Here is a 225,453-nt window from a genome sequence, read left to right on the forward strand (position 1 = left end):
TGAAAATGTTAACTATTCTCAGCGGAACAGTAGTAAATAGCAAGTGTTCTCAGTAGAATAGTTGAAAAATGTGATCTATTCTCAGTATAATAGTTGAAATGCCAATTGTTATCTGTATAACAGTTGAAAATGTCAACTGTTGTTAGTATAACAGTTGAAAATGTGAACTATTCTCAGCCGAACAGTTGAAAATATCTACACTTCTCTTTAGAACTGTTATACTGAGAACAATTGACATTTTCAACAATTCTACTGAGAACAGTTGATAATGTCAACCGTTTGCAGTAGAACAGTTAAAAACATCAACTGTTCTCAGTAGGACAGTTGAAAATTTCAACTATTTTCAACAGAACAATTTAAAATGTCAACTGTTCTCAGTTTAACAGTTGGAAATGTCAACTGTTCTCAGTAAAGCAAGTGAAAATGTTAACTGTTCCCAGTATTTATAAATGTCAACATGTCTCAGAAGTACTATTGAAAATATAAACTGTTCTTGAGAGAATAGTTAAAAACATCAACTATTCCCAGTAGAACAGTAGAAAATATCAACTGTTCTCAGAAGGACAGTTGAAAACATCAACTGTTCTCAGTAGGACAGTTGAAAATATCAACTGTATTCAAATTAACAGTTGCATAAGTCAACAGTTCTGGATAGAACAGTTAAAAATGTCAGCAGTTCTCGGTAGACAGGTTTAAAATAACAACTGTTCTCTAGAACAGCTGAAAATTTTATCTCTTCTCATTATAACAGTTGAAACAGTTAAAGAACTGTCAGCTGTTCTCAGCAGTGTAGCTGAAAATGTTAACTGTTATCAGTATAACAGATGAAAATGTTAACTGTTTTCAATAAAATAGTGAAAAATGTCAATTGCTCTCAAAACATCTATTGATGATATGACCTATTCTCAGCAGAACAGATGAAAATGTCATTTGTGCTACTGAAAACTGTCAGCTGCTCTCAGTAGAACAATTGAAAATGTCAACCGTTCTAGGTAGAAAAATTGAAAATGTCATGTGTTCTTAGCAGGATAGTTGAAAATGTCATCTGTTCTCGGTATAAGAGTTGAAAATGTCATCTGTTTTCAGTAGAACACTTGAAAATGTCAACTGTTCTCAGTAAAACAATTTAAAATGCCAATTGCTCTCAGTATAACAGGTGATAATGTAGTAGAACAGTTAAAAACATCAACTGTTCTCAGTGGGACAGTTGAAAACGTCAACTGTTCTTTTATATCAGTTGCAAATGTCAACTGTTCTCAGTATAACAAATAAAAAGGTCAACTGTTCTCAGAAGAACAATTACAAAAGATCAATATAAAAGTTGAAAATGTCAACCATTCTCAATAGAACAGTGTAAAATGTCAACTGTTCTCAATAGAACAGTTTAAAATGATATCTGTTCTCAATGGAACAGGTTAAAATGTTAACTGAGTATAACAGTTGAAAATGTTAAACGTTCTCAGTAGAACAGTTGCAAATGTCTATAGTTCTTAATAGAACAGTTTAAAAGTCTCTTTTGGTCGTTTGCGATCGCCGAACCAACTGTCATGGTCTAGGGTAACCGCTCATCTTGTCATACATATGTTCTCCTTTCCAAATAAAAACAACTTCACCCGCAATAATCATTTCAAATCTACATATAGCTAACGATGATGATGAAAAGATCAACTCTTCTTAGTATAACAGTTTAAAATGTCATCTGTTCTCAATAAAACATTTTAAAATGTCAACTGTTCTCAGTATAACAGTTAAAAATGTCAACTGTTCTCAATATAACAGTTGCAAATGTCTACCGCTTTCAGTATAAGAGTTGAAAATATCAACTGTTATCAGTAGAACAGTTAGAAATGTCAACTGTTCTCAATATAACAGTTACAAATGTATGCCGCTCTCAGTATAAGAGTTGAAAATATCAACTGGTCTCAGTAGAACAGTTAAAAATGTCAACTGTTCTCAATAAAACAGACGAAATTGTTAACTGTTTTCAATATAACAGTTGAAAATGTCAACCGTTCTTAGTAGAGCAGTTTAAAATGTCAACTTTTCTCAATATAACAGTTGAAAACTGTTCTCCGTATAGCAGTTAAAAAGGTCTCCTGTTTTCAATAGAACAGTTGAAGTCAGTTGTTCTTAATAGAACAGTTGAAAAGATCAATTGTTCTCAGTATAACAGTTGAAAATGTTAAACGTTCTCTGTAGAACAGTTGAATATGACAATTGCTCTTAATAGAACAGTTTAAAGGTCCCTCATACATCATACATATGTTTCCTTTCCAAATAAATACAACTTCACTCGCAATAATCATTTCAAATCTACATATAGGTAACGATGATGATGAAAAGATCAACTTTTCTTAGTATAACAGTTTAAAATGCAGTATATATAGCCGTTAAAAAGGTCATCTGTTTTCAGTAGAACAGTTGAAAAGGTAAACTGTTCTATTGAAAATATTTACCTTCTTAACATAACATTTGTAAAAGGCATTTGTTTGCCTTAGAAGATTTGCTCGGATCGCAGAACCTGTCTGCTATAGTGTAGGGAATCCGTTCATTCTGTCATACATATGTTTCTGTTTCCGAATAAAAACAAAAACACAACCCGCAATAATCATTTCAAATATACATATAGGTAACGATGATGATGACGATGATTCCCCGGAATAAAGAAACAAAAAATAAAAAACAAAGATATCCCCCCAACAAGGCAAAAACAAAGAAGAGCAACAAAAATACCCGCAGTAATCATTGACAATAACAAAAAAACATATTGTTGCAGTACTTCGTAAATGGATGGAATAAATTATTTTCAAATAAAAAAGAAATGCTATCCCTCTCCTTCTCCGATGCATATAAATTCAACTGAGAGTGAGAGTTCATGGCAAAATATTATGTTTTTTCGGAAAAGAAAGCTGAGAATAGGCCTTAATTCGGGTGACAATTGCCAAATTACGGTTATTCGCCATCAGAAAGTGTATCCAATGGATATGCCATGTATCTGTGTTCGTTTGGTTATGCCCCTACCTGTTTTGGTGAGATTTGTACGTGAGACCTCTTGCTTGAATAACTCTCAAAGAGAAAGAAAGGTAATCAGTCGGTTGGGTTGGTTGTTCGGTGGGTTCTGCTGTTGATTGAGTATTGGAATTTTCTCTTGACATGTTAGTATTTCGCAAGACACCAACGGAGTAATACGATCGTAGCGAGTAGTGACTAATCGTGACAAAGTCGTTGAGTAAATTAAATAAAGAAAGAAAGAACACACAAGACCTAGAACAAAATAAATTGGTTTGACATTCAAAGTGATTTGTGAAGCAAGTATTGAGGGTTTATTGTAGAGTGAAAATTACAAAACACTGTCTATATGAAGTGGAGTTGGGGAAAATCGGATAAAACCAATGAAAACGAGGAAAAGACGGACACCACAATGAGCAAGGCATTGGTTAAACAAGATCCTCGTACAAAGGTTAAAACAACTTCCGCCCAATCGGAAACCACCAATACCACCACCCAAAATGCCACCATATTCAATAACAATGCCAAGACAATTACCTTTCAGACTACAAAACAAACGGTAACGTCGCGACAAACTGCTCGTGTAACGGAAATAACAACACGACGCACTCCGACGCCACAAGAGCTGGAGGAAATGATGCGCCTGTTGGCAATGAACAAAAAAGCTGAGACAAAAACTTTCACAACAACTTCAACAACATCAGGTGTTCAGCTTCGGCGTAATCGTCCCAATAACCTGCCAGCCTTAACCTCCTCCTCATCATCATCATATTCCCCCTCGCGTAATTCCATCAATAGTTTGAATAACAAAAGTACGCCAAAATTCAAGAACACCGCCGCTTCACCGGTTTCACGTCTTATCTTTAACTATGAGTCACATCATCAGTCGGGTAGTGGTAGTAATATAGGTGATGGCCCTAAAACACCAACAACACCAACATTGGTGAAGACACAAACAACAACAGTGACTGAGAAAAATGGTCGTACCATAACACAGCGGGTTGAGGAGCATCGCATCAAATTGGATGCCAAATCATTTAAGCTTTCATCACCGAATTCACCTTTGACCAGGAATTATATGGGGGAGGATAGTTTTGCAGCGCGAGATGCCCAACCATTTAAATTGCCGGCCTTGCCAGCTCCTCCGTCTTTGTCGTCGTCTTCATATTCCAACTCCAAATTTGGCAGTTCGTTAAACAAGCCTTCCTCAAGCAGCAGCAGCACAAGTTCCTATACCTCACCCTACAGTAATAAACAGTGGTCTACAACGGCGGCAGGTGTGGGGAAAACAACAGCATCGAGCATTTCGAATTTGAGCTTCGGTAGCACAAGCAAACCCAGCGCCTCCACCACAACTTCCCTGACCTTTAGTACTACTTCCAAACCGATCTCATCTGTAACCAGTAGAGGTGCCAGCAACCCCAGCAGCAGCAGTAGTAGTCTATTTTCTGCATCCAGTAACAACAAACCAGGATCACTGTTTAGTTCCTGGAGTGGTTCTGGTGCTGCAACAACCAAAGCAGATGCCAAACCTTTTCCAAAATCAACAACATCAACCTCCATTAGTTCTCCCTATACCACCTCATCATTTAACACAAAACCCGCCGTTAAAAGTGCCCCAGCCTCGTCGGTGGCGAAAAAAGAAACTGGACCCCGTCTCAAACCCGGCTATGCCTATATCTTCAACAATGTCATCTTTGATAATCCCAATAATGAGGAACGCATTGGCAGTACTGAAGATGTCAAGGCGCTGACTCAAACTTTTGAATTTTTCAAGATGAAAGTGTCGGTTATTGAAAATGCCAAAGTGGATAAAGTTAAAAAGACTGTTGAAAAAAGTAAGTGCAAATGTGAAATTCAATTTCGATTTTCAATTCCAAGAGAATGTTTTAGAAGAGTACCCCAAATCGCCAAAATGTCTGCTGATAACATTGTTTACCGCGAACCTCTTTTTATACCCTCCACCATATGGAGGGTATAATTAAATTTGTCATTCCGTTTGTAACACATCGAAATATTCGTCGGAGACCCTATAAAGTATATATATTATTGATCAGCATAAAATTCTATGTCGATTTGACCATGTCCGTCTGTCCGTCCGTCCGTCCGTCTGTCCGTCCGTCTGTCTGTCTGTTGAAATCAAGATACAGCTCGCAATTTTAAAGATAGAGAGTCAAAATTTGGTACAGAAGTTTTTATTACTTGCAGGATGGTTGGTATTGAAAATGGGATATATCGGTCCACGTTTTGATATAGCCCCCATAGAACGGTACCTCCCGATTTTCGGTAATTTTAAGGTTTTAGCTTCATTATCCTAGCCAAATGGCTGAAATTTGGTACGTAGTCTTCTTTAGGGGTATACAACTTTCTCCCAGAATTTTGTCAGTATCGGTCCATATCTTCATATAGCCCCCATAGAACGGTACCTCCCGATTTTCGGTATTTTTAAGGTTTTAGCTTCATTATCCTACCCAAATGGCTGAAATTTGGTACGTAGTCTTCTTTAGGGGTATTAAACTTTCCTCTAGAATTTTGTCGGTATCGGTCCACATCTTTATATAGCCCCCATAGAACGGTACTTCCCGATTTTCGGTATTTTGAAGGTTTTAACTTCATTATTCTACCAAAATGGCTGAAATTTGGTACGTAGTCTTCTTTAGGGGTATTAGACTTTCCCCCAGAATTTTGTCGGTATCGGTCCACATCTTCATATAGCCCCCATAGAACGGTACCTCCCGATTTTCGGTATTTTGAAGGTTTTACCTTCATTATCACACCGAAATGGCTGAAGTTTGGTACTTAGTCTACTAGGGTGTCCAAAACCGAAACCGATTAACCGGTTAACCGGTTTTGAGTTACAAAACCGAAACCGGTTTTCGGCAAAAACGTCATTTTCGGTTAACCGAAAAAACCGGTTGTTTGTGTCGGTTAACCGGTTTTAAAAATATAGTAATATTTTAATATTAAACTAAAATTATATTCTTCAACGTAAACTGAAATTAAATAACACAAGGTACGGGCCAAGTTGTAAATGTCAGATACCTTTAAATTTGAAAAATAATTTGTGTAAAATGTATACTTGTGCCAATATAGCTCAACTGAACTATCTTTGACAAAAACTGCGTATACGTAATATCGCAAGTTAGTTTGAATGACGTTTCCCATACGTTTTTAATTAGAACAGTAAACGAAGTACTTGTCGAATTAAAGGTTGTAAAGGGTAACGATAATAAAATGCATGTTTGATTCCGGCACGATAATTTGAGGTTCTAAACGCATGATGGAGAATCCAGACACAATAAAATGTACACTGAATTCTTTTGGTACACAATATTAATTTTGTTGTCTCCACTTCGAGGTTGAATGTCAAATAACAGGGATATTATGAGATAATTATATAATAATGAAGTCATTATACTTAATTTGTCCCTTTCCGCAAATTTTTAATCGAATATTTATCAATTATTAGCCATTTTGTGCCTATTTTACAAAACCGGTTTAAACCGGTTAACCGGTTTTGAAAATTTTTGAAAACCGAAAACCGGTTTTTGTGAAAATTGAAAATTTCGGTTAACCGAAAACCGTTTTGTTTGGAAAAACCGTTTTTTTTGGACACCCTATAGTCTACGTTGGTGGTATAAAACTTTCTCCCAGAACTTTGTCGGTATCGGTACATGCCTTCATATAGCCCTCATAGAACGGTACCTCCCGGTTTTCGGTATTTTGGACGTTGTGGCCTCAATATTCCACCGAAATGGCTGAAATTTGGTATTTAGACTTCGTTGGGGGTACTCAAACTTCCCCCTTAAATCTGTCGGTATAGGTCCACGCCTTCATATAGCCCCCATGGAAAGGTACCTCCCGATTTTTCGTATTTTGAAGGTTGTGTCTTCAATATTCCACCAAAATGGCTGCAATTTGGTATTTAGTCTTCAATGTGATATAAACTGTTCGCCAGAAATATGTCTGTACAGGTCCATGCTTTCATATTGCCCCATTTCTGACTAAAATTCGTCGGTATAGGTCCACGTTTCGATATAGCCCCCATAAAACGGTACCTCCCGATTTTCGTAATACTGAAGATTGTGACGTCAATATTCAACCGAAATGGCTGAAATTCGTTATTTCGCCTTCCAAGAGTTATACAATATTCCAGAAGAGTATTATCAGTGTAGGTTCACGTCTTCCTATATCCCCATAGAAGCGTACTTCTTGATTTTCGGTATTTTTTAAGTTTTAGCCACATTCTCTTACCGAAATATAGGAAATTTGTGGTATTTAGTCTTCTTTGAGCCTAAAAACTTTTCGTCAGAAATTTGTCGGTATAGATCGACGTTTTGAAATAGCCCCCCTAGAATGGTGCGTCACATTGTTTTACCGAAATTGCTGAAATTAAGTATTAAGTCTTCTTCATACACGAAAGGAAACTGATTATTCCATTTTACTTCAATACAACTTGTGGTGGAGGGTATAACAAGTTCGGCCCGGCCGAACTTAACGCCGTTCTTACTTGTTTTATTTAGTGGTGAATTAGCGCTAGATGAGTTGATTAATTACAGTGATTCAAGTTGGACAATCATGCCATACATGACTCCATACATTTGTGTGTATATATGTTCCAAAAGTGTGCAAACAGAGATAAAACTGTTGAAAGGTGTATGTGTTCCAACAGTTGAGGTCAAAATTAATCGGTGTAAACAAATAAAATTTAATGGAACACATTCTTATAGTACGTTTACATATAAATCGATTTAGTAAAGCCACTGGATGTGAAATGTCAATTCCATTGCGTATAAATACGGCAGATTAATCCTCATAAAGAAAAAAGATCTAATGTAAACCTGGTATTATTCCGCTATGGTGTAGTCCATGGCACAATAATACAGGTCATAGTGGGATAATGCTAAGTTTACATTTGCGAAATCCACTCGATTTCAACTGTCAATTCCATAGCTCAAACGTCAAATGAAACCTCATCTGGATTTCATTTGACGTTTAACCTATGGATTTGACAGTTGAAATCGAGTGGATTTCGTAAATGTAAACTTAGCATAAGAAGGTGTTACATCAAATCATGTCAAACGTCATTTTGTATGTGATTTTATTCACAATAATGCATTTTGACAACTGGTATGAAGATCAGCTGTTTTTGGCGTTACACCTTATTATTCCACCATGATACAGGTACAACGGGAAAAACAGCTGATTATCACACTAGTTGTCAAAATGCATTATTGTGAATAAAATCACATACAAAAGGTAAACAAGCAATTCACAGCAATGCGTTATTGAGAACAATATTGATGTTTGGTCCATGATAAAATTTTGAGGTACATAGACAAATATTTGAATAAGTTTTATTTATTTAAGTTTTATTTGAACTTTTCATTCATAATTTTCCGTTTTAATTTTACCGATATTTGTCGTTATGATGAGTTAGAGAATTGCGCTACTGATCTTGATTTTATGAAAGCAAATTTTCAGAGTTTGGTATATTGTCTTTACTATTAAGATTATGTTTAATGTTGTAAATGAACGCTTCTATATTATTATGGGTATTTAGTTTTTGCAATGGAATATATCCACGTGTATACCATATGTAAGTAAAAGTTTTCAATGCTTTACAAAGTAAATTAATATCTGCAGTACATTGAATATGTCTTAAAAATTGTATAAGCCTCTCAACAATGATTTTTATACACTCAGCATTTATGCTAACGAGGGTATATGGGAAATGTTGCCAATTATTTCATATTCCATTTCCAAAAAATTGATTTTTTTCTTTTCGCGCTACATTAACGATTTTTGGTACATAGGTTAAGCAAAAATTCCCCAGTACAAATCCGATCGCGAGCAAATTTTTTGATGTTGCGGACAAATGTTATCGCGGTTTTATTTCTGCTTTTAAGAAAAAATTATTTTAAAAACGCTAATTATTTTGTTGAGCACAATTGTCACTAAAAAGATATCACGAAGTGACGTCGTTAAGTAGATTGCATAATATTTGTAAAATTTACAAAAAATTGAGAAAATCTTATATGTAATCCGAATTTTTTTAAAAAATAGAGGTCCATTTACCCGTCAAAAATTAAAAAAAAAAATACCAGATAAAGACTTCACGGGAAATCAAATGAGACCAAACTTATAATCATCGGGATAGTAGTTAGGATATTATAGCCAAAATAAGCACATATTTGTGTTACAAAAAACAAATTTTGCTTTGAAATAATAGTTTTCACATGCATTCTAGAGTTGAAAATATTGGAAAAATTCTATAGTACTTCTTTTATTTTTCTTGAAACTCCCAAGAAAATAGGCGGATTTTGCTTTATCTACATTCACATAGAAGGTTTCCTCAATGGGTTGTTGAAATAAATCATTAGACTTCTTAAACGGAAATAGAGTTCAAATAAACCGATTTAACTTATATGCATTATTAAAATATGTGTAAATCGCTTAATTATCAAAATCATTTTGTCCGCATATGATTTTCATGTACAGCAAGACCATATCTTTTAATTTGTATATATTTTTCGAAATATAATTTGGACGCTAAGATGTAGCATCGGCTGCATCTTAGCATTAAAAAACCTATAAAACATCGCTAATTTGCGCAAAGTTCATACAATTTCGTTCCGGTTTTAGTGTCACCATGAAAATCTGCATCGATATATACCTATTTCAAGGCAATCAGTCAAGAACCGTGGATGTACCATCACACACTATTTTTGGGATAAAATGAATGTAATTCCCTTATCTACTTACTTAGCTGGCCCATTACAGAACATTTGTTCCATAGGCCGAACTAAGACAAAATCACCATTCCTCTCTATTTGTTGCTTCGCACTCTGGAATACCGCGCCTTTTCATCTCATCATCCACTTGTTTGCGCCATCTATTCCTTGGCCTGCCAATTCTGCGTGCACCGCCAAGCGTTCCGTATTTATACGCCTTTTTAGCGGGTTCATCATCGCTCATTCTTATGATATGGCCTTCCCTTCTTATGATATGGCCTTCCCTTATCAGTGAAGTTTTTAAATCTCTGTTTCCGCAAAAAGGAAGATGCTGCACTAGTTTTTTCATAGTAGTGAAAGCGGCCGACAGAATACGCGATAAAATGCGCGATATTTTCAAAAACAATATTAGGTGATTTTCCTACTTTAGAATTTCTCCTATCTCGCGTTTTAGTAGATGGTCATTTTGGCTTTCGTCATATTTTGCCCAAACTTAGTCTCAGTTCGAAGATGGGCTACAACTACCGGTACTTCCCCCTCAATATTTAAAAAATTTCACTAAAAATGCAAAATGGAATGCACGATGTCTCTTGAACGGGGCAACCAATTTGTTCAAAACTTTGGATCTCCTAATATGTTGTCCAAATTTAGTTTAACTACCAAAATGACCGATATCTGATCCAAAATTTATATGGACGCGATATCTATCAAAAATAAGATCAACTTTCGTAATGGATTATGTCGGTCCATTCCTTTAAGTACCTCCTCCGCAACACTTTTGAATTTTAATCCTTATCCACATTTTTGTCGGCAAGTTCAAATGTCCAAAAAGGGCCACAGAATTCTGAAAAGATCTGTTCGTAGATGATAGTTTAAATTAGGATAGGCTGAGGGTATATCTCTGTCGGCAAAGCCGACGAATACTTTTTTACTAGTTGGATTGATATTTGAATTAATTCTCTATCGAGTTGAGCTGTTATGACCTAAGAGGTACATTGACAAATTGGGAATCCACCGAAGCCCCCACACATTCAACCATTATGCTACGTTTCACGGGTGGTTAGACCGATCATCAGGCATAATAGAAAAAAAAACATTGTAATATGCCTGATGATCGGTCTAACCACCCGTGAAACGTAGCATAATGGTTGAATGTGTGGGGGCATCATTTATATTTTGAGATGTATCAGCTACAGCTACAGGATGTATTTCCATATCATCATCAAAAATAAAGATCTTGTTGAGATGGCTGATTTCCACAAAAACAGATGATCATGTTTTGAGTTGTCAAACGACACATTAATAAACTATAATGTAAACATGTGCTCTGTTCCAGAACCTGCAAGAAGCTACTATTTTTTACTACGATAACATCTTTTCCTTTATGTTATCGGAAAAAATAGTAGAAATTAGTAGATTCTTGCAGTACTGGAACAGTCCAATGGCTTATCACATGGTAGAATCATTACAAGGTAGGGCATAGCAAACAGCTGATTAAAATTTTTTTCTATTGGTATGCTTATTCTTTTTCCCAATTTACATTGGGCGAGTTTACTTGCGGCAATTGTCAGTTTGTAGGTGAGAGAGGGTGCTGAGAGGCAAAGGGTTACCATATGCCTCACCCACCACTCTCTCCTACAAAATGACAATTGCCGCAAGTAAACTCGCCCAATGTAAATTGGGACTTACAAACCAGCATACAAAAATTGTGTATATACATACATATGTTTTGAAAAATATGACAAAATTGGTCCGTTCCAGAACTGCAAGAATCTACTAATTTTTACTATTTTTTCCGATAACATAAAGGAAAAAATGCTATCGTAGTAAAGAATAGTAGCTTCTTTCAGGTTCTGGAACACAGCAAATATTTTATACATATTAAAATTCAGTCGAAATTAAAACTGTTATTATAACATTTACTTTTTATATTTATTACAACATTGTGATGAAACAAACTTTTGAATATATACAGAAGCTGACTCTGTAAAGAAAACTTAGCCTCCCATTCATTTTTCGCTTTTTTAGTTAATGATCCAAAATATCAAATAAACAGTACAACCTGTTGCATATTCAGTTATCGTAATTCTGACAGAATAAGCAAATACACCAAGGCCTTGTTTTTCACAATTTGTTCGTTTAGTTTAGTTTTTAGGAATGTTCTGACAAAAAAAATTATGTAGATATAATTTGTTAATAATTATTTTCGTTAATTGAGAAATGATAGAAATTATGCGAATTTTTCGATAAAATGATAAAAAAATAAATTAAATGTGATTTTGTCAATAAAACAACATTTTTATTGTTTTTGGAGTGTTTTACCGTAAAAGATAGCCCATATTCATAAGAGGGAGAGCATATTCATCTGAGACACAATTTGCATTGCAAACAACAACAAAACAGTTGTTTACCAGCAATCAGCTGTTTCGCAAATGCAGAAACTGTCGTCTGTCAGGTCAAAATTAAATACAGTTCTTAATGCAAATTAACGCTGCCGTCTGTCTAGGGTATAATGCCAAGTTTATACTTGCGCTCCAAAATCCACTGGATTTCACGAAATCCTGAAATACACCCCGGTGTTTACACTTATTTTTTTGTTGATTTCGAACATATCACAATAATCAAGGTAGATGCATATGCGCAGCTGATCGAACATGAATTTTCAAAACAAGTTGTTGTAAATTGAATTAGTCATCAAAATATACGACAATATAGAACTTTGCAACTTTATTTCGAAAATTATCGTACAATTATCTATATATCGTATAAATTGTGTATAGTATAAACAAATGAAAAAATACAAAATGATTTTATCGTTGAGACATAATAATAAATTTTGATAGATAAAATTTGTGTTCAGAACTTGCAAAATATTAATATTTGCAGCAGTTTTCCCGTTTAGTGCTAAAAATGTGTTCCCATACTCCGAAATCTAGCAAGATTTGCACTTCTCTTTGAACAAAAATAGCGCCGAATAAAACCCTATTCTCCTGTTTTTGGCAATACAATTTTGGCCTAGTATAAATTAGCTGCATGTTAATTGGTATCTAGATACGATAGCTGATACGTTGATTTTGACATTTCTGCTGCAGTTTTTGCAATTTCCGTCATTTTTTCGTTCCCGTATTTTTAAAGAAATTTGTATGGGGAAGCAATTTTTTACAATTCGCTCTTTTTTTAACATTACCATTAAAAAGTACGGGAACACAATGAAAAATAGCATTGTAACAAAGTAATTTAATATTTCTTTCACATTGTTTACAAATTTTGATACAAAAATTTTTTTTTTGCAGCAATTGACCATCTACCTTGTTTATTGTGATACGTGAAAAGTGTTGCAACTTTTGGTACTTTTTTAGGCAAAACCAGGGTTGTATATCATGTGTACTGTGATTTCGATGTTGATTTCGCTGAAATCACGAAATAAGATGATTTCATTTTTGTATGCGAAATCATGATAAATTTTGCATGATTCCGCGCGAAATCACGAAACGCCTTCGAAATCACGAAAAGACGCCGAATGTAAACCAAACATAACACTCAATATTTAGAAAATTTGTGATCTTATAAATTTGCGGATTTCAGAGAATTATATGGATCAATGACGGATGCTTCTTGTTTCTTATAAAGTAGAAAAAGTCATAAAGGTGATTGATCGGGCATAAAGCTTAAACCTTTATTACACTGACACCTGAAATGTTTAACAACGCCTACTTGCGGTACATGTGTCTTATGTTTGGTTTAATTTACGAAATCCGATTTCAACTGTCAATTCCATTGCTTAACGTCAAATAAAATCCAATGGATTTCAGATGAGTTTTCATTTTTTTTTTTTTTTTTGACTTTTAAAACTGCAATGGAGGTGGCTACATCAGAAACAACCCCCGAACAGTGTTGGCTCGTGTCATTCGACACCGCCAGGGCAATGAGTTTTCATTTGACGTATTCCGAAAGGAATTGACAGTTGAAATTGGGAGGATTTTGTAAATGTAAACCAAGCATTGTAGTATGTTTAGACTTACGAAATAGACTCGATTTCAAATGTAAATTCCATATCGTAACTGTCAAATGAATTCGAGTGGATTTGAAACTAGGATTTATTTTACGTATATGATATGAAATTTGAAATCGAGTGCATTTATAAATCTAAACGTACTATTAATTCAAATGCGGCTATGACGTTCCTTTCTTCTGTTCAACAAGCCAGCCGATAAATTATGCGAGAATAGACCTGGGGCTGGATTCTCGTTCTATGAAAATTTGAAATGAAAACTTTTATAAAGGAAAAAACTGTCAAATGAAAAAAATTTTAAAGGAAATATTTTTCAAATTTTCATAGTACAAGGTCTTATGCCAGACTATGAAAATTTTCATTGAAAACGTTTTGCCATTTTCTTCAAAATTTTCATTGACGTCTACACACTTACATACATATATGAAATTATATGAAAATTTTGATATTTTCATTGCTTTGCATTGGTTTAAGAGTTACGAATTTAAACACAAAGAATAATTTCAGATTACAGAACCTTGTGTACAGAGTTTCACCCCCTTCACACCTCTTGCCTATAAACTCATTTTCACGTACATGAAAATTTTCATAGTCTGGCATAAGACAAGAATCCAGCCCCTGTTCGAGAACTTCGCAAGCAAAAAGTATTTGTAAGTTTTGAGTTATCGTACATACCTAATGTCATTCTGCCCATGTGTGACAGCCTTATACTACGTTTACATGGTGCTGGATTTACAAAATCCAGTAGATTAAATAAAGTTCCAATGTTAACATAAATTTAAAAGCCTTTCAGTAATAACTTTAAGTCGCATTTACATCAAGCTTGTTTTAATATAATACGTCGTATAAGTTGAATTGAATATCTGTCAAATAAATTACATATTTGTCAGCAGCGTATATTCCATGACTCTCTACACAATTCTTCTCACACTTTTTTTAATCCATGTTCTAATCATAACTTAAAATTATTTCCCATTTGTAGTTCAATCCAAAGACTTCACCGAATATGCCTGCATTGTTATTGTAATCTTAAGTCATGGTAATCGTCACGAAGAGATTGCTGCCAAAGATGGCCACTATTCAATAGATGATCATGTCCTGTTTCCCATATTGCGCAACAACACATTGAATGATAAACCGAAAATGTTTTTCATACAAGCCTGTAAGGGCTCGATGGAAAGTAAAGGATACTATACAGATGCGACACCATTTTCACCCCCTGGCAGTGCCAATGAAATCCTTAAATGTTATAGTACTTTTGAAGGTATGTACTGGTATACTTTGTCAATTTTGAAAGATATTAATGTTTTTTATTTACCATTTTGCAGGTTTTGTCTCCTATCGCACCGAAAAGGGTTCCATATTCATACAAAGTCTTTGTAAAAATCTTAAACTATTTGGCAGTACGAAAAATATCAAGGATATAATGGAAACTGTGACGTTGCTTGTTAAACAACAATCGATGTAAGTATTCAATGTCTAACATATGCTTCTGGAAATTCCAGTAGGCCTATTCTGTAACATTTATCGATTAAAAAGTCGTTAAAATTTCTTTTGTTTTTGTAACAACTACAAAACAAACAAAAGAAATTGTTGTAAAACAATGGGTAAAGTTGTTAAAAAGTTACAGAATAGAGGGGCAGAATAGATTTTTTTACACTAGTCTTAAAAATTAGAAACAAATTATTCTTTCTTTCTATTAGAAATAAATCTTTTTATATTATTTTTAATCATTGTCCTTAATTTTATTTCCAGGAACAAACAAATTCCAGCCTATACCAGTACGTTAACGAAACCCTTTGTTTTTGGTGACTATGTAAAATGGGCTAAATAATTCAAAGGTTATTGAATTGGCTATTAAATGAATAAAATATAAGAAGCTGTGCATGCTGAGGATAATGGCTTCAAAATCACCAATGGCAACTCTTTTTACTCAAATGCTGTATTAGCAACAAAATTTATTTTCCGGTATCTTTCGATCAAAAATCAGCAGCTCTTAATACCTGTATTATGATACATACATAGTTCTAAACGTAATCTATAATGTGTGATTTATATTTAATCTAAATAATTATTTAAAATTATGAACTTATTTAAGAAAAAAATATAAATTTTCAATAAACGAAATTTAAGGCCTAATATAATAGGGCTTATTATAAAATATTCTGTATTGGATTTTTAAGAATTATTGTAATAAGAAAGATCAATGATCATGATACTGACTGCCAATGGAATAGTGTAATATTATCCCGTCAGCATTATTTCCCCTTAAAAAATATGCTACAGTAGTACTGCAGAGCGAAATGTGTCCAATTGGTCGTAGTATGCATTTCTGAGCAATATTAGTCTCCTACTGCGATATTTCCGATTGCTTCGTGAAATGCCTTAATTTTAAGTGAAACAACAAACTTTGGTGCCATGTTTAGAGACACAGGTGGTCTCGTTTACTGTTTATATAATCTGGTACCTCTTTAGTTGATTTGGAAACCCTCCTGAGGCTCAATTCTGTTTCTATTAAAATGTGAAATGAAAACTTTTATAAAGCAGGAAACGGTCAAATGAAAAAAATTATAAAGGAAATATTTTTCATTTTAATTTTTCATAGAACAAGAATCCAGCCCCTGATCTTATTATGCTGGAGGCAATATGTGTGTTCGTTTACTCAAAATTTGTACGAATTGTTACTGGATGTTGTTCGTTTACTCTCTACTACAATGCAAAAGACCTTAGTCGTTTACAAGAAGTTACTCTTATGTTACACGCTGAAACTTTCATACGAAACTTTCCCATTATGAGTAAACAAACACACCTAATATTTATTTTAGTTGATGGCAATTCATCCTAGTGAACTAAACAAACTCATAAAAGGTATAGTTTATAGATTTTCCGGTTTAAACCCTGTTTACATGTACTATGATCGGTACTCCGTTGGTTCGTATGGTAACCCTCCTAGTACGTATATTCGATGCCTAAGGGGTCGATTATGCATTGCCACTAAACTGAGTTGCGTTGTCAATTGTCAGCGTAACTGAGATGACATGGTGTATTATTGATGTCAACCCAACTGGGTTGTCAATAATCGTGTTATCGATCAGTGTTTTTTTCAAACTTGTGAACTCTTATTAAATCCAAAAGGCACAATTCGCATAAAAAACTATTTTAAAATGATAAGTTCAGTGGAATTATTTTTTGATTATGAAGAAAATGTACAGGACAATGGCATCTGTTAGAAGAAATTTGAGAGACAAATCGAATCCATTGGAATTGCCATCTGCACTGTAAGTAGAAACTCATGTTGGAAATCAGTAGTTTACATTGTATAAAAATTTTGGCACGGCGGTGGAAAAAACACAAAATAAAATTATTGTGACATAAAATACAAAGGAAATCAAATCACAATAATGAACAATCTATTATGTTTGTTGTCAATAGTTGTTAACAGAACTCTGAATGGCCGACCTTCTGTAGGCCTTGGAAGAAAGTAAACTCAAATGCAGAAGGTCGGGCATTCAGAGTTCTGTTAAGGGTTGTTTACACCATCTATCAATGTCGTATGAGATGTCAAATTTTCTACCTGGAATGTTGTACACATAGTGTGACCACTATGAAAATTTTCATCTATCAAAATGATTTGGCAACTCATATGTAAATTTTTCATTTAGGGAGCGCTCTATTTGATACGGCATTCTCGTATGTAAACATAAATTTATCAGCTGTTTTCTGGCATTCTCAAAAAAAAATTTGAAAAACAAAATCTTTAAAAAAAGAAAATGGAATGTTATGTATATTTAAATATTTAGAAAAGTAAATAATGTTATTTTCAGATCGATTGGTCGAAAGAAGCAGTCTTGGAAAAGATTGCTTTGTGGCAAAAACATGAATGGGTCTATAACCCCAAAAACCTATTCTACCACAACAAACATGCTAGATATTCATTTTACTTTAACCAAAATTAAAATTTGCCCAAATTTGCAACTCAACAATAAATGTAAACAATGACAAAAACAGCTGTTTTTATATTTATAGGTTATGTCATACGAAAATAACACTTGAAGGTATGAACGCACAAATTGAAAGTTGTATGGATGACGTCAATTTTGACAAACATAGAGAATGTCGAATGGGTGAAAGAAATGACAGCTCATGTGACATTGATATATGGTGTAAACAGCCCTTTAACAACTTTTGACAACAAACATAATAGATTGTTCATTATTGTGATTTGATTTCCTTTGAATTTTATGTCACAATAATAGCTCTGTTCCAGAACTAAAAAGTTTTTACAATTTTTACCACTTTTACACATTTTGCGTTCCCGTACACAAAATTTATATGAAAATCGTTTATGACTTTTACAACTTTTACGAATTTTACCACTTTATAAAGTACGGGAACAGGCCAAATGTATTTGACAGCAAACTAAATAGTCAGGGCTAACTAGTTTGGACTGAGTGTCCGACTGTATAGACTGTGCTCAAATGTGATTGAATTTAATGGAAACCATGGTATAAGTAAAGAGGTAGATTTAAATGAAAAAAATCTATAGAACCCTTGTTTTTCTTGAATTCCTAAAACTTCAAAATAAAAGCAACAAGTGGGTTTGTTTACAATGCATTTTTTGAGCATTTGATAAAAAACGCAACAAATGAATGAAGAGTTAAGTTTTCTCCACATAATCGAGTTGTGAATATGATAAACTGATTGTTTCAATTCATATCTATCTCACCAATTACTTCCATACAAATGGTCTAAAAATAATTTTAAAAATGATTGAATTCGATTGTTTTTAAAATAGTTTGGCATATTATTCAAACACCACACACACATACACAGTTTGTTTATATTGTTTTGAAGTTTTAGGCATACTCGAATGAAAAAAATTAAATTTACATAAAGCTTTGGCTAACCTTTCTTATTTAACCATGATGGAAACTTTTTTAATTTGTGTTTATATAATATAGTAAAGTTCTTTGTGTTATTGTTTTACACAAACAATAAATGCATTTTATTTATTCTGGGATATTTCGCAATGGCTTGCATTTTTATAGCATCTTTAGAGTGACTAAAACTGCAATCCGAAGAGTGCCTTTAAATTCAATCCAAAACACTACATCAAAAGCGGTGATTTGGATCGAAAATGAGTGCATCCTAGCTGTGTGCTGCGGAAGCAAAATGGAGTGCATCCTAACTGCGCGCTTCCTTGTAAAATTCATAAGTGAATTCATAGAAAAAGATGTACTCCAACGGCACATATACTGTACACTTGTAGTGATTCAACTGCATCCGCGGATGCAAACTTTTTGCTGGATTTTTAATGGTAATGTTAGAAAAAAGAGCGAATTGTCCAAAATTGCTTCCCCATACAAATTTCTTAAAAAATACGGGAACGGAAATATGAAATTGCAAAAACTCCAGCATAAATGTCAAAATCGACGTATCAGCTATCATATTAGATGCCAATGAACATGTTTGCTGCTAGTTTCTACTAGGACAAAATTGTATGGCAGAATTTTTGTTTAAAGAGAAGTGCAAGTCTTGCTAGATTTCGGAGTACGGGAACGCATTTTTAGCACTAACCGGAAAAACTACTGCAAGTACTAATGTTATGCAGATTCTGAGCACAACTTCTATCTATCATGATGTCTCAACGATAAAATCATTATTTTTTAATTTGATAATACGATATATAGATTATTTTACGATAATTTTCCAAATAAAGTTGTAAAGTTCTATATTGTCGTATATTTTTGATGATTAATTCAATTTACAACAACTTGTTTTGAAAATTCATGTTTGATCAGCGGCTTGATCATTGTGATATGTTTGAAATCAACAAAAAATAAGTGTAAACACCGGGGTGTATTTCATGAAATCCAGTGGATTTTGGAGCGCAAATGTAAACTTGGCATTACGCTTCGATGTGCGATACCAAAAAAAGCGGCGTGTTGAGACAATAATTTTGACATTTGGAAAGCAAGCAACAGGCTGATTGTGTTTCTACCATGGCACAATTACCAGGTAGATGCATCAGCCAACAACTACAACAAAAACCAGTTCAGTACTGTGAAATGTCAAAATTGTTTTCCAAAAATAAAGCGATTCACACAATTTTTTCAACAAAATTTTGTTAGCAGATATTAATAAAAGCATTATTACAAAAATCCACCAAAACTTCACAAAGTTTAAATTTTGTGTTTTCAAATACAACAACTTTTTTGACAGTTCGCAGTACATCAGCTGTGCTGATGCGGATACCTGTATGGTTGTGCCATGGTTTCTACCTTTAATTTTTTTTCTTTGTTTTCACTACAATTAGTCCCAATTTACATTAGGCGAGTTTACTTGCGGCAATTGTCAGTTTGAGGGAGAGAGAGGTGAGGCATATGGTAACCCTTTGCCTCTCAGCCCCCTCTCTCACCTACAAACTGACAATTGCCGCAAGTAAACTCGCCTAATGTAAATTGGGACTTAGGGCACAAAAGGGGCTAAATTCTGTTTCTATGAAAATTTGAAATGAAAAATTTTATAAATGAAATAAATGTCAAATGAAAAATTTTATAAAGAAAATATGCCTGTCTTCGTATTCGATAATTTGTAATAATTATTACAAATGTTTAAAATTTTGACAGTTGTATAAAGGAAAAGTTGCTGAAAAATTGTTTCAGCGACATTTAGTAAGTAAAAAACAGACCAAATTTGTAATAATTATTACAAATGTTTCAAATTTTGACATATGTATAAAGGAAACGTTGCTAAAAATTTTTTCTAAGCAACATTTAGTAAGTAAAAAGACACACCAAATATTTGTCATTTCAAATTTTCATAGAACAAGAATCCAGCACCAGGACAAGGTATGAAAAATAACCTTCAGTGCTGCCAAATTCAATGATTATTTTTCTCAATTTATTCATGATTGAAGGAATGTTTTCTCGAGAAAAATCTATTCCGTGATAATTGAATTCCGCAGGAATATTCGTGATTCTGCTGATAGTGATATTTTTAAACTAATTTTTAAATTAATGTCTATAATAGTATTTATTAACAAATAATTTTATTAAATAGCTATTTCTTGATTTGTTTGCTATTTTTCATTTGATTTGTAAGATTTTTTCCCAGCAAAAATTTCTTTGAATGTCATCCCTAATTGCAGTGTTATATTTTTACATCGCTCTGTTAGTTAACATTTGGGAGCTAATGTAGAGAGAATTTTAACATTTGGCTATTTGTCGGTTGAGCTGTGTTAATTTGGCCTGTTGAAATGTTTACGTTTTTAGAGCGAAGTGGCACCAACCAAAACATGCAAACATGCCCAGCAAGCATTTTTTATCGCCCATTACCCGAAGCAGTCACTCCCAGGTGATAGAACACACACATCCGCATTCTAATTGAAGTAGGCACACCGTTCGGAAAGAAATGTACCACGTCCTCGACACTACCTGTGAAAGCCGCTTTCGAGACTTCCTAGAAGTACTTTTAGCGATAAAATTGGTTGTGACGAAAAAAAAATATTTTTTGTTTTTCTTTTTTATTCTTTTAATTTTTTTATTATTCCAAATATTTTTTCAAAGTACCCTTGGTTTTAAAGAACTATTCTTAATTGAAATTGTCGTCTACATGAATTTTGTCATTTTAAAAATGTAATGTTGCCTGGCCTGGGAATCAAACCCGTGACAATAAGAATGCAAAGCGAACATGCTTACCACTGCACCACCGTACCATATAAACATCAGATAGATTAATGGCTTATATTAGTTCAAGGTTGTGCACGCCTTAAATGAACGTAAACAATCGAATTGTCTGCATAGGTCAGAGAAAGTGTCTGCCCACGCGATATCCGTAAGTAGTAGGCATTGTTTGTGTAAACAATCAATAATAGAATTTCGATCTCCTTTTGTGACACTAGGTAGTTATTCAAGAAGATCAAAATGGGACAGCAGTACATTTGTTATTGTAAAATGATAAATGATCGCTCTTTTATAGAAAAGAAGTTCAGAATTCGATTACTTTTGGTAGAGGAAGTGAGAAACTCACGCCCAAATGCTTGGAGGGTGCATTGCTATGTGTTAAGGCATGAGTGTGCATTTGTGGACATTAGAGCGTATAGCATAGCGGAATAAGAAGGTGTTACATCGATAACAATAATCGGGCAATTTACCACACCATCGTCAAAATATCGCATTACTGTGAATTGCTTGTTTACCTTTTGTATGTGATTTTATTCACAATAATGCATTTTGACAACTAATGTGATAATCAGCTGTTTTTGCCGTTGTACCTGTATTATTGTGCCATGGCGTATAGACTTGCTTTGTACGTTTATATTATATCCATGGCGGAATAAGAATCAATTGCTCAAAATCAGTCTAAACGTAAAAATTTATTCACAATAACGCATTACTGTGAATGGCTTGACTTTTTGTATGTTATTTTATTCACAATAATGCATTTTGACAACTAGAATGATAATCAGCTGTTTTTGGTGTAGTACTTGTATTATTGTGCCATGAGTAGATCCACAAAAGACTTGTCACAGTAAACACGTGTTTTATTTGCCATTTATTAAGACACAGATTCAAGATGACGATGTGCCTTTAAAGTTATTTTATTTCTACAGAAGTCCGTATTTAGGTTTATGCTATCTATAGAAGTCCTTTTTTTAAATAAAAGAGTTTCTATTTGACAAATGTCTTCGAATTGTAAATGTCCCTTTGAAAAAAAAAACTGTTTTAAAGAAGTCACTTCATAAAGACTTCTTCCTATTGAAAAATTCTATAATAAGAAGTTTTTAAAACGAGGTTTTATATTTAAGGCCTTTAGGGAATTTTTCATCTATAGAAGGATTTATTTTGACGTATACGCAATGGAATTGACGTTTGAAACTCAGTGGTTTTATTAAATCTGGTTATATGCAAACATTCTATAAATGTCTTAAATATTGAAAGTTATTACGGCCCAATGTCCAATCGTTTGTCCATAATCTCTATATTGGCAATAGAGAGCAAGAGAGAGAAATGAACATGTGTTGCTATACATATGTACGTTGCATGTACTGCAATATGGTTGATTGGACATCTTCATAGTTGCCTCTCGATTTTAGTATGGACTTTAAATTAAAGCGATAAGACAAACGCCGCGGAAAAAAGTAAAAAAAGAAATTTTTTAAACACATGAAATCAAAAAATACATAATTCAAAAGTAGCAAAAAATGTCAATGGTCTAAAACGGCGGGTAACAAAAATAAGGGGGAAATATTTCTAAAAAAATAAACGATTATAAAATAAAGTGTTTGCCATGTTAGCCACAAGACAAAGTGGATTTTAGAGAACGATTTTCCTAAAAATGGAAAATGTTACCTTTAAGTATGTCTGTAGATGTACATAAAGTTAAATAACGACAATTTGGAAATAATTTTTCAAACATTTTAAAATAATGACCAAATGAGTTTTTTGTGTTGACCATGGGCTAACATACAAAAATAATAAACAGATGGACGCCGGTTCTCTGTTATTCAGTTTTCCCACGATTATCAAATTGTTGTTATTTATAAACAATGGTTGTTAAATATAGATTGTTAATTACAAAAGAAAGAGTTAACAAAAAGAATATGAACATGTGTAGTGGCCTATGATAATATTTTATACATAGGAAATTTTGGAAATTATCTCAACAAAACGAAAATGTTTTTTAATCATTTTGCATTTAAGACATCACATTTTGTCCAATGCGATTTGTAGTACATGTACATTGTATTGGAGTCAATAAACCCATTGTGTTTCGATTGTCCATTCCATTGCGTATATATCAAATAAATCCTCATAAAGGAGGTTAATAGCCTGTTTATATTATGACTTTTAGCCGGGTTAACCTTATTTATGAGGATTTATTTGACGCACACGCAATGGAATTGGCATTTAAAACCCAATGGGTTTATTAAATCCGGTTATATATAAACGTACTATAACCCGGCAAAAAGTTATAACAGTTCGTTTAATTCATGGCGCAATAATAAAGGAGTAACGCCAAAAAACAGCTGATAATCATACTAGTTGTCAAAATGAGTTATTGTGAAAAAAGTCACACACAAAAGGTAAACAAGCAATTCACTGTAATGCATTAGCTTCGTTCCAGTACTTTTTTAATGGTAAAAGTGTCAAAAGAGAAACCCGTCGAAAATGAGTTCCACATACACAATTTTCCAAAATGTACGGGAACGGAAAAATGGCAGAAACGTCATAAAAACTGGTACAAATGTCAAAGTCGACGTGTCAGCCAATCTAAAGCCGGCAAACATGTTGCAAATTTTTGCTCGCCCAAATTTGTCGTGTAAAAAGTTTCTAAAGAGAAAGCTATTCAGCGCCATTTTTGTTCAAAGAGAAGTGAACATTTGGCAACTTTTTTGGTGTACGGGAACGCATTTCGGGGAAAATGTTCAAAATGTGTTAAATGTGTAAAAACTTTTTAGTTCTGGAACGAAGCTATTATTGTGAACTCATTTCGACGTTTGGTCTGAATTTGAGCAAGTGATGTAACATAATATTGAATTTAGAACCTTATTTATAATACTATACCATAAATAATTGTTTTAGCCAAATGCATAATTTATTTGACAGATAATCAATGAAATTGACAAATAAAATGAACCATTTTATTAAAAATAGTTTAGTGTAAAGGCAGCTTAATATTGTTTCCCCACTGCTTTGAGATCGTCACATCCTACAAAATCCGATACTTAATTTTTCTTTTAAATAATTAACAACCGTTTTAATTGTGATCGACATTAGAATGTTTCATGTCATCCGCAGAATGAATGAAATCTTAATTGGAATGCCTTCACGCAATTGAATGATTTCATTTTAAGTTGCAATTTGTAATTGATTGCAAAATTTGTTTATCGTGCAAAGATGAAGGAATATAAAACAAACTATTCGTTTATTATTGTAAAACTATTAAAATGTATAAGGCGTGAGGAAGCAAAAATTTGAAGTTAAATGAATTAAACAAAAAACATGCAAATGAGGCAAACAAAAACAAACACCATTTGAAGTGTCACTCTAGTATTTATTTGTTTAAATCAGTTTTAAATAAAATTACAAAAAAGATAGTTCACATTTTCTATTCCAGTCAACTGAACATTAGTATAACACTCTTAATGGAGACTTTCAAGGTTCCTTGTAATCTTTTATTAGACGGCTTTATGGTCTTCTATCAGACGACCTCTTGGTCTTTTAATAGAAGACCTTACGTTCGTCACCCTTTCCTCTGGAAAGGGTATATAACAGCACCCTTTCCTCTGGAAAGGGTATATAACAGCACCCTTTCCTCTGGAAAGGGTATATAACAGCACCCTTTCCTCTGGAAAGGGTATATAACAGCACCCTTTCCTCTGGAAAGGGTATATAACAGCACCCTTTCCTCTGGAAAGGGTATATAACAGCACCCTTTCCTCTGGAAAGGGTATATAACAGCACCCTTTCCTCTGGAAAGGGTATATAACAGCACCCTTTCCTCTGGAAAGGGTATATAACAGCACCCTTTCCTCTGGAAAGGGTATATAACAGCACCCTTTCCTCTGGAAAGGGTATATAACAGCACCCTTTCCTCTGGAAAGGGTATATAACAGCACCCTTTCCTCTGGAAAGGGTATATAACAGCACCCTTTCCTCTGGAAAGGGTATATAACAGCACCCTTTCCTCTGGAAAGGGTATATAACAGCACCCTTTCCTCTGGAAAGGGTATATAACAGCACCCTTTCCTCTGGAAAGGGTATATAACAGCACCCTTTCCTCTGGAAAGGGTATATAACAGCACCCTTTCCTCTGGAAAGGGTATATAACAGCACCCTTTCCTCTGGAAAGGGTATATAACAGCACCCTTTCCTCTGGAAAGGGTATATAACAGCACCATTTCCTCTGGAAAGGGTATATAACAGCACCCTTTCCTCTGGAAAGGGTATATAACAGCACCCTTTCCTCTGGAAAGGGTATATAACAGCACCCTTTCCTCTGGAAAGGGTATATAACAGCACCCTTTCCTCTGGAAAGGGTATATAACAGCACCCTTTCCTCTGGAAAGGGTATATAACAGCACCCTTTCCTCTGGAAAGGGTATATAACAGCACCCTTTCCTCTGGAAAGGGTATATAACAGCACCCTTTCCTCTGGAAAGGTTATATAACAGCACCCTTTCCTCTGGAAAGGGTATATAACAGCACCCTTTCCTCTGGAAAGGGTATATAACAGCACCCTTTCCTCTGGAAAGGGTATATAACAGCACCCTTTCCTCTGGAAAGGGTATATAACAGCACCCTTTCCTCTGGAAAGGGTATATAACAGCACCCTTTCCTCTGGAAAGGGTATATAACAGCACCCTTTCCTCTGGAAAGGGTATATAACAGCACCCTTTCCTCTGGAAAGGGTATATAACAGCACCCTTTCCTCTGGAAAGGGTATATAACAGCACCCTTTCCTCTGGAAAGGGTCTATAACAGCACCCTTTCCTTTGGAAAGGGTCTATAACAGCACCCTTTCCTCTGGAAAGGGTATATAACAGCACCCTTTCCTCTGGAAAGGGTCTATAACAGCACCCTTTCCTCTGGAAAGGGTATATAACAGCACCCTTTCCTCTGGAAAGGGTATATAACAGCACCCTTTCCTCTGGAAAGGGTCTATAACAGCACCCTTTCCTCTGGAAAGGGTCTATAACAGCACCATTTCCTCTGGAAAGGGTCTATAACAGCACCCTTTCCCCTGGAAAGGGTACATAACAGCACCCTTTCCTCTGGAAATGTTCTTTAACTGCAGCCTTTCCTCTGGAAATGTTCTTTAACTGCAGCCTTTCCTCTGTAAAGCGTCTATAACAGCACCCTTTCCTCTGTAGAGGGTCTATAGCAGCAGCCTTTCCTCTGGAAAGGGTCCATAACATTCAACAGCACCCTTTCCTCTGGAAAGGACATATAATAGCACCCGTTCCTTTGGAAAATGTTTATAACAGCAGACCTTCCTCTGGAAAGGGTCTATAGTAGGTAGCTCCCTTTCCTCTGGAAAGGGTCTATAGTAGCTCCCTTTCTTCTGGAAAGGGCCTTTATCTGCACCCTTTTCTCTGGAAAGGGTCTATAACAGCACTATTTCCTATGGGAAGGGTCTATAGTAGCACCCTTTCCTGTGGAAAGGGCCTTTATTTGCACTCCTTTCCTCTCGAAAGGGCCTTTATTTGCACTCCTTTCGCTGGAAAGGGTCTATAACAGCAGCCTTTTCTCAGAAAAGGGACTATAGCAGCACCCTTTCCTCTTTACCTTACCTTTAATCTGGAAAGGCTCAATAATAGTACCCTTACCTCTGGAAAGGGTTTATAGTAGCACCCTTTCCTCTGGAAAGTGTCTTTTCTCTGGAATTTCCTCTGGAAAGGGTCTATAGTAGCAGCCTTTCCTTTGGAAAGGGTTTATAAAAGATCTATAGCAGCACCCTTTCCTCTGGAAAGGATCTATAGTAGCACCCTTTCCTCTGGAAAGGATCTATAGTAGCACCCTTTCCTCTGGAAAGGATCTATAGTAGCACCCTTTCCTCTGGAAAGGATCTATAGTAGCACCCTTTCCTCTGGAAAGGATCTATAGTAGCACCCTTTCCTCTGGAAAGGATCTATAGTAGCACCCTTTCCTCTGGAAAGGATCTATAGTAGCACCCTTTCCTCTGGAAAGGATCTATAGTAGCACCCTTTCCTCTGGAAAGGATCTATAGTAGCACCCTTTCCTCTGGAAAGGATCTATAGTAGCACCCTTTCCTCTGGAAAGGATCTATAGTAGCACCCTTTCCTCTGGAAAGGATCTATAGTAGCACCCTTTCCTCTGGAAAGGATCTATAGTAGCACCCTTTCCTCTGGAAAGGATCTATAGTAGCACCCTTTCCTCTGGAAAGGATCTATAGTAGCACCCTTTCCTCTGGAAAGGATCTATAGTAGCACCCTTTCCTCTGGAAAGGATCTATAGTAGCACCCTTTCCTCTGGAAAGGATCTATAGTAGCACCCTTTCCTCTGGAAAGGATCTATAGTAGCACCCTTTCCTCTGGAAAGGATCTATAGTAGCACCCTTTCCTCTGGAAAGGATCTATAGTAGCACCCTTTCCTCTGGAAAGGATCTATAGTAGCACCCTTTCCTCTGGAAAGGATCTATAGTAGCACCCTTTCCTCTGGAAAGGATCTATAGTAGCACCCTTTCCTCTGGAAAGGATCTATAGTAGCACCCTTTCCTCTGGAAAGGATCTATAGTAGCACCCTTTCCTCTGGAAAGGATCTATAGTAGCACCCTTTCCTCTGGAAAGGATCTATAGTAGCACCCTTTCCTCTGGAAAGGATCTATAGTAGCACCCTTTCCTCTGGAAAGGATCTATAGTAGCACCCTTTCCTCTGGAAAGGATCTATAGTAGCACCCTTTCCTCTGGAAAGGATCTATAGTAGCACCCTTTCCTCTGGAAAGGATCTATAGTAGCACCCTTTCCTCTGGAAAGGATCTATAGTAGCACCCTTTCCTCTGGAAAGGATCTATAGTAGCACCCTTTCCTCTGGAAAGGATCTATAGTAGCACCCTTTCCTCTGGAAAGGATCTATGGTAGCACCCTTTCCTCTGGAAAGGATCTATAGTAGCAACCTTTCCTCTGGAAAGGATCTATAGTAGCACCCTTTCCTCTGGAAAGGATCTATAGTAGCACCCTTTCCTCTGGAAAGGATCTATAGTAGCACCCTTTCCTCTGGAAAGGATCCACAGTAGCACCCTTTCCTCTGGAAAGGATCTATAGTAGCACTCTTTCCTCTGGAAAGGATCTATAGTAGCACCCTTTCCTCTGGAAAGGATCTATAGTAGCATCCTTTCCTCTGAAAAGGATATATAGTAGCACCCTTTCCTCTGGAAAGGATCTATAACAGCACCCTTTCCTCTGGAAGGGGTCTATAAAAGCACCCTTTCCTCTGGAAGGGGTCTATAAAAGCACCCTTTCCTCTGGAAAGGGTCTATAGTAGACCCTTTCCTTTGGAAAGGTTTTAAATAGCACCCTTTCCTCTGGAATGGGTCTATAAGGGGTCCCAAAAAAGCACTCTTTTCTCTGGAAAGTGTCTATAGTAGCGATATGGTCCTAGAAGAATATCAGTTTTTTTTTATAAAAATACATATATGCTAATCTTTTGTATAAAGCTTTGATTCTATTTGTCATGTTCTTTTTTCCCAATTACAAAAATACCTCCATAACAAAACAGGATATACAGATTTAATGGTACCTCTGATACATTGATGTCAACGCCTGCACGTTGTTGTAACAACATTGAATAACGAACTCAAATGAGAGCTATGTCAGTCATTGTTTAACAAAGGGGCATTACTCTCCCATCAATTATCTCTCATTTATTTTGGACACCAATGCTCTGATATCAGGCTATTGTACGGTGGCGTAAAACACAACAAATGAATTCTCTATTTCTCTATGATGGCCGATTGACTGCCCAAACAATTCTATCTTATTCGTATTTGTTTGGATTTTCATAGATAAAACCACAGTTTATACAGTTGGCCATTCAGCCCAAACTAGTTAGCCCTGACTATTTAGTTTGCTGTCAAATACATAAAATACAAAGGAAATCAAATCACAATAATGAACAATCTATTATGTTTGTTGTCAAATGTTGTTAACAGAACTCTGAATGGCCAACTGTATAAACTGTGGATAAAACAATAACAAATCAAATATCAATCTTAAATAGTGGTCGGTTTGGGTATTATTTTTTAATTTGGTCCGATGGTCGGCCCAAATTCATTTTGGTTCGTTTTCATGCTAATAGTTAGAAAAATATTTTACAAAATATCAATTTTTATCTTTGAAATGTATTTTTCATTATAACACCTACCTACCACCGAGGTTCATAATAACTTGGTGGCAACGGAAACTTAAGATACATTTCGTAGTCGACATTTCTTTATGTATTTAAATTAATTCACATTGTGTCGATGTTGTTCTTCGAGTATTCTATAGCTTTGAAGTAATCGACGTACATTTATGAAAATCTTTTGATTTTAAATCTGGTTTAAAAGCCAGGGTGGCTGATAACTTTAATATATCCCTAAAATAAATGTTTACCAATTAAAAGGTAAGATATCATATAGTCGGATGAATTGCTCAATAAAAATGTAAATACATTTTAATAAGACTCGATCTCAGGAAATTAATTTTAAAGTATTTTTTGTTTAAAATACAGTCCTGTGTTATGTTTTGCTATTTTTAAGCATAATAAACTGTATTTAAAAGAATATATGTATATGTTTTGTTTGCATTTTAAATGTTGGGACGTTTTTTAAAAAATGTTTGCTCTGAAATTTTTTTTCGAACGGCAACACTGATAATCGCGTAGAACAGTCTCTCTCTAATATTCTTATTGATCTCTCTCAGTGTTTTTCTTTTAGTTACCCCTTAACACCCACCACACTATGTGACAGGTGTAAATATTTTGCATTGATAGATCAATTAATAAATAAGTGGGAGAGTCAATACATTCCTGAGAGAGAAGACTAGGCAAAATGCATTGCTCATACGTCGCCTCTGACATTAATCATACGTCACATTTGTTGCTGTTGCTTCGAGTATTTGCTGGTTGTCAGTCGTTTTGTTGGCGGCATTAAAAACTAAAAGACGAACGGCACCGGCAGCACGTTACGGAAATAGAAACGAACGATTCTAGACAGACAATCAGTCAACAATTAAACATCCAATAGAATGCTACATTTTTGGAGAGCATCTCCCACAATAGCAATAATAATAATAAATTTAAAAATATAAATACGGTTTTTTGTTGTTGTTTGGAATTTCCCCCTAAACGAAGCCGATGGATATGAATGTGGTGTAAAGTGTTGCATTAAAATAATTAAATATCAAATAAAAGTGATAACAAAATTCAACTTATAAAGTGTTAACAAGCGGAAAAAATGTCAATAATAACGACAGCAACAACAACAGAACTGTGAACAAGATTGTATCCGTCATAAAAGTGCTGTAATTATAGAAGTTATTCCTTAAAATGGATTTCGATCAAGTTTTAGAAGAAATTGGCGAATTTGGCCGTTATCAAAAGACAAATTATCTGCTGATATGTTTACCGGTTATGTTTGCGGCAGCCAATAGCCTTTCATATGTTTTTACAGCTGGTACACCGGCATACAGGTGGGTAGTGGTTTTATTTTCTCACTGTAAACGGATATAGGGAAAATATTTAGGGAAAAGAAATTGGAAATAAAAATAAAAACTGAGTGAACTATGAACCTGAAAGAAAATAGGGACAATATAGGCGCGAGTTATGAAATTCAATAATAGAACTGTTCCTTTACTTTTTAAATGTTCCTAAAAAATGTTTGAAAACAATTTCTTGCCAAATTTGTCTGTGTCTGACTCCTATATTAATGACAACTTTTGGGGTTTTGGTCAATGCGTAATGGTCCTTCTTCCACATATCCGTTTCAATTTTCTTTCTATGTGTAAAATTTCATTTCAAATTATTATTTTCAATAAAATAACTCTCTTAAAGGTGCCTCATACCAGAGTGTGAAAATGAAACAGGGGATTTGGAATTATTTCCCACCTGGATCAAGAATGCCACACCAGGTGATACGGATAAAAATGGCGCATTTACACCGAAAACATGTTATCGCTATAGCAGAAATGAAACATTTCAAGAATCCTTGCCATCTGAAACATGTCCTGGTGAGTTGTTTGAAAAAGTCGAACAGCGTTGCAGTTCTTGGGTATTCGACAGCGAGGAATATACCATAGTTCAAGAGGTAAGTAAAATCGATGGTCAGTTAGGGAAAATTTGCGAGTGAAAAAAGTCGAACAAAAAAGTATAACTAGTGCTCCTTTGCTTTGTCTAAACATAAGGTTGACCGGATGGATAGCGGTCATTTTTTTTTTTTTTTTTTTTTGTAAAATTAGTGACCTACTGAAAATTGGGACATAATTTTGCCTTTTTCATAAGACAAAATACAAAAAACGACACATGGCATTTTTATTTAATAAAAGTGGACACCTATTTGGTATTTCGGGTTCTTAATGAAAATCGGACGCTTTGGACAGATCGAAGGCTACCATAATGGTCAATTTGGTGTCTCTGAAACACATTCTTATTTATTCCCAATCTTTTCTTTAGTGGCAAAACTAACTAAAAACCCCGAATTGGGCGCCACATTAAAACTTTTTTCAAAATAAAATTAATTCGGCTTTTAGGCATCGAAGCAGAGTACGTAAAAATACTTTAAATAACATTTCCATTCGTTTCGTTTCGTATTTTCCATAGGAACAATACAAAACGAAACATAACCCTCGTTGGCCGAGCTCGCTGTTTAGTTTTGTTTTGTTTACATTCGTGAGTACGAACAAAACGAAAAGCGAAAAGTACTCAACTCCACAAGAGCAGATAGAAAACGGAATAGTACTAAACACATGTGAATAAATCAAAAACGTTTGGTGGTTGATAAAATTCACTGTGGTATGCTGATTGGTGGTTGATATATTTCACTGTGGTATGCTGATGCTCTCTTATAGGGTTGTTAAGAAATCACATGTGTGTGTGTCTGAGTGTGTCATTGACAATACGCACCGCAAACGTTTCCCAAAAATACTTCTTGTTTCGGTGGTGAATGAAACAACTCGGCAAAGCATAACCGAAGTTACATTTCCGCAATCGTACGGTTTCCATCTTTTTACATTGAAAAGTTTGTGTTTTTGTTTTGGTTGTGAGAATGAAACGATTCAGAGAAGCTGAAAAGTTTGTGGCTTTGTGTGATTGGTACGGGAATCGTTTTGTTTGTTTCCATCCATTGCATCGAAGGCTTTGGGCAGATCGAAGGCTATTCACAAGTTTTTCTTTAGTAAAGAAACTGACAAAAATCAAATAAAAAAACAAGTAAAAAAGCAGTAAGTTCGACCGGGCCGAACTTTTCATACCCTCCACCATAAAATATTCTGAACTAAAATGGAATAATTAGTTTTTATTCCTGTTCCCAACTTTAAGTGGGTACGTTAAAATGTCAGATAATGTACATAAAATGCTTCATTCGGGAGACCCTTTTTATGGTGCCTATATCTAACTATGTATGTTGACAATTTTTGGTGTGCTAGAAATTGGGAGGTACCGTTATATAGGTGTTATGTTGACAGTTTTTGAGCCTTTTGGGTCTATCTTGTATTGCCACTAAACTTGAGTTGCGTTGTCAGTTGTCTGCGCGACTGAGACGAAATGTTGTACCATTAATGTCAACTCAACTGGGTGGTCGATAAACATGTTATCGATCAGTGTTTTTTCAAACTTGTGACCTCTATTCGTAAAAAAAACATTTCAAAAATAATTGCGCTTTGGATAACTCTTTTGTGTATTCTGGACAATATTTTAATGGGTCTATCTTGTATTGCCACTAAACTTGAGTTGCGTTGTCAGTTGTCTGCGCGACTGAGACGAAATGTTGTACCATTAATGTCAACTCAACTGGGTGGTCGATAAACATGTTATCGATCAGTGTTTTTTCAAACTTGTGACCTCTATTCACCAAAAAAAAAAAACATTTTAAAAATAATTGCGCTTTAGATAACTCTTTTGTGTATTCTGGACAATATTTTAATATTTTGGCTGAGTTTTCGAGCAAATTTGGAAAACAACCCAAGATTGGAATATAACCTGCCCATTGAATCTTCGGATCGTCAAGTTTTATTTTCTGTCCCAAAAAATGATAATTTCGGTGGAATTATTTTTTGATGATGAAGAAAATGTACAGGACATTGCATATATTAGAAGAAATTTGAGGGACAAGTCGAATCCATGGGAATTGCCATCTGCACTGTAAGCTGATGATCATGTGGAAAGATCTGTATAATCAGTAAATTATTTCAGGTTTAAGGCGTGTTTTCGATTGCCAAAGGATCCTGTAGTTTACGTTGTGGAAACGTTAAAGGATGACTTCAAAGTAAGTTACAGATCAACAGCAATACCCCCACTTTTAAAAGTGTGCGCAGCGTTGCGATTCTTTGCGGACGGAAGTTTCCAAAAGTCCCATGGCAATGATTTCAACAATTGCATGGCTCAATCTACATTGTCGAGAGTATTGAAGGAAATTGTCCACTCGATAGAGGACAAATTTTGTGTTTCGAAGTTAACAGAGGAGGAAAAAAGGCAAAATAAAAACCATTTTTATTCAAAAACGAAATTCCCTGGTGTAGTTGGCTATATAGATGGAGCACATGTGCACATTATGGGTCCAAAGGAGGATGTTCGTCATTTGTACTTAAACTGAACCTACTGTATTTGTCACCAAATTCATTTGCAAAAGATTTGCTGCTGTCCGCTCCAAGGGCGATAGATTCACTTATTGTGATGGACCACCACCAGCGTCGTTGAAGTTTATTTTATTTTGAGGCATTTTCTTTTTCAACTTTGCTTTAAAGTGAATCCAGGCTCTGCCACTCTTCAGGTGTTCGTGTTGGAAGTTCATGGCTGTTTAAACTGTCCGAAATGGACCTCCACGCTTCATCCGCTGTGGCTTTGGTTTCACCAAAACTCCCGAACTCCTCGGGCTAAGTTTGGATTTTCACTCAGTTTATCAATTAATATTTCGAACTGTTGCTTTGTCGTTATTTTCACCCTATTGATACACAAAATTAATTAATGATGCAAAGAATCAATAATTGTTAACAAAATGTTTATTTTTCATTCTATTTTACTTCTTGTTTCTTCAAAAATGTTCACTGCAACTGAAAATTGGTGGTTGCTGAAAACCAGCCGCTTCGTCAACTGAGATTCGCAACTTCAGTTGAGAGTTGCCATACGTGGATCAATTTTGACAACTGACAACGCCACTCAACGATAATTGTTATCGATGATCGACCCCTTTAATGTCAAATAACTCCTAATTCGGTTAAAAATTTTAGCTAGAATCCTCAAAATACCGAAAATCGGTAATATTATAACTAATTCGGTCTCGAAATGTGACTTAAAACGTCAAAATACCTGAAATCGGGCGGTAACGTTATATGGGGGCTATTCCAAAACATGGACCTATGTCCACAACTTTTGTTATATAAGTTTATTGATACTTAAGAACCCAAAATGTCAAATTATAGCTAAATCGGTCTGAAAATGTAACTAAAAACGTCAAAATACCATTAATCAGCGGGCGGTTTTTGGGGCTATACCAAAACGTGGACCTATGTCCACAAGTTTTATTATATAAGTTTACTGACATTTAAGAACCCTAAATGTCAAATTATAGCTACATCGGTCCGAAAATGTAGATAAAAACGTCGAAATGCCGTAAATCGGGGGTACCGTTCTATGGGGGCTATACCAAAACGTGGACCTATCTCCACAACTTTTGTTATATAAGTTTATTGATACTTAAGAACCCAAAATGTCAAATTATAGCTAAATCGGTCTGAAAATGTAACTAAAAACGTCAAAATACCATTAATCAGCGGGCACCGTTATATGGGGGCTATACCAAAACGTGGACCTATGTCCACAAGTTTTATTATATAAGTTTACTGACATTTAAGAACCCTAAATGTCAAATTATAGCTACATCGGTCCGAAAATGTAGCTAAAAACGTCAAAATACCGTAAATCGGGGGGTACCGTTATATGGGGGCTCTACCAAAACGTGGACCTATGTCCACAACTTTTGCTATATAAGTTTATTGACATTTAAGAACCCTAACTGTCAAATTATAGCTACATCGGTCTGAAAATGTACCTAAAAACGTCAAAATACCGTAAATCGGGGGGTACCGTTATATGGGGGCTATACCAAAACTTCGACCGATATAGCCCATCTTCGAACTTGATCTTCCGACGGCTAAAAAATGGTATTCTCCAATTTTCAGCGAAATCGGTCAACAAATGCGACCTGTATGTTGCGAACGGACGGACATGCATAAATCGACTTAGAAAGTGATTCTATGTATATCCCTAGAAGGAACTATGGGTCTATCTTGCTTCCTTTTGTATGTTACATACAAATGCACTAACACATAATACCCCTTACCACATAGTGGTGTAGGGTATAAAAACAACATTTTTTTTAATAAAATTAGTTCGTTTTTTAGGCCACCTAATGAATATCGAACGCCTTGGACAGATCAAAGGCTACCATTATACTCCATCGTAGCGTTATGTGTTTTGATGTAGCCCCTATAGACCGGTACATCCCGATTTTTGGTATTGTGAAGGTCTTACTTGGAACAAAAATGCACTTTTATCACCAAGTGTCCTTGCACCGCACGTTTTTACATGAACCCGCTGAAGATTTTTACAAGAATCTGCGCGGCTAGGATGCATTCCGTTTTGCTTCCTCAGCACGCCTTTTGTATTAAAATTAATACTTTAGGGGTCGATCATCGATAACAATTATCGTTGAGTGGCGTTGTCAAAATTGATCCACGTATGGCAACTCTCAACTGAAGTTGCGAATCTCAGTTGACGAAGCGGCTGTTTTTCAGCAACCACCAATTTTCAGTTGCAGTGAACATTTTCGAAGAAACAAGAAGTAAAATAGAAGGAAAAAATAAACATTTTGTTAACAAATATTGATTCTTTGCATAATTAATTAATTTTGTGTATCAATATGGTGAAAATAACGACAAAGCAGCAGTTCGAAATATTAATTGATAAACTGAGTGAAAATCCAAACTTAGCCCGAGGAGTTCGGGAGTTTTGGTGAAACCAAAGCCACAGCGGATGAAGCGTGGAGGTCCATTGCGGACAGTTTAAACAGCCATGAACCTCGAACACGAACACCTGAAGAGTGGCAGAGTCTGGATTCACTTTAAAGCAAAGTTGAAAAAGAAAATGCCTCAAAACAGTAGGTTCAGTTTAAGTACAAATGACGAACATCCTCCATCTATATAGCCAACTACACCAGGGAATTTCGTTTTTGATTAAAAATGGTTTTTAATTTGTCTTTTTTCCTCCTCTGTCAACTTCGAAACGATACAATTTTGGCACAATTTGTCCTCTATCAAGTGGACAACTTCCTGCAATACTCTCGACAATGTAGATTGAGCCATGCAATTGTTGAAATCATTGCCATGGGACTTTTGGAAACTTCCATCCTCCAAGAATCGCAACGCTGCGCACACTTTTAAAAGTGGGGGTATTGCTGTTGATCTGTAACTTACTTTGAAGTCATCCTTTAACGTTTCCACAACGTAAACTACGGCATCATTTGGCAATCGAAAATACGCCTTAAACCTGAAATAATTTACTGATTATACAGATCTTTCCACATGATCATCAGCTTACAGTGCAGATGGCAATTCCAATGGATTCGACTTGTCCCTTTTAATAGATGCAATATCCTGTACATTTTCTTCATCATCAAAAAATAATTTCACCGAACTTATCATTTTTGGGACAAATAAAACTTGACGATCCGAAGATTCAATGGGCAGGTTATATTCCAATCTTGGGTTGTTTTCCAAATTTGCTCGAAAACTCAGCCAAAATATTAAAATATTGTCCAGAATACACAAAAGAGTTATCCAAAGCGCAATTATTTTTATTTTTTATTTATTTATTTTTTTTTTTTTGGCGAATAGAGGTCACAAGTTTGAAAAAACACTGATCGATAACATGTTTATCGACCACCCAGTTGAGTTGACATTAATGGTACAACATTTCGTCTCAGTCGCGCAGACAACTGACAACGCAACTCAAGTTTAGTGGCAATACAAGATAGACCCATTAGAATGTGTTTTGACACAGTCTTAAGATGCAGTGCCATCTGAATGGCTATTCCATGGCTCTGCCGGTACTGCATTAAAACAGGTAGTGAAATCATGATTTCACATTTCACTATTTCTAATTTGTGTATTTTACCCAGTAAAATAATACCCTTTTAAGCGTCAAACAAAAGTTTTTAATTCCTAGAGCCCACAGTTGGGCGCCACAATTCAAGTTTTTTTTTATTGAAGACTTGTGAACGTTATCGGCTATGAAATTTGTCCCTGAAAGTGATGAAGATCGAAAGTCACGGCACAGTGGTCGGACTAGTTGATAAAATGTAGGTCACGTGTCATTGTGCTAAATGTGGAATCGCGATGCACTGATTGATATAATAGTTTGTTTTTTTTTTTTAATTGTGTGATAGAATTTAGGTAACAAATACTGCAAAATTATTTCACAGCATCGGATTTGGCGCCATTTTTATATTTTTAATGTTAAGTGAATGTTTGAAGGATGGCAGTGAGTCTAAAAGCCGCTAGACTTCTACACTATTGAGAGAAAACACCTCGTTGGGCGCCATTTCTTCAAAACTGTACAAAATGGCAAAAAAGACTTATAGTAAGTTTAGATTTATAAATCCATTCGATTTTAAATGTCAATTCCATAGCGAATATGTCAAATAAAACCTAGTTATACGTCCACGTGATGTTATGGAAAAATTTCTTAAAATTATAAATTTAATGCTATTAGTTTCTGCCCATTTACCTTCAATCTGTTCAACATTAAATAATTAAGCATAGCATTATTCATTTTTTATATGTAAATACAAAATATGAGTTTTTGTTTGAAATTCGTTCTGTTGTGGATGGAAATTGCAGTCGGAAATTAGTGAAAGTTGCTTTAGATCTCAATTTGTCAAACAGTTAAATTACTGTTATTTTTCTTTTATTATTGGATCCGGGTAAATTAAAAGCATTAATTTGTCAAGCGTTTAAAAAAAATATTTAAAACATTTAGTCAATATGAATTAAATGAGATCAAACATGGATGTTAAGGCATAAACAATTTATTTTCATCTGCCGTTGTTAAGTACAGAAACAGTTATATACGGCTTGATTTACACTGGTATCTAAAACAGGTGTTTTGGGAATTTTAATCATTTTGCTCAAAACTGTTGCATGTAAATGAAATTTGTTGACTGAAGCCTGGTTTCAACAAAAATTAGGAATTCCCATCTCAGTTTAAGAATAATAATACCTTATTACTGCCACCGTGGTGCAATGGTATGCACATCCGCATTGCATGCTGAAGGTCGTGGGATCGGTTCCTCGGCCAGGCAACATCAAAAAATTTCAAGGGTGGCAAAATACCCCTCAGTAATGTTGGCGACATTACCTGAGTATTTCAGCCATGTAAAACTTCTCTACAAGTGGTGTCTTAGGACACGCCGTTCGGACTCGGCGATAAAATGTAGGTCCCATATGTCCATATTTACATTAGGCCATTGTCAGTTTGTAGCGGCAATTGTCAGTTTGTAGGTGAGAGAGGGTGTTGAGAGGCATAGGGTTACCATATGCCTCATCTCTCTCTCCATCAAACTGACAATTGCCGCAAGGAAAATTGCCTAATGTAAATATGGACTAACATTGAGCTAATATGAATCGGGTTGCACTCATTGATATGTGAGAAGAGTCTCCCAGATCCCGTATGGGATGTTTGTGAAACAATTATATTAATACCTTATTTACACTGCCAATTTAAATAAATGTTTTATCCAAATATTTCATTTGATGGATATTCAGTGGAATTGACAACTTAAACGGCGCGTTTCAGTAAAACCAGTTTGGTGTAAATGCTGCTTAACTTTTCTGTCATTAACTCTCATCTCTATTTTACAACAATAATCAGTAAAACTTTATTTAAACTGTCAACTTAACTAAATGTTTTAGCAAACTACGTCATTTATTTTACAGATGTTCAATGGAATTGACAACTTAAATGATGCGTTTCAGTAAAACTAGTTTGGTGTTAATGCGGCTTAACTCTTGTGTCATTCTTGTAGTTCGTTTAGATTTACGAAATCTACTCGAATAAATCCTCGTGATTTCAATGTATTTTATTTGACGTATAAGTTATGTAATTGACATTTGAAATCCAGTGGATTTCATAAACCCAAATGTACTTTACTGTTATTATAATTTGTCTGTTCCAGAAGTGCAAGAATCTTCTATGTCCATATTTACATTAGGCAATTTTCCTTGCGGCAATTGTCAGTTTGTCGGTAAGAGAGGGTGTTGAGAGGCAAAGGGTTACCATATGACTCACCTCTCTCTCCTACAAACTGACAATTGCCGCAAGCAAAATCGCCTAATGTAAATATGGACTAATTTTTATTATTATTCCGATAACATAAAGGAAAAATTAGCTCTGTTCCTTTACGTGCAAGAATCTTCAAGTTTTACCACTTTTTACTCGAAAAGCGTTCCTTTACTTCAGACACCATACAATTCATATGGGAGCAAGTTTACAACATTTACTACTTTTGCCAGTTTTACCATTTCCAAAAGTAAAGGAAAAGACCAATTATTATCGCAGTAAAAATTAGTAGATTCTTGCAGGTTTTGCAACCAGAGCTGGCAACCCTGGTGCATAAATCCTCTAATACTAAGGCCATGTTTATATTATAGCCTTTTGCAGGCTTAACCTTCTTAATGAGGATTCATTTGAGGTATACGCAGAGGAATTGACATTTGTAACCTAGTGGGTTTGTTAAATCCGGTTAGTACGTTTAGTTTAGTTTACATTTAGTTTACATTTACGAAATTCATTCGATTTCAACTGTCAATTCCATTACGAATATGTCAAATGAAAACTCATCTGAAATCCATTGGATTTAATTTGGAAATGGAATTGACAGTTGAAATCGAGTGGATTTCGTAAATGTAAACTTAGTATAACAGCAGCTTTTTGATGCGTTAACCTCCTGTATCAAGACTTTATTGACTGAATCCATCATTCCCATGCTCTTCTCTTATAGTACGTTTAGACTAAATCCAGTGATTTTAAGCTGTCATTTTCATACAATATTTGTCAAATAAATCGAGATAATGCAATAATCATCGTATACGTAAATATATGTAAATCCTCATAATGAAGGTTAACCCGGCAAAAAGCTTTGATGCAAACGGCGTTTTAGCATCTCTCTTATTTATGTTGTAATGAAATAAGGCATTTTTGTTTCTTTTTGTTTCAGTGGGAATTAACCTGCAAGGAGAATGCCTGGAAATTGGCTTTTGTGGGAACGATGCACTTTGCGGGGCTAGTTTGTGGCACAGCTGTGTCAGGTTACTTTGCAGATCGGTAAATCTTGGAATTATTCATCTTTATTTCATTTATTACTCACGTTTCTATTCCCTCTCTCTCTCTCTACCAAACAGCTTTGGTCGCAAAATAATCTTCATAATTTGCATAATGTTCATGGCTGTAACGGGTATAGCCCAGGGATTAGCATGGGATTATAACAGTTTTCTAATATTTGCCTTTTTGAATGCGGTCGGCACTTCCGGTGTCTATCCCTTGGCATTTATAATCGGTGTGGAAATGGTGGGGCCGAGAAAACGTGAAATGTCTTCAATAGTCCTCAATTATTTCTATGCTGTCGGCGAGGCTTTAGTGGGTCTAGCCGCTTGGCTACTACACGATTGGCAATTACTGCAATATGCTCTATCCGTACCGCCGTTATTCTTTTTGGCCTACTATTGGTTTGTACCTGAATCCGTGAGATGGCTCATTGCTCGTAATAAACGTGAAAGTGCTGGAAAAATTATACGCAAAGCTGCCGAGGTTAATAAAAAGGAATTATCGACGGCATTATTGGATAACTTTAAATCTACAACGCCTTTGGATCCCACCAAATGTTATGGCGAAGACGTAGGGGAAGAAGAAATGCACAGTAAGGAGAGTTTGGAAAGTGAAAAATCGGAAATATGGTTATCTGTTAAGGAGGTGTTCAAATCGAAAACGTTGATCTTTCGTTATACAATTATGTTGTATATTTGGTAAGTGTTACGATGGGAGAATATCAGCCCGATCATGAATGTAAACTCCCCGTGAGTTTTCTCTTTCTGTCGTTGAAACTTAATGGAGAGAGTGAGACAACTCACGTGGAGTTGATATTCATGATCGGGCTGTATTATAAGAAGTTCTTAATTTATTGTTGTTTTTATTTTTTAGGGCCATAAATGCGGTGGTGTATTATGGCCTCTCTCTAAATTCGACAAATCTCAGTGGCAATAAGTACTTAAATTTTGCCTTGGTTTGTCTCGTAGAAATTCCAGGTTATTCTTTAGCTTGGGTAAGTTTTGTGGAATAATTTATTTGAATTATTTTTCTGATTTTGTTTTTTTTTTTTAGTTTTCCTTGCGCAAATTTGGCCGCCGTTTTTCCTTATCCGGTTCATTATTCCTTTGTGCTGTTACATGTGTAGCAGGAGGTTATATAACACAAGGTAGGTTTTCATGAGGAACAAAATAAACCCCAAACCATGTGACATAGAACATATAGGTTATAAAAGTGTAATATAATTAACTGTTATAAATACATATGGGAAATTTAACTTATTTATAACATAACAGAATAACTGAATCTGTTCTAAAAAGTAGAATTCATTAGTATTACAGTCAAAAATTATAACTGTTATACATTTAGAAAAGTAGAATATTCAGTATGTATTAATTATTAAAGTTTTATATGGAGATAATTGAATAGAATATGCGATTTTGATGGTATAACAGTTTTATAATTAAACTATCATAAAACAAACATAGGTTATTAGAACAATAAGAAAATCAATAACTAACTGTTATACAACAAATAGAGCAATTTCCACTGCATTTTTACCATAACATACACTTTAAATTTTTATAAAATGACCGTAAGGACCTTCTATAGAATAGAAGACCTCTGGAGTGGTCTTCTATAGAAAAGAAGACCTCTGGAGGGGTCTTCTATAGAAAAGAAGACCTCTGGAGGGTTCTTCTATAGAAAAGAAGACCTCTGGAAGGGTTTTCTATAGAATAGTAGACCCCTGTAGGAGTCTTCTTTGGAATAGAAGACCTCTGGAGGGGTCTTCTATAGAAAAGAAGACCTCTGGAGGGGTCTTCTATAGAATAGAAGACCTCTGGAGGGGTCTTCTATAGAATAGAAGTCCTACGTGGAGGTCTGCTCTATAGTAGAAGACCTCAGTAGGGGTCTTCTCCATACGGGTCTTCTATAGAGTAGAAAACTTCCGTACAGGTCTTCTAAAGAATAGAAGATTTCCGTAGTGGTCTTCTATTGAATATAAGACTTCCGTAGTGTCTTCTACAGAATAGAAGGCTTTCGCAGGGTCTTCTATAGAATAGAAGACCTCCGTAGGGGCCTTCTATAGAACAGAAGACCTCCGTAGGTGGTCTTCTACAGAATAGTAGACCCCTGTAGGAGTCTTCTTTGGAATAGAAGACCTTTGTAGGGGTCTTCTATAGAATAGTAGGGGGTCTTGTATAGAAAAGAGGGGTCTTCTATAGAATAGAAGACCTCTGGAGGGGTCTTCTATAGAATAGAAGACCTCTGGAGGGGTCTTCTATAGAATAGAAGACCTCTGGAGGGGTCTTCTATAGAATAGAAGACCTCTGGAGGGGTCTTCTATAGAATAGAAGACCTCCGTACAGGTCTTCTATAGAATAGAAGACTTCCGTAGTGGTCTTCTATTGAATATAAGACTTCCGTAGTGTCTTCTACAGAATAGAAGGCTTTCGCAGGGTCTTCTATTGAATATAAGACTTCCGTAGGGTCTTCTACCGAATAGAAGGCTTTCGCAGGGTCTTCTATAGAATAGAAGACCTCCGTAGGGGCCTTCTATAGAACAGAAGACCTCCGTAGGTGGTCTTCTACAGAATAGTAGACCCCTGTAGGAGTCTTCTTTGGAATAGAAGACCTTTGTAGGGGTCTTCTATAGAATAGAAGGGGGTCTTCTATAGAAAAGAGGGGTCTTCTATAGAATAGAAGACCTCTGGAGGGGTCTTCTATAGAATAGAAGGCCTCTGGAGGGGTCTTCTATAGAATAGAAGACCTCTGGAGGGGTCTTCTATAGAATAGAAGACCTCTGGAGGGGTCTTCTATAGAATAGAAGACCTCTGGAGGGGTGTTCTATAGAATAGAAGACCTCTGGAGGGGTCTTCTATAGAATAGAAGACCTCTGGAGGGGTCTTCTATAGAATAGATGACCTCTGGAGGGGTGTTCTATAGAATAGAAGACCTCTGGAGGGGTCTTCTACAGAATAGAAGACCTCTAGAGGGGTCTTCTATAGAATAGAAGACCTCTAGAGGGGTCTTCTATAGAATAGAAGACCTCTGGAGGGGTCTTCTATAGAATAGAAGACCTCTGGAGGGGTCTTCTATAGAGTAGAACACCTCCGAAGGGGTCTTCTATAGAATAAAACGCCTCCGTAGGGGTCTTCTATAGAGTAGAAGACATCCGAAGGGATCTTCTATACAGTAGAGCACCTCCGTAGGGGTCTTCTATAGAATAGAAGACCTCTGGAGGGGTTTTCTATAGAGTAGAAGACCTCCGTAGGGGTCTTCTATAGAGTAGAAGACCTCTGGAGGGGTCTTCTATAGAATAGAAGACCTCTGGAGGGGTCTTCTATAGAATAGATAAATGATAAAGATAGATAAATGACCTTTGAGGTGTCTTCTATAGAATAGAAGACCTCTGTAATGGTTTTCTATAGATTTGAAGGTCTCTGTAGAGGTCTTCTATAGGACAGAAGGCCTCTGTAAGGGTCTTATATAGAACAGAAGAGGTCCGAATGGACAAAATTATTGTAATTTACGTTAATGATTTTTAGTACACTTCTCTACAACTTTTATTATACAAATTGAATTAAAATGTAATAACAATAGTTTATTTTAATTTATTTCAATTTTATTCCCCTTCTTCTTTATACACTAACCTACAAAAATGCATTTATGGCAAAATTTTTCTAGTTCAACGGAACTTGGAAGAACGTAAAATAATTATACATAATTACTACTTATTTATTATATAAAAACATTTAATTGACATAAAAAACATTTTTATTGACATAAAATCCCTAATTTTAGGTTCAACATGGGCCATTGTTACGCTATTTCTTATTGGAAAGCTGGGTATAACATCATCATTTGCTGTTGTCTATGCCTATACGGCGGAAATGATGCCAACGGTAAGAGATACCGAATGGTAAAGTGTTACAAATTTAATATAAAATTATAAAATTTTCATTTGTAGGTTATACGCAGTGGTGGTGTAGGTGTTATGTCCACCTTTGCCCGCTTTGGTGCCATGCTGGCACCATTTGTACCTCTATTGGTAGGTTTTTCTTCATTTATATGGGTCCAGATTTATGTTAGGCAGTTTTCCTTAGGGAATTTTTCGAACCCTTTATCCGTCAGCATCCCCTCTCCACGGCAAACTGACAATTACCTCAGGGAACATTGTCTTACATAAATCTGTATGGTCTGATTTTAATGACCGTATATTGCATAATTGTCTCTTCTAGGGTACCTATTATGAAGCCTTGCCTTTATTACTATTTGGTGGTGCCTCATTGACAGCTGGTTTATTGGGTTTACTGTTGCCTGAAACATTCCAAAAGAAATTACCAGATACGGTATGGCATCTTAAGCATACATATTTGTACAAAGCTTTTCGAAATCTGTTTTCTTTGTCTGGCTTATTTGCAGGTTGCTGAAGCAAAACAGTTGGGAAAATCCAAACCCAAACATCATGTGCATGATGAGTCATTGCCCCCAGCTGCTGCTGCTGTCACAAATGTTACCTGCAATATGGATTCATCTATTACATAACAACCTGTTTTATTTAATTCTACAAACATAGACAAATATTTTATACAAATGTACATACATACATGTAATGTTACAGGTCCCACCCAAAGCTATTGGATGAGGATAACTCATCTATGATAAGGTTTTACTATTTTAAATTTATATTTTCATATTTTCTAATCAATAATGTGCACAAATTAAATGGTGATGTTTTAAAATAAGAAACTTTGAAGACTTTTGGGTATCATGTAAGTTTCCTTTAGAATAGGCCTGCTCACACAAATACAAATACATTTTGTTATTGTGTTGGTTTTGAAATACACAAATTTCAATGTTTTCATGTTGCCTCCGTAGACTGTGAGAAATATTGTACAAGTTTTTTTTTTATTTTATGTTTCAAAATTTAAAGTAGAAAAATTATTTTATTTTGACCAAATATGACTGTTGATGTTGTAATTTGTTGCGCCAAAGTGCGCTGACGAACCAAACACTGTAATAATTTTCGACAAATAAAAATTCGTATTCAATATCTTCATTCATTTTTTCAGTGTACGCATATAAATTCATAGACAAAATCGAAAACAGAACCTTCCTCATTGAATGTTCAATAGAGACTGATTGGTAATTTTGAAAATATTCAAAACAAAAACTAAAGCTCTCATTTTAAATTGTGTGTGTGAGCAAATTGACACACACCGACAGCCCAGGTGCGCACTTTGAGCAGCCCTACTTTAGAATATAAAGCCTCTGTAGGGGTCTTCTATAGAATAGAAGACCTCCGTAGGAGTCTTTTACAGTACAGAAGACCTCTATAGGGGTCTTCTATAACATACAAGACCTCTGTAGCGGTCTTCTATAGAATAGAAGACTTCTTTAGGTGTCTTTTATAGAGTAGGAGGCACCCGAAGGGGTCTTCTGTAGAATATAAGACCTCTGTAGGAGTCTTTTATAGTATAGAAGACCTCTATAGGGAAAGTGCATTTCTAAGGCATCTATGCTGAAGATACTATATCTGCACCTATTCAATAAATATTTAAATAACACCATAAATTTGAATTCATTAAATAACAAAAACTTTATTTCTTTACCTTACTTCTATTCTTGGTCTTCTATTCACCAAATATCGCCACAAAAGCTTCTGGATCTTCGACTTGACCAAATCTTTGCAATAACTTAAATTTCACCCGATCATTGCTGTACAACGTCAACGTTTGATAGAAATCAAATTTGGATGGTTTTTGCTTTTCACTTTCCGGCACCAAATCATCCACAGCGATAACAACATCATTACGTTTACCCCAAAAATCAATATAGGCCACCTTTAACTTATCATTGTCATCATTGATGTAAATAATGCCCACCAAATTTTTGGTCAGTAGACTACATATTGACAAAGTCATCCAGGAGGTCAGACCCACTGCTCCCACCAATGTGGCTGTTGATGCTGGCAATTGAGATGCTTGTTCCATTGCAAATGCTCCGGGAATGGCAATGGCATTGAAAATTCCATAAGGAATTTTAACACGATTGAAAGCTGATGCCAACCGAATCAAGGGTAAACGATAAACCGTTCGCCATTCATCTGCATCACTGCTCCGGTTCTGCTCTTGCCTTTGTCTAATTGCTGTTGTACTACTGCTTAACGGCCGGCTTATTTCACTTGCTGTCTTTAGATATGGAGGCATTTTATTCACTTTTTTGGCAAAAGTTTGTGATGAAATTCCACCCCACGTTCTACACAATCCCCTTAAGGCCAACACTGTGGACATCTGTTGCAGAAAAGAGAAGGTTTCCAGTCATATTTTAAGTTCTATTTTAAGAAATTTATTTCCTTACTTTTGCTTTTTTCCTCTTTTATCCAAACAAAAACAATAAAAACACAATCGAATTGCACAACACAGCAACAGCTGATGTTGTTTTTCAATCTAAAGTGCCCTATTATAATTAATTAACCGTCAATAAAGTGGCAAGGTTGGGGCGAAAGTGGCCGTTAAATGTGAAAAAAGATTTGTTTTATTCTTTTTGGGTACTTTACACGATATGTTATTTTCATTGGTTTCCAAAATAAATGAGATAGAATTGGTGTGAGAGTAATGTCTCTTTGTTAAACAACGGCTGACATAGCTCTCATTTGAATTCGTTATTCTCTGTTGTTACGACAACGTGCAGACGTTGACATCAATGGTTATTTTACATATGTGTTGTCACTTTGCATATACATTTTGTACATAAAATGACAACCCATATGTAAAAACATATCATGTAAAGCATTGGTGATCACTTCCTTACGGTGGCGTATTTCTCATTTGCCATTGCTTAGTAATGGGGAGAGTGTCTTACCACTACTAATACACGAACTATTCTGAGCACCCCTGGTGTAAAATACCCATTAGGAAATCTTCCTTTGCTGAATAATGAGTTTTATACATAGAAAATCTTCAATTCTAAATTTTTAGGAAATCTTTTGTTCAGTCTGACTGACTTGCGATTTCTATAGGAATTTTGCTATTCAGCCAGACTGAATAATGATTTCTATAGGAAATTTGTTATTCCGATATTGACTTCTATTGAACTCTTCTACTTTTATTCTACTTTTTCAACAAATTTCAAAGATATGTTCTCCAATGAAAGATAATTGTCATTTATTTAAGAATTCCTCTTTAAACTAACTAAAAATAAATATAAATTGCAAACTAGGATTAAATGTTTAACTCTAATTAAAGGTTAACAATTATTATTACAACAACGTAAAACAAAAACAAAATCTCATGGACATAGAAACTTTAAAATCAGGGCAGTTTCTTCCCCTTTACTCTTCCTTTTTCTTTTCTGCCACTTCATCGGCTCCCAGTAACACCTTGCGCACGGCTTGCATTCTAAATAGCGGAACCGAAAGTATGGCACCCACACACGCACCAATCCAATAGACAATAATATGTTCCAGATTTGTGTGACCACGACAACCCCATTTCAAGGCTGTTGCCAAGACCGGATTAAAGTAACCGCCAGAGAAGTTGAAAGCTGAAAACATGGCATAATTAAAAGCATAAACTGTATTTGAGAAAATTTCAAGTGTTCCCGAGAGGCAAGAGTTTATACAGTGAGTGAGTACAAGGAAGAATTGGTTTGGTAGTAACGTACCTGCCACCACGAGGCTGGTGCCAATGAAAGAATCAATAACGCTACAGAACTTGGGACCCTTTTCGCTCAAGGTCTTGGAGGCTAAACGGCATAACAAGGTGGCCAATCCCTCAATGGCAGCACCCAAGTACGGATTCACCTTGAAAAAAGATATGTAAATTAAATACATTTGATTTCTATATTTAACTCTGACCTACCTGCAGATCGGCATTACATTCCTCAAAAGCCCTACCCTCATGGGTTTCGGCAAACTCAAACCACCAGAACACCTGGACAATGCGATAAACACAACAACCACCCATCAGCTCAGCCCAGGTGAGCAAAGCAACATTTTTCAACGAAGTTTTACCCTCCAACATGTCTTCCATGTGGGTATATGGACAGGCGGAAGCATCACCCCATACCTTACCCCACCACACCGTTAAGAGGAACAGGAAAACTGCATATGCAGCTACACCAAAGTTATCGGCAACTAAAACAAACATTTTGAAATTTAAAAATAAATCAGTTAAAGCATCAATTTGTGGCTCCAACTTACCAATAATCAGCTCAAAACAGCAAGCACACAATTCTGCCGATGCTATGGCTTCGTTAACCAAAATCGGCACAATACCTTGATCTTTGAAAAACTTGGAAGCCAAACGGCGGGCAATTTGTGCGGCAATACAACAGCCCACCATAAAGCCGGTACTAATACCCAAAGCTGTCATGGACATATTGAGGTTGTCTTTGGTTTAAGAGGGATAGCGAAAAAAATGACTAGAATAAGGTAAGCTAAGAAAAACAAAGCGTGGAATATAAAAACCCCTACATTGGCATTCAGAATTCATTTTAGAGTGATTCAGCCCCGGCTGAATTGCAAATTTCCAATTCCTAGGCTGAATTGCAAATTTCCTATAGAAATCACAATTCAGCCAGGCTGAATTGCAAGTTTTATAGGGAAATCACAATTCAGCTAGGCTAAATTGCAAATTTTCAGAAGAATCACAATTCAGCTAGGCTAAATTGCAAATTTCCTATGGAAATCACAATTCAGCCGAGCTGAATTACAAATTTCCTATGGAAATTACACTTCAGCCAGGCTGAATTACAAATTTCCTATAGAAATCCCAATTCATCAGGGCTGAATTGCAATTTCCCATAAAAATCACAATTCAGCTAGGCAAAATTGCAAGTTTCATAGGGAAATCACAATTCAGCTAGGCTAAATTGCAATTTTTCAGAAGAAATTACAATTCAGCTAGGCTAAATTGCAAATTCCCTATGAAAATCACAATTTATCTAGGCTAAATTGCAAATTTCCTATGGAAATTACAATTCAGCTAGGCTAAATTGCAAATTTTCAGTAGAAAACGCAATTCAGATAGGCTAAATTGCAAATTTTCTATGGAAATCACAATTCAGCAGGGCCGAATTGCAAATTTCCTATAGAAATCACAATACAGCCAGGATAAATTGTACGTTTCCTATGGAAATCACTATTCAGCCAGGCTGAATTACAAATTTCCTATGGGAATACCAATTCATCAAGGCTGAATTGCAAGTTTCATAGGGAAATCACAATTCAGCTAGGCTAAATTGCAAATTTCCTATGGAAATCACAATTCAGCCAGACTAAATTGCAAATTTGACTATGAAAATCACAATTCAGCTGGGCCGAATTGCAATTTCCTATAGAAATCACAATACAGCCAGGATAAATTGTACGTTTCCTATGGAAATCACTATTCAGCCAGGCTGAATTACAAATTTCCTATGGAACGCGGCCCCTCATCTCATACAGCGACTACAAAGCTTCATCAATCGCTGCCTTAGACGCTTGTTAAGAATTTACTGGCCCAACACAATATCAAATAACAGGCAATGGGAGATGACGAATCAAACACCAATCTATATGAATATCATGGAACGGAAATGGAAGTGGATAGGGCATGCACTGCGGAAGGATCCCAGTGATATAACGAGACAAGCCATTGAATGGAATCCTCAGGGAAGCCGAAGAAGAGGACGCCCAGTACACACCTGGAGGCGACAAATTGAAAAAGATGTTGAAAGAAGCGGTGTTACATGGAACGAAATCAAAAGAATAGCATTAGATAGAAATAGATTAAATAACTTTGTTGTGGCCCTATGCTCCTCATAGGAGTTTAAAGGAATAAATATATATATATATATATATATATGGGAATACCAATTCATCAGGGCAAAATTGCAAGTTTCATAGGGAAATCACAATTCAGCTGGGCTTAATTGCAAATTTTCAGTAGGAAACACAATTCAGATAGGCTAAATTGCAAATTTCCTATGGAAATCAAAATACAGCTAGGCTAAATGGCAAATTTTCAGTAGAAATCACAATTCAGCCAAACTAAATTGCAAATTTGACTATGAAAATCACAATTCAGCTGGGCCGAATTACAAATTTCCTATAGAAATTACAATTCAGCCAGGCTGAATTACAAATTTCCTATAGAAATTACAATTCATCTAGGCTAAATTTCAAATTTCCTATAGAAATTACAATTCAGCCAGGCTGAATTACAAATTTCCTATAGAAATTACAATTCAGCCAGGCTGAATTACAAATTTCCTATAGAAATTACAATTCAGCCAGGCTGAATTACAAATTTCCTATAGAAATTACAATTCAGCCAGGCTGAATTACAAATTTCCTATAGAAATTACAATTTAGCCAGGCTGATTTACAAATTTCCTATAGAAATTACAATTCAGCCAGGCTGATTTACAAATTTCCTATAGAAATTTTAATACAGCCAGGCTGAATTACAAATTTCCTATTGAAATTACAATTCAGCCAGGCTGAATTACAAATTTCCTATAGAAATTACAATTCAGCCAGGCTGAATTACAAATTTCCTATAGAAATTACAATTCAGCCAGGCTGAATTACAAATTTCCTATAGAAATCACAATTCAGCCAGGTTGAATTACAAATTTCCTATAGAAATCACAATTCATCCAGGCTGAATTATCTTTGAAAAACTTTGAAGCCAAACGGCGGGCAATTTGTGCGGCAATACAACAGCCCACCATAAAGCCGGTACTAATACCCAAAGCTGTCATGGACATATTGAGGTTGTCTTTGGTTTAAGAGGGATAGCGAAGAAAATGACTAGAATAAGGCGAGCTAAGAAAAACAAAGCATGGAATTTAAAACCACCCAAAGCGGCATTCAGAATTCATTTTAAAGTGATTCAGCCCCGGCTGAATAGCAAATTTCCAATTCCTAGGCTGAATTGCAAATTTCCTATAGCAACTACAATTCAGCTAGGCTAAATTGCAAGTTTCCTATGGAAATCACAATTCAGCTAGGCTAAATTGCAAGTTTCCTATGGAAATCACAATTCAGCTAGGCTAAATTGCAAATTTCCTGTGGAAATCACAATTCAGCTAGGCTAAATTACAAATTTCCTATGGAAATCACAATTCATCTAGGCTAAATTGCAAATTTCCTATGGAAATCACAATTCATCTAGGCTAAATTGCAAATTTCCTATGGAAATCACAATTCAGCTAGGCTAAATTACAAATTTCCTATAGAAATTATAATTCAGCCAGGCTGAATTACAAATTTCCTATAGAAATTATAATTCAGCCAGGCTGAATTACAAATTTCCTATAGAAATTATAATTCAGCCAGGCTGAATTACAAATTTCCTATAGAAATTACAATTCAGCTAGGCAAAATTGCAAGTTTCATAGGGAAATCACAATTCAGCCAGGCTGAATTCAAATTTCCTATAGAAATTACAATTCAGCCAGGCTGAATTACAAATTTCCTATAGAAATTACAATTCAGCCAGGCTGAATTACAAATTTCCTATAGAAATTACAATTCAGCCAGGCTGAATTACAAATTTCCTACAGAAATTGCAATTCAGCCAGGCCGAATTACAAATTTCCTGTAGAAATTACTATTCAGCTAGGCAAAATTACAAGTTTTAAAGGAAAATCACAATTCAGCTAGGCTAAATTGCAAATTTACCGGGGATAAATAGTGATTTCCTTTGGAAATTTAGTATTCACCTCGGGTTTTAGTGATTTCTTTAGGAAATCTCATTTCTTGTTGTAAAATATTTTTTTCTTGGGACTTTGCATTTTGTTTTAATTGCTGTTATCTTTCTATCCCAGTAGAACAATTAGCATTTTAATTTTAAATGTTATGCAAATTTATGCTACACTTTCAAAGTTTGAATCGTAAAACATTTGCTTAACTCTCTGTCTAATTGTCACATGGGAGCTTAGGCGGCAAATCTTAAATCATTACAAAAAAAAAAACTATCAAAACAAACTAAATTTGTTATTGTTTTCACAATCTCTCTCACACCCTCTGTACTCTGTATTTTTCTCTAATAAAAACATTTTAAATATTCTTTATTTGGGAGGCAGATCTCTTTCTGTGAGAGTAGCTCCCCTATTTGAAAATTCACAAACATAAACACACAAATAAAAATTTAAGACAAAAAGTGATTTTTCACAGAACCAAATGTTGGCTAAAAATAGTGTTGTCTTTTTGGTTCCTTGTTCATTGATCATTTATTATCGCCTTTAATATATAGTATATGTTCTCCAATATTCACTACATTAAAATTTGGTTTTACGCAATTTCCAATATTCAACAAAAATTTCAATTTTTATTGCAAAAATTAGCACCTTTTTCGCTTTAGAATTGCCTCGAAAGCAAAAAACAAAACCGTTCTTTTTGAATTTTTTAGGGAATTTTTCTTTTTTTCAATTCTGCAGAGGCGGTTATAACCCGCCTAGCACGGTAGCGCAGAACACTTTGTGTTCGTCGTTGGAGATACGCGTAACAACTGCTCAGCTTTTGTTCAGCCATCTCCGCATTTTGCCACCATGCCATGTACCAGTATTTTGTTGTTTGAAAATATGCTAAAAAAGATTTTCATGTTATTTGAAAATTTTGATGTGCCAAAAAAAGAGATAATTGAATTGAATCAATTTGCTGCTCACACTCTTCCTCTATTTGTCTCTGATATTTGGTTGGGGATCTCACTGTTTGTTTGTTCGTAGAATTCTCCTACATTTGTTCTATTGAATGAATTTCTTTATGCCAGACTTGTAGCCAAACAGTCCGCCATTCAGATAGCTAGCCAGTCAATCAGTCATTCCGTAAGCAGAAGTAGTATTAAAAGATGACGTAGTTGTTGCTTTTCACTGTGTGCCAAAACAGATAGTTAAAGCCTATGTGAAATCGCGTGCGTTAGATAAATTAGTAGCAGCAATACGAGGGTGATTCGAAAAGTTGAAGCAAAGAAATTTCGCGGTGATTTTTTGGTCGATGTGATGAAAAAAAAAAAACTTATTGGACTAAGAAGACCAAAAAAAAGCTGTGCTGAAATATTCAACAAAGTGTCAAATGTGGAAATTCTGAAAGATCACAGACATTGGTTCTTACTGATCATAACCATCGATGGAAAACTCTAGTCGAAATCTCTTCAAGCTTGAAATTCATTACAAAAATGGTGGTGTACTAAACGAATTACATATTGTTTGATTGGGCGCCGCAGTTGGTTTTAGCAAACGTGGGTCTTTGAATTGTCGGAGAGTGGCCAACAATAAAAACGGGGTGAAAAGCGGCCAACCTGAACTTTATATAACCTCCACTATCAATGATATAGAATCCAGATTTCAGCAATTTCGGTTGGATGATTTGGCTGAAACTTAAAAAATACCGAAAATCGACCGGTACCGTTTTTGGGGCTATTCAAAATCTTAACCTGTACAGACAACTATCTACAGAAATATTTTACACCTCCAGCAAAGGCTACGTGGTGACGTAGGGGATGGAAGATACCAAGGAACGATCCTGACCGGTTTTAACATGGCAAAGCCCAGGATTTATCTTGGTCCCTCTTTCATCTCAAGTGGACACTGACCTCCCCTTGGTGTCACCTGGGGAACTGCCTTTAACACCCGATAAAGGTAGTGAGCCAACATGTGCCGCGCGTCCACCCACAAGAACGTTAAAAACTTGGGTTTGGGCGTCGGGTTAGTAACCCTCCCCTAGAAAAAACGAAAGAAAAGAAAAACAACCCCTCTAAAGTTGACGAACCTTGCAAACGTTTTAAGGACCATGATCTGCGAATCTGCACCTGGAATGTTCGCACTCTTTATAGAAAAGGTGCAGACGTACTGCCATACAGGAAATACGATGGATTGGAAATGGCATCACAACAACACCTAAAGGTGATGCACTGTATTATAGCTGACATGACGTAAAGCATGAGTTTGGTTGCGGATTCGTAGTTTGTTTGTTTGTGAATGAAAGACTTGCTGCAATTCGATTATAAGCAAAATTTTTTTAAAATCAGCTTTATTTGCGCTCATGCTCCCACTGAAGAAAAGGACGAACAGACCAAAGATATATTTTACGAGCGCTTAGAAGAAACATATGACCGTTGCCCTGCCCATGACATTAAAATCATTCTAGGCGATTTTAATGCCAAAATTGGAAAGGAGAATGTCTTTGGCCCAACAGTCGGGAAATTCAGTCTCCACAGTGAAACATCTGACAATGGTATGAGGCTGATAGACTTTGCAGCTGCAAAAAACATGGTAGTTAGCAGTACCAGATTTAATCATCTCGATATTCATAAGGGCACCTGGCTGTCCCCAGATCAAAGAACAAGTAATCAAATTGATCATGTTGTGATAGATGGAAGACATTCATCCAGCGTGTTGGATGTACGATCGTTCCGAGGCGCAAACATTGATTCGGACCACTACCTTGTTGCAGCAAAGGTACGTACCCGTCTAAACGTTGCAAATAAAGCACGAACAGACACAACACGGAAGTTGGACATCGGTAAGCTGCAATCATAACAGATAGCCACAGCATATTCCACTCAACTGGCCCAACTGCTTAATCAAGGCACTCCTCGTCCCGATAACATAACAACACAATGGCAAAATATTGCCCACTACATGCAAACAGCCGTAAAATCCATACTTGGATACCAGAGACCTCCACAAAGGAATTCATGGTATGACCAGGAGTGTCGTGCTGCTACCGAAGAGAAAAATGCGGCATATAGAGCTACTTTACAATCAGTAGCAACGCGTAGCGCACGAGAAAGATATCGGGAGAAAAGGAGAGAAGAGAAACGTCTTTTCCGCAAGAAAAAGAGAGAAATGGAAAAGCGAGAGTGTGAAAAAAATCGAGATGTACAGGAGCCAGAATGAAGTCCGAAAATTCTACCAAAGAGTGAAACATCAAACAGATGGCTTTGGTACATGCACATCCTCCTGAAGAGACCAGCAAGGTAATCTGGTAACAGATACAGATAGGGTACTCAGGATATGGAAAGCACATTTTTCAAAACTGTTGGTATCCAATAGCAGCGAAGACGACGAAGATCCTACAGTCCCAATCCCAGAAGATGGTATAGAATGTATAACGCCCGGCCAAGATGAGGTAAAGACAGCAATAAACCGGCTGAAGAATAATAAGGCAACAAGAGCTGATGGCCTACCAGCCGAGCTGTTTAAAACCGGAGGCGACACGCTGATAAGGTGTATGCATCAGCTAGTTAGCTCCATCTAGCAGGAAGAACGCGTATCCGACGTTTGGAACCTGAGTATCCTGTGCCCCGTCCACAAGAAGGGAGATAAGACTGTATGCTCTAACTATAGGGGCATAAGTCTTCTCCCTATCGCCTACCAGATAGTGTCAGGGATATTATGCGAACGGCTATAGCCCATGGTCAACGAAATAATTGGACCACACCAATGCGGCTTTAGACCTGGCAAGTCCACCATTGACCAGATATTTACCCTGCGGCAAATCCTGGAGAAGACCCAAGAGATGCAGATCGACACCTACCACCTTTTTGTCGATTATAAAGCAGCCTTCGACAGCCCGCTGCGTTCAAAGGTATTCCAAGCCATGTCTGAATTTGGTATCCCCGCAAAGCTCATCCGGCTTTGTTAAATGACTCTGACACAAGATCTTCAGTTCAGATAGGAAAGAACCTCTCCGAAGAGTTTTGTACCAATAGAGGTGTCAGGCAAGGAGACAGTCTTTCCTGTGATCTTTTCCACATCCTGCTTGAAAAGGTTATACGAGAGGCAAGTGTCAAAAGAAGTGGCACAATCTATACCAATAGTCACATGTTACTTGCTTATGCTGATGATATAGACATCATGGGACGATCAGTAAAAGAAGTAACCGATACCTTTATGAAGGCCGAAGGAGAATCTGCTAAAGTGGGTCTGGCGGTAAACGGCGAGTAGACCAAGCTGATGGTGTCGACGCGCAATGCGTCCATTGAGATCGGACCAACTGTTGAAGTTGGTTCCTATAATTTTGAGGTAGTAAAAGACTTCGTATACCTCGGCACCGCCGTAAACACAACCGACGACATCAGTTGTGAAATAAAAAGAAGAATTGTATTGGCCAACAGATGCTACTTTGGCTTAAGTAAGCACTTCAAAAACAAAGCCACAACTCCTCTTACAAAACACTGATACTACCCGTGCTGATGTATGGTTCCGAAGCCTGGGTACTTGCGCAAGCAGATAAGGCAGTGCTTGGCGTGTTTGAGAGAAAAATTCTTCGAAAGATCTACGGACCAAGCTGCGTTGACGGTGAATATCGACGTCGTATGAACCGCGAGCTGTATCTGCTATACAACGACATCAATATAGTTAAACGTATCGAGATGCAGCGGTTGCGTTGGCTAGGCCATATAAGCGTATAAATTTGAGATACATGGCGGTGCACGCAGAACTGGCAGGCCAAAGAATAGATGGCGCAAACAAGTGGACGATGAGATGACAAGGCGCGGTATTCCAAAAAGCGAAGCACGAAACAGAGAGAATTGGACATCTTTTCTTAGTTCGGTCTATGGAACAAATGTTCTGTAATGGGCCAGCTAAGTAAGTATAATTTCGGTAATTAACGATATTGTTCGGTAAGTTATCGACAAATAAAAAGTAGTCGTAAAGTTCTGTCGGTAGCTCAAAAAATGAGTTAGAGAATCACACTACTGGGGCCTAATTACGACATTCGATTCGATCGAATGAATGAAAAAATCGAACTATGAAAACCTGTGTTCTTCAAAGAACATTAAGAAAGTAGACAGTAAAATATGTGTTTATTTTTAAATAAACAAAAACTAAAAAAACTAACTTATTAATGAAAAATGTAAATATTATATTATTAATATTGAACAATACTTTGGGTAATAATTTCGGAGTTTGGTCGTAGTTCGAACGAATTTGAATTCGAATCGTCTTAAGGGGAGTACACACTATCAGTCAAAACTGACAGCCAACTTACTTTAAGGACAATTATCTGGCAAATAAGCACTTTTGTTTAGCTAAAAACTGTTGAAATGCAATATTTAAAGTATTATTTAGAGATCTGGAAAGTAATTATTCAGCTAGACTTTGATTTAAACGAAATAGACCCCGATGACTGTCAGTTTTGTTGGTCAGTGTGTACTATGCTTTAGAGAAACAAACCATTAGTAAATGTACGATTGGTTGTGCGAATAGGGTTTAATAGTTTGATTTTTTCATTCACGAGAAAATGCTCGATCGAATCGAATGTCATAATTAGTCCCCTGATCTTCTTCATCTATGGATTAGATCTAGATTAGCCCTCTACCTTTGTTTCCCTTTCCATATCCAACTATCCGTACTCTCCGTCAAAAAAAAAATCCCTCGAAAATAAAAATCGCAAAAGTGTTATTAAATAAAATGATTTCAAAATTTTATTTCCACATTGTCTTAGTTACTTAAGTATATAAATATATAAACTACAAACAAACTTATTCGAAAGCAACAACAATAACATTGCTTATATTAACGTATATACAGTTAAAAAGAAATAAAGAAAAATAGATTTCGATCTTTTTTTTTTGTAAAATCAAAATTAGAATACTATAAAATTTAAACTTTTAATTTCATTTCAATACTTTTCTTAGTTTTGTTTACGTTTTCTTTTACGCGATATAAACATGGTTACAACATTGTCGTTGGTTTTTTCGAAACGATATTCCGATGTACCTAAAGTGACATGTTTTGTACTATCACTGGTATTGTGGGTTGAAACTGCAGAGGTTGGGGGTGTAGATGTGACGGATGCTGTTGTTGTTGTTATGTTTGTTGAACCAGAATCATTGGAATCATTTGTGTTACTTCCTTTATTGGCCATTGTTGTGGTCATTTCATCAAGTAGAACATTCGATTTACTCTCATTTAGACTTTGTGGTTCATGTTGTGGTGAATTGAACATGTCCTGCATGGTTGAATCGATTTCTTTAAAACGATCATCATGTAATAATGATGGTGTCATATTATTGGGATTTGGTTCTGCCAATAATTCATTTTGCACCTGGGTATTAAATATGGGATGTGTATTAAGCATGGACAAACAAGATTTCTCAACAGGTTCGTCATTATTATTTGTTGTTGCTGCTGCTGCTGAGAAATCTTGTTTGTCTTCCTTGGAGGGAGAAGGAGGTGGAGGAGTAGGAGTAGGTTCAGGTTCCACTCTTTGCTGTGGCTGATCTGTTTGATAGGAGGAACTAAGAATTTTCACCACCCGACGTTTACGTACCGTTGTCGTCGTCGTGCAACGTTTCTTGGCTGGTGGTGGTGTTATTATTTCAACATTTTGTATAACCGGTTTAATGGGTAATATGTGTATCAGACTGCTGCTGTTGCTACTGCTATCCGCTTCATCACTACTCGAATCTAAAATACGACGATGTATGTTTAAGGGTTTCTTATGTTCGCCAACTGTTTGTGGTTGGTTGTCAAAAAAGGGAGTTTCATTATACAGGGATTTGCTACGTGATCTCAAGGTACCACTAGTGGATACATTAGATGTGTTTTTCTTTATAGTTTCATCAGTTTGGTGTATAACATCCCCCACTTCTTCTTTTTCTTGCAATTTTGTGCTAATCTCTTGTCCACTTTCTTCTAAGAGAAAGCTTCCTTTCACAACCTCAGCATGCATTGATTTTCTTCTTCTTTTTATGGTTATAGTTGTCTGGTTATCTTTCACTTCCTTTTCATTCTTGTGGTCAACTGCCAAATTATCACCACGTGTTGATGTTGAATTATCACTATCAGCTGCATCCAATAGCATAGATTTTGGTCCATTTTGTATGGATTTTGCGCTAAGCGTTTTCATTGATTCTCCAACATTGGCTTTTGTTAATTCTTTCTTATCGACAGAAATTGATTTTCTACGTCCTTTCGATGGTTTCTCAATATTCACCTTTGGTTCAGTGACAATGCCTGAAGCAGCTTCAAGATCCCCAAGGTCCTCTATATACAAAGATTTTCTACGTTTGCTGGTGGCAGATTTAGAAGCTTTCATAGTTGTCGAAATCTCATTCCTTTCTAGTGTGTCTGGATTTTTTAGGTTAGATTCATTGGGGTTTTCATTTGTGACATCCATTTCTTGATATATTGATTTGCGTCTTACTTTTGCAGGTTTTTTAACTGATTTGTTGTCTTGCGTCACAGACGCTCCCTCCTTCTTCCCCTTTTCTTCAGTTTTTATTTCTTTAGAATCTTGTAGTGGCTTCTCCTTTGCTATAGCCTCCAAAGATTGCTTTTCCCTTGTTGTCTCACTCTGTTCCCTTGAAACAGGAGAATCATTTATTTCACTGGTGGCCTCCATTTCATAATATAATGATCTACGTCTTGCTTTTGGAGGCTTCTTATCCGTTGTATCTGCTGTTTCCTTGTCTACAACCTCTAAGGCTTGATTTTCCGTGTATACATCCTCAATATGATGTCCTGCAACATGAGAACCATGTAATTTGTCATCCACGGATATTGAAGACGTTGTTCTACCCTCTATGGCTTTTGTTTCCTCAATGTCCAATTTCATGGTGTCCTCTAAAGGCTTCTCACTTTGATTTCCTGCTGAGCCTGCATTATCAAAGTCATAATATATGGATATACGCCTTGATTTCATAGGTTTCTTCTTGGGTATAGCTTGAGGGTTGTCGTCATCTTTAGGTTTCCGGTTTTCTATGACCTGCATGGACTTTTCACTTTGATTTTCTGACAAACCTTTTTCAACAATTTCTTTGGAAGCGTTGTCACCAGCTGCCTCGACATATACCGATTTTCGTCTTGATTTTGTAGGTTTCTTATTGGGAATATGTTGAGCTTCCTTGTTCTCAGTGACTTCCATGGTGCTGTCATTTCTATCACTCTCAAAACCTTTTTGAAGGTAACCTTGAGAAGAGTAGTTGCCATCTGTTTCACTGTATACCGACTTTCGTCTTGATTTTGTAGGTTTATTTTCGTGTATAGGTTGCGTTTCCTTGTTCTCAGCAACTTCCATGCTATTAACAGTTTCATCTCCCTTGAAATCATTTTCTAGGGGACCTTCAGAAGAGTAGTTGCCACCTGTTTCAATATATACCGACTTTCGTCTTGATTTTGTAGCGTTCTTTTCAGTTGTTGTTTGGGTTTCCTTGTTATCAATGTCTCCCATTGACTTCTCACTTTGATCACTAACGGGGATTTTATCAAGAGAGCCTTGAGAAGAGCAGTTGCTATCTGCTTCAATATATATCGATTTACGTCTTGTTTTAGTAGGTTTCTTCTCCGCCTTAGTTGTGACATCCTTGTTATCGATGTGTTCGATGGTCTTCTCATTTTGATCTCCGCCCAAAACTTCATCAAGAGGGACTTTAGCAGAGTTTTTGCCATCTGTTTCGATATATAAGGATTTACGTCTTGCTTTCACTGGCTTTTTCTCTGGTTTAGGAACCCCTTCTTTCTTCCCAACGACTTCCATGGTCTTTTCAGTCGGATTTTCCAACGGGATTTTATCAAGTTGACCTTCTTCTGCCGTTGAGTGGGGATTTGTAACATCAGATTTTGTGTGAATTACAGTTTCCTTGGGATAGCCGGTTGCCAAAGCAACTTCATCTTGATTTCCCAGCAAACTCTTATCAGATATCTCTCCAACCTGCCCTTGTGAATAGTAAAGACCTTTTTCCTCAGTAGCTTTCAAAGACATTCCACTAGTATCTCCTCCCAAATTTGTTAAGGCAGAGTCCTGAGAAGAGTTTTTGTAATCAAATGCGACATAAACCGATTTGCGCCTTGCCTTTACCGGGTTCTTTTCCGTTTTTGGCGGGACTTCCTTGTTCTTAATGACTTCCAAGGTATTTTCGTCTGGGATTTGAGATGACATTTGCTCTATTTGTTCTTCTTTTGTCATTGGTTTTGATGACTTCTCTTTAGATTTAGCCTGAAGATCAATTTCCCTGGAAATCTGACCTTCCATGATCGCAACATTAGCACCCAAAGGAGTTACACTGCGGTCTGTTGTGTCGCGAATTTCATGATTCTCGCCTTTGAAAGAAGAGGTAGAAGTTGTATCATAACCTTCAGCAAACATTGACTTTCTTCGGGATTTTGGAGGCTTCTTAACACCTTTAACCAAAAGGCTATTGTTCTCTGCTTCCTTTGCCCCTTCACTTCTCATGTTCTCATTTTGTTTAAAATCATGACTCGCAACATTGAAAGAAGAAGAAGAAGAAATAGATTCATTAGCTTCAGCCAACATAGACTTGCGTCGGGATTTCAAAGGCATTTTAATCACTTCACCCAATTCATGTTTAACCCCTTCGTTTCTTATGCCGTGTATAGGTCTCTCATTGTATTTGCTTAATGAACTCGTGACTCCAGCATTGAAAGAGGAAGAAAAAGAGGAAATTGAATCATGTGCAGGCTTTTCATTTGACTTTTTCAATGGCCTATCAATTTCACGTTGAGAATTTGTCTCAGCAAACATTGATTTACGTCTGGATTTTATGGGATTAGCTTTAGTTTTTTTCAACTCCTTATCATCATCTCTTTGATTTTCCAACAGACTGCCGTCATTGGGAGAAGGATTGGCATCATATACTTCAATATATCTTAATTTGTTGTATGGTCTTATGGGTTTCGTGGTCATTAAAATTTGATTTTCAAATGGCTTCACATCAGCCACACTCTCCGCAACTGCATTACTGTTCGTGTCAGAATCTCCCACTTGGGCATACATAGATTTCCGTCTTACTTTTGTGAGTGGTTTGGAAGTAGAACTAGAGGAACTTTCTTTCATTTCGGAAAATTCTCTTGTTATGTTTAGTAATTTTCTATGAGATTCCTTCTCCATAACCTCACTTTTTATTGTGGTTTCAGACGCTGTACATTGTTGTGTAGCTGCAGGATTTGTGTTATAATTAACATTCCATGTATGTGGTACAGCTTTATTATTTAAAATATTTTGCAATGTTGCCAAATAGTTTTGCATTTTATTGGCCTTATCCGCTGCTCCGACAGAGTTATTCTTTTCACCACCACTACTGTCCGTTGGAGATTCATTCACGGTGGTAGATGGTTTTTTGATTTTTGGTATTTTATAATTTCTAATAAAAACTGATTTGGTCATTGGTGTAGTTGGCGGCTTAGTTTGGGTACTTTTTGGAATGTGATTTGTGGGAGTTGTCACAATATAATTGGGTGTGTGGACGTTTTGAGAAACATTGTGAAGACCAAATGTTGTAGGGCTGGAAACTGTTCTACATGACAATGGTGATCTATTTTCCGCTGCCATTATTAACGGTTTACCCACCTTACTTGCGGTCACCTCCTTGATCTTGTCTATGGTCTTTGAAATGTCGGTTATATTCGAAGTAGCATGCATAATGAACGTGTTGACATCCACAACTTTTTTAGGGCCATGTTGGGGATTTAAAGGAGTAGGAGATGAAGAAGAATTGGGTGATAATTTTATGGAATTTGCAGGGCCCAGAGTTAATATAGGTTTCATTGGTTCATTTTCTGTCATAGACAAATTTCCAACATTACTTGTTGTTAGCTCTTCTCCTATCTTCTTTAGAGTTTCAGAAATATCCGACATTTTGGAGGTGGCTTGATTTATAAAACTACTAATGTTGGATGAGGGCTTTAGCACTGGACTTTGAATATGTGATGCATTCTCAACTAATGACTTGGAAGTATGGACAGCCAATCTTTTTTGATTCACAGCATTTTCTTGGGGACTTCTCGTCACCTCATATTTGTTTGTTTGTTGTGCTACGACTTCATTGACCATGTTATCCAAAACAAGTTTCTTTTGCATACTACTTGATAAAATGTCACCCAAAGTATTGGGAGAATCTTGAGAATCCTCATCCACCGAATTTGTGACTCCTTTAGCTTTGGGTTTCCTTTGTTTGGAATTCATATTAACTTTCTTTTTAGTGACTCTGCCACATTTTGTCTTGGGAGAGAGACACAAAGTTAATTTCTTCTTTTTAATCATTGCCACCTTGAGAATGGCCTTATCCATAAGTTTTTCGGCACTTCTTACACGTATGGGAGAGCATGTTTTGGTGTTGTTGGTTTTACTCGTAACTTGGCATCTCGATTTGATTATTTTATCAACAAATTCGGGATTTGGTGATGTGGTCAAAAGAGCTTTAGATTCAGGGGTTAGGATTTCAGGAGTCTTCTGGGGATCTTCTTCAGTGCTGTCATGGTCATGCTTATTTTTAGCATCTAATTCTCCTCCATTTTCTTCATGGTTTAGATTTCCGTGTCTTAGACACGTAACATTCTGAGTCTTTTTTGGATCTTCAATGTCTTCTTGCTTATCCCTTGCATCTCCACCTCTATTTTCTTCTAACTCCTCTTCCTCTTCCATTATTTTTAACTTCTTTTCCTCATCCGAACTATCCGCATCGCTGTCATCTTCAATTTCAATGGTTTCTTTATTCTCTTTCAACAACTCCCAATGCAATTTTTTGTTTATCAAATTGCATGGTGTTGCTGCTGCTGTTGTTGTTGCTTTTGTGACATCCTTTAAATTGTCCATGGTACACAAAACACTAGCCGCAGGTAAAACATATTCTTTAGTTGGTGGTGATAATGTTTTTTGAGCATTCAAATTTGTTGTATTTGCATCTTCCTGAATGCTGTTGTTCCTGGAGAAGATGCCACTAAAATTTGAGGGTGTGGGACATGTAGTGGATATTGAAGGTAAAACAATGGGTGCATTATAACAATCGTTAATGCTTAGCGTCTTAAGGGTATTTGTGGAATCATGTGCGGTGTTGATAATGATTCGTTGTTGTTGTTGTTGCAGAGAAGTTTTGGAGTGGGTGTAGCTATTAGTAGGGTTTGTTTTGAATGGGCTTAGTTGTTGTTGTTCGTTTGTGGTTGTATGGGGTGATTGGATTTTTAAAGTCTTTATAATGGAGCCACTGGTGTTGATTCTTTGTTGTTGTTGTTTGGTTTTACAAGGGGAAGGGATGTTTGCAGCATTCCCAATTGTGTTGCTCACTTTGGTTCCTTGCGGCTGTTGTTGTGTTTTACAGGTGGTTTGAACCTTCAAAGTGTTGCCAATGGTGCTACTGATTTGGATTCTTTCTGCTTCCTGTTTGTATTCACAGGCGGATTGTATATCGAATTCTGGCCTTGAAGAGGTTTTATCATGCTTGCTGGTTTCGTTAGATGCACTCCTAACCTCACTTTGAGGAATTGCAAAATTAACATCAATCTTTCGTTTGACATTGCTTGGAGTACAATTATCATGTTCTGTGGTTGTATATGCGTCCTTAGAGGAATTTATATTTGCACCAGCCTTTGAAGATTCAGTTCCTTGCAATTGTTGAGTCTCCATATGACCTTTTAATACTAGGAAAGATTTACCATCTCCCTTTTCAAAGTATTCCAGAGATGCTGAACAATTCTTTGCATTCTCCGCATCTTCCAAATCAATTTCGGTGGTAGGCTCCAAAAGAGTTTGGTCTTTAGGCCCAGCTTGAGAATCAGCCACATTTTGGCAAGTATTGGTATTTGGTTGCGCGTGGCTTGGACTGCAGGTCTCCTTAGATGACTTCATTGTGGTTTGAATAGTGGGGACATATGAGTCCGTTGATACTAGGCTTGAGTTTTGATCAATTGTGGCCAATGACCTCGGGCTGCAGGTGTAATGTTCCGTTGTGGCATATGTTCCCTTAGAAACTGTATCTGTGGTTTCATCAGTAGTTTGGGATGTGTGTAGTGAAGCTAAATTTTCATTGGACTTCTCACATTCCACTAGAGATTCTTCATTTCCTTTATGATGGCTTCTAAGAGGTGATGCCAAGTTGTTTGTTTCCTTCGTATGTTCTTCTTTGCTGGGTTTCGAAGTTGAATTTCCTTTGGAACCAGATTTTGTCTTAATAGCTTCAGCACCTGACATGTTTTGACAGGATGTGGTCTTAAGTTTTACTGGGTTTGGACTACTGCTTTTATCAGTAGCCGTGCATGTGTCCTTAGAAACTATGCTGCATACTCCATCTGTTGTACTGGCCTCTTGAGAAGTAGGGTTTGTTTCCTCTGGGCTGTGGGAGCTGCCAGATATGGCATTTAATGCCTTGGGAACTATGCTTGAGCATGGACCACTCGTTGGATGTGTATCCTTAGCAAGTATGCTTACGGAAGCTTCATTGGTGTTCAATTGTTGATTATCCGCTAACCCCTCTCTCATATTTCCCTTTTCATTGGTTGCCAAAGGAGCTGGAGGGAAAGTTGTTTTCTCCTTAACCTCTAAATTCTTTTCTTCTACGGATTTTAGAGGGGCCTTATTAGACGAGATTTCACTGCCTTCCAAGGATGTATCCATATTGTCTTCGTTATCAGAGATTTCAATGACTAACTTTTCTGTTGATTTCACGTCTGGAGAATGGGTCGTATATTCTGTTGAGATTTTTATGGCCTTATTAGGAGCCTCTAGCGGGATTTCACTGCATTCCAAGGATGTATCCACATTGTCTTCATTATCAGAGGTTTCCCAGACTAACTTTTCAGTAGATTTTACGTCAGGACATTGGGCCACACCATCAGTTGAGCTCTCTATGGCCTTATTAGATGTCTCAAGCGACATTTCCTCTAAAGATTTGCATCGGCCATTAGTATTTCCAAATTCAAGAGCAGGTTCTTCTTGATCTTCCTCGGGAATTAAAGAAATAACTGTTTGCTTCTCAACATCTTCTATATCTTTTGTTGGTTCCGAGGGTGTGTCTTCATGAGATGCAGAAACTGTTTCCTTTATTAACAGACCTTCATTGGATTCTAATGATATTGTAACATCGCCTCCCTTATTGGCTTCTTTATGGTATATATTTGCACCAGACATTTCCCCTATTGACTGCTCATGAAGTAGTTGAGTTGAAGTTTTGAGGTTATAAACAATAGCTTCTTTTGCAACTTCTCTCATTTGAAGATCTTCTTCTTCTAGATTTTTACAAAGCTTAGAATCTTTTCCAGTAGTTGTTGTGGTTTCTTGGTCTATATCCCTACATGTCGCATCAGAAGAGCTTGCAGCTTTGCTTTTATATTCTTCAGAAGAGGATGTACTAGAATGACTTTTGTTTTGGGGCATTGGTGCAGAAGTTGTGGACGACAGAGTTTTGTTTCCAACAGATTCTACAGATGCTTGGGAATTCTCAATGGGACAAGACATTTCCTGATCCGATTCTTCACTTATAAGTTTAGCCGGTTTAGAATCCTTTGAAGAGAGACTTTCCTTTGCAAATTCATGCGATGTCATAGTCATTCTTTCATCTTCACATCCGAAGCTAAGAACCTCCACAGATTGCGTGTCAACTTCACCGGGACAAGGTTTTGGTTCGTCGTTGTTTTCTTCAGCCGATTTGGGGTGATTTGAAGACAGCTTTTCATTGACAACAACAGATTCAATTGAAGCTTTTTCCATATTCTCCAAAGGCATAGCTATTCCTTTATCTTTAGTGGGAGAACTGAGAATCCTTTCACTTGTTGGTTTCGAAGAAGAAGCATGAATTTCAATAACTTTCTCAATATTCTCCGATGTCATAACTTTTATTGTATCTTCTGGTTGAGGGCTGAGTTGCTGATGGTCTTCTACTAAGGGAGATGGCGCTCGCTCAGAAGCATTATAAGAAGGTTCTTTGGATGAGCTATCTTTAATAGCTGACTTCTTTTCACTGGTTACATTATCTATTGATTCAACTTCCAAAGCTAAATTCTGTTCACCAATAGAAGTTTCTTTAAAATTTTTCTCCATATGAGAGTCTGGATTTTCCTTGTAACTCTCTTCTCGTATTTCTAAAGACTCTAAAGCTTCGGAAGACTTGGTTTCAATCGCTAAATTATCTTTAACAAAGGGACTTTGTTTACAATTTTTCTCCTCCACAGAGACTGAATTGTTTTGAATGTTCTCTTCTCTTTCGTCTACATTATTTTTACTCTCTAAACATTTTGGATGTTCGGAAGACTTCGTTTCTTTAGATTTGATTTTGGAGTGCGTTTCAAAACAATTGTTATTTGTTTCCTTTGGAAAGCTCTCAAAAGCCTCAGAATTTTCACCACTTGACTTCGGTTCCTCTTCTGTTAAACTCTCAGCATTTTCTTTCTCTTCCATGTTACAATCTTGGTCTTTAGTTTTCTGTTCATTACAATCGGATATAGATGGAGGTAATTCCTCGCTCATACTTTCATCTCCCAAATCGAAAATTTCGGATTTATTATGAGAAGCAGAATCTACGGGGAGATCTTTGTTATTATTCAATGATTCCTTGGACATCTTTGGGTCGGAATCTTCCTCATCATCAATAACGATTACTGAAGAATCAAGATCTGTTGAAGAATTGCGATCTCTAATTGAATTTTTGTGATCGGAGTCGAAATTATTCGATTTTGAAATTTCAGGAGATTTTTTAGAATTCTCATTTTCCCCCATATCTTTTCTAGAATCTTCTTTGTTACTAACTTTTGTGTAGGAATCATTTAAGGCATCGGTGTTATGTTCTACAGATGTGGTATCCTTCTCTGGTGTTCCCTCGGACCATGTTAAATCAAGAGAAGAACATGTAGAAGAATTTTGTTTTGATGAAGTATCACCGGATTCCATGTCTGTAGAAGATTTTGAGGGTTTGTGACAACACGATGTTGGGGTATCTGTGGCCATAGCTTCCGCCAAACGAGTTTTTTCACAATTTAGAACCGGTTCAAATGATTCGGAGGGTAAGACTAAATCTTCAGGCGATTTTAGGGTTTCGGTTGATGGTCCTCTTTGTATTATGGGATCTGTGACCTCAGATTCTTCTGCACACATGGAGGGTAAACCCGATTCTTTACATGTTTTTGAAGCTTCAAGTGGCGAAATATTCTTGCTTGGAAAAACCTCGGTCTTAGATTTTTCACAATTTAAAACCACATTCAAAGGTGTGCAGCAAAATTCTTTTTCTTCAGAGGTCTTTGAAGTGGTGATTGGTGTACAATTCGGCTTTGAGTAATCTGCGTCCTTAGATTCTTCACATGATAGTCCCGTTCCTGCAGACTTGGAGGCTATATCCAAAGTTTCGACTAACGTATTTCTCATCTTTGGACTATTTTTGACCTCTGTTTTACACAAATCAGGATCTTCGCAAATCAAAAGCGGCTCTGAGTAGTTGGAAAGCAGATTCAATTCTTCCGATCGCTGTGAAGGCGTAGCTTTCGAGTTCGACTGTCCACTATTGAATAGCTGTTTCAAAGAATTGGATGCTAAATGTTCTTTACCCTCAGAGGTTTCTTCGAAATTTGTATCATTATCAGGCGGGTGAAGTTTGGATGCTGATTCCATGTCATTTACTTTTGTTGTCAGATCAGATTCTTCATGGGCAAACTTGTCATCCACTAATTTTGAGGCCAACATGTCTTCGCCATCAGAATAAGCTTTCAAACTGCATTCACCTTTGTCAAGAGTTTGGGGATTTGGTCCACATTCGTTTGACGTACCAGTAGACATTACCATAAAATTAGTCACACATTTTACGGATTCTTTTGCCAAAGATACATTTTTTGTTGTTGTCTCATTTTCCTTTATAATTTCAGCAACATTTGCATCAACATCCAAAATATTCGGTAGGGGTGTCACACCTTTTAAACCTTCCTGATATTTTTCAGGGCTCGTGCTTTTTATGTTCTCATCATTTCCCTGCACGCATTCTTTGAATTTTCTCATTTCGCCAGAATCATCCTCATTAATATTTAAAGGTTCCATACTTGACTCTGATGCTGGTTTTGTCAATTCCGATTCCAAAGAATCTCTGCTTAAGGTCTGCTCAGATTCTAAACTGGAACCTAGAGTTTCATCACATTGCAATAAAAGCATTTTACTTTTTGGCGTCAATTCCTTAAATGTAGATTTTGTACTTCTTTTGGGTGTAGTAACATCTTGGATTACAATTGAGGCTGTTTCAGGGGAGGTTATATCAAGACAAGGTATAATTTTTGGAGGAGTTTGGCAAATTTTTGCAAATGAAATATTTTTCATAGGACTAGAGGATACTTCCTCACCCATAGATTGCATATTTTCAATTTCTTGCCCAGCCGTTGTGTGTATGTCTTTTGAGGTTATGTTACATACGTTGGTGGTGGTGTCTTTTTGTAGAATGCCAAGAAAACTCCGGTCTTTTACTCTCAAAGGGAATAAAATGTTTTTCTCGGAGGTAGAACATTTAATGATTCCTTCGCCGTGGGCTTTATGTGTTGCCGCATCTTTTGAGGTTATGTCACAACAAATGTCTTTGGGTAGAATGCCATGAAAACTGCTGTCTTTTGAACTCAAAGGAGTGGAAATGTTTTCCTTGGAGTTAGTACCTTCTTTATGCGTATCACTTTCTTTTTCTGGCTCAATATTTGAATGTATATTGTTTGAGGTTATGTTCGTTGTAGACCTTTCTGTTGAAATGTCAATCAAACTGATGTTTTCTTCACTAATAGAGCATGAAATGGTTTTCTTAGAGTTGTGACATTCTTCATCCTCAATAGCTTGTGTAGTTTCGTTTCCCTCAATTTCTTTATAAGATTCCACCATTTTTGAGGTTATGTTTAGTGATTTTTTTGTAGTTAATTCTTCTTCTTCCAAATCAGATGAAATGGTTTTCAAAGAGGTAGAGCATTTATTGTCATCAATATTTCTTTCGCAATATTCTTTACTCGATTCCACAATTTTTGAGGTTATGTTTAAAAAACTGATTTCATCATCCGACAATGGACATGAAATCTTTTGCGCAGAGCTTGAACATTCCTTAGTAGCAACATTTCTTTTATCGTGGTCTTTATTTGTTGTCACATCTTTTGAGGTTATATTTGTTAATTCATCTTCTATTAACACACTTGAAATGTTTTTCTTTGAGGTTGCACATTTATCATCATCAATATTTCTATCGCCATGATCTTTATCCAATACCACAACATTTGAGGTTATATTCAAAGATTTATTACTTACAGTGTCCTGTTTGGACATGTCAAGAAAACTGATTTCTTCTTCTCTCATTGGGGATGAAATGGTTTCTTTATATCTGGAGCATGATTCATCCTCATTAGTTGGTGTATTTGCATTCCCTCCATGGTGTTTAACCGCTTCCACAACTTTTGAGGTTATGTTAAGAGATTTATTACCAATGGTGTCCAGTTTGTCTATACTTAAACATTCCTCTTCTTCATTAGTTAGTTTATTTTCTTTTTCTTCATGAAGATCATCGACGGATTCCCTGGCTTTTGGTGTTATGTTCAAGGATGTACTACTGGTGTCCTGTTTGGCAATGCTACAACATCCTTGTTCTTCTACATTAGTTAATTTATTTTCTTTTCCTTCATGAATATCAGGAACGGATTCCCCGACTTTTGAGGTTATGTCCAATGATTTGTTAATACTCTCTGCGCCTTCTTTGGATAAACGAAGAAAACTAAGTTCTTCTAACTTCTTTGAAGTATCGAACATGTCTTTAGCCATAGTAACCATAAGCAGATCTAAACCAGGTATTTGTATGTGCGAAGCTGCATGTGAGGAGTTAATTACCTTTTCCTTGTTACAAGTTTCTTCTTGTTCCGTTAAATCAATTATTTTGCCGGCAGCTGTTTTATATTCATTGCTTATGAAGCAACTATCCAAATCGTTGTTATCATAGTTTGGTGTCCTCATCTCTTCAATTTCAAAATCACTATATTCACTTGGTGACGTGGTTTTGGAATCACTTTGCGGTATTTTATTTGAAATAGACTTTGGAGTAATGTTGCTTCCTTCCGATGTACTGGGTGATGGTCCAAAGAGAGTTTGAAATATGGCCACTTTGTGTGGAGTATTGATTTTGCGGGTAATGTGACTGGTTGTGGTTGGTTTAGGACTAGTTCTGATTTTTTCCAAATTATTGGAAAGGTCCACATATATATCTGAATTTGTAGGTTTTGACGAATCTTCTTTGTCCTTTTTCTGGCTAGAAATGGGTTTAGTAGGTGATTTTTGTATGTTGTTGATTTCCACGATACTGTTTTCAGTTTTTTCCGTACACGATCTTAATTCCTTTGTAGATTTTTCATTTTCATGGCATTCATTAGGCTCTTCATCCAAATCATCGTATAAGACCACACATACATCATCCTTTCTTTGATCTTCCTTTGATGAAATCTTCTCAGTTAATGACTTTTCACTTCCTTTGGGTTCTTTATTCAAATCGCAGTAAAGAACATCACTTATATCTTCCCTGGAGTGAGTAGTATTTAATTTTCCTTTGTCTTTTCTTTCTTTATCTTTGCTGGTCTTTCCACACACATTTTCCTTGGCGGGAAGTTCCCCTGTTGATTTTTGGATTTCATTGGTTTCCTTATCACCTGGATCCAAATCTTCATAAAGAACATCACATACATCTTCCGTGGAGTTTTGAATGTTAGTTGTTTCCTTGGAACTCACATCCAAATCATTGTAAAGTACATCGTAGAAATCTTGCTGTGAGTGCTGAGGAAGAGGTCCTTTGTGATTAGCAGTTTCAATGGCTGGAAAATTACTTCCGAGAGATTCTTTCTCTGGTCTAGGTTTATCCGGCTTTGTTTTATTGTCTTCACCTTGACAGTCATTCTTATGGTTATTATTTGATTCATCCTGCGTCCTGCATTTGTTTTGTGGCTCGAGAAAACCTGTTTCTTTTTCAACCTTATTGTAATCTTCGTAAGTAGGCCTCACTTCGCTGGATTGCGTTCTGTAAAGAAAGATAAGTATTGACTGAAAATAAGGTAAACTTTCTCCAGCCAGCGATAAGAATCCTGTCGAAATGTGGCGGTATAAGGTCATAAATTTTTTTCATTTGACATTCTGGGATCTTGAAAGAAGAAAATTGTTAACGTTATAACGGTAAAAATGAAGGCTTCTTCATACCTAGGCTTCAGTTTTATTCTATTCACGGAATACTACAAAGTGACAATTCTTAGCCTAGAAGGACTTGGGACATCTTCGATTGGACATTAAGGAGATATTGACTTGAAAAAGAAGAGCTCGGAAAGGAACAAATTAAAGAATGGGAATCTATGACGAGTGCACACCAAGAAGAGGGGGCTTTTTTATGTCCACATATAGACCCGTAGGCGTTGATTTTTTAATAATTTTTATTGCCCTCCTAAAGCACTTTAGGCGTGGATTTTTTTAAACAATTTTTATTGCCCTCCTAAAGCCCTTTAGGCGTTGATTTTTTAAACAATTTTTATTGCCCTCCTAAAACCCTTTAGGCGTGGATTTTTTAAACAATTTTTATTGCCCTCCTAAAGCCCTTTAGGCGTGGATTTTTTAAACAATTTTTATTGCCCTCCTAAAGCCCTTTAGGCGTGGATTTTTTAAACAATTTTTATTGCCCTCCTAAAGCCCTTTAGGCGTGGATTTTTTAAACAAATTTTATTACCCTCTTAAAGCCCTTTAGGAGTGGATTTTTTAAACAATTTTTATTGCCCTCCTAAAGCACTTTAGGCGTTGATTTTTTAAACAATTTTTATTGCCCTCCTAAAGCCCTTTAGGAGTGGATTTTTTAAACAATTTTTATTGCCCTCCTAAAGCACTTTAGGCGTTGATTTTTAAACAATTTTTATTGCCCTCCTAAAGCCCTTTAGGCGTTGATTTTTTAAACAATTTTTATTGCCCTCCTATAGCCCTTTAGGCGTGGATTTGTTAAACAATTTTTATTGCCCTCCTAAAGCACTTTAGGCGTGGATTTTGTAAACAATTTTTGTTGGCCTCCTAAAGCCCTTTAGGCGTTGATTTTTTAAACAATTTTTATTGCCCTCCTAAAGCCCTTTAGGCGTTGATTTTTTAAACAATTTTTATTGGCCTCCTATAGCCCTTTAGGCGTGGATTTTTTAAACAATTTTTATTGCCCTCCTAAAGCACTTTAGGCGTGGATTTTTTAAACAATTTTTATTGGCCTCCTATAGCACTTTAGGCGTGGATTTTTTAAACAATTTTTATTGCCCTCCTAAAGCACTTTAGGCGTGGATTTTTTAAACAATTTTTATTGCCCTCCTATAGCCCTTTAGGCGTGGATTTTTTAAACAATTTTTATTGCCCTCCTATAGCCCTTTAGGCGTGGATTTTTTAAACAATTTTTATTGCCCTCCTATAGCCCTTTAGGCGTGGATTTTTTAAACAATTTTTATTGCCCTCCTATAGCCCTTTAGGCGTGGATTTTTTAAACAATTTTTATTGCCCTCCTATAGCCCTTTAGGCGTGGATTTTTTAAACAATTTTTATTGCCCTCCTATAGCCCTTTAGGCGTGGATTTTTTAAACAATTTTTATTGCCCTCCTATAGCCCTTTAGGCGTGGTTTTTTTATACAATTTTTATTGCCCTCCTATAGCCCTTTAGGCGTGGATTTTTTAAACAATTTTTATTGCCCTCCTATAGCCCTTTAGGCGTGGATTTTTTAAACAATTTTTATTGCCCTCCTATAGCTCTTTAGACGAGGATTTTTTAAACAATTTTTATTGCCCTCCTATAGCCCTTTAGGCGTGGATTTTTTAAACAATTTTTATTGCCCTCCTATAGCCCTTTAGGCGTGGATTTTTTAAGCAATTTTTATTGCCCTCCTATAGCCCTTTAGGCGTGGATTTTTTAAATATTTTTTATTGGCCACCTATAGACCCGTAGTCGTGAATTTTTTATATAATTTTATTGACCACCTATAGACCCGTAGTCGTGAATTTTTTATATAATTTTATTGACCACCTATAGACCCGTAGTCGTGAATTTTTTATATAATTTTATTGACCACCTAAAGGTCCTTAGGTCTGGATTTTTTAAATAATTTTTATTGCACTCCTTAGGCTTGGTTTTTATATAATTTTTATTGCACTCCTTAGGCTTGGTTTTTATATAATTTTTATTGACCACATAGAGGTCCTTAAGCCTGGATTTTTTTAAATAATTTTTATTGCCCAGCTATACTCTTAGGCGTGGATTTTTTAAATAATTTTTATTGACCACCTAGAGGTCCTTAGGCCTGGATTTTTTAAATATTTTTTATTGACCACCTAGAGGGGAATGGGGATCTTCTCAGATGTGTACTTCGGTACGGAAAGTCTCTGATCGCCACTCACTTGGGAATGGCCAGAGATGATTCATTTGCTGAATTTTCCAAGCAGCTCACTACTTCCGATTTTAAATCAAGTATTCCCTGGTAATATCGTACAGACAACCGTTTGTCGATAGCTAGAGTGAGAAGGCGACCCGGCCTAGCGGGTTTTGTTGGCAATCCCAACGCTAGGATCGGATGTTGTGGTCTAATCAGCCTCACATCTTAAAGGAACCCGATTGCAACGTAGTGTCTGTTTCCACATTGGGCGACTGCAAACAGCGTCTGTACTCCAGAGGAGCGGCTGAATTCTAGAAGGAAAACTATATACCCATCAGAAGGCAACGGGAAACCACTGATGTACCATCCCTTGAAAATCATGCAATTATGAATACAACACAAAACATACGGCCCTCAATCTCCGGTAACTCGAGGGTGCTAAGAATCCCCGGAGGTAAAACAAAACAAAAACTAAAAATTGGAACATGGAATGTCCGCAGTTTATTCGAGCCTGGCAAACTAGCCAACACACTTAATGAAATGGAAAGACATAATATTGATATACTCGGCGTATGTGAAACATGGTGGCCAGAAGCAGGTGAATTTCTATCCCAAAATTTTAAAATTTATTACTCGGGAAACCTTAACAGAAATCATAGAAACGGAGTTGCAATAATTGTCAAAGCCCATATTGCCAAATGTATCACAAGTGTTATTTTAAAATCTGACAGAACCATGATGATAAAAATAATGGCCAAGCCATTTAATATAAATATTTTGCAAGTATATGCTCCTACAGCTGACAAAACCAACGAAGAAGTAGAACTCTTTTATAATGAAATTGGTGAACTCCTTAATCTGACAAAACCACATGAAATAACGATTGTTCAGGGAGACTTCAACGCGAAGGTAGGAAGCATCGCTGTCCCAGGAACAAGTGGACAGTATGGATTGGGAAATAGAAATGAAAGAGGTGACAGACTAATAGAATTCTGCCAAGAACACCGAATGAAAGTAGCAAACACATATTTCTGCCTACCCCCCAGACGACTGTACACGTGGAAATCGCCACAAGATAGAACAGGAACACAATTAGAAACCAAATTGATTTCATTCTCATAGATACGCGCCACTTTACGTCTATAACGAAGGCCTCGACATACCCAGGAGCAGATGTTCCTTCTGATCATAATCTTCTTATGGCAAATATGTGCACAAAGATTATATCTAAATCCAAAAAAACACATCGTAAAAAACTTGATATTGGAAAACTTGCAAATCCCCTCATTAAAAGTAATATAACGCATAACTTAAATTTGCAACTGAACACAATTAATGCTGATGAGGTTGAAAATATATGGGAAAGAGTTAAAACTACCATAAACACCATATCTCAACATGATCTGGGAAACTACACAAAACCAAAGGATAAGGACTGGATGACGGATGAAATTCTACACCTTATCGATGAACGCCGAAAATACAAAAATTCAAATTACGAACTGTATTGGGAGCTCAACAGAGAAATTCAAACAGCCATACGAGCTGCAAAAACCGCTTATTTGAATAATCAGTGCGAAGAAATAGAAAGATTGAGAAACCTACACGATGATTACAACCTACACAAGAAATTAAAGGAAGCTGCTGGTGTATATCGTAAAACAACTTCTGCTGTACTATACAATGAGAGCAATGAAATAGTGACTGAAATTAGCGAGAAAAAAAATAATTTGGAAAGACTATATACAAAAGCTCTTTACAGATGATAAAAGATCATGCTACGAAAATCAATCCACGCAAATATTGTCTGGAACGAGTATAACGGATTCTGAAGTAGAATGGGCCATTAAATCTTTGAGGGACAAAAAAGCAACTGGGCCTGACGAGATACCTTCAGAAATATTAAAACTCATTGATGGAAACAATCTACAACTATTTACCAAACTTTTCAACCATATATATGACACAGGACAATTTCCACAAGACTGGCTGAAGTCCACATTTATAGCAATACCGAAGAAGAGCCATGCCAAACGATGCAGTGACTATAGACTCATAAGCCTTATGAGTCATACATTAAAGATATTCCTTAAAATAATTCATAATAGGATATATGAAAAATGCGAGAAATCAATGGGAGATACACAATTCGGGTTTAAGGAAGGAAAAGGCACACGAGAAGCTTTGTTTTGTATCCAAGTTCTTATACAAAAATGTCGGGAAGTTCAGAAGGACGTATTCATATGCTTCATCGACTACGAAAAAGCCTTTGACACGGTACAACACGATAAGCTGATCGAAATAATCAAGTCTATTGGAATAGAAGACAAAGAAATAAGATGCATAAAAAGTTTATACTGGCATCAAACTGCCCAAATTGATGTCAACGGAGATACAACAGAAGAAATAATGATATCCAAAGGAGTTCGACAAGGATGTGTCTTATCTCCACTACTATTCAATATATACTCTGAAAAAATATTTCAAGAAGCATTTTTAAATATTCAAGAAGGTATAAAAATCAGAAATAAATATATGAACAACATCCGATACGCCGACGACACCACTATTCTGGCTGATACTATGTCGGGACTACAAAGTCTTATGAACAGACTCACTGAATATAGCGAAAAATATGGGCTAAAAATTAATATTCAAAAGACTAAGTTCATGGTGATTAGTAGAAAGAATTCGCACACGGACACATCATTAAAAATACATAACTCTACTATTGAAAGAGTAAAATGTTTTAAATACTTAGGCGTTCTAATTAATGAGGAATGGGACAACAGCAAAGAAATTCAATGCAGAATAGAGATGGCAAAGGACGCGTTTTCCAAATATAAAAAAGTGTTAACAAGCCATAACATAAACATTGAAACGAAGACAAGATTCGTTAAAAATTATATTTGGTCAGTATTGCTATATGCAGTTGAAATTTGGACTATTAAAGCTGTAGACATTAAAAGACTCGAGGCATTTGAGATATGGGTTTACAGAAGAACACTAAAAATACCCTGGACAGCTCACATATCGAACGAAGAGGTTCTCAGAAGAATGAACCGCACCCGAGAACTTACAACGCATATTAAAAAGCAAAAGAGTGCATACCTAGGACACATTATGAGGAATCCCAAATATAAACAACTCCAATTAATTCTCCTAGCAAATATAGAAGGTAGAAATTCCAGAGGTAGAAAAGAAACAACCTGGCTCAAGAACATACAGCAATGGACCGGATATCATAACGCAGACCACCTTATCAACACATCACGAAATAGAGAACTCTTTAGTCAAATCATAAATAACATTTAATGAAAATAGAAACTATGTAATTGTATGATCGCTAATATTCGAAAATCGAATAAGCAAATAAAGAAGAAGAAGACCACCTAGAGGTCCTTAGGCCTGGATTTTGTAAATAATTTTTATTGACCACCTAGAGGTCCTTAGGGGTGGATTTTTAAATAATTTTATTGACCACCTAGAGGTCCTTAGACCTGGATTATTTTTTACATTTTAATTGCCACATATCGGCCCTTAGGCCTGGATTTTCAAGGATGTGGGCACCATAGCGATTTTTCGAAAGAGAAGGAGGTTACTTCAGTTACTACTGAGAACACTATATTATCCTTTTGGCAAAAGCAGAGGGTGGACGTATTCCATGCACAAAAATGTTGAAGCGCAAACGATAAGGGTGTCAGAAGATTGCCTGACAAGCTCTAGAGAAATTTATAAACAAACAGACAATTGCGTCGACATTCATTGGGAAGACAATGTCGGTAGATCGGGCTGTTTTTTATTAGCTTCCAATACCCGTAATAGCAATTTGGGGGAAGGATTCATGGCCTTCGGGTGGTATTCAAAGAAGAGAAACCAGAATAGGTGCTTAATCTAATTCCTCTCTACAATTTCAGTGTTGGAGAGTGGATTTTAAATAGAACCCTATATGGTGACCTCATGCTAAGACAAGAAGTTTAATTTAGAGGATCATTTAAGTATTCCTAAGCAGTCATATTTCAGCTGTAGAAAATATTTTTATTCAAACATCCAATTCGTTAATTTTCGGCCATATTCTCCAGATTACTCGAAATACCCGTTTTCCAGAAATTTGTAATCTATGAATTTGCAAAACACCTCACCATAAATTTAATGGTTGTGCCCATAGCAGAAGAATACAAATAGTGGCCCACCGAAAGTTGAATTTAAGAAATGTTCCAGTCCTACCCCTTAGCTACACTTGCTTTCTTCTCTCTTCTTTTCTAAACATAATTTCCATCTTATTTTTTTCAATATTTATTAAAAAATTCTCTCTTATATGAAAAGTCTTACACAAAATACAAAACTAAAGAAAATAAAAGAAAACTTACCCTAAATGTTTGCTTCCATCTGTTGATGTATGTGGGTGGTGGTGGTCAGAAGATTTGTTAGAATGTCTATTATCATCTCTTCCAACAGACTTATGCTTAGTGTCCTTGCTAGTATGACCGCTTTGTGACGCACGATCTGAGTAATGTTTTCTTTCCCTGGAATAATCTTGGTGATAGGAACGTTTGTAGTCTCTGCGCTCTGGACTTCTGTTACGTTGTTCATTATGCCTCCGATACGATGATGATAAGTCGTTTGAATGTCTGTCACTCTCATCTTTGTGATGATATCTATCCCAGTGTTTTTCTTTGTAATCGTGACTTGTTTCTTTTCTATGACTTTCTTTACTTCTACAGCTATAACTACGTTCTTGCCTACGATGTTCTTCATCGCGCTTATATTCATCGCTGCTTTTGTTACGTTTCGTATCAACAGGACTTGTTGCTGGGGAATCATGTCGCCTTTTGTTCGACGGTGGTTGCGTGGGTGCAAAATCCTGTTTGTCATTGTGATCTGATGCATTGTCTGTTCTTCCAGGATTCCTTGCAATATTTTCTTCCACATTCTTCGGACGACTATGCGGAGCTCTTCTTCTAAAACAGATATCGTCTTTCCTATAAAGACAAAAATAATTATTAACAAATTGTCACCTTTCTTTCATAGCTAGCCTCCTGCTTACTCTTTTCTCAGCCGTTCAATCTCGGCATCTTTACGTCGTATTTCATTGCGTGCTGTATCTAGTAGACTTTGAAAACTTAATTCTATGCGTTGCAATTTCTTTGCCAAACTCTTGTTCTCCTCTTCCAAACTGTGTATTGTTTGAAGTGCCTGCTGATATTTTTCCTCGGCTTCTTGTAATTCTTTTGATTTCTATTAGAAAAAAATGAGACATACATTTATTGTTATCTAAAGGAATTTTTGCATGGACTTACTAGTTCTTGTTGTTCTTGGAATTCATCCAGATCTTCGTACAAATCTATATCATCCATATTTCTATTTAATTATAAAATTTTATCCGAGAAAAACTAAAAATATTTTAAAGCTAATTCCAAACCATTTCCACAAAAAGTAATTTTTGTGAGCGTCGATGAAAAGATACAAAGCTTTCCTTGCAGAAAAATGACGGCGATGGTTTAAGAGAAAAGGAAGGAAGAGATATAATGGCCGATAGATATCAAGAATCAAAACAAAATTCCAAAAATTGCAATCAATTTTGTAAACAACAAGACAGGGCTGGGAAGTGGTAATTGTTATACAATAAAATATATAATATTTAACTTTTTTTATAAATAATGAACCTGTAATAAAAATATAAACGTATTATAAGTAAAAGTATTTGTTAATGAATTTACAGCTTCAGTATTGTAAATTCTTACAATAAATTGCAATGTTTGAATGTGCGGTCACGCATTGTGCGTCAATATACAAGAAGCTCTCTTTGCAAAGTGTGATACGTCAACATAAAAGACGCTCCCTTAGTTGACACTAATGAAAAATATGGCGCGAAATAACAATTGTTTTTGTTCTTGTTTTTTTGTTGATTGTACGCTGTTGAAGAAATTTGCAAATTCTTCCGTTGTTCGTTTGTGCCGTTTGTGCAAGAAGTTAATAAACTTTAATTAGATTATTGCTAACATAAACAAAATAGTAAACTAAATAAAAATACTGCATACAAAGTTAACAAAGACCAGTAGCTAGAGAATAATGGACTCAACCATATCAGTTTCAAAAGTAAGTTTCAGTGGAAATAAATGAACACGAAGAATCATTCACTATTCCCATTCCCCTTATTTTTAGGGCTGTTTTGTATTCAAAAATGGAGCCACCAGAGCAGATAAAACTAAAAAGGCCACAAAACGTAAAAAGGCCCAAGCAAACCAGACCGGCATCTTGGGAAAGGAGATAACCGATCAACCATTCTACTCCGTCTATGCAGATTTATGGAATAAAATACAAACCAACATAGACGCCATGCAAAAGGAAAGCAGTGGCAAAACGTTGCAAGAATTGGTGGAGTATGTAGTGGCCCAAAGTAAAGATGAAGAAAACAATTTGGGTCTAGATGAAATTGTTCCCGCTGCAGCTCTTCTGACAGGCATCAATCAACCTGATCATTTGGAACAGTTTGACAACTTGTCTCAGCGTATTAATGAACAAATATCGGCCAGTATTTGCCTATTGCAATCACGAGATTGCTCCTCACTGAAATCTGCTGTGGAGACTATGGTATATAATTTCATTGAAGCTCCCCATGAAGATGATGAAGATCGTGATCACAAGCGTTTACGAAAAAGCCAATGTACCATGAAACAATTAAAAACATGGTATCGCAATAATTGGCCAAAGAAAAATCTTCCGGAAACAGATGAAATGGATGTAAACAGTGAAACGGATGCAAGTAGCATAGATTCAACGGCCAGAAATGTAGAGTCTAGGCATATGTTAATTGTTATATTGCCAGATTTTGAATGTTTTAATTCGTCTATATTGCAAGATCTCATATTGATACTTAGTTCAAATTGTACTGATGTTCCGTTTATGTTAATTTTGGGTATTGCCACATCAATTGCAGCGGTGCACAACGCCCTACCCTACCATGTTACATCGAAGATAAAATTGCGGATTTTTAAGACACAGTCTGCTCCAGTGGGGTTAAATGAGGTATGTTGTGAAGAGGTGGAAGGTATTGGCTTAAGTGTAAATGTAGGTTTCCACTCGTAGGGTTCTGTAAGTCTGGTAGCTCTTGTTGAACTGGTCACAAGGATCAACATTTATTAGGAAAAAATTAATACTTCCAGAAATTTAAGTCATTCAAGTTTCTTCCAAAAATGAAATTGTGTTTTCCAACAATTGAAGAATGTATGGAATTTCATAATGATTAGTACAACGAGAACTACAAGTGCCATGAATTCCCCTTATTAATTCCATGGACTCGCTAAACTGCACTTGTTTCGATTGTTATAAAATTTATTTTTCTTTGCAGATCTTGGAGAAGGTTATATTATCCCCCATATACCCCTTTCATTTGTCGGGAAAAGCTTTTAAATTTCTTACACACATTTTCCTCTACTATGATTTTTCCATCAATGGTTTTATACAAGGATTTAAGGTAGGTACACAGAATCAATATTTTCTTTTTAGGTCCATAATAAGTATTATCTTTTTTTAGTACTGCCTAATGGAACACTTTTTCCAAGGTAATGCCTATGCTTTGTGCTGCAACTATAGCACTTCATTGACCAAAATCAAAGCCCTAACCCATGATGACATGGAGGTTATACGAAAACAGCTATCTTTTCGCCCTTATGTGGAGAGCATAAATGACTGCAAACGCATCATTGCCATACTAACCGATGATGATTATCTCAAAAAGAAATTACCCAGTCTTCTAAAAGATTGTCATATTTACTTTATACTTTATCGTATATTTTTGGAATTTCTCACCGTTTTGGTGGAGGACTTACCCAAATGTCCTTTGGGGAAATTTCGTCGTGAATTGTTTGCCACTTGTTTGGCCAAAGATATTTGTTCCCAACCAGAATATAAAGAATGTTGGCAAATATTGGCGTTTATGTCCAAAGATGAATTTGTGGCTAAAATTTCTAAGGCCATCAAGCAGACCCAGGAATTTTTTGAACAAGAAATCCATGAAAAAATCGAATTGTCGGCAGATTGTGAAGAAATTGTTATTAGCAAATTGCATGAAGTAAAGGAATTGCTGACCAAAGTTGTTATGGCTGGTATGGACACGAATAAGTCGCAGCAGCAACAAACAACAGTAACATCACCGGAAGAACTTAAGCAAGTTTCCTCCAGACAGGATTTAAAGGATAAGCTTCTTCAAATGTCCAAGGAACAAAAACCGGTGTCAGATTTTGCAAAATCTGTGCAGGAAACTTTGGATTACATTGAGAAAGAGATTGTGGGAGCCCATTTAGGTCCGTTGCAAAAGGCTCCTGCCCTCCATGAACTATTTGTGTTTTCCGATATAACCACAGTAAAACGTAATATTATTGGGGCACCACGTGCTGCCCTGCATATGGCTCTTAATAATCCGCACTTTTATCTGCAATGCAAATGTTGTAATCTACGTGAAAATACCCAATTGTTACCTTCGCTGCCAGACATATCGGTAATGTATAAACTCCATTTGGAATGTGGCCGTATGATTAATCTTTATGATTGGCTACAAGCTTTTCGTTCGGTTGTTGATTTCAATGAAGATGATCAGGAGCAAATTGATCCACAGATACAGTAAGTAATTGCACAACTTATGATTATGATGAGTATTGGGGTATTCATTGTTCGTATTTGTCTTTTCATTTTAGGGCTCGATTTACCCGTGCTGTGGCTGAGCTACAATTTTTGGGTTATATTAAAATGTCCAAACGTAAAACCGATCATGCAACCCGCTTAACATGGTAACTTGTTAGTATGTAGTGTTAAATTATTTGAATTGTTTTCCAAACTAATTATTTATGTTTTATTTTTTCTAATAAATTATAAAAAAATCTATAAAAAATAATATCCTTTCCAAAGGATAGGTTGCTCCTTAAAGCCCTTTGAAAAGGAAAGGGCACTTTTAAAGATCCTTTTAAAAGGAAAAGACTGCTTCTCAACCTCATTCCAATGGAAAGGGTGCTTTTAAAGACTTTTTCCAAAGGAAAGGGTGCTTCTTAAGGCCCTTTCCAATGGAAAGGGTGCTTCTTAAGATCATTTCCAATGGAAAGGTTGCTTCTCAAGACCCTCTCCAATGGAAAGGGACCTTTGAAAGGAAAGGGTGTTAAGAAGAACCCTTTCCTTTCAAAAAAAAGGCTGCTTCTAACCATCTTTAAAACGAAAGGACTGCTTCTCAACCTCATTCCAATGGACTTTTTCCAAAGGAAAGAGTCCATCTTAAGGCCCTTTCCAATGGAAAGGGTGCTTCTTAAGACCATTTCCAATGGAAAGGGTGTTTCTTAAGACCATTTCCAAAGGACCCATTAAAAAGGGAAGGGTGTTTTTTAACACCCTTTCTTCTTAAGGCCCTTTACAAAGAACCTTTGTAAAGGGAATGGTTCTTCTTAAGACCCTTTCCAATGAAAAGGTTGCCTCTTAACACTCTTTGAAAAGGAAAGAACACATTTAAAAATCCTTTTAAATCCTCCTCTTGCTTCTCAAGACCCTCTCCAATGGAAAGGGACCTTTGAAAGGAAAGGGTGTTAAGAAGAACCCTTTCCTTTCAAAAAAAAAGGCTGCTTCTAACCATCTTTAAAACGAAAAGACTGCTTCTCAACCTCATTCCAGTGGAAAGGGTGATTTTCAAGACTTTTTCCAAAGAAAAGGGTGCTTCTTAAGATCCTTTCCACTGGAAAGGGTGCTTCATAAGACCCTTTCCACTGGAAAGGGTGCTTCTTAAGACGCTTTCCAATGGAAAGGGTGCTTCTTAAGATCCTTTCCACTGGAAAGGACGCTTCTTAAGACCCTTTGAAAAGGGAAGGGTTCTTCTTAAGACCATTTGAAAATGGAAGGGTTCTTCTTAACACCCTTTCCTAAGGACCCTTTGAAAATGGAAGGGTTCTTAACACACTTTGAAAACGAAAGGACCCTTTCAAAGAATTTTCCAAAGGAAAATGTGCTTTTCACGGCCCTTTCCAAAGGAAAGGGTGCTTCTTATGACCCTTTCCAATGGAAAGGGTGCTTCTTAAGACCCTTTCCAATGGAAAGGGTGCTTCTTAAGACCCTTTCCAATGGAAAGGGTGCTTCTTAAGACCCTTTCCAATGGAAAGGGTGCTTCTTAAGACCCTTTCCAATGGAAAGGGTGCTTCTTAAGACCCTTTCCAATGGAAAGGGTGCTTCTTAAGACCCTTTCCAATGGAAAGGGTGCTTCTTAAGACCCTTTCCAATGGAAAGGGTGCTTCTTAAGACCCTTTCCAATGGAAAGGGTGCTTCTTAAGACCCTTTCCAATGGAAAGGGTGCTTCTTAAGACCCTTTCCAATGGAAAGGGTGCTTCTTAAGACCCTTTCCAATGGAAAGGGTGCTTCTTAAGACCCTTTCCAATGGAAAGGGTGCTTCTTAAGACCCTTTCTAATGGAAAGGGTGCTTCTTAAGACCCTTTCCAATAGAAAGGGTGCTTCTTAAGACCCTTTCCAATGGAAAGGGTGCTTCTTAAGACCCTTTCCAATGGAAAGGGTGCTTCTTAAGACCCTTTCTAATGGAAAGGGTGCTTCTTAAGACCCCTTCCCATGGAAAGGGTGCTTCTTAAGACCCCCTTCCCATGGAAAGGGTGCTTCTTAAGACCCCCTTCCCATGGAAAGGGTGCTTCTTAAGACCCCTTCCCATGGAAAGGGTGCTTCTTAAGACCCCCTTCCCATGGAAAGGGTGCTTCTTAAGACGCCTTCCCATGGAAAAGGTGCTTCTTAAGACCCTTTCCCATGGGAAGGGTGCTTCTTAAGACCCCTTCCCATGGAAAAGGTGCTTCTTAAGACCCTTTCCCATGGGAAGGGTGCTTCTTAAGACTCTTTCCCATGGAAAGGTGCTTCTTAAGACCCTTTCCCAAGGATAGGGCGCTTCTTAAGACCCTTTCCAAAGGATAGGGCGCTTCTTAAGAGCCTTTCCAATGGAAAGGGTGCTTCTTAAGACCCTTTCCAATAGAAATGGTGCTTCTTAAGACCCTTTCCAATGGAAAGGGTGCTTCTTAGACCCTTCCCATGGAAAGGGTGCTTCTTAAGACCCCTTCCCATGGAAAGGGTGCTTCTTAAGACCCCCTTCCCATGGAAATGGTGCTTCTTAAGACCCCTTCCCATGGAAAGGGTGCTTCTTAAGACCCCCTTCCCATGGAAAGGGTGCTTCTTAAGACGCCTTCCCATGGAAAAGGTGCTTCTTAAGACCCTTTCCCATGGGAAGGGTGCTTCTTAAGACCCCTTCCCATGGAAAAGGTGCTTCTTAAGACCCTTTCCCATGGGAAGGGTGCTTCTTAAGACTCTTTCCCATGGAAAGGTGCTTCTTAAGACCCTTTCCCAAGGATAGGGCGCTTCTTAAGACCCTTTCCAAAGGATAGGGCGCTTCTTAAGAGCCTTTCCAATGGAAAGGGTGCTTCTTAAGACCCTTTCCAATAGAAATGGTGCTTCTTAAGACCCTTTCCAATGGAAAGGGTGCTTCTTAACACCCTTTCGCATGGAAAGGGTGCTTCTTAAGTCCCATTCCAATGGAAATGTTGCTTCTACAGACCCATTTGAAATTGAAACTCTCTTTTGGTTTTACAATAAAATTGCATCGTTTTTTTATTGTTTTAAACTTAACTACAACTAATTTCTTTAGATGTTTAAATGTCACTCTCCTGTTTCTATTCCATTATTATTTATGGGTTTTAGGTGTGTTTGGTGTATGTAAATGTGGTGGTTTTATAAGTTAATAAAAGATATTATTATGACATTATAATGGGGGTGTGTATAAGTGTGTTTTTTCTTTCTTTATCAATGGCAAAAGGTATAAAAAATATTACTTTTATATAGAGATTACTACTTTTAGTCTGTGTTTTATATTATTTTTCCAATTATTTAAAATAATTTTTCAAATTTAATATAACATTTTACTGTGGTCTTATAAATATATATAAATGTGTATATATATTTTATCTGTTTATATAATAATGAGACGTTATTTTCATTTGTATTGCTTTGTTTTTTGTTTGAGTTTAAAGGAGGGAACTTATGGCTGAGATTTCTTTTTTATATAAAAGATAAAAACAATAAGGAGTTTTTTTTTTAATTTTTTGTGGCAGGCATTAATTGTATATATTTTTGATAAATTATAATAATTTTAGAACAAAAAAAGATTCGAATATTTTGAGCTGATATGATTTATAAAATATCTAATAAATTTCTAAAAAAAGAGAGTTATGTTAGCTTATATTAAATTTTTATAAATGTATAAAAAGTTTATTTTATGTAAAGCTTCGATATTATTTATATTTATTTTTTATTATGAGCACAAAGTTGTTTTGTGAAGGCATGGTCTATTTTCATTTGCAACCCATAGCAAAGAAGAGAATACACAGTAATTTTTATAAAAAAAGAGAGTAATTGGGTAAACAGGGAGTCTAATGGAGATAGGTTAGGTTCTCCATATAACGGAAAATACGTTTTCTTTTGTCATGTTGTAACGGAGGATGATGAGAATAAGTCATCACATATCTTGACACTTAAATTCAAGAATTATGATCCATTAGTCGTTATTTATGTACTTAAAATTACTCTCCGTTTGTTGGTAAAACCAAACCATTTGTATTGTTTTCAAGAGAACAGGTTTCTCATACAAAGTAGTGAGAGCACCGTTCCCTGCTTTAATCCCATACTCATCTTTTGTTATATTTAGTACAACACACGAAAAAAACTTGACTAACTTCCGTATTAAATTATTTAGACAGACAAAAGATAATACAACATAAATTCGTAAACAAAAAATGTTTGTTCATTAGCTTGCATTTATGGGTTTTCTCCTCCTCTCATCGGCATAATCAATGATCATCGATCCCACGCACTCACGTAGGCCATCACACTCGCCATCACCAACACTTTCTTCTTCAACACACAACAAAACACCATCATCATCATTGATTACCACCACCAAACGTTTATAACAATGGCGACGACAACGTTCGATGACATATTAGGAAGTGTTTCAGCGGGGAGGGTGGAAATGGGAAACTGTTTTGTGTCCGTTCTTAGCTCTTCTTCGTTTTATTTGTTGTTGTTATTATGGTCAATGATGATTGGTTTTTTGTGCGTTTAACATTAAATTTTAATTAAATTATTATTAATATTCTGTTGACGTTTACGTTTGGCATTCATTGCATCCACAATGGGTTGGCGCTTGGCATTATATTTCTTGTTGAGTTCTTCAATTTCTTTTTCCATTTCCGAATCGATATTATTGAGACGTTGATTTAAATCGTCAAAGGTAAGGAATTTCAAAAACTCAAATTCACCATCAACATAGGAGTGGGAGGAGGTGTGTAAATGATGATGACCCTGGGCTTGCTGTTGTTGGGAGTAGGCAGGTGGTGGTTGGGCTTGCACATATTGTTGTTGCTGTTGTTGTTGGTTTAAAGCTAATAAATGTTGCTGCTGTTCACTGATTAGGGGATTGCAACCATAATAGGCAGCCGCTGCTGCTGCCTGTTGTTGTTGCATTTGTAAATGTTGCTGATGTTGTTGCAGGCCGTATTGATTAATGGCCGAAATCTGTTGAAATTGTTTCTCCATGTTATTCTCCCAATTTGTATCATTAGAATTGGCATTGGATAGCGGTGTGTGATGGGACTGAGGTTGGTTGTGGTTATTCGAATGCGGTTGTTGGGAATTGATGGCTGCCGCTGCTAAAGCCGCAGCTGCCGGTGAATATTCAGACACCTTGTTGTCGTCAGCCACAGATCGTTGTTGTTGTATATCTGGATTTTTTCGTTCGAAATGATCAAGGAACTGTGGGCGATAACGTGGTTTGTTACAGTCATTACGCTTAGCGGTTGAAGAGTCATCCGAATCGGAATTTATCACCATGGTACCTAAGCAAAAAAATAACAAAATAAATCCACAACAAATTATATCATAAAAATATTTTAAACTCACCCAAATTTGATTCCAGTTCCACCATTGTACCACTATCAACCGCCGTCATGTCACCCGGATCTTGCGCCTTATTGGCTGTCATGCCTCCCTTGCCCGGACAAAGTGTACCCATATCTTCTGTGTGGGCAATCATTGTGGCATCCGATGCATTTGAGGTTTGTTGATATTCACCAAATTTCTCCGGCACCAAAGTTCCCGGATCATCAATAAATGTCTTGACTGTCTCCACCGGAAACTCTCCATGTTCCTCTTCCTGTAATATTTCATCCTGTTGGGTGGCCAAACTTTTCGCTTGACTCATACCTTGAACCGAACCACCCGATGCCTTGGAGTTTCTTTGTTGTTCCCTTATGGCACATGTCTCCTCAATCATTGGCTTTAAAATGCTACGATGTTTGGCATTGCGTATAAACTCATGTTCTAACAAGTCCGAAGCTGTGGCCCGCTCTTCCGGGTTCTTTACCAAACAAAGGCTTACAAAATCTATAAATTCTGTGCTCCAACGATCGGGTTCCCGAAAAGATGGTGGTGGTTTTTGGGGGATCATAAATATAGCACGCATTGGATGGATATCTCCATATGGTGGTTTGCCTTCGGCCATTTCCAGAGCCGTAATACCCAAGGACCAAATATCGGCCACACAATCATAACCAATTTCTTCAATCACCTCCGGCGCCATCCAGAAAGGAGTACCAATAACTGTGTTACGTTTAGCCATGGTGTCTGTTAGCTGGCCAGCAACACCAAAGTCAGCCAACTTTGCATAACCTTCCGTATTGAGCAAAATATTACCAGCCTTAATGTCACGATGTATCTTCCTCCTCAAGTGCAAGTATACCAGCCCCTTTAAAGTGTCGGACAAAATTGTGGAGATTTCCTCTTCGGTCAAAGTTTTCTTACGCAGCCTCATTATATCCGAAACACTACCAGCACCACAGTATTCCATACAAATCCACAAATCATATTGCTTGAAATATGAACCATAATAACGCACCACGTAGGGAGAATCACACTGTTGCATGATCGAGATTTCCTTTATAATGTCGTGGAGATCCGATTCGACGGGCACCAGCTTAATGGCCACAATACTACTACTCTCCTTGTGCAAAGCCTTGTAAACTGAGCCATAACTACCTTCTCCCAATTTACATATAATATCGAATACCTTTTCCGGAGGTTGTAGCAGCGATTCCTCGGACAATTTTTTAAGTTCACTTTTATTGGAAGACATTTTGTTGCATTGGCCTTTTTGTTCCTTCTTTCTTGCTTCGTGACGACAACGAGAAGAATATTCTATAAAAGATGTTTGTCCCTTCCCCTTCAAGTACGGTTGTTTATATTCTTGCTCTTCTCGATTTAATCATATGGCAATTGATTTTCTTTCTCAATAATTAAAAATATTTTTGTTAAAATCTCAACAAATTATTTATATATGTATGTATTTTTTAAGCTATTTTTTCGTTCTGTATTAATTCTTCAAACAAAAGAAAAAAATGCTGAAAACGTCAAAGATTGAAGGAATGTCACCTGCTTTGAGAGAGAATGAGAGGGAGAACGAGATTTATAATAACCCTAATTAGTGAATAACGTTGCTGATACGTTGCGTTACTTAGGTTACAGGTGTAATTTTGTAATATGAGAAAAAATATATTGCTCTGCAAAGAATAGACATTAAAGTAAAATACCACTATATTCATTCTTTGATATGTTCTTAAGAAAATTACAGTTTTATTGTTTTAATATTTTCACAACCTCTCACCACACTAATGTCGTGCGTTAGTTACTACTTCCACTAACTCTTGATATTTGCCGGTAACGGCTGTGGCAACTCTGTGTTAAAAATCATAATTGATTCTGTTTTGATTCTTGTTTTTTATCACAAATCCTCTTTAACTATAGTTCTTATTGTTGGATAATTGACGTTTTGACTTAAACTTTTTTAATCTACAAAATGTTATTAACTTTTAAAGTTTTAACAAAATCCCATAGTTTAAGGACCTCTCTCTACAATGGCAAAGTTACAACCCCAGTGAGATATCTCGTGTCAACTCGCTACTTGGCCACAAACACAAGTGCAGCAGAACAAACCCGACTAGACATCAATGGTGCATCTTTTGTTGTGGACAACTGGACAAATGTTACACCGAAAATACTCTCATATCTGGGTATGCAAAAACATCTTCAGGCAAATCATCCACTTTCCATTATAAGACAACGTATTGTCAACTATTTCTATAAATCCTATAAAACTTCTCGAGGCAACCCTTTATTCTCTGTCTATGACAAATTGAATCCTGTGGTAACGGTCCAGCAAAACTTTGATAACCTCTTGATACCATTGGATCATGTAAGTCGCAATAAATCAGACTGTTATTACATAAATAAAAACTATTTGCTACGAGCCCACACCACAGCTCATCAAGTTGATTTAATATCTAGTGGTTTGGATAATTTCCTCGTGGTTGGTGAGGTGTATCGACGCGATGAAATCGACAGCACACACTATCCGGTATTTCATCAATTGGATGCTGTGCGTTTGGTAACCAAAGATAAATTGTTTGAACGTAATCCAGATTTGGAAATATTTGAAAATGAATGGCGAGAAGTGCAGGACAACAAGCAGACCCATCAGCTGATACATTCATCTTCAAAGTGTTTGGATCAATCAAAACAACCCTGTCACACATTGGAAGCTGTCAAGTTAATGGAACATGAATTAAAACAGGTGTTATTAGGTTTGGCTCAAGATCTTTTTGGTTCGAAAATTCAATACCGTTGGGTGGACACCTATTTTCCCTTTACCCAGCCCTCATGGGAACTGGAGATATTCTACAAAGATAATTGGCTGGAAGTGCTGGGTTGTGGTATAATGCGGCATGAAATCTTACAACAATCGGGAGCTCATAATTCAATTGGTTATGCTTTTGGTTTGGGTCTGGAACGTTTAGCCATGGTATTGTTTGACATACCTGACATTCGTTTGTTTTGGTCAAATGATAGTGGATTTTTGTCACAATTTAGTGAAAAAGATTTATATAAATTACCGAAATACAAACCGGTATCCATGTATCCACAGTGTAAAAATGATTTGTCATTTTGGCTGCCTGCCGGTGTAGATGTTGATGCTGGTTTTGTACCAAATGATTTCTATGATTTGGTGCGTTCGGAGGCTGGTGATGTTGTGGAACAGGTATGTTGGAATATCACTCACAGTAGAATGCTGATAATTGATAATGAACAATGACCGTTACTTTTTCAAATAAGATTTGGGTCTTTAAGATTATCGGGATTTTGAATGTATATGATTTTTGTGCCAATATTAATGAGTTTTTATTTCTTTTATACAGATCACTTTGGTTGATAAATTCAAACATCCCAAAAAAGGCTTGACCAGTGTCTGCTTTAGAATTATTTATAGGCACATGGAACGCACCTTGACGCAAGCAGAAGTCAATGAAATACATAAACGTATTGCCGATGCATGTGTTAAAAATTTTAATGTAGTTATACGCTAATTGTTTTTGTTATTAAAATAAAAATTATTAATACTAAACTCGAGCAACTTCACACTATAGGTAGTGCCAAAGAAATTCTCGATCAGAGTGTTTCTTTGCACACGTATCTATTTGAGCGGGCAATTGACACTAGGGCATAAAAAGTTTCTTGTTGAAAAACAAGAAACAAGGATCTGTGGCGTGATCTGAAACTATAGTCTTCCCTGCCTTACCCCTCGGTAAACATCGCCAATTTTTTCCCACTAATAAATTAAAGTTGTTTTAATAAAATATTAAAACAACGACTATGGGATTAAGCCTATTTTGAAAAACACTTTATTTATGTATTGAAACATTTTGTAAAGTAAGCCTTAAGGCCAATAAGTTTTACAATATTCATAAGAAGAGTTCCTACGCCAAAATATAGTAATATAAATAGTGTATACAAATTTATGTATAAAGAAAAGAAGTTAAATGAACCGTTAAGTAAAACTAGACTTGGAATTATGAATCATATATAAATACATATGTACATATGTTAACAAAAACAACCCCGAAGGGACAAGTGAAACTTCCTACTTATCAATGAGTGCAACCCGATTCATATTAGCTCAGTGATATGGGACCACCATTGAAAACGTGATGTTGGTGGCGGGTGTGCGAATCATTGCACCCATAACTCACATATATCTTCCTATCCGTATATCATTTGGAATATACAAACAAACTTGTTTAACAAAGACTTGACATTTAACGCCAAAAAAAAAGCGTTTTCATCATTATTTTACTTTAATAATGAAGATTCAACGAAAAATAGTCTTACAGTACATGTAAACGTACTGTGGATTTAGTAAGTACAGTGGGTTTCAACCATGGTGGAATAAGAAGGTGTTACATGAAATCATACCAAACGTCAAATTTGCTCACAATAACGCATTACTGTGAATTGCTTGTTTACATTTTATATGTGATTTTATTCACAATAATGCATTTTGACAACTGGTATGAAGATCAGCTGTTTTTGCCGCTGTACCTGTATTATTGTGCCATGGTTTCAACTGTCCAATCCATTGTATAGGTCAAACAAATCCTCAAAGAAAAAGCTCGAATGCAAACGTGGCATTATTTAGCTAATACTATGTTTACATTTACGAAACCCACTCGATTTCATCTGTCAATTCCTTTGTGTATACGTCAAATAAAAACTCATCTGAAATCGATTGGATTTCATTTGACGTTTGAGTAATGGAATTGACAGTTGAAATCGAATGGGTTTCGTAAATGTAAACATAGTATAACCCCGTCACTTAACCGGATTAACCCTGTGGGTTTGGGTTTTAATGTCAATTCCATAGCGTAAACGTCAAATAAATCCTTATAAAGAAGGTTAACCCGGCAAAATGTTCAAGTGCATGATGAAATTATAAGGTGGCGTAAAACTGCCAGCTGATTGGTTTCAATCTGTCAAATATTTTGTTATTGTGAATAAATTGTATGAAAACGTAAACAAACATTTTGACATATTGAAGAATTTTCGGCCAAAATAGAGTTGTTGTTGTGCTACTTACGTGACCTGTTAAATAGATCTTGGTTCTAGTCATGGTACAAATACACAGGTAGCCGCATCGGCAATTGTTGGCAACATAAGATGTCAAAATTTAACATCAATTCAATGCAATTGACACATTATGTTACCATCAGCTGGCATGATAATGCTACCTGTATTATTGTACCATGGTTCTAGTGCAAACGCCGTTTAATGTAAGTAGTCTACATTACGTGTTACAATAACTCCTTAATAAATTCCCTCTGACAAGATGTGTTTGACAATTTGTTTTAAGTTTATTTTAGTTTACATATCTTTGCTGAAATAAACATACAGGAAGAATTTAACAGGAACACTTATTTTCCGCAAAAGATGAACTTCAATAACTTTATATACGTTACGTTTCCCACTAATTAGTAATTTATATACTCTTTATATCTCCTACTTTTCGTCAGCTGTTTGATGTTGTGGTTATTTTCTTGTGTCCACTAAAGGCCGATTACCGAGTATTCAGTTGCAATTTGCTTGCAGTGCTGCAGTTTATGAGGAGACGGACTTTGGAGGAAGAAGTATTCTTTTATTGGGCCGTGAGAAAGGAAGTGTAACCAGACAACGTAGAAATTATTATTAAAAATAAATCCAATTAAAAACGGAAAATCAATAATAACACCACTCGAACGATCGCCAATTCGGAAAGCAAACCGGAGAGACAAGAAAAACACGTAAGTGTAATGGTTGGTTTGTTGATGTATTTTGTGGCTAATATTTTTTTCTTTTAATTTGTTATTGTTTTATTTAGTGTAAATACATTGTGGTATATTTATTTATTATCAAAAATTCTTCTAATGCTGTCTGTGCAAAAAAAATTATTTTTCCTGTCCAAAGTTCATTGTCTTTTTTTTCTGCTGCATCCATAGTATATCTTTTTGTGCTCGTTCCTCTGCACTTTATTTTACGGCCTTATAGCTACCTCCAATTACACACCGAGGGTCAAAGTCTGTTTATGCATGCTTGTCTTTTTTTCTATACTGTAGTTATTTATTTTTTATATAAATTGATATGTACATATTAAAATCTATGTAGTTACATACGTATATATGTATTTGCTGGCCACAGTTGAATTCATTCTTTGTGCGTGAATGCTGAAGTAGTAGGGGTTGGGGGACGGACGAATGTTGTCAAGCGTCACGAAACCAATTTTATTTCCAATTAAAAGTACGTCTTAATTATTAGTATGCCCAATTGACAAAGGTTTAGAGTAGTTGATCCCTTAAATAACACCTACTATCTCCTCCTAATCCCCTCCTTTGCTGATGTACTAATAATAAATTTCTTTGGTTTCATATTTTTAAACCTCTTTTGATCGGTCCTATTAAAATATTTCATTTTTTACGTTTTCAGTTTGAACGAAACGATGGCTTCATTATCCCGTCTTGCCATTAATTCGGCACCTGCTCGTTTGTGTTTTGTTAGGACATCGACTACTTCAAGTGCATATACTTCCTCTCTAGCCAACAACAACAACAACAGTTATAATGCTACCAGCAATACTGTAATGCAAAATTCGTTTAGCGGATTCAAGACTCAGCGCTTTGCCACAACAAATCCGGCAATAGGTAATAAATAATATGGCAAACAATTTGTGAGATAACTTTTCGTTAATGTTATTATAAACTGAAATTTCAAAATTTATCTCGCAAATGGGCCCGAAACAATTTAGAATGCGTTAATTTTGAATAAATTCTTGAAATATCACATATCTTCGTCATATCTACAACCTTCTGTTTGTGTTACTAAAATTTATCTTTGATAATTTCAAACAAAAAAACTGGCGGAGAGTTTTTGTTTAGCTAAAATCACAAAACCCAGCTTGGTTTGTGTAAAAAAACTTCTTTTGGATAATTGCTGGTTATCAAGGATATATTTTAAACTACTAATAATAGTTCTATTAATTCATATATATTTTTTAATTATATACACAAGGTCCAATGACATCAAGGTTGCTGCTGTCAGCATCGAACCAATCACAACAACCCAGTCGTAATTTTTCAAGCCTAAATATGCCATTGCAGACTCAAATCTCTAGACTTGTACCACATGTAAGCGAAAATACATAATTTATACACATTTTGTTTAATAAATTGGTTTAAGTTACGTTTAAGGGCACCATGCGATGTTGTGTTGCAGTAGGTCCTTTAAAATTTCAAAATTACGAAGCATAGCAAATTTCTGCATTTGTACAGAGGAAAAAATAAATAAAAAAATCAAATTAATTAGATTGGTGCCCCAAACTTAAACAGTTTTGAAACACAATAAGTGAAAAAATAAATTCTTTTTATAATTTTATTATTATTTTTTTAATTTATATTAATTGATTTTCCTCTGCTTTTGCCTGCGTTCTTCCTTTCCTAATTTTGTGCTACGTTGTTGTTAATATTGTCATTTGTTTATTGTATATTTTAAAATAGCATTATCTCTGTGTTCCCTTGCTTGTTTGTTAAATACCGGCAAATATTTTGTGTAGTCATCAACATTTTATATATGTATAGTACATTTTCATACATATATTTGCACTTTGGAACCTTTTATAACGTTTTCTTTTTTCTTTCCACTGTAGATGTAAGTTATATTGCATGTATATAGACATTCCAAGTGTTTTATCGAAAGAATATGTTTATATATATTATTATATAATAGTACGTTTATATATAACCGGTATTTAACCAGCCCAATGGGTTTCAAGCGTCAATTCCATTGTGTATACAAAATCCTCATAAAGAAGGTTAACCCGGCAACAAAAATATAATGTAAACAGGCTCCCTGTCGCTAATAAGCTTGAAAAGACTCAAGAGACCAGATCGATAATTGCCAATGTCTTTGTCGATTATAAGGCTTACCACCGTGATGGTACCCAATAACAAACCAATACAGTCCCAATTTTACATTATACCCATGAACAAATTTCAACTAATCTACAAAGTTCCCGAGAAACATAATAATACCCGTGAAAGTGGCAACATATACTTAGTGTCTCATGTCACTTTAAAGTTCCACCCCAAAGTTGGTGGAATTGACATATGGAAACATATGTCAGAAGAAGAAGAATACGGAAGTCGGCCAGCCCTTCAATATCATGGCCTGAAAAAGACTGAGGCTCCGTTATAATACAGTTGACATCCTGGAACACCGATATGCGCGTTTTCGCTAGACCCTCCGGCATTAGGTATGGGATCTCTAAATCAAAAAAGAATCACCATAGTGAAGTTTTTCGTATAGAAAAAATTCACCATAGTGAAATTTTTCGTACAGAAAATTTTTCGTATAGAAAAAATTCACCATTGTAAAGTTTTTCGTATAGAAAAAATTCACCATTGTAAAGTTTTTCGTATAGAAAACAATTCACCATTGTGAAGTTTTTCGTATAGAAAACAATTCACCATTGTGAAGTTTTTCGTATAGAAAACAATTCACCATTGTGAAGTTTTTCGTATAGAAAAAATTCACCATTGTGAAGTTTTTCGTATAGAAAACAATTCACCATTGTGAAGTTTTTCGTATAGAAAACAATTCACCCTAGTGAAGTTTTTCGTATAGAAAACAATTCACCATAGTGAAGTTTTTCGTATAGAAAACAATTCACCATAGTGAAGTTTTTCGTATAGAAAACAATTCACCATAGTGAAGTTTTTCGTATAGAAAACAATTCGCCATAGTGAAGTTTATCGTATAGAAAACAATTCACCATAGTGAAGTTTATCGTATAGAAAACAATTCACCATAGTGAAGTTTATCGTATAGAAAACAATTCACCATAGTGAAGTTTATCGTATAGAAAACAATTCACCATAGTGAAGTTTATCGTATAGAAAACAATTCACCATAGTGAAGTTTATCGTATAGAAAACAATTCACCATAGTGAAGTTTATCGTATAGAAAACAATTCACCATAGTGAAGTTTATCGTATAGAAAACAATTCACCATAGTGAAGTTTATCGTATAGAAAACAATTCACCATAGTGAAGTTTATCGTATAGAAAACAATTCACCATAGTGAAGTTTATCGTATAGAAAACAATTCACCATAGTGAAGTTTATCGTATAGAAAACAATTCACCATAGTGAAGTTTATCGTATAGAAAACAATTCACCATAGTGAAGTTTATCGTATAGAAAACAATTCACCATAGTGAAGTTTTTCGTATAGAAAACAATTCACCATAGTGAAGTTTATCGTATAGAAAACAATTCACCATAGTGAAGTTTTTCGTATAGAAAACAATTCACCATAGTGAAGTTTTTCGTATAGAAAACAATTCACCCTAGTGAAGTTTTTCGTATAGAAAACAATTCACCCTAGTGAAGTTTTTCGTATAGAAAACAATTCACCCTAGTGAAGTTTTTCGTATAGAAAACAATTCACCCTAGTGAAGTTTTTCGTATAGAAAACAATTCACCCTAGTGAAGTTTTTCGTATAGAAAACAATTCACCCTAGTGAAGTTTTTCGTATAGAAAACAATTCACCCTAGTGAAGTTTTTCGTATAGAAAACAATTCACCCTAGTGAAGTTTTTCGTATAGAAAACAATTCACCCTAGTGAAGTTTTTCGTATAGAAAACAATTCACCCTAGTGAAGTTTTTCGTATAGAAAACAATTCACCCTAGTGAAGTTTTTCGTATAGAAAACAATTCACCCTAGTGAAGTTTTTCGTATAGAAAACAATTCACCCTAGTGAAGTTTTTCGTATAGAAAACAATTCACCCTAGTGAAGTTTTTCGTATAGAAAACAATTCACCCTAGTGAAGTTTTTCGTATAGAAAACAATTCACCCTAGTGAAGTTTTTCGTATAGAAAACAATTCACCCTAGTGAAGTTTTTCGTATAGAAAACAATTCACCCTAGTGAAGTTTTTCGTATAGAAAACAATTCACCCTAGTGAAGTTTTTCGTATAGAAAACAATTCACCCTAGTGAAGTTTTTCGTATAGAAAACAATTCACCCTAGTGAAGTTTTTCGTATAGAAAACAATTCACCCTAGTGAAGTTTTTCGTATAGAAAACAATTCACCCTAGTGAAGTTTTTCGTATAGAAAACAATTCACCCTAGTGAAGTTTTTCGTATAGAAAACAATTCACCCTAGTGAAGTTTTTCGTATAGAAAACAATTCACCCTAGTGAAGTTTTTCGTATAGAAAACAATTCACCCTAGTGAAGTTTTTCGTATAGAAAACAATTCACCCTAGTGAAGTTTTTCGTATAGAAAACAATTCACCCTAGTGAAGTTTTTCGTATAGAAAACAATTCACCCTAGTGAAATTTTTCGTATAGAAAACAATTCACCCTAGTGAAATTTTTCGTATAGAAAACAATTCACCCTAGTGAAGTTTTTCGTATAGAAAACAATTCACCCTAGTGAAGTTTTTCGTATAGAAAAAATTCACCATAGTGAAGTTTTTCGTATAGAAAAAATTCACCATAGTGAAGTTTTTCGTATAGAAAAAATTCACCATAGTGAAGTTTTTCGTATAGAAAAAATTCACCATAGTGAAGTTTTTCGTATAGAAAAAATTCACCATAGTGAAGTTTTTCGTATAGAAAAAATTCGCGATAGTGAAGTTTTTCGTATAGAAAAAATTCGCGATAGTGAAGTTTTTCGTATAGAAAAAATTCGCGATAGTGAAGTTTTTCGTATAGAAAAAATTCGCGATAGTGAAGTTTTTCGTATAGAAAAAATTCGCGATAGTGAAGTTTTTCGTATAGAAAAAATTCGCGATAGTGAAGTTTTTCGTATAGAAAAAATTCGCGATAGTGAAGTTTTTCGTATAGAAAAAATTCGCGATAGTGAAGTTTTTCGTATAGAAAAAATTCGCGATAGTGAAGTTTTTCGTATAGAAAAAATTCGCGATAGTGAAGTTTTTCGTATAGAAAAAATTCGCGATAGTGAAGTTTTTCGTATAGAAGAAATTCACAATAGTGAAGCTTTTCGTATAGAAAAAATTCCGTAAAATATGTCATTCATTTTCCTTCTGTATACGCATCCAATACTCTCCTCTCTTCTAAAAATAAGTTCATTCTTCTGTTTATATCATTGATGTCCAAAATAAATGAGAGAGAATTGATGGGAGAGTAATGTCTCTTTGTTAAACAACGGCTGGCATAGCTCTCATTTGAATTCCTTATTCTCTGTTGCTACGACAACGTGCAGGCGTTGACATCAATGGTTTATATCAACATTCCGCAGCCCTTTACTCGCGAGCAAGCAAAGAGAGCTTCTCTCTCGCCTCACTAATTGAAAAACCCTGCACTAACAACAGTGTTTGCTCAAATTGTTCATGTTGTGTGCCGATTGCTGGTTTATATGCGAAAAGATCTGATCGACCATGGCACGTTTTGTTCTCAGAAAAAAATTGTTAACTATCATTCAACATAAAAAGAAAGTAACGTGATGGTCAGGGCTTGGGAGGGCATAATGTAAGAGGGTGATCTTTTGTGCGGTTTACAAAAAATATCAAATTACCTTTGTTTATTTTATGTGTGTGTGTTTTTTTTTTTGCTTTTTTTGTGAAATTTTGTTGATTGAAGCTTAAAAAATACAGGGTGGTGCCATTATGAACTAACTGTGACTTATGTATAATTAAAACATAATAATTATCATCATTTTTCTAATTGATATTCTAGAAATGTTTTAAGCAGGTGTTTAAAATTGAGTTTAGCATAGAAAAATTATTGTCCAATATGGTGGGACCTGGCATTTGTTTGCTCCCTGTGTCTCTTTTATTTTGGCTTGCTACTGTTTTGGCAGCACCCCCCATTATTGTCTCCATCATCCACCATCAACTATTGTTATGATAATTCAAAAATAAACTATTTAATTGAGGCAAACGTGTGGAGCCCACTACCATTCCCCTTTTCATAGTGGAGATGTTTATGGCCCCCGCCTAGCCTCTATTCTGACTATCTTAGCTCAAAGCTAGCTTTTATTGGCTGCCACATTTTTTTTTTGTTTTTGAAAAGCTATGATGATCATGACGATGATGATGTAAATAATAGCCCACAGTCAGTCAATTTGATGGGCACATGAAACGACTCACAAATTGCTTTCCATTATTTCTCTAGTTTTCTCCAAGAATAGTTGTGATTTAGAATTTAAGTGGTCTTGAAATTTTTTTTGGTTTTTTTTTCTTTCTTTTTTAAAATAATTAAAATTAAGAAAAATGAAAGAATATATTTATATTTGTATTGGTTTAGTTATTGTTTATAAATTATATCAATTAATTAGAACAAATTATTGTGTAAGTGTTTTTTGTTTGTGAACTTTGACATCAATGCAGTCAACAACAGTGACAATTATTGGCAATCAATTTACCACTATCATGGATAATCGTTGCTAAAGTTATGCTTATCTAATTTGTTTAATGTTTGGTTTTTTCTGTAATCTTGTTTGGTCTACGTCTATGTTTTTTTCTTTTTTTAATCTTTGATTTGTTATCAGTTCAAAAATAAAATACCGCCACCGTCTAGTAGTTGCACTTTTATAGGCATTAGCACCTGTTGCCAGTGCTCAGGCAATTTATTGAAATTAGTAACAATTGAACAACAAAAGCTAAAGCGTTTTTACTGTCCGTGAGGCTTTTTTCTTGTTCTTCTTATATTTTTTACTCATTGTAAATTAAACAGTAAAAATCTTCACTTACTGCATGTAGATGTTTTGAAATTGTATTTTTTACATATTTTGTGATCTTTGTTTAATTTGTTTCTTCTTCTTTTTTTAGAACGCCATGGCGCCTTTGAAAAATCACCGTTTTATTTCTTCAAAGGAAATAACCAAAAATATGACACTCTACACAAATGAGCCATTCAAGAGTGAAGTGGATAGCAATTCATTGGAGTAAGTAGATGAAAATATATAATATAAATTTTTATAATTATTAAAGTTTTAAGTTCTTTTTGTTAAAGATTTAATCATATGATTGCCTAACTTCATATTGTTCTCTGTTGTCATTCAGAGCGCAATGTTAACAACAAGAAATGCCTGTAACAGTTGTTTCAGAGATCAATGTTTACAACATGAAAAAATCATGAAAAGTGACTTATCAATTGATTGATGTAAATAACGGTTGACAAAACGAGAAAATACGTTTGTTTTGTTTTGCAGGACACCTACAACGAGAACGTACGTTGACATTGTCGTTCTCATGCCACACTGTGAAAATGTTGTTGACATAAAAATATGTCTGAGAAATGATAGTTGATAATTTTCCTCATTTCTTTTCTCACTCTCCTTCTTACAATTAAACTCTGTTGTTATTTAATTAAGCAGGAGAATTTTAAATAACGGAAGATGTGATGATAAAAATAACAGAGTTGTATAAAAAAACATGGGAGAATGTTTCAGACTAATCATATGTTTGCATTAAGGGCCATTTAGATATGACATCATTAGCCGGATTTAGCGCATTATCAGGGTTTATTTTTTATATTTATTTCAGAAATAAATCCTCGCATTAGTGGATTTGTTTTAAATCCGGCATAAATCCTCGAATACAACTCTGTTTTTTTTTTGCAAGATGTTGCTAGAAAATACAAAAAGCTAGCACAAGAAACAAGGTAGATGCGTCGGTGAATTTCTATAACAAAAATAATTTAAAATGTCAAAATTTGTAAACAAGGCGAAAAAATCAAATTTGCTTTGATACCCAGCAAAATGTTCGATGCCAAAGATGCTATTCAAGAATGGGTGCAAGTGAAATGGAATGTCATTTTTTCAGCATCTTCACTCATTCTTTTTACAAGAGCGTGACCCCCAAAAGATGCAATTCATTTTCAGATCCTAAGCATGTCATCTTTACTAACTCGATGGAATGACATCTTCAACAATTCTTTGGCATGGCATCTATACCAATCCTTTGGCATGGTATCTATACCAATCCTTTGGCATGCCATCTTAACCAATTCCCAAGAATAGCACTTTCACTAATCTTTGGCATGTCATTTTCACCAACCCTTTGGCATGTAATTTTCACGTCTTGTTCGGAAAATGGAAAATGCTGTATTGAAAATGATTTTCATTTTTTTTATTTTATTAATTCAAAGGAATTAATGAAATAACTATAATTTATTTATCATCATAAAGTTTACATCTATAATTGCAGTTTGTTCTCGTTGTTGGAACAGTAGTTAGTAGTAGTAGTAGTAGTATGTTTGTATGTATTCTCGTTTTTCTGCTTAATCTGACTCTGGGTCTATCAGTCGTAAGAATGTGGCTATTTCGCTATTTATATTTTTTGTAACCACAAAGATGCAAACTTAAGTTTCTTAGCAGGATTGGTAGGGCAATTGAAAAGGAGCAGTGTGTGGTGGGGGCCTGTGCTGTATGCTGGGCAGATGTTTTCCACGGTGTCATCAGTACTTGCCCTATAGGAATTTTGACGGCTGCACCATCCCGAGCGTATTGACCCAAAACTACTCTGGTTTGTCCTGACAGCTGGCGCTTCTCAGCTGCGATAGATGGTGGATGTTCTCCAAGGACCGCATTCACACGACAGTTGTTTATGGCATCTGCGACTGCATTCGTGTGAATGCTACTTAAACCTGGTTGAAAGGCTTGTTGATCTAGAGGTTCTCTATTGTAACGTTAGACTTCTCTTTCTAGATTATGAGCACGGCTTGCTCTGAGTGAGTCCTCTGCTAATATGGAGATGGAGATGGTCTTCAGCGCAGTTGTTGTGCTGCTTACGGATCCTATGCTATTGATCGGCAACTGGAAAGTTATTTCTGATGCTGGAAGAACTATAGCCACAAGGGTCCTTGCTACGGGCGACAAAAGCGAAATCGGTTTGTAAGATTCACCTTTGCTGGCATCCTTTTCGGGCTTCAGTAGCTGGCCTATTTTCCAGACTTCGGGAACGATGTGTTTGAGCGACAGGTTGTAAATTTAAGTGAGAAACTTGACTTCCGGCCGTCCCAGCTGTTGCAGTCTAAACACCGCCGCTGCACGCAACAGAGTTTACTTCCTCCGCAACAGGTTTTGATTCATCTTACAAAAGGATTTTACTTCCCATCTGTGCAGATTTCGACATTGACTCCAACTGCAGACTACTATTCCGTGAATTTTATTTTACAACGTTTTGGAAATGTTTGTTGTTTTGTAGGGATCTACAAATGGACTTGTTGAGCAGGGTTCTCTAGAGCAGGCAAGGAAACTTTTATAATTGGTCTGTTCCTTTACTTTTAAAAATGGTAATTGTTGCAAAAATGGTAAAAGTGGTGAACTGCTCTCATATAAATTGTATGCTTTTAAAAGTAAGGAAACACTTTGCGGGTAAAAAATGGTAACCTCAGGCACGTAAAGGAACACGACTAATACCAAAGAGTGCAGTCCGACTCTACTTTTAGCTCAATGATTGGGACTTCCTAGCATAATAAATCTTACATTGCTTTAAATTTATATATTTAGATAAATAAAAGAATATATACATGTGTAAAAATAAAAACACAAAATTCATCTCTATTGGATCGATGGAATGGGTTCAAATGCTAAGGAAAAGATCGGATCTATCACGACTTCCTTTGAATTGGTTCAAATGCTGATGAAACGATCGGATCTTTCACGACTTCCTTCGAATGGGTTCAAATGCTGATGAAAAGATCGGATATTTCACGACTTCATTTGAACCAATGCAAAAGATCCAGTGAAATCATGGCATCTCATGGAACCACTTCCATAAAATTTTGCTGGGTATACAAAGTTGATTTTAATCAAGCAAGACTGATATTTACGATGTCTAAACGATAAAATAATTCTTTATTTGCTCATTAGTTAGCATTAGTAGCATAAGCTTCGTTCCAGAACTAAAAAGTTTTTACACATTTAACACATTTTGAACATATTTCGCCGAAATGCGTTCCTGTACACCAAAAATGTTGCAAAATTTTCACTTCTCTTTGAACAAAAGTGGCACTGTATAGCTTTCTCTTTAGAAACTTTTTACAAGACAAAACTGTGCAACTTGTTTGCCGGCTTCCGATTCGCTGACACACCGACTTTGACATTTGTTCCAGATTTTTTGACGTTTCTGCCATTTTTCCGTTCCCGTACATTTTGGAAAAATGTGTGCGTTGAACTCATTTTTGACCGTTTTCTCTTTTGAACATTTTACCATTAAAAAAGTACTGGAACGAAGCTATAATGTGCGTATGTTTTTTGAGACGAATTCAATTTACAACAACTTCTGACGTTTCAAATTCGATCGGATGGGCTGGTAATTGTTGGTAATTATTCTATGAACAAAAATCAGCTGACTACCATTTAAATCCTCCAAAGGTATATCTAAATGCAATGAGATTTTTACTGGATTTATTAAATCCAGTTGAGGATTTATAGCTAATCTAAATTAGCTATTAGCCTTATTTTTCAATTAAACAGGAGGATTTCATGGTTTCACCGAATAACGGAAGATGTGATGTAAATAAAAACAAGTAAAAAAGTATCAGTCGGCTTTGCCGACAGAGATATACCCTCAGCATGTATATATCAAAACAGTTTTTTCCCAAAAAAAATTTAGGGGTTTTTTAAAATTTTGGGAATTTGAACCGACAAAAATGTTCATTAGGAGTAGAGATCAAAAGTTTTGCGGATGAGATACTAAAAGTAATGGATCTACATTGACCATTATGGAAGTGGATCTCCAGCCACTACATATGGTGCCATTCGGGGTTTTTACACCCTTCGGTACGTTTGCTCCAGAAGTATGGACTTGCCCCTGAAAAAACGTTTATCATCGTAATTGAGGCAGCGAATGCAAGTTGCTTCAACAAAAATCAAAGTGATTCCATATTAGGTCTTAAAGTGAACTTATCCGAAATTTTGTGTAGGAGGTACCGGATGGAGTGGACAAATATAGTCCATATTTGAACCTGATCTATATCTGGTAGATATATTAGGATGTGTAAAGTATAGACCAATTCGGCCACTCCCTTCAAGAGTTACCGTACGAACAATTTTTCCGAACATTTTTGAACTTTTGTGGGGGAGGTACCTGAAGGAGTGGACCGATATGGCTTATTTTCAAACTTAAACTATGTTTGGACAAAATATTACTAAAGCCGTATTTTGGACGGAATCGGTAGATCCGTTCGAGAGTTATTTTGCGCTCCAACCACCTCACACGGTGTCATAGGGGTTTTTTTTGGAACTTTCAGGCTATTTTCTCAGGAAGTATGGACTTGCCCCTAATGAAACTTGTACCGTCGTATGGAGGGCAGTGAATACAAGTGGCTTAAACAAAAATTAGAGCGATTCGAGAGATGGCCCTAAACTGAACTTTTCCAAAATTTTGTGTGGGAAAGAGTGGGCCGATTGAGTCTATATTGAAACATTATCTAAGTCTGGTACACATTTTACGATGGGCAAAGTATGGACCAATTCGGTTACTCCCTTCAAGAGCTATCGTGCGCACAAATTTTCCGAACATTTTCGAACTTTTGTGGGGGAGGTACCGGAAGGAGTGGACCGATATAGCCCATCTTCGAACTTATACTAAGTTTGGGCAAAATATTACGAAAGCCAATATTTGAACCGAATCGGTTCATCCCTTCGAGAGTTATCGTGCGCTCCAGCCAGCCAGACAGACGGACGGACATTGCTCAATACACTCCAAATTGCCTGAAACACATTTCGTCCAAACATACTTGGGGTCTAAAACCATTAACCATTAAATAATGGCGATGAGGCACATTTTGCCCGTATGATATATGTACACTTTCACCTTGTTAGCATAAATGCTGAGGGTATAAAGCAATGGTGGGCAAATTGCGAGAGACTCATGTATTTTTTACACTTTTGTGTGTGAGGCCGAGCATTTCTGCCCAACAGTGGTATAAAGAGAGCTGAATGAAGAAAAACATATGGGAGTATGTTAAAGACTAAGCCTACGTTTACACTAGCCTTGTTTTTTTTTTCAGTTAAACGGGAGAATCTCACGGTTTTTGCCAAATTATGTTACAGACAAAGACTTATGCTTGGTTTACATTTACGAAATCCACTCGGTTTCAACTGTCAATTCCATTGATTAAACGTCAAACGAAATCCAATGGATTTCAGATGAGTTTTCATTTGACGTATACGCAAAGGAATTGACAGTTGAACGGAAGAGGTGATGTAAATGTTACAGACTAAGACTACGTTCACATTATCCTTGTTTTTTCCGGAGAATCTCCGGTTTTAGACAAATTATGTCACAGACTAAGACTACGTTTACATTACCATTGTTGTTCAACTAAGCCGGTTAATCTCACGGCTTTGCCAAACAATAGAAGATGTGATGTAAATAAAAAAAAGACAGTTGAATGATGAAAAACGTATGGGAGAATGTTACAGATTAATGCTACGTTTACATTAGACTTGATTATCATAATAATAATTTCATTTGGCGTGTATTATATTTTTTACAGATGATCTAATACATTTTATCTCAAACAAATCTGGGTAAATATGGTACGTTTAGATTAGCGTTTACTATCGTGATATCGATTTGTTTGACAGAGATTTGCATCAAATTAATTCGGACAATGGACTTTATCTAATAAACCATTGCTATTTTAATCAACATTTTATACATTAGCTCTGTTCCCTTAAGTTTTTAATCGCAATCTTTTGCGAAATGTCGAACATTGCTAGCACATCAAATTTAAAAAAAAAGACTAACCAAAGATTACAGAAACGTAAAATAAGAAAGAAAGAGCTTTTTAAGAGAACGCCATTAAGCGTCTTTATTTGAAGAGAAATGCATGATCCATAACATGCAAGAATCTACAAATTTTTACTACGCTAACAATTTTTCCTTTAGGTTATCGAAAAAATAGTAAACATTATGGGATTCCTGCAGTTCTGGAACAGACCATACGTTTCAGACTAAGACTACCTTTACAATGACATGATTCTCCCGATATTTGCCCTATACTTATTTGATATATATTTTTCAATAAAAATATTGCAATGGGTTCGTTTTTTATCCTAATCTTTATTTAGACGATTATTTAAGCTTTATTTACAAAACGTTTTTTTTTTTTTCCTTTTTTCTAGATTCAAAAAACCCACTGGAAATCCTTTGGTCTTAATGATGGCGTGGTTGATGGCAAAACAGAAACACTTAAAAAAATATGCCGAAATTTATACAGAATTGGGTTTTGATGTTATGGTGGTGCACATAACCCCTTGGCAATTGTTGTGGCCCGTTAAGGGTACCCAAGTGGTGGCATCAGAAACTATTAAATTTTTGGAAAACAATAAATCCTATGCACCCATTGTGGTTCATGGGTTTTCCGTGGGAGCCTATCAAATGGGTGAAATAATGTTACAAATGTCACGGGATATGGAACGTTACAAACACATACTTGATCGTATTGTTTGTCAAATTTGGGACAGTGCTGCTGATATTACGGAAATTCCGGTTGGTGTACCCAAATCCATATTTCCCAAAAATCAAAGCATGCAAAATGCCCTTAGAAACTATACACTGTGAGTACAAAAAATAATCTTTTTGGAATATTTTTAAAACGATCCCCACTTTCTTTTTGCAGTTATCACTTGAAAACATTCCACAATCAAGCAACCATACATTACATGCGTTCCAGCCAAATGTTCCACTCAACCATATTGAAACAACCCGCCCTGTTCTTTGTTTCCGACAATGATCCCATTGGCCCACCTGCCTCCAATCAGGCGGTACGTGAAAATTGGGAACGTGCCAATATTAAAGTAACCTTCAAATGTTGGAAAAAGTCACAACATGCTGCCCACATTATTAAACATCGTGATGAATATTTGGATATATTATACAAACATTTGGAAGAATGTGGTGTTCTAGAGGCTATTGGTGTTAAGACCAGAGCTAAATTGTAAATTATTAAAGTCATTACACCCAGCTTTATGTTGTAGACCCATTGTTTTTCTTGTCTACTCCATGTTTTATGTGTGTCTGTGTGTATATGTGGTCAGATTTGTGAAACGAACGAATTTTTTTCTATTCCCTAATTGTTAATTTCCTTCTTCTTGGAAAGAAGAAACTTTTAAAATCTTTCTCCGATTGTTAGTTGTTTCCCAATTGAATGTTTTCATCAAAGCCGGCCTTTTTTAAAACGAAAAGAGGAAAAAAGTTTGAAATGAATGATAATTGTATTATTTTAGTAATATGTATAAACATTTGCGTTTGATAATTTTATGTACTTCTTTTTGAAGGCAGATAAAAATAATATATCAATATTATAAAAAGAAATCGAGGAAAACATGTTTATTTATTTATAGTCGTATGTATTGGGAAAGGAAAATTTGTCGTCAACATAATGTACATGTTGTGATGACGGGTCTATGATGTGCGTCATAAAGGCGACATTTGGCGGCAGAAGATTTACACATACAAGATTACAAAAAATGTTGTTGGTCTGCACATATTATTGGATTGGCTAATAACTGTCGGTACATGAGTACCTGGCAAGGGTATTTTGTCATATAAACGTTGTCTGAACGTGATGTTAGGCATAAGAAGCTTTCATAACAATCCGCATGGGAATTTCCCAATAGTAGATCAGCATTACCGTCCTTAAGAAGTAAACAAAATATATAGGTATAAGGGCGAAACCTATAGCTCTGCGTGTTGCGTGTGCGTTCAAAAATACAAAAACAAAATACATGTATTTCAAATTGAAAACAACAACAAATACATGTATTTTGTTTTTGTATTTTTGAACGCACACCTATAGGTTTCGCCCTAAAACCTTCAAATAAAAATAATGAAATTTTTTTCACAGGTAGATGGCATATCTTTCCTTTACCGACAGTATTGGGAAAAATGTGAAATAAATACCACAGATAGTGCTTTTTATGCAGATTCCAACGCTGCATAATTTTTGTTTGGGAAATGTATACTTCCCGAGATATGGGCCTCTGAATTTCCGAAAAATCCCTTATTAAAGGTCGGCTACTTAGGGAAAAAATTTTATTTAAAAGAAAATTTAGTTCCCGATCCCGAGATTGCTTCCTGTCTATGGGAGAAAGTTTCAAATTCCCGGCCGAAGGCCGACTGCTAAAAGAAACTTACAATTTTTTGAAAAAAAAAAATGTTTCAAACTGGCGGTAAAGGAAATTTGTTCCAAAATTCCCTTGTTAAAGGCCGGCTACATAGTGAAAATTTACAATTTAAAAAAATATTTTGTTTCCGTGCCCGAAATTAGTCCGGCTATTTAAGAAAAATTTACATTATTAAAGAAAATTTTGTTCACGTAGTGCCTTAACTCGACTTGTTCCCTTTTTTCTGTTGCAGAATCTAAACTTTTTTCTTAACAAATTTCAATTTTTATGGAAACACTCATCTCCATATTGCCCGTGAGTGACGTTTTTCATAAAAAAAAAAAAACAAAAAAAAATTATTCGCTGCGGACAGGATTCGAACCTGTGCGGGTAGAACCCAATGGATTTCAAGTCCATCTCCTTAACCACTCGGACACCGCAGCTTATGACTATCGATGTTTTTGTTCACATATGTAATCACTATCCATATTTATTATTCAAACAACACCAACAATTTATGGTTACTCAGTACTCTATGGGGAAAACGATTACTTGCCTACGTAAATATCAAAGGGTGTGAAAATAGTCCCAATTTACATTGGGCGAGTTTACTTGCGGCAATTGTCATTTTGTAGGAGAGAAAGGTGAGGCATATGGTAACTCTTTGCCTCTCAGCACCCTCTCTCACCTACAAACTGACAATTGCGGCAAGTAAACTCGCCTAATGTAAATTGGGACATAGCTACATAATTGTTTGAATATTTAATAATAATGCTTGGTTGACATTTACGAAATCCACTCGTTTTCAACTGTCAAATCCATTGCTCAAACGTCAAATGAAATCCAATTGATTTCAGATTAATACTTAATACTTGATTTCAGATGAGTTTTCATTTGACGTATACGCAAAGAAATAGACAGTTGAATTCGAGTTGATTTCGTAAATGTAAACAAAGCATTAAGGTGATGTACACAATCACTTAAGGGCTGTTTACACCATCTATCAATGTCGTATGAGATGTCAAATTTTCTACCTGCGAATGTTGTACACGTAGTGTGACCACTATGAAAATCTATCATCTATCAAAATGATTTGGCAACTCATATGTAAATTTTTCATTTAGGGAGCGCTCTATTCTCGTATGTAAAGATAAATTTATCAGCTGTTTTCTGGCATTCTCAAAAAACAAAAAAAAAAAAATGAAAAACAAAATCTTTAAAAAAGTAAATGGAAAGTTATGTGTATTTAAATATTTAGAAAAGTTAAATAAATGGTGTTAATAATGTTATTTTCAGATCGTTTGGTCGAAAGAAGCAGTCTTGGAAATGATTGTTTTGTGGAAAAAACATGAATGCCTCTATAACCCCAAAAACATATTCTACCACAACAAACATGCTAGATATTTATTTTCCTTCAACCAAAATTAAAATTTGCGCAAATTTGCAACTCAACAATAAATGTAAACAAAGACAAAAACATCTGTTTTTATATTTATAGGTTATGTCATACGATAATAACACTTGTAGGTATGAACGCACAAATTGAAAGTTGTATGGATGACGTCAATTTTGACAAACATATGGTCTGTTCCTTTACTTTTAAAAATGGTAACAGTGGCAGAAAATGGCAAAAGTGGTAAACTGCTATCATATAAATTGTATGCTATTAAAAGTTTACAGGTTAAAAATGGTAAGAAATGGTAACCTCAGGCTCGTAAAGGAACAGAGCAATAGAGAATGTCGAATGGGTGAAAGAAATGACAGCTCATATGACATTGATAGATGGTGTAAACAGCCCTTTAAAAAATGTTTTGTCACTTATTTAACAGATGTCATATGGAATTGACAATGTAAATGACTTGTTTTGGTGTAAATACGCCAAAGCCTTAATTTCATGTCGTTTTTATTGTGGAGGTGCTTGTTTGTTTACAGTTTTATTTAATTATTTTAATTTTAAAAATGTTTTATTTTTAAGAATTCGCAAAGTTTTAAGCCCTAAACACATCCCACTTTTGTTTTGAAGTTTCGTGTTGTCCGTCGTTGTCGATTTACGTTGGGCGTTGATAACACATATAAAACATTTGATTACGCCGTCGTCAGCCCTAGCTTTGTTCCTTTACGTTAAAGTTTCTTAAAGTTTCACCACATTAACCATTTTTAACTCGGAAAGTCCCGGTCCACACTAGAGTGATTTCATTGAAAAAATTGCATGAAATTATGCGTATCTAGATCGACCTCCATAGTAAAGTAAAATTGCTGTAGTGGGGATTTCGACTTAATAACACCCAATTTCATGAAATTTTTTAATGAAATTCACGCTAGTATGGACCGGGACAAAGCGTTCCTTAACCCCAAAAAGTAGTAAAACTTGAAGCAAAATTTAGGAGAAAGCATGCCAAAATGGCTTCCTCTTTTACAACTTTCTCCTTAACAAATTTGGTGGTGTAAAAAGTGGAAAGTCTGTCAAACTGCTGATTTGACATTTATTTGACAATTAAGGCAAACGAAAAAAGAAAACAGCGTGCATTGTCAAAGCAAAATAAAAAGAAATAAAATAAGTAAAAATAATAAAAAAAATAAAAAAAATTAAACCAATGATATAAAAATAAAAAACAGTGACATTTATTTTGTTTGTTATTATTTATTAAGCAGGCATGTTTTTTTGACATCGCTCCAAGATCTACTATTTTTCCGTTCCTTTACTTTTGTGCAAAACTTTTTACGTGAGAGCAATTTTGGCAGTTTTCTCTTTTGCTACTATTAGTATTAAAGTAAAGGAACAAAGCTCATATGTTTTATGTAAACAATAACATATGTTCGGCGCTCAACATTTTAATAATTCCTACCCAAATATTATTACATACTTTTCATTATAAAATAAGGGAAAAAAAACAAGAATAACTTCAAAAATGAATCAATAGGTGTGTTCGTTTACTCAATCATTTGTACAAATTTGTACAAGTCCAGTAACTTCTTGTAATCGACTAAGGTCTTTTGCATTGTACTGTAGAGTAAACGAACAACATCCAGTAAAAATTTGTATAAATTTTGAGTAAACGAACACACATAATGGAGGTTTACGCATAATCGAAGTTCGACTTAACCTATTAAATGCGCATTGATTCACAATAATATCGCTGTTCCAGAATCAGCAAGAATCTACAACATTTTACTACGATAACAATTTTTCCTTTAAGTTATCGAAAAAATAGTATATTCTTGCAGTTCTGGAGCAGACCAAATGCATTTGACATTTGTGCTCTGTTCCAGAACCTGCAAGAAGCTACTATTTTTTACTACGATAACATTTTTTCCTTTATGTTATCGGAAAAAATAGTAAAAATTAGTAGATTCTTGCAGTTCTGGAACAGACCAAAATTTTGACATTTTAGATATGTATTTTTTGTTGTAGCAATTCGTCGATACATCTACCATGATTATTGTATACCATGCTTTGTCTGGTAAAGAATCGAAACAATCGATAGTGCCATCGATTTCTTGCCACCTCTAGCACTGTTCTTCAATTTGCTAATTTCCTTTAAAAACACAGTAAATATTTTCCAAAAAACATGGCCGTGCTACCTCCCGATCCCGTTTTCACCTTGCGATGTGCTGAAATGGGTCCCGTCAATTCTTTGTGCTTCCATCGTAATGAGCGTCTACTGGCGGGAACAACAAAAGGCAAAATATTCCTGTGGGACCTTTCGACAAACCGCTCCAGTTTACACTTTGAAATTGGTGGTGGTCATCAGCAACCAATCACTGCCCTACATCATACCGACGATGAACTGCTGATATCACAAGAGAAAGGTGGTACCATTACACTATGGCAAATGACAAATACTGGATATAAACGTCAAATTGTTTTACCTGCGAATTATACCGGCTATTGTCGTTCTGTGTTGTACAACAACAGCAATTGTCAGGATGATCCTTTGTTGTTTTATCCCTGTGATGAAAATACTATTGGTGTTTTGCACACAAGTGATCCAGAGAATTCCGTACAAATGTTAGTACCTGATGAAACACACCTGACCGGCGCCAATAAATTGGGAACATTGAATTGTTTGAAACCTTTTGAACATGCTTCGCAGTTGTTTTGTTTGGCCGGTTATGAGAGTGGTCATTTTTTGACATGGGATCTTAGTTCAGGTATGATTATTGACATTGCCCAACTGGATGCAGATCCGATGGCAGTAGATTATGATCCACATACTAATAGGGGAATTGCTGGTGGTCCAGGTTAGTTACATTCTTTTATTTTGATATGGATAATAAATAATTATTCAATTTTTCTTTTAGGCGATAAAATATCAACATTTTCCTATCAACGAAAAATCATGAGATTTCAACGTTCCTCCGATATTGCCCTCAAAAACCCGGGTCTTAATTGCATACGCATACGCCAGGATAACAAAGTTTTCTGTACAGGTGGTTGGGATGGTCGGGTAAGAATATTCTCATGGAAAAGTCTCAGGCCTTTGGCAGTACTAACAGAACATAAATCAGGTGCCATAATGGATATTGCCTATTCAAGTGGACCGGTGGCAATGTGGAAAGCACCCATAATGGCTGTGGCCGGTATGGATAGTCAAATTTCTCTGTGGAATTTATACAATTGAATGCAATGAATGATGACCTTATAGTGTCTGATAGATACATATGTCTGTCTGTCTGATAGATATGTTATAAACTCGTAAATTATCTATTCTATAGCTTACCTCATTTTAAAATACATATTTTTTTTATTATATAAAAAATAGTTTGTATAGATATATTTTTTGTTGTTGTTAATGTGCTGCACAACTACATACAGCGTAATGTTGCACAAACAATTCAAAAATATATTATATACTGTATGATTGTAATTAATATCCTAAGGATTTTTTATATATTTTTAAGTCGAATGCAAAATAATTGTATTTTTTTATTAAAAACAAAAATAAAATTTTACATTTTTTCCCTTTTTTCTCTCCTGAAAATGTCTGTTAAAAATATAATCAATTATTTGGCTTATTAATGATGCTGTTGGAGGCCAACCCACTTGGCATAAGTGGAGTTGAAATTTATTTATAAATTTCAGAGTCGTTGAATATTGTTCTCGAGGAAATTACCTGCAGCGTTACACCCACAGCTCCACAATATTGAAAGTGGTACTAGGAAATGAGCAAATCCGTCAGCAATTAATATAGAAAATACATTCCCAAAATATATAGGTTTCGACGCAGAAAAAACTAATTCTTAAAGAAGTTTTGGTTTTGTAATTTTTAAAATGGACAAAAATGGACAGTGTATTGTTCCCTTTTAAAACATAAAATGACTAATGATCCAACCATTATAATTTTCTTTGCAAAAAAAACAACAACATTGGCTACGGATTACTGTAAATACATGGACAATTTATTTTGCCTACAATTTTTAAAGAATAAGTGCTGCCTTTTTAATAACATACAAATTAAAATGTCTTCGTATTTTAAACGAGTTTTATTTCTTTTTATTTATTAATTTTGCCATAATTATCTTTTGTAAAACCAATTAACAAATCGAAAGAAAAATAATTATATTGGGATATAGTCTTCCCTTATTCCATCTACAAATCTAATGAGTTAGTATCAAAAAATATGTTTATATAAAATATAATATAAAAATGAAATAAATAGAAAGTAATTATTTTAAAATAAACTAGGATAAATAATTCTTTTTATAAAAAAATATTTTTTGAGCTTAAAAATCTATGGTCTGTTCCAGTACTGCAAGAATCTACTAATTTTTACTATTTTTTACGAAAACACAAAGGAAAAAATGTTATCGTAGTAAAAATTAGTAATTAATTTTTGAATTTAGACATGTCATAATTTATTTTTTCGATAAATTCTCTCATTTGTTAGAGATGGGCCATATTTATTCGTCGTTCAGAGAGTATTTCTACTCGAACAACGTTGAAAAATCGTTTTTCGCTCACCGAATTTTGTATGGGGAAATAAGTAATTTATATAACTATGAATAAATTACTTATTTCCCCATTACTTATTTTCCCGAACAAAGAATAGACAACATGGTAATATAGGTAATTCCATATCTACATTAGGCAATTGTCAGTTTGTAGGTGAGAGATGGCGTTGAAAGGCAAAGGGTTACGGTTACCATATACCTCTCTCTCTAAACTTCCCAAGATATGGGCCTCTGAAGTTCCGAAAATTCCCTGTTACTTCCCGAGATATGGGCCTCCAAAGTTCCACCAAGGCCCTTGTATAAAATGTTGGCAAACCACCGCAGAAAATTATGAAAAAATTACCACAAATAATTATGTTTATACTGATTTCAACGATGTATTATTTTTTTGAAGGGTATGTACACTTCCCGAGATATAGGCCTTCAAAAATATTAAATTTTAAAGAAAATTTTGTTCCCGATCCCGAGATTTGTACCTGTCCATAGGAGAAAGTCTTAAATCCGAAGGCCGGCTATTTAGAGAAAAATATATAATTTGCCAAAATTTTAGACTAGGACCATTGTGGAACTTTGGAGGCCCATATCTCGCGAAGTATACATTTCCGCAACAAAGCAATACATCATTTGAATCGAGACAAAAAGCACTATCTGTGGTAATTTTTTCATAATTTACTTCAGTGGGTCGGTAAAGGAAGTTCCCAGAGCTGAATGAAAACAAACATTTTTTATGACCAATCCGAATCCAGTCCAAACATTCAACTTATGCCAAAATAGAATCTGAAGTTCGCACGTAAACCGCCTCACCTTGCCTTGTTACTGACGCCTCTGATGCCTTTTTACTCAGCCTCTCCACGAATAAATAAAGAAAAATATTGACTTACCCATCGCAACAAAAGAAAAGTATTCATTATAGGTATTTTTGTAATTGTAATGTCCTTTTTTCGTCGATTTCATTGTCATTTCACCAATACAGATTTTATTCACTTAAATTCTACAATTAAACGTTTACAAGGACAAAAACAATAAGAAAGGACATTAATTAAATACTATTTTAGTCATTTTTAACCTTGGAAAAATTAAACAATCTTCGTTTTTCACCAATATTTAAATTGAACGTGCAAAACTGACTCTGTTCACAAGAAAAACTCAAAGTCGCAGAATTAACAAACTGCAAGTTGACGCACGCCGTTGGTTAAGAAACGTCGTGGCTATGTACAATTAAATTACAGGGTTGCCATTACTTTTTGGGGCAAATGAGCTTTGCACTACAACAACCACATGAAAAAAGTGTAAGTGAAGCCAAGTTTTTTGAAAAACAACAATATGGCTGACGCATTATAGTTATGGCCCCGGCACATACGGTCCGTTGTGAGTCGCGTCGCGTGTTAAATACAACAACCACATGAAAAATGTGTAAGTGATGCCAAGTTTGTTCTCGAAATTTTCATGTGGTTGTTGTAACGCGACACTCAACGCACCGTATGCGCCAGGGCCATTAAACATAATTGAACTGTTTTGGGACAACGCGTGTCCCAACGTGTCACTAAACGGACCGTATGTGCCGAGGGCTTTAAGGCCTCTGCACATACGGCGCGTTGAGCGTCGCGTTACAACAACCACATGAAAACTTAAAGAATAAACTTGGCATCAATTACACATTTTTCATATGGTTGTTGTTTTCAACGCGCAACGCGTCTCACAACGGACCGTATGTGCCGCGGCCTTTACTTAGCTGAAGTTACCATTTCTACTAGAGTTGTGCCAAAGGAACTATATGGAACTATATAGTTCACTTCGCAGTTCCAATGGCCCACAATTTTTCTTTGAACAAACTGCGTATACTTAACAGCACACGTTATATTTCATGATGTTACTCATACGTTTTGGAACTAGTACAAGGAACTAGGAACTAGATTACCCAACTCTAATTTCTACCATTTGCTACCATTTTTAAGCAGCAAAGCGTTCCTTTAACCCAAAAAGTGGTAAAACTGGCAGCAATTTTTAAGAGAGTAAGAGAGCACACATGCCTTTCTCTTCTACCACAGGCTACCACACAAATTTCTACAGGTAAAAAATGGTAGAACCGGTTTTTCGACATTTGTTTGACGATTGTTTCACAATGAAGCAATTTTGACAGTTTTCTCTTTTACCACTTTTAGAATTAAAAAGTAAAGGAACAACTTCCTTGTTTAGAATAAATGACGTAGCTATCGTCATTTATTTTTTTATGGTAAGTGACAAAAAATGTTGCCTGTTTTAGCAAATAAATGACGCAACAGCTCTAAAAACTCATTTTTGTGCTAATGTAAAAAGCGTATAATATACAGACCAGTTGATGTCATACATGTGAAAAAAACATATGGTGTAATATAGCCATTAGATGTAATGCCGCATTATAGCCTGTTTATGTATATTTGTGTTCTGCCAAGTTTACACTTGCGCTCCAAAATCCATTGGATTTCACGAAATCCTGAAATACACCCCGGTGTTTACACTTATTTTTTGTTGATTTCAAACATATCACAATGATCAAGGTAGATGCATATGCGCAGCTGATTGAACATGAATTTTCAAAACAAGTTGTTGTAAATTGAATTAAACATCAAAAATATTCGACAATACAGATCTTTACAACTTTATTTAAAAAAATATCGTAAAATTATCTATATATCATATCAATTGTGTATAGTACCAAAAAATAAAAAATAAATAAATAATGATTTTATAGTTGAGACATCATAATAATAAATTTCGATAGATAAAAGTTGTGCTCAGAACCTACAAAATATTAGTACATGCAGTAGTTTTCCCGTTAAGTGCTAAAAATGCGTTCCCGTACTCCGAAATCTAGCAAGACTTGCACTTCTCTTTAAACAAAAATAGCGCCGAATAACACCCTCTTCTCCTGTTTTCAGCCATACAATTTTGGCCTATTAGAAACTAGCAGCAAGCATGTTCATATGTTCATTGGTATCTAATATTATAGCTGATACGTTGATTTTGACATTTCTGCTGGAGTTTTTGCAATGTCTGTCATTTTTCCGTTTCCGTATTTTTTAGGAAATTTGTATGGGGGAGAAATTTTTTACAATTAGATCTATTTTCTAAAAATACCATTAAAAAAGTACGGGAACACAATGAAAAATAGCATTGTAACAAAGTTATTTAATAGTTTTTCACATTGTTTACAAATTTTGATACTAAAATTTGTTGTTTCAGCAATTCGCACATCTACCTTGTTTATTGTGATACGTGAAAAGTGTTGCAACTTTTGGTACTTTTTTAGGCAAAAGCAAGGTTGTATATCATGTGTACTGTGATTTCGATGTTGATTTCGCTGAAATCACGAAATGAGATGATTTCAGCGAAATCATGATAAATTTTGCATGATTCCGCGCGAAATCACGAAACGCCTTCGAAATCACGAAAAGACGCCGAATGTAAATAAAACATTCCTTTACATGGCTGAGATTACCATTTTAAGCGTTCCATACCCCAAAGAGTAGTAAAAATGAAAGCAATTTTTAAGAGCGAAAAAAATTACCTTTCCTTTTACCGCAGTCTATACCCTAGATAGATGGCAGAATTAATTTGCATTAAAAATTCCTTAATTTGAATTAGTTTTTTGTATGATAAATGACAAAAAATGTTGCCTGTTTTAGCAAATAAACAAGTAAGAAAAGCGTTAAGTTCGGTCGGGCCGAACTTTTTATACCCTCCACCACAAATTTCAGCCATTTCGGTGGATTAATGTGGCCACAACCTTCAAAATACCGAAATTCGGAAGGTACCGTTCTATGGGGGCTATATGATGGCGTGGACCTATACCTATACAAATTTCTGGGGGAAAGTTTTATACGCCTAAAGAAGACTAAATACCAAATTTCAGCCATCTCGGTGTGATAATGAGGATAAGACGTTCAAAATAACGAAAATCGGGAGATATTGTATTATGGGGGCTATATCAACACGTGGACCTATATAAATGTTTTATGGTAGAAATGTTTCTTAGCCTCTGGAAACACAAAATACAAAGTTACAACCGATTCTTTGGTTAAATGGGTCTAATACATTCAAAATATATTAAAATGACGCGTACTTTATAAGGGGCCTTATGTGGGGCCTATATCAAAACGTGGACCTATATAACCCAACTTTAGTAGGAATGTTTTCTGGCCTCTGAAGACACAATATACCAAATTACAACCAATTCTGTGGTCAAATGGGTCTAATACATTCAAAATATATTAAAATGACGCGTACTTTATATGGGGTCTTATATGGGGGCTATACCAAAACGTGGACCTATATAACCCAGCTTTGGTAGGAATATTTTTTGGCCTCTGGAGACACAAAGTACCAAATTACAACCAATTCGGTGGTAAAATGGGCCAAATATCTTAAAAATTCCTTAAAACAACGACGCGTCACGCGTCATTTTGTATGGGGGCTATACGAAAGCGTGGACCTACATAGCCCGCTTTCAATACCAAAAGTCCTACGTAAATATAACATATTTTCCCAAAATTTCATCAACCTACGTCAATCCGTTCGGACGCTAGAGTGATTTCCACAGACGGACAGACGGACGGACATGGCTATATCGATGTAGAATTGCACGCTGATCAAGAATATATATACTTTGTGGGGTCTACAATGAATATTTCGAGTAGTTACAAACGTAGTGACAAACTTAATATACCCCCATCCTATGGTGGAGGGTATAATGACGCAACAGCTCTAAAGGTGTGAACAGAATGAAATACGCCGTTTTTTTCACGCTGAGTTTCATGTAAAAGATTAAAGGTCAAGTACTGCCTAATTCAAATACTGCCTAATTCATTTGAATTAGTACTTGACTTTTAGTCTTTTACATGAAACCGAGCGTGATAAAGCGGCGTATTTCATTGTGTTTCTACCTTAAAACCTCATTTTTGTGCTAATGTAAAAAGCATATAATATACAGACCAGCTGATGTCATACATGTGAAAAAACATATGGTGTAATATAGCCATTAGATGTAATGCCGCATTATAGCCTGTTTATGTATATTTGTGTTCCTTTACATGGCTGAGATTACCATTTTAAGCGTTCCATACCCCAAAGAGTAGTAAAAATGAAAGCAATTTTTAAGAGCGAAAAAAATGACCTTTCCTTTTACCGCAGTCTATACCCTAGATAGATGGCAGAGTTAATTTGCATTAAAAATTCCTTAATTTGAATTAGTTTTTTGTATGATAAATGACAAAAAATGTTGCCTGTTTTAGCAAATAAATGACGCAACAGCTCTAAAGGTGTGAACAGAATGAAATACGCCGTTTTTTTCACGCTGAGTTTCATGTAAAAGATTAAAGGTCAAGTACTGCCTAATTCAAATACTGCCTAATTCATTTGAATTAGTACTTGACTTTTAGTCTTTTACATGAAACCGAGCGTGATAAAGCGGCGTATTTCATTGTGTTTCTACCTTAAAACCTCATTTTTGTGCTAATGTAAAAAGCATATAATATACAGACCAGCTGATGTCATACATGTGAAAAAACATATGGTGTAATATAGCCATTAGATGTAATGCCACTTTATAGCCTGTTTATGTATATTTGTGTTCCTTTACATTTTAAGCGTTTCATACCCAAAAGAGTAGTTAAAGTGTGTACGTGTGTTGTGTGATTGTGTGATTGTGTGCGTGTGTATGTGTTATTGGTGCGTGTGTATATGTAAACAAATGACGCAAAAAGCAAATGTAAATAAACTTCATTTATTTCTAGGATTTCGTAAAATGAAATCATATGGCCTGTTCCCATACTTTATAAAGTGGTAAAAGTCGTAAAAGTTGTAAAAGTCGTAAACGATTTTCATATAAATTTTGTGTACGGGAACGCAAAATGTGTAAAAGTGGTAAAAATTGTAAAAACTTTTTAGTTCTGGAACAGAGCTATATAATGGGCTAATCTAAAAAGGCTTTTAGCAAAGTGACAACATACAGGTAAAAAGCATATGGTGTAATATAACCATAACATGTATTATAGAACATACGTCATTTAAAGGGCTGTTTACACCATCTATCAATGTCATATGAGCTGTTATTTCTTTCACCCATTCGACATTCTCTATGTTTGTCAAAATTGACGTCATCCATACAACTTTCAATTTGTGCGTTCATACCTACAAGTGTTATTTTCGTATGACATAACCTATAAATATAAAAACAGCCGTTTTTGTCATTGTTTACATTTATTGTTGAGTTACAAATTTGCGCAAATTTTTAATTTTGGTTGAAGGAAAATGAATATCTAGCATGTTTGTTGTGGTGGAATAGGTTTTTGGGGTTATAGAGGCATTCATTTTTTGCCACAAAGCAATAATTTCCAACACTGCCCCTTTCGACCAATCGATCTGAAAATAACATTATAAACACCCTTTATTTACTTTTTTATATATTTAAATATACATAACTTTCCATTTTCTTTTTTAAAAGATTTTGTTTTTCAATTTTTTTTTTGGGAATGCCAGAAAACAGCTGGTAAATTTATGTTTACATACGAGAATGCCGTATCAAATAGAGCGCTCCCTAAATGAAAAATTTACATATGAGTTGCCAAATCATTTTGATAGATGCAAATTTTCATAGTGGTCACACTATGTGTACAACATTCGCAGGTAGAAAATTTGACATCTCATACGACATTGATAGATGGTGTAAACAACCCTTAAGTTGCCAATTCGATAGAATATTTGTCAAATAATTGACGTAAATTCCTAAAACACCTGTTTTAAATGCAAGTATAAACTACGTATTAGACACAAAAACAATTTAGCTTTGTTAATTTACTTTTGATTGATTTTAAGTCTGAAGTGTTATCCCCAATGGCTTAAACTTCATCATTACTTTCTCTATTACAGAGACTAATGTTTTTCAAAACGAACTGACAGTGTTGCAACATTTTACTGATCGCTACCAATATCATGATTTCATCCCGGCGAAGGGAATCATCAATTGGCTTCTCAGTTTTTGAAATGAATTTCATTAAAAAATTTCATGAAATTAGGTGTTCTTAAATCGAATTCCCCATTACAGCAATTTTATGATTTTACGCTACTATGGACGTCGATCTAGAGGCGCATAATTTCATATCAAAATTTCCGTGAAATTACTGTAGTGTGGCCCGGGAAAAAGAAACACCAAAATCAGTATATTTTGCAACATGTCAGCACGTATCAACTACGAAATCATCGAATTCTGTGAGTTGAAAAGAACATCAACACAGTGGCCTGTGAGGTTGTTGTTGTTCTCATGGTACAAATACACAGGTAGCCGCATCAGCAATTGTTGGTAACATAAGATGTCAAAATTTGACTTCAATTCAATGCACTTGACATATTGTGTTACCATCAGCTGGCATGATAATGCTACCTGTATTATTGTACCATGGTTGTTCTTTACTTTTTTATGGTAAAAGCATGATACAATAAGAAGGTAGCAGCAACTGCCGTTTTTGGTAACATAAGATGTCAAAATTTGACATAAATTCAATGCAATTGACACATTATGTTACCATCAGCTGGGCTGATAATGCTACCTTCTTATTGTATCATGGATAAAAGTGGTAAAAGAGAAAACTGTCAAAATTGATCTCTCATGAACATTTTTACCAGAAAAGTAAAGGAACGAAAAAATGCTGGATCTGGTAGCAATGCCAAAAAGAAACATAACAATTCAAATTTCTTCATTTATTTCACCGTTTTTAATTTTGTTTTGTTAGCGTTCGCCTTTTTCTTCTGTTTTTCGTTCATTTTTTTCTTCATTGTGAAATAATCGTCAAACAAATGTCGAAAACCAGTTCTACCAGAAATTTGTCTGGTAGCCTGTGGTAGAAGAGAAAGGCATTCGCGCTCTCTCTTCTCTCTCACTCTATTAAAAATTGCTGCCAGTTTTACCACTTTTTGGGGTTAAGGAACGCTTTGCAGGTTAAAAATGGTAACCTCAGGTAAGTAAAGGAACACAGCTTTTATTTTCCTTTTATAGCTCATTTAGACTAGCCATAAATCCTCGACTGGATTTAATAAATCCAGTACAAATCTCATTGCATTTAGATATACATTTTGGAGGATTAAAATGGCAGTCAGCTGATTTTTGTTTATAGCACAATTACCAAGGTAGATGCATCAGCCCATCTGAACGAATTCGAAACGTCAAAAGTTTTTTTTTAAATTGAATTCGTCTCAAAAAACATACGTCAAATTACAAATTTATTGTTTAATACTGAAAATGTTAGCACATTATGCTACTAATGCTAACAAAAGAGCAAATAAAGAATTATTTTATCGCAGTTTGCCCATTTAAAATAAATAAACGAATTATTTTATCGTTTAGACATCGTAAATATTAGTCTTGGTTGATTAAAATCAAGTTTGTACATCAAAACAAATTTAATTTTTCCGCCTTGTTTACAAATTTTTACATTTTAAATTATTTTTAGTGTAGCAATTCACCGATGCATCTACCTTGTTTCTTGTGCCTGCTTGCAACTTTTTGTATTTTCTAGCAACATGTTGCAAAAGACAGGGTTGTATACGAGGATTTATGCCAGATTTAAAACAAATCCACTCAATAGGAGGATTTATTTTTGTATGGAAAATCTGGTAGATTTCGGCTGGATTTAGCAAATAAAACCTGATAATGGGCTAAATCCGGCTAATGGTGTCATATCTAAATGGCATATTATATTTGCCCCAAAAAGTAAGTCCCGGTTCACACTAGTATGAATTTCATTAAAAATTTCATGAAATTAGGAATTCTTAGCTCGAATTCCCCACTACAGCATTTTTATGATTTTAGCCTACTATGGAACTCGGTCTAGAGACGCATAATTTCGTGTCAAAATTTCAGTGAAATCACTGTAGTGTGGCTCGGAACAAAGTAGGTAATTTAAGCTGTGTTCCTTTACTAACCTGAGGTTACCATTTTTACCGTTTTTAACCTGCAAAGCGTTCGTTAACCCCAAAAAGTGGTAAAACTGGCAGCAATTTTTAAGAGAGTGAGAGAGGAGAGAGTACCTATGCCTTTCTCTTCTACCACAGGCTACCCGACAAATTTTTGCAGGTAAAAAATGGTAGAACTGTGGCTCAATTCTGTTTCTATGAAAATGTGAAATGAAAACATTTATAAAGTCCCGGTCCAAACTACAGTAATTTCACTGAAATTTTGATATGAAATTATGCGTCTCTAGATCGACGTCCATAGTAGAGTTAAAACGTAAATTTACTGCAGTGGGGAGTTCAATTTAAGAACACCTAATTTCATGAAATGTTTTAATGAAATTCACGCTAGTGTAGACCGGGACAAAGGAAAAAAACTGTCAAATGAAAAAAATTATAAAGGAAATATTTTTCATTTCAAATTTTCATAGAACAAGAATCCAGCCCCTGATTTTTCGACTTTTGTTTGACGATTATTTCACAACGAAGAAAAAAATGGACGTAAAACAGAAGAAAAAGTCAAATGCTGACAAAACTAAATTAAAAACTGTGAAATAAAATACGAAAATTGATTTTTTTATGTTTCTTTTTGACATTGCAACCAGACCTACCATTTTTCCGTTCTTCTTCTTTTATTCTTTTATCAGAAGCAAGCAAGGCAACCAGGCGAGGCAGCTTATGTACGTAGGCCTTAAGCCGGCCATCAGACCATCTGCTTTTTCATATGTATGTTGTCACTTTGGGTATACTAATATACAGAACAGCTGATTCATACATGTGAAAAAGCAGATGGTCTGATGGCGGCATAATGGCTTTATTACATATGCTTTTTCACATGTATGACATCAGCTGGTCTGTATAGCTGTGTTCCTTTACGTGCAAGAATTTTCCAGTTTTACCACTTTTTACTCGAAAAGCGTTCCTTTACTTCAGGCACAATACAATTCATATGGGAGCAGTTTACAACTTATACTACTTTTGCCGGTTTTACCATTTTCAAAAATAAAGGAACAGACCATATATTAGAATACCGAAAGTGACAAGATACATGTGAAAAAGCATATGGTGAAATGTAACCATAAAGGAACAAAGCTTTAATTGTACATAGCCACGACGTTTCTTAACCAACGGCGTGCGTCAACTTGCAATTTGTTAATTCTGCGACTTTGAGTTTTTCTTTTGAACAGAGTTCAGTTTTGCACGTTGAATTTAAATATTGGTGAAAAACAAAGAGTGTTTAATATTTCCAAGGTGAAAAATTACTAAAATATTATTTAATTAATTTACTTTTGTTATTGTTTTCGGTGTTTCTTCCTTGTAAACGTTTAATTGTAGAATTTAAGTGAATAAAATCTGTATTGGTGAAATGACAATGAGATCGACGAAAAAAGGACATTACGCTTACAAAAATACCTATAATGAATACTTTTCTTCGTTACGATGGGTAAGTCAATACAAATTTTTCTTTATTTATTCGTGGAGAGACTGAGTAGAAAGGCATCAGAGGCGTCAGTAACAAGGCAAGGTGAGGCGGTTTACGTGCGAACTTCAGATTCTATTTTGGCATAAGTTGAATGTTTGGACTGGATTCGGATCGGCCATAAAAAATGTTTGTTTTCATTCAGCTCTTATCGGGACCAACTTTTTTTTCACAGGTAGGTCACGTCACCCTGATCACAAATATGTATAGCATTTATTGCGGAAGTCCGGAAATCCATACTTCTCGAGATATGAGCCTCTGAAGTTCCGAAATTTCCTTTCGCTATTTTTGAACGGATAATGGTAATATGTGTACTATTGAAAAGCTTAAGGATTATAATATCATATTTATATATTTTAATATAAATTGACGGTCTTCGGCCGGGGGTTTAAGACTTTTTCTATGAACAACAAAATTTTCTTATAAGTCATACATTTTCTCTAAATATCCGACCTTCGGCCGGGGATTTAAAACTTTCTCCTATGGACAGATGCAAATCTCGGGCACGGAAACAAAATTTTGGCTTAACTCTAGTTTAGTATCTCGGGAAGTATGGACTTCCCCCCGAAAAGCTTTATATTTTTGTAATCAGGACGAGAAGATATACCCATGGTAAAAATTTCTATACGAAAAATTTCGCTATCGTGAATTTTCTCTGTACGAAAAATTTAACTATCCTAAAAATTTTTCTATGCGGAAAATGTCACTATCGTGACTGTGGTGAGGAAGTTCATAATTTATTATTTTTATTTGCATTCCATCGAATGTCAATACGCAACGCTTTTATTTTTTAGGCATTTCATTAAATAATTTCTATAAAATTACAGTTGTTTCTTCCTCAAACGTTACAGTAATTTGCGCATTCCCTTGAATATTCGTATTCTGTTTTGGAACCTATTACTTTTTGTGTAAGTTTTTATAGCCGTTTGGGAGAGTGCGGTACTGTGTAAAAATAAGTTCATTAACTATTCCACAAGACATCATACCCATTTGGAAACGTTTCAAATATACGAGACAAGACAAATAATACAATTTCGTGACAATTTTTTTCTAATTCAATTTTTTATGAAATAACTCACATCAAATATTTGTACATACATACATACTTATGTAAGAAAGAGAGTATCTAAAACATTAAACAAATAAACTAAAATAATTACGTATTTATTTATAAGTCGTTACGAATCTTAAAAGAAAAAACTATAAGCAGCATGGTTTATCGTTGATTTTTCAAAATGTTTGCTTAAAAATATTCACAAAACTCCAAACTTAATTTTTAAAAACTAAAAAAAACGCTTTTTGAATACGAAGTAAAGTATTTGTTTTATGCTATTATTATGTTGTTGGTTTGTTGCTATTTTTGTTGGTAATACTTTTTTTCAAGCACTTAGTGCTTTTGTTTTTATTGAGTTATTATTGGGAAAAACGGGGGCGGTAGGGTAAAAGTTGTTTGTTTTTTTCTCTTTAATCAAATTTGTTTATGCATTATTTTGGTGGCCCTTTTGTTATTTCCAAATCAGTCGTTCGTATATTCGGCTGTTCGCTACAGTCCTTAACATGTTCCGTAGCTTCATCATCGTCTTCAGCATTCGTTTCTTTCGTTGCTGTGGTTGTTGCTGCAATCTTTTGAAAATCACAGTCTATAATGCGTTTACGCTTGCGCAACGGTCTTGAGCATTCAGATTCTTTGGTTTGTATTAGGGTACGTTTGGTTTGTAATCGGGTAATTTTCAGTTTGGGTAACCTTTGATTGTTTTCCTCAGCTGATGGTGGTGGCGGTGTTTCATTTGTTTCGTTACATTCTGCGTGGTTGGGGCTTGTGGCATTGGGATTTTCGTGAGTATTACCCGCCTCAGAATTGCTTAATATTTCATTTGAGTCGGTGGTAATAACACAATGCAACATGCTGGAAGTTGCCACATCTTCATTGCTGGGAGAACAGGAAGTATTTGTTGTGTTTGTGGTATTGGTTTGCGAAGTTTCCGGTTCATCATCTGCTTCCTCCTCTCTCTGTCTCTTGTGTCCAACATCTTCGTGTTCCTTGGAAAATTTAGTTTGGGCCGTGTTTTTTATTTCCCCGCAAGTTCCTGTTTCCAAAGATGAATCCTTGGTTTTGGTAAAATCCAAAGGTTCATCACTTGCCGAACAGTTATCTCCTCCTGTAGTTTCCTTTTTAATATTACGCTCCTCATCGAATTTCTGTCGCTCCTCCGGTGTTAAGTGGGCCTTATAGAAATCCACCACTGGCAGGGGTACTGGTATGGGTATGGGCAAAGGTATAATAACAGGGTATGGCACCATAACTGTTACTGGGGGTGGGGTTCCAACCAAGGCATTAAATGCTGATAAATCTGGTGGCACCAGGCTGGGTGGCTGTGGTAAACCCATGAAATTACCCAAAAATCTGGGCCATGGTCCCACAGGTGTGGCCATAAATGGTGGTGGTGCAGGTCGAGGTGGAAATGTGACACCCACTGGAGGAGGAGGTGGTGCTGTCTGTTGTGTTGGCGGTGTTGCAAAGAAAGCAGCCGGTATGGTGGTGTTGCAACGTCCGCCGTTTGTAGCCCCCATTCCTGGAGGAGGTGGTGGTAAATTATGTGGTGTGGTTGGCTGGGAACCGGCAGGACTTTCCAACATTGGTGACAGCGGTGGTACATTCATGTGTAAGTCTTGCACACAGGAGGCAGCAAACTGGGTCAAGGAGGGTGTCTGGTTTTGCGCCAAATTGCCGCGATTTGCCTCTCCCAGGGGGGTTAACAAAGACTTTGTTTTTAACCCAGCCGAATTCACAAGACACGTGTTGCTGTTACCACTTCCCTTGGAGGCCTCCGGGCGTTGGTTTAAAACCTCAGTGGAGGAACATGATTTGAGTGGCCTTTTCTTGCGATTGTGTTTGGGTGATTGGCGTGAGCTAGAACATATTATACCCGGACTTTTGGACATTAATTTAGAAACTGGGGCCACTGAGATTAGGGGTTTATAATTTCCCCCCACTCCAGTTGAGGTATGTGTGGCTGAACTGGGATTTACCGCCAACTTTCCCGGTGGGCTTAGTGGACTCTGTGCTCGTTTCACTGGTCTCTCGTTCATATTTCCTCCACAACTACCGGGTATGGGTGAGGTGGACACAGTTGAGGCCGGCGATGCTGAACGACTGCGACAATTTTTCAACCACAAATCGGGAGTTATTAAATTGGCACCATTATTTGCCGCCTCCAAACCCTGTTCCTTCAAATGCGGATTCATATCCAAATGGGCCTGGGTCTCTTTACAAAATATCTGCATTTTATATTGATTTAGGCATTTGTCCGAACAAAATTGCAGCTGGGAAGCACCATCATGAAAATCCACATAGCTGACGGCATGGCGAATGTGTTTGCACCAATCGCAGGTTTTGGCCTTCTTAAAGGAGGCCCTACGACTTTGCGTAAAACATGATTCCGAACAATAGCGTGGTCCATCTGTAGTGGTTAAGAATTCGGGAGCATTTTCCGGTACTGGGCGTCGACACCAACAACAATTGTCTGTAAAAAGAAAGAGAGAGAAAATAATTAAAAACTATTTTGTATTCTTTACAACATTCCATCCCGCCGCCCTTCCCTCACTAATTCTATACTCAAAACTATTGTTACGGAGGAAATATATCCTCCTGGTCGATAGACAATGCTTCCTCCTCTTCACGTGTGCTTTTGTGAAAACTCTAATGAGTGTTATTTGAGATGTTTTGAAAGCAAAACCTAACATGAACTTCTTCGATATGAACTCAAATGGAAAAATTTAAAGCATCCCAAGCTGCTCCTGCTGCTGTTGTTGCATTTGGCAGAAGGTATAGAATGTTGTGTACAACATCCTTAATCTATAACAGGTAAATATTATTCACACAATTAGATGAGGGTTTCGGTTCGCAGTTGTAGTTGGAGTAAATTTTCATGCAGTTAACAGTGGGCACGAGACTTTAATATGGTGAATGTTTTCCACGCGAAAAATATCACAATAGAAATTGTTCGCAGTGGTGAATTTTTTTCTATCCAAAAAAATCCACAGTGGTGAATTTTTTCTAGACGAAAAAGTTCACTATGGTGAAATTTTCCTAGACGAAAAAGTTCACTATGGTGAAATTTTCCTAGACGAAAAAGTTCACTGTGGTGAATGTTTCTTAGACGAAAAAGTTCAATGCGGTAAATTTTTTCTAGACGAAAAAGTTCACTATGGTGAATTTTTTTCTAGACGAAGAAGTTCACTGTGGTGAATTTTTTCTAGACGAAAAACTTCACTATGGTGAATTTTTTCTAGACGAAAAACTTCACTATGGTGAATTTTTTCTAGACTAAAAACTTCACTATGGTGAAATTTTTCTAGACGAAAAACTTCAATATGGTGAATTTTTTCTATACGAAAAACTTCACCAAGGTGAATTTTTTCTATATACGAAAAACTTCACCAAGGTGAATTTTTTCTATATACGAAAAACTTCACCAAGGTGAATTTTTTCTATATACGAAAAACTTCACCAAGGTGAATTTTTTCTATATACGAAAAACTTCACCAAGGTGAATTTTTTTTCTATACGAAAAACTTCACCAAGGTGAATTTTTTCTATATACGAAAAACTTCACCAAGGTGAATTTTTTCTATATACGAAAAACTTCACCAAGGTGAATTTTTTTTTCTATACGAAAAACTTCACCAAGGTGAATTTTTTCTATATACGAAAAACTTCACCAAGGTGAATTTTTTTTCTATACGAAAAACTTCACCAAGGTGAATTTTTTCTATATACGAAAAACTTCACCAAGGTGAATTTTTTTTCTATACGAAAAACTTCACCAAGGTGAATTTTTTCTATATACGAAAAACTTCACCAAGGTGAATTTTTTTTCTATACGAAAAACTTCACCAAGGTGAATTTTTTCTATATACGAAAAACTTCACCAAGGTGAATTTTTTTTCTATACGAAAAACTTCACCAAGGTGAATTTTTTCTATATACGAAAAACTTCACCAAGGTGAATTTTTTTTCTATACGAAAAACTTCACCAAGGTGAATTTTTTCTATATACGAAAAACTTCACCAAGGTGAATTTTTTTTCTATACGAAAAACTTCACCAAGGTGAATTTTTTCTATATACGAAAAACTTCACCAAGGTGAATTTTTTTTCTATACGAAAAACTTCACCAAGGTGAATTTTTTCTATATACGAAAAACTTCACCAAGGTGCATTTTTTTTCTATACGAAAAACTTCACCAAGGTGAATTTTTTCTATATACGAAAAACTTCACCAAGGTGAATTTTTTTTCTATACGAAAAACTTCACCAAGGTGAATTTTTTCTATATACGAAAAACTTCACCAAGGTGAATTTTTTTTCTATACGAAAAACTTCACCAAGGTGAATTTTTTCTATATACGAAAAACTTCACCAAGGTGAATTTTTTTTCTATACGAAAAACTTCACCAAGGTGAATTTTTTCTATACGAAAAACTTCACCAAGGTGAATTTTTTCTATACGAAAAACTTCACCAAGGTGAATTTTTTCTATACGAAAAACTTCACCAATGTGAATTTTTTCTATACGAAAAACTTCACCAAGGTGAATTTTTTCTATACGAAAAACTTCACCAAGGTGAATTTTTTCTATACGAAAAACTTCACCAAGGTGAATTTTTTCTATACGAAAAACTTCACCAATGTGAATTTTTTCTATACGAAAAACTTCACCAAGGTGAATTTTTTCTATACGAAAAACTTCACCAATGTGAATTTTTTCTATACGAAAAACTTCACCAAGGTGAATTTTTTCTATACGAAAAACTTCACCAATGTGAATTTTTTCTATACGAAAAACTTCACCAAGGTGAATTTTTTCTATACGAAAAACTTCACCAATGTGAATTTTTTCTATATACGAAAAACTTCACCAAGGTGAATTTTTATACGAAAAACTTCACCAAGGTGAATTTTTATACGAAAAACTTCACCAAGGTGAATTTTTATACGAAAAACTTCACCAAGGTGAATTTTTTCTATATACGAAAAACTTCACCAAGGTGAATTTTTTCTATATACGAAAAACTTCACCAAGGTGAATTTTTTCTATATACGAAAAACTTCACCAAGGTGAATTTTTTCTATATACGAAAAACTTCACCAAGGTGAATTTTTTCTATATACGAAAAACTTCACCAAGGTGAATTTTTTCTATATACGAAAAACTTCACCAAGGTGAATTTTTTCTATATACGAAAAACTTCACCAAGGTGAATTTTTTCTATATACGAAAAACTTCACCAAGGTGAATTTTTTCTATATACGAAAAACTTCACCAAGGTGAATTTTTTCTATATACGAAAAACTTCACCAAGGTGAATTTTTTCTATATACGAAAAACTTCATCAAGGTGAATTTTTTCTATATACGAAAAACTTCACCAAGGTGAATTTTTTCTATATACGAAAAACTTCACCAAGGTGAATTTTTTCTATATACGAAAAACTTCACCAAGGTGAATTTTTTCTATATACGAAAAACTTCACCAAGGTGAATTTTTTCTATATACGAAAAACTTCACCAAGGTGAATTTTTTCTATATACGAAAAACTTCACCAAGGTGAATTTTTTCTATATACGAAAAACTTCACCAAGGTGAATTTTTTCCATCTTTGTGTTTATTTTTTCTATATACGAAAAACTTCACCAAGGTGAATTTTTTCTATATACGAAAAATTTCACTAAGATGAATTTTTTCTATACGAAAAACTTCACCAAGGTGAATTTTTTCTATATGAAAAAACTTCACCAAGTTGAATTTTTTCTATATGAAAAAACTTCACCAAGGTGAATTTTTTCTATATACGAAAAATTTCACTATGGTGAATTTTTTCTTCATACGAACAATTTCACTCTGGTGAATTTTTTCTATGTATGAAAAATTTCACTATGGTGAATTTTTCTATGTACGAAACATTTCACTATGGTGAATTTTATCTAGATACGAAAAATTTCACTGTGGTGAATTTTTTCTATATACTAAAAATTTCACTGTGGTGAATTTTTTCTATATACGAAAAATTTCACTGTGGTGAATTTTTTCTATATACGAAAAATTTCACTGTGGTGAATTTTTTCTATATACGAAAAATTTCACTGTGGTGAATTTTTTCTGTATACGAAAACTTTCACTATGGTGAATTTTTTCTATATACGAAGAATTTCACTGTGATGAATTTTTTTCTTTATACAAAAAATGTTGCTATGGTGAATTTGAAAATTTTTTCAATTTTGTCTAAATGTTTCCCTGCCAAAACTCACCTGATTTCTCATCAAATGCTGCTGTGGCCGCTACCATGCCAGTGGAATGAGGACTTTTGGAATCATCATCTCTGGAGCTACGCGTATCATGATCCGAGGCTGTGCTATCATTGCCACGATAATTATTGCGAGTGCTGCTGCATGTGGTCTTAATGTTGTTGTTGCCAATACTGTTGTTGTTGCTGTTGCCACTAATATTGTTGGTTGTACGCATGTGGTGGTCATTTTGTTGTTGCTGCTGTTGTTGTTGTTGATGCATTTGCTGCATTACGGCATTTGTCCGATTGCTGCGACTTCTCCGCCTCTCCATTTGGTGGTGTTGTTGTTGGGAATTGATGAGTCCTGCCGTCGTTTGTAACAGTTTTGAAGTTTTGGCAGAGATGTCCAAGCGATCAACGCTATCAAATCCATACCAACCCAGCAGTTCATTCATTGTGTTTTCAGCAAATTCCTGAAAGAGAAAAAAAAAACAGATTTTTGTTATGAAAAAAAAAAAAACAAAAACAATTTTTGTGAAAGTTAATCAGCAGCCAATGCAGAGTTGGTTGGTTGGTCATTGAGAGGTGGTTTCAATGATACATCTGTTTTTTTTCCAGCCAGCGAAAGAAGACGAAGTGCGGATTAAATTCGAGTCATTGTGGAGGATATCAAATTTGTTGTAGTTGTGGTTAATTTGTTGAGCCGTCGTAGCGACGAAGCGTGTGTCATCCATCCACACAGTAATGTTGAGGAGTGATTTCAAAAACCCAACTGCAACGTTAATCATGAGCTTTAATCCATGAACAACAACCAAACGAAAAAAGAAGGTATCTCATTTTACCTCATTCCTTCGTGTTCCACCAACTTTAAATTCTGAGGCTCAAATGGCAAACGAAGACCGGTGTGAATTTACACCATAAAATACAAAAACATATGAATATGCCATAATATCCAACAACAACAACAACAACGTTGAATTCACACACCACGATGCCAGTGACGATGGGTGATATTGAGGGGCAGTGTTTCAACACTTAGGGCTAAAATTGTATCATAGCCTGAACGACGACATGAAAGGAACTAAAGTTTTATGTGTCAAAGTTGAATCGATATGTGAACAAAGAAAAGCCGGCTGCATTTCATTTCTTTGAGAGGGGGTATTTCACAATTGCTAGAATTTTACCCTCAACAGTTGTGGAGTCTTTGGCATGGCATGGATGGTATGAATGACTGGTGGCTGTGCATGCCATCGTCATCCAACTTCGTAGTCGTCGCTGTTCATACTCAAGCAGACATGAAATTGTTATTTTGTTAAAGATATCAAATGTCAGTTAAAGATTCTGTTTTTACACTTTACCAATGAGTTTGTCATATCCATTCAATACACATCCAATGCCAAATGTGGCAAATGTACAGTGGAGCAGTGAAATAATATTTGATTTTTTCTAGACGAAAAACTTCACTATGGTGAATTTTTTCTAGACGAAAAACTTCACTATGGTGGATTTTTTCTAGACGAAAAACTTCACCATGGTGAATTTTTTCTAGACGAAAAACTTCACTACGGTGAATTTTTCCTAGGCGAAATACTTCACTATGGTGAATTTTTTCCAGACGAAAAACTTCACTATGGTGAATTTTTTTCTATACGAAAAACTTCACTTTGGTGAATTTTTTCTAGACGAAAAACTTCACTATGGTGAATTTTTTCTAGACGAAAAACTTCACTATGGTGAATTTTTGCTAGACGAAAAATTTCACTATGGTGAATTTTTTCTAGACGAAAAACTTCACTATGGTGAATTTTTTCTAGACGAAAAACTTCACAATGTTGAATTTTTTCTAGACGAAAAACTTCACAATGGTGAATTTTTTCTAGACGAAAAACTTCACAATGGTGAATTTTTTCTAGACGAAAAACTTCACAATGGTGAATTTTTTCTAGACGAAAAACTTCACAATGGTGAATTTTTTCTAGACGAAAAACTTCACTATGGTAAATTTTTTCTAGACGAAAAACTTCACTATAGGGATTTTTTCTATACGAAAAACTTCACTATGGTGAATTTTTTCTAGACGAAAAACTTCATTGTGGTGAATTTTTTCTAGACGAAAAACTTCACTGTGGTGAATTTTTTCTAGACGAAAAACTTCACTGTGGTGAATTTTTTCTAGACGAAAAACTTCACTGTGGTGAATTTTTTCTAGACGAAAAACTTCACTGTGGTGAATTATTTCTAGACGAAAAACTTCACTGTGGTGAATTTTTTCTAGACGAAAAACTTCACTGTGGTGAATTTTTTCTAGACGAAAAACTTCACTGTGGTGAATTTTTTCTAGACGAAAAACTTCACTGTGGTGAATTTTTTCTAGACGAAAAACTTCACCGTGGTGAATTTTTTCTAGACGAAAAACTTCACTGTGGTGAATTTTTTCTACACGAAAAACTTCACTATTGTGGACGAAAAATTTCACTATGGTGAATTTTTTCTGGACGCAAAATATGACTATGTTGAATTTTTTCTGGACGAAAAATTTCACTATGGTGAATTTTTTCTGGACAAAAAATTTCACTATGGTGAATTTTTTCTGGACAAAAAATTTCACTATGGTGAATTTTTTCTAGACGAAAAACTTCACTATTGTGAATTTTTTCTAGACGAAAAACTTCACAATGGTGAATTTTTTCTAGACGAAAAACTTCACAATGGTGAATTTTTTCTAGACGAAAAACTTCACAATGGTGAATTTTTTCTAGACGAAAAACTTCACTATGGTGAATTTTTTCTAGACGAAAAACTTCACTATGGTGATTTTTTTCTAGACGAAAAACTTCACTATGGTGAATTTTTTCTAGACGAAAAACTTCACTATGGTGAATTTTTTCTAGACGAAAAACTTCACTGTGGTGAATTTTTTCTAGACGAAAAACTTCACTGTGGTGAATTTTTTCTAGACGAAAAACTTCACTGTGGTGAATTTTTTCTAGACGAAAAACTTCACTGTGGTGAATTTTTTCTAGACGAAAAACTTCACTGTGGTGAATTTTTTCTAGACGAAAAACTTCACTGTGGTGAATTTTTTCTAGACGAAAAACTTCACTGTGGTGAATTTTTTCTAGACGAAAAACTTCACTGTTGTGAATTTTTTCTAGACGAAAAACTTCACTGTGGTGAATTTTTTCTAGACGAAAAACTTCACTGTGGTGAATTTTTTCTAGACGAAAAACTTCACTGTTGTGAATTTTTTCTAGACGAAAAACTTCACTGTGGTGAATTTTTTCTAGACGAAAAACTTCACTGTGGTTAACTTTTTCTAGACGAAAGACTTCACTATGGTGATTTTTTTCTAGACGAAAAATGTAACTATGGTGAATTTTTTCTAGACGAAAAACTTCACTATGGTGAATTTTTTCTAGACGAAAAACTTCACTATGGTGAATTTTTTCTAGACGAAAAACTTCACTATGGTGAATTTTTTCTAGACGAAAAACTTCACTATGGTGAATTTTTTCTAGACGAAAAACTTCACTATGGTGAATTTTTTCTAGACGAAAAACTTCACTATGGTGAATTTTTTCTAGACGAAAAACTTCACTATGGTGAATTTTTTCTAGACGAAAAACTTCACTATGGTGAATTTTTTCTAGACGAAAAACTTTACTATGGTGAATTTTTTCTAGACGAAAAACTTCACTATGGTGAATTTTTTCTAGACGAAAAACTTTACTATGGTGAATTTTTTCTAGACGAAAAAATTTCACTATGGTGAATTTTTTCTAGACGAAAAAATTTCACTATGGTGAATTTTTTCTAGACGAAAAAATTTCACTATCGTGAATTTTTTCTAGACGAAAAAATTTCACTATGGTGAATTTTTTCTAGACGAAAAAATTTCACTATGGTGAATTTTTTCTAGACGAAAAAATTTCACTATGGTGAATTTTTTCTAGACGAAAAAATTTCACTATGGTGAATTTTTTCTAGACGAAAAAATTTCACTATGGTGAATTTTTTCTAGACGAAAAAATTTCACTATGGTGAATTTTTTCTAGACGAAAAAATTTCACTATGGTGAATTTTTTCTAGACGAAAAAATTTCACTATGGTGAATTTTTTCTAGACGAAAAAATTTCACTATGGTGAATTTTTTCTAGACGAAAAAATTTCACTATGGTGAATTTTTTCTAGACGAAAAAATTTCACTATGGTGAATTTTTTCTAGACGAAAAAATTTCACTATGGTGAATTTTTTCTAGACGAAAAACTTCACTATGGTGAATTTTTTCTAGACGAAAAACTTCACTATGGTGAATTTTTTCTAGACGAAAAACTTCACTATGGTGAATTTTTTCTAGACGAAAAACTTCACTATGGTGAATTTTTTCTAGACGAAAAACTTCACTATGGTGAATTTTTTCTAGACGAAAAACTTCACTATGGTGAATTTTTTCTAGACGAAAAACTTCACTATGGTGAATTTTTTCTAGACGAAAAACTTCACTATGGTGAATTTTTTCTAGACGAAAAACTTCACTATGGTGAATTTTTTCTAGACGAAAAACTTCACTATGGTGAATTTTTTCTAGACGAAAAACTTCACTATGGTGAATTTTTTCTAGACGAAAAACTTCACTATGGTGAATTTTTTCTAGACGAAAAACTTCACTATGGTGAATTTTTTCTAGACGAAAAACTTCACTATGGTGAATTTTTTCTAGACTGAAAATTTCACTATGGCGATTTTCGTCTATACAAAAAATATCACTATGGTGAATTTTTTCTATACGAAAAAGTTCACGATACGAAAAATTTCACAGTGGTGATTTTTTTTCTATACGAAAAATTTCGCTATGGTGAATTTTTTCACAATGGTGAATTTTATCTATCGAAATCCCTATTCAGCCGGGACTGATTAGCAAATTTCCTATGAAAATCACTATTCATTACACCCTAATATACTAAACAACAATTGATATATGCTGTATAAATGAGATTAAGGTTGTATGGATAGTATGTGGGTTACCTTCTATAAATTTCCATATAATATTTAATACCAACTGGTAAAGAACAACAACAACACCAATAACAGTATAGCTTACAAAAACTAGCTATGAAAAATTTGTTTTTTTTTTCTGTATATTTTTCTTAAAAGATTAATGACTTGAAGTAATTTAATATTTAGTTGAGCTTAAATTAAAATAAAATACTTGATTTACAATTTATGATGGAAGACACCGAGTACAACACCAGCCCAATTGTGTGAGTTGCTGAGAGGAAGGTGGAGAGGAGAGAGAGATTTATTTATGTGAAAGGGGTAATACATTTTCAAAAAAAAAAAAAAAAAAAAAAAAGAAACCGTTATCGATGAAAGGAAAGGAAAGAGATGACAATTTACACTGGCACCTAAAACAAGTGTTTTGGTCAAATATGTCATCTATTTGACAGTTTAATCGAAGAGTTTTATTAGAACTGAATTAAAAAACCAATTTTTATAATTGGAAAAGGATTAGACCATTCAATATATTATAAAATATTTTAATTCTCATATAGATACAGACATATGCCTGGCTGAATGTACATACATACATAAGTGTTTGTCCATCTACTCTCCTTAAATTACAAATGACACATTAAAATAAAAAAAACAACGAATGAACGAACATTTGTTGACGTCCAAGTGGCGTCCAATATATGAACCAACCAACCAACAAAAAGTCACTTTGATTTTCCATAATTTTTCTCATACATTGCAACACGGACTGAATGACTGACTGACATATTCACACACATACACACACAGATATACCCAAGCGTACAGAAGAAAAATTAAAAATATTTTTACGAAATCTCATATTACCAAAGTGTATCAAATTCTTATTATAATGAATTGAACAAAATGAACTACGACTACAATAACATCAGCAGCAACAACAACAGCAGAGCACAATAACACATAACAAAGTGTGTTAAGGAATGCAAAAAGCAAACCATCAGCAGCAACAACAACAAAGACCACAATGTATGAAGAAACCAGAAGAAACAAGAGTTCTTTTTCGAATGCAAGGAAATAAAATGACACAAAGATGGTGGGCAAGGGGATGGAGGGAGGGAGAGGGGGAAATTTCGAAAATTATTTTTATGCGAATGTCTCATAGAAAGCTATGAATACAGTTTGCATAGGGTACAGTATGAACTATATTTAAGTAAATCAGCTAAGAGAAATAATTATTCAATTCAGCCTGGCTGAATAAAGGTTTCCATAGGAAAACTGTAATTCAGCCTGGCTGAATAGAGGTTTCCATATGAAATCTTATAAACTCGTCTAGAAAAAATTCACCATAGTAAAGTTTTTCGTCTAGAAAAAATTCACCACAGTGAACTTTTTCGTATAGGAAAAATTCACCATTGTGAAGCTTTTCGTCTAGAAAAACTTCACTATAGTAAAGTTTTTCGTCTAGAAAAACTTCACTATAGTAAAGTTTTTCGTCTACAAAAAATTATCAATAGAGAAGTTTTTCGTCTAGAAAAAATTCACCACAGTGAAGTTTTTCGTCTAGAAAAAATTCACCATAGTGAAGTTTTTCGTCTAGAAAAAATTCACCATAGTGAAGTTTTTCGTCTAGAAAAAATTCACCATTGTGAAGTTTTTCGTCTAGAAAAAATTCACCATTGTGAAGTTTTTCGTCTAGAAAAAATTCACCATAGTGAAGTTTTTCGTCTAGAAAAAATTCACCATAGTGAAGTTTTTCGTCTAGAAAAAATTCACCATAGTGAAGTTTTTCGTCTAGAAAAAATTCACCATAGTGAAGTTTTTCGTCTAGAAAAAATTCACCATAGTGAAGTTTTTCGTCTAGAAAAAATTCACCATAGTGAAGTTTTTCGTCTAGAAAAAATTCACCATAGTGAAGTTTTTCGTCTAGAAAAAATTCACCATAGTGAAGTTTTTCGTCTAGAAAAAATTCACCATAGTGAAGTTTTTCGTCTAGAAAAAATTCACCATAGTGAAGTTTTTCGTCTAGAAAAAATTCACCATAGTGAAGTTTTTCGTCTAGAAAAAATTCACCATAGTGAAGTTTTTCGTCTAGAAAAAATTCACCATAGTGAAGTTTTTCGTTTAGAAAAAATTCAACATAGTGAAGTTTTTCGTCTAGAAAAAATTCACCATAGTGAAGTTTTTCGTCTAGAAAAAATTCACCATAGTGAAGTTTTTCGTCTAGAAAAAATTCACCATAGTGAAGTTTTTCGTCTAGAAAAAATTCACCATAGTGAAGTTTTTCGTCTAGAAAAAATTCACCATAGTGAAGTTTTTCGTCTAGAAAAAATTCACCATAGTGAAGTTTTTCGTCTAGAAAAAATTCACCATAGTGAAGTTTTTCGTCTAGAAAAAATTCACCATAGTGAAGTTTTTCGTCTAGAAAAAATTCAACATAGTGAAGTTTTTCGTCTAGAAAAAATTCACCATAGTGAAGTTTTTCGTCTAGAAAAAATTCACCATAGTGAAGTTTTTCGTCTAGAAAAAATTCACCATAGTGAAGTTTTTCGTCTAGAAAAAATTCACCATAGTGAAGTTTTTCGTCTAGAAAAAATTCACCATAGTGAAGTTTTTCGTCTAGAAAAAATTCACCATAGTGAAGTTTTTCGTCTAGAAAAAATTCACCATAGTGAAGTTTTTCGTCTAGAAAAAATTCACCATAGTGAAGTTTTTCGTCTAGAAAAAATTCACCATAGTGAAGTTTTTCGTCTAGAAAAAATTCACCATAGTGAAGTTTTTCGTCTAGAAAAAATTCACCATAGTGAAGTTTTTCGTCTAGAAAAAATTCACCATAGTGAAGTTTTTCGTCTAGAAAAAATTCACCATAGTGAAGTTTTACGTCTAGAAAAAATTCACCATAGTGAAGTTTTTCGTCTAGAAAAAATACACCATAGTGAAGTTTTTCGTCTAGAAAAAATTCACCATAGTGAAGTTTTTCGTCTAGAAAAAATTCACCATAGTGAAGTTTTTCGTCTAGAAAAAATTCACCATAGTGAAGTTTTTCGTCTAGAAAAAATTCACCATAGTGAAGTTTTTCGTCTAGAAAAAATTCACCATAGTGAAGTTTTTCGTCTAGAAAAAATTCACCATAGTGAAGTTTTTCGTCTAGAAAAAATTCACCATAGTGAAGTTTTTCGTCTAGAAAAAATTCACCATAGTGAAGTTTTTCGTCTAGAAAAAATTCACCATAGTGAAGTTTTTCGTCTAGAAAAAATTCACCATAGTGAAGTTTTTCGTCTAGAAAAAATTCACCATAGTGAAGTTTTTCGTCTAGAAAAAATTCACCATAGTGAAGTTTTTCGTCTAGAAAAAATTCACCATAGTGAAGTTTTTCGTCTAGAAAAAATTCACCATAGTGAAGTTTTTCGTCTAGAAAAAATTCACCATAGTGAAGTTTTTCGTCTAGAAAAAATTCACCATAGTGAAGTTTTTCGTCTAGAAAAAATTCACCATAGTGAAGTTTTTCGTCTAGAAAAAATTCACCATAGTGAAGTTTTTCGTCTAGAAAAAATTCAACATAGTGAAGTTTTTCGTCTAGAAAAAATTCACCATAGTGAAGTTTTTCGTCTAGAAAAAATTCAACATAGTGAAGTTTTTCGTCTAGAAAAAATTCACCATAGTGAAGTTTTTCGTCTAGAAAAAAATTCACCATAGTGAAGTTTTTCGTCTAGAAAAAATTCACCATAGTGAAGTTTTTCGTCTAGAAAAAATTCACCATAGTGAAGTTTTTCGTCTAGAAAAAATTCACCATAGTGAAGTTTTTCGTCTAGAAAAAATTCACCATAGTGAATGAATGAATTCACCATAGTGAAGTTTTTCGTCTAGAAAAAATTCACCATAGTGAAGTTTTTCGTCTAGAAAAAATTCACCATAGTGAAGTTTTTCGTCTAGAAAAAATTCACCATAGTGAAGTTTTTCGTCTAGAAAAAATTCACCATAGTGAAGTTTTTCGTCTAGAAAAAATTCACCATAGTGAAGTTTTTCGTCTAGAAAAAATTCACCATAGTGAAGTTTTTCGTCTAGAAAAAATTCACCATAGTGAAGTTTTTCGTCTAGAAAAAATTCACCATAGTGAAGTTTTTCGTCTAGAAAAAATTCACCATAGTGAAGTTTTTCGTCTAGAAAAAATTCACCATAGTGAAGTTTTTCGTCTAGAAAAAATTCACCATAGTGAAGTTTTTCGTCTAGAAAAAATTCACCATAGTGAAGTTTTTCGTCTAGAAAAAATTCACCATAGTGAAGTTTTTCGTCTAGAAAAAATTCACCATAGTGAAGTTTTTCGTCTAGAAAAAATTCACCATAGTGAAGTTTTTCGTCTAGAAAAAATTCACCATAGTGAAGTTTTTCGTCTAGAAAAAATGCACCATAGTGAAATTTTTCGTCTAGAAAAAATTCACCATAGTGAAGTTTTTCGTCTAGAAAAAATTATCAATAGAGAAGTTTTTCGTCTAGAAAAAATTCACCACAGTGAAGTTTTTCGTCTAGAAAAAATTCACCATAGTGAAGTTTTTCGTCTAGAAAAAATTCACCATAGTGAAGTTTTTCGTCTAGAAAAAATTCACCATTGTGAAGTTTTTCGTCTAGAAAAAATTCACCATTGTGAAGTTTTTCGTCTAGAAAAAATTCACCATAGTGAAGTTTTTCGTCTAGAAAAAATTCACCATAGTGAAGTTTTTCGTCTAGAAAAAATTCACCATAGTGAAGTTTTTCGTCTAGAAAAAATTCACCATAGTGAAGTTTTTCGTCTAGAAAAAATTCACCATAGTGAAGTTTTTCGTCTAGAAAAAATTCACCATAGTGAAGTTTTTCGTCTAGAAAAAATTCACCATAGTGAAGTTTTTCGTCTAGAAAAAATTCACCATAGTGAAGTTTTTCGTCTAGAAAAAATTCACCATAGTGAAGTTTTTCGTCTAGAAAAAATTCACCATAGTGAAGTTTTTCGTCTAGAAAAAATTCACCATAGTGAAGTTTTTCGTCTAGAAAAAATTCACCATAGTGAAGTTTTTCGTCTAGAAAAAATTCACCATAGTGAAGTTTTTCGTCTAGAAAAAATTCACCATAGTGAAGTTTTTCGTCTAGAAAAAATTCACCATAGTGAAGTTTTTCGTCTAGAAAAAATTCACCATAGTGAAGTTTTTCGTCTAGAAAAAATTCACCATAGTGAAGTTTTTCGTCTAGAAAAAATTCACCATAGTAAAGTTTTTCGTCTAGAAAAAATTCACCATAGTGAAGTTTTTCGTCTAGAAAAAATTCAACATAGTGAAGTTTTTCGTCTAGAAAAAATTCACCATAGTGAAGTTTTTCGTCTAGAAAAAATTCACCATAGTGAAGTTTTTCGTCTAGAAAAAATTCACCATAGTGAAGTTTTTCGTCTAGAAAAAATTCACCATAGTGAAGTTTTTCGTCTAGAAAAAATTCACCATAGTGAAGTTTTTCGTCTAGAAAAAATTCACCATAGTGAAGTTTTTCGTCTAGAAAAAATTCACCATAGTGAAGTTTTTCGTCTAGAAAAAATTCACCATAGTGAAGTTTTTCGTCTAGAAAAAATTCACCATAGTGAAGTTTTTCGTCTAGAAAAAATTCACCATAGTGAAGTTTTTCGTCTAGAAAAAATTCACCATAGTGAAGTTTTTCGTCTAGAAAAAATTCACCATAGTGAAGTTTTTCGTCTAGAAAAAATTCACCATAGTGAAGTTTTTCGTCTAGAAAAAATTCACCATAGTGAAGTTTTTCGTCTAGAAAAAATTCACCATAGTGAAGTTTTTCGTCTAGAAAAAATTCACCATAGTGAAGTTTTACGTCTAGAAAAAATTCACCATAGTGAAGTTTTTCGTCTAGAAAAAATTCACCATAGTGAAGTTTTTCGTCTAGAAAAAATTCACCATAGTGAAGTTTTTCGTCTAGAAAAAATTCACCATAGTGAAGTTTTTCGTCTAGAAAAAATTCACCATAGTGAAGTTTTTCGTCTAGAAAAAATTCACCATAGTGAAGTTTTTCGTCTAGAAAAAATTCACCATAGTGAAGTTTTTCGTCTAGAAAAAATTCACCATAGTGAAGTTTTTCGTCTAGAAAAAATTCACCATAGTGAAGTTTTTCGTCTAGAAAAACTGCACCATAGTGAAGTTTTTCGTCTAGAAAAAATTCACCATAGTGAAGTTTTTCGTCTAGAAAAAATTCACCATAGTGAAGTTTTTCGTCTAGAAAAAATTCACCATAGTGAAGTTTTTCGTCTAGAAAAAATTCACCATAGTGAAGTTTTTCGTCTAGAAAAAATTCACCATAGTGAAGTTTTTCGTCTAGAAAAAATTCACCATAGTGAAGTTTTTCGTCTAGAAAAAATTCACCATAGTGAAGTTTTTCGTCTAGAAAAAATTCACCATAGTGAAGTTTTTCGTCTAGAAAAAATTCAACATAGTGAAGTTTTTCGTCTAGAAAAAATTCACCATAGTGAAGTTTTTCGTCTAGAAAAAATTCAACATAGTGAAGTTTTTCGTCTAGAAAAAATTCACCATAGTGAAGTTTTTCGTCTAGAAAAAAATTCACCATAGTGAAGTTTTTCGTCTAGAAAAAATTCACCATAGTGAAGTTTTTCGTCTAGAAAAAATTCACCATAGTGAAGTTTTTCGTCTAGAAAAAATTCACCATAGTGAAGTTTTTCGTCTAGAAAAAATTCACCATAGTGAATGAATGAATTCACCATAGTGAAGTTTTTCGTCTAGAAAAAATTCACCATAGTGAAGTTTTTCGTCTAGAAAAAATTCACCATAGTGAAGTTTTTCGTCTAGAAAAAATTCACCATAGTGAAGTTTTTCGTCTAGAAAAAATTCACCATAGTGAAGTTTTTCGTCTAGAAAAAATTCACCATAGTGAAGTTTTTCGTCTAGAAAAAATTCACCATAGTGAAGTTTTTCGTCTAGAAAAAATTCACCATAGTGAAGTTTTTCGTCTAGAAAAAATTCACCATAGTGAAGTTTTTCGTCTAGAAAAAATTCACCATAGTGAAGTTTTTCGTCTAGAAAAAATTCACCATAGTGAAGTTTTTCGTCTAGAAAAAATTCACCATAGTGAAGTTTTTCGTCTAGAAAAAATTCACCATAGTGAAGTTTTTCGTCTAGAAAAAATTCACCATAGTGAAGTTTTTCGTCTAGAAAAAATTCACCATAGTGAAGTTTTTCGTCTAGAAAAAATTCACCATAGTGAAGTTTTTCGTCTAGAAAAAATTCACCATAGTGAAGTTTTTCGTCTAGAAAAAATGCACCATAGTGAAATTTTTCGTCTAGAAAAAATGCACCATAGTGAAATTTTTCGTCTAGAAAAAATGCACCATAGTGAAATTTTTCGTCTAGAAAAAATTCACCATAGTGAAGTTTTTCGTCTAGAAAAAATTCACCATAGTGAAGTTTTTCGTCTAGAAAAAATTCACCATATTGAAGTTTTTCGTCTAGAAAAAATTCACCATAGTGAAGTTTTTCGTCTAGAAAAAATTCACCATAGTGAAGTTTTACGTCTAGAAAAAATTCACCATAGTGAAGTTTTTCGTCTAGAAAAAATTCACCATAGTGAAGTTTTTCGTCTAGAAAAAATTCACCATAGTGAAGTTTTTCGTCTAGAAAAAATTCACCATAGTGAAGTTTTTCGTCTAGAAAAAATTCACCATAGTGAAGTTTTTCGTCTAGAAAAAATTCACCATAGTGAAGTTTTTCGTCTAGAAAAAATTCACCATAGTGAAGTTTTTCGTCTAGAAAAACTGCACCATAGTGAAGTTTTTCGTCTAGAAAAAATTCACCATAGTGAAGTTTTTCGTCTAGAAAAAATTCACCATAGTGAAGTTTTTCGTCTAGAAAAAATTCACCATAGTGAAGTTTTTCGTCTAGAAAAAATTCACCATAGTGAAGTTTTTCGTCTAGAAAAAATTCACCATAGTGAAGTTTTTCGTCTAGAAAAAATTCACCATAGTGAAGTTTTTCGTCTAGAAAAAATTCACCATAGTGAAGTTTTTCGTCTAGAAAAAATTCACCATAGTGAAGTTTTTCGTCTAGAAAAAATTCACCATAGTGAAGTTTTTCGTCTAGAAAAAATTCACCATAGTGAAGTTTTTCGTCTAGAAAAAATTCACCATAGTGAAGTTTTTCGTCTAGAAAAAATTCACCATAGTGAAGTTTTTCGTCTAGAAAAAATTCACCATAGTGAAGTTTTTCGTCTAGAAAAAATTCACCATAGTGAAGTTTTTCGTCTAGAAAAAATTCAACATAGTGAAGTTTTTCGTCTAGAAAAAATTCACCATAGTGAAGTTTTTCGTCTAGAAAAAATTCAACATAGTGAAGTTTTTCGTCTAGAAAAAATTCACCATAGTGAAGTTTTTCGTCTAGAAAAAAATTCACCATAGTGAAGTTTTTCGTCTAGAAAAAATTCACCATAGTGAAGTTTTTCGTCTAGAAAAAATTCACCATAGTGAAGTTTTTCGTCTAGAAAAAATTCACCATAGTGAATGAATGAATTCACCATAGTGAAGTTTTTCGTCTAGAAAAAATTCACCATAGTGAAGTTTTTCGTCTAGAAAAAATTCACCATAGTGAAGTTTTTCGTCTAGAAAAAATTCACCATAGTGAAGTTTTTCGTCTAGAAAAAATTCACCATAGTGAAGTTTTTCGTCTAGAAAAAATTCACCATAGTGAAGTTTTTCGTCTAGAAAAAATTCACCATAGTGAAGTTTTTCGTCTAGAAAAAATTCACCATAGTGAAGTTTTTCGTCTAGAAAAAATTCACCATAGTGAAGTTTTTCGTCTAGAAAAAATTCACCATAGTGAAGTTTTTCGTCTAGAAAAAATTCACCATAGTGAAGTTTTTCGTCTAGAAAAAATTCACCATAGTGAAGTTTTTCGTCTAGAAAAAATTCACCATAGTGAAGTTTTTCGTCTAGAAAAAATTCACCATAGTGAAGTTTTTCGTCTAGAAAAAATTCACCATAGTGAAGTTTTTCGTCTAGAAAAAATTCACCATAGTGAAGTTTTTCGTCTAGAAAAAATGCACCATAGTGAAATTTTTCGTCTAGAAAAAATGCACCATAGTGAAATTTTTCGTCTAGAAAAAATGCACTATAGTGAAATTTTTCGTCTAGAAAAAATTCACCATAGTGAAGTTTTTCGTCTAGAAAAAATTCACCATAGTGAAGTTTTTCGTCTAGAAAAAATTCACCATAGTGAAGTTTTTCGTCTAGAAAAAATTCACCATAGTGAAGTTTTTCGTCTAGAAAAAATTCACCATAGTGAAGTTTTTCGTCTAGAAAAAATTCACCATAGTGAAGTTTTTCGTCTAGAAAAAATTCACCATAGTGAAGTTTTTCGTCTAGAAAAAATTCACCATAGTGAAGTTTTTCGTCTAGAAAAAATTCACCATAGTGAAGTTTTTCGTCTAGAAAAAATTCACCATAGTGAAGTTTTTCGTCTAGAAAAAATTCACCATAGTGAAGTTTTTCGTCTAGAAAAAATTCACCATAGTGAAGTTTTTCGTCTAGAAAAAATTCACCATAGTGAAGTTTTTCGTCTAGAAAAAATTCACCATAGTGAAGTTTTTCGTCTAGAAAAAATTCACCATAGTGAAGTTTTTCGTCTAGAAAAAATTCACCATAGTGAAGTTTTTCGTCTAGAAAAAATGAAAAATTTGACTGTACATAGTGATTTTTTTAAGCCCCGCCTGAATAGTATTTGCCATGCGAAATTTGCTATTCAGCCCCGGCTGAATAAAAGTTTCTATAGGAAATCTCCCCTTTGAAAAGTGATTTCTTTTAGGAATTCTTTTTATGATTGCTTAAACAGAGACCATTCTCATACGACATCCATTTCAAATAAGTTAAAATAAAACACCAACAAAAACATCTTGCATTCAAAAATTAAAAGAATGCATATGTTGGAAATATGATATGAACGACACGATTATTTAAAACCAAAAGGAAATTCATAGTATTTGTTGATGTTGTTTTGTTCTTCTAGTGTTTCAAAACTTATTGGCACAACGATATAAACCATAAGGAACCAAACGAAAAAAAAAAATGACAGAGAAAAACAAATCTCCACAACCCAAAAACCAAACGAAATGAGCAACACAATACCAACCAAAAATTTAACACCGATCAAGTCTCTACTTCATGAAATGCGAGTTGCGGAGGTATTCAATACAAAATATTTGTGCATTTTTATTGTGGCCCAGCTATGTGTGTGTTCAATTTGTTGCAGTTCTTTGTGGTGTGGGCATGGCACCATCACTACCATCGCCATCGCTGTAGGAAATGTCAATAGTGAATCTATACTGACTTACTACTGACATTGTCAACAGTACAACTGACAAAGTGTAGACAACTCATGTAATTTCCTATAGACATTTTGTATGGACGTGTCATTCGAAAGTCAATAGTGACATTGGAACTAGTATGTCAAAACTAAGTCAGTAGATGTAAGTCAGGAAGGTAATTGACATTTGAAATCCAGTTCTATAAGACAATGAACAGTTCAAACGGTTAAATTATATATTTTATTCAAGAAAATAAAGTAAAATAACGATTGTGGTGACATGTCGACACATGACACCAGGCTTTCTACAGGGATGCCATACCATTTTGTTGTATGTGTTATTTCATTAAAGGAATGATATTTATGTTAGTTGACTAAAGAATGATCAGGTGTTCATGTTTAGCATCAGGTGTCTAGCAATATTTTGATGCTGGTATTTGAAGAATTTGTAATTAAATTTATATATTTATTATAACAAAACAAAACTTAGATTAAGTCAGGCTAAATGAATCAAGGGTTTCTTTGAAATAATTTTGTCCAATCATTCTAATGAAATAACAGTTATCGATGAAACGATAACATTAGTAATCGATGAGAATGAATTGTCTTGTAACAAAAAAATCAGATAACGGAGTATTTTATAAGGGAGAGAGAGTGAGAGAGAGAGACCATAACAGATAAAGAAATAAAGAAATTTCTCATGAAAGGTCTGTTACTTTACTTTTGAAAATGGTAAAACCCTCAAAAGTGGTAAATGCTGTAAACTGCTCCCATATAAATTGCATGGTGTCGAAAGTAAAGTAAACGCTTTTCGTGTAAAAAGTGGTAAAACTTGAAGAGGAACAGAGCCGAAATGTCTTTGTGCCTGACATGGTTGCGTCGACACGATCTAGGTTTTGTTTACGTCGGTTCTTTCTCTCATAAATACGACGATTACAAATGATGGAGTGTGATGTTGTGAGACATTGTTTACCTTACGAAAACTCTATTGGGACGAAGTTATAAAAGTAGTGGTACTTTTTGTGTGACAAGTGAATCGTGTGTGACCACGAGGTCATGTGTTGTGTGTTTACAATTAAAGAAAAAAACATTAGGAAACATACCCAATGTAAATGTGCTATATGATAGACTGTTTACTTTATACAAACTCTATTTCAATGAAGGTAAAGATATAGCAGCAGTACTTAGGCAAAAGGAGACGTGGTGTTAATAGTAAAAACTGTGTTATTATGAAAAAGGGAAAGAGAAGAGAGGCTGTATATTATTATAAGAAAATACTATTTCTCCCAGTTACTATTTTACTAAAAATACCTTTTAAGCTCCGCGATAATGTTTTCCAACAAAAATTCTTATTCAATCACACCCACACATCCACAATGTGTATACGCACCCCCAGCATAACATGATTAATATTGCTTATACGCACCGAAACCCCTGTCGCCGCTACACAATAATTGGGCTCTTCTAAAGACATTTCTCAGCTAATTGTTGTAAAATTGTTAATGAATAACACGAAAAATTGTGTGAAATTAAGTCATTTGCTAAATTTGAAAGAAGAAACATTTTAATTTTAAAGCAATTTTTCATAGTCGAGGTTAAATTCTGTTATGCATTTTCATTTGCACAATGAATGGTCGAGTATTACACATACATACATATGTATGTATGTACGAATGCACATATTTATACACTAATATGTGGCCTATAATCTAAATTTGTTTATATTTTTAATATTATTATGAAATTTTTGCAATTGTTATTTTGAGAAATGTGTGTGTGAAGAAACTTGTTTTGCTGAAGTGGCTTTGAAACGCATTTTTTTTTTTGAAAATTTAACACTGAATGGCTTTGGTGATTTTTGTTTGTTTGTAAATTGACCACACACTTTACAACAAAAGAATATAAATAACATTAAATGCAAAGAAGGTATAGCATTTAAGTGTTTATATATATACATATATCATATACACATATATACATTATTCATATATGAGTCTATGTAGACACAATATCTGTGCGTTTTTTTTTGGCACCATTCAGTGTTTTGTTTACAAACATCAAAAGGTGAATATACCGCCCACTTGAAACGTTTTGTTTTCATTATATTAAGGATTTTCTGGTGATTTGTTATCACTTTGAATACTGATTTCTATAGGAAATCTCTATTTCTGCTGGGCTGAATAGCAAATTTCCTATGGAAACCTCTATTCAGCCAGGCTGAATTGCAGTTTACCTATGGAAACCTCTATTCAGCCAGGCTGAATGGAAGTTTACCTATGGAAACCTCTATTCAGCCAGGCTGAATGGAAACCTCTATTCAGCCAGGCTGAATGGAAACCTCTATTCAGCCAGGCTGAATGGAAACCTCTATTCAGCCAGGCTGAATGGAAACCTCTATTCAGCCAGGCTGAATGGAAACCTCTATTCAGCCAGGCTGAATGGAAACCTCTATTCAGCCAGGCTGAATGGAAGTTTACCTATGGAAACCTTTATTCAGCCAGGCTGAATGGAAGTTTACCTATGGAAACCTTTATTCAGCCAGGCTGAATTGCAGATTTCCTATGGAAACCTTTATTCAGCCAGGCTGAATTGCAGATTTCCTATGGAAACCTTTATTCAGCCAGGCTGAATTGCAGATTTCCTATGGAAACCTTTATTCAGCCAGGCTGAATGGAAGTTTACCTATGGAAACCTCTATTCAGCCAGGCTGAATGGAAGTTTGCCTATGGAAACCTCTATTCAGCCAGGCTGAATGGAAGTTTGCCTATGGAAACCTCTATTCAGCCAGGCTGAATGGAAGTTTGCCTATGGAAACCTCTATTCAGCCAGGCTGAATGGAAGTTTACCTATGGAAACCTCTATTCAGCCAGGCTGAATGGAAGTTTGCCTATGGAAACCTCTATTCAGCCAGGCTGAATGGAAGTTTACCTATGGAAACCTCTATTCAGCCAGGCTGAATGGAAGTTTACCTATGTAAACCTCTATTCAGCCAGGCTGAACGGAAGTTTACCTATGGAAACCTCTATTCAGCCAGGCTGAATGGAAGTTTACCTATGGAAACCTCTATTCAGCCAGGTTGAATGGAAGTTTACCTATGGAAACCTCTATTCAGCCAGGCTGAATGGAAGTTTACCTATGGAAACCTCTATTCAGCCTGGCTGAATGGAAGTTTACCTATGTAAACCTCTATTCAGCCAGGCTGAACGGAAGTTTACCTATGGAAACCTCTATTCAGCCAGGCTGAATGGAAGTTTACCTATGGAAACCTCTATTCAGCCAGGTTGAATGGAAGTTTACCTATGGAAACCTCTATTCAGCCAGGCTGAATGGAAGTTTACCTATGGAAACCTCTATTCAGCCAGGCTGAATGGAAGTTTACCTATGTAAACCTCTATTCAGCCAGGCTGAACGGAAGTTTACCTATGGAAACCTCTATTCAGCCAGGCTGAATGGAAGTTTACCTATGGAAACCTCTATTCAGCCAGGCTGAATGGAAGTTTACCTATGGAAACCTCTATTCAGCCAGGCTGAATGGAAGTTTACCTATGGAAATCTCTATTCAGCCAGGTTGAATGGAAGTTTACCTATGGAAACCTCTATTCAGCCAGGCTGAATGGAAGTTTACCTATGGAAACCCCTATTCAGCCAGGCTGAATGGAAGTTTACCTATGGAAACCCCTATTCAGCCAGGCTGAATGGAAGTTTACCTATGGAAACGCCTATTCAGCCAGGCTGAATGGAAGTTTACCTATGGAAACGCCTATTCAGCCAGGCTGAATGGAAGTTTACCTATGGAAACCTCTATTCAGCCAGGCTGAATGGAAGTTTACCTATGGAAACCTCTATTCATCCAGGCTGAATGGAAGTTTACCTATGGAAACCTCTATTCATCCAGGCTGAATGGAAGTTTACCTATGGAAACCTCTATTCATCCAGGCTGAATGGAAGTTTACCTATGGAAACCTCTATTCATCCAGGCTGAATGGAAGTTTACCTATGGAAACCTCTATTCAGCCAGGCTGAATGGAAGTTTACCTATGGAAACCTCTATTCAGCCAGGCTGAATGGAAGTTTACCTATGGAAACCTCTATTCAGCCAGGCTGAATGGAAGTTTACCTATGGAAACCTCTATTCAGCCAGGCTGAATGGAAGTTTACCTATGGAAACCTCTATTCAGCCAGGCTGAATGGAAGTTTACCTATGGAAACCTCTATTCAGCCAGGCTGAATGGAAGTTTACCTATGGAAACCTCTGTTCAGCCAGGCTGAATGGAAGTTTACCTATGGAAACCTCTATTCAGCCAGGCTGAATGGAAGTTTACCTATGGAAATCTCTATTCAGCCAGGCTGAATGGAAGTTTACCTATGGAAATCTCTATTCAGCCAGGCTGAATGGAAGTTTACCTATGGAAATCTCTATTCAGCCAGGTTGAATGGAAGTTTACCTATGGAAACCTCTATTCAGCCAGGCTGAATGGAAGTTTACCTATGGAAACCTCTATTCAGCCAGGCTGAATGGAAGTTTACCTATGGAAATCTCTATTCAGCCAGGCTGAATGGAAGTTTACCTATGGAAATCTCTATTCAGCCAGGTTGAATGGAAGTTTACCTATGGAAACCTCTATTCAGCCAGGCTGAATGGAAGTTTACCTATGGAAACCTCTATTCAGCCAGGCTGAATGGAAGTTTACCTATGGAAACCTCTATTCGTCCAGGCTGAATGGAAGTTTACCTATGGAAACCTCTATTCAGCCAGGCTGAATGGAAGTTTACCTATGGAAACCTCTATTCAGCCAGGCTGAATGGAAGTTTACCTATGGAAATCTCTATTCAGCCAGGTTGAATGGAAGTTTACCTATGGAAACCTCTATTCAGCCAGGCTGAATGGAAGTTTACGTATGGAAACCTCTATTCAGCCAGGCTGAATGGAAGTTTACCTATGGAAACCTCTATTCAGCCAGGCTGAATGGAAGTTTACCTATGGAAACCTCTATTCAGCCAGGCTGAATGGAAGTTTACCTATGGAAACCTCTATTCAGCCAGGAAGTTTTCCTATGGGAACCTCTATTCAGCCAGGCTGAATGGAAGTTTACCTATGGAAACCTCTATTCAGCCAGGCTGAATGGAAGTTTACCTATGGAAACCTCTGTTCAGCCAGGCTGAATGGAAGTTTACCTATGGAAACCTCTATTCAGCCAGGCTGAATGGAAGTTTACCTATGGAAATCTCTATTCAGCCAGGCTGAATGGAAGTTTACCTATGGAAATCTCTATTCAGCCAGGTTGAATGGAAGTTTACCTATGGAAACCTCTATTCAGCCAGGCTGAATGGAAGTTTACCTATGGAAATCTCTATTCAGCCAGGTTGAATGGAAGTTTACCTATGGAAACCTCTATTCAGCCAGGCTGAATGGAAGTTTACCTATGGAAACCTCTATTCAGCCAGGCTGAATGGAAGTTTACCTATGGAAATCTCTATTCAGCCAGGCTGAATGGAAGTTTACCTATGGAAATCTCTATTCAGCCAGGTTGAATGGAAGTTTACCTATGGAAACCTCTATTCAGCCAGGCTGAATGGAAGTTTACCTATGGAAACCTCTATTCAGCCAGGCTGAATGGAAGTTTACCTATGGAAACCTCTATTCGTCCAGGCTGAATGGAAGTTTACCTATGGAAACCTCTATTCAGCCAGGCTGAATGGAAGTTTACCTATGGAAACCTCTATTCAGCCAGGCTGAATGGAAGTTTACCTATGGAAATCTCTATTCAGCCAGGTTGAATGGAAGTTTACCTATGGAAACCTCTATTCAGCCAGGCTGAATGGAAGTTTACGTATGGAAACCTCTATTCAGCCAGGCTGAATGGAAGTTTACCTATGGAAACCTCTATTCAGCCAGGCTGAATGGAAGTTTACCTATGGAAACCTCTATTCAGCCAGGCTGAATGGAAGTTTACCTATGGAAACCTCTATTCAGCCAGGAAGTTTTCCTATGGGAACCTCTATTCAGCCAGGCTGAATGGAAGTTTACCTATGGAAACCTCTATTCAGCCAGGCTGAATGGAAGTTTACCTATGGAAACCTCTATTCAGCCAGGCTGAATGGAGGTTTACCAATGGAAACCTCTATTCAGCTGTATTGAATGGAAATTTGCCTATGGAAACCTCTATTCAGCCAGGCTTAATTGCAGTATGACCTTTTTAAGGCAGGTTCCTTAACAAACCATCCTCGTTGTATTGCCACACACACACTTCCCTTGCGTTTCTTTGTTTCATATTCACTTCGTGAGCGGACTGCTGTCCAAAATTTAGATGAACTTTTGATCTTTTGATGGTATCGATGCATTCGGTTGCAAGGAAAATATGATATCATTCTTGTCATTATCTTCGTTAAGAAATTGTAACCCTTAATGACATTGACCATTCAAAAATGTACACACCGACTCATGTACACATGCACATACACACACATGTCCACACTTGTATGTGATGTAACAAACATTATACCTTTTGAGAAATTGTATATCGTTGAGAAAATCTATGCAAAGTTTGTATTTAAAATAAGAAGAAGAAGAGGCACTAATACACAAATAAAGGACAGATATTTAATATCAATGCTGTTCACATGCACACACACACTTACACTCACACAAACGCATGAGCTTACAACGTAAATTTACTTCATTATTTTACCGATACATGTACCAGGCAAGGAGCTACAGGCCAAGCCGGCACATCTAACCATTCGTTTACACTTGGCAAATGTGTTGGTGGTGTTGCTGTTGCTGTGTGGAAGAGTATTCTCTAAAATATTAAATTGCACAAATATCTCTTAAACAACACTTCAGACACACGAACCAATAGTCTGCCACCCATTTGAGTGACGGCGAGTGCCGAGAGCAGGGGAAACAGCCCGGGAGAAAAACAACATCAACATTAAGAACTAACGTCATATAAGAAATGAAAAGAAGGACGATATTCAATCCTAAGCTATCGATATTCGATTACATTCTATGTCAGCAGCAGCAGCAACAACAGCAGGCAGTAGTGTCGGCATACGAATACCCTAAACACAATTGTTGTTGTTGGTTTGAAGTACAACAAATTGCGCGCATTCGAGTGTGTTGGAAACAGCAATGCTAGTATTACATACACACAGGCGCGCTTTTACACAGATAGATTTTTGAGATCCATTCTTTGCCAAGAGTATTACGTTTTTGGCTGGAAAATTAACACGAGCTATTCCGATGAAAAGGAGATGTGGGAGGTGCGCCTGTAACCAAACTAGGCGGCAACATAGATAGCAGGGCAGTCAGCCAGTTAGAAAAATGATGGGTGTTGGTGGTTGGTAGTTTGTATTAGAAAATATTTGGTTACACTTTGTGCTCTCATATTAGGTTCAGGGTGAATTCTATGAAATGCATCACAAAGTAAGGTTTTCTTAACTATTCGATCTGATTACAACCAATAAGGTGGTTATGGGAGATTTAAACATTACGCAAGTAGCATTGGAATAGGAAAAGTTCCATTTAGACCACTTTTTCCTATGAAAATCATTATGCAGCCAGGCTGAATTACAAATTTCCCATGGCAAACACTAATCAGCCAGGCTGACTAGCAAATTTCCTATAAAAACCTCTATTCAGCCAGGCTGAATGAACGTTTTCCTATGGAAACCTCTATTTAGCCAGGCTGAATTGAAGATTTCCTATGGAAACCTCTATTCAGCCAGGCTGAATTGAAGATTTCCTATGGAAACCTCTATTCAGCCAGGCTGAATTGAAGATTTCCCATGGAAACCTCTATTCAGCCAGGCTGAATTGAAGTTTACCTATGGAAACCTCTATTCAGCCAGGCTGAATTGAAGTTTACCTATGGAAACCTCTATTCAGCCAGGCTGAATTGAAGTTTACCTATGGAAACCTCTATTCAGCCAGGCTGAATTGAAGTTTACCTATGGAAACCTCTATTCAGCCAGGCTGAATTGAAGTTTACCTATGGAAACCTCTATTCAGCCAGGCTGAATTGAAGTTTACCTATGGAAACCTCTATTCAGCCAGGCTGAATTGAAGTTTACCTATGGAAACCTCTATTCAGCCAGGCTGAATTGAAGTTTACCTATGGAAACCTCTATTCAGCCAGGCTGAATTGAAGTTTACCTATGGAAACCTCTATTCAGCCAGGCTGAATTGAAGTTTACCTATGGAAACCTCTATTCAGCCAGGCTGAATTGAAGTTTACCTATGGAAACCTCTATTCAGCCAGGCTGAATTGAAGTTTACCTATGGAAACCTCTATTCAGCCAGGCTGAATTGAAGTTTACCTATGGAAACCTCTATTCAGCCAGGCTGAATTGAAGTTTACCTATGGAAACCTCTATTCAGCCAGGCTGAATTGAAGTTTACCTATGGAAACCTCTATTCAGCCAGGCTGAATTGAAGTTTACCTATGGAAACCTCTATTCAGCCAGGCTGAATTGAAGTTTACCTATGGAAACCTCTATTCAGCCAGGCTGAATTGAAGTTTACCTATGGAAACCTCTATTCAGCCAGGCTGAATTGAAGTTTACCTATGGAAACCTCTATTCAGCCAGGCTGAATTGAAGTTTACCTATGGAAACCTCTATTCAGCCAGGCTGAATTGAAGTTTACCTATGGAAACCTCTATTCAGCCAGGCTGAATTGAAGTTTACCTATGGAAACCTCTATTCAGCCAGGCTGAATTGAAGTTTACCTATGGAAACCTCTATTCAGCCAGGCTGAATTGAAGTTTACCTATGGAAACCTCTATTCAGCCAGGCTGAATTGAAGTTTACCTATGGAAACCTCTATTCAGCCAGGCTGAATTGAAGTTTACCTATGGAAACCTCTATTCAGCCAGGCTGAATTGAAGTTTACCTATGGAAACCTCTATTCAGCCAGGCTGAATTGAAGTTTACCTATGGAAACCTCTATTCAGCCAGGCTGAATTGAAGTTTACCTATGGAAACCTCTATTCAGCCAGGCTGAATTGAAGTTTACCTATGGAAACCTCTATTCAGCCAGGCTGAATTGAAGTTTACCTATGGAAACCTCTATTCAGCCAGGCTGAATTGAAGTTTACCTATGGAAACCTCTATTCAGCCAGGCTGAATTGAAGTTTACCTATGGAAACCTCTATTCAGCCAGGCTGAATTGAAGTTTACCTATGGAAACCTCTATTCAGCCAGGCTGACTTGAAGTTTACCTATGGAAACCTCTATTCAGCCAGGCTGAATTGAAGTTTACCTATGGAAACCTCTATTCAGCCAGGCTGAATTGAAGTTTACCTATGGAAACCTCTATTCAGCCAGGCTGAATTGAAGTTTACCTATGGAAACCTCTATTCAGCCAGGCTGAATTGAAGTTTACCTATGGAAACCTCTATTCAGCCAGGCTGAATTGAAGTTTACCTATGGAAACCTCTATTCAGCCAGGCTGACTTGAAGTTTACCTATGGAAACCTCTATTCAGCCAGGCTGACTTGAAGTTTACCTATGGAAACCTCTATTCAGCCAGGCTGACTTGAAGTTTACCTATGGAAACCTCTATTCAGCCAGGCTGACTTGAAGTTTACCTATGGAAACCTCTATTCAGCCAGGCTGAATTGAAGTTTACCTATGGAAACCTCTATTCAGCCAGGCTGAATTTAAGTTTACCTATGGAAACCTCTATTCAGCCAGGCTGAATTGAAGTTTACCTATGGAAACCTCTATTCAGCCAGGCTGAATTGAAGTTTACCTATGGAAACCTCTATTCAGCCAGGCTGAATTGAAGTTTACCTATGGAAACCTCTATTCAGCCAGGCTGAATTGAAGTTTACCTATGGAAACCTCTATTCAGCCAGGCTGAATTGAAGTTTACCTATATTAACCTCTATTCAGCCAGGCTGAATTGAAGTTTACCTATGGAAACCTCTATTCAGCCAGGCTGAATTGAAGTTTACCTATGGAAACCTCTATTCAGCCAGGCTGAATTGAAGTTTACCTATGGAAACCTCTATTCAGCCAGGCTGAATTGAAGTTTACCAATGGAAACCTCTATTCAGCCAGGCTGAATTGAAGTTTACCAATGGAAACCTCTATTCAGCCAGGCTGAATTGAAGTTTACCTATGGAAACCTCTATTCAGCCAGGCTGAATTGAAGTTTACCTATGGAAACCTCTATTCAGCCAGGCTGAATTGAAGTTTACCTATGGAAACCTCTATTCAGCCAGGCTGAATTGAAGTTTACCTATGGAAACCTCTATTCAGCCAGGCTGAATTGAAGTTTACCTATGGAAACCTCTATTCAGCCAGGCTGAATTGAAGTTTACCTATGGAAACCTCTATTCAGCCAGGCTGAATTGAAGTTTACCTATGGAAACCTCTATTCAGCCAGGCTGAATTGAAGTTTACCTATGGAAACCTCTATTCAGCCAGGCTGAATTGAAGTTTACCTATGGAAACCTCTATTCAGCCAGGCTGAATTGAAGTTTACCTATGGAAACCTCTATTCAGCCAGGCTGAATTGAAGTTTACCTATGGAAACCTCTATTCAGCCAGGCTGAATTGAAGTTTACCTATGGAAACCTCTATTCAGCCAGGCTGAATTGAAGTTTACCTATGGAAACCTCTATTCAGCCAGGCTGAATTGAAGTTTACCTATGGAAACCTCTATTCAGCCAGGCTGAATTGAAGTTTACCTATGGAAACCTCTATTCAGCCAGGCTGAATTGAAGTTTACCTATGGAAACCTCTATTCAGCCAGGCTGAATTGAAGTTTACCTATGGAAACCTCTATTCAGCCAGGCTGAATTGAAGTTTACCTATGGAAACCTCTATTCAGCCAGGCTGAATTGAAGTTTACCTATGGAAACCTCTATTCAGCCAGGCTGAATTGAAGTTTACCTATGGAAACCTCTATTCAGCCAGGCTGAATTGAAGTTTACCTATGGAAACCTCTATTCAGCCAGGCTGAATTGAAGTTTACCTATGGAAACCTCTATTCAGCCAGGCTGAATTGAAGTTTACCTATGGAAACCTCTATTCAGCCAGGCTGAATTGAAGTTTTCCTATGGAAACCTCTATTCAGCCAGGCTGAATTGAAGTTTACCTATGGAAACCTCTATTCAGCCAGGCTGAATTGAAGTTTACCTATGGAAACCTCTATTCAGCCAGGCTGAATTGAAGTTTACCTATGGAAACCTCTATTCAGCCAGGCTGAATTGAAGTTTACCTATGGAAACCTCTATTCAGCCAGGCTGAATTGAAGTTTACCTATGGAAACCTCTATTCAGCCAGGCTGAATTGAAGTTTACCTATGGAAACCTCTATTCAGCCAGGCTGAATTGAAGTTTACCTATGGAAACCTCTATTCAGCCAGGCTGAATTGAAGTTTACCTATGGAAACCTCTATTCAGCCAGGCTGAATTGAAGTTTACCTATGGAAACCTCTATTCAGCCAGGCTGAATTGAAGTTTACCTATGGAAACCTCTATTCAGCCAGGCTGAATTGAAGTTTACCTATGGAAACCTCTATTCAGCCAGGCTGAATTGAAGTTTACCTATGGAAACCTCTATTCAGCCAGGCTGAATTGAAGTTTACCTATGGAAACCTCTATTCAGCCAGGCTGAATTGAAGTTTACCTATGGAAAGCTCTATTCAGCCAGGCTGAATTGAAGTTTACCTATGGAAACCTCTATTCAGCCAGGCTGAATTGAAGATTTCTTATGGAAACCTGGCTGAATTGAAGATTCCAGGGGCTTAGCTTATCAGCGTTTAAAATAAATGACCACATTTTCAACTCTTTGCTTTACCCTCCCCTTCCACTGACGATATTAATATCATCTTTCACCAATTGTATCCATTTGTTGTTGTTTTTTATTGTCCTGATAATGAGAAGTAGCAAACAAATGAACATTTTTTGTTGTTGTTGCTTCATTCACTGTTAACTGAGAAGTCTGTTGAACATGAATCAACTCCTCTTCGAACTCCCATAACTCTCAGGAAAACAAAAACCTGAAATGTGAATTGATACTCCTCGGTCTCAGCATGTTTGTCTGCTGCCTTCACACACACACACGCGCGCATGCAAATGTTGAAAATTTTACATTCGTCATTAATTCCCTGGATTTCGCATTTTACGAATGCCGAATGCAAAAGTGTGCGTGTTTATGTGGCTGTCACTGGGTATCACCGGGAATATCTGATCGGATATTTGATATTCTTCTTCTTATTTGGGAGTATGTCATTCATTATAAAATACCCAATGAATACCTCCTTGGTGTATTCTTGATATTTCTACTGCCTGCCTGGCTGGCTGGTTGACTGTCGACGACTGTGTGTGAGCATTGTTGGCGTTTACATTCGTTCTTGCCGTTGTTGTTATATTGCCGTTTCCAGTTTTTATTATTTTCCATTTGGCGGTATACGATTACCTGGCGGTACTCAAATTTCATTTGATAAAAATACAAAACAGCAACAACAACAACCGCCAGGCAAAAAAAAACCAACGTAATATCAAAACCATGGTTGCCGGTTGTTTTTCGACATGAAATTAATTTTTACTCATTTGTCGCAATCAGAGTTTGGTGCAAAATATTGTTGTCGTTTCATAGTTGTGCTGGGGACTGGGCGGGAGTGACCATTGCCACAATTTCCCGCCAAATAATATTGACATTTTACCCATAACATAGAATAGATGAGATAATGAGCATTGCAAATAGCTTTCAGATTTTTAAGTTGAACCTCGGGATAATCATGTTGTGGATATTTTGCTTAATTGCACTTATTTCAAAATGTATAGTTTTTCATTTTTCCACTTTGATTACTTTGAAATTTGTTATAAGGCATCAGCTTACACAAATCCACAAGAACCGAATGAAAAAAATTGAATATTTTAATATAAAACCTCATATTACACAACACAAATTTCAATTCCAGGAAATTGTTAGGCAAGGCGAGTTGAAATATTGAATATTTCATACAAATTAGGCTAAACAGTTTTACCTCTAAAACAACGAACCAAAACTTAGCTGAATAGCAAATTTACAGAGGATATATTTTGTTCAGTCAAGCTAAATAGTAATTTCTATAGGAAATATGCAATTCAGCCTGGCTGAATAGAGGTTTCCATGGGAAATCTGCAATTCAGCCTGGATGAATAGAGGTTTCCATAGGAAATCTGCAATTCAGCCTGGCTGAATAAAGGTTTCCATAGGAAATCTGCAATTCAGCCTGGCTGAATAAAGGTTTCCATAGGAAATCTGCAATTCAGCCTGGCTGAATAAAGGTTTCCATAGGAAATCTGCAATTCAGCCTGGCTGAATAGAGGTTTCCATAGGAAATCTGCAATTCAGCCTGGCTGAATAGAGGTTTCCATAGGAAATCTGCAATTCAGCCTGGCTGAATAAAGGTTTCCATAGGAAATCTGCAATTCAGCCTGGCTGAATAAAGGTTTCCATAGGAAATCTGTAATTCAGCCTGGCTGAATAGAGGTTTCCATAGGAAATCTGCAATTCAGCCTGGCTGAATAAAGGTTTCCATAGGAAATCTGCAATTCAGCCTGGCTGAATAGAGGTTTCCATAGGAAATCTGCAATTCAGCCTGGCTGAATAGAGGTTTCCATAGGAAATCTGCAATTCAGCCTGGCTGAATAGAGGTTTCCATAGGAAATCTGCAATTCAGCCTGGCTGAATAGAGGTTTCCATAGGAAATCTGCAATTCAGCCTGGCTGAATAGAGGTTTCCATAGGAAATTTGCTATCTAGCCCGGCTGAATAAAGGTTTCCATAGGAAATCTGCAATTCAGCCCGGCTGAATAAAGGTTTCCATAGGAAATCTGCAATTCAGCCTGGCTGAATAAAGGTTTCCATAGGAAATCTGCAATTCAGCCCGGCTGAATAAAGGTTTCCATAGGAAATCTGCAATTCAGCCCGGCTGAATAAAGGTTTCCATAGGAAATCTGCAATTCAGCCCGGCTGAATAAAGGTTTCCATAGGAAATCTGCAATTCAGCCCGGCTGAATAAAGGTTTCCATAGGAAATCTGGAATTCAGCCCGGCTGAATAAAGGTTTCCATAGGAAATCTGGAATTCAGCCCGGCTGAATAAAGGTTTCCATAGGAAATCTGCAATTCAGCCTGGCTTAATAAAGGTTTCCATAGGAAATCTGCAATTCAGCCTGGCTGAATAAAGGTTTCCATAGGAAATCTGCAATTCAGCCTGGCTGAATAAAGGTTTCCATAGGAAATCTGCAATTCAGCCTGGCTGAATAAAGGTTTCCATAGGAAATCTGCAATTCAGCCTGGCTGAATAAAGGTTTCCATAGGAAATCTGCAATTCAGCCTGGCTGAATAGAGGTTTCCATAGGAAATCTGCAATTCAGCCTGGCTGAATAGAGGTTTCCATAGGAAATCTGCAATTCAGCCTGGCTGAATAAAGGTTTCCATAGGAAATCTGCAATTCAGCCTGGCTGAATAAAGGTTTCCATAGGAAATCTGTAATTCAGCCTGGCTGAATAGAGGTTTCCATAGGAAATCTGCAATAGAGGTTTCCATAGGAAATCTGCAATTTGGCCTGGCTGAATAGAGTTTTCCATAGGAAATCTGCAGTTCATCCTGGCTGATTAGAGGTTTCCATAGGAAATCTGCAATTCAGCCTGGCTGAATAAAGGTTTCCATAGGAAATCTGCAATTCAGCCTGGGTGAATAGAGGTTTCCATAGGAAAACTTTCATTCAGCCTGGCTGAATAGAGGCTTCCATAGGAAATCTGCAATTCAGCCTGGCTGAATAGAGGTTTCCATAGGAAATCTGCAATTCAGCCTGGCTGAATAGAGGTTTCCATAGGAAATCTGCAATTCAGCCTGGCTGAATAGAGGTTTCCATAGGAAATCTGCAATTCAGCCTGGCTGAATAGAGGTTTCCATAGGAAATCTGCAATTCAGCCTGGCTGAATAGAGGTTTCCATAGGAAATCTGCAATTCAGCCTGGCTGAATAGAGGTTTCCATAGGAAATCTGCAATTCAGCCTGGCTGAATAGAGGTTTCCATAGGAAATCTGCAATTCAGCCTGGCTGAATAGAGGTTTCCATAGGAAATCTGCAATTCAGCCTGGCTGAATAGAGGTTTCCATAGGAAATCTGCAATTCAGCCTGGCTGAATAGAGGTTTCCATAGGAAATCTGCAATTCAGCCTGGCTGAATAGAGGTTTCCATAGGAAATCTGCAATTCAGCCTGGCTGAATAGAGGTTTCCATAGGAAATCTGCAATTCAGCCTGGCTGAATAGAGGTTTCCATAGGAAATCTGTAATTCAGCCTGGCTGAATAGAGGTTTCCATAGGAAATCTGCAATTCAGCCTGGCTGAATAGTGGTTTCCTTAGGAAATCTGTAATTCAGCCTGGCTGAATAGAGGTTTCCTTAGGAAATCTGTAATTCAGCCTGGCTGAATAGAGGTTTCCTTAGGAAATCTGTAATTCAACCTGGCTGAATAGAGGTTTCCTTAGGAAATCTGTAATTCAGCCTGGCTGAATAGACGTTTCCATAGGAAATCTGCAATTCAGCCTGGCTGAATAGACGTTTCCATAGGAAATCTGCAATTCAGCCTGGCTGAATAGACGTTTCCATAGGAAATCTGCAATTCAGCCTGGCTGAATAGACGTTTCCATAGGAAATCTGCAATTCAGCCTGGCTGAATAGACGTTTCCATAGGAAATCTGCAATTCAGCCTGGCTGAATAGAGGTTTCCATAGGAAATCTGCAATTCAGCCTGGCTGAATATGGATTTCTATAGGAAATTTGACTTATATGGGAAATCTTCAATTTAACCCGGCTGAATTGTGATTGCTATAAGAAATCTTGTATTCAATAGATTTTTCCTTAATCATAATTATCAGTTATTTATCGTCTGCTGATTATAAAAATAACATTGTCTGTTGGATAAAATTGCACATTTGATTGATATTTACTAAAGTATCTCATTTCTGTAATTTCAAACTATTAACTATGACAAAGAGTCATAGCAGCATGTAAGGTGGTGTGTGTGTGTTTGAGAAGTGAATACATGGGTACTTGATGTCTTCTTGAGTTTTACGTTTCGCAATCTAATGACGCCTTTGGCAATAGAAACGTGTAGCAAACCTCTCCACCTACCTCCCTAAAAACCATCATCAGAACCAGAAGCAGAAGCCAGTGATACGTTTGCTGGCTGATAATCCTCCTTCATCGTCTGTCTGCCTACTGCAGGTCGTCGAAGCCGTCGTTGTTGTTGTCGTCCCATATTACAATGTACTACAATTACTCAAATGAATGACATTTGATATCCGATTGTAAATTTAGACTTTATTTCAAAGTTAATATATTGGTGTATGGGTGTGTGTGTGTGTGTGAAATTAAGGTACATGTGTAGTGGTGCTGTGATGCAAATGCTAATAGAATGTTGTAAACATATTTATATGAGACGTTCTATAGAATTGTCTGACAAAATTATCAAAACATGGCTAGGCGAACTTTGCTTTTAAGAGAGAGGAGAGGGGAGAGAGAGAGAGGGTAGAGGGACAATTATTCTTTAGGAATTTGAGCCAGTTTTACTGCTATGTAATTACACAATACCTGCAACCAGCAGAAGAGTGGGAGAACGATAACGTTAAAATAATAACTGAGAACGAATATGACAGAGACAAAGAGGTAAACTGAGAGCTAGTCCATTGCTGCTGTCACTGCTGCATTATCAATGATATATTTCTTCATCTTATTAAGGTATAGAATAACATTGTCGTCATCAGCATAGTCGTCATTACAGAGCAGGCAGGCATCAGCATCATTCACTGTCCTTATTACGATGGTCGTATTCTTCCCATTCTTCTTCTTCTTGTTGTTTTGCAATGAAGTTGGCATAGAATTACTTAAATAATATCCTTTTACATGACAAAGTAGTGGAATCTTCTTCTCTTTGAAGCTGAGTAAACTAGTGGCCAACAACAACACCACTACTTAGTCATTGGCACAACAAAAATGAATGAAAGCAGCCATTCAGTCAGTCAGCCAGCCAACCAACCCAAAGATGAAGGTAATAATAATAGCCATAATGACTTTGAGTTCTTTGCTGTATCATATTCAAATTTTTTTCATCTCAAAGGTTTCTGTTCAAAGATTCCTTGGCAAGCACAAGGAAGTAGAAACCAAATCCATTCATTTGGATTAACTCAAAAGGAGTTAAATCTCACAATAAATGGTTGGTGTTTGACAGGCAAAGAAGACGAAGGTTTGTTTAATTTAAAATTGGTATAATGTTACCAAAGCAACCAACCAACAGCGGCTAGCTGGGCAAATGAGAAGAATATATATTACAGCTGTGGTTGGGAAGAGGGGAAATTAATCAAATCACACGGCGGAACAGGGATTTCCATAGGAAATTTGCTATTCAGCCCGGCTGAATACGGATTTCCATAGGAAATTTGCTATTCAGCCCGGCTGAATACGGATTTCCATAGGAAATTTGCTATTCAGCCCGGCTGAATACGGATTTCCATAGGAAATTTGCTATTCAGCCCGGCTGAATACGGATTTCCATAGGAAATTTGCTATTCAGCCCGGCTGAATACGGATTTCCATAGGAAATTTGCTATTCAGCCCGGCTGAATACGGATTTCCATAGGAAATTTGCTATTCAGCCCGGCTGAATACGGATTTCCATAGGAAATTTGCTATTCAGCCCGGCTGAATAGGGATTTCCATAGGAAATTTGCTATTCAGCCCGGCTGAATAGGAATTTCCATAGGAAATTTGCTATTCAGCCCGGCTGAATAGGAATTTCCATAGGAAATTTGCTATTCAGCCCGGCTGAATAGGAATTTCCATAGGAAATTTGCTATTCAGCCCGGCTGAATAGGAATTTCCATAGGAAATTTGCTATTCAGCCCGGCTGAATAGGAATTTCCATAGGAAATTTGCTATTCAGCCCGGCTGAATAGGAATTTCCATAGGAAATTTGCTATTCAGCCCGGCTGAATAGGAATTTCCATAGGAAATTTGCTATTCAGCCCGGCTGAATAGGAATTTCCGTATGAAATTTGCTATTCAGCCCGGCTGAATAGGAATTTCCACAGGAAATTTGCTATTCAGCCCGGCTGAATAAGAATTTCCATAGGAAATTTGCTATTCAGCCCGGCTGAATAAGAATTTCCATAGGAAATTTGCTATTCAGCCCGGCTGAATAAGAATTTCCATAGGAAATTTGCTATTCAGCCCGGCTGAATAAGAATTTCCATAGGAAATTTGCTATTCAGCCCGGCTGAATAAGAATTTCCATAGGAAATTTGCTATTCAGCCCGGCTGAATAAGAATTTCCATAGGAAATTTGCTATTCAGCCCGGCTGAATAGGAATTTCCATAGGAAATTTGCTATTCAGCCCGGCTGAATAGGAATTTCCATAGGAAATTTGCTATTCAGCCCGGCTGAATAGGAATTTCCATAGGAAATTTGCTATTCAGCCCGTCTGAATAGGAATTTCCATAGGAAATTTGCTATTCAGCCCGGCTGAATAGGAATTTCCATAGGAAATTTGCTATTCAGCCCGGCTGAATAGGAATTTCCATAGGAAATTTGCTATTCAGCCCGGCTGAATAGGAATTTCCATAGGAAATTTGCTATTCAGCCCGGCTGAATAGGAATTTCCATAGGAAATTTGCTATTCAGCCCGGCTGAATAGGAATTTCCATAGGAAATTTGCTATTCAGCCCGGCTGAATAGGAATTTCCATAGGAAATTTGCTATTCAGCCCGGCTGAATAGGAATTTCCATAGGAAATTTGCTATTCAGCCCGGCTGAATAGGAATTTCCATAGGAAATTTGCTATTCAGCCCGGCTGAATAGGAATTTCCATAGGAAATTTGCTATTCAGCCCGGCTGAATAGGAATTTCCATAGGAAATTTGCTATTCAGCCCGGCTGAATAGGAATTTCCATAGGAAATTTGCTATTCAGCCCGGCTGAATAGGAATTTCCATAGGAAATTTGCTATTCAGCCCGGCTGAATAGGAATTTCCATAGGAAATTTGCTATTCAGCCCGGCTGAATAGGAATTTCCATAGGAAATTTGCTATTCAGCCCGGCTGAATAGGAATTTCCATAGGAAATTTGCTATTCAGCCCGGCTGAATAGGAATTTCCATAGGAAATTTGCTATTCAGCCCGGCTGAATAGGAATTTCCATAGGAAATTTGCTATTCAGCCCGAATATGGAATAGGAATTTCCATAGGAAATTTGCTATTCAGCCCGGCTGAATAGGAATTTCCATAGGAAATTTGCTATTCAGCCCGGCTGAATAGGAATTTCCATAGGAAATTTGCTATTCAGCCCGGCTGAATAGGAATTTCCATAGGAAATTTGCTATTCAGCCCGAATATGGAATAGGAATTTCCATAGGAAATTTGCTATTCAGCCCGGCTGAATAGGAATTTCCATAGGAAATTTGCTATTCAGCCCGAATATGGAATAGGAATTTCCATAGGAAATTTGCTATTCAGCCCGGCTGAATAGGAATTTCCATAGGAAATTTGCTATTCAGCCCGGCTGAATAGGAATTTCCATAGGAAATTTGCTATTCAGCCCGGCTGAATAGGAATTTCCATAGGAAATTTGCTATTCAGCCCGGCTGAATAGGAATTTCCATAGGAAATTTGCTATTCAGCCCGGCTGAATAGGAATTTCCATAGGAAATTTGCTATTCAGCCCGGCTGAATAGGAATTTCCATAGGAAATTTGCTATTCAGCCCGGCTGAATAGGAATTTCCATAGGAAATTTGCTATTCAGCCCGGCTGAATAGGAATTTCCATAGGAAATTTGCTATTCAGCCCGGCTGAATAGGAATTTCCATAGGAAATTTGCTATTCAGCCCGGCTGAATAGGAATTTCCATAGGAAATTTGCTATTCAGCCCGGCTGAATAGGAATTTCCATAGGAAATTTGCTATTCAGCCCGGCTGAATAGGAATTTCCATAGGAAATTTGCTATTCAGCCCGGCTGAATAGGAATTTCCATAGGAAATTTGCTATTCAGCCCGGCTGAATAGGAATTTCCATAGGAAATTTGCTATTCAGCCCGAATATGGAATAGGAATTTCCATAGGAAATTTGCTATTCAGCCCGGCTGAATAGGAATTTCCATAGGAAATTTGCTATTCAGCCCGGCTGAATAGGAATTTCCATAGGAAATTTGCTATTCAGCCCGGCTGAATAGGAATTTCCATAGGAAATTTGCTATTCAGCCCGGCTGAATAGGAATTTCCATAGGAAATTTGCTATTCAGCCCGGCTGAATAGGAATTTCCATAGGAAATTTGCTATTCAGCCCGAATATGGAATAGGAATTTCCATAGGAAATTTGCTATTCAGCCCGGCTGAATAGGAATTTCCATAGGAAATTTGCTATTCAGCCCGGCTGAATAGGAATTTCCATAGGAATAGGGTAGTGACAATTTAAGGATGTATAGTGTCATATTAAAATAAACTTATATTGTTTCTTACCTTAATTTCGTCGCTGGGTAGCTCCTTTTTAATTTTCACTACTGTTGGTGTGGTATTGCCTTGAGACCCTGAATTGTTCATGGCACCCGTGGGTGAATTATTAGCACTCGCAGTCTTTGTAGACATTTTGTTGATTTATTTTGTTTACTTTTCTTTTGTTCACTTATTCTATATTGGAACACTGTGCTCCTATGCGTTTGTTTGGTTGGGTCTTCTTCTATAACAGGATGCTATTGTCTTTTTGTTGTTGTTTGCCGCACAAAGTAGGAAAATTTCACTTTTATTCACAGAATTCGTCGTTGCACTCTCCCCATACACTAAAATAATATTAAAAAAAAACACACATTACCAACACACATACGAAAATATACAAAAATAGAGGAAACAGCCGAAGAATGTTGTTGAATATTATTTTGGTCGGTTGTCGGTTACACGAGGGAAATATGTAATGGGATTTTATTTTTATAAACAAAGCAGCCAAGTGAGGAGGAGATCAATCGCATCGCAAGAGTCACAAGTTCTAAAACAGATTCACGAGTATCACCGCCAAACAAACACACTCCTACATACAAACATCGATACACATGGACACCACATCTAGCAATCATCATTAGGTGTTCCTCTTCATTGGATGCCGTTTTGTTGGCTTCAATTTTTACATTTCGTCATCTTCGTCCCAGTGAGAAACCTACTCATAGTTGGGGCAAGAAGAAGTGCATCAAATGCCAACAAATTTTAATCCAACAAAGCAGGGGGTGTCTCTTTGAGAACATCCGATCCATAAAAATATGTAGAGTAGACGTCATCCTCACAGTCCCAAGTTACAGAAACTAACAGATCTTTGTCTGTCAAATTATATACATACATAGCGAATTAGATGATAGTGAAAGAGGGAGAGAGTACTGTCATGAAAAGAGATTGCCACAATAATTTCACTTTTCATTGTTTTGATATTTTGTTGCATGCATTACTTAATCAATGGGTTTCAATGCAAAAGAATTGTTTTCTTTTTTTTATAAAGAGGAAAAACACATGTTTATTGATCACGAGTAGTAATCTCACATGCCTGCATACATACTTGTAGCTATTCTTAGGCATACAGTGGCACACAAGCAACAGAAAACTAAAATACGACACGGCTGAATAGAGGTTTCCATAGGAAATCTGCAATTCAGCCTGGCTGAAGAGAGGTTTCCATAGGAAATCTGCAATTCAGCCTGGCTGAATAGAGGTTTCCATAGGAAATCTGCAATTCAGCCTGGCTGAATAGAGGTTTCCATAGGAAATCTGCAATTCAGCCTGGCTGAATAGAGGTTTCCATAGGAAATCTGCAATTCAGCCTGGCTGAATAGAGGTTTCCATAGGAAATCTGCAATTCAGCCTGGCTGAAAAAGGTTTCCATAGGAAATCTTCAATTCAGCCTGGCTGAATAGAGGTATCCATAGGAAATCTTCAATTCAGCCTGGCTGAATAGAGGTATCCATAGGAAATCTGCAATTCAGCCTTGATGAATAGAGGTTTCCATAGGAAATCTGTACTTCAGCCTGGCTGAATAGAGATTTCCATAGGAAAGCTGCAATTCAGCCTGGCTGAATAGAGATTTCCATAGGAAAGCTGCAATTCAGCATGGCTGAATAGAGATTTCCATAGGAAAGCTGCAATTCAGCATGGCTGAATAGAGATTTCCATAGGAAAGCTGCAATTCAGCCTGGCTGAATAGAGAACTCCATAGGAAAGCTGCAATTCAGCCTGGCTGAATAGAGAACTCCATAGGAAAGCTGCAATTCAGCCTGGCTGAATAGAGAACTCCATAGGAAAGCTGCAATTCAGCCTGGCTGAATAGAGATTTCCATAGGAAAGCTGCAATTCAGCCTGGCTGAATAGAGATTTCCATAGGAAAGCTGCAATTCAGCCTGGCTGAATAGAGATTTCCATAGGAAAGCTGCAATTCAGCCTGGCTGAATAGAGATTTCCATAGGAAAGCTGCAATTCAGCCTGGCTGAATAGAGATTTCCATAGGAAAGCTGCAATTCAGCCTGGCTGAATAGAGATTTCCATAGGAAAGCTGCAATTCAGCCTGGCTGAATAGAGATTTCCATAGGAAAGCTGCAATTCAGCCTGGCTGAATAGAGATTTCCATAGGAAAGCTGCAATTCAGCCTGGCTGAATAGAGATTTCCATAGGAAAGCTGCAATTCAGCCTGGCTGAATAGAGATTTCCATAGGAAAGCTGCAATTCAGCCTGGCTGAATAGGGGTTTCCATAGGAAATCTGCAATTCAGCCTGGCTGAATAGGGGTTTCCATAGGAAATCTGCAATTCAGCCTGGCTGAATAGGGGTTTCCATAGGAAATCTGCAATTCAGCCTGGCTGAATAGGGGTTTCCATAGGAAATCTGCAATTCAGCCTGGCTGAATAGGGGTTTCCATAGGAAATCAGCCTGGCTGAATAGGGGTTTCCATAGGAAATCTGCCTGGCTGAATTGGTTTTTCTTTAGGGAAACCTCAATTCAGCCTACTGAGTTGGATTTTCTTTAGGAAAACTTCAATTCAGTCATGCTGAATAAGGTTTTTGTAGTGAAAACTTATATTCATTGTGGCTGAATACTATTCAGACTGACTGAAAAGTTTTCTATTTCACCCTGTACCACTGTCTGCCTATGGATTCTGTGAGAATAGTGAAATTGCCACTACTCATGTGAGTCTCATGCTGTGAGCACAACAACAACAACAAATTAATATCACTTTGTTTTTTTTTCGTCTTATTTTGTTGTGGCATTCGGCATTGCTAGAATAGGTGTATCTCAGAGTTTGCATGTGAGTGCGAGTGTGTTTGTGTGAGTGCCTCCAATCTTTGGAGTTAAGAGCGCGCGTTGTAATTCAATACTTTTGCTTTTTTTGAAATATAAGAACATTATCTTCTGGATATCAAATGACCAACGTTGGGATAAAACTGGAACCTTGGTATAGGTTTTATGTATTGCTTTATTGAAATTCGACACCGACTGACTGGTCTGGCACATTTGGATTTATTTGGAATTTTGTTAATTATTTTTTGTCTTGTTCTTAAATTGGAATTTATTAAAAATTTTTTCTGTAACACTGTTTGGATTTTGGTTTTGTTTTTCTTTTAGTATCCACTACACCATATTTAATTATAATTTTGCTTTTAACACCAAAAACATCAAAATTTTGTTGATTTCATTTGTATTTAAAAATAGATTTTTTCTTTCAATTCATTTCACTTTTTGGATCATGGCATTTTTGTTGATTTTATTTTTTTATTCACTTTTGGGTTTTATTATTAAATATTATTTTTTTATTTTTTGTTTTATGTATTTATTTTCAATATCCTTCAAATAAAAGAAACATTTCTTATAAATTTCGTCATTTTTATGATATTTTTGTTTTTATCGCGTCGTCATTTTCTGTTTAATTTATTGGTTATTTTTAATTTTTTGTATTATTTTTAAACCTTGGATATTGTATCACTTGCGGGCGGGCGTTCGACATGCTTTTAGCCCAAGACAATTTCGAAAAATCACCTCTTCTAATGGGAAAATATGTAAATCACAACAAAGAAATCGAATTTTCCGTTACGTCTTTACGCAACAAAGTCCGAACGAATAATACAACAGCCACAGAGCTCTGCCTCTCTGTGAAAACAGCTACTGACGACCACGACAAACAAGGAGTGAGCACACAAGCAGCCGTTTTTTTCTTGTTACCCATCGTTTCTCATTTTCAGATGAGAGTGAGGTTATGAGAGTGTCACAGAATTAATAAAAGGCCTTTGAAATGTACTTCTATACAACCTAAAAGAAAAAGTGCTTTTATAGAACCTTTTTAAAAAAAGGGTGCTTCTATAGCACCTTTCTGAAAGAAAGGGTGCTTTTATAGAATCTTTCTGAAAGAAATATTGCTTTTATAGCATCTTTCTGAAAGAAAGGGTGCTTTTTATAGCACCTTTCTTAAAAAAGGCTGCTTTTTATAGCACCTTTCTGAAAAAAAGGGTGCATTTATAGCACCTTTCTTAAAGAAAGGGTGCTTTTATAGAACCTTTCTGAAAGAAAGGGTGTTTTATAGCACCTTTCTCAAAGAAAGGGTGCTTTTATAGCACCTTTCTCAAAGAAAGGGTGCTTTTATAGCACCTTTCTCAAAGAAAGGGTGCTTTTATAGCACCTTTCTCAAAGAAATGGTGCTTTTATAGCACCTTTATCAAAGAAAGGGTGCTATTATAGCACCTTTCTCAAAGAAAGGGTGCTTTTATAGCTCCTTTCTCAAAGAAAGGGTGCTATTATAGCACCTTTCTAAAAGAAAGGGTGCTTTTATAGCACCTTTCTAAAAGAAAGGGTGCTTTTATAGCACCTTTCTAAAAGAAAGGGTGCTTTTATAGCACCTTTCTCAAAGAAAGGTGCTTTTATAGCACCTTTCTCAAAGAAAGGGTGCTTTTATAGCACCTTTCTCAAAGAAAGGGTGCTTTTATAGCACATTTCTGAAGGAAAGGGTGCTTTTATAGCACCTTTCTGAAGGAAAGGGTGCTTTTATAGCACCTTTCTGAAGGAAAGAGTGCTTTTATAGCACCTTTCTGAAGGAAAGAGTGCTTTTATAGCACCTTTCTGAAGGAAAGGGTGCTTTTATAGCACCTTTCTGAAGGAAAGGGTGCTTTCTGAAGGAAAGGGTGCTTTTATAGCACCTTTCTGAAGGAAAAGGTGCTTTCTGAAGGAAAGGGTGCTTTTATAGCACCTTTCTGAAGGAAAAGGTGCTTTCTGAAGGAAAGGGTGCTTTCTGAAGGAAAGGGTGCTTTCTGAAGGAAAGGGTGCTTTCTGAAGGAAAGGGTGCTTTCTGAAGGAAAGGGTGCTTTTATAGCACCTTTCTGAAGGAAAGGGTGCTTTTATAGCACCTTTCTGAAGGAAAGGGTGCTTTTATAGCACCTTTCTGAAGGAAAGGGTGCTTTTATAGCACCTTTCTGAAGGAAAGGGTGCTTTTATAGCACCTTTCTGAAGGAAAGGGTGCTTTTATAGCACCCTTTTCAAAGAAAGATTGCTGTTAAAGCATCTTTCTGAAAGAAAGATTGCTTTTATAGCACCTTTCTGAAAGAAAGATTGCTTTTATAGCACCTTTCTGAAAAAAGATTGCTTTTATAGCACCTTTCTGAAAGAAAGACTGCTTTTATAGCACCTTTCTGAAATAAAGATTGCTTTTATAGCATCTTTCTGAAAGAAAGATTGTTTTTATAGCACCTTTCTGAAGGAAAGGGTGCTTTTATAGCACCTTTCTGAAGGAAAGGGTGCTTTTATAGCACCTATCTGAAGGAAAGGGTGCTTTTATAGCACCTTTCTGAAGGAAAGGGTGCTTTTATAGCACCTTTCTGAAGGAAAGGGTGCTTTTATAGCACCTTTCTGAAGGAAAGGGTGCTTTTATAGCACCTTTCTGAAAGAAAGGGTGCTTTTATAGCACCTTTCTGAAAGAAAGGGTGCTTTTATAGCACCTTTCTGAAGGAAAGGGTGCTTTTATAGCACCTTTCTGAAGGAAAGGGTGCTTTTATAGCACCTTTCTGAAGGAAAGGGTGCTTTTATAGCATCTTTCTGAAAGAAAGATTGCTTTTATAGCATCTTTCTGAAAGAAAGATTGCTTTTATAGCACCTTTCTGAAAGAAAGATTGCTTTTATAGCATCTTTCTGAAAGAAAGATTGCTTTTATAGCATCTTTCTGAAAGAAAGATTGCTTTTATAGCTTCTTTCTGAATGAAAGATTGCTTTTATAGCTTCTTTCTGAATGAAAGATTGCTTTTATAGCTTCTTTCTGAATGAAAGATTGCTTTTATAGCTTCTTTCTGAAAGAAAGATTGCTTTTATAGCACCTTTCTGAAAGAAAGGGTACTTTTATAGCACCTTTCTGTAAGAAAGGGTGCTTTTATAGCACCTTTCTGTAAGAGAGGGTGCTTTTATAGCACCATTCTATAAGAAAAGGTGCTTTTATAGCACCTTTCTATAAGAAAGGGTGCTTTTATAGCACCATTCTATAAGAAAGGGTGCTTTTATAACACCTTTCTATAAGAAAGGGTGCTTTTATAGCACCTTTCTATAAGAAAGGGTGCTTTTATAACACCTTTCTATAAGAAAGGGTGCTTTTATAACACCTTTCTATAGGAAAGGGTGCTTTTATAGCACCTTTCTATAAGAAAGGGTGCTTTTATAGCACCTTTCTATAAGAAAGGGTGCTTTTATAGCACCTTTCTATAAGAAAGGGTGCTTTTATAACACCTTTCTATAGGAAAGGGTGCTTTTATAACACCTTTCTATAAGAAAGGGTGCTTTTATAACACCTTTCTATAGGAAAGGGTGCTTTTATAGCACCTTTCTATAAGAAAGGGTGCTTTTATAACACCTTTCTATAGGAAAGGGTGCTTTTATAGCACCTTTCTATAAGAAAGGGTGCTTTTATAACACCTTTCTATAGGAAAGGGTGCTTTTATAGCACCTTTCTGAAAGAAAGATTGCTTTTATAGCATCTTTCTGAAAGAAAGATTGCTTTTATAGCACCGTTCTGAAAGAAAGATTGCTTTTATAGCATCTTTCTGAAAGAAAGATTGCTTTTATAGCATCTTTGTGAAAGAAAGATTGCTTTTATAGCTTCTTTCTGAATGAAAGATTGCTTTTATAGCTTCTTTCTGAAAGAAAGATTGCTTTTATAGCACCTTTCTGAAAGAAAGGGTGCTTTTATAGCACCTTTCTGTAAGAAAGGGTGCTTTTATAGCACCTTTCTGTAAGAGAGGGTGCTTTTTTAGCACCTTTCTGTAAGAAAGGGTGCTTTTATAGCACCTTTCTATAAGAAAAGGTGCTTTTATAGCACCTTTCTATAAGAAAGGGTGCTTTTATAGCACCTTTCTATAAGAAAGGGTGCTTTTATAACACCTTTCTATAAGAAAGGGTGCTTTTATAGCACCTTTCTATAAGAAAGGGTGCTTTTATAACACCTTTCTATAAGAAAGGGTGCTTTTATAACACCTTTCTATAGGAAAGGGTGCTTTTATAACACCTTTCTATAAGAAAGGGTGCTTTTATAGCACCTTTCTATAAGAAAGGGTGCTTTTATAGCACCTTTCTATAAGAAAGGGTGCTTTTTTAACACCTTTCTATAGGAAAGGGTGCTTTTATAGCACCTTTCTATAAGAAAGGGTGCTTTTATAACACCTTTCTATAGGAAAGGGTGCTTTTATAGCACCTTTCTATAAGAAAGGGTGCTTTTATAGCACCTTTCTATAAGAAAGGGTGCTTTTATAGCACCTTTCTATAAGAAAGGGTGCTTTTATAACACCTTTCTATAGGAAAGGGTGCTTTTATAACACCTTTCTATAAGAAAGGGTGCTTTTATAACACCTTTCTATAAGAAAGGGTGCTTTTATAGCACCTTTCTATAAGAAAGGGTGCTTTTATAGCACCTTTCTATAAGAAAGGGTGCTTTTATAGCACCTTTCTATAAGAAAGGGTGCTTTTATAACACCTTTCTATAAGAAAGGGTGCTTTTATAGCACCTTTCTATAAGAAAGGGTGCTTTTATAGCACCTTTCTATAAGAAAGGGTGCTTTTATAGCACCTTTCTATAAGAAAGGGTGCTTTTATAACACCTTTCTATAGGAAAGGGTGCTTTTATAACACCTTTCTATAAGAAAGGGTGCTTTTATAACACCTTTCTATAGGAAAGGGTGCTTTTATAGCACCTTTCTATAAGAAAGGGTGCTTTTATAACACCTTTCTATAGGAAAGGGTGCTTTTATAACACCTTTCTATAGGAAAGGGTGCTTTTATAGCACCTTCCCGAAAGAAAGGGTGTTTTTATAGCACCTTTTTGAAAAAGGGTGCTTTTATAGCACCTTTCTGAAAGAAAGGGTGCTTTTATAGCATCTTTCTGAAAGAAAGGGTGCTTTTATAGCAGCTTTCTGAAAGAAAGGGTGGTTTTATAGCAGCTTTCTGAAAGAAACGGTGCTTTTATAGCACCTTTCTGAAAGAAACGGTGCTTTTATAGCACCTTTCTGAAAGAAACGGTGCTTTTATAGCACCTTTCTGAAAGAAACGGTGCTTTTATAGCACCTTTCTGAGAGAAAGGGTGCTTTTAAAGCACCTTTCTGAAAGAAAGATTGCTTTTATACCAGCTTTCTGAAAGAAAGGGTGATTTTATAGCACCTTTCTGAAAGAAAGGGTGCTTTCATAGCACCTTTTTGAAGATGTACCATCTACCTCAAAATTGACAAGATAAAGGCCCCACATTTGGCTCCTTCACTCTATCACTACCCCACTTTTACTCTCTGAGTTTCTCAATTTATTTTGTTCTCTGTTGTCTGACAGACAAAAATAAACAACAACTGAAACAAAATAACAACCAAACAAAAAATGTGATAAATTCAATATAAAGGATTCTAAATTCGTTATTAAATAGAATTTAAATTAATATTGAAGAAAATAATAAATCATATGTACAAATTTTAATAGAAGTTCATCTCATTTCGCTGTCAAATGTATATTGTTTGATGAGTAAACTAAGGCTACGTTTACATTCTGCAGTGATTAGTGTGTTGTACATTTTCATACATTTTAAATAAAAATTTAAAAAGTCTATGATGATAATATTTTCTATTGCAACTAGTTTTCTATTTATAACATGTATTACTTTGATGTTAGCATAGTGGCATGTGATAAATATCTGTCTGTATGGGGGTTAAATATGTAAATGCCCTATGAGTAATAGTAAATTTATACTAACACTTATTGACTTGATAAACAACTATATAGGTAGGTATTCATTTTTTGTATAAAAACTATGTCCAAATAAAACAAAATAGAGTGATTATAATCGACATACCCCCTTCTAAGCCCTATAGTAAATTAGGTAATATAATATCTATCAAAACTTTCAACGGAAATCATTTTCAGTTCAAATGTCTTAATTGATGACAATTTTAGGTAGGCCTTAAAAACATTGTAGACATCTTATCAAAACCTTTTTTGTTCAATTTAAATTGCTGTAATTAAAACATTACAATTTGTTAATGAGTAAGAACAGAACAAGAAGAACCTAAACAGATCTGTGAACAAATAAATCTACACAGATTCTTCTTTTTTTTGCAACAATCAACCTTTTTGCATAAACCGAGCATATGTGTCCATCAATCACAATGACAACAAATGATTGTATTATGAGATACGGATACATATACCGAGAGATACACAACTATATATGTAAAATGTATATATGATCATGGTATTCATCATCACCAAATAATCTCATCAACATTAACAAATATAATTATGGCAACATAAATGATTTGTCGCCGTTTTTATTTTTCTCTTATGTGGTGTAAATAGATACTAGGTATGTGTATTAACTGTTAAATTTAGGATATATGTATATATGAAATACACTCGAGAAAAAAAGAACTGTTTCTCTTTTCTTTATTATTTTTATGAAAACAAGATTTTTCAATAAATAATAAACCTATTGTTACTGAATAAGGTTTAACTACTCTCCGTGTAGACGTTGTTTTATTCCCCAGTACGATTTGTACCAAATAAAACGTGTCTACAATGCGTTATTTACTTTATTGCACTTATACTATGTTTACATTTACGAAATCCACTCGATTTCAACTGTCAATTCCATTGCTGCATTGCATTTGACGTATACACAAAGGAATTGACAGATGAAATCGAGTGGATTTCGTAAATGTAAACATAGTATTAAACGCATTTTGCATTTAACATGTTTTATAAAACATGCTTAAATGATGTTAATTCCATACAATATCTGTCAAATAAATAACGTAAACTCCCTACACACTTGTTTTAAGAGCAAGTGTAAAATGTGTGGCAATGTTGAATATGTTATGTCAAGATTTTTTTTATGTTGTTGGGGAAATTACATCAAAATTAATTTTTTTTATAAAGGGATTTGACATTTCATTTTCGAACAGCTGGTGTGATACCACTACCTCGGTAATTGTGCCATGGACATGGCGTAATTACCACAAGATGTGGCAACAATAGGTGTGTAGGATAACTTTCCCAACAATAATTACTCAACAAGTTCCAGCAACCTCTCTCAATGAATTTTACTCTCTGAAACTCTCTCAATTGCAGAAAGTTATCGAACAACATTTTGCAAAAACTTGCAAGAATGTCAGCTGTTTCCGAAAATATATGAAAATTGTTTTTGTTTCTTTTGATATTATAAACCAAATGGAACAAACACATAAATTTTAAAATTGCATTTGACATATTTAAAACAGTAATCCTATCCACAAAGCTTTAAAATCTAAAAAACATGTGAAATTGTAAATTTTTCTTCCTCAAAAATGTTAACATTTCAATTTGTTTACATTAAACAGCTGATTAAGAGCCAGCTGGCTGAACTTACAAATTTTTACGGGACAAATTTTCCCAGCAAAAATTTGCAAGTTCTGAGTCACAAAACTCTCCAAAAATCTCTCCCAACGCGCTATCTTTTGCTGGATAATTTTGTTATCGAACAGCATTCAATAAAAATGTGTACGAATTTGTACAAATTTTTGGGTTATCTTACAGACCTAATATTAACATTTCGAGTTGTTTACATTGAACAGGTGATTAAAAGTCAGCTGATCAGACTTGCAAATTTTTGCAGGACAAATTTTCCCAGCAAAAATTTGCAAGTTCTCAGTCACAAAACTCTCCAAAAATCTCTCCCAACGCGCTCTCTTTTGCTGCATAATTTTGTTATCGGACAGCATTCAGTAAAAATTTGTAAGAATTTGTACACATTTTTGGGTTATCGTACAGACCTAATAAATAATACTATGTTAAGCGGGGTACACACGATCAGTTTTGACTGTCGATTTTTCGGAATTATCGATAACTTTCCAACCGTCCAGCAACCACAAAATATTTTGTGGTTGCCTGATGACTGACAAAAGTGAACGGCCACACTGGCAAGCAACCGATTATTTGAGCAAAACTGACAGTCAAAACTGATCGTGTGTACCCCACTTTAGAAAAACTAAATTCAAATTGTAGATGGTGTTTAACCCGGCGTTTACAAATGTCAGTATTGGCAAGACAATAGCAAAAATACAAACCTTTTTTCACAAATACATTTATAAATTTTTAAATATGTATAGAGAAAATTATGAATGTATTGATGAAAATGGTTTGTAACTTTGCTATTGTCTTGCCAATACTGTTTGTGTGTAAACGCAGGGTAATATCACGAGCTGAATTCTTGTTCTATGAATATTTGAAATGAAAAATATTTCTTAAGTGCCTTTATGTACATTTGACAAGTTTAATTGCGGCAAGTCTCTGTTTGTAGGACAGAAAGGAAGTGGAAAAGGGTCTAAGGACCCTTTCTTATACAAAGGGTACTTCTAAGGACCCTTTGTTATACAAAGGGTGTTTCTTTAGACCCTTTGTTATACAAAGGGTGCTTCTTAAGACCCTTTGTTATACAAAGGGTGCTTCTTAAGACCCTTTGTTATACAAAGGGTGCTTCTAAGGACCCTTTGTTATACAAAGGGCGCTTCTAAGGACCCTTTGTTATAGAAAGGGTGCTTATTTAGACCCTTTGTTATACAAAGGGTGCTTATTTAGACCCTTTGTTATACAAAGGGTGTTTCTTTAGACCCTTTGTTATACAAAGGGTGCTTCTTAAGACCCTTTGTTATACAAAGGGTGCTTCTTAAGACCCTTTGTTATACAAAGGGTACTTCTAAGGACCCTTTGTTATACAAAGGGTGTTTCTTTAGACCCTTTGTTATACAAAGGGTGCTTCTTAAGACCCTTTGTTATACAAAGAGTGCTTCTAAGGACCCTTTGTTATACAAAGGGTGCTTCTAAGGACCCTTTGTTATACAAAGGGTGCTTCTAAGGACCCTTTGTTATACAAAGGGCGCTTCTAAGGACCCTTTGTTATAGAAAGGGTGCTTATTTAGACCCTTTGTTATACAATGGGTGCTTCTGTAGACCCTTTGTTATACAAAGAGTGCTACCAAGGACATTTTGTTATACAAAGGGTGCTTCTAAGGACCCTGTGTTGCACAAAGGGCGCTTCTAAGGACCCTTTGTTATACAAAGGGTGCCACTAAGGACCTTTTATTACACAAAGGGCGCTTCTAAGGACCCTTTGTTATACAAAGGGTGCCACTAAGGACCTTTTGTTACACAAAGTGTGCTTCTAAGGATCCTTTGTTATACAAAGGATGTTTCCAAGGACCCTTTGTTATACAAAGGATGTTTCCATGGACCCTTTGTTATACGAAAGATGCTTCCAAGGGCTTAAGTCTCGTTTAGGGGCAACTCTCTGATCGGGCTGAAATTTTCACCATAGGTAGTCCTTGGGACCCTGATAACTATATATATGTATATTTCCCGGGGGAAGTCCATACTTCCCGAGATATGGGTCTTGACATTTCGGGAAAGTCTTACTTTAACACCATTACTTTATTTATGGGCACCTCTCGGATCGGGCTGAAATTTTTACCATAGGTAGTCCTTGGGACCCTGATCACAACTATATATATATATATATATATATATATATATATATATATATATATATATATATATTTCCGGGGGAAGTCCATTCTTCCCGAAATATGGGTCTTGAAATTTTACTATTTTTACTTGGGCAATATGGGCATCATTATCGTGGTGACTACTTTTCTTTGCAATTACGACTTTTGCTTCTGATTACAACAATATATAGCTTTTTCGGGAGGAGTCCATACTTCTCGAGATATGGGTCTTGAGATTTTACTATTTTTACTTGGGAAATATGGGTATAATTTTAAAGCTCGTGGTGAGTACTTTTGATTGCGTTTACGACTTTTGCTCCTGTCCATAGGAGAAAGTCTTAAATCCCGGTCGAAGGCCGGCTACCTAAAGAAAACTTATAATTTTGTAAAAACTTTTGTTCGCGTAGCCCACTTTTGCTCCTGTCCATAGGATAAAGCCTTAGTAGCAAAGAAAAGTACTCAAGTAAAAATAGTAAAATGTCAAGACACATACATATCTCGGGAAGTATGTACTTCCCCCGGAAAAGTTATAACGACATTTTTCTATTAATTCATAGCCATAGAAAAAAATATACTCGAATAAACTGCTGGTCTGTTTCAGAACCTGCAAGAAGCTACTATTTTTTACTACGAAACATTTTTTCCTTTATGCTGGGTATGAATACGTCTGGTGTAAATACGACCCCTTGCAAAATTTTCCGAACTCCTGCCACTTCTTAATTTTCTATTAAATTATTTTTCAAATATATTAAATTAATAAAATATTCATAAGATCTAATACATTTACGGAAGAAAATGAATAAAAATACGAAATAATACGCTAATTTTGCATTTCCTATCTCATTGAAGGGAAAACAGCTGATTGATTAAGTCGATTTTTATAACTCTTTTGGTTGTGATTTTGTCGCTTTTTAGAACTCTAACCGTTAATTTTGTTTTAATTCTTGATTTTTATCAGTGTCTCTCATTCTTCTCATTCGATTCATTACAAAAATAGCCCTATTTTTTTAACTAATAGAAGATTCAAGAAAACAAATAGAATTATAAAAGAAAATGTCTAATATAACACGCAAAACTTTAGATTTAAAACAGGTAATAAGGAATAGAATATTACAAGACTTCGCTAAGCTGTGGTTTATGTGAAATTTATATGCGAGGTATTGATTACGACAACATATCGCACTACAGCCCAATTATGAACATGAACTCCCCGTGAGTTTTCTCACTTCCTCCTTTAAGTTGCAACGGCAGAAAGACAGAACTCACGGGGAGTTTTCTTTCATTCATAATCCCACTGATAGGCAACGGAAGTTCTAATAAACATAAACCCCCTTTGGTGGTCTCGCAGGCGAGTTTTACACCTGCCATATGAAAAATCTTAACCCAAGCAGAATTCCTCATTAACAAATTGCAACTGATTCCAAGTTAGGCAGTAAAGTCAAGTTACTCCTTTCAAGATTGTTCTCAACTTTTTAATTGTATTTCCCTATTTTATCTTGCAGTTTATGTTACGTCAAGAAGTCCTAAAGCTGTATCGTGAAATATTTCGTACCATTAAACAAGTGCCAGATGCAAGTAGCCAATATGAGTTAAAGTCTTGGGCTAGACATGATTTTCGTACAAATCAACATCAAACCGATGAAGTGGCCATAAAAATGCTAATACAGGCGGGAAGACGTAGCCTAACAGAACTACAGACAAGTTTAAGACTGAGTGGTGTAACAGCTAGCAGTACAACAAGTAACCAGAAAGAGAAAAAGTAACCGCCAATGAAATAGTGATTTTTTTTTGTTATCTTTTAGAGCTATTCGCGTTTTGTTTTTATTATAAATAATTATCGTTGCAATCTATACAATAGTTGTTTATTTCTTGATTTCTTTTTAAAAGTGCGGTTATTTTAGTTCAGCATTAATATAAACTCTACTAAAGCTTAAGTGTATCATTCTTTTTTGTTTTTCATTGTTTGTCTACTATCCATTATTGCTATTCCGTACAAAGTCTGTCAAATTTGAATATTTGTGTTTTTGCAGGCGAGGTTGTTCTATTCTAAAATAAATATTTAATTAAACTTATCCACAGCACTTTAGTAACTGCCAAAAGAAACAGCAAAGAACCAATGCCGGTTGCAATTAGCGATATAACATCCCTTTTTGCCTTTTCCGTTATACGATTGACTAGAAAGCTATTGACGATGGTGTTGACAATTGCATTACCATCAAAACCAAAACAGGGAATTGCATTGATTAAGGCCAAGCCCAAACTAAATACAATATTGTATTTAAGGAATAATATGCCATTGTCGCACCATTTAGGGCTTATGTACTCGTGTTTGGGTACAAATTGTGAAATGCGTATGCTGCGTGTTACATCCAGTGGATGACCCATGTAGATTACATTCTTTAGGGGTATCTCTTGGGCCTTCAGGGATTGACGTTTGAAAACCATTATCGTTGTGGTATTCTTCAGCAGAGGTCTTAGGCAAAATCCACGTTCACACATTCCCGTTCCTGTGCAATAGCCATACGAATCCTCCATAGTACGTCTTACATCTAGGCAAACATGTTGAGGTATTTCGACAGGGGCATCATTGTTCAAATCATCGATATATTCAAAACAACAAAGTTTAGCATTATTTCCACAACATTGCAAAGTACCATCTGAGCTATGATGTGATATTTCAATGCTTTCATCATTGAGGCGTATAAAATCCGATGAAACACAGAAGCCGGGAAAATGCAAACTATTCACCAGACAGTTATACCATGTATCCTCATTGTAAACCGGGCAATCGTTGATGTGTGTTATGACATTGCCCTCTACAAGACCACGATCACTTTTTGCCCTCAAGGGTGACTGGGCTGTGACCTGCGTTACGATGACATTTTTATTGAGCGTATATAGAGGTGCTGCCATAAAACCCATGGTAGACAGCAGTAGATAACAAATACCAGCAAAAACAAAATTATGCCATATACCGGCACAAAGGATGCGTAACTTTTTCAACCATTTCAAAGCGTTTAGGTGATCTGTGGATATTTCTGTATAGGCCACGGGTAAACAGAAGTATAACTAAAAGAAAATGGAATATTTGTTTCGTTATTTCATTGATAAGATACTAAAATTGCAATCTTACATGAAAACCAAAACCGGTTACTGGTATATCTTCCATTACAGCGGCCAAGGCATGGCCCAGTTCGTGTATTACTGTAGATATTAACAATGTGGCTACATAGTAACCAATCTCATCCAAGGGTAAATTCACACCAGGCAAAAGTATTTCCACATTTATGTTTTGACTTTTTACAACATTAGATGTAGCCCCGCCGGCAGCGGACGTCGTTGCAGCAAAATTGCTAACCTCTGTTTGTTGTGGAGAACTACTTCCAAATATTGTTATAAACAACAGAATTACACCCACTGGAACCAATGACAAGGCAACCAGCACACCAATCGTAAATGACTTGTTAATAATTTGCCGGCAACAACTACCGCTGTTGTTACCCAAACGCAGCACCCAGCGATTAAAAGCTGTTGTATGCCACTTCAAATGCAAAATGCCCACCGTAAGTCCAGTATTTGTAAGAAATGCCTCATAGGGATAATGCATACAACTCTGAAAAAAAAAACAAAATGAGAGATAGAAACAAAGTTTAGAGTTCTTGAGTAGCGATATAATATTTTCCCGATATATAGGACTTTAATGTTCGGTATTTTTATAGTCTTTCAAGGCAATATGGGTATCAATGTAAAGCCCGCATTTAAATCTTCTATTAAAAGGTGTAAGAGGTGGCCGGTCAGGATTTTAAGACTTTCACCTATGGAATTAAATCTCACTTTAACATGTCCAAGACTTCAGGGGGCTTTACAATAGTAACCATATTACGTTGGTCTCTCGTAAAAGTACATACCTTAAAAAAGCGATCAAAGAACAACAAAACACCATATATGGCAGTTAAGACAACAAAAAATATCCAAGGATCCATAGTAGTTCCATATTCACGACAAACAACTGTAGATGAACATTATTTCTTCTTATTTCCCCGAATTAATTATTGCTTCATCATCTGCACCATTAATAATACGCTTTTTTATTTTATTCTTTTATTTTTTTTTATTTTCGTGTAATCAACAAATTTTTGTGGGAGAACGGAAAACGAACAAGTACGAAGTACCGATAAAGATTCAAAATCAAAACAAAAATAAAAAAGGCCGATAGAAGCATATAGAGGGATCTATAGATCGAAACCAGAAAAACGCTAGGGCCGTTGTTACACTGTTGGATGTTGAAAGTGAAGGAATTTCATGCTGCAAAAGTCATCAATAGCTGTAAACAGATACACCGTTTGGGTAAAGCTTAACGTTTGATTAAAGTTTTGCGTTGGGCGTCGAGAAAACAACAACAACAACAGCGCGACGACGATACCAAAGTCCAGCGTTTATCTGTTTGTCGGCATATATTTCAAATGAATTTGAATTTTTCGGCATCGTGCCCAACAGTGTAAAAACGGCCAATTACACTGTTGGGCACGATGCCGAAAAATTCAAATTCATTTGAAATATATGCCGACAAACAGATAAACGCTGGACTTTGGTATCGTCGTCGCGCTGTTGTTGTTGTTGTTTTCTCGACGCCCAACGCAAAACTTTAATCAAACGTTGTATAGCTGGAAACAGATACAACGTTTGATTAAAGTTTTGCGTTGGGCGTCGAAAGAAAAACAACAACAACAGGGCGACGACGATACCAAAGTCCAGCGTTTATCTGTTTGTCGGCATATATTTCAAATGAATTTGAATTTTTCGGCATCATGCCCAACAGTGTAAAAACGGCCAAAACGACACAAAACTTGAATCAAACGTTGTATCTGTTTTCAGCTTCAGCGTGGGTGTCATTTGTTATGTTCCAGAACTGCAAGAATCTACTATATTTTTTTTTTTTTTTTTGATAACACAAAGGAAAGTTGTTATCGTTGTAAAAAATTGGAGATTCTTGCAGGTTCTGGAACGGGCATATTGTCTTGTGGTTGTAGTGGATGGTCAGACTAGCAAGATTTCAACATGGCGACGTCAAGTTTATAGGCAAGGGGTATGAAGTAGGTAAACCAATGTACATACATGGTTTTCTGTTTTTGTTGTGACAGATTGAAACCACGACGCTTTCCAGGGGCTGGATTCTTGTTCTATGAAAATTTGAAATGAAAAATATTTCCTTTGTAATTTTTTTCATTTGACAGTTTTTCCTTTATAAAAGTTTTCATTTCACATTTTCATAGAAACAGAATTGAGCCCCAGTTGTCAAAATGCATTATTGTGAATAAAATCACTTAAAAACGTAAACAATTCACAGTAATACGTTATTGTGAACACATTTTGACATTTAGGGCCTGTTTCACTATGTCGAAAGAAAATGATTGTGAACGAAAGACATCTAAAAATATTAAATTAACCATTTTCATATTCGTTCGACATAGTAAAACAGGTTGTCAAACTGATTTAAAGCAACTGATGTTTATCCCGGTCCACGCTAGAACGATTTCCAACCATGTAACAACGACTTAAATATTTCCAAATGTTGAACTTGTTCAACCTGCTCCCTTCAGTGAATCATCGAGCTTATTGCGTTTTCCCATGTCTCATTCGTAAACAAACGGCCATTATGCTTCACACAATTCGTATTTTGTTCTTTTCTTTATCGACCTTTTCCTTTTTCTTACTTATACGTATTTTCGGAGCGTTTTTTAATTTGTTCGGTGAAAAACAAAAAGCGTGTCATTTGGAGTAAACGATTCCATTCTCTATAAAGACGATATGAAAATATAGTAAAATAAGCAAATAACATGGACGAACTACAAAAATTGGAGCATTTATCTTTGGTGTCAAAACTGTGCACGGAGTTGGACAATCATCTTGGCATAAATGACAAGGATTTGGCTGAATTCATTATAGACCTTGAATCAAAGAACCCAACCTTTGATTCCTTTAGGAAGGCTTTGGTTGAAAATGGTGCAGAATTTCCTGACTCCTTGATTACAAATCTACAGAGAATTATCAAATTAATGAAACCTTCTGGTGGAGGAAATGGTGGCAAATCATCTTCAACTGGTGGCGGTGGGGCAGACTCCAGTGGCGGCAAATCTTCAAAAACCGAACAATTGGCCATGATGTTTCCCGGTTTGGCAATGGCAAATGATAAGTTCAGTAAAGTGGATGCACCCGAGTCATCTGCTTCATCGTCTTCAGAAAGTGAAAGCGATGCAGATGAGAAAAAGGAAAAGAAAAAAGACATTAAAAAGAAAATCGAAGATGAAGATATGAAAGCCGTGGATGATGCAATGTTGGAATTGGAGGCATTGGCTCCAGGATTTGCCAGTAAAAGTGATACTAAAGATACAAAAGATTTCAAAAAGAAAGTGGAAAAGAGATCTCGGTCAAGGTCACGATCAAGGGATAGACATCGTGACAGAGACCGCGATAGAAAAAGGGATAGAAGCCGGGAACGAATTAAAGATTACGATGGTTCAAGAAGTCGTGATAAAGATCGCCACAGAGATCGTGATAGGCGCTCCAGATCAAGATCCCGCCATCGCAGTGAACGCAAACGATCACGCTCCAGGTCGAGGGATGGCAGTAGACGACATCGACGTTCAAGATCTCGCTCACGCGATAGACGTCGACGTTCCAGCAGATCACGGTCAAAGGATAGATCAAGGCATCACAAAAGATCTCGGTCACGGGAAAGCAAACGTGAGAAAATGCCACCTCCAGCTCCAATGGCCGATGATCCAGAGCCTGGTAAAATCTATACAGGCAAGGTTGCCAATATAGTACCTTTTGGTTGTTTTGTTCAGCTATTTGGTTTGAAAAAACGCTGGGAGGGTTTGGTACACATATCCCAATTACGTTCCGAGGGACGTGTCACAGATGTAACGGAGGTGGTTAACCGCAACTCTACCGTCAAAGTGAAAGTTATGTCAATAACTGGACAAAAGGTGTCGCTTTCGATGAAAGAGGTGGATCAGGAGACTGGGCAAGATTTAAATCCACTATCACATGCACCTCCGCCAGAGAGTGAACTGAAAGATCGCAATCCAGATCGTCCGTTTGGTGGTGGCACCTCGCTGCTGAACTTGCAGGGTGGAGCAGACAATGATGAAAGCGATTCCCGCAAACGTGTTACGCGTATCTCCAGTCCAGAACGTTGGGAAATCAAGCAAATGATAAGCTCAGGTGTGTTGGATCGTAGTGAACTGCCAGATTTTGACGAGGAAACCGGTCTTGTGCACAAAGATGAAGACGACGAAGAAGATATTGAAATTGAAATTGTTGAAGAGGAACCACCATTTCTGGCGGGACATGGTCGTGCTTTACATGACCTATCACCAGTGCGTATTGTAAAGAATCCCGATGGTTCATTAGCCCAGGCCGCCATGATGCAATCTGCTCTCTCGAAAGAACGTCGTGAACAGAAAATGTTACAAAGAGAACAAGATATGGATGCAGTGCCCACTGGGCTAAGTAAGAATTGGATAGATCCCCTGCCAGACGAAGACTCAAGTCGAACCCTGGCCGCAAATGTGAGAGGTATGGGTGCCGCACCCATGGAGGTGCCCGAATGGAAAAAGCATGTCATTGGCGGTAAAAAGTCCTCATTTGGCAAGAAAACCGACATGTCATTGGTGGAGCAAAGGAAATCCCTCCCCATATATAAACTTCGCGATGATTTGATTAAAGCTGTAACGGATAATCAAATTTTGATTGTTATCGGTGAAACGGGATCGGGAAAGACTACACAAATCACCCAATATTTGGCTGAATGTGGTTTCACAAATCGCGGTAAAATTGGTTGCACTCAACCTCGTCGTGTGGCCGCCATGTCTGTGGCGAAACGTGTGGCTGAGGAGTTTGGTTGTCGTCTGGGCCAGGAGGTGGGTTACACCATTCGTTTTGAGGATTGTACCAGCCCTGAGACGGTCATAAAATACATGACAGACGGTATGTTGTTGCGTGAATGTCTTATTGAGGCTGAGCTGAAATCATATTCGGTCATTATGTTGGACGAAGCCCATGAACGTACGATACACACTGATGTGCTCTTTGGTCTGCTCAAAACGGCGGTACAAAAGCGGCCAGAACTGAAGTTGATTGTGACCTCTGCCACGCTGGATGCTGTCAAGTTTTCACAGTATTTCTTTGAGGCTCCAATTTTTACAATACCTGGTCGCACGTTCCCCGTAGAGGTGTTGTATACAAAAGAGCCGGAAACGGATTATTTGGATGCCTCCTTGATTACAGTTATGCAAATTCATTTGCGGGAACCACCAGGAGATATATTGCTTTTCTTGACGGGTCAAGAAGAAATCGATACCGCTTGTGAAATTCTCTATGAACGTATGAAAAGTTTGGGACCCGATGTACCGGAACTGATTATTCTTCCTGTATACTCTGCCCTGCCATCTGAAATGCAAACGAGGATTTTTGATCCTGCACCACCGGGCAGCCGTAAGGTGGTAATTGCCACAAATATTGCTGAGACATCGCTGACCATCGATGGTATATTCTATGTGGTGGATCCTGGTTTTGTTAAACAGAAAGTCTACAACTCCAAGACAGGCATGGATTCTTTGGTTGTAACACCCATATCACAGGTGAGGAATACAAACGAACATAAGTTTTCTATGAGAACGAAGATAACCAACTTTTGTTTTTATATTTTTAGGCTGCTGCAAAACAACGTGCTGGTCGCGCTGGTCGGACTGGACCTGGTAAGTGTTATCGTCTCTACACAGAACGAGCCTATCGCGATGAAATGTTGCCAACACCTGTTCCCGAAATTCAACGTACAAATTTGGCCACTACTGTGCTGCAGCTGAAAACTATGGGCATTAATGATCTTTTGCATTTCGATTTCATGGATGCCCCTCCAGTAGAATCTCTGGTAATGGCTTTGGAACAATTGCATTCTTTATCGGCTTTGGATGATGAAGGTTTATTGACACGTCTGGGAAGACGTATGGCTGAATTTCCGCTCGAACCCAATCTTTCAAAAATGTTAATTATGTCTGTGGCCCTACAATGTTCCGATGAAATACTCACAATCGTCTCCATGCTAAGCGTACAAAATGTCTTTTATCGACCCAAAGATAAACAGGCTCTGGCTGATCAAAAGAAAGCCAAATTCAATCAAATTGAAGGTGACCATTTAACCCTTTTGGCAGTGTACAACAGTTGGAAGAATAATAAATTTTCCAATGCCTGGTGTTATGAGAACTTTGTACAAATACGCACCCTCAAACGTTCGCAGGATGTTCGCAAACAACTGTTGGGTATTATGGATCGTCACAAATTGGATGTTGTATCGGCTGGTAAAAATTCCGTGCGCATACAAAAAGCCATTTGTTCTGGTTTCTTCCGCAATGCTGCCAAAAAGGATCCCCAAGAGGGCTATCGCACCTTGGTCGACTCTCAAGTGGTGTACATACATCCTTCCAGTGCTCTTTTTAATCGTCAACCGGAATGGGTAATTTATCATGAATTAGTACAAACCACTAAGGAATATATGCGTGAAGTAACTACCATTGATCCAAAATGGTTGGTTGAATTTGCGCCATCGTTCTTTAGATTCTCTGACCCAACGAAATTAAGTAAATTTAAGAAGAATCAAAGACTTGAACCATTGTATAATAAGTATGAAGAGCCGAATGCATGGCGTATATCGCGAGTTCGTAGAAGGAGAAATTAAGGAGGAAATTTTCTTCACGATTTGGTGGTTAAGTTTAAAGAATTTAGAATAAGTTGCTAAGTTAGTTACTATAGCTTATGTTAACAAAATATTCTAAAGACAAATGAATACACAGAAATGTATTCCGATGTTTGTTTCTTTTTATAATTATCTGTCCTAAAATAAGACCCATTGAGTTAACGACAAAGCATAAAATAAATGTTTAATGAATAGGTTTTGAGTGTAATTGGAAACATTGAACTTAATTTGATCGAAGGTGCTTAAGCCAACTACATCTACGTGGTACTTTCCATCATTTTGTATTGTTGAGCCAAAGAAATTGGCTATGAGTAGATACAAGGTAAGAACCCTACGGTGCTCTTCTATTCAATAGAAGATCCTTATGGTGCTCTTCTATTCTATAGAAGACCCATACGGTGCTCTTCTATTCTGTAGAAGACCCCTACGGTGCTCTTCTATTCTGTAGAAAACCCCTACGGTGCTCTTCTATTCTGTAGAAGACCCTTACGGTGCTCTTCTATTCTATAGAATACCCCTATGGTGCTCTTCTATTGAATAGAAGATCCCTACGGTGGTTTCTATTCAATAGAAGATCCCTACGGTGGTCTTCTATTCTGTAGAAGACCCCTACGGTGGTCTTCTATTCTGTAGAAGATCCCTACGGTACTCTTCTATTTTATAGAAGACCCCTACGGTGTTCTTCTATAGAAGAGCCCTACGGTGCTCTACTATTCTATAGAATACCCCTATGGTGCTTCTTCTCCCTACGGTGGTTTCTATTCAATAGAAGACCCCTACGGTGCTCTTCTATTCAATAGAAGATCTCTACGGTGGTCTTCTATTCTGTAGATCTCTACGGTGGTCTTTTATTCTATAGAAGACCCCTACGGTGTTCTTCTATTTTATAGAAGACCACTACGGTGCTCTTCTATTCTATAGAAGACCCCTACGGTGCTCTTCTATTCTATAGAAGATCCCTACGGTGGTCTTCTATTCTGTAGAAGATCCCTACGGTGCTCTTCTATTCTGTAGAATACCCCTACGGTGCTCTTCTATTCTATAGAAGACCCCTACGGTGCTCTTCTATTCGATAGAAGATCCGTACGGTGCTCTTCTCTTTTATAGAAGACCCCTACGGTGTTCTTCTATTCTATAGAAGACCCCTACGGTGCTGTTCTATTCTATAGAAGACCCCTACGGTGCTCTTCTATTCTATAGAAGATCCCTACGGTGGTCTTCTATTCTGTAGAAGATCCCTACGGTGCTCTTCTATTCTGTAGAATACCCCTACGGTCCTCTTCTATTCTACGGTGGTTTTCTATTCTGTAGAAGATCCCTAAGGTGCTCTTCTCTTTTATAGAAGACCCCTACGGTGTTCTTCTATTCTATAGAAGAACTCTACGGTGCTCTTCTATTCGATAGAAGAGCCCAACGGTGGTATTCTATGCTATAGAAGGTGCAGTGTGTCGTGCGCCTTACTGTAGAAGGCCCTTACGATGGTCTCCTTTTATATAGAAGACTAGAACGGTCTTTAGTTGGATCAAAATACTCCCATACTCATCCATAAGCCACGTTTAGGCTACTCCTTTACTCTCTCTAATGCAAGAGCTTTTGTCGTGTTAACCTTCTTTATGAGGATTTTTTTGACGTATAGGCAATGGAATTGACATTTGAACCCCAGTAGGTTTATTAAATCGGGTTTAACGGCGTTTGCATTATCGCTTTTTGTAGGGTTAACCTTCTTTATGAGGATTTATTTGACGTTTACGCTATGGAATTGACAGTTGAAACCCCAGTGGTTTTATTAAATCCGGTTAAGTGCAAACGGGAGATTGCACTATTACCGTGATATACATCAGCGCTAGTACAGCCGTACTCTTTGGTCATAACTCGCTAACAACCTTTTCTTAGTGAGAGCGAGGATGGTGGATTTAATTCGCACCCTTCTTGACCGCAATGTTTGGTCTGAGTAAGAGAATGACATTCCCTTGTCTAATAGTACGTTCACATTTACGAAATCGGGTGGATTTCAACTGCCAATTCCATTGCGTATAAGTCAAATGAATACTCGTCTAAAATTCATTGGATTTTATTAGAATTGACAGTTGAAATCGAGTGGATTTCCTAAATGTAAACGTACTATTATAGTACGTTGACATATAAATGAATTACATAAATCCACTGTATTTCAAATGTCAATTCCGTTGCGTATACTTCAAATAATGGGCCGATTCCGTACAGCGAGGCGAGTCATGTCGCGTCGTCTATCGTCTCTGCGACAAAATTTAAAAAATGCACTACGTACAGCGATAGAAAATAATCGTCGATAACAAGTTATTTTTATTTTTTTTTATTTTATTTTTATTCGTTAGTAAAAATGAACGGCGACAGCTAATTTGTTGTCGCCGGAAAATGAACATTACGGCGACAAAATTTGACGTCGTCGAGCTACTTTTGCCATACGTAATGGAAAAATTGCAACTGGCAACGCGACACGACTCGCCTCGCTGTACGGAATCGGCCCATAAATCCTCACAAAGAATGTTAATCTAGCAAAAAGATCTAAAACGGCGTTTGCACTGGAGTTTTTTGGCGGGTTTACCTTCTTTACAAGGATTTATTTGACGTTTACGCTATGGAATTGACATTTGAAACCCAAACCCACTGGTTTAATTCGGTTAAGTGCAAACGGGGTATAATATAAATATGGCGTAAAATCACACAAATATCTGGATGTCAAATCTCTGTATAACATCTTTCTCAAAGGTTATAGGTCTGTACGATAACTCAAAAGTTTGTACAAACCATGGTACAATAATTCATAGGTAGGCCAGGTATGAGAATCGCCAAAAAAATACAACCCTGTCTCTATGGCTTAAAACGTCAAAATTGTTTTGATGAATGATAACGGATGAGTAAACAAAGAAGGAGAACGAAATGTTGAAATGAAAACAAAACAGAGTTGAATTTTTTGATCAATAATAAATATCAACTCTGAAAGTCAACACGGTTTTGACAGATTAGGCCATAACAAAAAAAAATTGTAATCAGCTGATAGCTGTGACCTACCTAAGAATTATTGTACCATGGTACAAACTTTTACAAAATGCTCGATAACCAAAGGATTACACATGCAAGTAACTTGCAGACAGTTGTGTATACATATTATAGTCGAAACTTCAATTTTTTTCGAACTGACACTTGCATGTGTAAACGTTCGGTAAAAAATTGAAGTTACTTTCAAAGCACTTACATTGATTACTGACAAGGAAATTTTGTCGGCAGTGAGGTTGTTAGTTGGTGTGGCAGTGAATATGTGTGAGTGTATTGGTATTTTTCGAACTGCCACTTGCATGTGTAAACGGGGGGGTAACAAACTTGTCCAGTAAAGCTGGGTACACATTGTCAGTTTTGAATGTCGATATTTCGCAATTATCAATAACTGTCAAACCGTCCAGCAATCACAAAACATTTAGCGGTTGCATGATGAATGACAAAAATGAACGACCACACTAGCAAGCAACAACAAAACCGACAATGTGTACCCAGCTTAAAAGAGAACTGGGGAGTCTTGCAAGTAGTTGCAAGAACTTGCAAATACTTTTTACTTGCAAAGTTATCGGACAGGCCTTATTTTTCGGAAGCAGAACGTCAACTGTCAAAGATTTTCATTGGCATATAAAAATTTATAAAATATTTCATTAAACTTGGATGAGAAATGTCAAATTTTTCAAAAGTCTACCCGAAATGCAAAATAGTGTACCGGTTATTTACTCCAATTCGCATATAACGGGTAACCACATATCTGACAACACAAGCAATTCTTTTTATTTTACATTCAAGACATGTCATCATTTCGCTTTGATTACCTGTATTAAGAAAAGAAGAAGACTCAAATAAAATATTACTACTATTACTACTACTACTACTACATTCAAGACAGCACCACGAACAGATACGACGGAGTTCATTCATTATACATAAGCGAAAAAGTTCTAAGTAGCATTACAACAAAAAAGTGTCCATATTTTTGTAAAAAAATACATTGGAAAAATGCAAAGAATTGTGATAAAAGTGTTTAAAACAAGTGAAACAAAGTGAAGGGGAATGAAAAAATGGTAGAAGGCAAAAAAACCTATTCAAGCCTTCGCCACCAACAAGCGGCCGAAACTTCTTGTACATTAGAATAAGAGGAGGAAATATAATAGGAGAAATTCCACAATAAGGAGAGATCAGTGGGACAGTGGCGGCGACAGCAGGGGAGGCAGTAACTGTCAGTGGAAGTGTCCAAAGAAATAAGGTAATATTTGATATTCGCAAAAAAACGACGAGTATGAACAATTGGCGAGCGGGAAACATTTATTTCTTCGTGAGTCTTGATTGTGTAAAATTTTAATTCTTCATCGTTTTAAGTTTTCCGCTGCCACCATCAAGAATGCTCAAAAATTGGAGATGTAATTTTACAGAGTAATCGATTGAATGATAAAATAACCGATTTTCGTTGATTGGTTACTTTGACTGTTTCTTTTAAAAGAGGGAACGAATAGAACAAGTGATAATGGGTAAAATGAAACATATTGTAGATGAAATAACAAAAGGAAACCGATGAAATAGAAAGAGAACATAAATTAAAAGCTAATTTGCCTCCAAGCCAAAAGGAAATGGAATGAGCCAAGTCATGGCGCTATTCGTTTAACTTAAGTACAAACAACTAAAGATGCTTACAAATTCCATCATTCCAATTATTTTACCCTTTAACACAATTTTTTTTATCTCGTTACAGATTCTATACACTTGGCCAGTTGGTGGTTAGCGTAGAAACAGGGAACTTGGCTTTTTAAAGTTTCCAACAGCAAATTATTTTATTTTGTTATATATAAGAACAATACTTTTTGAAGATACGTCCAATACACCAGCTGCAACAACAACAAAATCATGGTCTCTACAAGGCAAATGTCGACAGGCAACAATAGTGCAAATATGAATTCCTCTTTGGAGGAAAGCAATTGTCTGCGTCCAGTTGTCACTAGACAATCATCGGTGGGCGGGAACATTAATATGCCACCATCGTCGTCGTCGCCGTCAACATCATTGCTTGCAGTGGGAATTATCACCAACCACACCATTGCATCAACCAGTGCTCGACAAACGCAGGCGTTTAAATCTTTTCCCAACACAACTGGTTCTAATGTAATAACGACGACGACGACACAGCAGCCCATCATTGGCAGTGGTACTGTTGTTGGTGATCAACAAACGACATCTTTATCATCGCCACCAATAAATTTATTAGATTTGCCTGAAGAAGTTTTATATACAATTTTATCGTATGTTGGATTTAAGAAAATTGGTCAATTGCGTGTGGTAAGTGAAATGTTTAACTGTTTGGTATAATCTTCTATATATTGCAGGTTGCGAAGAAAGGTCTTATAAGCTCAGCCTTTAGGCTAACGATGAGGGTATATACACTTTCTTATGACAAAAATGTGCCTTATGGAATTAATGGCTTTAAGGCCCGTTTCAGATGAGTTAGAGTAGCTTTGGCCATGTTCTTCGGTCTGTCTGGCTGGAGCCTTAGTCCAAAATATGGGTCCTTGTAATATTTTGTCCTAAGATCAAGTTGGAAGATGACCCATATCGGTGCACTTTTTCCGGTACCTCCCCCACAAATTCAATTTTTTTTTCGATTTGGCCCATACTTTGCACATCGCAATATTTCTACCAGATATAGAGAAGCTTCGAATATGGACTAAATAGCTCCATTCCTTTGGGTGCCTTTCACACAAAATTGTAAACACTTTCGCAATAGTGCAGTTTAAGGACATGTCTTGGATCGTTTTGAAATTTTTTGCAGAATGCGCGGCACCTTATACGATGGTACAATATTTTTTTCGGGCAAATCCTTACTTCATGAGATAATGTCCAAAAGCTCAATCCGGTCGCCACCAACCCAAATGACTGATGAACACGAAAACTTACGAATTGTGTATCCGATGTGACGAAACTTAGCAAAACGCACAACGTCTATTTGGAAAACATCTTCGGGTACCTCCGTCACAGAATTTCAACTTATATGCAATTTACCAGCTGTTCAAAGTTTGTTTGCAAACCTATGGGTTTCAAATGTCAAATAAATCCTCATAAAGAAGGCCAATGCTCGTTATAGGCTGTGCTCTCAGTTGCCGTTGCTTGTTGGCAGCCACTTCACTCAGAGAGCAGAGGTCCATTGTGTTCGTATTGAAAAGTGTTAGGAGAGTTAATAAACGAGAGAGGTAGAGAAGAGATGGGGTTAATTGAACTGTTGCGGCTAGGATAACTCGCCCAGGATCTATAGAAGCACCCTTTCTGTCCTAAAGGCTTTATAGAAGCACCCTTTCTGTCCTAAAGGCTTTATAGAAGCACCCTTTCTGTCCTAAAGGGTTTATAGAAGCACCCTTTGTGTCCTAAAGGGTTTATAGAAGCACCCTTTATGTCCTAAAGGGTTTATAGAAGCACCCTTTCTGTCCTAAAGGGTTTATAGAAGCACCCTTTCTGTCCTAAAGGGTTTATAGAAGCACCCTTTCTGTCCTAAAGGGTTTATAGAAGCACCCTTTCTGTCCTAAAGGGTTTATAGAAGCACCCTTTCTGTCCTAAAGGGTTTATAGAAGCACCCTTTCTGTCCTAAAGGATTTATAGAAGCACCCTTTCTGTCCTAAAGGGTTTATAGAAGCACCCTTTCTGTCCTAAAGGGTTTATAGAAGCACCCTTTCTGTCCTAAAGGGTCTATAGAAGCACCCTTTCTGTCCTAAAGGGTCTATAGAAGCACCCTTTCTGTCCTAAAGGGTCTATAGAAGCACCCTTTCTGTCCTAAAGGGTCTATAGAAACACCCTTTCTGTCCTAAAGGGTCTATAGAAGCACCCTTACTGTCCTAAAGGGTCTATAGAAGCACCCTTACTGTCCTAAAGGGTTTATAGAAGCACCCTTTCTGTCCTAAAGGGTTTATAGAAGCACCCTTTCTGTCCTAAAGGGTTTATAGAAGCACCCTTTCTGTCCTAAAGGGTTTATAGAAGCACCCTTTCTGTCCTAAAGGGTTTATAGAAGCACCCTTTCTGTCCTAAAGGGTTTATAGAAGCACCCTTTCTGTCCTAAAGGGTTTATAGAAGCACCCTTTCTGTCCTAAAGGGTTTATAGAAGCACCCTTTCTGTCCTAAAGGGTTTATAGAAGCACCCTTTCTGTCCTAAAGGGTTTATAGAAGCACCCTTTCTGTCCTAAAGGGTTTATAGAAGCACCCTTTCTGTCCTAAAGGGTTTATAGAAGCACCCTTTCTGTCCTAAAGGGTTTATAGAAGCACCCTTTCTGTCCTAAAGGGTTTATAGAAGCACCCTTTCTGTCCTAAAGGGTTTATAGAAGCACCCTTTCTGTCCTAAAGGGTTTATAGAAGCACCCTTTCTGTCCTAAAGGGTTTATAGAAGCACCCTTTCTGTCCTAAAGGGTTTATAGAAGCACCCTTTCTGTCCTAAAGGGTTTATAGAAGCACCCTTTTTGTCCTAAAGGGTTTATAGAAGCACCCTTTCTGTCCTAAAGGGTTTATAGAAGCACACTTTCTGTCCTAAAGGGTTTATAGAAGCACCCTTTCTGTCCTAAAGGGTTTATAGAAGCACCCTTTCTGTCCTAAAGGGTTTATAGAAGCACCCTTTCTGTCCTAAAGGGTTTATAGAAGCACCCTTTCTGTCCTAAAGGGTTTATAGAAGCACCCTTTCTGTCCTAAAGGGTTTATAGAAGCACCCTTTCTGTCCTAAAGGGTTTATAGAAGCACCCTTTCTGTCCTAAAGGGTTTATAGAAGCACCCTTTCTGTCCTAAAGGGTTTATAGAAGCACCCTTTCTGTCCTAAAGGGTTTATAGAAGCACCCTTTCTGTCCTAAAGGGTTTATAGAAGCACCCTTTCTGTCCTAAAGGGTTTATAGAAGCACCCTTTCTGTCCTAAAGGGTTTATAGAAGCACCCTTTCTGTCCTAAAGGGTTTATAGAAGCACCCTTTCTGTCCTAAAGGGTTTATAGAAGCACCCTTTCTGTCCTAAAGGGTTTATAGAAGCACCCTTTCTGTCCTAAAGGGTTTATAGAAGCACCCTTTCTGTCCTAAAGGGTTTATAGAAGCACCCTTTCTGTCCTAAAGGGTTTATAGAAGCACCCTTTCTGTCCTAAAGGGTTTATAGAAGCACCCTTTCTGTCCTAAAGGGTTTATAGAAGCACCCTTTCTGTCCTAAAGGGTTTATAGAAGCACCCTTTCTGTCCTAAAGGGTTTATAGAAGCACCCTTTCTGTCCTAAAGGGTTTATAGAAGCACCCTTTCTGTCCTAAAGGGTTTATAGAAGCACCCTTTCTGTCCTAAAGGGTTTATAGAAGCACCCTTTCTGTCCTAAAGGGTTTATAGAAGCACCCTTTCTGTCCTAAAGGGTTTATAGAAGCACCCTTTCTGTCCTAAAGGGTTTATAGAAGCACCCTTTCTGTCCTAAAGGGTTTATAGAAGCACCCTTTCTGTCCTAAAGGGTTTATAGAAGCACCCTTTCTGTCCTAAAGGGTTTATAGAAGCACCCTTTCTGTCCTAAAGGGTTTATAGAAGCACCCTTTCTGTCCTAAAGGGTTTATAGAAGCACCCTTTCTGTCCTAAAGGGTTTATAGAAGCACCCTTTCTGTCCTAAAGGGTTTATAGAAGCACCCTTTCTGTCCTAAAGGGTTTATAGAAGCACCCTTTCTGTCCTAAAGGGTTTATAGAAGCACCCTTTCTGTCCTAAAGGGTTTATAGAAGCACCCTTTCTGTCCTAAAGGGTTTATAGAAGCACCCTTTCTGTCCTAAAGGGTTTATAGAAGCACCCTTTCTGTCCTAAAGGGTTTATAGAAGCACCCATTCTGTCCTAAAGGGTTTATAGAAGCACCCTTTCTGTCCTAAAGGGTTTATAGAAGCACCCTTTCTGTCCTAAAGGGTTTATAGAAGCACCCTTTCTGTCCTAAAGGGTTTATAGAAGCACCCTTTCTGTCCTAAAGGGTTTATAGAAGCACCCTTTCTGTCCTAAAGGGTTTATAGAAGCACCCTTTCTGTCCTAAAGGGTTTATAGAAGCACCCTTTCTGTCCTAAAGGGTTTATAGAAGCACCCTTTCTGTCCTAAAGGGTTTATAGAAGCACCCTTTCTGTCCTAAAGGGTTTATAGAAGCACCCTTTCTGTCCTAAAGGGTTTATAGAAGCACCCTTTCTGTCCTAAAGGGTTTATAGAAGCACCCTTTCTGTCCTAAAGGGTTTATAGAAGCACCCTTTCTGTCCTAAAGGGTTTATAGAAGCACCCTTTCTGTCCTAAAGGGTTTATAGAAGCACCCTTTCTGTCCTAAAGGGTCTATAGAAGCACCGTTTCTTTCCAAAAGGGTCTATAGAATCACTTTTTCTTTCCTTAAGGGTCTATAGAAGTGCCCTTTCTTTCCTAAAAGTTCTATAGAAGCACCCTTTCTTTCCTAAAGGTTCTTTAGAAGCACACTTTCTTTCCTAAAGGTTCTATAGAAGCACTCTTTCTTTCCTAAAGGGTCTATAGAAGTACCCTTTCTATCCTAAATGGTCTACAGAAACACCCTTTCTTTCCTAAAGGGTCTATAGAAGCACCCTTTCTGTCCTAAAGGGTCTATAGAAACACCCTTTCTTTCCTAAAGTGTCAATAAAGCCTTTCTTACAGAAAGGGTCTTTCAGAAATGGTCCATAGAAGCAGCCATACTACTGACATTCTTGTGCAAAAGATCTCTTGTTTCTATCCATAAAGGTGCACGTTTCTGTCCTAAAGGTGCACCTAAAAAAGCACCCTTCTATCCTAAAGGTGCACCTAAAAATGCACCCTTCTATCCTAAAGGGTATATAGAAGCACCCTTCTATACTAAAGGGTATATAGAAGCACCCTTCTATACTAAAGGGTCTATAGAAGCACCCTTTCTTTCCTAAAGGGTCTATAGAATCACTCTTTCTTTCCTTAAGGGTCTATAGAAGTACCCTTTCTTTCCCAAAGGTTCTATAGAAGCACCCTTTCTTTCCCAAAGGTTCTATAGAAGCACCCTTTCATTCCTAAAGGTTCTATAGAAGCACACTTTCTTTCCTAAAGGTTCTATAGAAGCACCCTTTCTTTGCTAAAGGGTATATAGAAGCACTCTTTCTATCCTAAATGGTCTACAGAAGCGCCCTCTCTTTCCTAAAAGGTCTATAGAAACACCCTTTTTGTCCTAAAGGATCTATAGAAACACCCTTTCTTTCCTAAAGTGTCTATAAAGCCTTTCTTACAGAAAGGGTCTTTCAGAAATGGTCTATAGAAGCATCCATACTACTGACATTCTTGTACAAAAGATCTCTTGTTTCTATACCTCTATCATCCAACATTTTAATGAACAAATGCGTACAATTTTCATGACGTTTCATCTCGTTTTAAATTTCATTACCTCTAACAAAACTTGTTTTATACAGAAAGTTTCAGTATGCAGACTTTTTAGTGCTCTCTCCTCACTTATGTTCTGTTCTGTGTTGATTGTTCTGCATCCAACCATTTTGAGTTTTGGATATTTGGTTGTATTGTAATTTAATATCTTTAGGTATACACAAAGAGACAATATTGCATAATTACATTGTCGTTTGCATAAGGACCAGCAGTGAGCAACCATAATTGTTGTCATCTTCCGTAGTGTATGTTAATATAATCAAAATGAAGTGGACACCAATATGTGCACCATCAACAAATTTAAATAGGAATATATATCTTTCAAGGATAGTTTGAATGATTGCCACACATTGCAAATTTTCAAGGGGAGGGAGTAATTCAAGAGGTTTTTTATCTATCCTTTTTTCCCTTTAAGGTTTAACTTAATTGCAAAGAGTTTTTATTTTTATATAACTTTTTCTTTGTAGGTATCCCATAAAATGAACGATGTTTGCATGCACATGCTGAATTCGACTTTTTCCAAGTTGATCACCAAAACATACAATCGTTTTCAGGCCATTAAGGCCAATATGCCACGCAGGGAATCGGCCAGACGCAATCATCCTCTAGCCTGTGAATGTGATATCATTGAAACATGTTATATGCGGTTATCGCTATTGCAAATGACATTTGGCAAACATATCGAACGTGGTCATTGTTGTTTCTTTCCGGGAGCAGTAAGTTCTACATTTCGAATTTAATTGTATTTAATTGGTTAACATCCCCACCCTCCTCAGATACTCGATGAGGTGTATACAATTTTAAATTATATCAAAAATACACCATGCCTGGAGCGTCCATATCGGGTAACAGATGAGCTCTTTGATTTGTCAACAATGGCCATGGAATATTTTAGGGATCGTATAGAACCAACATTACCGGGCATTGCATATTTCAATAAGGACTTTTTTGCCCACAAGTTACCCACAACAACGAAAAGACGTAAGTGTAGTTTCACTTTTCCATATTTCATTACTAATTCCATGTTGACATGTTTCCTTCCCTTTTCAGCTTTGGTTATAGCCTCTGATTTAACTGATAATTCCTCCAGCCTACCATCACCCCCACAAAGTAATATGGTTTTGCGCAAAGGCATAAGGAAAATCAAACAGGGCATGAAAATCTACAACAATCAGTTGTCGGTGTTACGCAATGAATTGCGTACCTGTAAACGCAAATCAGCCGAACAGGGCAAACAAATTGCCGAGCAACAGAAACTTATGGCCGAACAGCGTAAACAAACTTTGGAATATGCCAATCGGTTGGATGAAAATGATAAGAAAAATGAAGAAATGGCTCGCAAGTTTTCCACTCTTTTACAGGTAAGCACTTGAACTACTCTTCTAGAGATATTCTGATTAATATTACAGGATTGTATGTAACGTTCCGGACCCAAACCCACTTGGCCTTTTTTCATAGAAGTTGTGATCTCTACAATTTATAGATGCCATGGCCCTTAAGGCCATCACCAATTAAGCAAATCGTCACCATAAATGCACGAAAACGTAGCCCTCAAATCGAAAATTTTACAGGAGAAGCAAAAAACCTTATAAAACAAGTAAAAAATATCAGTCGGCTTTGCCGGCAGAGATATACCCTCAGCTTGTTTATATTTAAACAATTTTTTCTATATTTAGGGGCTTTTAAAAATGTTGGGCGTTTGAACCGACAAAAATGTTGATTAGGATTGAAGATAAAGAGTTTTGCGGAGGAGATACTGAAAGGAATGGATCGACATTGACCGTTATGGAAGTGGATCTCCAGGCACAACATATGGTGCAATAGAAGTTTTTACACTCTTCGGGCTGTTTGCTCAAGAAGTATGGACTTGCCCCTAAAAAAACTTTTACCATCGTAATTGAGGCAGCGAAAGCAAGTTGATTCAACAAAAATCAAAGTGATTCGGTATTAGGTCTTAAAGTGAACTTATCCGAAATTTTGTGTTGGAGGTACCGGATGGAGTGGACAAATATAGTCCATATTTGAACCTGATCTATATCTGGTAGATATATTAGGATGTGTAAAGTGTAGACCAATTCGGCCACTCCCTTCAAGAGTTACCGTACGAACAATTTTTCCGAACATTTTTGAACTTTTGTGGGGGAGGTACCTGCAGGAGTGGACCGATATGGCTTATCTTCAAACTTAAACTATGATTGGACAAAATATTACTAACGCCATATTTTGGACCGAATCGGCAGATCCGTTCGAAAGTTCTCTTGCGCTCCAACGACCTCAGGAAGTATGGACTTGTCCCTGATGAAACTTGTACCGTCGTATGGAGGACAGTGAATACAAGTTGCTAAAACAAAAATCAAAGCGATACGAGAAATGGCCCTAAACTGAGCTTTTCTGAAATTTTGTGTGGGAGGTACCCGAAGGAGTGGACCTATTGAGACCATATTGGAACCCCACATTACTCTGGTAGAAAGTTTACGCTGTACAAAGTATGGACGAAATCGCTCACTCCCTTCAAGAGTTATCGTGCGCACAAACTTTCCGAACATTTTCGAACTTTTGTGGGGGAGGTACCGGAAGGAGTGGACCGATGTAGCTCATCTTCGAACTTAAACTAAGTTTGGGCAAAATATTACGAAACCCAAAATTTGAACCGAATCGGTTCATCCGTTCGAGAGTTATCGTGCGCTCCAGCCAGCAGGACAGACAGACAGACGGACGGACATGGCTAGATCGACTTCAAATTGTCTGAAACACATTTCGTCCAAACATACTTGGGGTCTAAAACCATTATTTCGATGAGGCACATTTTCATCGTATCAAAGTGTATATACCCTCCTTAGCCTAAAGGCTGAGGGTATAATGAAAACCTGTTTTATAGAATAGCAATCATATAAGGCCGAGTATTTGGAGTATTATCAATCCTGTACGAATGGGAATAAGTAGTGAAACCAAAACCGCTGAAGCACTTGGTTTTAGGACCCTCCATTACAACAAAATCTGCAATGCTATGCCATTTTCCGAAAGGCCACTTCTTGAATAGGATCGTTATTTTTGAACGTATATGTCCTTTAGAGACATCTACAATTGATTAGATGCCCGTGGTGACCATCTACAATTGAGTAGATACCTTTGAGGACCATCTACAATTGAGTAGATAAATTGGAGGACCATCTTCAATTGAGTAAATGTTCTTAAGGTTGGTTAGATGCCCTTAAAGGTCACCTACAATTGAAGATGATCCTAAGAGTCATGTAGAAATGAGTAGATGCCTCTAAGGCACATCTACAATGCCCTTAAAAATCATCCAAAATGAATTAGATGGCACTCTTGGCCTCTTGGCACAACTTGGTCTCTCTTAAACAAGGCACATCTTATAGTATTTTATTTAAAATGACTGCCTACTGACCTTATCGAGGGACATCTAATCTTGAGTAGAGATCACAGTTGATAAATGTCCTTAAGGGACATCTACAACTGAGTAGATGCCCTTGAGGGCCAACTACAGTTGAAGAGATGCCTGTGAGAACCATCTTCAATTGAGTAGATGTCCTTAAGGCCCATCTTCAGTGGTTTAGATGCCCTTAAAGGTCATCCAGTCATCCACAATGAATTAGATGACACTCCAGACCAACTTGGTCTCTTTTAAACAAAGCGCACCTCTTAGTATTTTATTTAAAAAGACTGCCTACTGACCTAATCGAGGGACATCTAATATTGAGTAGAGATCACAGTTGATATATGTCCTTAAGGGACATCTACAACTGAGTAGATGCCCTTGAGGGCCTTCTAGAATTGAGTAGATGCCCTTGAGGGCCATCTACAACTGAATAGATGCCTTTGAGGACAATCTTCAATTGAGTAGATATCCTTAAGGCCCATCTTCAGTTGTATAGATGCCCTTAAAGGTCATCCACAATGAATTAGATAACACTCAAGAAAAACTTGGCCTCTCTTCAAAAATGCACACCTCTTAGTATTTTATTTAAAAAGGCCGCCTACTGGCCTAATAGAAAGTGGGAAGTATTAAAAGTTTGACGCATGTTTACTTGTTTTGTTTCCACTTTTTTGTCTTCTTCCAGGAACTTAACAAATGCAAAACTGAATTGCAATATTGGCGTTCAAAAAGTCCTGCCATACCCACATGTGCAACATGTGGTCAAAAAGTAACACCTACCCTACCGGCTGAGGATTATCAGGCTCTCATTAATCAAGGTGTTAAACCCGAAGACATTATACTTAATCTTAAGGATACGGATAACGATAGTGATTTAAGCATGAACGACAGTGGCTGTAATAACTTATCATTAAGCAATGAGTTTGTATTTCCCGATGAAACGACCACGGCAAAACTTTTGGCTGTAAATACAGCATCCAGGAATCTTAAACGTCAGCATTATCAAATGAATAGTCGATCACCCCCACCAACAGCGGCAACAGGAGTGTGTAATGTGCCGTGCAATTCGTATAATGAAAATGAGGAGGAAGGGGAGCATCAGCATTTAACTCAATTTGTTGATTGCAGTGAGGCTTCGACTAGTTCAAGTGCTTTCATTGCAACCGGTGGTGGCGGTGGTGGTTATTCAACACGTCTATTTTATGGTTCCACAAATGCCGTGACTGGCCAACAACCACCACCGCAACAAGTGGTTGCCCAACATAAAAGTGTTATTGTCTCACCACAGTCACAAAGAAATCAAAATCAGCAATTGTCGACAGCCATGGAAGATACACCACTTAGTAATGACCAGAATCATAGTGCTGACAATGATAAGACTGCCGAAGATGTTGGCAGCCTTATGTCCATTTCATCTCATGAAACCAAGAAAGCACGTAGAGTACAAAAAACTGCTAGGTGTTTAAGCGGCTCTAGTAGTGGTAAACGCAAATAATAATATTTGTAATCATATTGATACACAAACAAACAACCACAACAACAAATCAATTCAATTTTCAAAAAAAAAAAAAAAAACATTACAATTTTTAAGAATGACCTAATTTTAGACTTATAATTATAATATATACATACACACCTCCACTTACACGATGCATACATATTTATATTTAAATGTATGGTGACGAAAAAAAAAAAACAAAAAAATTAATAAAAAATATTTGATAATATATTTTTAAAACCACAAAACCCGCAACAAGAATGTTATTCCAACAAAAACCAACAACAAACAAAACAACTATCCCCAGAAACTCAGAAAAAGATCGTATTATACAACTTGAAACATTTCAAGTGTAGATCAAACAACAACTCCAAACTCACACTCCCATAGAGAGGTTCATACAAATAAATGTAACATTTAGCTACATACTATAGATATGCAACTACCCTACCACCACTCGTCTCCTCCAAGAAATCACAATAGTTTAAATAAGAAGGAAAATTATTTTCAATTAAAGAACAAAATTGAATAAGATTTTATACACACATACAGGCGTCCATCATTCAATATCCTTTGGTATAATGAATACTAAAGTTTTATTTGCTATTAACAAAAAACAATGGTAACACAATAGTTTTCTATACACATTCACATAACCCCATAACTCTCCCCCAGAAGATTTTTTTCATTTTCAGCAATCAAAGCAGAAAAAACTGATAATTTCTATTTTCGATAATAGAAATTTCGCGAAAAAAATGATAATAAAAAATATATATTAAAAAAATAAAGTATTTCCTATATTTATTGGTAGGGTGAAATGGTTATTGCGAAATTATTGTGGAGAGAAGTTTGGTGATACGATATCAGGTGGGGTGAAGATATTCCCAATGCACTTTATGACATATGGAATAATAGGCGTGATGAGTTGAAGAATGTTGCCCAAGTCAGTGTAACCAGACACTACATTAGAGTTGGATTTCCTGAAACAATCGAGTTGCATGTGTTCGTCGATGTCAGCTTGGACGTATTTGGTGCCGTGTGGTATTGATCGTCAATGAAGTCAGATGGTGAAATTTAAGTCACATTTATAACCTCAAAGAAAGTCAACGACCATACCAAAACTTGAACTACAAGCTGTCGTATTGGGAACTCGTTTGCTGTGCACCATTGAGAAGGAACATTGAGCAAGGTTTCCATTCGAATTTGCTGGAGTGATTCTTTAACTATCATCAATTGTATACATTCTGACAAAAGAGGAATAAGCCATTTGTTGCCCATTGAATCACAGATATTCTAGATTCCACACGCCCGACTGAGTGGAAATCGTTGCCTACGAATTTGAAGGTTGCTGATGAAACAACAAGAGCAAAAAGAAATATGGATCTCCTTTAATTCTCGCTGGTACCAAAGTCCACAATTTTTGCATAAGCCGGAGGATGTTTTCAACCTCCAATGAAGAGTCGCTTGAAGAAGAGCTTCGTTCGAAATTTGTGTTAATGGTCAATACCTATGTTGTTATTGATTTTAATCGTTTCTTTTCTTAGGATATAACGTACAATGGGTTATGTCGAACGATCCCGAGAATGTCTGTCAGTTCTCCTACCGGGCGCGTCCCCACCGGCGGATAGGGGGAGGTGGATGGTCGTGCTACTCTATCATTTACGAGGGAAATCACTTGTGACATGACCCGTCTAGGGTAGAGTGGCACGACCACCTACCTCTGGGATCTCTGAGGTTCCCGCGGACAAAAAACTGACTACGGGGGTGTTCCCCTAAAACAAAAAACAAACATGGAGGACAAAGAAGGAATAAACGTTACGGTGCAGGGCCTAAATAACCCAGTACCGGCAGGGAATAGTGATCTGCCTGCGAGTCACACCTCGTCGTCATCAAGCGATCGTGAGCAAACATCTCCCACCGATGTGGGTGCCTTGGCATCTGTGGTCGACGGTACTGCTACAAGCACGCAACCGAAAGGTAAAAAAGATGAGGAGAAGGGGAAGCGTAGGGAGAGTTTAATCTGGACCCAGCCATCCGAGGATGGGAACGACCCTGACTCCGAATCAGACAGCAGCTGCAAAATCAACACCACCGTTGTGGAGAAGCCCGTTAACGAGGAGGTCCACAAGATGGTAGAAGAGGTAAGCGAAAGCATATCTAAACTTACAACGGAGAAAAAAGTTCGGTGGACTGGAGTCCAGAGACGTAGGTACCAGAGGATCCAGGCACAGCTAAACAAAAAACAGCGGGCCGCACCAAAAGAGATCAACAATCCCTCCACTTCCTCGGAAGCGGCGAAGAGGATCAGATCTCCAGAGGAAGAAAATACCGCCAAACCAAGTAAGAAGAAAATGAGCTTCCAACCATCAAATGCCCTAAGCAATTCCTCTCAAAACCCACGCGAAGGAGACTGCCCAAAGAACCCTTCGACGGAGGGCGAAAAGAAGTGCTCGGGCACGAAGAAGTTGAGCGCGACCGCGGAATCCTCTGGAAGTTCCAAGGGCTCTGATAAGAAGCCCAGGCAGGGCCTTCCAGAAGAGGAAGATGGGCGCAGAGACTGGTTCGGAGCCGCCATCTACTTACGCCAAGGTGGCCAGGAAGAACTACAGGGACGAGAGGTGCTATGCAGTGATCGATACCAGTAGAGGGTCCGGCAGATTACCTAAAGAACACCAGCAGGCCATCGAAAATATGGTCAGCGATAAAATACTGGAACACATTTTAAAGAGTGGGCCAATAAAAATTGTTAGCAGCGAGCACAAAGGGGACCTCTTAGTATACCGCTTGGGACCGCACGCGAACCCGGCCGCTCTCGAGGAAGTGATCAACAGTGTGACAACTCCTTGGGAAGGCGGCAAATTGAAGCTGGTGAGAAAAGACGAGATACCTCACCTGACTAAAGCGACGGTATACGTCAAAGGGTATGGCTGCAAGTTCGAGACAGAACGTATGCTCGAGGTCTTTGGCAAGCAAAATGAGACCTTGGAAGTGAAGAGGTGGGAAGTCTTCCACAGGGCACTCTCCTTGTGGTTGGAATTGACGACCTCTCACTAGCCAGTCTTACAAAGACAAAGGGGCAAGGTGTATTACATCTGTAATCCAGTCACCTTTAAAGTTGGAAGGGCACGAGTCGGGGAAGAAGAAGAGGATGCCCACCAATCCAGCAAGGTGGACAAACCACCGAGCAAAACCGAAGAGGGGGTCGAAGCCATCAGCGACTCCCAAGAAGACCGCTTACTGGATGACCCATGATTGAGGTCATCCAGATAAACCTTCATCGGAGCGAAACGGCAACTCAAGCCCTGATGGATACAATTAACAAAGGTAATATACACATCGGTTTAATCCAGGAACCTTGGACCGTAAAGAACAAGGTTTCCGGACTAAACCACATTAATTACCAACTCTTTTACGCTAATACAGGAAACCGACCGAGGACCTGTATTATATGCCATAAAAACTTATGCTTTCTTTTCTCCCCAGAGTTGTCAACCTCGGACGCCACAGTGTTGAAGCAAGGGAATGGTAATATATACCTAGCATCAATTTACCTGCCTTTCGACTCGCCGACATTACCAACTTCGTCGGAGCTGCAGCAACTGGTGAGGAAAATCAAGAAAGCAGGTAACGAAGTACTAGTAGGTAGCGATGCTAACTCTCACCATATTTCGTGGGGTAGTACTAACACTAACAAGAGGAATTTTTGAATACTAACGACCTGATAACCCTTAACATAGGAAATACACCAACCTTTGTTAACAGAGTTAGGAAGGAAGTATTAGATGTAACAATATGTTCAGAAAATCTAATAAACGAGGTACATGAGTGGAGGGTTTCAAAGGAACACTCCTTCTCTGACCATAGGTATATTAGGTTTAAAATATCAAGGCTACCTCCGAATCCGATAACTTTCCGAAATAAATCCAAAACAAATTGGACTAAATTCGGAAAACAAGTTAAAAATAGACTAGGGCAAGAAGTTGAGGTTTGCCTAAGCAAAGAAGATATAGATAGAAAAGTCAATAAACTAACAGAGGCTCTAGTAAGGTCTTTCGAAGAAAGTTGTCCACTTCGAGAGAGGAAATCTGCCTACGAAAACCCCTGGATGACAGGGGAAATTTGTAACAAAGGCAAAGAAGTCTGAAGAATTTAAAATTAAAAAGTTTCTATCTAAAACTCACTCACAACCCGAGCTTATGGTTGATGAGACGGGTAAAAAGATGGAAACAACCGAGGAAACTCTTAGCCTTCTGATGAGAACGCACTTCCCGTCGAGTACTACGGTACACACAGTGTCACCGATGGAAATAGCTTATGCATCAGAAGAAGCACCAAAAATCAACAACTTGATGATTAAAGAAGCAATAATGAGCTTCTCACCACACAAAGCAGCGGGACCAGACCAGATTTTCCCAGCCTTACTTCAAAGGGAAGTGGACTATATTTCGTCCAATCTGGTCGAGATTTTCAATGCTTGCTTAAACTTTGCGTATACTCCATTGGCCTGGCAAAAGGCAAGGGTACTATTTATTTCCAAGCCCGGCAAGTCAAGTTACGCAATACCAAAATCTTATCGTCCGATAAGTTTAACTTCATTCTTACTCAAAACAATGGAATGGACGGTCGACACCATGATAAAGAGTAACATCTCTACCGATATACTCAAGTACAAACAACATGCATACGTAAAAGGTAGATCACATGCTAAGGAATAGATGGATAAGCTGCGCGCTACAAGACGTAACAAAAAGACACAAAGTTTATCAGGGGACGCCACAGGGAGGAATACTATCACCTCTCCTATGGGCTACCACCATAAATAGTCTACTAAGGATCTTAACCGACGAAGCATTGGAACCCACTGCTATGCAGACGACATACTTCTTAGGGGGAAGAATCCAAATACACTCTGAAGAAGGGCCGAAACGGCTCTAAAAATAGCATACAACTGGGCTAGACCGAGAGGTCTAAATGTCAACCCGGAAAAAAACAGAATTATGTCTATTCACTAGGAAAACGAAAATAGGAGCTTACGAAGAACCCGTTTTCCTAGATAAGATGATAAACATTTCTCCAACAATTAAGTACCTGGGAGTAATTCTAGACAGGAAACTTAAATGGAGAGACCATATTCAGGAAAGGGCTAATAAAGCCCACAGATGTTGGTCAACCTGCAGAAGGGCTATAGGCTTAAAATGGGGTTTCAATCCTAGGATGACACACTGGTTATACAGAAGCGTAATTAGACCGATTCTAACTTACGCTTCTGTGGTATGGTGGAGAGCTACGGACATGAAATGTAACGTAAAAGTACTGCAAAAAGTCCAAAGAACGTGCTGCTTAAGTATTAGCGGGGCAATGAGGACTACACCAACTAGGGCTTTAGAGACAATTTTATTTGTCCACCCAATAGAAATTCAGGTAAAAGAATGAGGCAGCCATCGCAGCTATAAGACTTAAGTCGATGAGCGAGTGGATCGTAAGAGACCACCGGTTACAACGGGTGAGTCAATAGATCATATTGTATCAGACCGTATTCCTGAAACAATTGAATCCGCTTTGTGTGAAATTGTAATACCGGACAGGGACATGTAGATCGATGGAACCCTGGAACTGATGCCAACTGAAAGCTGTGGGATCACAGATGGGGCCGTTCAAGGGGGGAGAACGGGTCTGGGTCTATATATCGAAGACCAGGAAACTAGATTCTCCCTTCGACTGTCGGATCATAATACGATCCTACAGGTCGAAATCCGAGCGATCACAGAGTGTCTAAACTGGTTTAAAGCTAACGCAAGGCCATCACTGTAAACATCCTAACGGACAGTTGTAAAGCAGCAATTAAAGCAATAACAAGCAAGACGGTTGAATCAAAAACTGTCCTGCAGTGTAAAAAATCAATCAACGACTACTCCCACCATGGTTCGGTTAACATTATGGGGGTTATCATGAACGGCAATTCCCCGTGAATTTTTTCACTTTCTCCCTTAAGTTGCAACGGCGGAAAGGCGAAACTCACGGGGAAATTTCATTCATGATAACCCACTATATGGGTACCAGGACATAAAGGGATTAGGGGTAACGAGATAGCTAACTCCTTGGCAAGGCAAGCCAGGGAGCACACTACGATAAGCCTAGATAACGCTAAGCCTTTAAAAGCGGCGCGTCTATAGTTAAAGGCATGGGCAGAAAACACCCATACATTCCTCTGGAACACTGAAGAGAAAGGGAAAAATAGAAAAATCCTCTGGGGAAACCCAGACGAGGATAAAACAAAGGAACTCCTTCAAATGAGGAAAGGACATTAGTAGACTGACAGGCATCCTTACAGGACACCTAGGGCTACAAGCACACCTGCACAAAATTTGTTGTGCAGAAAGCAGCGAATGCAGAGCATGCGGAGAGGACGACGAAACGTTGGAACACTATCTCTGTCATGCCCAGCCTTCGCGACGCTAAGAAACCAATTTCTAGGAAATAACACTATACCAGAACTCCACCAAATTAGGGCAAGCGACTTCAAAAACTTAAGAGATTATGTCAATGGCACAGAATTTCTTATCTGATAAATTTATTTTCTTTTAATAAATTAAGCAATAAAAAATTTATTCCCCTTTAGGCTTCCGCAATTAGAGCGCACAACAGGCCTATACTGGCTTAAGTGTATGTCCATACGGGCATGTGGCGATTCTTATATCGCCCCTCTTTTCAACCTAACCTATGTCGAACGATACTTGAAGAAGAAAATTGGAGAGGTTGAAAGTTGTTTGACAGTCGCTGATTTAAAGGATGCCGGAACTGTTCTTTGCTGCCTACCTCAACGTGAAAGTTTTGCCTTCGAATTGGATGTTTTACAATCTGGTGGTTCTATCGACTGAATAAGCCGGCGTCTATCGTTCTTCTGCAATTCGTTCTTTCGCTAATTTTTAAACCTTAGGGTATTGTATTTGACTAGTGGATGCTGTAGCATAATTTTTGGATGAATATGAACAATATCGGCTAATGTTTTGGTATAGCCCCCTTATAGCGGTACCTTCCGATCTTCGGTATTTCGGATATTTAAGCCACATTTTTCTACTAAATTAGCTGTAATTTGGTACTTAGGGTTCTTAGTGGTCACAAAACATATCCACCAAAAATCGTGGACCTTGGTTCACGTTTGGGTGTAGCCCCCATATAACGGTAACTTCCGATTTTCAGTATTTTGAGGTTTTAAGCTAAATTTTCCGAAAACCGATTATTTCGCCTGCAATAATTAATAATTTAGTATCCTTTATGCCTAAAATATGTGATTGTGTCATCCAGAATAGAGGATAAGCAACGAAATATTAATTTCAATAGTTTTTGCCGTACCTCAAATGGGGGTGCTTTAGTTTTGTCCACTTATATTTGCGACCTAAAATATTTTTTTAATGTTAACTTTTGTTTATTAAATTCTGATCTCCTTATTTTTGTATTTTTCAATTATAAAGATATAAATAAATAAAAAGAAAAATAAAAAATAAATTTATAATTTAGTTTTCATAAAAAAATTATCATTTCAAAAAAATTTACTGAGGGGGTCCTTTAGTTTTGGCCGATACTGTATGGTCGTCATTTGCAGAATTCAGAAATAAGAAGTCCCAAGGTGGAGTGATATATTCGGAACTGTGTATCATCTACCTTTATACAATTCCACACCCTCCGAATTTCATATAGATCGTAATGTATGCTGATGGAAATATTCGCCCCAAAATCTACCGCAGCGCTGCTACTACTTTGTCTGCTGAAACGAAGCTCCTCCTGAATATATCGGTCGTTGATTACCTAATTCCGACTGCCTTCTTGAGTCGCAATTAGATCAGGGGCCTAATTACGACATTCGATTCGATCGAATATATGCTCGTGAATGAAAAAATCGAACTATAAAAACCTCGTGTTCTTCAAAGAACATTAAGAAGGTAGATGGTAAAAAGTGTGTTTATTTTAAAGCAAAAACTAAAAATCAAATTTATTACTGAAAAAATGTAAATATTTGGTGATATTGTTGAATAATACTCTGGGTAATAATTTCGGAATGAAGTTGTGCTAGAAAATTGTACAAAATTATTTATTTTTGTAAAACTTTTTGATATTGTGTTAACAAATTGCTAATGGATCTACCTTAGTAAATGTACGGTTTGTGGCGCAAATAGGTTTTCATAGTTTGATTTTTTCAGTCTCGAGCAAATACTCGATCGAATCGAATCTCGTAATTAAGCCCCAGGAGAAGTTGGTTGCATATTCACTAGGTATAGGTTTTCGATTCTGGAAACCACGAAATCGTCAGCTTATTTTCCCAATGGTAGAATACATACTTATGCCAATCCCAATCCTTTTTCAGAGTTTGCTGAAACGAGCGTACGCAGGTTCGACGATACTCCTGCGTTTTTCCGTCATCTGAAAAATCAAACTACAACTGCACTTAAAACCTACTTCACAACCATTCATGGATGGTCGTATGGTGTTTTTTAAGTTATTGACTGTCCAAACGGCGTCGTAACGTCATATATATGTAATCGAAAAAAATAGTAAAAATTAGTAGATTCTTGCAGTTCTGGAACAGACCAAATGTGAGAAGAAGAAGTAAAAATAAGAAGTAAATAATTTTCATTTTAAATACCGAAATCTCAGTTTTTGACGCCTCCAATGTAATCGTGTAGAATTTACACAGCCCAATTATGAATGTCAACTCCCCGTGAGTTTTTTCACTTTCTCCTTTAAGTTGATACGGGAGTTTACATTCATAATCACCCTGACAGAGTTGGGATTAAACAACCCCCCAGTACAGCATTCATAGATCATGTGGCCATGTTAGGTTCACTAAAACACCAAATTTTTCAAAATCGTCGACATATTTTCCTTTTCAGTCTTCTAAAATTTTAAGAAATGAGAAAGAAAATTAATCTATCTATATATATAAAAGAGCTTAGTGATGACTGAGTGAGTGAGTGACATGTATATCATCGCCCAGACGAAACCGCTGAAGATAGAAAGCTGAAATTTTGACTGTGGGTTGCTGTCGGTGTGTAGGGGTGAGATTAGGCTGGGTTTTTGGAAATTCGAACTGGAAGGGTACGAAAAGTACTAAAAGGTACTAAATATGGTACCCTTTGTATTAGGCAAATGGGAAGAAATTTGGAATGAGTGTAACTGATGGAGAGCTAATAAGATGTACCAAAGGGTTTTTGGAAATTCGACCTCTAAGTGTACGAAAAGTACTAAATTTAGTACCAATTGTATATTTTGAACGGATTTAGCTAGAAACTTGGAATTTGGTATGGAAATGAAGATTTGGAAGTGGTGTTTATAAAAAGAAATGGTTTGTGAAATTCGTACTCATGTGTACGAAAAGTACTAAATGGTACTAAATTTAGTACAATTTGGATTTGGGTGAAAGGATAGAGCTGGAAATCTGAAATTTGGAATTAAGATTACTGACGGAGTATGGGATTGCGATATGGGGGTAGTTTTCGAAATTTGTACTTATGTGTACGACAAGTTCTAAATGGTACTAAATTTTGTACAACATGGATTTGGGTGAACGGATAGAGCTGGAAACGTGAAATTTCGAATTAAGATAACTGTTGAAGTGTACGATTGATATATGGGGTAGTTTTAGTACTTATGTTTACGAAAAGTACTAAATGGTACTAAATTTGGTACAATTTGAATTTGGTTGAACGAATAGAGCTGGAACCCAGCAATTTCGTACTTATCTCGTACTAAATATGGTATCTATGGTATTAGGCAAACGGGAAGAGCTAGAATTCTGAAACTTGGAACGTGGGTCACTGATGGAGAGTTATAGAGAGAACCCTTTGGTATGGTTTTTGGAAATTCCACCTATAAGTGTACGAAAAGTACTGACAGTTACTAAATTTGGTACCACTGGTATATTTTGAGCGGATATAGCTACAATTTTCAAATTTGGTATGGGAATCAAGATTGGGAAGTGGTGTTGATATAAGGAAATGATTTTGGAAGTTCGTACTTATGTGTACGAGAAGTAATAAATGGTACTAAATTTGGTACAATTTGGATTTGGGTGAACGGATAGAGCTGAAAACCTGAAATTTGTAATTTAGATTACAGTCGATGTGAAATACGGGGGTAGTTTTGGAAATTCATACTTATGTGTACGAAAAGTACTTAATGGTACTAAATTTGTTAAAAATTGGATTTGGATAGACCTGGAAAACTGAAATTTGGAATTAAGATTACTGATGCAGTGAAGGACTGAGGTAGTTTTGGAAATTTGTAATTATGGGTACGAAAAGTACTTAACGGTACTGGAATCCTGAAATTTTGAATTTATTACCTTTTGAAGTTAGAATTGAGGTAGTTTTGGAAATTCGTACTTATATGTACGAAAAGTTGTAAACGGTACTAAATTTGGTACAATTTGAATTTGGGTGAGCGGATAGAGCTGGAATGCTGAAATTTGGAATTAAGATTACTTTTGGGGTGTAGTTTTGGAAATTCGTTCTTATGCGTACGGAAAGTACTAAATTTGGTAAAATTTGGATTTGGATAGATCTGGAAGCCTGAAATTTGGAATTAAGATTACTGATGGAGTGAAGGACTGAGGTAGTTTTGGAAATTCATACTTATGGGTACGGAAAGTACTACTTGGTACTAAATTTGGAGAGAGCTGGAATCCTGAAATTTGGAATTAAGATTACTGTTGGACTGTAGGATTGAGTTAGTCTTGGAAATTCGTACTTATGGGTACGGAAAGTACTACATGGTACTAAATTTGGAATCCTGAAATTTTGAATTAAAATTTCTATTGGGGTGTAGGATTGAGTAAGTTTTGGAAATGCTTACGTAGTGGGTACGAAAAGTACTAAATGGTACTCAGTTTGGATTTGGGTGCACGGATAGAGCTGGAATCCTGAAATCTGGAATGAAGGTTACTGATAGAGTGAAGGATTGAGGTCGTTTTGGAAATTCATACTTATGGGAACGGAAAGTACTAAATGTACTAAATTTGTTACAATTTGGATTTGGGTGAACAGATAGAGCTGGAATCCTGAAATTTATAATTAAAGTTACTTATGGGGTGTAAGGTTGAGGTAGTTTTGGAAATTCGTACTTATGGGTACGGAAAGTACTATATGGTACTAACTTTGGTATAATTTAGGTTTCGGTGAACGAATAGAGCTGGAATTTTGAAATTTATAATTAAGATTACTTATGGAGTGTAGGATTGAGGTGCTTTGAAAATTCGTACTTATGGTTACGGAATGTTCTAAATGGTACTAAATTTGGTACAATTTATATTTGGGTGAACGAATAGAACAGGAATCCTGAAATTTCAAGTTAAGGTTATTGTTGGAGAGTAGGGTTAAGGAAGTTTTGGAAATTCGTACTTATGGATACGGAATGTACTAAAGGGTACTAGGGTAGAATCCTGAAATTTGGAATTACTGTTGGAGATAGTTATTGAAATTCGAACTTTCATACGAAAAGTATTAATGGTATTATGAATTGAGATGGAATTCGGAAATTTGGTATTATATACCCTCTTGATGTGTAGGGTTTAGATATGGATGTTGTTGTGGATATACGTACAATATTACAAAATGGCACAGAATTTGGTTCAAATTGTTATTGTCTAAATTAGTAGAGCTGAAATTGTGAAATTCGGTACTATGTATACCTACTTATGTATACGAAAAATACTAAATTGAGGTTGGGATTTATTTTTGGATAAAAGGCAGTCGTTTTTTAACTTATATATATTATATGTACTGAATTTGGTACCAGTTTGGTGTTGCTTGAAGGGATAAAGGTGGAATTTCGAATTGTTGTATGAGGGATGGTGTTGGTGTTTAGATAAGGATTTTTTGAAATGCATACAAATTCTGGAATTAGGCTGAGGGCTGGCTGACTTTTTGAGAAATACGAAATGTACTAAATGGTACTAAATTTGACGTTGGTGTAGCAATGAAGCTGGGATTATATAATTAGTGTGTGAAAAGTACAAAATTGCAATAAATTTGGTATTGGGCAAAGGAATATAAGAGGAATTCTGGTATATTATTTATTTGTCAGGTTCATGGCTAGAAGTGGTCGTACAATACGAGCCCTAACCACTATTAATTCGTACACCAGGTACTTTTTTCACTCTTTAACATCAAACGCCAGAATAAAAGTTTAATTGTTATAATAACACCTATATGTTTATACTTTTCTGAAAGATCATTTTATTTCCTCTAAACTGACATAGAAATAATATTAAACTCGGTGTTAAAATTCTAAAAATATTAAGTAAACAAAAAGGCCTTTAATTATTGCTGCAAATTATTTGACCACTATTTATTCGTTCAGTTTATAAATTGAGCTCAAGCTAAACGAAAAAGCAAAATTTAATCAAAAACAATTAAATTTATCGTTACAATGAGAGAATAGGAATGTAAAGGAGTCAAATAAGATAAAATTTTCACTTTATTTTATTTTAATTTTCATCATATTTAAAAATGGCACGCGGAATACCTTTTTGTGGGGGGAAATTTGGATTTTAGTTGTCGATAAATTCAAATCTGGAACGACATATGGACAGATTTCGAATGATCTAAATATTCCAAGATCTACAATACAAAGTAAATATGAGAAAAGAAAATATGAAAAACAGAAAATATGAAAAAAGTGAAAATATTAAGAATTTTCAGCAATAATGTTTCAAACGGAGGCCGTCCTCGCTATAAAAGAGCTTCGGCAAATATCATTAAACTAAATCGTAGAAGCACTGTTCGAGATATAGCCATAAAGTGGTCTGAAGCAATTGGAAAGCCCTTAGAACATGAGTGGACCCGACTGCATATGAAAAGGTTATAATTTCTATAGGATAAGTTGAAGATTAAGCCGGCATTTCGAAAACAACCTGATAATTTATATAATTTTTTAGGCCAAGGGAAAGGTATTGCTTACAGCGCTTAAAATGATATAAACGCTTATTATGGACTAAAAAGAGAAGATTTTGAGTACAACGGCAATGGGACAGCATTATCTTTAGTGACGAATCCAAGTTTGATATATGTCTGTTTTGGTGATGTAAGAAAAAGGGTAGTATGTAAAAGCGCCGAGGCATACAATAAAAACTGCTTAAAAAGTACAGTAAAGTTTTCAATTAGCGTTATGGTATGGGGATGTATGTCTACAAAAGGTGTTGGTCGGTCCATTTCATAGATGGAATCGTAAATGCAGAAAAATATATAAAAATCCAGGAAGAAAATCTGATACCATCTGTATCGAAATAGCAGACTATGGGGAATACATATTCTAACAGGATGGTGTTTTTTCCGATACTGCTAAAAATACGAAAAAGTAAAATGGAATCGAGGTCCTGGATTGGCCATCCTATTCTTCAGACCTTAATCCAATAGAAAATTTGTGGGCTATTATTAAAAAAAAGCTTCAAAATAAACCCCAACGGACTGTTGACGGGTTAAAGTCCAAAATTAAGAAAATTTGGGACTCGATAACCCATAAAGACTGTCAAAAGCTAGTCAGTACCATGCCAAAGTAGGTCGAGACCATTTTAAAAAACAAAGATGGCGTAACATAATTCTATCAGTGATAATTGGTGACTGTACGAATTAATAGTGGTCACAATATTTTTGTTTAAAATAATGAACATTCGCTTTTGTTTGTTTTTTTTAAAGGACCTTTTCTTTATATGTATTTTTATGAATATATGTCTAAAGAGAATAAAATTATCTTTAAGAATAATAAACATTTGTTTGTGTAGTCATTATAGTTCTGAAGATATGTATATTTTAATATCACATTGTTTAAAAATGCCATGTGTACGAATTAATAGTGGTTAGGGCTCGTAAATGTACTAGAAGTATTAAGTAATACTAAATATTGAAGCACTGGTATTGAGTGAATCGATAAATGAAATTTGTTGTGATGATCACTGTTGAGATTTTATCAGAATGTTTGTTAAAATCCACGTTTAAATGTATGAAAGGTTTCTACATGTAATACCATTGGCATTGGGTGAACAAGTACTATTGCTTCTATGTTAACACGAATTCGGTTTCTAAATAATGTAATAATTGTTCCACAAACATCCCAGACGGGACAAGGGAGACATCTCTCATATCAATGAGTGCACCCCGATTCATATTAGCTCAATGATATGGGACCTACTGTTTATCGCCGAGTCCGAACGCGTGCCTTACAACACCACTTGTAGAGAGGTTTTACATGGCTGAACTACTCAGGAAATGTCGCCAACATTACTGAGGGGTATTTTGCCACCGTCGAAAATTTGATGTTGCCTGACCGGGGAATCGATCGGTTTTCTACATTTTGATATCACAAATTCCAAAATTCGGTTGGAAAATGTGGATAAAATTTTCAAAATACCCATACCGTTCTAATAAAACATGGACTGAGATTTAAAATGTAGGCCGCTGGTGAAGTGTAGAGGTCTTTTTTGAGATTCGAACAAAACGTGTACGAACAGTACTTGAAACAAATTAAATATCAATTCAATAATATATTAGGTATTAGTACATCAATAGGTATTAGTACATAACCACCATATTAAATATTAAATATTGTTTATTTGAATATTATTCCTTTTCCGCATACGAAGTAGCGGGCATTTTGCTAGTAGCATATAAATCTTGCCCACTGTGAAATAAGTACTGGCAACAATTTTAGGTATATAAATATATACAAATGATTATGTAGGTACACATAGATGTGTGTGCACCTGCCTTGGATACTCGTGTTTTAAATTGTTCATATGGATGATGTTTTGTATACAAGATTTTGTGACGCGGCGATGTACATATGTTTGAAAAAAAAAATGATTTACTATGACCTATTCCAAACATTTGTTGCGTAAACTAAACGTATGTATATATTGGATGGACGTGAGAAATGTATGAGGAGCAGTAGTAGTTGACAATTACACCATACACTTGAGTAAAATTTTTCACAGATATTTTTTTTTTAATTTATAAGATCCGCCTGTAATCATGGTGGATTTTTAATATTTCTTCCATTGATAACAACCTTGGAACATTAAATTCCTGGGTACATAAGCTGCCTCGCCTTGCTTTCCTGCTTCATTTCTGACATAACATGAAATAAAAGAATAAAGAAGGCCGAGCCAATTTCGAACTAGGTTACCCTTTTCTTCTTTATTCTTTTATTTTTGTTATGTCAGAAATGAAGCAGGAAAGCAAGGCAACCAGGCGAGGCAGCTTATGTACCCTGGGGATCAATTCTGTTTCTATGAAAATGTGAAATGAAAAATCTTATAAAGAAAATAAATGTCATATGAAAAAAATTATAAAGGAAATATTTTTCATTTCAAATTTTTATAGAACAAGAATCCAGCCCCTGGTCTTAAGAGCCTGTTTCACTATGTCGAAAGAAAATGAATGCGAACGAAAAACACATAAAATTTCAAATGAAAAAAAAAATTTGAATCAAATATTTTTCATTTCAAATTTTCATAGAACAAGAATCCAGCCCCTGTATATGTGGGGGAGAAGAAGTAAAAAACATAAGAAAAACGATCAGGTTACTTGGCTATCAAAGGATTTGGTCTGTTCCAGTACTGCAAGAATCTACAAATTTGCACTATTTTTTCGATAACATAAAGGAAAAAATGTTATCGTAGTAAAAAATAGTAGCTTCTTTCTGGTTCTGGAACAGAGCAGTTAAGAATATTAGGTCTGTACGATAACTCAAAAGCTTGTACAAACTTTTACAAAATGCGAAGTTATAGACATGTTGCAACCATGGTGCAAGGTGATACCATAATTCCAACTGATGTCTTCATTTGCTGTCAAAAAAAGTTTTAATCAAAATTAAATAACAATATTTTCACATCTATCAAGAATTTTTTACAACATCTTTATTTAAGCTTACTAGGCGTTTACACACAGACAGTGTTGGCAAGACAATAGCAAAGTTACAAACCATTTTCACCAATACATTCATACTTTTTTCTATACATATTTAAAAATTTATAAATGTATTTGTGAAAAAGGTTTATATTTTTGCTATTGTCTTGCCAATAGTGGCATTTGTAAATGCAGGGTTATGAAGAATATTTTACCGTTTTCTTCTACAATTTTTGGGAAATTTTGCGCAAAACAAGTAAAAAAGTATCAGTCGGCTTTGCCGACAGAGATATACCCTCAGCCTTTGTGAATTAAAATACTTTTTTCTCGAAAAAACGTATGTATATAGGGGGTTTCAGAATATTGGGCCTATGAACTTCCCGACAAAAATATGGACTAGGATAAAAGCTCAAAGCTTGGAGAGTTGCCATGCGCTCCAGCCACTACATATGGTGTCATAGGGATTTTTTACACTTTTCGGTCTGTTTTCTCAAGAAGTATGGACTTGCCCCTGATAAAGATTTTACCGCCGTAATGGAGACAACGAGTGCAAGTTGCTTCAACAAAAATCAAAGTGATTCGAGAGCAGGTGTTAAAGTGAACTTATCCAAAATTTTGTGTTTGAGGTTTCCGAAGGAGTGGAAAAAAACAGTCCATATTCGGACATGATCTATATCCGGTAGATATATTACGTTGTGTAAAATATGGTCCAAATCGGTCACTCCCTTCAAGAGTTTTGGTGCGCACAATTTTTCCGAACATTTTTGAACATTTGTGGGGAGGTACCTGAAGGAGTGGACCGATATGGCTTATCTTTGAACTTAAACTATATTTTCACCTAATATTACGAATGCCAAATTATGGACCTAATCGGCAAGTCCTTTCGAGAGTTATCTTGAGCTGCAACAACTCCAACAGGGGTTTTTTGTGTCTTTCAGGCTATTTTCTCAGGAAGTATAGACCTGCCCCTAATGAAACTTGTACCTTCGTATGGGGGGAAGTGAATACAAGTTGCTACAAAAAAAACGAAGCGATTCAAAACTAAACTGAACTTCTACGAAATTTTGCGTGGGAGGTACCCGAAGGAGTGAACCGATTCAGTCCATATTGGAACATCATCTAAGTCTGGTAGAAATTTCACGATGTGCAAAGTATGGACCAAATCGGTTACTTCCTTCAAGATTAATCGGGCGCACAAATTTTCCGAACATTTGCATACTTTTGTGGGGGAGGTACCGGAAGGAGTGGACCGATATAACCCATCTTCGAACTTAAACTAAATTTGGACAAAATATTACGAAAGCAAAATTTTGGACAGAATCGGTTGATCCGTTCAAGAGTTATCGTGCGCTCCAGACAGACGGACGGACATGGCTAAATCAACTCCAAATTGTCTGAAAAACATTTCGTCCAAACATACTTGGGGTCTAAAACCATTATTTCGATGAGGTACATTTTGACCGTATGAAAATGTATATACAGTTAGCATAAATGCTGATGGTATAAAAAAAAGCATTTAAATTATTATTATTATATATCGTTGTGTTCAGTGTGCCAAGGGCTATCTACTGTAAAAATTCCAGCCCGAACCCAGAGGTGCCCATTAACAACATTAAGGTGCTACAAGTACGAAATTTCCGAAATATCAAGACCCATATCTCGAGAAGTATGAACTTCCCCCCGGAAAATTATATATCGTTGTATTCAGGATTCCAAGGGCTATCTACTGTAAAAATTCTAGTTCGATCTCAGAGGTGCCCATAAACAACATTAGGGTGTTACAAGTACGAAATTTCCGAAATATCAAGACCCATATCTGGGGAAGTATGGACTTCCCCCCGGAAAATTATATATCGTTGTATTCAGGATGCCAAAGGCTATCTACTGTAAAAATTGCAGCCCGATCCCAGAGGTGCCCATAAACAACATTAGGGTGTTACAAGTACGAAATTTCCGAAATTTCAAGACCCATATCTCGGGAAGTATAGACTTCCCCCCGGAAAATTACATATCGTTGGAATCAGGGTACCAAGGGCTACGTATGGAAAAAATTTCGGACCGATCCGAGAGGTGCCCCTAAATGACACTTGTTCCGTATTTTGTATGTGCAAATTTCTGCCATCCCATCGTTGATCGGTACAAAAAGTTCGTTTTGCAAGAGAGATTATTTTGGAGGAAAACACATATTTGAGAGCGTTCATGATACCTACTTTTTTTCGTGCGGATTTTTTGTTTGTGATAGGAAAGAAGGGAAAAGAGAGAAATTCCGCACGGAATTTTCATTCATGATTAGGGTGATAGTGTGAGTATACAGGGGTAGGGTACTTAAAGGAAATGGAAGTTGGAAAATGTAATAATGAAAGTATGTATTTTCAGTAAGGGAATGGGTATAACATTTGGTCCATCACC

The 225,453-nt window shown here is 36.2% G+C and overlaps 15 protein-coding genes and 1 non-coding gene across 60 annotated transcripts; 9 read left to right on the forward strand and 7 right to left on the reverse strand.

The window, feature by feature from the left end:
• Positions 1-3,126: 3,126 nt before the first annotated feature.
• Damm (Death associated molecule related to Mch2 caspase) lies at positions 3,127-15,912 on the forward strand. Its single transcript, XM_073957049.1, has 4 exons — positions 3,127-4,847; positions 14,738-15,019; positions 15,084-15,219; positions 15,511-15,912. Exons 1-4 carry the CDS (start codon positions 3,359-3,361, stop codon positions 15,587-15,589), a joined length of 1,986 nt encoding a protein of 661 aa, XP_073813150.1. The 5' UTR covers positions 3,127-3,358; the 3' UTR covers positions 15,590-15,912.
• A 6,909-nt stretch (positions 15,913-22,821) lies between these two features.
• Positions 22,822-45,581, forward strand: LOC141387150 (organic cation transporter protein). Of its 38 annotated transcripts, XM_073956346.1 has the most exons (13): positions 22,851-22,983; positions 23,729-23,842; positions 30,612-30,949; positions 31,311-31,563; positions 40,744-40,850; positions 40,928-41,548; positions 41,724-41,844; positions 41,904-41,997; positions 44,517-44,537; positions 44,634-44,734; positions 44,800-44,880; positions 45,071-45,181; positions 45,255-45,581. In XM_073956346.1, exons 3-13 carry the CDS (start codon positions 30,807-30,809, stop codon positions 45,375-45,377), a joined length of 1,776 nt encoding a protein of 591 aa, XP_073812447.1. In that variant the 5' UTR covers positions 22,851-22,983; positions 23,729-23,842; positions 30,612-30,806; the 3' UTR covers positions 45,378-45,581. The 38 variants fall into 38 exon arrangements, with proteins under 38 accessions (XP_073812445.1, XP_073812462.1, XP_073812465.1 ...); XM_073956344.1 differs by lacking the exon at positions 23,729-23,842 and having other exon boundaries at positions 22,822-22,983; XM_073956342.1 differs by lacking the exon at positions 23,729-23,842 and having other exon boundaries at positions 22,838-23,114; positions 30,196-30,949.
• Positions 45,582-46,406: 825 nt separating this feature from the next.
• On the reverse strand, positions 46,407-172,427 carry LOC141387156 (transmembrane protein 186). The gene is made up of 2 exons (XM_073956390.1): positions 172,421-172,427; positions 46,407-47,125 (listed from the first exon to the last, which is right to left on the reverse strand). Exon 2 carries the CDS (start codon positions 47,123-47,125, stop codon positions 46,466-46,468), a length of 660 nt encoding a protein of 219 aa, XP_073812491.1. The 5' UTR covers positions 172,421-172,427; the 3' UTR covers positions 46,407-46,465.
• On the reverse strand, positions 47,977-53,351 carry AQP (aquaporin). Of its 3 annotated transcripts, XM_073990406.1 has the most exons (7): positions 53,172-53,342; positions 52,005-52,772; positions 50,909-51,490; positions 49,036-49,620; positions 48,695-48,969; positions 48,498-48,636; positions 47,977-48,377 (listed from the first exon to the last, which is right to left on the reverse strand). In XM_073990406.1, the coding sequence occupies exons 4-7, from the start codon at positions 49,211-49,213 to the stop codon at positions 48,166-48,168; spliced, it is 804 nt and encodes a 267-aa protein (XP_073846507.1). In that variant the 5' UTR covers positions 49,214-49,620; positions 50,909-51,490; positions 52,005-52,772; positions 53,172-53,342; the 3' UTR covers positions 47,977-48,165. The 3 variants fall into 3 exon arrangements, with proteins under 3 accessions (XP_073846507.1, XP_073846504.1, XP_073846506.1); XM_073990403.1 differs by lacking the exons at positions 50,909-51,490; positions 52,005-52,772 and having other exon boundaries at positions 49,036-49,271; positions 53,172-53,351; XM_073990405.1 differs by lacking the exons at positions 50,909-51,490; positions 52,005-52,772 and having other exon boundaries at positions 49,036-49,304.
• FLASH (FLICE-associated huge protein) lies at positions 58,230-80,512 on the reverse strand. Of its 3 annotated transcripts, XM_073956333.1 has the most exons (5): positions 80,216-80,382; positions 79,963-80,153; positions 78,400-79,897; positions 74,828-74,874; positions 58,230-74,242 (listed from the first exon to the last, which is right to left on the reverse strand). In XM_073956333.1, exon 5 carries the CDS (start codon positions 72,649-72,651, stop codon positions 58,465-58,467), a length of 14,187 nt encoding a protein of 4,728 aa, XP_073812434.1. In that variant the 5' UTR covers positions 72,652-74,242; positions 74,828-74,874; positions 78,400-79,897; positions 79,963-80,153; positions 80,216-80,382; the 3' UTR covers positions 58,230-58,464. The 3 variants fall into 3 exon arrangements, with proteins under 3 accessions (XP_073812434.1, XP_073812433.1, XP_073812435.1); XM_073956332.1 differs by lacking the exon at positions 74,828-74,874 and having other exon boundaries at positions 58,230-72,559; positions 79,286-79,897; positions 80,216-80,512; XM_073956334.1 differs by lacking the exons at positions 74,828-74,874; positions 78,400-79,897; positions 79,963-80,153; positions 80,216-80,382 and having other exon boundaries at positions 58,230-73,394; positions 73,582-74,438.
• Positions 80,637-84,013, forward strand: Orc3 (origin recognition complex subunit 3). The gene is made up of 5 exons (XM_073957339.1): positions 80,637-81,014; positions 81,081-81,944; positions 82,267-82,392; positions 82,453-83,537; positions 83,612-84,013. The coding sequence occupies exons 1-5, from the start codon at positions 80,988-80,990 to the stop codon at positions 83,706-83,708; spliced, it is 2,199 nt and encodes a 732-aa protein (XP_073813440.1). The 5' UTR covers positions 80,637-80,987; the 3' UTR covers positions 83,709-84,013.
• hpo (serine/threonine-protein kinase hippo) lies at positions 86,521-90,547 on the reverse strand. The gene is made up of 2 exons (XM_073957340.1): positions 88,893-90,547; positions 86,521-88,828 (listed from the first exon to the last, which is right to left on the reverse strand). The coding sequence occupies exons 1-2, from the start codon at positions 90,121-90,123 to the stop codon at positions 88,059-88,061; spliced, it is 2,001 nt and encodes a 666-aa protein (XP_073813441.1). The 5' UTR covers positions 90,124-90,547; the 3' UTR covers positions 86,521-88,058.
• PheRS-m (Phenylalanyl-tRNA synthetase, mitochondrial) lies at positions 90,737-92,445 on the forward strand. The gene is made up of 2 exons (XM_073957202.1): positions 90,737-92,082; positions 92,240-92,445. The coding sequence occupies exons 1-2, from the start codon at positions 90,844-90,846 to the stop codon at positions 92,405-92,407; spliced, it is 1,407 nt and encodes a 468-aa protein (XP_073813303.1). The 5' UTR covers positions 90,737-90,843; the 3' UTR covers positions 92,408-92,445.
• Positions 94,400-109,207, forward strand: l(2)k09913 (transmembrane protein 53-like lethal (2) k09913). Of its 2 annotated transcripts, XM_073956384.1 has the most exons (6): positions 94,400-94,654; positions 95,334-95,548; positions 95,916-96,031; positions 101,705-101,820; positions 108,016-108,450; positions 108,513-109,207. In XM_073956384.1, the coding sequence occupies exons 2-6, from the start codon at positions 95,347-95,349 to the stop codon at positions 108,832-108,834; spliced, it is 1,191 nt and encodes a 396-aa protein (XP_073812485.1). In that variant the 5' UTR covers positions 94,400-94,654; positions 95,334-95,346; the 3' UTR covers positions 108,835-109,207. The 2 variants fall into 2 exon arrangements, with proteins under 2 accessions (XP_073812485.1, XP_073812487.1); XM_073956386.1 differs by lacking the exons at positions 95,334-95,548; positions 95,916-96,031 and having other exon boundaries at positions 94,416-94,654.
• On the reverse strand, positions 110,360-110,441 carry TRNAS-UGA (transfer RNA serine (anticodon UGA)). The gene has a single exon. It is a non-coding gene; the product is annotated as a tRNA-Ser (tRNA).
• On the forward strand, positions 113,275-114,980 carry LOC141404990 (guanine nucleotide-binding protein subunit beta-like protein 1). Its single transcript, XM_073988883.1, has 2 exons — positions 113,275-114,240; positions 114,301-114,980. Exons 1-2 carry the CDS (start codon positions 113,568-113,570, stop codon positions 114,618-114,620), a joined length of 993 nt encoding a protein of 330 aa, XP_073844984.1. The 5' UTR covers positions 113,275-113,567; the 3' UTR covers positions 114,621-114,980.
• On the reverse strand, positions 127,556-173,273 carry Sobp (Sine oculis-binding protein). Of its 2 annotated transcripts, none has more exons than XM_073956336.1 (4): positions 173,079-173,273; positions 169,537-169,853; positions 133,724-134,174; positions 127,556-129,936 (listed from the first exon to the last, which is right to left on the reverse strand). In XM_073956336.1, the coding sequence occupies exons 2-4, from the start codon at positions 169,660-169,662 to the stop codon at positions 127,898-127,900; spliced, it is 2,616 nt and encodes an 871-aa protein (XP_073812437.1). In that variant the 5' UTR covers positions 169,663-169,853; positions 173,079-173,273; the 3' UTR covers positions 127,556-127,897. The 2 variants fall into 2 exon arrangements, with proteins under 2 accessions (XP_073812437.1, XP_073812436.1); XM_073956335.1 differs by having other exon boundaries at positions 173,009-173,229.
• A 9,740-nt stretch (positions 173,274-183,013) lies between these two features.
• Positions 183,014-184,149, forward strand: LOC141387680 (LYR motif-containing protein 2). Its single transcript, XM_073957670.1, has 2 exons — positions 183,014-183,169; positions 183,580-184,149. Exons 1-2 carry the CDS (start codon positions 183,131-183,133, stop codon positions 183,838-183,840), a joined length of 300 nt encoding a protein of 99 aa, XP_073813771.1. The 5' UTR covers positions 183,014-183,130; the 3' UTR covers positions 183,841-184,149.
• On the reverse strand, positions 183,951-186,288 carry S2P (membrane-bound transcription factor site-2 protease). The gene is made up of 3 exons (XM_073957669.1): positions 185,986-186,288; positions 185,211-185,690; positions 183,951-185,146 (listed from the first exon to the last, which is right to left on the reverse strand). The coding sequence occupies exons 1-3, from the start codon at positions 186,058-186,060 to the stop codon at positions 184,124-184,126; spliced, it is 1,578 nt and encodes a 525-aa protein (XP_073813770.1). The 5' UTR covers positions 186,061-186,288; the 3' UTR covers positions 183,951-184,123.
• A 1,509-nt stretch (positions 186,289-187,797) lies between these two features.
• pea (ATP-dependent RNA helicase pea) lies at positions 187,798-192,042 on the forward strand. The gene is made up of 2 exons (XM_073957671.1): positions 187,798-190,722; positions 190,794-192,042. The coding sequence occupies exons 1-2, from the start codon at positions 187,915-187,917 to the stop codon at positions 191,814-191,816; spliced, it is 3,831 nt and encodes a 1,276-aa protein (XP_073813772.1). The 5' UTR covers positions 187,798-187,914; the 3' UTR covers positions 191,817-192,042.
• A 3,610-nt stretch (positions 192,043-195,652) lies between these two features.
• On the forward strand, positions 195,653-207,396 carry dmpd (F-box protein dampened). 2 transcript variants are annotated; one of them, XM_073956338.1, is made up of 6 exons: positions 195,653-196,116; positions 196,600-197,180; positions 202,724-202,972; positions 203,033-203,237; positions 203,307-203,617; positions 206,336-207,396. In XM_073956338.1, exons 2-6 carry the CDS (start codon positions 196,752-196,754, stop codon positions 207,143-207,145), a joined length of 2,004 nt encoding a protein of 667 aa, XP_073812439.1. In that variant the 5' UTR covers positions 195,653-196,116; positions 196,600-196,751; the 3' UTR covers positions 207,146-207,396. The 2 variants fall into 2 exon arrangements, with proteins under 2 accessions (XP_073812439.1, XP_073812440.1); XM_073956339.1 differs by lacking the exon at positions 195,653-196,116 and adding an exon at positions 196,362-196,517.
• Positions 207,397-225,453: the final 18,057 nt, after the last annotated feature.

Source organism: Musca autumnalis, unplaced genomic scaffold (assembly GCF_047663935.1).
Source record: "Musca autumnalis isolate F117 unplaced genomic scaffold, ASM4766393v1 scaffold_5, whole genome shotgun sequence".
NCBI classification, from domain to species: Eukaryota; Metazoa; Arthropoda; class Insecta; order Diptera; family Muscidae; genus Musca; species Musca autumnalis.

Bases quoted from the DNA above. Each gene is read 5' to 3' on its own strand.
- Damm (XM_073957049.1), top strand. From the start codon at position 3,359: ATGAAGTGGAGTTGGGGAAAATCGGATAAAACCAATGAAAACGAGGAA. The intron at 15,020-15,083 runs GTATGTACTGGT...ACCATTTTGCAG, and splicing joins ATGTTATAGTACTTTTGAAG to GTTTTGTCTCCTATCGCACC. The intron at 15,220-15,510 runs GTAAGTATTCAA...TTTTATTTCCAG, and splicing joins CTTGTTAAACAACAATCGAT to GAACAAACAAATTCCAGCCT.
- LOC141387150 (XM_073956344.1), top strand. From the start codon at position 30,807: ATGGATTTCGATCAAGTTTTAGAAGAAATTGGCGAATTTGGCCGTTAT. The intron at 31,564-40,743 runs GTAAGTAAAATC...TTTTTGTTTCAG, and splicing joins AATATACCATAGTTCAAGAG to TGGGAATTAACCTGCAAGGA. The intron at 44,881-45,070 runs GTAGGTTTTTCT...TGTCTCTTCTAG, and splicing joins CACCATTTGTACCTCTATTG to GGTACCTATTATGAAGCCTT.
- LOC141387156 (XM_073956390.1), bottom strand. From the start codon at position 47,125: ATGTCCACAGTGTTGGCCTTAAGGGGATTGTGTAGAACGTGGGGTGGA.
- AQP (XM_073990403.1), bottom strand. From the start codon at position 49,213: ATGTCCATGACAGCTTTGGGTATTAGTACCGGCTTTATGGTGGGCTGT. The intron at 48,970-49,035 runs GTAAGTTGGAGC...TGTTTGTTTTAG, and splicing joins CTGTTTTGAGCTGATTATTG to TTGCCGATAACTTTGGTGTA. The intron at 48,378-48,497 runs GTACGTTACTAC...CCATGTTTTCAG, and splicing joins CACCAGCCTCGTGGTGGCAG to CTTTCAACTTCTCTGGCGGT.
- FLASH (XM_073956332.1), bottom strand. From the start codon at position 80,272: ATGGATGATATAGATTTGTACGAAGATCTGGATGAATTCCAAGAACAA. The intron at 80,154-80,215 runs GTAAGTCCATGC...TTTTTCTAATAG, and splicing joins TCCAAGAACAACAAGAACTA to AAATCAAAAGAATTACAAGA. The intron at 79,898-79,962 runs GTAAGCAGGAGG...TTGTCTTTATAG, and splicing joins ATTGAACGGCTGAGAAAAGA to GAAAGACGATATCTGTTTTA.
- Orc3 (XM_073957339.1), top strand. From the start codon at position 80,988: ATGGACTCAACCATATCAGTTTCAAAA. The intron at 81,015-81,080 runs GTAAGTTTCAGT...CCTTATTTTTAG, and splicing joins CAACCATATCAGTTTCAAAA to GGCTGTTTTGTATTCAAAAA. The intron at 83,538-83,611 runs GTAAGTAATTGC...TTTTCATTTTAG, and splicing joins CAAATTGATCCACAGATACA to GGCTCGATTTACCCGTGCTG.
- hpo (XM_073957340.1), bottom strand. From the start codon at position 90,123: ATGTCTTCCAATAAAAGTGAACTTAAAAAATTGTCCGAGGAATCGCTG. The intron at 88,829-88,892 runs GTGAGTTTAAAA...TTTTTTGCTTAG, and splicing joins GGAACTGGAATCAAATTTGG to GTACCATGGTGATAAATTCC.
- PheRS-m (XM_073957202.1), top strand. From the start codon at position 90,844: ATGTTATTAACTTTTAAAGTTTTAACAAAATCCCATAGTTTAAGGACC. The intron at 92,083-92,239 runs GTATGTTGGAAT...TCTTTTATACAG, and splicing joins CTGGTGATGTTGTGGAACAG to ATCACTTTGGTTGATAAATT.
- LOC141404990 (XM_073988883.1), top strand. From the start codon at position 113,568: ATGGCCGTGCTACCTCCCGATCCCGTTTTCACCTTGCGATGTGCTGAA. The intron at 114,241-114,300 runs GTTAGTTACATT...TTTTTCTTTTAG, and splicing joins GGGAATTGCTGGTGGTCCAG to GCGATAAAATATCAACATTT.
- Sobp (XM_073956336.1), bottom strand. From the start codon at position 169,662: ATGTCTACAAAGACTGCGAGTGCTAATAATTCACCCACGGGTGCCATG. The intron at 134,175-169,536 runs GTAAGAAACAAT...TTTCTCTTTCAG, and splicing joins TACCCAGCGACGAAATTAAG to GAATTTGCTGAAAACACAAT. The intron at 129,937-133,723 runs GTGAGTTTTGGC...TTCTTTTTACAG, and splicing joins AGCATTTGATGAGAAATCAG to ACAATTGTTGTTGGTGTCGA.
- LOC141387680 (XM_073957670.1), top strand. From the start codon at position 183,131: ATGTCTAATATAACACGCAAAACTTTAGATTTAAAACAG. The intron at 183,170-183,579 runs GTAATAAGGAAT...TTTATCTTGCAG, and splicing joins AAACTTTAGATTTAAAACAG to TTTATGTTACGTCAAGAAGT.
- S2P (XM_073957669.1), bottom strand. From the start codon at position 186,060: ATGGATCCTTGGATATTTTTTGTTGTCTTAACTGCCATATATGGTGTT. The intron at 185,691-185,985 runs GTATGTACTTTT...TTTTTTTTTCAG, and splicing joins TCTTTGATCGCTTTTTTAAG to AGTTGTATGCATTATCCCTA. The intron at 185,147-185,210 runs GTAAGATTGCAA...ATTTTCTTTTAG, and splicing joins TAACCGGTTTTGGTTTTCAT to TTATACTTCTGTTTACCCGT.
- pea (XM_073957671.1), top strand. From the start codon at position 187,915: ATGGACGAACTACAAAAATTGGAGCATTTATCTTTGGTGTCAAAACTG. The intron at 190,723-190,793 runs GTGAGGAATACA...TTATATTTTTAG, and splicing joins TTGTAACACCCATATCACAG to GCTGCTGCAAAACAACGTGC.
- dmpd (XM_073956338.1), top strand. From the start codon at position 196,752: ATGGTCTCTACAAGGCAAATGTCGACAGGCAACAATAGTGCAAATATG. The intron at 197,181-202,723 runs GTAAGTGAAATG...TTTTCTTTGTAG, and splicing joins AAATTGGTCAATTGCGTGTG to GTATCCCATAAAATGAACGA. The intron at 203,618-206,335 runs GTAAGCACTTGA...GTCTTCTTCCAG, and splicing joins AGTTTTCCACTCTTTTACAG to GAACTTAACAAATGCAAAAC.